We start from the raw sequence: 288358 nt of genomic DNA on the forward strand, positions 1-288358 counted from the left end.
TTTTAGCTTGATGCTGACCATTTGCAATTTTCTTTTAATTTTCTACTTTTTTATTGTATTAAACACAGACGTGAATTTGACATTTCTCGCCATCAACTCTTACACATTACAAAAACAGAAATTCTGCTACAGAACAGCAGGCATAGCCAAGGAGAAACCTTTTCACCCTCTTTTCTAATTTAATTTTGCTGTCTGACAGTTTATGTCACTGGGTAAGTGATCAAAAATTTTGGTGGCTGCATTGCGCATCCCTTTTTGTGCTGAAGACAACTTTCACATGTAGTAATTAATCTCTTTTCTTCTTCTGGTATTGTAATTATGTACAATATCGTTCTTTTTGAACTATAGTGAGTTATTTAGAACATACTTCATGACAGAATAAATATACGTGAAGCATTAGTCAAATTGCCGAACTCCTTAAACAGATCTCTACAACACGATCGAGAGTGAGCACCAAATATTATTCTTATAGAACGTTTTTGAGCAATGAAAGCTTTCTTTCTCAAAGATGACTTGCCCCAGAACATTATTCCATATGATACATGAAAATCATTGCAACTTAATTTGTCCCATCCCAAAAATTGTAATGATTCTAAGTGGAAATGTGATTTTTTTTGGGGGGTTCCAAAATGCTCTGTTTCCAGTTTAAATTCTAATCAATGTGGACACCTAAAATTTCTGAAGTCACCACCCTAGTTATTATTTGCTCAATATGTGTAACACTTGTCATTACTGTAGTGGCTATAGATGTGCAGAACTGAATATATTGTATCATTCTGGAAACTGAGAGTGAAGACATTTGCAGAAAACCACTCTTACTACTTTTAATAACATTATTTAACAATTCTTCAGTTGCTGTATGTGTGTTTGGATTTATTAGAGTACTAGAGTCACCTGCAAACAAAAAGAACTAGTTTTAGTTGTTGTATAATGGACGGAAGGTCGTTTACATGCATGAGAAACAATAGTACACCTAACAATGGATGTTGTGGAACCCTACATATGATTCCTCTCCATTCAGAAGTCTCTCTTGCTTGCATTGGTCGAATTATTAAGTGCAAATTTCTGCGTTCTTTTGATTATATGCCAGCCCCGATAGCTGCTTGGTCAGCGCGGCGGTCTGTGACGCCACGGGCCCCGGGTTCGATTCCCGGCTGGGTCGGATATTTTCTCCGCTCAGAGGCTGGGTGTTGTGTTATCCCCATTATCATTTCATCATCATCAGTGGAAGGCAACGGGAAACCACCACTAGAATTACTTCCCTAGACGCTCATATGGTGGAACTCTGACGAGGCTTCCCCAATGACAAGATCTGCCGTAAGGCAGAACACAAAGTTTTAGTTTGCTTAGGTATGATATCACACTCTGCTTGGTTATACCATCAGTCCGTAAAACCTCACTTTATCCAAGAGATTGGTCACAAAAGTACTAACCGGTGCTATTTCTTATTTAATGCTTGCAAAATTTGGCTAGTGAACGTGTAAATAACATTTGCAGTGGAGCAACTCTTCTGAGATACAAACTGTAATTTACTGAGGATATTATTTTTGCTTTGTTGGGATACTTTTCTAGAATACGTCACTCCTCAATTTTTTTAAAATGATGTTGGCTCCTATCACCTTCCTTGTAGAGGGGTTTAACAGCATATTTTTGTGTCTTTGGAAAAATACCCTAAGTTAGTGATGCATTACATATTTCAGCAAAGACTACAGTTATTACATAGTGACAAGTGTATATTACTCTGGAAACACCATCATATCCAGATGCTTTTGCTCTATGCACATGTCCTTCCAGTCCTCACGGGTAAACCAAAACTGTCCTTTATAGTCCTTGAAAGGAGACCACTGAAGCCCCGTTTCCTCTGAATAGAACCAAACCTGTAGCATATACTACATACGTAAGGTGAAAACCTCTAGACTTAGGCTCTACCTCGTCATTCTCATTACTCACTTGATTCATGCTTAGTCGATAGCATAGCGCCCGACTGATCTGTTTCTCTCTGTATCCATTCTGGCGGAAGTTAACTTCAAGGTGAACCATCTTAACTGACATACATTAAGGGTCTGAGATGACGCGAATCCTGTAAACCAAGGTATGAAGTTCTCCTTAAAGTTGGATGGTGACACCTGATAGCCAGAAGATACAATCAGTGTGTTTCGAGAATGAATTTTCACTGTGTGGCAGAGTATGCGCTGATTTGAAACTTCGTATCAGATTAAAAATGTCTGCCGAATCTGGACTCGAAACTGGGACCTTTACCTTTTGCAGGCAAATGCTCCACCGACTGAGCTATCCAAGCACGACACACTACCCGCTCTCATAGTGCGACTTCCGCCAGTACCTCGTGTCCTACTTTTCAAATTTCACAGAAGTCGTCCAGCATACCTTGCGGAAGTAGCACTCCTGGAAGAAAGGATCTTGAGGAGATACAGCTTTGCCAAACCTTAGGGGATTGCGTAAGTTTACTTCCTATAAATGTCATGCTCCAATGTACCGTCATCCTTCCCAGCACGTCGACGAAGGGAATGCAGCAACCCTTTCCCCCTCCGTAGTGAAGCGAATAACGGGTGGATTGAAATCACATGTTCTAAAAAGATGCGTAAGTTCTCACATATAGTTGATTAATACTTCTCTATCCGTAACGTCTGATGTTGATCATGTTTGGAGGCACTAGTTGTTTACGATGTGCTTTTATAGGAAGCCTACACACTCTTTTCTATTCCAAAATGCAGTGTTATCTTATTATCTTTTACCGCAAATGTCTGGTTCTGCCTGTTAAGCTGTGCGACACTGCTAGAACTCTGTCTGTCTGTCATTATGTATAACATTGAACTTGCTACTAAAGACAATAAAATTATCACTTTAAACGCTTTTTTTAGAAAAACTGAAGTCTCTTACTAACGTTAACAGCGTCTGAACGTTAATTAGGCTATCATACTACTTCTGGTGCATTCAGCTGGCAAACAAACCGAGGGTTGTACCCAGAAACAAAGTACACATTGCACAGTCACCTGTAATTATTATTCTGATAACTAATGTTTCCCACTAAAGCGCAGTAACAGCATTCATCACTGAGCCATGGACCAACACTAACTCACCACGAGAGTTTTACTCACGACAATCAATAATTCTGATTGCTAATACCGGTCACCATGTCCTGAAAGGACGAATCTAGGAAGTGGTGTTCTTTCAACTTAGAACAGATAATGAATTTATAATTCAAGAAACATAATTATAGCTTTTTGTACCACTATGAAAGTTATAACATCTTAAATGATTTCCTTTTCAAACATTACTTTACGAACTTTTCATAAGCCAAATGAAGTTAGTAAGTGTCATTAAACTGGCAATACATTAAGACTTATAGTGTGTAAATTTAAACAAGTGAAATTTAAGCGAGCATTATAACGAAACGACACATCAGAGTTGTGTATCTCCATTTTCCTTCTTTAATAAACCACACGATGATACAATAATTTAGCACACGTTACTTTTAAGACACAATTTAATCGGAGTAATGGTAGGTACTCGAAATAACAATAGCCTTAACTGTCAATAGAGCGAACCAAAAGCCCTTTTCAATAAATTTTATGTTAACGCAGGCTGTCTCTCCTGTACATGAACAATGAAATAATTTGTCTGTAGCTTGCCTTGTCAGATTCAGTGATGTTGAGAGCGTGGTGCAAAAATGCTTCCGTAAATTCTTCACATCCCTTACTAATTACCTAGAACAGACTCCATAATGACTAACTTTGAGAAACATTCTTGAAATAAGATGGTGGAACACAATATTTTAGCCAATATGAGTCTTGCATCCACGGCGACGGTTTGCATGAGACGACTTATTAATGCAGAAGTGCTAATTTTCGATCTCTTCCATAAATGGTACTAATGGTAGAAGAAATATTTAATGTCTTGAAGAAAGTGCTCACCAATACGTGACCTCATTCCAGTACAATTAGCAGGTTTCTCTATACTGTTTAGTTTATCTGCTATATACCTCGTCCCATATAAAAAGCGTTCCCGAAACGGAAACAATGAAGCACGCCTGCCAACACTATGTCGGCGCTGTCCATTGGATCAGCCTACTGCGGACTTTCACTGACAGAAAAGGCGTTCACTAAATGGAACGACATGGCGAAAGGCTTGCTCGTCTTCAGGTGTAATGGCTTTCTCATTGGCAGAGTACTTCTCTTTTTGTAATAATAAAACATAACATCATGAGGAAGGACTCATACTTTACAAATATGACTGTTTTAAATTCTTAAATGTATGACATTGAAGTCAGAGTGCAGTTACTAAACACAACTGATTTTTACAATTTTGACAACTTTTTTCCACGTCATCTTCATAAATTAATCATTACTCAGTCGTTTAAACTATCGATAACACACTATCAATTAAAAAGTAACGCTATTCCGTTACACGTTGTCTTTCTGTTTATACTGTCTTTTAATTCCTAATTCGCCTAGCTTCGTCCATCGATTATTTAAGTTGCCACTCGCATTGTTCTGTCGTTTCCATTCTGCATTGAAAATGGTGGTCTGGTCACCTATCGAAATATCGGCGGTTGTCATAGCTGTTACCGGGCAGCATTCCTGTAAGTTATTTGAAATGGCAGGATTTGTCGCCTTTTGTGTACTGTACTTACATTATTTGAAAAACGGGATAAGTGGTGCTTTCAGTAATTACCTCAGTGAGGGTCTCTCGTAGTGGAATAATAATCTACTTGGATAAACTGTTAGTAGGTTCAGTAACAAAGTCATAAATGACTGTAGTCAGCAGTTTCTCAGCTTAATGAATAGCAAAACGAGGAATGCTTGTCAAACACTGTGGGATTTGTCTTCTGTCATGAAAAACGTGTTCCGTGGTCGGCTGCCGCCAGAAACAGATGCATCTCCGTGGTTTAAGAATGTTGGATCACAACGCGAATTATGCACATGTGATTAAATCATAGCACTTTCCACCTTTCCTGTTGGGCATAGGAATAAAGGAATTTCAAATAACTGAGTTTTGCAATGAAGCACAACGACTTGAGTTATGTAGTACTTTTGTGTTTCAGGTACAAGACGCAGTTAAAAACTTTCTTTCAGGCAACGGTTACTAGAGAATTTCTATTCCAACATTAGTTATAGTGTTGTCCGACTGACCTTGCGTTGATGTTTAGCTTAATCCCTTAACAATGTTTGATCTGGTTGTGCAAAAGCGGTGCAACTGCTATTTCAATGCTGATTATCTTGCCAATATTAAATTCAATTATACTATGCCGCAAATAAATCTTTCTCAATTTTATTCGCGCACTTTTCACGTAATTTTTCAGGGGTTCACAAAGGAAATTATTGTTATAGTAATTATTTTCTTAATAATAAACAATTTATCTCAAATTGCCTGGATTTAGATATGTACTACTGTTATGATCAAATATATTTAATGTTAAGTAAAAATTGTTATTAAAATTATTTTCTTTGTAGACCATTAATGACGCACTTTTGTATGAAATGTATGTAGTTAAAAATAAAATAAAATTTAGCTGTAAAAGAAGCGTAATTATTATTTTTTATCTGTAGTACTCTGTGCTGCAGTAGTGGTATTTATTATCCCACAGACGCTTCGCTTTTAGTATAAAAGGTATTTTCAGCAAGTATTATGTTCCAATCAAAGCTATGACGATACTCTTATTATATGGCTTAATTAATTTCCAGACTATCGTTGAAGTATTTAAATCACCTTATGGAGACATAAGAAAGTTTGAAAAACCAAAAGAAGGAACACTTTCGACGGAAATATCCAGGAAATTTTAGTAAGTGAATCCAGACATAACCTTTAGTCTCTGATCACATGAGGGAAACACAGATGTCACCAGAAAATGGAAAAATCATACCCGTATACCCATGTTTCTTCGCCTGCTACAACCTTCTTTAGAAATTTTGGATCGTTGTCGACTTCATTCAGTAATTCCTGTACGATATCTACGCACCGTCGTGTTTGGTCGAAATTCAACAATATCGGAATTAGCTTTGCTTCTACATGTTTCATGCCTAAAATATCCGAAAAGATTGCTTGGCATGAGGCAGAGCATATGCCGACATCATCAGCAACCTCTCTGATGGTGATTCGGCGATTTTCCAGAAACATTTTCTTTACTTCTTCCACATTTTCGTCTGTAATTGATGTGGTAGAGCGTCCAGGGCGGTCGTCGTCTTCAACGTCTCCTCGACCCTCTGTGTAACGTTTGTACCACTCGTAAACTCTTGTCTTATTCACAGTAGATTCGCCAAATGCCATAGTCAGCATTTAAAATGCGGTGCTGCACTTTATTTATTTTTCAAGCAAAATTTTACGCAAATTCTTTGATCCACCTTTTTGGAAAGTAAAAATTTGTTTAGCACTCTGAAACAAGTATAACATTTTCACCTGTCAACGGTGAAGTGAATATCAAAAATAAATGAAAATACAATTATTCATCAGGGGCATGTGTACCGACAAGATATTTTTTTTTGATTGGATGTATGCAGCCCGCGACATTAAAAATTCCCTTTTCTTTTTGTTCACACATATAGCGGCCGAGTGCCTACACATACAGGCCACGTGCACAACACATCCGTCAAGCGGGTCCCGGACAGTGCAGGGGCCAGCCGTCGGTCGCGAAGCGAAGTTTGGGGAAACACCGACAGCCGCTAGGAGGCATTCGATACGCCGCTAGAGGTCGCGATGTGCACGGACTACTTCATTGCACATTGACACTTGACTGAAAATAGTACGCATAGTATTCTTGCGCAAGCAGTCCATTTAGACCGCGCTCGCACCGCAGGAAGCAGTCTTCGCCGAGTAAGCCGCTCTGCCAGCCGTCGACATGAACTGCTTTTCTACAAGCAGGGGCTTACTTTGGTACCTCCAAGAAGACGCGAAGGAGTCCACCAGCGTTACGCCGCTGAGTCTTGTTCCCGGATCAACCACCATGCTCCGGACCATCACCAGTCCCCTTGTGGCCTACGAGGATGTCTGGATCTGCGAATTATGCTGGTTGTTGACTTTGGTTGCACCGTACGCTAAATCTCTCTTCTGTTGTGGATATTGATCATCAGTGATTAAGGTGTACCTCCAGAAAACGTAATTGATATACTTGGTTTTTTTTTTTTTACTAAACTCTGTTGACAACATAATTCAATCTAGTTTAAGTACTTTTAAGCACTGGCATTCGGCCTGTTTAGTTAGTGGTCTTATTAATGATATTTCTTCAAGCTAGAAACTGGGATGAATGCACTGAGATGTGTGGCCAGAAAATAGCGAGGATCACACCCGAAAATCCTGCTCAACTTTCATAGGACTCTTGTGAGACCATTCTCGGATTATGGATGCATATTTTATCATGTGTTGACAGATGTGAAAATTACCGAACCATCAGTTTCATAATTCACGGCTGCAAAATACTAACGCGAATTCTTTACAGACGAATGGAAAAACTGGTAGAAGCTGACCTCGGGGAAGATCAGTTTGGATTCCGTAGAAATATGGGAAGACGTGAGGCAATACTGACCCTACGACTTATCTTAGAAGCTAGATTAAGAAAAGGCAAACCTACGTTTCTAGCATTTGTAGACTTTGAGAAAGCTTTTGACAATGTTGACTGGAATACTCTCTTTCAAATTCTGAAGGTTTCAGGGGAAAATACAGGGAGCGAAAGGCTATTTACAATTTGTACAGAAACCAGATGGCAGTTATAAGAGCCGAGGGACATGAAAGGGAAGCAGTGGTTGGGAAAGGAGTGAGACGGGGTTGTAGCATCTCCCCGATGTTATTCAATCTGTATATTCAGCAAGCAGTAAAGGAAACAAAAGAAAAATTCGGAGTAGGTATTAAAATCCACGGAGAAGAAATAAAAACTTTCAGGTTCGCCGATGACATTGTAATTCTGTCAGAGACAGCAAAGGACTTGGAAGAGTAGTTGAACGGAACGGACAGTGTCTTGAAGGGAGGATATAAGATGAACACCAACAAAAGCAAAAATTGGATAATTGAATGTAGTCGAATTAAGTCAGGTGATGTTGATGGAATTAGATTAGGAAATGAGACACTTAAAGTAGTAAAGGAGTTTTGCTATCTGGGGAGCAAAATAACTGATGATGGTCGAAGTATAGAGGATATAAAATGTAGACTGGCAATGGCAAGAAAAGCGTTTCGGAAGAAGAGAAATTTGTTAACATTGAGTATAGACTTAAGTGTCAGGAAGTCGTTTCTGAAAGTATTTGTACGGAGTGTTACCATGCATGGAAGTGAAACATGGACGATAAATAGTTTGGACAAGAAGAGAATAGAAGCTTTCGAAATGTGGTGCTACAGAAGAATGCTGAAGATTAGATGGGTAGATCACATAACTAATGAGGAGGTGTTGAATAGGATTGGGGAGGAGTTTGTGGCACAACTTGACTAGAATAAGGGATCGGTTGGTAGGACATGTTCTGAGGCATCAAGGGATCACCAATTTATTATTGGAAGTCAGCGTGGAGGGTAAAAATCGTAGAGGGAGACCAAGAGATGAATACACTAAGCAGATTCAGAAGGATGTAGGCTGCAGTACGTTGGGAGATGAAGAAGCTTGCACAGGATAGAGTAGCATGGAGAGCTGCATCAAACCAGTCTCAGGACTGAAGACCACAACAACAACATTTTATCATGAAGGGGCAGGAAATTCGATATCGAAGCTAGAGAAACTTCAGTATTGCTGTATTCGAATATACACTGCAGCCGTGTTATCCTCACCTACTAATGCTCTCCTTGTTGAGGCAGGGGAACCACCACTCAGTACAAGAAGGGAAAAACTTGCGAATAAATTCATTTTGAAACGAATCTCTACTACGTAATCAGTGGAATAACGTAATATTGGTCAATCTCCGAGAAATTTAACTGTTTCTCTGGAAATAGAAGAAATCAACTGATTATGAAACTCTTGAACGCTGGGTCTTGTATGAAAATAAAATGCAGAAATATTATGTATTACCAGCATTCGTAGACCATTTGAGCCACCGAGAAGAAAATGTAGTAATCGTTGATAAAATAGTACAGTATAAAGATTCTCCAAATTTGGAGATTGAAATGAAGATTTTGCTGAAATCTTTTTTCCTGTATCCGACGAAGATTTATACTGACGGATGTAAGACCATCGACACTATGTGCAATATACAATATGGAGCAAATAAAGGTGGCCCGGAGAACAGAGTTCCAGGGTACAAAGAAATACAGCAGAGGAAAGGAAATACAGTACCAACCTGACTACAGTAGATGTTGAAAGTGACCACCGTTCATCTCTTGACGCTTTTGGGCCCTGGTCAGCAAGCTGCTGAAGACGGGTCTAAACTGGACTGTTGGAATTACAGCAATATCATCCGAAATGTTTTGCTGCAGTTCTTGAAGACTATAAGGGTTATTGCGATACATTTTAGACTTGAGGGTAACCCGCAGGCTCCCCAAAAACGCACACTGACAGATCAGGTGACCTGGGTGGCCTGCTGGGCCGCGACCAGACTGACCTCTGCTACCAACTCTGTCAGTCGTGAAGACTGTGCAAAATGTGATCCAAAGTTTGGCCGGCTGTGTGGGTTCTCCGCTGCCCAAAACGTGTGATTCTGTTAGTTGATATAACCAGTCAGGTGAAACCAGTCTTTATTAGACATAAAGAACAGACCATGTCCAAACCATTCACTGTTGCTTCAGTGAACAGCCACTCACAATACTGGAGGCGCTGAGTAGCACCTGCTGGTTTTAATGCATGTACAACAGACAATTGGTAGGCATGCATGTTCGGTCCAGGTGGAGTACTCGTCCGCAAGATCGACGTGATATGCCAGTCTCTTGCGACCGGCGTCTCGTTGATTTGGTAGGACTCTGAAGCATTTTATGGCGAACTGCAGCCACGTTTTCTGGTGTGCGGGCACGTTTCGGATTGTTTTTTGACTTGTTCAAAACAGATCCTGTCTGACGCCATTTTCGGACTAAGCGTTGCATGGCACTCTTTGCTGGCACTTTGACACCATTAAACTTCTCAGCAAACAATCGACCACACCGTTTCCACGATTCTGTTGTCACTAACTTTCCATTACGAACCCTCGCTGTTCGTCCTCTTTGCACTGCTCCGACACAGCCCGCTCTGAACCTGTGTAGATCATGTGGGCGACGTACACGCGCATGTCACGGGGTGTGGTTATATGCATACATTCACGTCCAAAGGCATCCAATCGTCCGGATCACTTGTATATGCCACACCATGAACAACCATGCAGAAAATTAACAAGCCTCATGTTCTCTACTATCTATTACGCGGAAGCCATCGAAGTTAGAGAATCAATAAACCACGGCAGAGCTTGTAGACGAAACCAGAATGGTGATATTAACAGATTCTCTAAGCGTACCAAAAAGCCTCAAGAAACCAAAATGGAACAAAAGTATGTCACCTGTAATTATAGATATTATTAACGAAGTCGTTACAAATAAAGAAGCAGGAACAGTAATAAATTTCTTGTGGATTCCAGGACACAGTAGCGTCTTTCATAATGAGATAGTAGACAGCTTAGCGAAGCTAGCAATGAAGTTAGGTGGAATCCTGAATGAAAAACATCTTTCTCAAGAAATGCTGAGCTTAATCAACGACAAAGACAGAAACGCCTGTCAGACGCAATGGGATTTGACCAATGTAGCAAAAGGAGTAGAAGATGGCTACCTGCAGCCTGAAATAGCATTAGCCCCTTTGTCTACTGGTTGGAATAGGAGCAGACGATTCATAACAACGATTACACGCATGTGTTTAAATTATGGCAAATTCCCAACCCACCTGTTTCGAATGGGATTGAAGGAATCTTATGTGATTTATACAAAGAAGGAGACATGAACCATCTACTCTCCTCGTGTACCACATATGCAAGAAACAACAAAAAGCCTTTATCAGTGCATTGGGTTAACTCAAAGATTCCTCTTTCAACGTCAGATGCAGTGTTGTTGTCAACCCAAAAGCTTTAAATGTGATGTTCAACCATTTAAATATATGTAACCTAACTATCTAGACGCACTGTATACATGATGTGCGAACTTTTGTGTATTATGTTTTCTTTTTTATCATTGTGGTGTAATCACTTTATGAGTAGTTTATGGTGGTGACATGTATCAATCATTCATTCATACCCTAAATATTTTTGTAAATATCTATTCACGAAGTGAATTGTAGCATAACCATTAAGAAAGATACTTTGTAAATGTGATGGACGGCTGTATGGCGATGGCCAAATTCTAATAACAAAAACAAAAAAAAGTCCGTCCTCATACAGTTGGGAAAATAATCAAGTGCTTTCAAAACCTTGGTTTTGAAGCCTAGAGTACCTATCGTACTGCTGTGACCTAGTTCCAAGAGAGTTTTGCCTATTTGTTCCGGTTCTAGGCGCTCAGTCCGGACCCGCGCGACTGCTACGGTCGCAGGTTCGAATCCTGCCTCGGGCATGGATGTGTGTGATGTCCTTAGGTTAGTTAGGTTTAAGTAGTTCTAAGTTCTAGGGGACTGATGACCACAGATGTTAAGTCCCATAGTGCTCAGAGGCATTTGAACCATTTGAACCTATTTATTCTGGTGAAAATACCCCTAGGCGAGTCCAAGTTTTCGTTATGACGGGGCTATGGAGGCGGTGCAAGACTGAGTGTACACGATGCAGCAGAGCGTGTTCGAGGACGATATTAACGAGTTCTTCATGTGATGGACCAAGTGCTTAGAGGATTAGGGATCTTATGTACAGATATGATATAACATGCAGTGCCTTTTTCCTGATAAGATGTTTCATTAAAAAAATCCTTTAATTTTTTATTTTCCTTAGCTCAATGGAAACAAATTTCCGCATTCATTTCGCCATCGATGTGTTTTACAATGTGATCGGTAATATACGTCCCCTTATTTTGTAGGAAGGGACGACAGAACACAGTTAGCTGTGTTCTTTGTGGAAAACAAGGTGCTTCATTTACCTGGGGCCATATTAATGGCCACAATGAGTCTACTGTAGACTAGCGTAATGGAACACAACCACGTTCTGCCATACAAGTGAGGCAACATTCAGTTAAACTTTCTCTAATTGCTTGGACTGGTCCATACACTATCATTATTTATGGAACATTCCGTCGGCATTCGGAAGTGCATAGACATATTAAAAACTGACATGAGATACACAGTGTTGATGTTCCAAAATACAACGTGGGACAAAAATAAAAGTGTCCCGGAGAACAGAGTACCAGGGTACAAACAAACACAGCAGAGGAAAGGAAATACATCACTAACATGATTATAGCAAATGTTCAACGTGACCACCATTCGTTTCTTGGCACTTTCGAGCCCTGATCTGTAAGCTGCTGAAGGCAGATTGAAGCTGGACTGGTGGAATTGCTGCGGTCTTACCCGAAATGTTTCTGCTGCAGTTCTTTAGGATTATGAGGGGTATTGCGATGCACCTTAGACTTGGGGGGCTCCCCACACAAAGTAACCGCACGCTCTGCTAACAACTCTGCCAGGCATGAAGATTATGAACTATAATGCTCAGGCGGCTGTAAGGGCAGTTGCTCCATCATGTTGGAAGTAGCTGTAAGTCTTTTTCTCCTCCGCTAAAGCTACCACAATTTCATGTCCAATCGTGTCCACTCTTCTGCGCCACTTTTATTTGTTCCACCCTGTAATTCTTTTATAGTACGTTGTGATCCGAATTTCGGCTTTCTAGGCCATCCTCAGGCAAGAGAAGACTGAGCAGATAGACCCCACAACTTTAGACAGAGCCTTGCCGCAGTGGATACACCGGTTCCCGTGAAATCACCGAAGTTAAGCGCTGTCGGGCGTGGTCGGCACTTGGATGGGTGACCATCCATGCCGCCCATGCACTGTTGCCATTTTTCGGGGTGCACTCAGCCTCACGATGCCATTTGAGGAGCTACTCGACCGGTCAAGAATACCATCATAACGGCCGGGAGAGCGGTGTGCTGACCCCACGCCCCTCCTATCCGCATCCTCCATTGAGGATGACACGGTGGTCGGATGGTCCCGATGGGCCACTTGAGGCCTGTAGAGGGAGTGGTTTTTTTTCTGTCTGCACAAAATTGTTATTGCCAAAGATACGTAACCATTTTACGACTGTATACAAGAAAAACACTAATACAAGAAAAGACAAGAAATTAAAGTTTTAAAACGTTCAGTGCATCAAAAGATGCTTATTGCTTCTTCACTAATGAGAACGTCAGAGCATAACTCTTAACATACTCTACCTTCCCCTGGGTGCTAAGTTCACTGCACTCTCAGAAATTGTAATTGACATCCGCACTAGCTTACATCATAAAGAAAATGCGCAACGACAATCTAACTACTGGACTTTAGATCAACCGATCAGGTACTGAACTTTTCTAATTGCTTCCTAGTATCTTTCTGTTACATGGTGCATGAGATTAATGACCCCAGCATGGAGGAGTGCAAGCTGATACACACATTGGGAAAACGTTTAATGGGCTAAATTAATAAAGGACATTTGTTCACAAAGTGAAGAGTACTCCAGAACGACATTAAACATGTGACACGCATAAAATCTTACGCTGTGGCCCCATACGTGAAAACTCTCTTAGCAATCATTATTCAGCGGCGATTATTCTGTGTAAGGGACGCAACGCGGACGCACATATACTCACACGCAAAGAATGAAACATTCACAGAATAGTCGACGACAAAAGTCACCAATTTCCAGCAGACGTTGTGTCAACAAAACTGGCTTGTGCCTCGCTGCGAAAAGAGATACGAAACTCAGAAACACGACGCCTGAAGTGAATCACGACCGAATAAGGAGTACTGTCACGTTTGAATTTAATTAAATGAGAACAAAATTATCACTCAAGAGAGCCCCACAAAGCTTCTAACAAATTACTTTACAGTTACAGAAAATTCCTTACTTGAAAAATTTGAGCTAACTCTCATCTAAAATCGCCGTCAAAATGTGCACAGGAGCGGCACATCATACTCACCATAGACGAGCTCAGCTATTCTTCTACAGCTCGACTCTACTGTGTCTGACTAATTATAGTGCAAAATCCTGCCTGCCTCAAATCTGTGCGTATAGACCGAGAAAACTTGGAGGCGGCTAACTGACCAATCATCAAGACGAATTTTTCAGTGTTGCCACACGCCTCCCCCCAATCAGAAGACACGAGAGATGACGCCTGTTTATTCGTCCTCAGAATTTTCGATTGGCTCAACACCTAAAATTTGAACAAATGCGTTGCGCATGCGTGTGTCTGAAAGAGCCAGTTGCGAGGATGCCCGTTAAGAAAACTTGCACAGACAACGCTACAACGCGCCTCTCGTGGGGCGCCTCAAGCCAGCTTTGAAATTTGAACCCATCTGCCGTCTCAAGTCTCTGAAGCCAGAAAGACCTCCTGAATTCACCAAGATGGATGCATTAGCAACTATACCCACATTCATTCAATCCAGTAATCGTCCATGCTTAGAATAGGCTGCTGCAGGTACGTGATATGCTGAAAGGTGGGTTGAATGATGCCTTACAACATCTTTGTAGAATATTCCTTACTTTGTACCTACATAAAACTAAAGCACTGGATTTTGTATTATTTCTTAAACATATTCATGCAATGGTCACATATTGTTGGCTGGAACCTGTCTCTCGTATTGTTGTGTGGTCTGTCTGTTTGATGGCCTAGAAAGCCAAAAACTTGTTCACTACGAGTTATAAAATAAATATTATGTAACATTAACACCGCGTATTTCAGTTTTGAACTATCAGTATTATTACATCTCCAAACTCAACACATTAGATTTTTGTTTACAGGTTCGGATGAAAACGAATGTTTACATTGCAACAGAGCATCGAGAGATGAACTTTTTTTCACATCTGCTCCCATCTCACACAAACGCAGAAAGACACCAAGGCAAGCATTGCAATCTGATCTCCTGAGAGCTGCACAGTGCATCGAAGTTGGTGATGAAGTTCATGACTCCTTTGTGAGCTCCTGAAAATCAATTTTGAGTCGTTGTAATTATATTGTGGACCACCATAAATGTACCGTGAATTGTAAAACAGGTACTGTGAACTATTGAAAATGTATGACCACAAAAATAGGTAACAAATTACTTAATCTCATAATGATGACAGATACCTGACAGCACATATCTCGGAACCTTTCGAAATCGAGAATTTCTCTACAAGACGTTTCCTGTTTCTCACTTTTATACTGTCATCGTCTTGAATGCTACCCCTTGCTACTAGGACATCCTTCATATGCCATCTTATTTGCCGCATGCGTGATAATGTCACATGTACACCTTCCAGACATTGTCATATCCTTTCTGTATGTCCAAGGATGCCATATTGAGGGCGGAGCAGTGATAATGTTGTTCTCCTTGTTCATTGTAAATCATTCAGTAGTGGAACGTCTTGTAACATTCCGTCACGAAGCCGCACTAAATTTTTAGCCTATGGTCTCACTATATAACAATTAATTATTATTGGTTTTTCCATCTAAAGCTTACTGCAATTAAAGATTATTTTTCGACAGAGACAGTTCTTTTTGGTCATTCTGGAAATACGGATACACAATATGTCTCTATATTTTGGTATTCATGGATTAAAACGGTATTTCCTTACAAAGTTGTCGTAAAAATTACCCCCAGTGTTCTTGTCTCTTGTTTACATATTCAGCAAACTGTTGCTTTTCCCTTTGTTGTTTGAGATCGAAAAAAGTTTAGTTGCGCATCCATTTTTGACAATTTCTCGCCTTTTTTAAATACATTTTTACTTACACTGCATTGATGTTATTTCCACTTCACTTGGCTTCTGTGAACATTAACGAGAGATCAGTATTGTAGTTTCACGTGTTCTATACTCAGCACATTGATTGTGTTTATTCATTTCTTCTCAGTGTTGGTTGTGAGTGTTACCAACTTGTTCAATTTATTCTTTTTGTTCGTAGTCGTGTGTGTGTGTATGACGAAGAGTGATTATAAGAAAAGCAACAGGGAGGTGATGGGTAGTGGTGAATGAAATTTCAGCGGTGAGTGGTGGGGTGAGGAGGATATCTAGTAAGTGGTTGATATATGTGTAGAAGTGCAGTCATCTATATTTTGTATTATAGTATGTGCTGTATTAGTTTAAAAAGTGTGTAGTTTGCCAGACAGGCCTCATAATTTAGGAATTTCTCCTTCTCTGTTACAGTTTTGTGAATGTGATACTTCACTTGTAGGGTGAGAAGGTGTGTTTTGTTGTTTATCCTTATAATTCCCAAGTCTGTGTCTCTGGTGGTCATTTTACGTTGGATCTGGTACAAAAACATATAAATAATAATTGCTTCCAGTGTCAATTATTGGTGAACTAAATTGTAGTGGATGAATAATACAAACATAAGTGTAATCTGAGAACTTTATTGCCGCAATAGCATGTTTGTACTGGCTTTGCATGCAGCGGGGGATGTGCAGTGTTTGGCGCACATATCAAGAAGGAGTCGCTTCCTCCTTTTTCTTGAAGTTCCAAGGCTGTGTCTCAGCAGAGCCAAAGAAGATAAACACGAGACCGCTGACGAGATACAGTCCAGACCCGATGAAGAAGATGATTCGCCACTGCTCTAAGGTATTCTGCAACAAAACAAGACATAAATATGGTTACATCAAGTACAGAGTCTTACATGATCAGTTTTTCGACTCGTTATGGAGAATTTTGTACAAAAAGTGGGATGCTGTTTGACGTGTTCGCTGTGCTGTTGCCCCAGATCTGTTGAATGTTCTGACCGAGTCATTTGTAACGAAGAACGACGACTACCCAGTCACAATTTCACACCTCCATTTATAGACCGTAAGCAATCTTAAGATGTGTGGCAGAAGGTATTGCCAGTACTACCATCATTGTCCCTCTTTCCAGTGTCGTACATGGATAATGCGTGGGAAGAGTGAATGTCGGTAGACCCCCATACGAACTGTGATTTATCTGATTTTCTCATCGTGAACATTTTGCGAGACGTGTGTGGGAGGAAGTAATATGTTGTCCAACCCTTCCTGAAACGTACGTTCTATGTACACTGCCTGACAAAAAAACGTGAAGCACCCAGAAGACATGATCGGATGGCAGTGTAACTTTGTACACGCACACATCATCGGCGGGTATATAAATGATCAGATTTCCAGTTTTGTGTGATTGGTAGAACGGCCATCAGAGTGCGTTAACGTTGATCATGTTTAGTGTCGTTGCCAGGGCTGGTAGGGAATATAAGGGGCGTAAAGAGCAACAGATGTTGAGAGATCACTGAGAAGGACGCGCAGATGCGACGTACTCGTGTGAGACAGCGATATCAGCACTTGGCAGAGCTTGAAAGGGGCCTCGCTGTGTGTCTCCATGTGGCCAGCTGGTTGAATCTTGGTACATCCAGATCTTTGCGGGACATTCGCATGTGACAGTGTCCCAATGTTGGACTGCATAGGAACGCGAGGGAAGCTATGCTCATCGTGAAGGTTCCGCTCGACCACGTCTGACTACCAAAAGGGCGCAACGCCGTACTGTGCACCTAGCACATCGTAACCTCTTCAGATTTGTGACTGCCATCCGAGAACAGGTAATGGACTCAGTGTAATATCCTGTGTCATCCCGCACCGTTGGTTGGAGCCTAGCAGCAGCCGCACTAGGCAGCTACCGTCCCACGTGTGGTCTGCTGTTAACACCACCAGACAAACGCCTACAGTAGGATTGGTGCCGTGACTGTGAAGTATGGAGTGCTGATGAATGGCGTCACACTGTGTTCAGCGATGAATCACAGTTCTGCACTATCCCTGGAAGACCAATGATTGCGAGTATGGCGCCGACCTAGGGAGAAGTCCTATGTTTCCTATGTTTTGGAGGCATCGAGGTGTGGTGAGCCATCAGGTATGACTTCCGGTCACGGATGGTAGAGATTGAGGGAATTCTGTCTGAACACATCACGGACATCCCGCGTCCTCATGTGTTATCTCTCAGTCGACAGTAGCCTGGCAACGTTTTTCAACAGAACGATTCTCGTATACACATGACACGTGTCTCTAACCGTCTGCATGTTGTTGAGGCAGTCCAGTCATCCGCATGGTATCCACACCTGTCCCTAATAGAACACATGTGGGACCTTGCTCGGACGTCAACTACATCCCACATCGAGCATCCAGGATATCAAGGACGAGTTACATCAGTGACGTACCATTTAGCTTCAGGAGAGGATACAACTGCTTTATGACACCCTTCCCAACCGAGTCTGTGCCACGCTGGGTAGCCGCGCGGTCTTGGGCGCCTTGCCACGGTTCACACGGCTCCCCCCGTCGGGCGTTCGAGTCCTCCCGCGGGCATGGGTGTGTGTGTGTTGTCCTTAGCGTAAGGTAGCCTAAGTTAGATTAAGTGGTGTGTAAGACTAGGGACCGATGACCTCAGCAGTTTGGTCCCATAGGAACTTACCACCAATTTACAATTTTCTTTTCCGAGTCTGTGCATGCGTCCAGGCCAGAGAGCGTGCAACGCCATACTAATTAAATAGGCTGGTACAGCCAAGTTCTTTTTAAATTTACTCGATTTTGTTATCACATATCATGTCAACATGTGAAGATTCGTTTATTAATTTCGCGTTATAGCTGCTTCAATACCACTGAAAATGCCTGTTCATGAATCATAGATGCCTTGCTGGCCAAAGTAAGTGACTTTAAATCTTTATGAAGTTTGTTCTCATTTCTGGTACTGATTCTATGAATCGAGCTGTTGGTCTGAAAACGAAGTGTTTGGATTATGACAAATTTAATTAAGGAATGGCTGTACTGAGCGGCAGTGGTTACATTCCGAGTTTCGTGGAAAGGTCTCTGCAGGTCGTTCTGGGTACACTGCAGAAATAACTCACATTGACTGTTCGATGAATGAAGGAAACTGTTGAGAGTGCATCTCGCACATTCCTCGTGAGAGCTGTAGTGATGATTACCTGAATAAGGCTCGTGTGCTGTTGTGCAGGTGCGTTTGCTTGTGAGACTCTGGGTAATAATGCCGAAAGCAGCCGTCAGGTGGACTTTTAATTCTTTATTTGTACTTACACCTCCTTCTAAGATGTACCCGACGACGGCCGGGAAGATGAAACCAGTGCAGGTGCCGATTGCGTTCATTATACCGTACAGAGATCCTGGAAGAAAAAAAAAAAAAAAAGCAAGACACTTTTAAGCTTCAGAGCACTGCGCTCAGAGTGAAACAAAACGGCAACAAATAACAAGGAAAATCCTTCGTTACAGCACAGTATTTCGTAGAATATCTTAGACTTCTAAATTAGTAAAACAATACGGAATATAGTTAGTAAAAAAAAAACTCAGGGTGGAATCAGTTTTCCGGGAAAATAGCTAGTGAGTGAAACGCTCTTTATTTTTCATAGCAGTCATGGAGCTGCATGGTTCAAATTCAGTTAGAGCTGTATTGGCTTGACTCCTCCTCATAGAAACTTCTGTTCCACACAAATAAAAATATATATCTTTAATTTAGCTATACGCTAATACTCTTGAGTCACGACTAGGACTCTTCCACAATGTACACATTTTGGAAGAACAAATGTAAATTGACTGGAGAAACTATAAGTAGGTCCGTTCAAAACGTGCTCACTAGTCGCTTGTAAGAGCTGTAGGAAGTGTAGTGCAGCCAGTGTAGTATGTGTGTGTGTGTGTGTGTGTGTGTGTGTGTGTGTGTGTGTGTGTGTGTCAGTAGGGTGTATGCACGCAGTAAGGTGGTTGATGTGGAGATGTGCCTGAATGGCAGAAAGCGTCTGTCGTGTTCTGACGAGCCTGTGACGACACCATGAATGAAATTGCTCCATTTGCTGGTGTTCCAACACGGACTGTCTGCAACGAACAGTGTAAGAACAGTGCTCATAAGAAGATCCCAACCGACAGGGACTGCAGACGGGTGTTAACCATTGTCAATGGTAATCGGTTCCAAAACTGATGATAATTTCTGCTGTCTCTGTATGCAGGTGCATCTGAGTTTCCGACCGGACACTGCAACAGCAACTGCATGCCACAGACATCTGGGATCGCGCTGTTCGCAAAAGGTCGGCTGGTCACAGCAGCACAAGGAGCTGCATGTCCACAGTGGGTCAAACAACACAGACAGTGGGCAGAGGATGACTCGAGGCGTGCAGCGTGGTTCAACGAGTTGCCATTCTGTTTCGTTTCAGATGAAGTGAGCCGTCGAGTGCACCAGCAGTCCAATAAGGTGTTTAACACCCAGCGTGTGGAGTGTGTAGTCCAGTCCCGCAGTCGTTCCGTGATGTTTTCGGGGTACTTTAAGTACCACGACTTGGGTGAACCAAGATGTTCATTTCAACGTCCTTGGTAACCAACTGTTGCTCTTCCTTCGAGTTCTTCATGATGAGAATACGTCTTTGGTTTGACGAACACTTGGGCACCGCAACGTGACTTATCACATAATTTATGCTTCTAAAAATTGTGTTGTTTTGGGCTTTCTCGACGGGCTAGTTGTAAGTTTGGTTCTCTGACTAGACGTCAGATGTCGCTTCGGAATTTCCACAGTGTATTTCGTCGGCGCAATTGACCGACACCTTGAGTTGCGGCGAACACACTACTCACAAGGGAGACTCCCCATCGCACACCTCTCAGATTTAGTGGTAAGATGGTCCAGTGAATAGCTCGTCAAGTACTGAGGACAGATCAAGCATGAAAACAGGAAAAAGGTGTACTGAACCGTGAAAAAAGAAGCAAAATAGGAAGAGTAAACAGTACAAGCTCAAGATGTGCAGCATCGAGCGAATTTCAAGAGCTACGGCGTCTTAGTCATGTGGTCACGGTGTTGCACTGCGTCCGCAGCTCGTGGTCGTGCGGTAGCGTTGTCGCTTTCCGCGCCCGGGTTCCCAGGTGCGATTCCCGGCGGGGTCAGGGATTTTCTCTGCCTCGTGATATGACTGGGTGTTGTGTGATGTCCTTACGTTAGTTAGGTTTAAGTAGTTCTAAGTTCTCGGGGACTGATGACCATAGATGTTACGTCCCATAGTGCTCTACATCTACATCTACATCTATACTCCGCGAGCCACCTTACGGTGTGTGGCGGAGGGTACTTATTGTACCACTATCTGATTCCCCCTTCCCTGTTCCATTCAAGAATTGTGCGTGGGAAGAACGACTGCTTGTAAGTCTCCGTATTTGCTCTAATTTCTCGGATCTTTTCGTTGTGATCATTACGCGAGATATATGTGGGCGGTAGTAATATGTTGCCCATCTCTTCCCGGAATGTGCTCTCTCGTAATTTCGATAATAAACCTCTCCGTATTGCGTAACGCCTTTCTTGAAGCGTCCGCCACTGGAGCTTGTTCAGCATCTCCGTAACGCTCTCGCGCTGACTAAATGTCCCCATGACGAATCGCGCTGCTTTTCGCTGGATCATGTCTATCTCTTCTATTAATCCAACCTGGTAAGGGTCCCATACTGATGAGCAATACTCAAGAATCGGACGAACAAGCGTTTTGTAAGCTACTTCTTTCGTCGATGAGTCACATTTTCTTAGAATTCTTCCTATGAATCTCAACCTGGCGCCTGCTTTTCCCACTATTTGTTTTATGTGATCATTCCACTTCAGATCGCTCCGGATAGTAACTCCTAAGTATTTTACGGTCGTTACCGCTTCCAATGATTTACCACCTATGGCATAATCGTACTGGAATGGATTTCTGCCCCTATGTATGCGCATTATATTACATTTATCTATGTTTAGGGAAAGCTGCCAGCTGTCGCACCATGCATTAATCCTCTGCAGGTCCTCCTGGAGTACGTACGAGTCTTCTGATGTTGCTACTTTCTTGTAGACAACCGTGTCATCTGCAAATAGCCTCACGGAGCTACCGATGTTGTCAACTAAGTCATTTATGTATATTGTAAACAATAAAGGTCCTATCACGCTTCCCTGCGGTACTCCCGAAATTACCTCTACATCTGCAGATTTTGAACCGTTAAGAATGACATGTTGTGTTCTTTCTTCTAGGAAATCCTGAATCCAATCACAAACCTGGTCCGATATTCCGTAAGCTCGTATTTTTTTCACTAAACGTAAGTGCGGAACCGTATCAAATGCCTTCCTGAAGTCCAGGAATACGGCATCAATCTGCTCGCCAGTGTCTACGGCACTGTGAATTTCTTGGGCAAATAGGGCGAGCTGAGTTTCACATGATCTCTGTTTGCGGAATCCATGTTGGTTATGATGAAGGAGGTTTGTATTATCTAAGAACGTCATAATACGAGAACACAAAACATGTTCCATTATTCTACAACAGATTGACGTAAGCGAAATAGGCCTATAATTATTCGCATCTGATTTATGACCCTTCTTGAAAATGGGAACGACCTGCGCTTTCTTCCAGTCGCTAGGTACTTTACGTTCTTCCAGCGATCTACGATAAATTGCTGATAGAAAGGGGGCAAGTTCTTTAGCATAATCACTGTAGAATCTTAAGGGTATCTCGTCTGGTCCGGATGCTTTTCCGCTACTAAGTGATAGCAGTTGTTTTTCAATTCCGATATCGTTTATTTCAATATTTTCCATTTTGGCGTCCGTGCGACGGCTGAAGTCAGGGACCGTGTTACGATTTTCCGCAGTGAAACAGTTTCGGAACACTGAATTCAGTATTTCTGCCTTTCTTCGGTCGTCCTCTGTTTCGGTGCCATCGTGGTCAACGAGTGACTGAATAGGGGATTTAGATCCGCTTACCGATTTTACATATGACCAAAACTTTTTAGGGTTCTTGTTTAGATTGTTTGCCAATGTTTTATGTTCGAATTCGTTGAATGCTTCTCTCATTGCTCTCTTTACGCTCTTTTTCGCTTCGTTCAGCTTTTCCTTATCAGCTATGATTCGACTACTCTTAAACCTATGATGAAGCTTTCTTTGTTTCCGTAGTACCTTTCGTACATGATTGTTATACCACGGTGGATCTTTCCCCTCGCTTTGGACCTTAGTCGGTACGAACTTATCTAAGGCGTACTGGACGATGTTTCTGAATTTTTTCCATTTTTGTTCCACATCCTCTTCCTCAGAAATGAACGTTTGATGGTGGTCACTCAGATATTCTGCGATTTGTGCCCTATCACTCTTGTTAAGCAAATATATTTTCCTTCCTTTCTTGGCATTTCTTATTACACTTGTAGTCATTGATGCAACCACTGACTTATGACCACTGATACCCTCTTCTACATTCACGGAGTCGAAAAGTTCCGGTCTATTTGTTGCTATGAGGTCTAAAACGTTAGCTTCACGAGTTGGTTCTCTAACTATCTGCTCGAAGTAATTCTCGGACAAGGCAGTCAGGATAATGTCACAAGAGTCTCTGTCCCTGGCTCCAGTTCTGATTGTGTGACTATCCCATTCTATACCTGGTAGATTGAAGTCTCCCCCTATTACAATAGTATGATCACGAAACTTCTTCACGACGTTCTGCAGGTTCTCTCTGAGGCGCTCAACTACTACGGTTGCTGATGCAGGTGGTCTATAGAAGCATCCGACTATCATATCTGACCCACCTTTGATACTTAACTTAACCCAGATTATTTCACATTCGCATTCGCTAATAACTTCACTGGATATTATTGAATTCTTTACTGCTATAAATACTCCTCCACCATTGGCGTTTATCCTATCCTTGCGGTATATATTCCATTCTGTGTCTAGGATTTCGTTACTGTTCACTTCCGGTTTTAACCAACTTTCCGTTCCTAATACTATATGCGCACTATTTCCTTCAATAAGAGATACTAATTCAGGAACCTTGCCCTGGATACTCCTGCAGTTTACCAATATTACGTTAACTTTTCCTGTTTTTGGTCTCTGAGGACGGACGTTCTTTATCAACGATGATAATGTCCTCTCTGGTAAGCCGTCAGGTATTTTATCGTTTCGCCCAAGGGGGGGTCCCTCTAACCTAAAAAACCCCCGTGTGCACGCCACACGTACTCTGCTACCCTAGTAGCTGCTTCCGGTGTGTAGTGCACGCCTGACCTGTCTAGGGGGGCCCTACAGTTCTCCACCCAATAACGGAGGTCGATGAATTTGCAACCATTATAGTCGCAGAGTCGTCTGAGCCTCTGGTTTAGACCCTCCACACGGCTCCAAACCAGAGGACCGCGATCGACTCTGGGCACTATGCTGCAGATATTAAGCTCAGCTTGCACTCCGCGTGCGATGCTGGCTCAGAGCCATTTGAACTATTTTGTTGCACTGCGAAGGGGGAGACCTGCGTTCAGATCTCTCTCGTGACAAGTAATTTTCTTTTTTCACAAAATTATGAACTGCCCGTCTGGTCATTGACATGTGTGTGCGTTGTATTCAAATTTGTATGTGTGTCTAAGTGTAACGTCCGTTTCCAACAACGAGCCTCCAGACGTACACATATACCGTATGGTATTATTCTTGCTTTCCGTTTTGGAAGTTTTGACTATTGAATTCCTTTGTTGTAACATAGTTCATTCACGTTTTTCTCTTGTTTTTATTTCTGTCTGTGCGGCATCTCACCTGCTCTCACTATTCACAAAATTCACCTGCGACAGTAATATATTCTTACCACATAACTCATATTCTATTGCCAATGTATAGCATGACAATTGCCAAGATTACAGAAGTAGAACAAACACGTCAGTGACCGGGCGGAAAGTTCATAATTTTGTGAGAAAAAGGGGCATGAGAGAGGTTTGAACACTGATCTACTTCACAGTCAAACACCGTGACCACACAACCACGACGTCAGGTTCTTCAATGCGCTCGAGGTTGCACGTCTTGAGCTCGGACAGTTCACTGTTTCTCTTTTGCTTCTCTTTTGACAGTTCGGTACTTCTTCTTCCTGGTGTCATGCTTGATCTGTGTTAAGTTTCTGACGAGCTACCCACTCGGCCGTTTTACCACTGAGTCTGAGTGGGTGCGACAGGGAGTTTCCCTTGTGAGGTATTTCTCTTGTTTGTGCCAGGTTGCGGTACAGCATTACCTGTGTAGAGCGGTATAACTGTCTTTAGTGGAAGAGTTAAATTTTTGCATCTTACAATGACATCATTGCAATGGCGTCATTATATCGCACGTTCAAGGTGGGGCAGTGGGTCCCGTACTTCCCTACCATGGTGGGAGTGCAAGATTGTCGGTAAGAGGTGAGACATCTGCACAGAGAGTTATAATGGTAGTCAAAAAAAATTTTCAAATGGTTCTGAGCACTATGGGACGTAACTTCTGAGGTCATCAGTCCCCGAGAACTGAGAACTACTGAAACCTAACTAACCTAAGGACATCACACACATCCATGCCTGATGCAGGATTCGAACCTGCGACCGTAGCGGTCGCGCGGTTCCAGACTGTAGCGCCTAGAGCCGCTCAGCCACACCGACCGGCTGATGTTATTCAATCTGTACATTGAACAAGCAGTAAAGGAAACAAAAGAGAGATTTGGAGCAGGAATTAAAATCCAAGGAGAAGAAATAAAAACCTTGGGGTTTGCCAATGACTGTGATTCTGTCAGAACACCAAAGGGTTTTGAAGAACAGTTGAACGGAATGGACAGCGTCTTGGAAGGAGGATATAAGATTAAGATCAACAAAGGCAAAACGAGGATAATTGAATGTAGTCGAATTAAATCAGGTGATGCTGAGAGAATTAGATTAGGAACTGAGAAACTTAAAGTAGTAGTTGAGTTTTGCTACTTGGGCAGCAAAATAACTGAGGACGGTCGAAGTAGGGAGGATATGAAATGTATACTGGCAATGGCAAGGAGAGCGTTTCTGAAGAAGAGAAATTTGTTAACAACGAGTATAGATTTAAGTGTCAGGAAGTCTTTTCCGTAAGTGTTCTTGAGGAGTGTAGCCATGTATGGATGGATGTGAAACATGGACGATAAACAGTTTAGACAAGAAGGAAATAGAGGCTTTCGAAATGTGATGCTACAGATGAATGCTGAAGAGTAGATGGGTGGAGGAGATACTGAATAGAATTGGGGTGAAGAGGAATTTGTGGCACAACCTGATTAGAAGAAGGAATTCTTTGGTAGGACACGTTCTGAGGCATCAAGGGATCACCAACTTCAAGTTTCAGTAGTTTCTCAGAGACGAAGAGGCTTCCACAGGATAGAGTAGCATGTAGAGCTGCATCAAACTCATCTTTCGACTGAAGACCACAACAAGAACATTCGTTTAAAGTTTCTGTAGTAGCTGTTGCGGCCACACGTAGTAAGCGTTACTCCACGCAGTGGAGAATGGCAAAACAGAGGCAGTCGGCAATCGCGGCATTGCGAAGTAAGCGCAGCACAGATAGCCTTGCTCACAGTTGCAGTCTACCAACAAGCTGACGCCAGGACACACACAGACCTAGCGCCGAGCGAAGCCTGGAGAGTGCTGAGCAAGGAGAAGTGAGGCCAGCACGCTAAGTTATGCTGCAATGTACTGCGGAGTAATAACAACAAGCTGCCACCGAGGGTGAAAAACGTCCTCCTGCCGGATATAAATAGTGGAGCGCAGGCAGCAACGGACAGAAGCCATTAGGAATCAGTTCGGATCTGAGGACGGACGTGGTCCGTGTCCGAATGTTCAATCTTCGTAGGTGACGATTCCGGAAGTCTGTTCCAGCTCGCAAGAGTTATCCGTCCGCCGCCAGATGTCACTTCAGCTCTGGAGGGCGGCCCGAGTTCGGTCAGCAACATGGCTGCCTAACTACAGCGAGAACTTCCAGCAGGACCGGCCGCAGCGCGGTCTTGGTCACAGGCGCCGCCGGGGACTGACGCCCGGACTTCACGGCAACCTGGCCCCGCGGCGTGTGGTCCGTCCATGACGGGACCTCGCGGACATCGCGACTGACGGCTTCCCAGCCGCCGGTGCAGCAGGCGTCGTCAGCTGACCGCACGGCGACGCGGCTCTGTGGGCGTACCCGTACTGCGGTTGAGTTCATCTCAACCACAGGGCATCCTGGCTTCAGCGGAGCACTGGTGGCCTGAGGCTACCGAGTGCGATCAGCGGCGTGCGTTGCGCGCATTGTCGGAGAATCAACACAGGAGCAGCCAGACGGAGGGATCCGAAGGGCTGGACAGCGATGACGAGGGAGAAATTGTAAAGAAAGTTCAATAAATAATTGTAAAACTTCACGCCGTCTGAGTCTTTAGCGCAGCCACTGTGCCTGCTGCTAACAAGTACTGCAGAAGCCGTAACAAGTGGTGCAGAAGTCGTAACAAGTGGCCATCTGTCGTGACATAGCATACAGTCCCCAGTCTTGAAAAATCACAGTACTCTGGATGCTGCGCATGCTCAATTTTAAAGAACATGCTGTTTAGAGCACCGTTTTCGAGTCCTTAATGAATGTTGGGGCTGTTGTTGAGTCATCCAGTTCCCAGTGCTACTAACCTGTGCATTACGCCTGTCTGTAAACTGACCTTTGTGTAGCGGAAATACGCGGATGGAAGGACTCACCTGCGTAGTTGGGAGCGAGGTCGTGGTGGTTGGAGAGGTTGCTGACGGTGGCGGCCCCGTTGCAGCCCAGTGAGAGACTCAGGATGGCCACGGCGAGCGCCTCGTTCTCCCCCACGTAGCCCATAGAAGCCATCAGCACGGCCGGCAGGATGTGTGCTGCGCCAAACAGAGGTGAGAGTCGATACACTTACTTCTACTAGCTAACAACCTTTGCTACATTTATACAATGCCTGTCACCATACACCGCCTTTACTTTTTCTTCATTTTTCATTTCACCCACCTTCGTACTACGTACTTTTTTTTGTACTGCAGTTTAAACATCACACACACACACACACACACACACACACACACACACACTTCAGCACATAGCGTGCCTGATGATAGATCAGAAACGTATAAATTACCTGATAACTAAACTAAATTATACACTGGTCCAACTGGCAGAAAGTTCGAAACAATATTCAAGAAGCAGTGGCCCACGATTTGACACGTAAGCCAGCATTTGCAACTCATCTTGCTCCGATTAATCATACATTTACTAATATTTGCGGGTAAAAGAAGGGCAAAAGAATGGACCCACAAAATTACAGACCAGTATCCCTAACATCGGTTTGAAACAGAATCCTTGAACATGTTCTCAGTTCGAATATAATAAATTTTCTTGAGACCGAGAAGCTCATGTGCACGAATCAGCATGGTTTAGAAAGGAGTCTATTTGGGTACACTTGTATGTGGCACCTTAATGTAAACTAAAATGAAACTATTATATTATAAACGATGTATGTTTCTGATGGGCTTTATAATGCGGATCGCTGACTCTACACGACCGCAGAGCCAAAGATACTGCTTCTGGTCTGAGATTATAGTGTTGGAGTAAGAGAGCGCTTGGCGCACTGCAATGGGCAGCTGTCTGTGAGCGAAAGAGGATGGAATAGGCAGTTTTTGTGGTGTGCTCTTTGAAGCCACCAAGTGTTAGATTACAATTTAGGAATTACGAGTACATGTGTTATTGGAGATACGAATGTGGAAGCAGAAGTCTCCTCGCAAGCAAGGTAAAGATGTTAAATATTTATAACTTTAATTTTGCCAGCGCGTTACTGTAGATGAGTTGACTGATAATTTGCAATTGTTGTGTACCCCCGGAATATACGTAAACAGATTTGATGTAGAGGCTAGTTACATATTCCCTTTACTAATGTTTCTAAGATTTGTTAACACAGGTATAAGTATTTTGATGATTTGTATTTATGCTTTTTTAGTGAAGTTTGATAATTCTTTCTGTATAAACCTCATTGTTGTGACTCAATTACTAAAAAGGATGTAATTTTTCTGAGTAATGTAATTTCAGTTGTCAGATGTTTTGGAAAGTCAAACTTAACTTCGGATACAATTTCACTATTTAAAAGATCAGCGTTAGTAATTCTTCCAAATCAGTACCGCATCCCTGTCCAGGTCATATGTTTTTCAAAGACACTGAATTTTTCTTAAACGTTTTCATTTATCAGCCAAAAGAATTTCATGTACTTTTCAAAGTACAGGGTGATTCAAAAAGAATACCACAACTTTAGGAATTTAAAACTCTGCATCGACAAAAGGCAGAGCTAAGCACTATCTGTCGGCGAATTAAGGGAGCTATAAAGTTTCATTTAGTTGTACATTTGTTCGCTTGAGGTGCTGTTGACTAGGCGTCAGCGTCAGTTGATGCTAAGATGGCGACCGCTCAACAGAAAGCTTTTTGTGTTATTGAGTACGGCAGAAGTGAATCGACGACAGTTGTTCAGCGTGCATTTCGAACGAAGTATGGTGCTAAACCTCCTGATAGGTGGTGTATTAAACGTTGGTATAAACAGTTTACAGAGAATGGGTGTTTGTGCAAAGGGAAAAGTTCTGGACGGCCGAGAACGAGTGATGAAAATGTAGCACGCATCCAGCAAGCATTTGTTCGCAGCCCAGGAAAATCGACTCGCAGAGCTAGCAGAGAGCTGCAAATTCCACAATCAACTGTATGGAGAGTCCTACGAAAAAGGTTAGTTATGAAACCTGAACGTCAACTACCCGAGGCGATGGATCGGCCGCCAGGCAGCCCGTGACAGAGCACTTCATCACTGGCCTACAAGAAGCCCTGATCTTACCCCCTGTGATTTTTTCTTATGGGGGTATGTTAAGGATATGGTGTTTCGGCCACCTCTCCCAGCCACCATTGATGATTTGAAACGAGAAATAACAGCAGCTATCCAAACTGTTACGCCTGATATGCTACAGAGAGTGTGGAACGAGTTGGAGTATCGGGTTGATATTGCTTGTGTGTCTGGAGGGGCCATATTGAACATCTCTGAACTTGTTTTTGAGTGAAAAAAAAAACCTTTTTAAATACTCTTTGTAATGATGTATAACAGAAGGTTATATTATGTTTCTTTCATTAAATACACATTTTTAAAGTTGTGGTATTCTTTTTGAATCACCCTGTATTACTGGCAGCGTTGCACACCGCTAAGTCTGTAGCTAACACACACACACACGCACAGACACACACACACACACACACACACATATATATATATATATATATATATATATATATATATATATATATATATATATATATATATATATATACCAGAATATATCGCGTTCAAGCGTTGCTGCCTTAGAGGTAAGACAAATTAATTTATTTTTTATGTGCATAGGGACCAAAGTTGTCAGTTTTGAAAAGGGCCAGAGGGTTCAGTGCCTAAGGGTCTGAATATATTTTGCAGTGACTGTATTTCTTTATTGGTATTGGGAGTTGCATTGCCCAGTCAGTTCGTATAAAGTTTTTACTAACAATAACACAGAGCAAGCACACCACTTGCAGCTACAGCTCGCTGCACTATAAGTCCAGTTATGTACCCATTCCTGAGTCACAAATTCATTCAATGAATTCATAAAGAACGCTATGTTTACAGAAAGCATCGCTCATGCGAAACTCAGCTTGCCCTTTACTCACATGACATACTGGGAGCTATTGATAAGGGCAACAAGCAGAGTCCATATTTCTAGATCTCTGGAAAGCGTTGGCACGGCGCCCCAAAAAATGGTTCAAATGGCTCTGAGCACTATGGGACTTAACATCTGTGGTCATCAGTCCCCTAGAACTTAGAACTACTTACACCTAACCAACCGAAGGACATCACACACATCCATGCCCGAGGCAGGATTCGAACCTACGACCGTAGCGGTCACGCGGTTCCAGACTGAAGCGCCTAGAAGCTAACGGCCACACCTGCCGGCCACGGTGCCCCCTTGCAGGCTGTTAACGAAGGTGCGAGCATATGGAACTGGTACACAAATATGTGAGTGACTCGAAGACTTTTTAAGTCATAGAACATAGTATGCTGCCTCGATGGAGAGTGTTCATCAGAGACAAGGGTCTCGCCGGGAGCGTCCCAGGAAAATGTGATAGGACCGCTCTTATTCTCTATATACATAAATGATTTGGCGGGCAGGGTGGGCGGCAATCTGTGGTTGTTCACTGATGATGCTGTGGTGTATGCTAATGTGTCGTCTTTGAGTGATTAAAGGAGGATACAAGATGAATTAGACAAAATTTGTAGCTGGTGTGATGAATGGCAGCTAGCTCTAAATGTAGAAAAATGTAAATGCGGATGAGTAGCAAGAACAAACCTGTAATGTTCGGATATAGCATTAGTAGTCTCCAGCTTGACACGGCATTTAAATATTTGGGTGTGACGTTGCCAATCGATATGAAATGGAACGAGCATGCGAGGAGTGTAGTAAGAAAGGCGAATGGTCGACTTCGGTTTATTGGGAGAATTCTAGGAAAGTGTGGTTCCTCATTAAAGGAAACCGCATATATGACGCTAATGCGACCTATTCTTGAGTACTGTCCGAGTGTTTGGAATCCGTACCAGGTCGCATTGATGAAAGAGTTCGAAGCAAATCAGAGGCGGGCTGCTAGATTTGTTACCGGTAGGTTCGAACGACATGTAGACGTTACGCAGATGATTCGGGAACTTAAATGGGAATCCCTGGAGGGCATGTGACATACTTTTCGAGAAACACTACTCAGAAAATTTAGGGAACCAGCGTTTGAAGGTGATTGCCTCCAATAGACATTGCGCGCAAGTACAACGAATATAAGAAACGAAAAATTAGGGCCCATACGGAGTTATATAGATAGCCATTTTTCTCTTGTTCTCTTTGAGAATGGAACAGGAAAGGGTATGACTACTAGTGGTACGGGGTGCCATTCGCCATGCGCCGTTAGGTGGACAGTGGGGTATCGATGTAGATCTAGGAATGCGTTTTGGTCCACTAAGAAACCAAATGGCAGTTATAAGAGTTGAGGGGCATGAATGGGAAGCAGTGGTTGGGAAGGGAGTAAGACAGGGTTGTAACCTCCCCCGATGTTATTCTTTCTGTATATTGAGCAAGCAGTGAAGGAAACAAAAGAATAATTCGGAGTAGGTATTAAAATCCATGGAGAAAAAATAAAAACTTTGAGGTTCGCACATGACATTGTAATTCTGTCAGAGACAGCAACGGACTTGGAAGAGCAGTTGAACGGAATGGACAGTGTCTTGAAAGGAGGATATAAGATGAACATCAACAAAAGCAAAACGAGGATAATGGAATGTAGTCGAATTAAGTCGGGTGATGCTGAGGGAATTAGATTAGGAAATGAGACACTTAAAGTAGTAAAGGAGTTTTGCTATTTGGGGAGCAAAATAACTGATGATGGTCGAAGTAGAGAGGATATAAAATGTAGACTGGCAATGGCAAGGAAAGCGTTTCTGAAGAAGAGAAATTTGTTAACATCGAGTATAGATTTAAGTGTCAGGAAGTCGTTTCTGAAAGTATTTGTATGGAGTGTAGCCATGTATGGAAGTGAAACAGGGACGATAAATAGTTTGGACGAGAAGAGAATAGAAGCTTTCGAAATGTGGTGCTACAGAAGAATGCTGAAGATTAGATGGGTAGATCACATAACTAATGAGGAGGTGTTGAATAGGATTGGGGAGAAGAGAAGTTTGTGGCACAACTTGACTAGAAGAAGGGATCGGTTGGTAGGACATGTTCTGAGGCATCAAGGGATCACCAATTTAGTATTGGAGGGCAGCGTAGAGAGTAAAAATCGTAGAGAGAGACCAAGAGATGAATACACCAAGCAGATTCAGAAGGATGTAGGCTGCAGTAGGTACTGGGAGATGAAGAAGCTTGCACAGGATAGAGTAGCATGGACAGCTGCATCAAGCCAGTCTCAGGACTGAAGACCACAACAACAACAACAATATTTATGTACATTCTAAGACAAAAGAAATAACGATGCACCACGAAGATATTACTCCAATGGGACGAAAATCGGTAGATTTGACGTCCACGCACAGTTAAAGAAATATTAACATTTCAGAAAAATTGAATGATTTATTGAAGAAAAATTAAATGGTCGTATGTCATTGACGCCCTGGCGTCTTCACCTGGGGAACTTCGACGGCCGAGATGCAAATGTTTTCATTTGGCACCACGTTGGGCGATTTACGAGGCGATGACGGTAAAATGAATATGAGGACAATACAACGCCCAGTCCTTGAGCGGAGAGTATCGCCTACTCGGCCCGGGCGGACATTTATTCAAGAGAAAGAACGTCACAAACTGAGCAAGCCAATAACGCATCAGTCCACCTCTGGCCCTTATGAAGTCATTTATTCGGCTTAGTATTGATTGATAGAGTTGTTTGGTGTCGTCCTGGGAGATACTGTGCCAAACTCCGTCGAATTGGCGCGTTAGATCGTCAAAATCCCGAGCTTTTCCGAGGGCTGTGCCCACAACGCTCTAGACGTTCTCAGTTGGGGAGAAATCCTTGCTGGCGAAGGTTGGGTTTGGCAGGCACGAACACGTACCGTAGAAGCTCTCGGTGGTGGGCATTATCTTGCTGAAATGTAAGCCAGGATGGCTCACCCTGAAGGTCAGCAAAACGGGTAATAGAATATCATCGACGTACCGCTGGCCCGCGAGGATGTCGCGGATGATAACCAAAGAGGTCCTGTTATGAAAAGAAATGGCAGCCCAAACTATCTCTCCTGGTTCTCGAGCTGTATGACGGACGACAGTCCGGTTGATATCTCATTGCTGTCTGGGGTGTCTAGGCACTTCTCCAGTGGTCATCGGGGCCTGGAAACTCACTGATTGTAGTGGAATTGTCTTCAGTGAAGATTCCCGCGTCGAAATGAGGCCAGATGACCAGCGAAGATGTGTCTGGAGACGCCCTCAACAGCGGTGGGTTCCAGCCTTGCTGTCACTCGCCGTAAGGCCCGACAATCAGGAGTGTTGGTCCGGGTTGCCATTTAATTTCATAGCAGCTGCGCTTTGGTTGTCATTCGCGGCACCTTTACAGCACAGCGGTACGTCGATGATATTTACTACCTGTTTCGTTGCCCACCATGGAAAGTCATTCTGTGCTTAAATTTCAGCAAGATAATGCCCGCCCGCAACACGACGTTTCTATTGCTTGTCCTCGTGCCTGCCAAACCATGCTTTCGCCAGCAAGGTCACCGGATCTCACCCCAATTGAGAACGTTTGGAGCGTAATGGGCAAGTTCTCGAACCAGTTCGGCATTTTGACGATCTATTGCTCCAGTTGGGCAGAATTTGGCACAATATCCCTCAGGAGGACATCCAACAACTCTGTCAATCAATGCCAAGCCGAATAACTAATTGCATAAGGAAGCAGACGTGGAAAAATGGGTTATACAGTTGCTTGATTTGTGAAGCTCTTTCTCTTGAATGAGCCATCCATTTTTTTCTGAAATGATAATCATTTGTTTAAATGTTGACTGTTATCGATATCGAATGAAACAAGTTTACTGTTGCTATCCACTGTTTATTTTATGAATAAATGAAACAACAAGTTTTAATGTTAACAGTCCCTGTTTATTTTGTAAATAAACAGTGACTGGTAACAGCAAACTCGTTGCTTCATTTGAAAGCATTTGTTTGTCTACACATGAACGTCACATCTTTCGATTTTCGTTCAATTCGACTAATTCCTTCGTGGTGCGTGTTTTTTTTTTCTTAGTATGTATTATAAACCACTTTTTGTCTCTTTAGGGCGCAATCACTTACTAATAGTTATATTTCTATAATTCAATAGCAAAAAAAAAATCGGTTCCTAATAAACAAATATCCCTGGAACACAACACGTTTCCTCGATTTTTACCTATGACTAAGATATTCTTGCTCCAAAATGCAACGGTAGGGTCCATTTAGTTAGTCAGTTAGGTACTTGTTTCATAGATCAAATTTCCAATAAAAATTATCATGTGATACTTGTTAACAGAACAAACATAAAACACTGATATAAAACTAAATAAAATGCTATATTTATATCAGTGGAAGGTGGCCGTTTATTTTTTTAAGTATATGACCTGTTAATTGGGCTCAAGAATTCCTCTGTAGTATAGAAACTACTAAGGAGAAACCTTTTTGTTCTATATTTGAAAACACTTCTGCTGTCAGACATTTTATTCCCGTGGGTAAATTGTCAAGGAGTTTTATTCTTGAGGCAAAAGTAGCTGAACCTAAACATTCTAGCAAGTCTACTATATGGTTTCTCCAGTTGCAGTTTACATGCACACCTAAGCACTTACACGTTTTTACCTGTTTATTATTTCTTTTTGGCGTACTAAGTTAACTGGAGATGGAATATTTTTGACAGCACAAAAGTGGGTGAGCTGGGTTTTTTTCAAATTTTAATGTTAGCCCATTTGTGCAAAATCATTTAGTAGCTTTCAGAAAAGTATCATTTACTGTTTACTCTATTGACCTTTCTTTTCTTGGCTTCACAATAATGCTTATGTCATTTAAAACAGGACTAAATCTGCCTCCTGATTCAAATAACATGGCAGAATAACATAAATAAAAATACATTAAGAGAGACGCTGGTCGAACCCTGTGGGACTTCCATTGTAATTTCTGTCCATTCAGACGATGTAGCGTTTCTGTTTGTGTTACTCGGACAGCCTAGGCTAACGTTCTGCAGGCTGTTTCTGATATATGAACTAAATCAGGCATTTGCTGAACTACTCTTCCATAAAAATTTAACTTCTCTAAAAGAGTGTTATGTGTAAGGGAATCAAGTGCTTTCGATAAGTCATAGAAGATCCCAGTTGGCGAAATTAATGCGTCAGGCTCACAGCGCCACCCTCCACTGTAATATACAAAATGTGGAAGTTCTTTTCTGTATTTCTATATGTTAACGGAGCACACAAATGTAGGTTTTGTGGAGGCTCTGTGGCGTCATGACAAATCGCGTAAGATCTCATATGGTGCTGCTCCAGTAGTTTCTACAAGAACATAAGGACGTAACTCTCATGGTCTACACCTGAAAAGGAGGGCTCAGAACAAGTTACTAGCAGAGGACATAAGGGAGCCACCAGAACACAAAGGCAAGTCCTTGTGGTTATCTGTGTCAGGTGAGACAGTGATGTTAGGTTAAGTTCAGATAGACAGATAGAGGAAGTACACTGACAGAGTCTCATAGTTAATCTTATAAAAATAGAGGGGAAAGTGGAATCAACTTGCTACATCAGAATATTACGGAGGGGAGGGGGAACATATAGCAAACGAACTGTTAATTTGTTTGAGTTATCTTAGTAGTCGGAAAGAAATTGATGTCATTTGTCTGTCTGAACACAATATAACCACAGGGATAGAAAATCTTAATATACTCGTGAGTGGTTGTAACTTAGCTGCACAAGGAGGAGTTCTCAAATTCGTTGAAAATGGGTATAAACGCAAGAATGTGGAAATTAGTGTATTGTGTACAGATAAGGGTGTAGAAGCAAGTTTTGTGAGCTATTGTTGGGAAACGTAATACTTGTGACTGTTACAGTATACAGGTCTCCACTAGGTAGTTGAGAGATTATCATGAAATATTTTGACGAGTTATTGTGCTATCTGTCAGGCAGAAGGGAGGGACTATTAATCTGTGGTGATTTTAATGTAAATTTCTTGAAGGAATCTGATGGGGAAAGTGATGTAGTGGTGCATTCAGCCATTCCAAACTGTAACTGGCTAAGTAAACCGTATTTCACAGATGGATGACAATCATGGTGTACTTTACCTTCTCAAAAAGTTTAGAAAATTGTTTAAAGATTGATACTGGACGGTAGTTATCGATATCTGTGGAGTCACCTTTTTATAGAGATGCATAACTATGGCACATTTCAGTCTTTCTGGGAAAACTCTCTGAGTTAATGGTGCATTCCTAAGTGACTAAGATACATATTGTAGGCTACAACTTTTTAGTGTCTTATTGTAATTATTATCCTCCGCTTAAAAAGATTTGCTCTTTAGAGTCATGATGATCTTTCTTATTTCAAATGGGAATGGGAAATTAATTTTTAATTCACACAATGTCTTCTGTATTGATTCTTCAGTATAGTGTTTTGCTTTCTCCTCTGAAGTATTTGTACTAGTTTTCTCACCTGTTTAGAAAAAATAGTTACCGCATTCTCTTTCACAGAAATAATTTCGTCTTCTGCGCCCTCTTTCCCTCTCTCTCTTTCAAGAATATTCCGCATAGATTTTATTTTATTATCTGATCTGTCGATTTCAGACAAGATGTACAGACTCCTGAATTTTTTTGCGAGCCTTCTTAATATTTTACAATACAGTTTACACTGTTTGCTTGTATTGTCGATTGTGCACGACTCCTTTTCTCATCGTAAAGACACTCTGATATCTGTAATGATCAAAAGTCCCTTTAATGGCGTAGCATTGTCAAATTTAATTATCCTTTTAGGAAAACTACTTTCAAAAATGGATACGTATTAAGAAATAGGTTGAACTTAGAGTTGTGAGAGATATGATTCAGAAAATGTTTAAATGGAACATTATACAAAGGGGAATTAGTGTGTATAACAACCCATTGGTTGTAGTGCCTAAAAAAGATGGCTCGATTAGGCTCGTTTTGGACGCTAGAGCTTTGAACAAAATAATTTTGCGAGAGAGTGATAGGCCTGAAAATATAGTAGAATTATTGGCAAAAATTAAAAGTGCAAAATTTTTCACCTCGATGGATGTAGCTTGTGGTTATTGGAACCTATCCTTATCGAGAGAATCTAGGAAATACACATCTTTCCTGTTCGAGGGTAGGTGCTATCAGTACAAGCTTGTGCCTTTTGGGTTAAACATCAGCGTTTGTGCATTTGTTAGGGTAGTGTCCCAAATGATAGGTGACCAGTTATTGAGAAGAATTACAGTTTATGTGGACGATGTGTTGATTCCAACTCCCACTTGGGAAGAACGCTGATGTTATTGGGTAAGAAGAAGCAATCGAAAGTGGTGGAATGAAACTCAAATTAGACAAAACTGAGTTTATGAGGAAAGAAATAAAATTCCTGGGCCATATTGTTAATGGAAATGGAATTATTCCCGGTTCTGAAAAAATTAAAGCCATTAGAGATTATTTAGCACCTACTACCCGAAAGGAATTCAAAGGTATGCTTGGCCTTTTTCGATTCTGTCGAAAATTTGTGCCTGGACAGTTATTCAGTGCACCCTGTCTGAGAGAAATATTAAAGAGATGAATGTCAGAGGGCCTTTGAAGAACTTACAGAGGCGCTGCTAAGTAGTCAGATCTTAAAACACCCTGACTTTGCCAAGGCTTTCTGTATTTGACCAGATGCATGTGGTTATCGTCTGGGAGTGGAACTGTTCCAAATTGAAACAGAAGGAGAAAAGCAAGTTCACAAAACGATCGCGTTTGCTAGTCGATCGTTGCAACAGGCGGAAAAGAACTATGGCATTTCGGAGCTGGAAGCTCTAGAAATTATACTTGGGCTACAGAAATTTGAACCTTACCTATTAGGCCACAAAGTAATTGTTTACAGTGACCATCGGGCCTTAACATATTTGCAGACATGCCAATTAAAATACGGCAGACTGAGGAGGTGGTCAATGTATCTCCAGCAATTTGATATAAAGTACGTAAAGGGCTCAGAGAACATTATAGCCGGTGTATTGTCTAGAAATGTGAAAGAAAAAGGGCAGGAAGTAGATCCTTTAGGACAACGGGAATGGAGTGATGTTTTGCTGGCAACAATACAATTATAGGAAGAAGGACCGCTTAAACGAATTTGTAAGAACCTCAGGAGGGAACAAAAACAAGATGACAATATTAAACTGGTAAAAAGCCGGGCTAGGTCATCCAGATTTTCCGAAATAGCGGAATATTACATAATGCATCAGGAGATACTATTTAGGCGAAGAAAGAACGATGAGGAAAAATGGCGCATCTATTTCCCAGAACAACATGTGGACTTGCTGATAGATTATGTGCATTGGAAGTACGGTCATTATGGATCCAGAAAATGTATTGCGAAATTGAATGAGGTAGTAATTTTCGATAACATATGGCGCAGGGTACAGAAAAGGCTAGAATCTTCTGACAGATGTCAGAAGGTGTGAGCAAATAACAGGATCGTACAGGAACCACTGTATTCTGTAGTACCTCAAAATAGGTTAGATCTCGGTGCTCTGGACCTTTTTGGCCCTTTACCTCTTTCTAGGAGGGGGGGGGGGGGTTGTGAATAAGTCTTTATACTAGTCGATGGATTTACGAAGTATGTTAGATTTTATCCTATAAAAAAGCCAAACTCCAAGGTAATAGTCAGTAAACCAGAGAAAGATTAATTTGTAAACATTGGGGTGCCGAAAGCCATGTTATCAGGTAATGGACCACAGTTTGCATCCAAGAGGTTTGAGGAATGTTTATACAAAAGGAATATACAACATATAAAGGTTTCAGCTTATTTTCTCCAGGGAAATATGTGCGGAAAAATAATGAAATAACTAAATCGTCTCTGTAGGACGTATTGTCACCAGAAGCATTCAGTTTGGGCCAACTACTTAGAATATTTTGAAGAGGTTGTGATATTATTGTTCATATTTTTAAAAATTTTTTTTTGTAAATATTTTATTGAAACTGTTAAAGCAGAAGTGGAGACATCTTGTTTGAAGCGAAATCGATACTGAAACTCTTTGATAAGATTAAAATGAATGTACGAGGGCCGTTCAGAAAGTAACCTCCGGTTGATTTAAAAAAATACACCAAGTTAAATAAAAATATTTTAATATATACATCTTACAACTACATCTTTGCACTATTTTTCTGCATAGTCTCCATAGCGATTGAGGCACTTATCGTATCTCTTCACAAGCTTTGAAATTCCTTCTGCATAAAAATCACCCGCTTGTGCCTGGAGCCAGCCTGTGACCGCATCTTTGAGCTCTTCGTCGTCATCAAACTGCTGTGACCCGAGCCATTTCTTCAAATGCATGAAGAGGTGATAATCACTTGGCCCCAGGTCTGGGCTGTAAGGTGGATGGTTGATAACGTCCCACTTGAAGGACTCAAGAAGGGCCGTTGTTCTGCGAGCAGAGTGAGGACGGGCGTTATCGTGCAAAAAAACGATACCGGAAGTCAGCATACCACGGCGTTTGTTCTGTATAGCCCGTCGTAACTTTTTTATTGTTTCACAGTACACGTCTTGATTAATGGTCGTACCACGTTCCATGAATTCAACCAACAACACCCCTTTGGCATCCCAAAACACCGTTGCCATCAGTTTTCTGGCAGAAAAATCTTGCGAGGCTTTTCTTGGTTTGGTAGGCGAATTTGAATGTGCCCACATCTTTGATTGTTCTTTTGTCTCAGGGTTCACGTACTTAATCCAGGTTTCGTCACCGGTCACGATTCTGTTTAACAATGGTTCTCCTTCGTCCTCATAACGTGACAGAAAGTCTAATGCAGAGGCCATTCTTTGAGTTTTGTGGTGGTCGGTAAGAATTTTGGGCACCCATCGTGCACAGAACTTACGGTAACCCAATCTTGCTGTCACTATCTCGTACAAGAGAGTCTTAGAAATCTGTGGAAAACCAGTAGACAACTCCGATATTGAGAAACGTCGATTTTCACGAACTTTTGCATCGACTGTCTGAACGAGTTCGTCAGTCACCAATGATGGTCTACCACTCCTCTCTTCATCATGAACGTTTTCTCGTCCACTTTTAACTAAACGTACCCATTCACGGACAACTCCTTCACTCATAACTCTTGGTCCGTACACGGCACAAAGCTCACGATGAATAGCTGCTGCAGAATATCCTTTGGCTGTAAAAAACCTTATGACAGCACGCACTTCACATTTGGCGGGGTTTTCTATTGCAGCACACATTTCAAACTGCCACAAAAACTAAACTAGCGCAGGTACGACGTTCACTCGACCACGGCTTGATGCCGACTGACCTGTTGAGTGCGTGAACGCACAGATGGCGTCGCTACTCCCCCCACAACCCGCACTGTGACCAATCGGAGGTTACTTTCTGAACCGCCCTCGTACATTTAAGAAAAAGGGTGTAATATTTACTTTTAAATATTGTAAAGATATTTATTTGTTATAAGTATTAAATGTAAAAAGGTGCTATAATGTAATTATGTATGTAATAGTTACTGGCACTCACTTAGGGCTGTATGAGATATGTGTAGTATAAAAGATGGAGTAGTTCCGTCAGGAACGGAAAGCTGTGTAAGCGTAGGAAAAGGTGGGAGCGGAAACGTTTGGCGCGCTTTGGCGGGCGTGAACAAAGTCAGTCGGTGGCCAGTGATCTTAGAGGCAGCACGTACAGCGCCAGCATAGTGTGGAATGCGCCGTATTGTTGCATCCTGCCTCGGTTGGAAACTGCAGTTTTATCACGGCATGGTATGGGGAGAAAAACAGGCTATTGATTATAAGATGGATCATCGCTATGAAGAGGAAATAAGTCCGACTTGAATAACTGCTCTTGGCTGTTCTGATATTAATACAGTTGTTGCCACCAACGCCACCATCGCTGATCACAGCTTACAGGGTACGACATTTTAGCCATGTATTATAGTGTGTGCCAGGAAGTTGAAAGGTGCGTTAAGAATAATAACCATCATCCAAATTAACAATTGTGTCCACCTGGTAATTTATCCCGCTCATAAACCAAGCACGATCCTAACCCGGTAAATGAAAATTCCGAGTGACCTGTATTCAGCCAATACTGTGAAATCTGTAATATATTGTTGGCAAATCAGTTATTAATCAGTGTAATAATTGATGGAAAGAATAACTGAGAATTTCATAATTAACATTGTTATTATTTTCTGTGTTAAAATGATTACGTAAGGTTATGCCAGATTCAGAGACCACATTAGATAAATTGTTTGCTGCTTTCACATTACGTATTAATGAAAGGAAATACTAAGTTAATGATTAATGGTGATAAATAGTAACGTTAAACAGTTTATAGTGAATCAATGAAATGTTGAGTACCAAATATGTTGATGTAGAAACCCCCCTGTCCAAATTTACTTTCGCTTTCATGAAATCAGTCTGTTTGCTTAAGCAATTGGATACTGTAGTTTTGTTTCGAGTGGCTAAACTTTTCTTGTATTGCTGAACCATCTTTTATCTAAATCTGAAGTGAAGTCTGTTAGGTAAGTAGGGAGTTGCAATCTTTTCTGCTTTCCTACTCAGCTTCATTACGTGTGCCTAATTAGTCTGGCGAATAATAGTGTACCACCAACCACATATATTGTTATCGTTGCAGAATAGTAGTCTAACTACTGTTATTTGCCATACTAATGACTTATTTGAAGAAACGAGTTAAAGTCTGATGCTTATTCCTTAGGTTAACATACATGGTTATACACATGTTTTTGTGGTTTTGCTGTCCGGATAGGTAACTGTCTTTCTGTTTGTTACATTGGTTATTATTAACAGTATAGTATAAGAATATTACAGTTGACTTTGCATGACAGTATGTTTTTTAAACCAATTCAGAGAATACAAAATACACGCCGGTATTACATCTAGTTCTACATATCAGGACAGTAAATAACACACACAACATAAGGAGGAATATTACAAGGTGATTAATCACCTGAAACATGAAGCAACTCGTTTTTCACTTGTAGAGTTAATGTGTGGAATCAGACCAAATAACTTATTATTTGACTTAGTTGAATTTCCCACTCATACTGAGATGACCATGGAGCAGAAAAAGAGGGTAGCATGGGCAAATATTAGAAAAAAGGCTCTGGAAATAAAGAGAAGACACGATGCGAGAGCGTGTCCTACAAGTTTTCAAGTAGGCCATTTAATGCTGGTGAAAACCAAGGAAAAATCTAAAAAGCTTGCTGCAGAAACAAAAAAGTTTACAGATGAGTATGTGGGACCCTTTAGAATTGTGGCCAAGCCTCATGGCAATGCATATAAATTAGAATATGTCAAGTTGCACAAACTTCTGGCATTGCGAAATGTCATTGATTTTAAGAAGTACATACAGAAGGATGATGAGGACAGTAGTAGTTAATAGGCCTCAGGGGACATGGATTCTTAGCGTCGTCAGCTGTATGACAAACATCAGGCATCCCGAGCTGTTGGCAATATTATTTCCTTTTCGTTTTGTATTGTCAACCAAACTCCTCATCATTCGGAACTTTTTTGCTATTTTTCTTTCCTTCTTCCCTACCGCAGTAAATAATGTATATAAAAAGTACATAGAGAATAAAGGTCATCGGAAAATAAGAGAACTGGTACAAGAAAGATATTTTTGGAGGTAAATGATTACCAAAGACTAATATGAATGAATGTGAAGTGAAAGTGATGTAAAAGGTATACTGAAAAAATAATGTAATGTGACTCCTTAATATGTGATCGCTAAGCCATTTTCATAACAAGAAATGATGTTGGAAGATGTTTGTGGTAAAAGGCATAAGGAAAGTGCCTAATAGACGTAAGTAAATATGTCATGTATCTGATGTTTATTTGAGAGCCACATAAGTTGGCGTAAATATTTTCAACATTCCCGGTAATTTTGCATTCTTTGTGTATAATAGCTTGTTTCATGTAAAGTCATGAGATATTTAATAGTAACTGTAAGGTAAATATTTTTTCTGAAAAGAAAAGTTAATAAAGAAAATGTTTGTAAATTTAAAAAAAATTTTTTTTTTTTTTTTTTTTTTTTTTTTTTTTTTTTTTTTTTTTTTTTTTTTTTTGCTTACTTGCATTGTAATAAGTACTGCTTTCAGCAGGAACTTGCTTAGGAACCATCCCACTGTAATGCATATAATTATTTTTTGAAAAAGAGTGAAGTAATTGTGCTCATTTGGGTACTGTTGTTATTTTTGGATAATGGGCAATTCATGCTTTACAGAAAATATTAGTACTGTATAAGACTATTTATAAAAAAGATGATTTTTTAATCATGAACCTTCAGAAACTGACTTTTAACTAGAGTTAAGTGGCCTCTGTGTGGTAGGTATTAGGTGGTGGTTTCATCAACACTGCTTTGCACTGCCAAGCACGTATCAGCTACCACAGAGGGAAGGGACATCGGCAAGAATCCTATCGAGGTGGTGAACTGAACGATAGCGTTTATAGAAACGCAGATGACCGACCCCACCCCACCGCACCCCCCGCCCCCCCTCCTACACCCTGTCTCACAGCATCTTGTATCCCTACCCATTATCCCCGTCTTAAGTGCCTCTGCAGTACTAATAGACCTCACCAGTAAGTTGTGTACCAATAGAAACACTTAGTCAAAATTTGATACTGCTGCGCTATAATTCCTTTATATTATAATTCCACGCAGATTACTTTTGCCTAAAGGATTTAAACTGGTAACCAACTACGAACACACAGGTATTGTTACAACATAGAAGTTCTGTAAATGATTTAGGCTTTTGCTTAATATTGTAACAGGTACTTTTATTTTTCAATATACACTCCTGGAAATTGAAATAAGAACACCGTGAATTCATTGTCCCAGGAAGGGGAAACTTTATTGACACATTCCTGGGGTCAGATACATCACATGATCACATGAACACATTGACACCGGTGTGTCAGACCCACCATACTTGCTCCGGACACTGCGAGAGGGCTGTACAAGCAATGATCACACGCACGGCACAGCGGACACACCAGGAGCCGCGGTGTTGGCCGTCGAATGGCGCTAGCTGCGCAGCATTTGTGCACCGCCGCCGTCAGTGTCAGCCAGTTTGCCGTGGCATACGGAGCTCCATCGCAGTCTTTAACACTGGTAGCATGCCGCGACAGCGTGGACGTGAACCGTATGTGCAGTTGACGGACTTTGAGCGAGGGCGTATAGTGGGCATGCGGGAGGCCGGGTGGACGTACCGCCGAATTGCTCAACACGTGGGGCGTGAGGTCTTCACAGTACATCGATGTTGTCGCCAGTGGTCGGCGGAAGGTGCATGTGCCCGTCGACCTGGGACCGGACCGCAGCGACGCACGGATGCACGCCAAGACCGTAGGATCCTACGCAGTGCCGTAGGGGACCGCACCGCCACTTCCCAGCAAATTAGGGACACTGTTGCTCCTGGGGTATCGGCGAGGACCATTCGCAACCGTCTCCATGAAGCTGGGCTACGGTCCCGCACACCGTTAGGCCGTCTTCCGCTCACGCCCCAACATCGTGCAGCCCGCCTCCAGTGGTGTCGCGACAGGCGTGAATGGGGGGACGAATGGAGACGTGTCGTCTTCAGCGATGAGAGTCGCTTCTGCCTTGGTGCCAATGATGGTCGTATGCGTGTTTGGCGCCGTGCAGGTGAGCGCCACAATCAGGACTGCATACGACCGAGGCACACAGGGCCAACAGCCGGCATCATGGTGTGGGGAGCTATCTCCTACACTGGCCGTACACCACTGGTGATCGTCGAGGGGACACTGAATAGTGCACGGTACATCCAAACCGTCATCGAACCCATCGTTCTACCATTCCTAGACCGGCAAGGGAACTTGCTGTTCCAACAGGACAATGCACGTCCGCATGTATCCCGTGCCACCCAACGTGCTCTAGAAGGTGTAAGTCAACTACCCTGGCCAGCAAGATCTCCGGATCTGTGCCCCATTGAGCATGTTTGGGAATGGATGAAGCGTCGTCTCACGCGGTCTGCACGTCCAGCACGAACGCTGGTCCAACTGAGGCGCCAGGTGGAAATGGCATGGCAAGCCGTTCCACAGGACTACATCCAGCATCTCTACGATCGTCTCCATGGGAGAATAGCAGCCTGCATTGCTGCGAAAGGTGGATATACACTGTACTAGTGCCGACATTGTGCATGCTCTGTTGCCTGTGTCTATGTGCCTGTGGTTCTGTCAGTGTGATCATGTGATGTATCTGACCCCAGGAATGTGTCAATAAAGTTTCCCCTTCCTGGGACAATGAATTCACGGTGTTCTTATTTCAATTTCCAGGAGTGTATTTAAAATGTGTTTACATGTACAGCTTCAAACAAATTTTTAGCTTTTTTCTTAAATTGTAGTTCATTTACGACTCCTGTGAATCTGCTGGTCATAATTGTCTGTTACATGGTACAGTTCCTTCAGCAAGTTGTGCTTGTGTTCTCACTAGATTTGTTGACCCTCAAGCACCTACTGTATACAAATGGAGAGTTTTTTGGCTAAATGATCTTGATGGATGGTAGAACAGACATATTCCGAGTTTTAAAATCATTCGTAATCGATTTTAGCTGTTAGAGCTGGGATACTTCCCTTGTTGGTGTCAAGAACACAACTCTTCTGACGAGTCTTTGTCAGTAGCGAGGGTGCTGGTGCTTGTTAACAAAAAGAGGAAGATTTTTCATGTATTGGTGAGGGGGGGGGGGAGGGGGGTGCTGGAGGAAGGTTTGAAAACTGTGTTCGGTACAGGTAAATGCTATAAAAAAGATAATGTTATAAATAACATTATAAAGAAAAAGTCTCAAAATTTATTTTGAACTTGGTACCGACAAATTAATTTGGTAAACCGTCGATAGTGGCGCCACTGACAGTAGTTTTGTAAATGGTGTCCAAGCAAACAGAGAAAGCATTTTGTGTGCTACAGTTTGGCCGCTGCCAATCGGCAGCGAGTGTAGAAAGAGCTTTCTGTAACAAGTTTCACACGATATCACTGGTTTACAACAGTTTAGTGAAATGGTAAAAGAAATTCGAGGAGGATGGTGGTTTGTGTGATTCAAAAGGGTGGGGCCGACCGGACTTGTCAGAACAGGTAGTGGGCTGGGTGAGAGACGTGATGTTGCGAAGTCCCACAAAGTCTACCTAATTAACAAACGCAGAACCCAATATACCTGCCCTCTGCAATAAAAAAAACTGAGTTACTCGATCAACGACGAACATAAACGGGTGTCTCAGGACGTCCGCCCCGAGCAGATGCAACGAACGAAAGAAAAAAATAGCCGGCACGGTAGCACAGCGTGTTCGGTCAGAGGGTTAGCTGCTCTCTGTAATAAAAAACTGAGTTAATCGATCAACAACGAACATAAACGGATGTCTTGCGACGTCCGCCCCGAGAAGAGGAAGCGAACAAAATGAGATTAAAAAAATATACCTCAGGCAAAAGTATGGAGAATGTTTGTAGGCGATTATGAGTGAAGATGTACAAATTGCATCCCCTGCAAGCTGTAAGCCATGACGGCAAATTGCGCCGTCTACCTTTCTGGATTGATCTGCAGAAGCATCTAGAAAAAGAGAACTTCGTAGCCAAATTGATCTTCAGTGACGAATGCACTTATCGTCTTTTAGGAAAGATGTTCTAATACTACACACACATTTGGGGGACAGAGAATTCGCATCCAACCGTCGAACATGTCCAGGATTCTAAGAAAGTTAATGTGTTCTGTATCATGTCCAACAAGATAGTCTGTGGAGCTTTCTTCTATGGTGAGAGAGCTATCAATGGTATCACCTATCTCGACATGCTGCACTTGAAACTGATAGCAAGTATTTCATCTTTCAACAAGATGGCGCTCATTTACATTTCCACAACCGCGTACGAGGTTATCTGAATGAGAATTTGCCACATCACTGGATACGCCATGTTGTGGCTGCAGACCTGGCGCTACTCGAGTGGCCACCATTACACGGTTGCTGGACTGGACGCCTATCAACTTTTTCTTGTGGGGTTACATCACTGATAGCGTTCATGTTCCACCTCTACTACAGAACCTCGAAGACTAGCGACATCGTCACTCCTGATATGTTGAGTGGGGTATGGGCGGAATTGGACTACCGGTTAGATGTGTGCCGTGTGACTAAAGGTGGACCCATTGAACATCAATGAACATTATGAAAAAATTGAGAATTTGTTTTTCACAAACTGTGTCATCTGTAGCATTGTTCTAGGCCATTTATCTGTACCTTTTTTGAAATGTTTCATGAACTACATACAGAGTGCGGCACTTAAATCTGGACAAATTTCAGTTTGAATTTCCCGCCATATCGTAGTTCCGCCGGGGGTCGCGATTGGCCATAGGCATCTAGTAGTCAAAACCTCAAAATGGCCGAGATGTTACGGACAAGTGCGGAGTACAACCGAAGAGGCGCGATTATCGAAAGTCTTTCGCTCTGGGCGTTCACCGACTGAAATAGTTCGATTCTTCAGGTACCCGAGACCAACTGTTTACGATATTGTGGCCAAATATAATGCTTCGGAGAAGTCTGGGGAGGGTACCGCTAACCTGGCGAGGAAACCTCATTCGAGGAAACGTGTGCCACGAACTGCGGCAGTAAAAAAAAAAAAAAAAAAAAAAAAAAAAAAAAAAAAAAAAAAAAAAAAAAAAAAAAAAAAAAAAAAAGGCTCAGGCGCTGATTTTGGAGGGCACGGGGCAATAGCTGAGAAAATTGGCGTCAGTATTGAATGTCGTCGAGCAAACAGTGCGTCGAATGTCAGAGGAGGTCCTCATATGAGCCATTTAGACCAAAACTGGCTCTCGGGTAATCTTAACATGTTCTAATTAAAGGAGTTCTGGCCCCCACATAGTCCGGATCTGAACCCCGTCGACTACTATGTTTGGAGCATAGCACCAATAAGACGAGGCACACTAACGTCGCATTTCTACGTACCGCTATCGAAGCAGCATTCGCGAATATGGACAGCGCTGTTTTAAGGAGTGCATGCGATCGCTTCGACACAAGGGTAGAGGCGGTCATTGCGGCTGAGGGGAGTTACATCGAGTAATATTACTCTTGTGAGATACCACTACTTATATGTAAAAGGATTTTCATTTTAATTTGTATTTTGTTTCTATAAATCTGCTTTTGAGAAAAAGTTTCATTTGTCCGGATTTAAGCGCCGCACCCAGCAATTACCCTGAATTTCTATACCTATATCTACATACACTCTCCGCAAGCCACTGTGCGGTGCATGGTGGAGAGCGCCCTGTACCACTATTAGTTATATCCTCTCCTGTTCCACCTGCGAATAGAGAGAGAGAAAAACGACTGTATATACGTCTCCGTGCGGACTCTAATCTTTCTAATCTTATCTTGGTGGTCCTTGTGCTAACTGTACGTTTAAAGTAGCAGAATCGTTCTGCAGTCAGCCTCAAATGCTGGTTCGCTAAATTTTCTCAATAGTGCCCCCCGAAGGGAACGTTCCTCAGACAAGTTAGGCTTACCTCAATTTTGAGAAATCTGGCGTCCACATTGCTGTAGGTTATCTTACCATGCAGAAGATTCAGGAAAAAGGCAACAGTAGAACTGTACAGATAGCTACACATCCATTGCAAACGCTTCCTGAAACGTAGGTAACTATACAGACCAAGTTTCACTTACATGGAATGACGAACAGCTTTCGGACCACGATCTTGTTTCTGTTTGGTTTTGAAAGGATCCAGTCGCCCACAGAGCTAAAGACAACTCCAAAGAGTAGCCTCATCAGGTACGGCAGACTTGCGAAACCTCCCGACTGCAAAAGAAGAGCACCAATATCAGAGTCACGGCATACAGGCACTTTCGGCCATTAAAATAAAAAAAATCGTGAAGGCGGTGTGCGACAAACGTCACCTTTAGCATGAAGTGAACTACACGCTTGGTTAAGTAAATGCATTTAGGTGTAACTCCACAAAGAATGCCGGAGTAAGTTCGTCTATATACAGAGGGTGTCCCACTAACTTTGCCACCTCATATATTTTCGAATGAAACAAAATGCGAAAAGTGCAATTTGCCAGGGATGCACTCATGTCAGGGAATGACACAATGAGCAGGAATGCATAATCTCTACAAGTAAACAAACATTACTTTCAACACAAAATTACTTTCTTTAAATGACACTTGTATTCTTTTTACCAAAGTGAAACCAAGAGGTACAATTACTGGTGGCAGACTTGGTTTCATTGCTCTAAACCTTATACCTTCTGGAATACTTGCACTTTTAGTAATGGAAACTGTGCCACAACTTCTGCTCTAATGCTGTTGATGCCACAAAGCTTTTAATATGAACAAAGTATACTTGTTGCGGCTTCGTTTGACAGAGAGGTTTGCCGACTACAGTGCAACCAACGACAGCCCTGCACACAAGAGGAGAGGCAGCATGCCGGCCGGAGTGGCCGAGCGGTTCTAGGCGCTACAGTCTGGAACCGCGAGACCGCTACGGTCGCAGGTTCGGATCCTGCCTCGGGCATGGATGTTTGTGATGTCCTTAGGTTAGTTAGGTTTAAGTAGTTCTAAGTTCTAGGGGACTGATGACCTCAGAAGTTAAGTCCCATAGTGCTCAGAGCCATTTAAACCATTTTTTTAGAGGCAGCGTGCTGTCTCTTCAGATGAGTCTCAGACCGAGTACAGCATCACCATGGATGTATACATGTGCAATGACTCTTCAGGAAACCAAAGTTGGCAGCTTATTTGTCATAATCATAAGGGGCCAGCACGTGGCCTGATGGTGCAGAGCGCCTCTGGGTAATAACACAATCACCTCTGGTGCGCATAGCTAATATTTTCGACGAGATCCAATACATTTTCTACCTGTTAAGGTAGTTTCTGTACCCCATAGTCGAGGTCTCTGTGGCGTTTTTTTTCTTATTCAGCAAGATAATGCAATACCACACGCTGCATGTGCTGTTAAAACCCTAAAGGCGGCCTCACGTGGCACAAGGCAGCTAACACTGACATGGACATGGATGGAATATCTGACCTCTCGACAGAGAGCACCGTTGGCACACGGGACGAGTTGGTTAATGTGATTTGCGACCCCAGCGCTCTCCAGCCTATCTCACTCACTGAGAACGTCTGGTCGTGGTATACCACAACTCGCACACAGAGCTGCTGTTGAATTGGGGCATAAAGCTGAAGAGGTGTGGTTCATGTCATCCATGCTCAGTTCCACTTTGTGACCATCCGGATTAGAGCTGTTCTTGCACCCACAAGTGGCAGCTCTGTGTACTGAATTTCACACCCTGTACAGCCCCAAATCACCTATAATTTTAATTAGGTATTCTTCCCGCTATACCATATGCTGACAGTAAGTAAAATACATTATTTGCCATTCTTCTGGTGTTGCACTGTTAACTGCTAGCAGTATCGCCCATGTACAGCAGTAGGTGCTGCACAAGTCACACCGCCATGTTCAACGTCATCTTGCACTAACCATTCACAGACAGCAGGTGGCAGGACTAGAGTGGCCAGCGCGAAAGTAGAGTCCCCGATGGGCTGCGTGCTGTGATTCGCCCGCCTCTCGGCTTTGTTGCCATGTAGGTACCGTTAGCAGTGCGGTACGGCAGAGCAGGTGAAAGCTCAGTGTTACCGTTCTATATCGAGTGTTCACGTCTGATCTCAGTGTCTTCCTGTCTTTAGAAAGGCGCTTTGACGTGTGTTCGGTGGTGAGCAACATGCAGGAGCAACGGCCTACTTGTAGTACTCCTCCGGTCGGTGTGCGTTAAGGGCGGAAAGACATTCGTAAACAACCGAAAATTATCGTATAGAATGTACTCAAGTATTTTACTGATCTGGCCGACAATGAAGAAACGAGGAATAACCTAAATTATGCGCAGATTCATACCCCAGGAGCTAAAGCGTGTGGTGTCTCCAAATCAACTCTAGGACGTACATTCCTGGAAATTGAAATAAGAACACCGTGAATTCATTGTCCCAGGAAGGGGAAACTTTATTGACACATTCCTGGGGTCAGATACATCACATGATCACACTGACAGAACCACAGGCACATAGACACAGGCAACAGAGCATGCACAATGTTGCCACTAGTACAGTGTATATCCACCTTTCGCAGCAATGCAGGCTGCTATTCTCCCATGGAGACGATCGTAGAGATGCTGGATGTAGTCCTGTGGAACGGCTTGCCATGCCGTTTCCACCTGGCGCCTCAGTTGGACCAGCGTTCGTGCTGGACGTGCAGACCGCGTGAGACGACGCTTCATCCAGTCCCAAACATGCTCAATGGAGGACAGATCCGGAGATCTTGCTGGCCAGGGTAGTTGACTTACACCTTCTAGAGCACGTTGGGTGGCACGGGATACATGCGGACGTGCATTGTCCTGTTGGAACAGCAAGTTCCCTTGCCGGTCTAGGAATGGTAGAACGATGGGTTCGATGACGGTTTGGATGTACCGTGCACTATTCAGTGTCCCCTCGACGATCACCAGTGGTGTACGGCCAGTGTAGGAGATCGCTCCCCACACCATGATGCCGGGTGTTGGCCCTGTGTGCCTCGGTCGTATGCAGTCCTGATTGTGGCGCTCACCTGCACGGCGCCAAACACGCATACGACCATCATTGGCACCAAGGCAGAAGCGACTCTCATCGCTGAAGACGACACGTCTCCATTCGTCCCTCCATTCACGCCTGTCGCGACACCACTGGAGGCGGGCTGCACGATGTTGGGGCGTGAGTGGAAGACGGCCTAACGGTGTGCGGGACCGTAGCCCAGCTTCATGGAGACGGTTGCGAATGGTCCTCGCCGATACCCCAGGAGCAACAGTGTCCCTAATTTGCTGGGAAGTGGCGGTGCGGTCCCCTACGGCACTGCGTAGGATCCTACGGTCTTGGCGTGCATCCGTGCGTCGCTGCGGTCCGGTCCCAGGTCGACGGGCACGTGCACCTTCCGCCGACCACTGGCGACAACATCGATGTACTGTGGAAACCTCACGCCCCACGTGTTGAGCAATTCGGCGGTACGTCCACCCGGTCTCCCGCATGCCCACTATACGCCCTCGCTCAAAGTCCGTCAACTGCACATACGGTTCACGTCCACGCTGTCGCGGCATGCTACCAGTGTTAAAGACTGCGATGGAGCTCCGTATGCCACGGCAAACTGGCTGACACTGACGGCGGCGGTGCACAAATGCTGCGCAGCTAGCGCCATTCGACGGCCAACACCGCGGTTCCTGGTGTGTCCGCTGTGCCGTGCGTGTGATCATTGCTTGTACAGCCCTCTCGCAGTGTCCGGAGCAAGTATGGTGGGTCTGACACACCGGTGTCAATGTGTTCTTTTTTCCATTTCCAGGAGTGTATTATCAGATCTGTGTCATTGGCAGAATCTCCAGACATGAGTGAGTGTTTCGATTCTCCAAGAAAGGTATACGAACGTGAACGGAAATCAACCGACTTCGACGATTTTAACAAAGAGCTCATGCGTAGAACTGTACTTGGATATTACGACAGAGGAGAGTATCCAATGCTAAAAAAATATAGACTGGCCTTCGTGAAACAATTACTCGGGCTCAGAGACCTCCGTTCTTCATCTTCTATACTTGCTTGGTTTCCGATTCAAGAAGTGTAATGGCGGACGGAAATTCTTAATGGAACACGCAAGAGCGAAATTTTTGCGTACAATGCACTTCTCGCATGCTTAAAACACCAGGCCTGTAGTGTACTTGGATGAAACTTGGGTTTCACAGAACCACAGCAACAAGTATATGTGGCACGACCCCAAAGGAAACGGCAGTTTGAAAGTGCCTACTGGTAGAGGTGGCCGATTAATCTTCACCCACGCTGGTTCATTAACCACACGCTTCATACCAGAGGTCAAACTAGTTTTTCGTGGTGACAAAAGTTCTTGCCAATCTGACAGCCATTCAGAAATGAATTGGTTTATTCGACTGTTGTCTGCGCTGGAAGAAGGGTCAATTATGGTAATGGATAACGCCAGCTACCATTCCATTCAGATAAAAAAGCTGCCACGTTCAAATTGGCGCAAGGCAGATATTATGGAGTGTTAAAAGAGAAAGAATGTTTCATTTTCCCCCATGAACCATGGACCTTGCCATTGGTGGGGAGGCTTGCATGCTTCAGCGATACAGATAGCCGTACCATAGGTGCAACCACAATGGAGGGGTAGGTGTTGAGAGGCCAGACAAACGTGTGGTTCCTGAAGAGGGGCAGCAGCCTTTTCAGTAGTTGCAGGGGCAACAGTCTGTATGATTGACTGATCTGACCTTGTAACGCTAACCAAAATGGCCTTGCTGCTCTGATACTGCAAACAACTGAAAGCAAGGGAAAACTACAGCTGTAATTTTTCCCGAGGGCATGCAGTTTTATTGTTTGGTTAAATGATGATAGCGTCCTCTTGGGTAAAATATTCCGGAGGTAAAATAGTCCCCCATTCGGATCTCCGGGCGGGGACTACTCAAGAGGACGTGGTTATCAGGAGAAAGAAAACTGGCGTTCTACGGATCAGAGCGTGGAATGTCAGATCCCTTAATCGGGCAGGTAGGTTAGAAAATTTAAAAAGGGAAATGGATAGGCTAAAGTTGGAAATAGTGGGAATTAGCGAATTCGGTGGCAGGAGGAACAAGACTTCTGGTCAGGTGAATACAGGGTTATAAATACAAAATCAAATAGTGGTAATGTAGGAGTAGGCTTGATAATGAATAAAAAATTATGAATGCAAGTAAGCAACTACGAACAGCATAGTGACCACATTATTGTAACCAAGATGGATACAAAGCCCACACCTACCACAGTAGTACAAGTTTATATGCCAACTAGCTCCACAGATGACGAATAGATTGATGAAATGTATGATGAGATAAAACAAATTATTCAGATAGTGAAGGGAGACGAAAATTTGATAGTCATGGGTGACTGGAACTCGACAGTAGGAAAAGGAAGACAAGGAAACGTAGTAGTGAATATGGAATGGGAGTAAGGAATGAAAGACGAAGCCGACAGGTAGAATTTTGCACAGAGCATAACTTAATCATAGCTAACACTTGGTTCAAGATTCATCAAAGAAGGATGTATACATGGAAGAGGCCTGGACATACTAGAAGGTTTCAGATAGATTATATAATGGTAAGACAGAGATTTAGGAACCAGGTTTTAAATTGTAAGACATTTCCAGGGGCAGATGTGGACTCTGACCACAATCTATTGGCCACGAACTGCAGATTAACACTGAAGAAACTAAAAAGGTGTGATATGAGGAGATGGGACCTGGATAAACCGAAAGAACCAGAGGTTTTAGAGAGTTTCAGGGAGAGCATTAGGGAACGATTGACAAGAATGGGGGAAAGAAATGTAGTAGAAGAAGAATGGGTAGCTTTGAGAGATGAAATAGTGAAGGCAGCAGAAGGTCAAGTAGGTAAAAAGACGAGGGCTAATAGAAATCCTTACATAACAGAAGATATATTGAATTTAATTGATGAAAGGAGAAAATATAAAAATTCAGTAAATGAAGCAGACAAAAAGGAATACAAACGTCTCAAAAATGAGATCGACAGGAAGTGCAAAATGGATAAGCAGGAATGGATACAGGACAAATGTAAGGATGTAGAGGTGCATATCACATGGGGTAAGATAGATACTGCCTACAGGAAAATTAAAGAGACCTTTGGAGAAAAGAGAACCACTTGCATGAATATCAAGAGCACAGATGAAAGCCCAGTTCTAGGCAAAGAAGGGAAAGCAGAATGGTGGAAGGAGTATATAGAGGGTCTATATATGGGCGATGTTCTTAAGGACAATATTATGTAAATGGAAGAGAATGTGGATGAAGATGAAATGGGAGATACGATACTGCGTGAAGAGTTTGACAGAGCACTGAAAGACCCGAGTCGAAACAATGCCCCAGGAGTAGACAACATTCCATTAGAACTACTGATAGCCTTGGGAGAGCCACCCCTGAAAAAACTCTACCATCTGGTGAGCAAGATGTATGATACAGGCGAAATACCCTCAGACTTCAAGAAGAATATAATAAATTCCTATCTCAAAGAAAGCAGGTTTTGACAGATGTTAAAATTATCGAACTGTTAGTTTAATAAGTCACGGCTGCAAAATACTAACACGAATTCTTTACAGACGAATGGAAAAACTAATAGAAACTGACCTTGGGGAAGATGTTTGGATTCCATAGAAATGTTGGAACACGCAGTACTGACCCTACGACTTATCTTAGAAGATAGATTAAGGAAAGGCAAACCTACGTTTCTAGCATTTTTAGACTTAGAGAAAGCTTTTGACAATGTTGACTGGAATACTCTCTTTCAAATTCTGAAGTTTGCAGGAGTAAAATACAGGGAGCGAAATGCTATTTACAATTTGTACAGAAAGGAGAAGGCAGTTATAAGAGTCGAGGGGCATGAAAGGGAAGCAGTGGTTGGGAAGGGAGTGAGAGAGGGTTGTAGCCTATCCCCGATGTTATTCAATCTGTATGTTGAGCAGGTGGTAAAGGAAACAAAAGAAAAATTTGGAGTAGGAATTAAAATCCATGGAGAAGAAATAAAAACTTTGAGGTCCGCCGATGACATCGTAATTCTGTCAGAGAGAGCAAAGGACCTGAATGAGCAGTTGAATGGAATGGACAATGTGTTGAAAGGAGGATATATGATGAACATCAACAAAAGGAAAACGAAGATAATGGAATGTAGTCGAGTTAACTCGGGTGATGCTGAGGGAATAAGATTAGGAAATGAGACACTTATAGTAGTAAATGAGTTTTGCAATTTGGGGAGCAAAATAACTAATGATGGTCGAAGTAGAGAGGATATAAAACGTAGACTGGCAATGGCAAGGAAAGCGTTTCTGAAGCAGAGAAGTTTGTTAACATCGAGTATAGATTTAAGTGTCAGGAAGTCATTTCTGAAAGTATTTGAATGGAGTGTAGCCATGTATGGAAGTGAAACATGGACGATAAATAGTTTGGACAAGAAGAGAATAGAAGCTTTTGAAATGCGGTTCTACAGACGCTGCTGAAAATTAGATCGGTAGGTCACATAACTAATGAGGAAATATTGAATAGAACTGGGGAGAAGAGAAATTTGTGGCATAACTTGACTAGAAGAACGGATCGGTTGGTAGGACATGTTCTGAGGCATCAAGAGATCACCAATTTATTATTGGAGGGCAGCGTGGAGGGTAAAAATTGCAGAGGGAGTCCAAGAAATGAATACACTAAGCAGATTCAGAAGGATGTAGGTTGCAGTAGGTACTGGGAGATGAAGAAGCCTGTACAGGATATAGTAGCATGGAGAGCTGCATCAAACCAGTCTCCAGACTGAAGACCACAACAACAAAAATAACAATGTTTCATTTTCATTCATGTCGGGAGGACGCCGAAAACAGTGCTATCATTGTCATAATGAAGAAACGGAGCAATTTATCTGACGTCAAAAAGGCGTGATCATTGACTTTCGGGCCAGTGTAGAAGCATTTCTGGAATGACTAAGTTTGTAAAATGTTTGCATCCGCCTTAGTTAAAGTATACTGTCCATGGCTAAAGGGCGAGATCCAAAACTGGTGTCGAAGTAACTGCAGTAAACCACAGGCAATAGACGACAGCGGTGAACGAAGACTCGGGAAATGTGTACGGGCTGAAAGACGTGCAACTGTTGAGGACATGATTGCCCAGATGAACCAAGGTGTATCAACAGTGTCTCCTCATCGACCGTTCTGCGAAGGTTGCTGGGTATGGGCCTCCGCAGCAGGCGCCTGTTTCATGCTCCAATACTGACTGCTGTTCATCGGCGATGAAGGCTGAAACTTGCACGCCAGTACCACAGCTGGACGTCCACTGAGTGACGATAGTGTACTTTTCAGATGAATCGCTTTTTATTCGCCATTGGACAGATAGCCATTGGCGTGTATGGCCCAGCAACAATCGTTGGAAGGTTCCAGGATGCAGAAGGGAGTGTATCCTCTCTGGAATATTTTCGTGGCATTCCCTGTGTGATCTCTCATTCTGGAAGAACAGTGGACCAACACAAGTATACATCTATCCTTCGAAACCAGTTCTACCGCTACATGCAGTTTGTTTTTACTCAGCACGATGGCAGCTACCAGCAGGACAATGTAACGTGTCACACAGCTCGCACTGTAGTTTGAAGAGCACCATGATGAGTTTACCGTACACCCATGGCCATCAAACTCGCCGGATTTAGATCCAATCGAGAATCTGTGGGACCACCTCGACCAGTATGTTCGCGTCATGGCTCCTCAACCGAGAAACATAGTGGAGCTGGCCACAGCATTGGAGTCGACCTGGATCCACATTTCTTTCTCTTCAAGAACCGCTCTGACACTCTTCCTGTTCGTCTCACAGCCGTCCATGCCGCAAAATGTGCTCACTCAGGCTCTTGAAAGATGGGCACATTGATGTGTCTAAGCGGTGTGTAAGCTCACTGGACAAAAAAATTAGTCACCTCTAGAAAAACCATTGCAAGCGTCATTTAATACCACGTAATTCCGCAGCTGGACTTCATAACCGGCTGTGTTCGTTTGGAAAGTGATTCCAAAAGGTTGCGCAAGTACGTCGCATCCACGTTAAGCCACTCGTTGAGGATTTGATCGCACAGTTCCATCACACTGCGGGGATGCCGATGTCGGAGTTTTACCCGCTGTTCCAACGTGGCCCACAAGTTTTCTATGCGATTCAAGTCAGGTGACTTTGCAGGCCAGTCGGGATGTAATATGGTCAGGGAGTATGCAGAAAACCAGTCACATATTCCTCCAGCCCTATGAACTTCGCTGTTATCATTTTGAAAAATAGGAGCATCAATAGCATACACATCATGGAGGCGTTGACTGAAAAGCAATACCTTATCATTCAGAATGTTTAAATAAACATGCTTGTTTATGTAAGTGGTCACTTCAGGGAGATGGCTCAAATCATGATTAGAAAAACACTCTCAAAACATAACACACCCAGAGCGTCACAGTATCACCTGCGGGTCCACAGCTCGTGGTCGTGCGGTAGCGTTCTCGCTTCCCGCGCTCGGGTTCCCGGGTTCGATTCCCGGCGGGGTCAGGGATTTTCTCTGCCTCGTGATGACTGGGTGTTGTGTGATGTCCTTAGGTTAGTTAGGTTTAAGTAGTTCTAAGTTCTAAGGGACTGATGACCATAGATGTTAAGTCACATAGTGCTCAGAGCCATTTGAACATCACCTGCGGCTTGAACCTGACCTTGCTCAAATTCAGAATGAAATGCTTCATTTAGCCTTAGACGCACTCGACGACGTGCGTCATTTGAACATTGGCAAAAATGTGACTCGTCACACCACACTACCTTCCGCCAGTCAGCTTCTGTCCACGTTCGATTATTTCCAGTCCATTGAAAACGTACAGCCTTATGTGCCTGTGTGAGCAATGGTCTCTTACGACTCCAAATGTTCATTTCAAGCAGTTTCAGTAGCAATGCGTTCGCTCTAACAGGTTTGGGATGGACCACCATTCACTGCCCGCTGCATTTCCTGTCGGGTTTGGAAGCGATTTTGATTCACTAGCCGTGAAACGTGTCTCCGGTCCCTCTCGCTCAGGACCTTTGTCCGACCACATTTCTGACGTCGTGTTTTGCGGTCACGTGTGTTACACCTCTGGTTGTAGACACGTTGAACGACCCGCCGGGAAACACCAACAAATCCAGCAACTACACGCACCCTATGGCCATGGGCATATTTACATACCATGTCTATTTGAAATATAAATGTTCCGGTGATCCTTACTTCATTATGTTCACGTAGAGGCGTCCGTCCCGGTAGCTGAGTGGTCAGTGCGACAGAATGTCAAACCAAAGGGCCCGGGTTCGATTACCGGCTGAGTCGGAGGTTTTCTCTGCTTAGGGACTGGGTGTTGTGCTGGCCTAATCATCATCATTTCATTCCCATCGACGCGCAAGTCGCCGAAGTGGCGTCAAATCGAAAGACTTGCACCCGGCGAACGGTCTACTCGACGAGAGGCCCTAGTCACACGACGTTTATGTCTATTTGCGTAGAGGCAGTATGCGCGTGATTGAGCACGTGACTCTACTGCTGTGCCACCTGTAAAGGCTTGACGATTCTTCTGTGCATGCGCACTGGATGACTAATTTTTTTCCGGTGAACTTACAACGATTACGAATTATTATACAATTTCGTGAAGCTGTGTTTCCACCGTTATTGAAATTGAGTGGTGATCTTACCGCGAACTTAATGACAGAAGTCTGATATTTCAGCACCATTCTCAGATGCACTCTATTTCAGTTCCATGCACACGTCAGACGCCCAAACGTATCCCAATTCTTTTAAACATTTTCAGGGTGATGTGATGATGATGATGTTTGGTTTGTGGGGAGCTCACCTGCGCGGTCATCAGATCCCGTCAAAGTCCCAATTTTTACACAGTCCAGTCGTTTTGCACAGTCCGGTCTAGCCACAGTTACAAATGATGATGATGATGATGAAATGATGAGGACAACACAAACACCCAGTCCCCGGGCAGAGAAAAATCCCCAACCCGGCCGGGAATCGAACCCGGGACCCTGTGATCCAGAGGCAGCAACGCTAGCTTCTAGACCACGAGCTGCGGACCCAAGGTGGTGTGGTATGACACTCGCGATTACTGTCATAACGCGCCTTCTTAATTTTGCCAACATCACACTGTAAGCAAATGGATGCAAAATTGTCCCTAATGAAGTCACACAGGAAGAAATCAGACACAGAAGGACGACGGATTTGTCTGTATGGGCGATAGACCATCAATCCGTCTACCTCGTAATGACACAATAAATTCTAGGGATTAACTCACAACTTCATTTTTCTTTTTTTCCGTTTTCAGTTTATTACATAAGTTTCTTTGACGAACATCAGTACATGCACCAATGCTTTATTAAAGTAACAAACAATACCACCCGTTAATGGCATATGATACTGTTTCAAACTTTCTGTTGTCTGTGCAAAGTTACAATTTTTCATTATCACTCAGTAATTCGGTTTCGATTATTTTACTAACGATTTAAATAGTAAAATAATTAGTAGTATATGTGACGTATAAGAAAATGTTATACAAGAATATTTTCTTAATATTTGAGAGAGAGAGAGAGAGAGCTGCACTACGTAGATCAAAGATATTGCTATGTTGTTGAACAAGGAGACAAACAGTCAGCAGTTGTGAGTCAGTGAGCGGCAATGTGCGCGTAAATCAGAGCTTGTGCATAGTTGTGGACAGTTCCAAATAATGAGTTTGCGGAAGAAACCGCTTCATTACATAAACAGCCAATATCTATGAAATCATTGATAACGCTACGACAGAGTTATCTGTCTGTTTACCAGAAACATTAACTTTGTTTTAGACATCGACCAAGGAGATGACATTGTACATCTCTGACGTCAACAATGCTCCGAACAGCTCTGCAGAGAGTACAGCTTATAAGTAAAATTTTGTAAAGTCAGTTGGATTTCAAATTTCAGTTTACGAGATGAATAAATTACTAAACTGTACTGTTATTAACGATTGTTGTTTTTTTATCGGTTGACTACTTTTATTTGCAGCTACAGTTTTACAGAAAAAAGAGTGTGTAATGTATGCGAAAGGTACGAATTATATTGTCGCCGCGTGAATGTAGCAAACCTCAGTACAGGCAATCAGGTAACAAGATTATTTAGATTATTTTATTAAATGAATGCGCTTCCAGCAAAGGTGGATAAATATTTTTATACTAATTTTGAGTGAAGTCAGTTCGAAAGGAATTAATTACCATATCTTTGGTTAAACTGTGAAGCTTTCGCTGTTAAAGATTGTGAGTAGATTTAACATAAATTTTGCAAGACAGTAAATAAGAATTTCGAATAGAAACTCTTCTATCCGTTACCAGTTACAACTACTGTCACTAACTTCATTTAAAAAATTTACTGTTTGCACATAACGTAATAGATATGATACCAATTTTACCTATTTGAATCTAAAGGCCACCACAGTTGTTTCTTAGCGCTACATTTACCACAAAAATATCTTCGTTATTCTGTTACCTATGGACTTTTTTATGCGTGTCTTTGAATGTGGTTACGTAATACTGCCATGTTTTTGTTGCGTAATCTAATATGCAAATGAAGTGTTGTTAAACCGTTAATGTCACCTCCGTCATCTTTGAGTGTATAATATTTTCTAATTTCAACCATTTTTTTAAAACAATCGTTAAAATAAAGTTCTTTTCATGGGCGCTCATAGTTGGTCGGGGGGCGGGGGTGTCACTGCAGACAGCTGCACCTTGTGAGAATTCATTTAGATTACATTTATGAAAAGGACCTGTAACTGCTGGGCTCGGATTTTTATGACCTAAAATACGTGGAAGATTATTACTAAAATGACCTGAAAGTATCTATAAAATGAAGTAAAACTGATACTAGAAACATGTAAAGTAGGTTATAAAATGAAGTCAGGTAATAAAAAAATTATAGGATGTTGTAACTGAAATTACGGAATGGATAATTAATTTAAAATCGCCATGTTTTTCTCTATATTATCGTTTGATGATGCACGAGAACTGTCGTATGACAATCTTAGAACCGTTACAGTGTGTGACAGTCAGCATGCAGAGGTTCGTGGAAATGAGGGAGCTTCTGTTGACGGAACAGTTTGCTTGTAGTTAGATAATCATTCAACATTTGCTGAAACAAATGTGTATTAAACATATAAATATGGCATAAAATCTTAAAAATGACACCATAAATGAAAATTAAATACAGTACGGTTGCTGTGTGGCGAAAAAATGTGAAATTAAATATACATTTCTACTGCCAGAATATTCGGAAGTTTAGTACTCATGAACGTGGTGTAGCTCACGAGGAAAGTAAGATTACATGTTGACCAATTTTGGGCATTACTAATATACTACGTTCGTACGAAATAACGCTGTCTGTCTACCGAGTGAAGGAACTATTACATGTGTACGCGATTCCATTAAGAAGGATGTCTGTGGTGAGAGTTTCGTCTTGGAATTGTTCCCTTCCTAGGAATTGAAAATGTCACGCACCCATTGGTGTAACAAGAAGGTTGCACAACGAAACACATTCAACAAAAGCTTACTCCTTCAAAATTCAAGTAATGCTTTGCTACTGACAGACGCTGATTTAAAGAGCCTAGTATACTGTGTTTCATTCCATTTACTGAAGAGGCGTTCATTTCTACTTGTGAGGAAAAGTAGGAAGTCGTCCCTGGAACTACTGTCAACCTGCGCTTTCTAACAGTGGGTAGCATTCTCTGAGTAATTGTTGTGTGAAGGCCTTCAGTTAATTAATTTCATGGTCATTACTGGAAATAAGTGCCAAGTTTGAGCATGTACGTCTCTGTAGCGGGCTGTCACGGAACTCATCTCATACGTACGGGGGGAGAGAGTTATTGGCAGTGAACGAAGTTATCTCTCAATTTTTCTACAGCCAACAGTGAGTAGTGGTGCGTGAATGCAGATTTTGTGCATTCTGGGGTGTAAAAGCGCAGTGCATAGGACGAAAAAAATGACTGATATTTGTAATGTTTTTGTCTCTCTTAAACGAATGAAAACCGAAAATGAAAGTGAGGGAGAGGAAAAATACAGTACCTGGCTGAAACTTGGGAACAAAAGAGTAGAAAAATATCGGAAATTTCTTTCAAAAGCAAGAAAAGAGATTGATGATTCCCTGAAGTACCATATAAGACTTTATTGAAGCCATGGGAGCCTGACAACAATTATAATTAAAAAAAACAAATGATGTACAGTCGTGCTCAAAAGTATCCAAACGACCTGAATTGCATTTCGCCTGATTCGCATGCAACCCGCATAACGCAGCTGTCTAGCAGGTCCTCTAATCGTTCCTTGGTACAGTCGTTTGACTATTGAAAATGGTTCCAACAAGTCACCACTAGAAAACTCTGCTCTGTATCGCAATAACTCAAGATGTAAAGCAATACCACGATACTAAAAATATCAGGAAACACCTTATCACAGATAAGACTGTCCTTATGGCTTGTAAACTCACATTTATTGCAATAAATGACATACCAGAAATGTTACCACTCTCATTATTACGTCAGATAGGTAATGCACGTAGTAAGTTCGTCGTATTCATGATTTCCTCTTCAAAGTAACATACCATATTTGTTATTTTACACAAAAGACATAAAAAATTTACGTTATTTACTACTAGCTAGTTGAGAATATGTACGAACTTCAAATGACACGACGAGCCGCTTCGTTCTGCATATGGATTCAAACACAGGTCATGCAGACTAAGATTTCGTGACTGACGGAACTAACAGTCATTCCTAACTAGGCATACAAAGAGTGATATACCTCGATTTTAGACAGTATCAGTTAGCAAATAACAACTTTAAATTACATAACGCAAACATTTTTAACGGACGCGAATTCCTACGCAGCATCTATTGTCCCTGTTAACGAACTTCGAGAAATGTTAAATATTGCTTCTTCACAAGTAACTTACTTGAAATGCCGTGAGGTAAATCTTTGTGTTGGAGAGGGATTCGAACCCAGAACCTAATCGGATTGTTTTCGAAGCACAATCAACTGTGACAAATCGGATTCTCTCGACAATAGCTAGATGTTTTAACTGAAATGACGAGACGAAACATTAATTTTTTCCTTCCCAGAACTCCAACTGGGCACCTATCACTGTTATATTCTAGAGAAAACAAACGTTAAATATGGGTTTGCTACACCAACAGCGACATGTGAGCATGTTTGAACTAGAAATAATATGAAGTACAGTTCAGTGCTGACTGGGAATCGAACCCCACACATATCGTTGTTGACTACACACAAAGAGACGTCGGCTACCGAATTTTTCTCCACCAGCAGCTCGGAATGATATCCTTGGACTTACAGTGATCTCTCAAATAGTTCTGTCTCACACTGGGAGTCAAAAACGTCAGATATCGTTAGTGTTGACAACGAATGAAAATCCATTAAAAATCAAAATTATTATCCATTAGCAGATAGGGGTTCTCATGCTAGAGCTTGATAATACATAATGAAAGCTTTAGTGCTGGGCCAGGATTCGAACCCATTCACGCGCAATATGTGGAGATGTTGAGGAATCTGCAGCTTTGAACAAATATCGAATGGTAGTCGAGCTGTATAGTCACGAAGGCATCAAACTCCGCGTTAAGGGCGGTCTGAGTTGCATTCCCAGTGCAGAACCAATTTTATCGACATAACAGAAACTCAAATAAAAGATGGAATAAGTGTCCTGTGACCCTACATAGCGTTTGTTTCGTCACTAGAAATAAATAACAAGTATAAGAAAGGTTACTGGTGATAAGAGTTCCCACATTTCGCCACTCCGGACTTTATTGTGATTCAGCCTAACGTCTACTTGGTAGAGAAGCAATATCATGTTTCATGTGAATTTCGGACCACAATGCCATTATACCTTCTTCACTTGGCGTAGCCAGAAGAGAATAGAATCTGTCTCTCCCTATTAAAGAACAACGACATAAGTTGGAGTTGAACTGAGACCATTATCATAGGATCCTATCATCAATCCAACAGACCACCAAATCAACTTCACTGGGAGTCCTTTTTCTATCATACCACCGTTGCGGCACACTCGATGAGAATTGTGACACACAGACTCCCGGTAGAGGTTTGCAACATGTTCAGTACATTCATTTACTTGGTTGACCGAATCGCCACGATCTAGCTGCCACGGCTACCAAGTGCTTACCTTCGACTCTATTTTGTAATCACCGAAATAAAATCACGTAACTGCCACCTACACAGAACTGCCAACAGTGTAGGACGCAGAAATTTAAATAGGAAGTGCTCCTTTCCATTTGAGCTACTCCATCTGTTTGTCGAAAATGTCGTGCAATGCAAAAGAAAAGCAGTAACTGCCTGTCTCACAGAAGTTTAGATCCGGCCATATGCATTATCTCACAGCACTGTGAAATGTGGAAGTTCTGGAGGAACCGTTGTTGACTTCTGGAGCTGCTGTAGCTACATGAGAGCTAGTAGAGTACTGGTAATCGTCGCGAGTTCTACACATTCGCTGCCGCATTTTTTAAAACTAAATTCTGCTGTCTGCTGAAGTGATCAATTTAATTGAACTTTGAACATAATTTCCTTCACATCTCAACCCAAAATTGCCGCATGTGGAAAAAGGGCAAACTTCTGCGACATTTCGTTCTTTTCAGGTTCAATAGACGGCCAAGGAACAGATGCATCTAGAAGCTTTTGTATTACGTATGGTGAGAGCGCATTGTGCCAAAATAGTCAGAAAAGTATTTTCTACATTAGCTGACGTCTGGTAGTGGCATTTTATTCTTCTTCAAACCTTGTTTGACAGCTTTAACTCAGAACAAGTTTTATACATGCATATAATCAATAAACTGCATGTGCATTGTCAGACTGTAATAGGTTACATCAGAGAATTCGCATATATCGTTGATGATTAATCTCTCGCTTATGTTTAGTGTTGTTTTAACAACACTAAAAGAAACCTTACGAAAATTGTGTACTGTATTATAAGAAATGAAACTCCCTACGATAACCTTACGACGAAGTCTTTTTTAATATAACTGAGTATCTGTACGCAGGAGTGCTTCTATCAGCACGAATTAGTAAAATACTACTCACTTAGATTTCGATTGGGTCTGTGTTTAATTGGTATGCTGTGTCATACTCAACAGGTATGCAAATGTTGCTTTTTAAAAATAAAGTTATCTATTCCTAGAAACCCAAAACTTGCTTGTCAGCAGCGGAAAGAGGCGTTACCTGTTGTGCAGCATTGTAAGTTTTTCATCATTGCACTATGTGCTGAAAGTATTTTCTTGCGATTTACTTATCGATGTTTGATCTGACTGCTTGTAGCTCTTTCACACAAGGGATAAAAACGTTACAGTCAGTGACAGCGGAACCGCGAACCATATGAAACGCTTTTCCACAAGTCAGCACGTCCCCACAGCGTCAGCAAAGAGGTATGTGTGGCGCCTTCCTCTTACGAGGCCAATAGAGCCTAGAAATCGTAAACTGCTGTTTAAAGGACGAGGTTAGTTGCGATTTCCACGTGCAACGACTTTCCTGGGCTGAAAACCGTAAATTTACAATCTTTTGTTACACCTCAAGCGAAAATAACACTGATTATTTAATGGAAATGACAGGAAAATTCAAGTGAACTTTGAGGCTTAATTCCGTGCACACCAGGAAGTAACTCGTCGATCACAGAGTTACCAAACATACCTTGCCTTGTTGCCAAATCTCAGTTACAGTACCAGCAGGAAGAAGACGAACCGATGTGATCCTACAGCTGGCTGGGAAGTGAACATAGCTGGCGTCTCAGAGACGCGGCTACTACGGTCTGGAATGCATAATGCGTCTGATTCGCATTTCTGTAACTAGGTTTAGGAACTGGAGCGTAATTACTAGTAATACTCAGAACTGACTGCAAAGTAAGCGTCATAAATCAGTAACTCACATAGTTGTTTTTATATTTGTACCGTAAGTGTACTCAAAACTAAGAGAGTCATTCACGGACTTTTCGTGCCTCGCCAATAGTCGAGCACACCAAACAAATAAAAATAAAAAAGAATGTGTGTGTGTAGGAGAGAGAGAGAGAGAGAGAGAGAGAGAGAAATAGAGAGAGATAAAAATAAAAAAAACATGAGAGAGAGGATAGAAATTGTTGTAAATAAATTGAATACCGGTATGTAAAGAAATCTTTCATTAAAATGACATGTTCCACATCATTACGAAATGTCGCATTCGTGATCTATTGAAAAAGTATTAATCTAATCTGATCTAATGGTACCATATTGCTGACTAGCTGTAAAGAATGATGAATTACCGAAATTTTCGCCAATATCAGTAACCAAATCTAAACTTGAAAATAAAAGACGACAGTTTTGGTAATAAACCGGGACTCCTATCAAGACCCTTATATCCTTGTTAACTAAGCATGAAACATGTCTGATATACCTCCATTCAGAAGTAACAAAGCGTGTATGCATTTAAAGATGAAGCGCATGATGTGAAGTTCTGTGACGGAGATACGAACCCATCACGTAATAGGATTGTTAACTAAGTAAAATTAAATGTTACATATCGGTTTTTCTTACCAGCTGCTAGGTGTTTCAATCTAAAATAAGGATACAAATTTTTGTGCCTGAGCGACAATCGAACAGCACTCCTATCGTTCTTCTTTATCGTCCACGAATATAGCTTATTTGATGAACCGATAGCCATTTAAAGGAACAGGACTCTTTTTTTACTTGTACTTGACTGAACTAGAGACGTTGAAAAATATGGTGCTGGACTATGCTTGGAATTCGTATCTCCTCTTTCGAGGATCTGAATCTCTCGGATCACTATAGTTCAATCATTTCGTTCCTTTTTCCAAGACTGCAATCTTCTCTAGGTCTCCTCCCAAGGTAGGTATGTGGGTCTGGTTCCTGATTTATAATTTAATTTCAAGCCCTATCACATGCACACCGGCCTGCTAGTGAAAATTAACGTGCATTTTTAATGTCTGCTCATGTGTTGCCAACAATTTCTGGTCAAACACGCACACATCTTACTGTTGGTGAGGAGGAGGAGGAGGAGATTAGTGTTTAACGTCCCGTCGACAACGAGGTCATTAGAGACGGAGCGCAAGCTCGGGTGAGGGAAGGATGGGGAAGGAAATCGGCCGTGCCCCTTCAAAGGAACCATCCCGGCATTTGCCTGAAGCGATTTAGGGAAATCACGGAAAACCTAAATCAGGATGGCCGGAGACGGGATTGAACCGTCGTCCTCCCGAATGCGAGTCCAGTGTGCTAACCACTGCGTCACCACGCTCGGTACTATTGGTGAGTAAGCAACTGATACTTAAGCTATATTCGTGGACGATAAAGAAGAACGATAGGAGTGCGGTTCGATTGTCGCTCAGGCACAAAAATTTGTATCCTTATTTTAGATTCAAACACCTAGCAACTGGTAAGAAAAACCGATACGTAACATTTAATTTTACTTGGTTAACAATCCTTTTACGTGATGGGTTCGTATCTCCGTCACAGAACTTCACATCATGCGCTTCATCTTTAAATGCATACACGCTTTGTTACTTCTGAATGGAGGTATATCAGACATGTTTCATGCTTAGTTAACAGGGATAAAAGTGTCTTGATAGGAGTCCCGGTTTATTACAAAAACTGTCGTCTTTTATTTTCAAGTTTAGATTTGGTTACTGATATTGGTGAAAACTTCGGTAATTCATGATTCTTCACGGCTAGTCAGCAATATGATATGATTAGATTAGATTAGATTAATACTTGTTCCATAGATCACGAATACGACATTTCGTAATGATGTGGAACATGTCATTTTAATGAAAGACTTCTTTACATACCGGTGTTCAATTTATTTACAACATTTTTTACCCTCTCTCTCATGTTTTTTTTATTTTTATCTCTCTCTCTCTCTCTCCTTCACACACACACACACACACACACACACACACACACACACACACACACATTCTTTTTTATTTTTATTTGTTTGGTGTGCTCGACTATTGGCGAGGCACGAAAATGTCCGTGAATGACTTTCTTAGGTTTGAGTACACTTGCGATACAAATATAAAACCAACTATGTGAGTTACTGATTTATGATGCTTACTTTACAGTCAGTTCTGAGTATTATTAATAATTACGCTCCAGTTCCTAAACCTAGTTACAGAAATGTGAATCAGACGCATGACGTATTACAGGCCGTAGCAGCCGCGTCTTTGAGACTCCAGCTATGGCCCTTACCAGCCCCTTGTAGGATCATATCGGTTCGTCTTCTTCCTGCTGGTACTGTAACTGAGATTTGGCAGCAAGGTAAGGGGTGTTTGGCAACTCTGTGCTCGACGAGTTACTTCCTGGTGTGCATGGAATTAAGCCTCAAAGTTCACTTGATTCTTCTCGTCATTTCCATCGAATAATCAGCATTATTTTCGCTTGAGGTGTAACAAAAGATTGTAAATTTACGGTTTTCAGCCCAGGAAAGTCGTTGCACGTGGAAATCGCAACTAACCTCGTCCTTTAATAGCGGTTTGCGAGTTCTAAGCTCTATTAGCCTCCTAAGAGGATGACACCACACGTATCTCTTCGCTAGCACTGTGGGGACGTGCTGACCTATGAAAAGAGAGTTTGTTACGATTCGCGGTTCCGCTCTCACAGACTGTAACGTTTTTATCCCTTGTGTGAAAGAACTTCAAGCAACCAGATCAAACATCGATAAGGAAATCGCAAGAAATACTTTCAGCACATAGTGCAATGACGAAAAACTTAATATGCTGCGCAACAGGTAACGCCTCTTTCCGCTGATGACAAGCAAGTTTTGGGTTTCTAGGAATACATAACTTTATTTATGAAATGCCACATTTGCATACCTGTTGAGTATGACACAGCATACCAATTAAACACAGACCCAATCGAAATCTAAGTGAGTAGTATTTTACTAATTTGCGCCGATAGAGGCACTCTTGTGTACAGTTACTCAGTTTTATTAAAACAGACTTACGTCGTAGGGTTATCGTGGGTAGTTTTATTTCATTTCTTATAATACAGTGCAAAATTTTCGTAAGGCTTCTTTTAGTGATGTTAAAACAACGCTAAACATAAGCGAGAGATTAATCATCAACGATATACGCGAATTCTCTGATGTAATCTATATCAGTCCGACAATGCACATGCAGTGTATTGATTATATACATGTACAAAACTTGTTCTGAGTTAAAGCTGTCAAACAAGGTTTGAAGAAGAATAAAATGCCACTACCAGACGTCAGCTAATGTAGAAAATGCTTTTCTAACTATTCTGGCACGATGCGCTATCACCATACATAATACAAAAGCTTCGAGGTGCAATTGCTGCCTGGCCGTCTATTGAACCTGAAAAGAAAGAAATTTCGCAGAAGTTAACCCTTTTTCTACATGCGGCAATTTTGGGTTGAGATGTGAAGGAAATTATGTTCAAAGTTCCATTAAATTGATAACTTCATCAGACGTTTCAAAAATGCGGCAGCGAATGTAATAGAACTCGCGACGATTACCAGTACTCTACTAGCTCTCATGTAGCTACAGCAGCTCCAAAGTCAACAATAGTTCCTCCAGAACTACTGCATTTCGCAGTGCTGTTAGATAATGCATGTGGCCGGATCTAGACTTGTGAGAGACAGACAGTTATTTTTTTTCTTTTGCACTGCACGACGTTTTCAACAAACAGATAGTGCAATAAAATAGCTGAAATGGAAAGGAGCACTTCCTATTTAAATTTCTGCGTCTTACACTGTTGGCAGTTCTGTGTAGGTGGCAGTTACGTGATTTTGTTTCGGTGATTACAAAATAGAGTCGAAGGTAAGCACTTGGTAGCCGAGGCAGCTCGATCATGGGGATTCACGCAACCAAGTAAATGAATGTACTGAACATGCTGCAAACCACTATCGGGAGCCTGTGTCTCAGAATTCTCATCGTGTGTGCCGCAACGATGCTATGATAGGAAAATGAATCTCAGAGATGTGGATTTGGTGGTCTGTTGGATTGGTGATAGGTTCCTATGACAAGAATCTCGGTTCGATTGCAACTTATGTCGTTGTTTTTTAATAGGGAGATACAGATTCTATTCTCTTCTGGCTGCGCCAAGTGAAGAAGGTATAATGACATTGTGGTCTGAAATTCACATGAAACATGATATTGCTTCTCTACCAAGTAGACATTAGGCTGAATCACAATAAAGTCCGGAGTGGCGAAATGTGGGAACTTTATCACCAGTAACCTTTCTTATAGTAATTATTTATTTCTAGTGACGAAACAAACGCTATGTAGGTCCACAGGACACTTATTCCATCTTTTATTTGAGTTTCTGTTATGTCGATAAAATTGGTTCTGAACTGGGAATGCAACTCAGACCGCCCTTAACGCGGAATGTGATCCCTTCGTGACTATACAGCTCGACTACTATTCGTTGTTTGTTCAAAACTGCAGATTCCTCAACATCTCCACATATTGCGCGTGAATGGGTTCGAATCCTGGCCCGGCACTAAAGTTTTCATTATGTATTATCAAGCTCTAGCATGAGAAGCCGTATCTGCTAATGGATAATAATTTTGATTTTTAATGCATTTTCATTCGTTGTCAACACTAACGATATCTGACTTTTTGACTCCCAGTGAGACACAGAACTATTTGAGAGATCACTGTAAGTTGGAGGATGTTATTCAGAGTTGCTGGTGGAGAAAAATTCGGTAGCTGAAACCCCTTTGTGTGTAGTCAACAACGATATGTGTGGGATTCGATTCCCAGTCAGCACTGAACTCTACTTCATATTATTTCTAGTTCAAACATGCTCACATGTCGCTGCTGGTGTAGCAAACCGATATTTAACGTTTGTTTTCTCTACAATATAACAACGATAGGTGCCCAGTTGGAGTTCTGGGAAGGAAAAAATTAATGTTTCGTCTCGTCATTTCAGTTAAAACATCTAGCTATTGCCGAGAGAATCCGATAAGTCACAGTTGATTGTGCTTCGATAACAATACGATTAGGTTTTGGGTTCGAATCCCTCTCCAACACAAAGCTTTACCTCACGGCATTTCAAGTAAGTAACTTGTGAAGAAGCAATATTTAACATCTCTCGAAGTTCGTTAACAGGGACAATAGATGCTGGGTAGGAATTCGCGTCCGTTAAAAATGTTTACGTAATGTAATTTAAAGTTGTTATTTGCTAACTGATACTGTCTAAAATCGAGGTATATCACTCTCTGTATGCCTAGTCAGGAATGACTTAGTTTCCGTCAGTTACGAAATCTTAGTCTGCATGACCTGTGTTTGAATCCATATGCAGAACGAGGCGGATCGTCGTGTCATTTGAAGTTCATACGTATTATCAACTAGTTAGTAGTAAATAACGTAAATTTTTTATGTCATTTGTGTAAAATAACAAATATGGTATGTTACTTTGAAGAGGAAATCATGAATACGACGAACTTACTACGTGCATTACCTATCTGACGTAATAATGAGAGTGGTAACATTTCTGGTATGTCATTTATTGCAATAAATGTGAGCTTACAAGCCTTGAGGACTGTCTCATCTGTGATAAGTTGTTTCCTGATATTTCTAGTTTCGTGGTATTACATCTTGAATTTTTGCGATACAGAGCAGTGTTTTCTAGTGGTGACTTGTTGGGACCATTTTCAATAGTCAAACGACTGTACCAAGGAGCGATTAGAGGACCTGTTAGACAGCTGCGTTATGTGGGTTGCATGCGAATCAGGTGAAAGTCAATTCAGGTCGTTCGGATACTTTTGAGCATGACTGTACATGCCTTAAAGAAAACCTTTCGGTTTCGCTGGTTATGATGTATGGTGTATGCACTTCGTAAATTGCGTGTGTTTTTCGGCCACGTATAACGCAACGCGATCATGGCGCATTCATAAGCCGTTCGTTCATCTATTTTAAAAAGTTACAAGAAACTGTAAAAATGCCCATGAATTCGGTGTGGCATAAAGATCCAGCTGAAAGATCAAGTAATTTTGATAATGTTGTTACAACAAAAGTAAGAGTGTAGAAGAACTCGTCGATCAGTGAGAATCTTGCGAAATTATTAGAAAGCAATCGTGGCAAGCTGAAATCAGTTGTTTCTTAAGTATTGTTTTGAGCATTACATGACTTACCTTTAAAAGGAGATACAACTTCAGACGCTGTCTTTGATTATTTATTGCGGAAACATTTTGAAAGTACCTTATTATTTCGTGTACCCCTCATTGATAAAGTGCGTATGTGGACCAAAAAGAAAGGTTGAATCTTTTACAAGGACTGGGTGGATATACATTTGCGTGAAATGAAAAAAGTTACTGGGTGTTCTGATCCTGAATAGTATTCACAAGTCAAGAACTGTAGATATCAGTCACCTTCGGAGTGAAACTTCCTGGCAGATTAAAACTGTGTGCCGGACCGAGACTCGAACTCAGGACATTTGACTTTCGCGGTCAAGTGCACTACCGACTCTACCGACAGAACGACCTCCCCCCCCCCCCCTCCCCCCGCCCCTCACAGCTTTACTTCCGGCAGTACTTCGTCTCCTACCTTCCTAACTTCACAGAAGCTCTCCTGCTAACCTTGCAGAACTAGCACTTCTGGAAGAATCAATGTAATTGTAATGAATGCGTGTAATATTAGTAGCACCGGATCCAGTAAGGGAAGCGATACTTCTAGCTACGAAAAGAAATGTGCAAACTGTGTAGAGCAGAAACATATAAAAACCTGTAGGCTCGGAACATAGACCCCGCGCAAATTTACAGTAAGAATCATATGGTAAAAACTTTTGGTGCAGAATGAGAATAAACTATATATCCTTAAAAAGCCACCGGAAAAGGTATAAAATAGTGTTTTTCAAAGTATAAACATTAAATAAATGAAATTATTATTAAAAGTATTTATACCTCAGAGGTGGTTCATGACATAAGTAGCCAAAATAGTTTCAATTTATGTCAGTTTAAACGACAAAGGCCAGAGATGCTAAGTAACGTTTTACAGATTTTCTACTGAGCAGAGACTTAATCAGCGAGTTTCCCGCGCATAAAGCGAAGAAATGGAAAATAAAATTATAATGCAAACATTATTATTGGAGGTTATAGTTTTCAGCTCTTAATTAAGAGCTTTCTCTTCTATTTCTATTTAGTAACGTATAAACTATTGATAATTTGTAAGAAACAAATTAAATCTGTTTTTTATTATTATTGTTACTTGCCTGTGAAACATGTTGGATCACGCTGTGATTTTAGGTTCGGTTTCCCGATATTCAGTATTGCCCTCATTTTCTCGCCAAAGGCTGTTTTTCTTTCTACAGTTCACTTAGTTCCTGGTTGTTCTGGAGCCTCATTCTACTCAACAGTTTATCTTCTGACTGAACAGATGCCAGTCTGCTACTACCAATGCTTCTGTCTGTGCCTCGTAGAAGTAATTTTTATCTTCTTTGATACATGGTCCATTTTTTAATTTTCCGATGTATGCCGTAATCTTGTGTGTAAACTTCGATGTTGGGAGTCTATGAATATGTCCACAAAATTTAAATCCTCGTTTTCTAATGTCTGCTGCTAGGTGTGATCATTTCTGTGTTGCTTTATAGGATTTCAGCATCTGTCAGTCCTCCTTTTTCTCTAGACCAAGAATTTTCCGTTTACTTCTTCGTTCTTCCTTCAGGATCTTCTCCAGATCACCTTTTCTGTTAAGAATTAAAATTTTTGCTCGCGTACAGAGCTTCAGGTTTGATCCCCGTGTTGTAACTACAATCTTTATGCGTACGTATACAAGCTCTTGGTTGTAGATGTCATGCGTTTTTACTGCACGCTATCTCTCTTTCTTTTTCTTTTTTTTTTAAATCATGCTTTCAGTGCTTCCATTGCTAACCTAGTGTTTTCCGCATCACCGAAGTGTCGGTCCCTTTTGAACTGCGACACTTCGTGATTAATTTCTGAATGTGAAACGTAGTATAGATAACTTACATTTTTTAAAGGAATTTATAGGCTAGCCTTTTTTTGATCACATTCTTTCAGGACTTATATTTTATTACGTGATTTCACTTCTGCTAGTATCGCTAAACCGTCTGCGAAAGCTAAGCTAAAGACATTAATGTAATTTTTTTGTCCAAGTCGGACAGGTTTCCAGCGATTTTGATGTTTTTTAAATTCTTTTTCCCCTTTCCCAAAGACTTTATCTAGGATAGGACTGAAGATGAGTGATGACAGTCCATCTCCTTGGCAAACACTTATTTTAATTTCAAAGTGTTGCTTTAGACGATGTGTGTCCATAAATTGCTAAACGCTTTTTTGTACACCTTTTCTCTGCTACGTTGGTAGATTAGATCGCCTTGCAGGAATCATATATCGGTTCTTTACTATACGTCATACTAAAATCAATCAGTGATGAAATGGTCCGTGTGGTATCTACTAACGTATTTGTATTTATGATATGGTTTGTGTAGAAGGTTCTATTTACAACATGTCATCACAGTTCTTATCCACATTCTACGCACCCACTGATTGCAAATTTTGTCGTCTGTAAAAGGTAGCTTGTGGAAATGGTCAAAGCCCAAAACTAGTCAGCCAGTGTGTAAACAGCAGCCGTAATGTTAGAATGTGTTTTCTTCAAAGAGTAATAAAATCCGTCACGGATTCGTTTAGTGAACACGAGTCGACCACGGAAATGTCCCATGCTACAAGAGAGCGGCTATGCATCAAGAAGAGATTTAATGTTGAAATTCCGAGAGTTTATGCTCCATGAAGAATGTTGTAACACCTTACTCCCTCCGACGTCGATATTAATATTACAAATGCGAAAGTAACTCCACGTCTTACATTTTCGTAACTCTAACCGCTGAAACGATTTAGATGAAATTTGGTATGGAGAGCGAGAACATAGGATACTTTATAAGGTGAAGTACGAGACATTTATTAATTTGAAGAATATTAGGCGAATTACCGAAAATATTTACTCTTTAAAAAAGCTATTTACTTTTTGATTTTTGAACTTTATAATATACGTGAAAATGGTTTTATAGGTTTATGTATTATATGTAAAACAATTCAATGTAATGAATGCAGTGATTATACATTACTCAACTTGTTTAGCCCTTATTCGTTGCTGCTACGGTCGCAGGTTTGAATCCTGCCTCGGGCATGGATGTGTGTGATGTCCTTAGGTTAGTTAGGTTTAAGTAGTTCTAAGTCTAGGGGGCTGATGACCTCAGATGTTACGTCCCATAGTGTTTAGAGCCATTTGACAATTAACCCTTACTTCCATACTGATATTATTAAATGCAAAAGTAACTGTGTTCACAGTTTCAAGGCTAAACCACTAAACCAATTTCGAGGAAATCTGGTATGGAGGTACGTTGAACCCTGAGAATGAACATTGACTACATTAGTGAAGAAAAACCACGTTAAAAATTAGTAAAGTTGTTGCATGATGCAAATGTTCAATAGCACAGTGTGTGCATACTTCTGCCAGTCCCCCACCACATGCACTGCTCGGCAGCGACGCGTTGCTTGCCGCATCGTCGTGCATCTGGGCAGTGGGGGAGAGGCGGAAGGGCTCACGTCATGAGCTACGCTTACCCGATCTGGCAGACACCTGAGGGCAGCTGACGTTACTGTACATACAGTAGCTTACTTACTCATCGTCACTCTTCGTTACAGAACTACAGATGTGCGAGTGCAGATGTGGGTAACAGCTAGTATATCGTATGATAAAGTTCAGTACAATCTGATAGTCAAGAAATGAGCGTTGGGGACAGGTACAGGAATCCCTCATTGCCGTGCTGGGCCAAGTCCTAATGAGGGTGATTTACTATTACCTTTGAAGTGTCAGGGGAGAGTCTGTGTTGTCCGGATGGCTGTGATGAGTATTTATACAGTTTAGAGTTGTGTTTGTGGAAGGAAGAGGGTGAAACCTGATGCTAGCACATAGTCCACTCCTCTCGAAAAACACTGACGCACTGAGGAAGCTGCAGATGACGGTCGGACAGCCAAAAGTGTCACATGCCCTCACGCCATGAGATACTGCAGAGAAGACTGAAATTCAATCAAGCTAATGGCACAAAGACTGTTGATCAGAGGTTATGCGCCACCACTTCACTTCCGCTTGCTAGCCAGATACTGGCAGTGAATCTTTCTTCCACCACCAGTGTCGGAACCGGCTGCCTTAACGTCGTGCGTCACAGCCAGGCGTGCGTTAGCGACTTCAGATCCGAAGCTGTGTCATATGATTGACAATAAAATAAGGGAACTTCGAGCTCATATGGAGGTTGCTTTTCCTGAACCACGCTGTTTCCTTATCGACCCTAAAAAGAGTGCCCGAATCCTTTCCTTGCAACCCTGACCTCACTGTTAAAAAAAAAAAAAATGTCCAAATGGCTCTGAGCCCGAGGCTCGATTCGAACCTGCGACCGTAGCGGTCGCGCGGTTCCAGACTGTAGCGCCTAGAACCGCTCGGCCACTTCGGCCGGCGCTGTTTAACATCTACATCTACGTGATTACTCTGCTATTCACAATTAAGTGCCTGGTAGAGGGTTCAATGAGCCACCTTCAAGCTGTCTCTCTACCGTTCCATTCTCGAACGGCGCGCGGAAAAAACGAGCACTTAAATTTTTCTGTGCTAGCCCTGATCCCTCTTCTTTTATCGTAATGACCAATTCTCCCTATGTAGGTGGCTGCCAACAGAATGTTTTCACAATCGGAGGAGACAACTGGTGATTGAAATTTCACGAGAAGATACCGTCGCAACGAAAAACGCCTTTGTTTTAATTATTGCCACTCCAATTCACGTATCATGTCAGTGGGACTATCTCCCCTATTTCGCGATAATACAAAACGAGGCGCCTTACTTGATGACTTTCCGTCTATTACTACGAACTGTGACCTTTCTGACGGGAATCTTCCCCCGTTCACTCGAAAATCTTCAATCTCCCTTCCTCAAAACCAATAAACTTTTCTTTAAAACGTCCTTCAATCGGTCAGCCTTGTCTCGGTGTCTTCAAAATTAACCATCTCCCCACATACCTATAAACACCTGAACAACCATCTTCCCCTCACCATTGATCAGACTAGCTTCCATCTCAATTTTCCCGCTAAATATTATCTTCTTCATCTCATGCATCTCTTTCCCCAACAAGTGGACAATAATAGTATGAATATTTTTGTATTCCTTAGAGACAATATACCAAGGCTTGAGTCAGTTTGCTCTGTTCCCTCAAGCCCAGTACCTGCATAATACAAGTAACGAACGTCTAGATTATTGTATATTTCTTTCCTAAACGGCCTACCTACTTCATTAACTTCAGTGCCATGTCCTATGCCTCCAATCTCACTGCAGATGTTCCCATGGTTCAGTTGGAGCCATTAACTTGTATCTCCTCTACGTCGGAATATGCCCAACTGACTAACGCCGATCTGCCACGTTCAGTTCGCTGTCGGGGAAACTTTTACAGACCACTACCCAACCACCCAGAGATTACAACATTTCGATGCTTTGAACGGGCACGACCGACTTCCTTCCTCATCCTTCCCTAAACCAATGGGACCGATGCCTTTCCTATTTGGTCCTCTTCCCCAAATCAGGTTCAAAATGGTTCAAATGGCTCTAAGCACTATGGGACTTAATCTGAGCTCATCAGTACCCTAGACTTAGAACTAATTAAACCTAAATAACCTAAGGACATCACACACATCCATGCCCGGGGCAGGATTCGAACCTGCGACCGTGGCAGCAGCGCGGTAGCGGACTGAAGCGCCTATAACCGCTCGGACACATCGGCCGGCCCCCAAATCAGGCAACCAACCTGTTACAGTTCAATAAATGCACATCATGTTGTAAAAAATGCCCTCAACATAATCCATAAGGAATCACCCACGGCGTCTGCCCGTCTACAAACATCCAGTCCCATGCCCTAGCCTACTAAAATATATTCAACTATCCCGTGACCCTAAACAAACCTACTGTCGAACGCAAAGCCCACAAATTACTAAAACTGCCAAGTCATCCATCCATTCATCCAGGAGGAGGATATTAGTGTTTAACGTCCCATCGACAACTAGGTCGTTAGAGACGGAGTATACGCTCGGATTAGAATGGAGAATGAAATCGGCTGTGTCCTTTGAAAGGAACTATCCCGGCATTAGCCTTAAGCGATTTAGAGAAATTGGAGAAAATCAAGATGGCCAGGTGCGGGTTTGAACCGACATCCTCCCAAATGCAAGTCCAGAGTGCTAACCACTGCGTTCCGCACTCAGACCCTTTTATCCATCCGCAGTGATCATATACAAGAGCAAATCCCTAATGTAACCAATCTTCACCAATGACAGTATGGCTGTAGCATCCATGTTCTTAAACTACTACAAGTCCCTTGAATGCCATAACTGTCAGTAGCCACATAGTTCTAATAATTCGCTTCAAATCGAAGACAACCAACCACTGCATCATTTTCCGTCTGATCTACAGTCTTGGTGTTTTACTGTACATATATCAATACAACGCTCATTCTATCATCCTATAGACCTGTAAACACACCACATCGTTTCTCGACTTGATAACAGTCCCAAAACATGAAACCCAGCCTAACTACCTGACCAGTTACAACGGTCCCCTCATTACCTTCTCATACGACCATCATTGTCATGTCCCCATCCCCCCCCCCCCCCCAAAAAAAAATCATCCACTGTTTGTGCCGTTGAGATCCAATCTTCAACTGTGTGCAGAGGGACGATAAAATGACAGTAAGGAAAATGCTGTGAAAAAATTACGAGAATATTTTCAGGAATGTGTTGTTTAGATGTTTATTTTCCTTTTTTCTCAGAAAACCACAAATTGCGTTGTTAAAGAGCTTCCGTGAAGGATTTAAATGGTTATAGCTCAACGTAAGCCTGGTAGTTAAGTCAACTGCGAATAGCTATTTCAGCACCGTTTACGGCCGAGGACGAAGGACACCTTCAAACTAAAAGCCACTTCCGATGCCAAAAGAAATCATTAGCAAACTTTGAGGTAGTATTTTTATTTCACTTGACGACCATACAATCTTATTACAGGAATAACTATGTGTTGATAGCTGACTGTTTTGTAAAACACGTTCATGAACAAGCAAATTTTTTAGCGGCTTTAAGAGCTCCACAGCTTCTTGTTTTCGGCAGCTTGAAGGATTAGGCTATTATGCGGATTACCTATTGTTAGACGCGAAGGTCTGTGGCATTTCACGGCGTCTAAAGCCGTAAACACGAGAGCTTTATCGAAAGCTGCCAAGGCAAGCAAATACGGAGGATAGACCCTCTGTCCCAGCCATTAGCATGCGAATACACTTGTCCAAGTGCAATGATATCAAATTATCACTCCCTTCAGTAAACCACCGGTCGGCACAAGAGTAAGGAATAATGTCTCCACCAATGTGGGAAGTAAAACGCCCGTTATCCCAAAGACGACCGTTTCTTTTCGCCTTATCAGTGTTTGTCACTTGACATATAGATTGCCTTATAAATATTCTTTGAATCTTTTTCCGCCACATAACTGCACCCACATAGTAAACTTATATGGTCGAATACCTAAACCCATTAAAAACTACAATAACTCTCACTACGGCATTTTCTGTTACCAGTACGTGCCTACTGCTCTTCGCAAGGAGAAATCGCAGATGTAGTGAACAAAATACGAGTAGCACAACCAAATTCAGCAGGTATTGCTTCATATAACTTCCACAACTAATTCTCAGGAATTTCTGTACTCACAACTGAATTGTTATTTGGAAAAGGTTCATGTCCCAGAAAGCAAATTTTTCAGGAGACACAAAAACTGTTTCACTACACAACGCTCTTAAGCATGGTGTCGTGAAGTTGCCGTGTAGCAACTGACCCCAGGATGAAACAATATACATCAATACAACATTTTTAGCCATCGAGTAAGGTCAGTAATCGAGTTTGAAAGTACTGGAAATGACCCATTTTCGAATCTGACGATGCTGATGAGGCAACAAGCGTTCCGTTTTTGTTATGCAAGTTTATATTATTACAGTAATAAAAGAGTGTGTTATGAGTATAAAGGTGAATTCATAATGTACCTAAATTACAACTACAAGCAAAATACAGCAAAGGAGACACTCGTTGGTCTGCTTCAACTTTATCTTGTGCTGCCTTCACTGGCCACTGACCGATACTGTTATAAAATGGTGTCTGGTCGTCAGGTATGTTTTGTAGAATTATCTGTGCATCCTCTAGTTTTTTTCTTTTTTGTTGACACAGATCTGCCACATGATTTTATACGGACATATTTCCTTCTCTACCTCAATACCCATCTAACGATCACTTCTGTTGGTGAGGTGTGACCCACGTTACACCAAACTATGGGGAGGGATATAAAGATCAGTTATCTCCGGTAAACGTAATTTGAAAGGAAAGCAGACATGACACCTTCTCCAAATCATTGATTCAACTGACTTTTTAAAACTGATTCTAGTAGCCAACACCTTTCGCTTAAACAATGGGAAGGTTTCGCAATACAGACAGAAACGTTTTCTCCATTATTACTCAGTAATTAAGCTAAGTCTCTGAGCTACACTAACGTTTATGTGGAATTGACAGATAATAATGACATAACGTTGCATATCCAATATACACCTATGTGCTGGACCAATAACATGTTTGTCGCTGGAAACCAACAAGTGCAGTCATCATTCGTGTTGCCCGTACAAGCGTTTCAGCTAGAGACCCAAATCTTCTACCACAGGTAGGACGAAATCGATGACGCACTCTTCGATTTCTCGCAAACAGTTACAGGAGTTAACATGGTAGGAGAAATGGAAGTTCATTTCTGAAAGACCTAGCTGCGATGTAATAATGAGAGCAACAAGATGAAAAAGAGCTACCTGACATACTGGTTATGACATTAGAATCGCAGTCTGGAGGGGCATGGTTCAAATCCTTGTTCGCTCTTCCTCGTTTAGACTGTCCGCCATTTCCCCATATATCTTCAGTGTGTAATCATGAAGATTTAATATGCTAGACCACAGCTCGCTCCCTTATCATGCTTTTGTGCCATAGCTCTGCCCCTGAAACGCTATATGTAAACGGAGGCAAGCAGTAAAAAATGATAATAACTGTAATTATGCATTACCGTATGAGGCTGGACGCTGCCAGGAGCATCGCACCACCTCAGAAGAAGTGAGTCTCAAAATCTCATCCGCGAAATATATCATACCTCTATACATATTCATGCATTGTGAAAGATATTTTTACAGACGAACAACACAGATACTAGATATGAAATTTAAATAGGGTATTTATTGTTTGGTTTTGGGTCAGTCAACAACTAGGTTATTATCGGCCGTAATACACTACTGGCCATTGAAATTGCTACACCAAGAAGAAATGCAGATAATAAACGGGTATTCGTTGGACAAACATATTATACTAGAACTAACATGTGATTACATTTTCACACAATTTGGGTGCATAGATCCTGAGAAAACAGTACCCAGAACATCCACCTCTAGCCGTAATAACGGCCTTGATACGCCTGGGCATTGAGTCAAACAGAGCATGGATGGCGTGTACAGGTACAGTTGCCCATGCAGCTTCAACACGATACCACAGTTCATCAAGAGTAGTGACTGGCGTATTGTGACGAGCCAGTTGCTCGGCCACCATTGACCAGACGTTTTCAGTTGGTGAGAGATCTGGAGAATGTGCTGGCCACGGCAGCAGTCGAACATTTTCTGTATCCTGAAAGGCCCGTACAGGACCTGCAACATGCGGTCGTGCATTATCCTGCTGAAATGTAGGGTTTCGTAGGGATCGGATGGAGGGTAGAGCCACGGGTCGTAACACATCTGAAATGTAACGTCCACTGTTCAAAGTGCCGTCAGTGCGAACAAGAGGTGACCGAGACGTGTGACCTATGACACCCCATACCATCACGCCGGGTGATACGCCAGTATGGCGATGACGAATACACGCTTCCCATGTGCGTTCACCGCGATGTCGCCAAACACGGATGCGACCATCATGATGCTGTAAACAGAACCTAGATTCATCCGAAAAAAATGACGTTTTGCGATTCGTGCACCCAGGTTCGTCGTTGAGTACACCATCGCAGGCGCTCCTGTCTGTGAAGCAGCGTCAGGGGTAACCGCAGCCATGGTCTCCGAGCTGATAGCCCATGCTGCTGAAAACGTCGTCGAACTGTTCGTGCAGATGGTTGTTGTCTTGCAAACGTTCCCATCTGCTGACTCAGGGATCGAGACGTGGCTGCACGATCCGTTAGAGCCATGCGGATAAGATGCCTGTCTTCTCGACTGCTAGTGATACGAGGCCGTCGCGATCCAGCACGGCGTTCCGTATTACTCTCCTGAACCCAGCGATTCCATATTCTGCTAACAGTCATTGGATCTCGAGCAACGCGAGCAACAATGCCGCGATACGATAAACGGCAATCGCGATAGGCTACAATCCGACCTTTATCAAAGTCGGAAACGTGATGGTACGCATTTCTCCTCCTTACACGAGGCATCACAACAACGTTTCACCAGGTAACGCCCGTCAAGTGCTGTTTGTGTATGAGAAATCGGTTGGAAACTTTCCTCATGTCAGCACGTTGTAGGTGTGTCGCCACCGGAGCCAACCTTGTGTGAATGCTCTGAAAAGCTAATCATTTGCATATCAAAGCATCTTCTTCCTGTCGGTTAAATTTCGCGTCTGTAGCACGTCATCTTCGTGGTGTGGCAATTTTAATGGCCAGTAGTGTAATTGTACTTGAACAGGTGCGATTAAAATTTAATAAAACCTTTCTTATCCGTTAACAGAAATAACGCCAATAGACATACGATGAAATAATTTCCAAAAAAATACCTTAAAGTTGTTTCTAGTTGACAATAAATGTTACCCGCTATTCCGCTAAATATTGAAACATACAGATGCATGTGATTTCTCAAAAGATAAGCTGTTAAAAATACTGTCGTGGAATAAGTTTAGTTAAAATTACTGTACAAATGTTTATGGCTGGTTGCCCTTTGCTATAAAAAGTGGGAAAGAACCAGTCACTACGGTAGCAATTAAAATCTACACTGAAGAGACAAAGAAACTGGAACACCTACCTAATATCGTGTAGAGCACGCAGAAGTGACGTAACACGACGTGGCATGGGCTCTACCAGTGTCTGAAGTAGTGCTGGAGAGAACTGACGCCATGAATCCTGCACGGCTGCCCGTAAATCCGTAAGAGTAGGAGAGGGTGGAGAGTGTTCCTGGAGCCACTCTGTAGCAATTGTAGTTGTGTGGGGCGTCGCATTGTCCTGCTGGATCTGCCAAAGCCCGTCGGAATGTACAATGGACATGAGCGGATACAGGTAATCAGAAAGGATGCTTACGTACGTGTCGCCTGTCAGAGTCGTATCTAGACGTATCAGGAGTACCATATCACTCCACCTGCACACGCCCCACACCATTACAGAGTCTCCACCGGCATGAATAGTCCCCTGCTGGCATGCAGGGTCCACGGATTCAAGAAGTTGTCTCCATACCCGTAAATGTCCATCCGCTCGATACAATTTGAAACGAGACTCGTTCGACCAGGCAACATGTTTCCAGTCATCAACAGTCCAATGTCGGTGTTGACGGATCCAGGTGAAGCGTAAAGCTTTGTGTCGTACAGTCATCAAGGGTACACGAGATGGCTTTCGGCTCCGAAAGCCCATACCGATGATGTTTCGTTGAATGTTCCGCACGCAGACAATTGTTAATGGCCCAGCATAGAAATCAGCAGCAATTTGCAAAAAGGGTTGGACTTCTGTCACACTGAACGATTCTATTCATTGGTCCCGTTCTTGGAACATCTTTTTCCGGCTGCAGCGATGTCGCGGATTTGATGTTTTACTGGGTTTCTGATATTCACAGTACACTCGTGAAACGGTCGTACGGGAAAATGCCCACTTCATCGCTATCTCAGATGTTGTGTCCCATAGCTCGTGCGCCGACTTAAAATTCACTTAAATATTGATAACATCCCATTGTAGGAGCAGTAATTGATCTAACAAGTGCGCCAGACACTTGTCGTCTTATATAGGCGTTGCCGACCGCAGCGCTGAATTCTGCCTGTTTACATATCTTTGTATTTGATTAGGCATGCCTATACCAGTTTCTTTGGCGCTTCAGTGTATGACCCACTATTTTAGGAAGTGGCACTTCCACCTAAAAAACTGTTTAAATGCATTCTAAACTCGACCAAGTGTAGTCAAAGCAAGTCCATATGCAATTGTAGGGCTGCCCACTTGTAAAAAAATAAAACAAGTCAACTAAAATGTGGTTCAAAATGGCTCTGAGCACTATGGGACTTAACATCTGTGGTCATCAGTCGCCTAGAACTTAGAACTACTTAAACCTAACTAACCTAAGGACATCACACACATCCATGCCCGAGGCAGGATTCGAACCTGCGACCGTAGCAGTCGCGCGGTTCCGGACTGAGCGCCTAGAACCGCTAGACCACCGCGGCCGGCTAAAATGTGGCATTCTGCCAGTAGTCCATCATAAGCACTACACAGAGGGGGGTCTTCTCACTGGAGAAGACAGCGTATGTCAGGAGAGTGTTCTCCTATGCAGAGGCGTGTTAATAGCACTCTATTCCGCTTCTGTGATTGGAAGCACCTGCACCACGGTCGTGTGCGTGACGTCACCACCCGCAACTTGTTATCTGTCTCTTCTAGCCACTCTTCCTCTCAACAACTCAGAAGACTTTTCGTCAACAGCGAGATCGCTGTATGCAGAGAGACTTGAAAGCGAGCCACTATAGGCGTTATGCAGACGTCCTTGGCTGCTGCAGTCACCAGTTCGTTACCTCAAATTCTCACATATCCTGGTACCAAGCAGAATATCATCTCGTTCCCTAGATGTTGTACTCGTAGACGACGCAAGACCTCTCTCTTCGGTACATGTTATTTAGTTTCTTTATTTTCGTGCTCCGTGGATAAGATTTCCGACCACATTTTGTGATATGGAACAAGTCAGTTTTAGAATTATACAGAGTGAGTCACCTAACGTTACCGCTGGATATATTTCGTAAACCACATCAAATACTGCTGAACCGATTCCACAGACCGAGCGTGAGGAGAGGGGCTAGTGTAATTGGTTAATACAAACCATAAAAAAATGCACGCAAGTATGTTTTTTAACACAAACCTACGTTTTTTTAAATGGAACCACGTTACTTTTGCTAGCACATCTGAACATATAAACAAATACGTAATCAGTGCCGTTTGTTGCATTGTAAAATGTTAATTACAGCCGGAGATATTGTAACCTAAAGTTGACGCTTGAGTACCACTCCTCCGCTGTTCGATCGTGTGTATCGGAGAGCACCGAATTACGTAGGGATCCAAAGGGAACGGTGATGGACCTTAGGTACAGAAGAGACTGGAACAGCACATTACGTCCACATGCTAACACCTTTTTATTGGTCTTTTTCACTGACGCACATGTACATTACCATGGGGGGTCCCGCGTCCGGCCATCCTGATTTAGGTTTTCCGTGATTTCCCTACATCACTCCAGGCAAATGCCGGGATGGTTCCTCTGAAAGGGCACGGCCGACTTCCTTCTCCATCCTTCCCTAATCCGATGAGACCGATGACCACGCTGTCTGGTCTCCTTCCCCAAACCAACCAACCAACCAACCATGGGGGGTGAGGTACACGTACACACGTGGTTTCCGTTTTCAATTACGTAGTGGAATAGAGTGTGTCCCGACATGTCAGGCCAATAGATGTTCAATGTGGTGGCCATCATTTGCTGCACACAATTGCAATCTCTGGGGTAATGAATGTCGTACACGCCGCAGTACATCTGGTGTAATGTCGCCGCAAGCTGCCGCAATACGTTGTTTCATATCCTCTGGGGTTGTAGGCACATCACGGTACACAATCTCCTTCAACGTATCCCACAGACAGAAGTCCAGAGGTGTAAGATCAAGAGAACGGACTGGCCAATTTATGCGTCCTCCACGTCCTATGAAACGCCCGTCGAACATCCTGTCAAGGGTCAGCCTAGTGTTAATTGCGGAATGTGCAGGTGCACCATCATGCTGATACCACATACGTCGACGCGTTTCCAGTGGGACATTTTCGAGCAACGTTGGCAGATCATTCTGTAGAAGCGCGATGTATGTTGCAGTGCTCCTCTCCGATACACACAATCGAACAGCGGAGGAGTGGTACTTAAGCGTCAACTTGAGGTTACAATATCTCCGGATGTAATTAACATTTTACAATGCCACATACGGCACTGATTACGTATTTGTTTATATGTTCAGATGTGCTAACAAAACTAACGTGGTTCCATTTAAAAAAAACGTAAGTTTGTGTTAAAAAACATTCTTCCGTGCATTTTTGTATGGTTTGTATTAAACAATTTACACTAGCCCCTCTCCTCACGTTCGGGCTGTGGAATCGGTTCGTCAGTATTTGATGTGGTTTACGAAATATATCCAGCGGTAACGTTAGGTGACTCACCCTGTATAAGGGGCAGTCAAATGAAAACGAGACAAGAGGAAGAAAAGAAAATGAACTGTAATTATTTCAGAAGTAATAGCCATAACTATTAGTAATTTTGTCTCACTGTGAGACAAGACGGTCAGTGCTTTCATGAAAAAATATTCGTTGTTGTCTACGGTACCATGATTGCACACAGCACTTCTTCTTCCGAAGCAAATCGACGGCCACAAACGTCGTTCTTCATGACTCCAAAAATACGGAAACTGCTTAAGGAGAGTTCGAGACAGTATTTTGGATGTGCACGGGCTTCCCAGCGAAACTTATCCAGCGTAATCGAAGCAAGCTTCGCATTATGTGGTCGGGACTCGACGTGTCACCGCTATCACATGGACAGAATGAATAGATGACTGTAATTCAGCGAGGTTTGGGTGTGTAGAGCTAAAACAGATGAACACCAAAGACGTGCGGGAGAAATATTGTCCACATATCGTGTAAAGACAGTTGCACCATTCCAATAACACATATGGGCGGACGGGGGTTACGGCGGTGTTACAAGCAATTCTCCTCTGTTTGTACAACATTCCTTGTAGGAGGTTTATCCGCCAACCATTCGTTGCTGCAGTGTCTGTCTAAGGCGTCATTGTACCGTAGTATTGGAGGGCTATTTAAGCGCTTACATATGTATTCCTCAAGACATCTAACTGATCAGCGGAGGGCATGCAGTGGATCGGAATCATCTCTACCTTCCTGCCCCATCTGATAATGGATTGCGTGGAGGAAGACTTTTGGTATCCGTCTGTATGCGACCTAATTTCCCTATTTATTTCTTGTGATCATTAGGAGATATATAGACATATATATACCCTGAAAAACACCGTAAGTGCATGACGGAGGGTAATTAGCAAGGTACCTCGTGTTAGGGTTTCTTCCTGTTCCAGTCGTGTATGGGGTGCTGGAACAGTGACTGTTTAAGCGCCTCTGTACAAGCTGTAATTGCTACAGTCTTGTCTTCACAATCACTACGGAAGTGATACGTAAGTGGGTGAAGAATATTTCTAGATTGTTCACTTGAGACTGGCTTTAGCAGCTTTGCAACTAGACTTTCGGGCGATAACTTGTACCTGTCTTCAGGGGTCTGCCAATTCAGGTTTTTCAAGATTTACGTGACGATCTGTAAATCAAACAAATCTGTGACCTTTCGTGTCGGCATTCTTTGTGTTCGTTCAGTATCCCGTGTTAGTCCTATTATGCACGTGTCCCACACACTTAATCAATATTCTGACAACGGATCCACACGAAATTTGTAATCGGGCTCTTTTTTGGACAGGCTGATTTTCCCGGAATCCCCCAAATGAACTGGAGTCTGTCAACTACCATATCTTATGACTGAGTTTACGTCACCGTCGTATTTCATATCCATATAAATTGTTACACTGGAGTATTTTTATGGATTGAATGATTCCAGATGTGACTCATTGGTGTTGTAGTCATAGGATACTACATTTTTCCCGTTTTGTGAAGTGCGCTGTTTTACGTGTATGAGCATTTAAAACATATTGCCAATGTTTACATCACTTGAAATCTGACAGGATATTTCAGAATGTAGTTTTTTGCAGTGTAGCTGACTACTCGGCATTGCCCTGGTATGTATTTATTTCAATTCCGTTAGTCCATCAGCTTCTTTCCCCTCTCTCTGTTCATCTCCCTTCTGTGTCCCTCTCCTCCCCCCACTGCTCTCTGTCCACCTCCTCCATCCACCATTCTCTGTCCGTCCCCTCCTTCCCCTCTCTCTGTCCGTCTGCTACTCCCCCCCCCCCCCCCTCTCTGCCCATCGCATCCTATTTCCTTCCTATGTCCATCACCTTTCCTTCCATTTCTCTGCCGTCTATCTGTACATATCCTACTTCTCTCACATCTCCTGAACTATGTGCTGTACAATGATATAATTTTGTAGGCACATTCAGCGGCATATGAGGATATTGCTAAATGTGTTGCAGATAGAGTTAGCAGCAAAGAAATAATAAATTTAAATGTCATGATTACATGCTTACTGCGACAGTTTTAATGCACAAACAGCGAAAATGTAGTAAGCGATAAACTTTTTTCCTTTCATAGTTTGAGGGATTGTCAGCGAGGAAAAGTTTTGTAAAGTTTTGAAATTGTATGTAAAGACTGTCGCAAGGCACTAAGCGCTCTGATTCTCAAATACTGGATAGCACGGATCGTAGCATTATGCGCTGCATACATTATGCAACGAATAATGAGGAAATGTGGATTCAACACATCCAAGATCGTACACACATCAAAAAAAGTTTTGCATCAGCCCGGTTCCCAGAACGACTAAAGGTAGACGTTGACTGTGGATATTGTATCACAGATACAGTCCCTTTGACTGTTCAGAGATGTCACTAAACCCGCCCAAAGATGTAAACAACCATGCATGAGCAGCGCATATTAGACGGAGGGGGTCCGACAGCCAATCAGTTCCAGTCATTCCACCAGGAAGGAGGTACACAGCTCGTGTTGTCTGTAGTTCACCATGCCAAGACGGTCAATACCGCAGTTCAATCGCGCCCGTATTGTTACTTTGTGCCAGGAAGGACTCTCAACAAGGAAGTGTCCAGGGGTTTAGGAGTGAACCAAAGCGATGTTGTTCAGACATGGAGGAGATACAGAGAGACAGGAACTGTCGATGACATGCCTCTCTCAGGCCGGCCAAGGGCTATTACTGCAGTGGATGACCACTACCTACGGATTATGGCTCCGAGGAACCCTGACAGCAACGCCAGCATGTTGAATAATGCTTTTCATGCAGCCACAGGACGTAGTGTTACGACTCAAACTGTGCGCAATAGGCTGCATGATGCGCAACTTCACCCACGACTCCATGGCGAAGTTCATCTTTGCAACCACGACACCATACAGCGCGGTACAAATAGCCCCAACAATATGCCGATGGACCGTTCAGGATTGGCACCACGTTCTCTTCACCGATGAGTGTCGCATATGCCTTCAACCAGACAATCGTCGGAGACATGTTTGGAGGCAACCCGGTCAGGCTGAACGCCTTAGACACACTGTCCACAGAGTGCAGCAAGGTGGAGGTTCCCTGTTGTTTGCCGGCCGGAGTGGTCGAGCGGTTCTAGGCGCTTCAGTTTGGAACCGCGAGACCGCTACGGTCGCAGGTTCGAATCCTACCTCGGGCGTGGATGTGTGTGATGTCCTTAAGTTAGTTAGGTTTAAGTAGTTCTAAGTTCTAGGGGACTGATGACCTCAGATGTTAAGTCCCATAGTGCTCACAGCCATTTGAACCGTTTGAACCCTGCTGTTTTGGGGTGGCAATATGTGGGGCCGACGTACGCTGCTGATGCTCATGGAAGGCAACGTAACGGCTGTACGGTACCTAAATGCCATCCTCCGACCGATAGTGTAACCATATCGGCAGCATATTGGCGAGGCATTCGTCTTCATGGACGACAATTCGCGCCCTCATCGTGCACATCTTGTGAATGACTTGCTTCAGATAACGACATAGCTCGACTAGAGTGGCCAGCATCTTTTCCAGACATGAACCCTATCGAACATGCCTGGGATAGATTGAAAACGGCTGTTTATGGACGACGTGACCCACCAACCAGTCTGAGGGATCTACGCCGAATCGCCGTTGAGGAGTGGGACGATCTGAACCAACAGTGCCTTGATGAACTTGTGGATAGTATGCCACGACGAATACAGGCATGCATCAATACAAGAGGACGTGCTACTGGGTATTAGAGGTACCGTTGTGTACAGCAATCTGGACCACCACCTCTGAAGGTCGCGCTGTATGGTGGTAAAACATGCAATGTGTGGTTTTCATGAGCAATAAAAAGGGCAGAAATGATGTTTATATTGTATGTGTAAGCATTGTATTCATTAGTTCGAATCGTATCGTGTAGCACATATCAACCAACCAAAGCATTTTCCCAATTATCATAAAGTACAAAAGTCAGAGAGTAAACAGCTTTTCAAACAGCAAATATTTTTATCAAAATCACGTACTATTCTTCAAATCAATAAGCATCCTAAGCAGCCTTTATACTTCGTATGGGTTCAGGCTATCTCTTTACTAAATTTCATCAAAAGCGGGTTGTAAGAAATTAAACGTCAAGCATAGTGCGGCAGTTTTCACGCATCCCACTGTTTATGACTTCACACATGCTGAACTATGTATCGTACAATGATATAATTTTGCAAGTACATTCAGTGGTATATGTGAACACTGTCTGCAAATTGTGTCGCAAATACAGTAAGTAGTAAAGAAGTAAGAAATTAAAATGTCATGCCTGATGCGAAAATGAACAGCATAAATGTTGTAAGGGATGAAATTTTTTTCTTCTATTATTATGTGAGGATGCAGCGGAAAAAGTTTCGTGAAGTTATTATGTGTGAAGTTCGTTGCAAGTCACTAAATGCTCTCTTTCTCAAATACCGGATGAATAAAACTGGGGTATTCGTGCGTCTTGGGTTATGCTTCCTTTTCGATCCCATTCTTACCCCTTTGATAGGGACGAGGTACTTACTCCCTTACAGCGATTCTTTCCAGACGGTAAGTGATATATGTGCCAAGTTTCAGGAAATCAGTTCAGTGGCTACATTTAGATAACACACTAGTGGCCATTAAAATTGCTACACCAAGAAGAAATGCAGATGATAAACGGGTATTCATTGGACAAATATATTATACTAGAACTGACATGTGATTACATTTTCTGGCAATTTGGGTGCATAGACCCTGAGAAAACAGTACCCAGAACAACCACCTCTGGCCGTAATAACGGCCTTGATACGCCTGGGCATTGAGTCAAACAGAGCATGGATGGCGTGTACAGGTACAGTTGCCCATGCAGCTTCAACACGATACCACAGTTCATCAAGAGTAGTGACTGGCGTATTGTGACGAGCCAGTTGCTCGGCCACCATTGACCAGACGTTTTCAATTGGTGAGAGATCTGGAGAATGCGCTGACCAGGGCAGCAGTCGGACTTTTCTGTATCCAGAAAGGTCCATACAGGACCTGCAACATGCGGTCGTGCATTATCCTGCTGAAATGTAGGGTTTCGCAGGGATCGAATGAAGGGTAGAGCCACGGGTCCTAACACATCTGAAATGTAACGTCGACTGTTCAAAGTGCCATCAATGGGAACAAGAGGTGACAGATTCGTGTAACCAATGGGACCCCATACCATCATGCCGGATAATACGCCAGTATGGCGATGACGAATATACGCTTCCCATGTGCGTTCACCGCAATGTCGCCAAACACGGGTGCGACCATCATGCTGCTGTAAATAGAACCTGGATTCATCAGAAAAAATGGCGTTTTGCCATTCGTGCACCCAGGTTCGTCGTTGAGTACACCATCTCAGGCGCTCCTGTCTGTGATGCAGCTTCAAGGGTAACCGCAGCCAAGGTCTCCGAACTGATAGTCCATGCTGCTGCATACGTCGTCGAACTGTTCGTGCAGATGGTTGTTGTCTTGCAAACGTCCCCATCTGTTGACTCAGGGATCGAGACGTGGCTGCACGATCCGTTAGAGCCATGCGGATAAGATGCCTGTCATCTCGACTGCTAGTGATACGAGGCCGTCGCGATCCAGCACGGCGTTCCGTATTACCCTCCTGAACCCACCGATTCCATATTCTGCTAACAGTCATTGGATCTCGACCAACGCGAGCAGCAGTGTCGCGATACGATAAACGGCAATCGCGATAGGCTACAATCCGGCCTTTATCAAAGTCGGAAACGTGATGGTACGCATTTCTCCTCCTTACACGAGGCATCACAACAACGTTTCACCAGGCAACGCCGGTCAAGTGCTGTTTGTGTATGAGAAATCGGTTGGAAACTTTCCTCATGTCAGCACGTTGCAGGTGTCACCACCGGCGCCAACCTTGTGTGAATGCTCTGAAAAGCTAATCTTTTGCATATCAAAGCATCTTCTTCCTGTCGGTTAAATTTCGCGTCTGTAGCACGTCACCTTCGTGGTGTAGCAATTTTAATGGCTAGTAGGTATATATGGAGTTCTTTTTTTCGTGATGCAGTTTTGATGAAATATTGCCTATACAATGCCCCTAAATGTTCTGAAGTTACCAATTAAAAACCCCCTAAAAATCAGTCAAGTAGGCTTGGAGATTAACTTGTTCAGACAGACAAAGTTTTAGTAAAACTTTAAATCACGATATATTTTTCTTAAGTGATCCGATTTTGATCAGCTAAAGGCCTTGCGATGCGGGAACTATGCTCAACTTACCTGGGAAAATCCATGAAAATTCTTCCTGTAGTTTTGGAGATAGCGTGTTCAAAGCAGGACGACATGACGGTTTTAAAGATTTATTATTAGAGCAGATCTATATCTACTACGTTTGCCTAAAAGTTCCAGAACAGGTTTTTTTATTTCTGAGTTTGAAATAATAAAAAGAAACAAATGTTGTATTTATGTTACCTGGTATGTGTGCATCCTTGAAATGACGTTGGTCATGTTTCCTCACAAACTCATTAGGTGACAGTGCTGTTCTCAGCAACACACAGTTTGGGTTCATGGCGCATTAGTCACGGTGAGACAATGGAGCTAATTGTGAGCAAAGAGTGAACGTTAAGTTCTGTGTTAAGTTCGGGAAAACCTGTGGTGTCACCGCCAGACACCACACTTGCTAGGTGGTAGCCTTTAAATCGGCCGCGGTCCGCTAGTATACGTCGGACCCGCGTGTCACCACTATCAGTGGTTGCAGACCGAGCGCCGCCACACGGCAGGTCTAGAGAGACTTCCTAGCACTCGCCCCAGTTGTACAGCCTACTTTGTTAGCGATGGTTCAGTGACAAATTACGCTCTCATTTGCCGAGACGATAGTTAGCATAGCCTTCAGCTGCGTCATTTGCTACGACCTAGCAAGGCGCCATGTTCAGTTGCTATTGATATTGTAAAGAATGTACAGACAAGAGCTACGTTCAACATTAATGGATTAAAGTTAAGTATTCCACCAAGTACCACCTTTTTTCTGAAGTCTAAATTCCTTGTCCTGTTCCAGACCTCACGCCAGCCTGCGTGAGCTTAAACGCGTGCCTTTCGGCTTCCTCTCAATTTAGTGGGTTGGTCTCCTGCTGATCCACAACAAATCCCTTAGTGAAACGTGGACAATGATTAAGCAGGCATATGCAGGAGTGGCACTTTCAAGATGTATTTTCGAGTGGTAAAAAAGGTTTCGTGAAGCCAAATATTCAGTGCAAGAGAATTCCAGAGCTGGTCGCGCGTCTACAGCACATAACGATGAAAACGTGTTGCGGTGGTGTGTGTAAGGCAGTTATTGCAAGCAGACTGTAACGTAACTGTGTCCGCGATATCAAAATAACTTAATTTGAATTGTGATGTGTGGCGTAAGATTTTATGCAAAGATTTAGGGAAACGGAAATTTAATGCAAAACTCGCCACTCACACAGTAACAGACGAATAGGAAGAGGAAAGATGAAGAATTTTTTACTGAACTACTGGATAGAGCCAGACGTGATCCCACATTTCTGTCAAAGATTATTGCTAAGGTGAAAATTGGTACTAGCAGTATGGCCCTCACACGAAGCAACAAAGTGCTGAATGGTGGACTCCTACATCAGCAGCCTCAAAAAAGTCAAACGACAACCTTCGGGAGCAAACAGTTTACCATGAGTGTTTCTCTAGATCAAACAGTGAACCAAACTCTTTACATCGAAGTATTGATACGCTTGAGACAAGCAGTTCAACGTCGCCGTCCATATCTATGGCATTCTCAGTACTGGTTCTTGCTGCATGACAATGCAAGACCCCCTACTGCTTCATCTGTTACCGAGTATCTGGCCAGACATTCTGTTATTGCCATCCCACATCCGCCACATTCGCCCGACCTCTCGGCTTGCGATTTTTTCTTGTTTCCGCGAGTGAAAGCTTCGTTAAGATGTCGCAGACATCCAACTTGCTGTGACAAATTAGCTTACAATCATCGCAGTTGAAAATTTCTCTGATTTAGCAGTTGAAAATTTCTCTGATTGCTTCCAGGACCTCCAGAAACGTTGGAAAACATGTATAAATGGCTAATAGGACTATTTCGATAGGAGCTAGGATCATTACTCGGTAAGAACAATTTTTTTTAAACCTGTCCTGGAGCTTTCTCGTAGAGGGAGTACTTTTAATTCTTGAAACATTTTTGAGTCACTGTAGGTCCCCGAGAAGATTTCCATCAAGGACTAAACACCAGGAGCACCACCAGATTGTTGAGAAAACTAAGACTGTGGTTGTGTCCAACGTGTGCTCTGTGTTTGTGAGAACAGGGCAATCTGTGTTTTGCACAAGCGATGCTTTCTAAAACTATGCTGATCCGTAGATATAGGGTTCTCAAGAAAATTTATTATGGTTCAAGGTTTCTGCAGCAAACCCATGTGAGGGATATTGGTCTGTAATTTTGCGGCTTCGTCCTTTTGCTCTTCTTATATGCATTAATCACCTGCGTTTTTTCCATGCGCTTGGGACTTCCCACTGGGCGAGAGATTCGCGATAAATGCAAGCTAGATAAGGGGCCACTGCCGTAGAGTACTCTGGAAAACCGATTTGCGATTCTTTCCGGACCTGTTCACTTATTTGTATTTAAATCTTTTAGTTGTTTGTCTACGCCAGGGATGCTAATTACTATGCTGTCCAAGCGGGGGTCTGTCCGATGGTCAAATGATGGGTCATTCGTACGATCCTCCTTCGTGAACGATTTCTTGAACGCGAAATTTTAAACTTCGGATTTCGTTGTGCTGTCTTCAACTGCCACACCAGATTGGTCAGTAAGGGACTGGATGGAAGCCTTAGACACGTTTAGCGATTTTAGATAGGGCTATAATTTTCTCGGGTTCTGTGTAAGATCTTTTGCTAAGGTATGACGGCGATAGTTCTTGTGTGCTTTGCACTATATCTGGTCACAGACACATGAATCTCTACCAATCTTTTCTCGTCGTCATTTACGTTTTCTCTTTTGAACCGAGTCTGCAACAGCCTCTGCTTCCTCAGTATTTTAGGCATTTCGTTATTAAGCCATGGTAGGTCTTTTCCATCCTTTATCCACTTGCTAGGCACGTAACTCTCCAGACCACGATTTACAATCTGCTTAAACTTCGCCCACAATTCCTCCATATCCATCTTACTGGAATTAAGTGATGTCAGTGTACTGTCTGAGTGAGAAGTTAACAACTACGTATTTGCTCTTTCTAGCAGAAACACTCTCCTAGCCTTCTTGACTGATTTATTAACTTTCGTAACCATAATTGCTATAACGACGTCACAATCGCTAATCCCCATTTGTGTGTCCGCCCCTGGTAGCTGAGTGGTCAGCTCGACGGAATGTCATACCTAACGGCCCGGGTTCGATATCCGGGTGGGTCGGAGATTTTCTCCGCTCAGGGACTGGTTGTTGTGTTGCCCTTATCATTTCATCCCCATCGACACGCAAGTCACCGAAGTGGTGTCAACTCGAAAGATTTGCATCAGGCGAACAGTCTACCCGACGGGAGGCCCTAGCCACACGGCATTTCTATTTCCATAATGACGTCGATAAGACCCAGCTTATTTGTAGCTACAAGGTCTACGATATTTCCATTTGAGCATAATCTGCAAATAACCAGGGGGGCGGGGGGCTAGTAATTTTGTTTGTCAGGCCCTTAATATACAAAAACAAGGGTCACAACGGGCTTCGTTGAGGCATTCCTGAAATACTTTCATTTTCGACGGCGACTCTCCATTAAACGTAACATGCTGCGTTCTCCCAGCTAATAAATCCTGAATCTATCCACAGATTTTGCTGGATATCTCATATAATCGTAGTCTTTTAATAAAACTGGGCGTCGTACCAAGTCAAAAGCATTTCAGAGTTCAAGAAATATATGTATTCACCCGATAGGCTTGATCCACAGATTGCAGGATGTCCTGCGAGGGAAGCCAAATATGTTTCTTACGAAGGACATTTTCGGAATCCAGGATGGTTGGAATGGCGGAAGCAGTTCTGTTCGATACCCAGAATTACGTTTGACTCAGAATATGTTCTACACACATCAAAAAAATTTTTCATCACCTCAGTTCTGAGAGTTCCGGAACCTGTACAGAAAATTGGAATAGAGATCAAAATAAACATCATTTCCGCCCTTTTTATTGCTTATGAAAACCACACATTGCATGTTTTACCACCATACAGCGAGACCTTCAGAGGTGGTGGTCCATGTTACTGTACAGACGGGTCCCTCTAATATCCAGTAGCACGTCCTTTTTGCATTGATGCATGCCTGTATTCGCCGTCGCATACTATCTACAAGTTCATCAAGGCACTGTTGGTCCAGATTGTCCCACTCCTTAACGGCGATTCGGCGTAGACCCCTCAAGAGTGGTTGGTGGGACACGTCGTCCACAAACAGCCCTTTTCAGTCTATCCCAGGCATGTTCGATAGGGTTAATGTCTGGAGAACATGATGGCTACTGTAGTCGAGCGATGTCGTTATCCTGAAGGAAGTCATTCACAAGATGTGCACGATGAGGACGCGAATTGTCGTCCACGAATGCATCGTCAATATGCTGCAGATGTGGTTGCACTATCGGTCGGAGGATGGCCGTTACGGCGCCTTCCATGACCACCAGCGGCGTACATCGGCCCCACATAATGGCACCCCAAAAAAGCAGACAACCTCCAGTTTGCTCCAGTCGCTGGACAGTGTGTCTAAGGCGTTCAGCCTGACTGGGTTGCTCCAAACACGTCTCCGACGATTGTCTTGTTGTAGGCATATGCGACACTCATCGGTGAAGAGAACGTGTTGCCAATCCTGAGTGGTCCATTCGGCATTTCTTTATGCCTGCCTGGCAGGAGCTAGTCTCAACAACAGGAGCGTACTTTTCCGCCATTTTCAGACTTGAGTCCTTTGATTGCCCCTGTAGAATCCGTAGCAGAACTTTCTATAAGTATCTGGAACTTTCCTCCTGTCAAAGATAATCTACGGACAATGACCTCCTGTGCTTTCCCAACCCATCTTGTTGACTTAGCGACCCACACTTTTTACCAGGTGCCGGGGATTGGTCAGTTGCCACCCCTACGTAAAAGAATAACTCTGGAGACAGCGTCTAGGTAGCTTGGTGAATTTTAGTTAGACACACACTCGGACTGGAGTAACCAGTGTCTACACACCTTATTATGGAATGTGGAGTTAGATACTGAGTCGGGGTGAGATTTGCATTCTAGGTCGCGTTAAAACCTGTCGGGATCAGCACCATCTCGAGTATGGCGTAATGGCCTGTACTTGTTTTTGCCTTTGCGTGTAAATTTTAATAATCCCTGAATTTGCCGGCCGAAGTGGCCGTGCGGTTAAAGGCGCTGCAGTCTGGAACCGCAAGACCGCTACGGTCGCAGGTTCGAATCCTGCCGCGGGCATGGATGTTTGTGATGTCCTTAGGTTAGTTAGGTTTAACTAGTTCTAAGTTCTAGGGGACTAATGACCTCAGAAGTTGAGTCCCATAGTGCTCAGAGCCATTTGAACCAATCCCTGAATTTATTGTAGTTTGGACCGAAGGGTCTTGGCATACTGGTAATTTTTCTCTGTCTGGATCCCCCCGTATAACTGCAAGTCCGTGGATCCGTTATAAAGCAGATACTTATCCTGCATGTATAATGAGGTTTTCCGCGCTGGATTCCTATGCTAAATTAACGTAACCCACCCATATTTTGTGTAAAAGTACAGATCTGACGTAGTATAAGATTGTCTGTGTTTTGTATATGTCCAATCTGGTATCAGTCTTTGTAATAAATGGCCAGATTTTTGAATGCAGACCCATTGTCATTCAAGATTCTTCCGCTTCCCTTTCCTTCAGAGACATTTGGTAATGATTGCAGAATCTCTCAAAGAAAATGGACGCTGAATAAAAGTATCAGGTGTATAAGTATGAAACCGGAATTACCCTAGAGATGGTGCTAGCCGTCAGTGTAGGGCCCGTGAGACCACATCTGCAGCGCCATCTGCTTCCTGTAACGGCTGACGACAAATGTCAAAACACAGTAACCCAAATTCCATGCATCGGTATCTCTTTCAAACCAGTAAAAATGTCGAGTTTTGTGGCTAAGAACTACGATTTGCGGACAGCATTGGTTTTCTGTTAACATTTGAAGAAAACTGCTGCAGAATCGCACCGACTGCTTTTAGAAGCTTTCGGCCAACATCTCTTACGAAAACACAGTGTTTCGAGTGGTTCTAGAAATTCAAAAGTGGTGATTTTGACGTGAGAAACGACGAGCGCGGGAAACCACCGAAAACCTTCGAAGACAACGAATTGCAGGCCTTATTGGATGAAGATGATACTCAAACTCAACAGGAACTCACGGAACAGTAGAATGTGACGCAGAAAGCCGTTTCTCTTCGGTTGAAAGCTATGGGAAAGGTACAGAAAGTCGTAAAATGGGTTCCGCATGAACTGAATGAAAGACAGCAAGCAAATCGAAAGACCACTTCTGATATGTTGCTCGTCAGATACAAAAGAAAGTCGTCTATCCATCGAATAGTGACAGGTGATAAAAACTGGATATATTTTGAGAATCCTAAGCGTCGTAAATCATGGGTGAATACGGGCAAACCATCAACATCCACTGTAAGACCAAGTCTCTTTGGAAAGAAAGAAGACGATGATCTGTGTTTGTTGTGTTCAGAATGGTGCCATCTATTATGAGCTGCTAAAACCTGGTGAAACGGTTAACACTGTTCACTGCCAACAGCAAATGATCGATTTAAATCGAGCATTACGTGGAAAACAACCGGAAATTGGAAAAAGACAACACAAAGTCGTATTGCCCCATGATAACGCCCCATCACACACAGCAAAACGGGTCAAGGAAGCGGTCGAGGCGTTCAGTTGGGAAATACTGGGGCATGCGGCTTATTCTCCAGACTTGGCTCCGTCCGATTATCATCTGTTTGCATCACTGGGATACGCTCTCGCTGAACAACACTTTAATTCGTTTGAAAATGTACGAAAATGGCTCGCTGACTGTTTCTTTGGCGTGGAATTCATAGCCTGCCGGAGAGGTGGGAGAAATGTGTAAATAGAAATGGAGAAATATATTACCAGTTTCAAACAATAGACGTGTAATTATTGCAACCAAATTCCGATTTCTTACTTCTTCATCTGGTAGCTTCGCCACTGGATGGTCCTGCCAGATCTTAGCGTATCCCTTGCATTTGTGTGATGTTTCTTGATGTGATGATTAGATGGTGTTGGTCTTAAATGTTTTAGTCTATGAATTCAGGTCCTGCGCGACTCTTCCATGTGGAGTGAACGATTTAGCCGCCCAAGAGGCGAGATACAGCAAGTGAAACCTTGTACCGTGTGCTAACTAAAATAGAACGCCCTCCTGCTCTTCGTGACGACAACGTTCAGTATTAACCAATATGGCTGAATGATACAGTTAGGCTCACTTTATTATAATTGGTGACTAAGGACAAAATTAAGACTCCATATGGCACAATTGGGCTCACTTTATTATCAGTAGTAAATAAAGACAAAATTAAGATCATCCCCTTCCCCCTTTTACGTAACGCGTTTCGTTGGGTTTGCATTACGGAATATAGAGCTAACATAGGTGGAATTAAGACACATCCCTTTCACCTCGTCCCATTGTGTCGAGATAGATATAATTAGATACATGACTTTACACCTGGAGGTTACTCGCTGATATCGCCTATCGCGCAGTTGCACGACAGTGGTTTGTTTGTCTGGGACGTGAAAATGTTTCGCCTGTCGGGCCTTATGTAACTCAGAGCACGGAAACATTATGATAAATATTCGCTTGACTACGTTGTCGAATTCAAATTTACAAACAATTCTAGCCTGGCAAGATGTGATGATGCCAGAAATAAACCAAGTTCCAATAATCTCATACGTAGAGCGAGATCGAAAGAATACTTACTTGTTGGATGTCGAAGCCGAGAGCCTCAGACATGTACTTGGGGCCTTCAGTCATCAGAAAGAAGAGTCCTCCCAGACTGCCAAAGTGCAGTGCCACCAGCGCCAGGAACGGACAGGAAGTTATCACCGACCAGAACGGTAGCACCCTCTGAAACAGGACGGCTGTGTTGGTGCTCACACATATTCCATGTACTGGAATTCCTACCTGCCCATGTAACAGCAACATTAGTAAAAGTCAACGGTACATTTCAGGTTATGCTTGTCCATTATCTACATATATACTGTACTAAATTACTTTTGAGGACTGTATCCTAGCTCTGATCCCAAACACTCTTTCAACGCCCTACATCTCTACCTTGCACATCTTCAATCCCACCAACTGAATAACTAAAAATTCGCAATTTGTCTACCCCTCGATCTTGAAAAATCCAATTTTCAAATATGGCATTTCGATATCCCTTCAGTAAACGATAACCACATTATTGCATTCTGGCTATCCAAGTTGTCATTGTACATAACCTTTAAAAAAGGACCAAGTCCATATATTCCACTACATTGTAGTGTATCTTCTACACTGCCGATATGACTCAACCCTTCTTCCTGTCAACCTACAGGACACTGAGGACACCACCTTCCCTCCAGAAACCCCACCCATCTCTCCCAGCTCAGCGTCAACCAGTTCACATCTCGGTACAACTGGCTCCTATGGACAAGCCCTTCCAAGATCCAGCCAAAGACTGAAAAAGAAACCAGGTGCAGATTTCCATTCCATGATTTCTACTACGTCATTTATAACTTCCCTAGCCGAGCAACAAACTTATTAAAGTAGACTGTTATTGTTTGAGGCTCACAATCATATAAAATCTTTCAAGAAAGTAATCGTCCCCTTTAACTATTAATTTTATTTATTTATAAAATCACCTATAGCAGTTTCTGTATTTAATGATTTCCAAGTGACTCCTTATTTCTAGATTTTGAGGAAGCTTTTGACACCATTTCTCGCAAGAGGTTTCTAATCAAACTGCGTGCCTATGGAGCATGGTCTTAGTTGTGCGACTGTATTCGTGATTTCCTATCAGAGAGGTCACATTCCACAGTAACTGACAGAAAGCCACCGAGTAAAACAGAAGTAATATCTGATGTTCCCGAAGGAAGTGTTACAGGCTCTCTGCTCTTCTTAATCTATATAAACGACTTACGAGACAGTCTGAGCTGTTCCCTTCGTTTGTTTGCAGATGATGCTGTCGTTTATCGTCTAGTAATATCCTGAGAAGGTCAAAACCAATTGCAAAATTATTATGGTGTGAGGAATGGCAATCGACTCTAAATAATGAAAAGTGTGAGGTCATGCACATGAGTACAAAAAGGAATTTTAAATTTCGGTTACACGTTAAGTCACGAAAATGTAAAGGCTGTCAGTTCAGCCAAATACCTACAGTTATAAACACTTAAACTGGAACGATCACATAGAAAATGTTCTTAGGAGGTGAATCAAAGATTGCGTTTTATTGGCAGAATACTTACAAGATGCGACAAACCTACTAAGGAGACTGCCAACACTAGGCTTCTGCGTCCTCTGCTGGAGTATTGCTGCGCGGTATGGGATCCTTACCAAATAGGATTGAGGATTTACGGAGGATATCGAAAAATTTGAAAGAAGGAAAGCTCGTTTTGTATTATCACGAGATAGGGGGAGGGGTGGGGGGGGGGGGGGGGGAGAGAGTATCATGGATATGATACGCGAATTGGGCGGTAACCATTGAAACAAAGACGTTTTTTGTTGCGCCAAGATCTTTTCACGAAATTTCAATCACAGAGTTTCTCATGCCAATGTGAAAACATTTTGCTGACGATCACCTACGTGGGGGAGAAATTATCGTTGTAATAAAATAAGACAAATGAGAGCTCGCACGAAAGATTTAAGCGTTCGTTTTTCCCACGCATTTTTCGAGAGTGGAATGGTAGTCTGCAGGTGGTCCGACAAACCCTCTGCCAGCCACTTAAGTATAAATGGGAGAGTGGTCATGTAGATGTAGAAACACAGTGGAAATTTCGTGTTTTAGCATAAGTCAAAATTGTAAAAATATCAGATATTTACACGCGTCACCTTCACATCCACAGACTTATTATTTAACGTTGTTTGCGTCATTTACTTATATATTTTTTGAATTCCGCTCCCCTTCTTTCTTCCCGAAATTAAGACCCCTGCGAATCTCGCTTGAGCTTTGGTCCTTCTTACACTGCCACACTTCATATGTCACACTCCGAATTTCGCGTCTACACGTTGTTTCTCCACGAATCTTTAATAGTATGTCCAATATTATGCCTCACATGAAACCTACATCAACTACCCCCCTTTTTCATTGAATCCACACCAGTTCCAAATTTAATCCCCAAAAATCTACAAAACCATATTTATTATCTGTTTTTCCAGTTGGCCTATTGTCATGTCTGTATAACAATAATTTTATTAACACTACCTGACAAAAATGTGGAATACCCAGAAGCAGAGCGGGAAATGAAGTGAAATTTTATGGGCTGGAAGGATGTGTGATTTTATTTCAGTACAAAATATAGTCAAATTAAAAAAATCTTGACAGTTTGACGTTGCAACTCTCGCCTGGTTGCATACTCTGATTTGGTTGGGAAGAGCATTGCAAAACCAAAGTATCCTCTCCTATGGCAAACTGGCCGACAACTGATGTAACTGGTGCTTGATATACTGGACGCAGGCACTGTAACGAAATAGACGATCGAGCTTGTCCCACACATGTTCTGTCAGGGACAGATCTTGGGATCTTGCTGGTCACAGGAGTACCTCAACATTACGTAGGCTGACATCTTGGGTTGTCGGGTGAACTGCCGGATATCAGCGTCGTACTTGCACGATATTTCGGTCACGTAGCTCGAGACCTTCATCAGGTGCGACCTGAGACTGCTCCTCGAGTGGACCTGGTCCAGTATTTATGCCTATGGCCTTCCCCCTCCACCAATGGCTGCAGGCGCTTCCTCTGTGGTCCGCGCCCATTCCCTGCGACCTGCTGGAGCGTTGCTGCTCCGTTTTCCGTCCGCTGCGGTTCTAGGTGTTCCCTCTGCGGTCCGCGCCCACCAAACCCGCTCCTGGGCGTTTCATCTACGGTCTGGGGTACCAGGCGTTCCCCCTGCGGTCCGCGCCCGCTCTCCACGACCTGTTGGAGCGTTGCCGCTCCGTTTTTCGTCCGCTGCGGCTCTGGATGTTCCCTCTGCGGTCCGCGCCCACCAGTCCCAGTTCTGGGTGTTCCATCTTCGGTCTGGTGCTCCTGGCAGTCCGTCAGGGGCTCGTTTACCATCTCCATGTCTCTGGTTCTTCTGTTTGTGTAGTGTTGCAGCTGGCCCCGTTGCTCCTTTAACAATTCCAGAGCCGGATCCCAGGCTCTGCTTAGCTGGTACCCTGTGTCACGATTCACAAGATCGTCAGCCATTTTAATCTCAATCGATTCTCTTATAACGCTGTCCCAAAATCTGGGTGTTTGTGCTAGAATCTTGGTATCCTCAGACTTCATGGTATGATCTAGTTCTAGACAGTGTTCAGCAATGGCTGACTTAGTCACCTGTCTTAATCTAGTGTGCCTCTGATGTTCTTTGCACCTGATCTCCACAGTTCTTGTCGTCTGGCCAATGTAGGACATGCCACATTGACAAGGTATATTGTAAATCCCTGGTTTTCGTAACCCCAGGTCGTCTTTGACACTCCCCAGCAGTCCCCCGATCTTGTTGGATGGACAGAAAACACACTTGATATTGTGTTTTCTGTCCATCCAACAAGATCGGGGGACTGCTGGGGAGTGTCAAAGACGACCTGGGGTTACGAAAACCAGGGATTTACAATATACCTTGTCAATGTGGCATGTCCTACATTGGCCAGACGACAAGAACTGTGGAGATCAGGTGCAAAGAACATCAGAGGCACACTAGATTAAGACAGGTGACTAAGTCAGCCATTGCTGAACACTGTCTAGAACTAGATCATACCATGAAGTCTGAGGATACCAAGATTCTAGCACAAACACCCAGATTTTGGGACAGCGTTATAAGAGAATCGATTGAGATTAAAATGGCTGACGATCTTGTGAATCGTGACACAGGGTACCAGCTAAGCAGAGCCTGGGATCCGGCTCTGGAATTGTTAAAGGAGCAACGGGGCCAGCTGCAACACTACACAAACAGAAGAACCAGAGACATGGAGATGGTAAACGAGCCCCTGACGGACTGCCAGGAGCACCAGACCGAAGATGGAACACCCAGAACTGGGACTGGTGGGCGCGGACCGCAGAGGGAACATCCAGAGCCGCAGCGGACGAAAAACGGAGCGGCAACGCTCCAACAGGTCGTGGAGAGCGGGCGCGGACCGCAGGGGGAACGCCTGGTACCCCAGACCGTAGATGAAACGCCCAGGAGCGGGTTTGGTGGGCGCGGACCGCAGAGGGAACACCTAGAACCGCAGCGGACGGAAAACGGAGCAGCAACGCTCCAGCAGGTCGCAGGGAATGGGCGCGGACCACAGAGGAAGCGCCTGCAGCCATTGGTGGAGGGGGAAGGCCATAGGCATAAATACTGGACCAGGTCCACTCGAGGAGCAGTCTCAGGTCGCACCTGATGAAGGTCTCGAGCTACGTGACCGAAATATCGTGCAAGTACGACGCTGATATCCGGCAGTTCACCCGACAACCCAAGATGTCATTAGATCGCCGGGAAAGCCTGAAGAGTTACATCATTACGTAGGCTGTTCAAAAGACATTTTACACTTGTGGACGACCATTGTCATGTTGGGAAATGGCACCACGATACTGTTGCACGAGTGGTAACACATGAGTACACAGGATGTCCATGATGAACCATTGTGCCAGTGTTCCCTCAGTCCGTACGAGCTGTGGCCCACGATTCCAATAGTAACACTGCTGTGCCTCCCCATCTCTAATACGTTGGATGAAAGTGACTTCTTCCAAGGTTGCCGTCATACTCGCTGACGATAGTCATCTCGGGAAGTGCAGAACTGCAATTCATCGCTGATCACGATGTGAAGCCATTCGTCAGCAATCCATGCTTACCCATCACGGCACCAATCTAAATGTAGCCGATTATGCTGTGTTGTCCACGACTCCCTACGAATGGGACGGTTATTCCCTAATCCGGATGCTGCTAGTTTCCGACCTGACCAATGGTGCGGGATGATGCAGAGTGCAGCAAGGAGTCCATTACTTTTTGTCAGATGGCATGCGCAGATTTGAAGGGATTACGATGTACTTGGTGCATAATACGGCGATAATTATTTGTGGTGATCAGACGTGGTCGACCGGAACGTTATGTCTGCCCTCATCTTCCCTAGTAGTCCAACGTTTGGCCAGTGTCACTCCAAATGTCCCACACATCTGGATATTGCCAAATGGAGACCCACAATGAGGCCTGTTAAAAACTTTGTCAGGTGCTGATAACACTGTATCACACAAGTACACAGCGTCTCCATCTCTTTCAGCCATCACTCAACATCTGACGCTGTTCACACCCCTTACATACCCTACCAGGTCTGGTAACAACACTAAACATGAACAACACTAATGCACTGTGGTAGCTGTTCATCTGGCTCAGAGAACTGCAACTGCATTCTCCGAATGTTCTACGTGTGTACAGAGTTAACATTGACATCCGACCATATATTTTGGTTGCTTTTTGCTCAGGTGGTGCATTTACATTTTAATTAATCATCAATAAAATCTTCTGAAAAGTCAAAAAGAGCCATCTGTATTGTAATTTATAGAAAAAGCGTGTGTTTAGGTGGCTCCTTAACACCTTACACGTATTTTTATATGTTTTAAAACATATTGGCTGAGGAACGTTTGTAATTGCTATGATTGCTAGACTACAACCAGCCCGCGTGCAAAAGTAATAGAGCAACCCCAAGATTAACTGCAAACATTTACTCAGTCTACATGTCAAGAAGAAAATTTGGCATAACTGGGTTTCGTTGATTATGGTCATCACCTCGTGTGGTGACGTATTTTAATCACTACGGTAATGACCACGATACTGGCCTTGTAAATAATTTCAGGCTTACATTTAAGCAATGATGAGCTACAGCTGATTTGTGACGTTCCTGTCACCTCTTCCCAGCTGTTTTAGTAATCTGCACCATGTGCGACATGTACTGTTGGCACAGTGACTCTATTTTGAGGAAGGGGGAACATCTAAAACGTTTTTAGCGCTAAAAATCAGAAGTAATTTTACTTTCTCACTCTCACTTTATTTCTTAGGCGTCATAAACTAGTCGATCATAACGAGATATCTTAATTATTCGTATGATCCATGCAGCACGCAAATAACTGAATGAACTCTGTATTACCTCTCCATTTACAGTCTGACAGGTAGCCACTTAGCCACTGAGTAAAACATTTATGCTGATTGTACGTGTAATCTGTGACATTGAGAGAGATACGAGGGCGTGCTGCAAAGTAATACCTCCGAATTTTTTAGTCTGTTCTTAATATCAGTCGAGGTACTACACGCATATTACTCCGCCGACTTTCCGCTTTGCAGATGCAAGTAGCAATACTAAGTCGCTGCAAAGGTCCCAAATGTAGCGAGTAACATGGCACAATGCCGGTGTGTGAGAAACAGCGTGTTGTAATCGAGTTTCTTACCGCAGAAAACGTGCCTCCTTTTGGAATCCATGGAGGAATGACAGCTGTTTACGTTTATGATGGTATCGACATCAGTAATGTACAACGTTGGATTTTTCGCTCTCGTAATGAAGGAAACGGTGATGCTAACCTCAACATGTGTGACAGAGCTGGGAGTGGACGTACAGAACTTATAGAAAACCTTCAAGGACTTCACTCTGATAGTGAAGAAGCGGTGTAAGCGGAGGTGAGATGGTGGCACGAAAGTCAAACATTCTATAGTGAGAGTATCAACAAACTGATCTCTTGTTGGAAGGTATGTATTCTTCGCCATGGTTACTATGTTGAGAAATAAGCAAGTAAACATGAATGATAAAGATGTAGAATGTTAATACAGTTTTAGTTACATCTCTTTAAGAGTTTTCACATAATTATTTCGGATGCATTACTTTTAATCACGAGCCGGCCGGAGTGGCCGAGCGGTTCTAGGCGCTACAGTCTGGAAACGCACGACTGCTGCGGTCGCAGGTTCGAATCCTGCCTCGGGCATGGATGTGTGTGATGTCCTTAGCTTAGTTAGGTTTAAGTAGTTCTAAGATCTAGGGGACTGATGACCTCAGAAGTTAAGTCCCATAGTGCTCAGAGCCATTTGAGCCATTTTTACTCACGCCCTCGTAATTATTTGAAAATAAACGTTCCAGTTACATTGTTACCATCGTCTACGTTCGACGTCAGCGTGCAATTACCAGCCACAGATGGCATGTGGCAGTACTAGCAATGGAAGACGTATAAAGTATGTCGGGAGGACGCAGTCTTTGTCGTATTCCAGAAATGGAACGATTTATCTGACGTCCAAAAAGATATAATCATTGGATTTCGGGCCAAGGGTGGAATCATTTCCGAAATGGCTAAGTCTGTAAACAGTTCGCGTGCTGCAGTAGTTAGAGTATACCGTGTATGACAAAATGGCGCTATCCAAACCTCCAAACCGGCACCAACACAACTCAGGTGCACTAAGGGCCATTGTTGACAGGGTGGAGATGTTCAAATGGCTCTGAGCACTATGGGACTTAACTTCTGAGGTCATCAGTCCCCTAGCACTTAGAACTACTTAAACCTAACTAACCTTAGGATATCACACACATCCATGTCCGAGGCAGGATTCGAACCTGCGACTGTAGCTGTCGCGCGGTTCCAGACTGTAGTGCCTAGAACCGCTGTGCCATCCCGGCCGGCGGGTGGAGTTGTATACGGGGCAGCAGATGTGCGACTGTTGAGCAACTGACCATCCAGATGAACCAAGATGCTGCCAACAGTGGCTCCGTTTAGCCACCGTTGCTACTTATGGGCCTCTGCAGCAGGTGTCTGGTTCATGCAACCATGCTAACTGCTGTTCATCGTCGACGATGGCTGCTATTTGGACGCCAATATCGCAACTGGACGTCTACTGATTGGCGACTGGTGGCCTTTTCCGATGAATCACGTTTTATGCTCTATCGGACAGACGGCCGTTGGTACGTACTGCGTGAAACGTCTGAAAGCAAAGGGGTCCAGGCCGGAGGAGGGAGCGTCGTGGTCAGGCGAATATTTTCGTGGCGTTCTCTAGGTGAGCTCTTCATTCTGGAAGGCACAGTGGCTCATCACAAATACGCATCCATCGTCGGGGACCATGTCCACGCCCATATGCAGTCTGCTTGTCCTCGGCACGATGGCATCTACCAGCAGGACATTGCAAGCTGTCACAAAGCTCGCAATGTAAGTGTGTGGTTTTAAGAGCATCAGGATGCGTTTGCTGTACTCGATTGGTCAACAAACTCTTCGGAATTAAACCCAGTCGAGAATCTATATGACCATTTCGATCGGACTGTTCCCGACGTGGATCCTTAAACGAGAAACCTAGGACAACTGGCCACGGCGCTGGAGTTGGAGTGGCTGCACATCGTCTCGCACCGTCTCGCATCGGTCCGTGCTGCGAAAGGTGGTTGTGAGGTTTTTGACGGGTGATCATTGTTATGTGATTGGACAGTGAAATTACTTAAGAGAAAATTGTAGTTACGATTATTACAACTAGCAGACATGCTTAACTGTCTCAGCGGTTACACGACGTGTGTGACTTCAGTCAAGTGATACTAATCAGACAGTAGCTCATAACAACTGGGATCCACTTAGCCTTTTAACTGCTTGTGAAACGTACATACAACACTAACTACGCGCTCTTGAGCTAACGTCGTATATGCGCGACACAAATTAGTAGCGTGAGTAGCACGTGTGGCGGGTATATATGTATCGATTTTTTTTCGCAACAGGAATGTACGCCGTAGAGAGCCTTCCAGGCTCTATAGCACGGAGTGAACTGTAGCTCTTCAAGCGCTTGTTAGTTGTTTTAATAATTTTATTCATATCGATCGCGTATGGCAGAAGTAGTTTTATTATTTTGCCATTCGCTCCTCTTGGAGGGATTACAATGCAAGAGCGAGTTATAAAGCAGTCCAAAGATGTGGTTGCGCTGTTCGCGAAACTCAGAAGTAGAAATGTTGCTTGCAAGTAGCTATAGAGAGGACGAATTTAACCCTCTTTCATCTTCGGGTGAGGATACTGTAGCTACATTCGATCCTGGCCCTTCAGCATCTCGGGGCCGACAAAAATTGTTCACGTTTCCCTAGCTCATTTTTCGGGACTGAAAATGTTCAATATAAGGTCTGTTGACGGTTTTTTTTCTGCTCCCACTCCATTTCAAAACGTATGTATAGGCGAAAGCCTTCTCTTGGCCAAATTGTGCCTAGCTTTCAAGCCGTATGTTATTTAGAAAATAAGTTATTTTGGAATAAAAATGTTGTTCTCTGTGAGTCTGAAACAGGATTTGTTCGCGATATTTAAGATTACACCGGTGCAACGACCGACGTAGTAACCACTGAAGGCTACTTAAAAAAATAGACAATATAGTAGCAACATTTCTGGGATCTTACGTAGGAGGAGGACACACTCTGTACGTTGACAACTGGTACACGAGTCCAGATATGTTCAAGTGCTTGTGTAATTGAGAAATTAATGCAGTAGGGACACATTCCGTCAGTAAAGAACCTCAAACGCAAGTTGCAGGTGAGAGATCTGGAAACTGGCCAAACGAGGAAGGTATTGGTATTGAAGTGGCGCGACTGGAGGGACGTATATATATATATATATATATATATATATATATATATATATATATATATATATATATATATATATATATATTTCATATGTCGTGCAGGTGAAACGGTAGCAACAGGAGAAAATAAATTTTGAAAAACTGAAACCGAAATGGGTGTTGGACTGCCAGTCAATGGGAGCCGTAGACAGATGTGACAAGACACTAGGCGTAAGTGAGTGTATTGCAAAAAACATGAAATGATATAAAAATTCCTTTTTAGCTCATGCTGTAACTAGTGACTCAGGTAGACAGACTCTCTACTGACTCCCACAATCGGCGGTGCCACATACAGGGGATATGCAAAATCATGTGAACAGCGGTAGTAATGGGATGGTTGTGTTTGGCGGTCAACAACGCAGGTAAGGCACGTGTCGCGCTGGACTGTGCGTGATCAGTATGGACTAGACATCAGTGCAGGTTGTTTACGATTAGTGCACACTTCGTATTTGCAAAAAAATGGTTCAAATGGCCCTGGGAACTATGGGACTTAACATCCGAGGTCATCAGTCCCCTGGAACTTGGAACTACTTAAACCTAACTAACCTTAAGACATCGCACACATCCATGCCCGATGCAGGATTCGAACCTGCGACCGTAGCGGTCACGCGGATCCAGACTGAAGCGCCTAGAACAGCTCGCCCACTGCGGCCAGCTTCGTATTTGCATTCAGAGGCCGAAGTCGACGCGCAATGAAAGATCTAAGAGAGTTCCAAACAGGGCAGATTGTGGGGGCCCGATTAGCTTCTTCTTCTTCCGTATCCGGATGCACCAATTATATCTTCCCTTCCCAGTAATTAGCAACGTAGTTTGCTTTGTCATTGCATCTTTAGTGCATGTTATAGACATATCTGGGCAAATCAGTAGGTGGTTCAAATCCTGTATTGCTCCGCATTCACACCTATCGCTATCACTGTAACCCCATTTAAATAGGTTTGATTTGCACCCAGTTACTCCAGTGCGCAGCCGGTTTAGTGACCTCCAAGTTCTAAAAGGTAGTTGAAATCCTGCAGATCCCTCCTCAAGTAGTTCCATTGTGGAGTGTGGCACCATTTCTTCCCAAAGAGATAGCCGCCTTGCGCCGGGCTTGGTGGCGAGCTCTTCAGCAGTTTCAATGAAACTCCTGCGGGATTTCAGCCGGACACGTTGTTTTCGGTGCATATGCATCGGGGGTCGAGGATCATTCTTTTGTTTTGATCTTTCGATCTCGGCGGCTACTTGTCTGCGGATAGTGGGTGGTGCTATGCCTCTTATGTTGTTCCCCAACAGTGATGCCACATTTAAGGACGATAATGCACCCATTCACACAGGCAGGACAGTACAATCGCGGTATGAGGAGCATGCAACTGAACTGCAGCATCTTCCATGTCCAGCAAAGTCCCCGAACTAGAACATTATCGAACGCTGTCGGCGATATTGGAGCGCAGACCCCGGAGGAGATTTCCGCCTCCCTCGTCACTACAGGAGTTAGAAGAGGTTCTGATCGAAGAGTGGCATAACATTCCGTGGAGACTACACAGTCATTATATGCCAGTATTCTAAGAAGAAACGCAGCTGTATTACGGGCAAATGGGGAGCCAACCCCTTATTAATAAACCATTCCCAAGTAAGTACAGATGTTCACATTATTTTGCCTATCCCTGTACGTGCAGGAGGCAGTGAGTACACAGAAACAGGCCAGAGACACTCCCTCCTCCGGCGCGTCACGTGATTTCGCGTGATCTCGTGGTGTCTGGAGCACCAAAAAGCTGCCCTGCAGTGACAAGAAATCAGTGTCGTATTCAGACTACATTCTTAGAACTTCGAAGCAGTTTGTTGATAACCTGTGCTGCGAGCTTGTGCTGTGTTTCATGTTTGAATAGGCTTCTCATTTTAGCACGACGAATTTTAGCAGTACGGCGAATTTGGGTTTTATCCACAGACTTGCAGCATTTCACAGACTTAATTATTTGTGTAATAGAAGCCAAGCAGAAATCTGTGTTGTGAGCCGAACTCTTAACCTGTACTGACCATCTTTAAGTTATTTAACTAGTCCTTACGAGAAAAAACCTGTCAGTGGCTGAGTTATATGTAATTATTATTCATGAAATTCTAGAGAAACAGCACAGAAAAGAACAAATTTAAGAAGTCGGCCTTCGAGAGAGGAAGACGTCTTCCAAATGTGAGAACTTGCCTAGTGTTGTTGAATCATCACGATCAGAAAGGCACTCTTTGAGAAGATGCGTCGTTTGCAGCAAGAACAACTAGCAGAACCAAAGTGGAAACAGTTATAAACAATGTGATGTGGAAAACGTTTTGTTCCATGTTTAGAATTTAAGAAATGCACTACTGTCCTTCATTATAAAGGTTTGTGAATGTCAATAGGTAAAGAAATACAGAAGCGACCATAATCTCTAGTGTGACAGAAATGGTCAGCTTAGGGGGTCTGACAAGGGGTGGGCAATGTTCAGCACAGTAAATCTAGTGCTGGTGTACACTTTGCAGCGAAAGGCTCAATACACAACGATAATCTACAATGTTTCTGTTTTCCAACAATGTGGACTGGGTAGTAGATCTCACCTTCTCCGGGGACACGGTGCCCGCGATGCTGGTGGTGATGTAGTTGAGCTCGTGGGGCGCGATGCGCGGGTGTCTGGAGGGAGAGTCGTACACCGTCACGAACCACAGGATGCTCCAGACGCCCGCGATGCCGCCGAGGATGTAGAAGCTCGCCTTCCACCCCAGGGCCTCGATAATGGCCGAGCAGATGGGCCACGTCACCACCGTGCCGAAGGTCCCTCCTGAGAACCGTTGGAGCGTCTAGCACACAATTAGTCAGATCTAGTGTTGAACGTGTACTTGCATCGTTTACTAAAGAATTAACGGTCCTGTTGTGGTATAAGTGTTGACAACAGTAGCATTAAGTTATTGTACAGGGTATCATAATTAACAGTTTAAACTGACACAGGTGACAGTATACAATAATAGAAGGAAAACTGTTTTATTGAATATACGTCCGCGTACGTGCCGTTTGTTAGATAACCGAAAATGTATGGTTACGAGCTGCCATTAGTACGAGACATTATCTTAGTACATATATATCTGAAATGTAAACTCTCCATTCTAATTTAACCAGGCTTAAATTTCACCCACAGACTCGCTTAGCAAGAAACACGGTAATACTTCAGTACATTACATGTTAGAATTACTGTACACTTGTTTTAAGGTTAACTGTTTTCGTCTGTTGGGTGGCTTTGAAAGTATAGTAAATCATATCTTTACGATGTACTTTGAAAGCAGAACTCTGGCGATCAATGAAGTTCAAAGCTATTAGATCTGAGTTCGCTTGACCAATGCGGAGGAGAAGTCATCCACTTCTTTTTGATAAATATAATTTTTAGGTATTGGGCCATGTCATTGAAAACTAATAAAATGACATTGCCGATGTTTCAGTTGAGTTTCTGAGGTCCTCTTCGGGGCGGTTCGCTGTTGTTTACTCTTAATATTTTATCCAAATGAACCGGCCACGGAAGCCAACAAACTTATATCATTCACTACTTCTTCGCCAGACTTCCTCGCTGCTTTCTATGGTCGATGTCTGACTACTCCACATGTAAACTTTGCAACAAAAGAGATCCTATCCCAGAAGTCCAACATAACCTCCAATCCCTGTTTAAAGTTTCTAGCTCTTGCCAGCACCTCTCCCTTTAATTCATTTCCAGCCTCACCCCTATGACACACTGCACACCCACCTTCTACATTCTCCCTAAACTCCACAAACCCAACAATCCTGACAACCCATTATAGCTAGTTATTGTGCTCCCACTGAAAGAATTTCAGCTCTCACTGACCAACACCTCCAACCGATTGCCCAAAATCTAGTCTCACAGGTCAAAGATACCAACCACTTCCTTCACCAACTCCCCACCATCCCCACCCATTTATCTCCTGGATCTCTACTCGTCACTGTTGATGCCACTTCCTTAATGCCCATGGTCTTGTCCCTGTTGATACTACTTCTCCCAGTGTCCTTCAGACTCCCGATACATTACCTCATTACTCATACACCTTACTGACATTATCGTATCAAACAACCACTCCGTCTTTAGAGGAAAGGTATACAAAGAAACTGGCGGCACAGCACAGCACCTGTGTGGCACCATCCTATGCCAACCCACTTATGGGCCATCTAGAACAAACCCTCCTAGCCTCGCAAAACCCCTAACCCCTGGTCCAGTTTAGGTTCATTGATGATATCCTCATGATTTGGACTTGGGGCCAAGACTCCCTATCCTCATTCCTTCGCAGTCTCAACACTTCCTCTCATCCACTTCACCTTGTCCTCCTCAACCCAGTGTGCCGCCTCCCTGATCATTGATCTTCTCCTCTCTGATGGCGCCATCCACACCTCTGATCACATTAAACCATCATATGTGATGTGTTATGCCAGTGAAAGGAACCTGTGACCACTGAAGACAGTGCCACAAGTTCCTGCAAAAAATAGTAACACAACACACAAACACATGTCATACTAACAGATGTAAATCCACCCGATGATGGAGGTTTAAACTTTTGAAACGCGTCTTAGAGATAAATAAACAGTGACTGGTAACACTTTATATTACTGTTTTAGCTATTTATGTACACCTGGAAACTGTGTACTGTACATGAGACATGTCTTGTAGAGCGACTTTTTGTGGGGATGACGTACATAAGTTTTACTATGTGTGCGAAAAATTTCCCTGCTCTCTTGATATTGAATTTAATAATGTAGGAACCCTTTTGGAATCAAACTCTCACAATTACCATTGTGCAGCCACAACAAAGATCGGGGCGTTCTATAACTGAGTCAGGATTCCAATTGCAAAATGTGGTAATACGTATTATAAGATGTTGTATTCACCTCACTGTTTGGTAAAATTACCATCTTTGTTATATGAAATAGCTAAATCCCATTATTTAAGCAGTTTTGTGGTAGTTCACTGTTCAATATTTGTTATAAAACTCTTGTCATTTTTTGAGAATGCCTCACAGTTACATGTATAGTATTCTGTGACGTTAACGGAACATAAAATTAGCGTTAACTCACCAAGCAGACTCCAGACGAACTTGGCCTTCTCCTCTGGCGGCCCCCACTGCGCCACCAGAGCATGCAGGGAGGGGTACAACGGACCCTGTCAACAACACAGGACTATCTAACGAGCCAGTCAGTGCAAACACTCCTAGAAGTACATCTCGGGGTTACCTAGCATACTGCAATAAATTGTTCTATATGAGTTGGGTATTGCTTATTTGCACTGAAATGTGCCCTTTTTGAAGTATGTCTGCTATTTGGCACTATTGCAGAGCCTACCTTTCAGACGACTTGCTTTGAAGTTGTGGCAAATGCTAGCAGGAATGAAGATAGATAGATGAGTACACCCAACATTTTTGTTGCCACATTAATATGGTTAGGATAGTAAAAAGTAAAGTCGTATGCCACTGTTGTCTGGGAGACCTCAAGGAGTAGTTTAGCTGCAGAGCTGGAAAGGGGTTTCTTTCACCACACACAGTGCCTCTCACCTCGCACATATGTGGCAATTATGTCTTTTGTGTATTTGTAGAGTGTAGGTGAGCGTAATGAATGCATGTATAGTCTGGTGTTATGTTTATGTTGAGTGATGATGATGCTGATGAAACTGTGTGGGTTCTGTGAATGTTGACACAGTAGTGGTTCTAGGGCACATAATGATTGGCTGTTTCGTTTTAGTGGCTGGTAAAATATTGGTCTGTGATTGTCAGAGAGGGGAGAGGAGGGGGAGGGTACAGCATGAATTAGGAGAGCAGATGGGCAGAGGGACAGGGGGGGGGGGAGGAAGGGGAAGGGGAGAGTAGAGAGTGGATGAGATTTAGGAAAGAGGTGGGACATGATGGCATCATGAATTTCCTCCAGTCCTGTATCTACACAACCCAAAGGTCAAAGTTGAATTTGCATCTCCCTTGCCATGTATGTAGACAACTTAAAATTCAAAGGTCAGTTTGTACTTATAGCTCGAAACCCCATTGCTTTCCTGCCTCCCATTGTTCCCTGTCACCACAGACATGCAGCACCCCTTCCACATCTCCTCCCTCCTTCCTTGGCACGTGTGTGTGATCTCAGGGGGACTATGCTGAGATGCGTGTGTTTGCTCAGTCAGAAAGCTCTCAGATGAGTCAAGACTTCTTCTAAATTTAGGAGTTGTAACTGGAAGTTGCATCATTGTTATTTAATGGGTACTGTGATACGATGTATACATATGCTTAGTCAGCATGGTCCCTGACAAATGGAGAGTTGCTGATGCATTCAGACTTGCTTGTGTCATATTTTGCATTATAGAGACAAGGGCTGCGCGTGTATCAGGTTGCTGTCAGAGGGGAGGAGCTGTGTGCTGGTGTACTGCTAAGAACAATTGGAGAAGGTACAGCCTGCAGTGTTAAAGCAGGAAATGTGTGACGTATTTAACAGTTACCTACTTGGTAAATTCTTCAGCGTGAGCTGTTTGAGATATTTCAGCAACTTTGTGTAGATGACAGTTATCTTATGGATGGTGATTAACGCTGGGATTTTTTTATCAAAATTGAGGTGTGTGATTACGTAATATGAAACCGTGACTTCTGTCTACAAGAAAACAATCAAGAAAACATGGTTGTGATTGTAAAAAAAGATAAGAATATTGGCATAGACATTTTAAGTGGAAGAGCTCCAGTTATAGAATGAAGGCATGTAACAAATTCATATGACAGATTACAAGCAAAGGAATGAATAATGATATCGGTAACCATATTATCAGTTTTATAAAGTCTCTCTGATGTAATTCTTCCTTGGCTAATGAACCGCCTACAGGAAAACTATAGCGTTCTTTGAAGACAAGAGGAGCAGCTGTATGAATATCAGCACTTCAGATGGAAAACCAAAAGCAAAGAAGGAAAATGTTGAAAGGAACACATAGAAGGGACATACAACGGCATTGAGCTTGAAGGCAATATTATAGAAGGGAACAGGAAGTAGATGAGGAAGAGGTGGGACACATGATAATGAGAAAATAATTTGATAAACACTGGAAGACCTATGCTGAAACAGTGCCCCTAGAGTAGACGACTTTGCCTCAGAACTACTGATGTCTTTGGGACAGACGGTCATGGCTCAAGTATTCCAACAGGCCTGCGAGATACATGAGACAGGGGAAACACCCTCAGGTTTCAAGAATAATGTAATAATTCCAATTCCAAAGAAAGCAAGTGAATATTACCGAACTATCAGTTTAATAAGACATGGCTGCAACATAATGACACCCATTATTTACAGAATGGAGAAACTGATGGAAGCCGACTTCGGTGATGATCAGTTCAAGTTCCAGAGAGCTGCAGGAATGAGCAAGGGAATACTGAATACTGACGCTACGACTTTCTTAGAAGGTAGGTTAAGGCAAAATAACACGGCGCTATAGAATTTGTAGAGTTGGTGTAAGCTTTTGACAATGTTGACTGGCATACACTCTTTATTTTCGGGAGGTGGCAGGAATAAAATGTAGGGAGCGAAAGGTCGTTTACGACTTTTACAGAAACCAGATGACAGTTATAAGAATCAAAGTCCATGAAGGGAAGCAGTGGGGGAGAAGGAAGTGAGATAGGGTTGTGGCCTACCCCCACTGTTATTCAATCTTTACACGGAGAAATCTGTGAAGGAAAGCAAGAAGAAATTTATAATTGGAATTAAAGGTCATGAAGAAGAAACAACTTTTCGGTCTGGACAAATAGGGAGTATCACGACGATTACAGGGATTAGCGACCACAAGGAAGCTTCTGCTAAGCTGAAATCCCACTACCATAAAAAAGAAACGCAAAGTACATATATTTAAAAAAAGCTGATAAAAATGCACTAAACGCCTTTTTAAGAGACAGTCTCCACTCCTTCCTATCCTATCACGTAAGCGTAGAAAAGATGTGCAATTATCCCAGAGAGATAGTATCGACGGCAATTGAGAGATATATACCAAATAAATTAATAAGTTATTGTACTGATACCCCATGGTACACAAAACGGTTCAGATCGCTGTTGCAGAAGCAACGAAAAAAGCATGCCAAATTTAAAAGACCGCAAATCCCCTAGATTGACAAAGTTTTGCAGAAGTTCGAAATATAGCACGAACTTCAATGAGAGATGCTTTTAATAATTTCCACAACGAAACTCTGTCTCGGAATCTGGCAGAAAACCCAAAGAGATTTTGGTCATACGTAAAGGACACCAGTGGAAAGACGCCATCAATACCTTCACTGAGCGATAAAAACGGCGAAGTCACTGATGAAAGTGCCACTAAAGTAGAGTTTTCTGAAACTCATTCGCCAAAGAAGACGAAGTAAATATTCCTGAATTCCAATTAAGAACAACTGCCAAGATGAGAAACACAGAAGTAGATATCCTCGGTGTAGCAAAGCAGCTTAAACCACTTGATAAAGGCAAGGCCTCCGGTCCAGATTGTATACCAGTCAGGTTCATTTCATAGTATGCTGATCCAATAGTTCCATATTTAGCAGTTATATACAACCGCTCGCTCACAGAAAGATCCGTACCTAAAGATTGGAAAATTCCTCGAGTAATACCAATACCTAAAAAGGGAGATAGGAGTAATCGGCTGAATTACAGGCCCGTATCACTAACATCGATTTGCAGTAGGGTTTTGGAACATATACTGTGTTCGAACATTATGAATTACCTCGAAGAAAACGATTTACTGACACACAGTCAACACGGATTCAGAAAACATCGTTCTTGTGAAACACAACTAACTCTTTATACTCATGAAGTAATCAGTACTATCAACAGGGGATGTCAAATTGATTCCATACCTTCAGATTTCCAGAAGGCTTTCGATGCCGTTCCTCACAAGCGTCTTCTAACCAAACTGCGTGCCTATGGAATATCGCCTCAGTTGTGCGACTGGATTCGTGATCTCCTGTCAGAAAGGTCACAGTTCGTAGTAATAGACGGAAAGTCATGGAGTAAAACAGAAGTAATATCCGGCGTTCCCCAAGGACGTGTTATAGGCCCTCTATTGGTCCTGATCTATATTAAGGACATAGGAGACAATCTGAGTAGCCATCTTAGATTGTTTGAAGATGATGCTGCCATTTACCGTCTTGTAAAGTCATCAGATGACCAAAACGAATTGCAGAATGATTTAGATAAGATATCTGTGTGGTGCGAAAAGTGGCAGTTGACCCTGAATAAAGAAAAGTGTGTGAAGTTATTCACATGGGTAATAAAAGAAATCCGCTAAATTTCGATTACACGATAAGTCAGAAAAACCTGAAGGCTGTTAATTCAACTAAGTACTTAGGGATTACAATTACAAATAACCTAAATTGGAACTATCACATAGATAATGTGGTGGGTAGAGCAAACAAAAGATTGCAATTCATTGGCAAAACACTTAGAAGGCGCAACAGATCTACTAAAGAGAGTGCTTACACTACACTTGTCCGCCTTGTTCTGGAGTATTGGTGTGCGGTGTGGGATCGGCATCAGGTGAGACTGACGGATGGCATTGAAGGGCGGTTCGTTTTGTATGATCGCGAAATAGGGGAGATAGTGCCACACACATGATACGTGGATTGGAGTGCCAGTCATTAAAACGAAGGCGTTTTTCGTTGCGACGGGATCTTCTCATGAAATTTCAGTTTTTCGTTGCGACGGGATCTTCTCATGAAATTTCAGTTTTTCGTTGCGACGGGATCTTCTCATGAAATTCAATCATCAGTTTTCTCCTCCGATTGCGAAAACATTCTGTTGGCACTCTCCTACATAGGGAGAAATGATCATCACGATAAAATAAGAGAAATCAGGGCTCGCACAGAAAAATTTAAGTGTTCGTTTTTGCCGCGCGCCATTTGAGAGTGGAATGGTAGAGGGACAGCTTGATGGAGGTTCATTGAACCCTCTGCCAGGCACTTTATTGTGAGTGGCAGAGTAATCACGTAGATGTAGATGTAGATGAATTCTATCAGAGATAGGAAAGGATTTGGAAGTGCAGTTGAATGGATGGACAGTGTCTTGAAAGGAGGATGTAAGGTGAACATAAACTAAAGCAAAACTAGGATAATGGGATGAAGTCGAGTTAAATCTGGTGATGCTATGGGAATTTGGTTATGCAATGAGACACTAAAAGTAGAAGACGAGTTCTGCTATTTGGGCAGTAAAATAACTGACGATTGCCGAAGTATAGAGGATATAAAATGTAGAATGGCATGACAAGCAAATCGTTTCTGTAAAAGAGAAATTTGTTAATATCGAATATATATTTAAATGTTTGGAAGTCTTCTAAGAAAGCATTTGTCTGTACTGTAGACTTGTATGGAAGTGATTCATAGACAATAAGCAATTCAGAGAGAATAACATCCTTCGAAATGTGGTGCTACAGAAGAATGCTGAAGATTAGATGTGTAGATTGCTTAACTAATGAGAAAGTACTGAATATGAATGGGGAAAATAGGAATCGTGGCACAACCTGACTAAAAGAAGTGGTCGGCTAATGCGAGAAATACTGAGTTGACGAGGAATTGTCAGCCCGACAGCGCTGAACTTCGGTGATCTGACGGAAACGGGTGTTCCCATTGCGGCAAGACCGTTGGCGCTTTGCACCAAGTGTAGGTACAATGGTCGGACTATAATCGTCTACAAGTTTATCTTTACTGGAAAGTTACTCATTAATGGCACTCTTGCAGCGGATGACAACCACTGTCACTCTCTCTCTCTCTCTCTCTCTCTCTCTCTCACACACACACACACACACACACACACACACAAACATTCTGTCAGCTTATGGTGTTAGAATGCTATTGAAATTCTGAATACATGTTTACTTTGAATTGTCAGCTATCACTGGCTAGCTTGCTTACTATTTAAATTAAATTAAACACGCATTTTGTACACTCACATAAAGATAACAGAAACAATTTAGATACGGTAATTTCATTGTGACACTTAATTTGAGGGTCCGTTGTGCCTTGCACCAAGTAGGGCAAAGATGGCAACACCGGGGTACACGCTGATGTCTGTTTCGTTATAATGGTCAGTAAAATATTGGGCCGCAATTGCTTGTTTCCTTTAATGGCTAGTGAAATAATGGATCATGTTGATTAGTTCTAAATGTGTGTGTGTGTGTGTGTGTTCTTTTGACTAAGCTGTTTGCTGTGAAGTCAGCAAGGTCTCAGAGAAGTCGAAACATGACGATACTAGGTGTGAATGTTGATGGTTAAAATTAGTTAGTTGCTTTCACAAAATGTAGATTTGTCGATATTTGTTTCATGCCAAACTACACCTTAGCTTATGTTTCAGACAGGATGTTCGAGATTAGATGGATCAGCTGTATCATAAATTTGTGGTTGAAATGAAGTCCCACTACGGAAGAATTTCTTGTAACTCATGGCGTATACACTATTTGAACGAAAATAAACGGGAAATGATTACTGGATATTAAAATGGGGTGTGTGTCCACACTTCGCCCTTATGACGGTTTGAACGCTGCTGGGAACACTTTCAATGAGGTGTCTGAATGTCTGTGGGGGAATGGCAGCCAATTCTTCCTCCGGAGCCCAAAGAAGAGAAGGGAGTGATATGAGACACTAGGTTCTCTAGCGAAGATCACTTTCTAAATAATCCCAGAGGTGTTCCACGGGGTTTAGGTTAGGACTTTTGGCCAGTCCATTTCAGGAATGTCCTTGACCACTAATCATTGCATCACCTAAGTCGCTTCAGGCAAATGCCGGATGTCCTCTGAAAGGGCACGGCCGACTTCCCTCTCCATCGTTCCCTAATCCGATGGGACCGATAACCTCACTGTTTGGTCTCGTCCTGCAAGACAAGCAATTAGCCGATCAAGCACTGCCTCACAGATGCCGCTTCATGATTGATTGTTGTTGTTGTCCTCAGTCCTGAGACTGGTTTGATGCAGCTCTCCATGCTACTCTATCCTGTGCAAGCTTCTTCATCTCCCAGTACTTACTGCAACATACATCCTTCTGAATTTGCTTAGTGTATTCATCTCTTGGTCTCCCTCTACGATTTTTACCCTCCACGCTGCCCTACAATGCTAAATTTGTGATCCCTTGATGCCTCAGAACATGTCCTACCAACCGGTCCCGTCTTCTTGTCAAGTTGTGCCACAAACTCCTCTTCTCCCCAATTCTATTCAATACCTCCTCATTAGTTATGTGATCTACCCATCTAATCTTCAGCATTCTTCTGTAGCACCACATTTCGAAAACTTCTATTCTCTTCTTGTTCAAACTATTTATCGTCCATGTTTCACTTCCATACATGGCTACACTCCATACAAATACTTTCAGAAACGACTTCCTGACACTTAAATCAATACTCGATGTTAACAAATTTCTCTTCTTCAGAATCGCTTTCCTTGCTATTGCCAGTCTACATTTTATATCCTCTCTACTCGAACCATCATCAGTTATTTTGCTCCCCAAATAGCAAAATTCCTTTACTACTTTAAGTGTCTCATTTCCTAATCTAATTCCCTCAGCATCACCCGACTTCATTCGACTACATTCCATTATCCTCGTTTTGCTTTTGTTGATGTTCATTTTATATCCTCCTTTCAAGACACTGTCCATTCCGTTCAACTGCTCTTCCAAGTCCTTTGCTGTCTCTGACAGAATTACAATGTCATCGGCGAACCTCAAAGTTTTTATTTCTTCTCCATGGACTTTAATACCTACTCCGAATTTTTCTTTTGTTTCCTTTACTGCTTGCTCAATATGCAGCTTGAATAACATCGGGGACAGGCTACAACCCTCTCTCACTCCCTTCCCAACCGCTGCTTCCCTTTCATGTCGCTCGACTCTTCTAACTGCCATCTGGTTTCTATACAAATTGTAAATAGCCTTTCGCTCCCTGTAGTTTACCCCTGCCACCTTTAGAATTTGAAAGAGAGTACGCCAGTCAACATTGCCAAAAGCTTTCTCTAAGTCCACAAATGGTAGAAACGTAGGTTTGCCTTTCCTTAATCTATTTTCTAAGATAAGTCGTAGGGTCAGTATTGCCTCACGTGTTCCAACATTTCTGCGGAATCCAAACTGATCTTCGCCGAGGTTAGGGTGCGTTATGATGCTTTCATCGTATCCCAACTGTGCCTCTGCTGCACGCAGTACCCGGTGCTGTTGTTACGATGAGGCAGACACTCACCCCGCAGATGCCGATGAGCACGCGGGCGGCAATGAGCCATCCGACGCCGGCGTCGGCCGCGAGCGGGCAGAGGAGGGTCAGCACAGCGCCGACCAGCGTCGTGACGCCGACCACGAGCCGCGCGCCCACCACCTCGGCCAGCATCCCTCCAGGGATGTGCGACGCCACCGACCCGTAGAAGTAGGCCGACAGCAGGTGGCCCTGCACCGACTGCGACCAGTTGTAGCGCGGCCCGTACTGCAACACGGGGCGGCCGAGGGTACAGGACTTACATCTGCTAATGGTATTTTCATGGATATTAATAAATGGTTTAAAGCCAACTCACTGATATTAAACCTCGAAAAGACTCACTGTATGCAAATCAGAACCTGTAAGAGGTATACATATGTATAAGGTATGAAGAAGAGCAGATAGAAGAGGTTGACAGTCTTAAATTCCTGGGATTACACCTTGATAATAAATTCAGTTGGGAGGAGCACATCACAGAACTGCAGAAACGCCTTAACAAATCTGTATTTGCAATTCGAGTTTTAGCAGACGTAGGCGACATAAAAATGAAAAAGCTTGCATACTTTGCCTACTTTCATTCCATAATGTCATATGGTATAATATTTTGGGATAACTCTTCAAGTCAAACAAAAGTTTTCAGAGTCCAAAAGCGTGTAATACGTATTCAAATGTTCAAATGTGTGTGAAATCTGATGGGACTTAACTGCTAAGGTCATCAGTCCCTAAGCTTACACATTACTTAACCTAAATTATCCTAAGGACAAACACACACACCCATGCCCGAGGGAGGACTCGAACCCCCGCCGGGACTAGCCGCACCATCCATGACTGCAGCGCCTTAGACCGCTCGGCTAATCCCACGCGCCTGTAATACGTATTATTTGTGAAGTAAATTCACGGACGTCCTGTAGAAACCTCTTCAAAGAACTGGCTATACTAACTACTGCCTCTCAGTATATTTACTCCTTAATGAAATTTGTCCTAAGTAATGTATCTCTTTTTCCAACAAACAGCTCAGTTCATACATACAATACCAGGAACAAAAATGATCTGCACAAGGACTTAAAGACACTTACTTTAGTTCAAAAAGGGGTCCACTACTCAGGAACAGTCATCTTCAATAATTTGCCAGCAAACATAAAAAATTTAGTTACAAATAAAGATCAGTTTAAAAGGAGCCTGAAAGACTTACTAGTGGCCAACTCCTTCTACTCCAGTGACGAATTTTTTAATACAAACAAATTATGTGTTGTATATAGTCATACTGTTAGGATTGTTATTTTAGCTTAAAAAAATTGACATGTTCCACATCCTCGAGGATCTCCTCAGCACGGATCTATGGAACGAAAAACTAATCTAATCTAATCTAAGCGTCTGTTGTCCACTGGCACTCTAGCAGCAGTACGAGACACAGAACATCAATGACAAGGAACAGTTAAAAGAATGGATGCTTTGCAGACGGCAAAGTCACTGAAACATGGGAAATGTAGCTCTGTACGATAAAATCAAGATCAAGAAATAGTCACTCCAACGGTTTGTGAATCACCCCTTTAGAGGTACATATATAATTTATCATTAAATTTCCTCCACACAATCAGGTCTTCTGGTACGGCAACCGTATCTAGAATATTTGAATTAAAAACAGGCTTGGTTGCAATTTATTCTTTTAATAACAAAGCGTTTCGCTTTCGTCAGGCATTTCAGATTATCTTATAATTTTCAATTTACAACGTTTTAAAAACGATGAAGCGGTTCCGTGCTAGGCTGAAGCAAGCATCGGATCAGATGAGCATGTAGAGACCTTAATAAAGTGGTACAAGCATTGCACAATAGGACCACACATGAACAAGTGTACCCCTTTAAACGTAACACACAGTGCTGGCGCCGTAACTTCACGGCAGGAGCGCTGAGCGGCAGCACACAGACGAGCAATGGAATGAGGCTTGCATACAATTTTTAGAACACAAACTACGAGCAGCTTAGCGACAGAAGTGATGACACTTCTGCAGGACCTGACCATCATTTTGCAGGACAATGCTCAAGCACATACAGTGCAAGCTGTTACTGATTTGTTTGACTGATGGGGCTGCTAAGTGCTATACCATCTTCTGCACTCCCATGACTGAAGCCCTCGTAAGTTCAACTCAATTTCTAAACTGAAGGAAACACTTCACGGCGTTTGCTTCAGAACTGCTACAAATAATAGACTGCGCCACTCGAACTGTCAACACAACTGGCACTGTTAATAGTATTCTACGACTTCCACATCGCTGACAACGGGTTATACACAATGCTGGTGACTACTCTGAAGGTCAGTAAAACTTTGAAACACGTATCTATTTTGTACGAGCTGTAAATAAATAGTTTCCACTATTAAAGTTCCAACCTGGCGAGATGGTCAATGATCTGTTCAGTACAGATGCATCGAACTCTAACGGGACTCGGCGAAATGTCGCGAGTAGTCAGGACAATGTGCACGGGGCCATTCATTTGTAGTGTGTGGACAAGTTGAGAATTTGAGTCTCACGGGAGGCGTGCTAGGGTAGTCCGTGCAGTTGCAACCACCAACATGTCCAGATGGCTCAGGGATCAGAGCATCTACCTAGTAAGCAGGAGACGCAGGTTCGAATCGTGTCTGGTACAAATTTTCCACTTTCTCCATTGATTCCAATCAATACCCATTTGCAACTAAGGTCGATGATATGGCGCGCACCGCTATCCTGCGATCTTGTTTAGAGCGGGCGCTATTATCGATTTTAGTTCGCTGTTCTGGTGCGGGTGGCGCTCCGGTGGTGATTTGCTATTACGTCGCTGGCGTGTGTTTGCGCTGGCCGGCGGAAAGCGAGAAGGTAGTCGGTTTCCGGGTATTGCACGGAACGTGAAGTTCGCTCAGCCTGACCTGCGGGTGACTAGCGCTAAGGTTGTTGTGCCTCGCAATATGAGCAGAGTGATCTGGGGCGGAGGCGACTCGCCGCTGTGATGGCCATGCGGTGGTGGTTAATTGGAGTCGGCGAACTTGTTCTGCCTGCCTGGTTGACGTGGAGGTCCGCTGGGGTCCTGTGATACTCTGGCCCGGAGACAACTAGTTGCTGAATTTTGGAGTCGTCTGCCAGGTTAGCATGTGGGCTCGGTTGGCTCGTCAGATTTTCCTCTGGAAGCTTCAGCAGCGGTTTCTGAACTTCATTCTGATGTGGGACGGCGTTGCTGGAAGTTTTTGCTGTGTGTGTATCGTACGTTACGATATCTGTTGGTACTAATTTATTTGCTCAGCTGGAGTATCTTTTAGATATTCCGCTGAGTGGATCGTTGCTTACCCGGTCTGCTCAGCGTTACCTTTGGTGGTGCCTGTTTGTTCCTTTTTGAAGGAATTCACGTAGGTGGTTCCTGTTACCTGCCCGGAGTTGCATTCATGTATGGTATATTTGTCATTTGATGTGTTAGGTAAAGTCTGCCTAAGAAAGGCGGTTTTGGACAGTATATGCATAGTGAATTACTGCTGCTTGGTATATGTGGTCTTCTGGGACCTGAACAAGACGATCTCGTCAATTTGGTTTGTGTAACAGCTGTTAGTGGTATGTTCTGTATTTGTAACTCACTGTGCTATTATTAACTTGGTGGAATAGTCGCATTTGGTGTCGTTAAGGAACTTCTAAGACTGTGGTTTGACTATTCGTGTGCGCTTGGCTTTTATTGTTTTGTTTTAAGAATCGAGAATTGTTTATTAATATTTGTGTGTGTTGGGTTCCGGCACTTGTTAAGAGCGCCCGAGTTAACGGCGCCGTGGTTCTCATGTGCTGTCGGGATGTTATATTGTTATTTAAGTTTTGAATTTTATCTTGTGTTGATATTATCTGTCGTGTGTTACACAACCTAATCAAGGTGCGTAAGTGATGGGCAGTTGTAGGAGGCATGTCGGGGAGCTCTCAGCGGTTTATTTCGGGGACCGTTTCTAGTGGCAAGGCTCCAAAGTGTTGAGAGCTCGCTCGTCTGTGATAGCGTTGGGAGTTTCCCTTGCCCTTTGGTTGTATCAAATTATTATTTTTTTATTTATTTATTGGTTGTGTGTTGCGCTTCTTTGATTTTATGGTGCTAAGTGCCATTAACTTTCTCAAAGTTTGTTTATATAAATGATTTTAAATTGTAATGCCAAGTTAACTTGTTATTTGATTTTGTCTCTTGGGTAAAATCTAAAAGCACTATTGTAAAAGGTTCTTTGATTTTATGGTGGCAAGCAGCCGTTATTGTTTTTAAAGCTCTTTCTTTTAACCATTTTTTAAGTTCTGTAAGTTATATGAATTTGTTGTTATTTAAAAGAGTTTAGTATTGGCAATTTAATAAATTGTGTACAGAGTCTGCTGTTTCGATATTACTGGGTGGAAATCCTTGGATAGTTGTCCTATAAGAAAACACATTCCAGTCGGTAATTCCTTTGTGTATTGTGGACAAGGAGCTGTGCAGTCTGGTGGTGGCTCCATGCTGGTGTGAGCTGTGTTTACATGGAATGGACTGAGTCCTCTGATCCAACTAAACTGATCATTGACGGGAAACGGTTATGTTCGGCTACTTGGAGACCATTCGTGGAGTTCATGTTCCCAAACAACGATGTAATTTTTATGGATGACAATGAGCTATGTCACTGGGCCACAATTTTTCGTGATTGGTTGGAAGAATATTCTGAACAGTTCAAGCGAGTGATCTGGCTACTCATCGAACATACGGGAGATAATCGAGAGGTCACTTCATGAACAAAATCCTGCGCTGGCAACACTTTCGCAGTTATGGACGGTTATACAACTAGAATGGCTCAAAATTTTTGCAGGGGGCCTCTAACTACTTGTTGAGTCCATGCCACGTCGTGTTGCTGCACTAAAGCGGGAAAGGAGGTCCGACGCGGTACTAGGAGCTCTCCCATGGCTTTTGTCACCTCAGTGTAACGTGTTGTACGTCATGACAATTCAGCACGCAGAATACCAGTTTTCTTTGTGTTGCCACACTTATACATTGAAACAATACCTGAGTAATTGTATAGTGCTTTCTACACCAGAAATAAGGCGCATAGTGTAACGAAAGTTCCAGACTGTCAGACTCGCCAGCTAGCGCGTGCTAAGCAAACAGCATGAATGTATTACAGACAGTAGTCTTACACTGTGTTTAAGTCGCAGTATATTGAGACTGTAGTGCAAGCTCGAGGGAGTTCTCTGATGTTTAATGGGTATTTTTCGTACCATGACATAGGCCCACACATTCAGGTTACTACGAATACAAACCAGTACGATTATTTCAACGTTCTTGGTGAACACTTGTTGCCGATTCTTTTGCATTTTCGTGATGAGTATCTCACTCCCATCTTAACAAACTACAATAGCCATGTTCACCGGGGTGTATAGGTACATTGTTGCTTTGATGAACACCTGAAAACGTGTCGGAGGGGGCCACTAACGTTAAAAGATCTATATGTAATAGGCACAGAAGTAGCTGAGGGAGTGAAGCTGAGTGTATGTGGTGTCACTGGTCTGAGTGGGTGAGCAACTGCCTACTTGAGGCTGTTGGCAGAGTCTTTGCTGAACAAGGGCATACTAATTGCTAAACGCAACAACCAGGAGTATGAGCTATGCAAAGCAAACTCTTCACCTCCTATTTTTATCTATCAACTATAAACTGGTTTGTCAAAATTACCCAGCACCATGGATGATGACTGTTCTTCACCCCACTGGTCTACTTACGTCTGGCAGAGGTGGTTCCAGGTAAGACGTGGTCACATTGTCCTCAGAGAGAGGCGCTAGGACCTCCTCGACCTCCTCGGTCCTGGAGGGATAGACCATGGCGAGCAGCACCAGGCTGAGGTTGATGCGCAGCATGTAGCTGCACCAGCTCGCCGCGAAGCACTGGATGGCGACGATCAGCCGCGACGGCACCGCGTCTGCACACACACACAGAGTACAACTGGAAAAAATGGAATGAAACGTGCAACAATTTCCAGCCCCAAAACTGAAGTGATTAGGTGTTAAAGCGTGTCTTTCATGCCAGAAACAAACCAGAGGTTACCAGAGCAGCAGAAATTGTTAGCCACCCAGGAATATATATCCGAAGTTCATCAGCACTGATGATTGAAGGCGCCCTCAACAGTTTCTTACAAAAATGTTAAATGGCTTGTTTTTGCAAGTTTCCAGCGATTGTTACGACACTAAAACCGAGGTGCGGTTCCAAGGGGTTTGGGGTACAGGGGGAGGGCTGTCGAGCAGGTCACGTAAATAACAAAAAAAAAAAAATGGTTCAAATGGCTCTGAGCACTATGGGACTCAACTGCTGTGGTCATCAGTCCCCTAGAACTTACAACTACTTAAACCTAACTAACCTAAGGACATCACATACACCCATGCCCGAGGCAGGATTCGAACCTGCGACCGTAGCAACAGCGCGGCTCCGGACTGGAGCGCCTAGAACCGCACGGCCACCGCGGCCGGCCGTAAATAACAGGTAGTTGAAGTCAAAAGAGAAAGGAAAAGTAACGCTTCCCAATAAAAAGGGGAAGGCCTCAGATGTTTCGGTTAGTAATAGGCGGGTCGCTTATGTAGGACCTAAAATAAAATATTCTTAAGACATTTTGACAAATACTCCCCCCCCCCCTTCACCGTTTTAGTGAAAACCACTTTTGAAGTTTGTGCCATGCAATCGACATTTTCCTAGGAATCGAGGGAAGAAAGCCGGCCGCGGTGGTCGAGCGGTTCTAGGCGCGCAGTCCGGAACCGTGCGACTGCTACGGTCGCAGGTTCGAATCCTGCCTCGGGCATGGATGTGTGTGATGTCCTTAGGTTAGTTAGGTTTACGTAGTTCTAAGTTCTAGGGGACTGATGACCACAGCTGTTAAGTCCCATAGTGCTCAGAGCCATTTGAACCATTTGAGGGAAGAAACTTTAACGGCTGCTGCTAGTATACTCTTAAGGTAAATGCTGTTCAAAGAGAGCACTGACCATTTGGATGGGGAGCAGAGAACGCGTGTTCGATTCTCGAATGTTTTCTGTGAATATATATTCTTTTCACTTTAATTTTTTTTCGGTGTTGAAATTGGTAGAAACAGGAGAAACGTATTTCCCTACATTGCTACTATCCTTTATTAATTTAAGTACCGTATGAATCCTCCTATTCCTATCAATTTCGATACGAAAAGTAATACAAATGAAAAAAAGTCCTTCAGAATCCATTTGTTAATTGAATGTAGGTTCTCTGCTCCCCAGCCAGATGACTTGGTTGCCATGCCAGATGCGTTTTAGTTGAACTGTGTTGTTTATGGGTATATATGAGTCTGTCGTAAAAGTTTCTTCCCTAATTTCTGGTAAAATATGTGTTTACGAATTCCATATATGATTATAAAAAATGCTCAGTTGCTCAGTTATCTATCGATCCTGCTAATTTTGAGTTGTTTTCGCGTCATGAACTTCATGTATGTTTCTCTCAAAAATGGAGGCGGGGGGGGGGGGGGGGGGGGGGGTATTGAGCCAAAATCTCTTAGTCTTTCATTTTAGGTTGTACACAAGTGATTTGCCAAATACGATCTGAATCTGATGGCCGTGTCTGAGGTATTCCCCTTGTATGAAATAAATTACAAAAAGAGTGGCTTCTGGAACGTAGGCAGAAATGACGAAGAAATAACATTCCCCCTTGGCTAGACGCTCGCATAGTCGTGTCCTGCAGACCTCCGTTCACAATCGGAGTGATAAGTTGAATTTTGATAATGACGAATGCACACTCTAATTTTATATCTTATAAATTTTTATGTTGTGGAAACTGAGAGAATTTTTTGTTATTATAGTTCTTATACATGTCGGGAACAATCCGAAATGGTGTTTGTGCACGGCCAAGCAGATGAAATCGGTCGATAGGCAGCATGGCAATACTAAAACAAGAACCCTCACAGTCACAAATCACATCACACAACATTTGAAGCACTTGTTGGGCGTTTGCGTGATCATGGGTTCCTTCAGAGATACTAATGTTCAAGCAGGTGAAGGACTGTGCGTAAACCTGATTGGTAGACCGAGTTACGCCTCTCGACCGTTTCCCTCTGCTTGGCCGTACACAAACACCATTTCGGCTTGTTCCAGACATGAATACCGGACCGTTTTGCTGCTTACAGTATGTGTTCATAGTACATTTTTTCCTTGATTCCCAGTCAGGAACCCTTCCGTGCAGTTTATTGGTTTCGTTAATGTTCGCCATGTATATAAGTTTACTTAAAACACAAACTTTTCAGTCTTGTGCAAAAATTAGTTTTCCGGTAACGACTTTATATGCTTATTACTCAAGTGATCTAGCTAAAATCTTCATTGTCATATAGTCATAAAACGGTTTTTAACAACAAAATTACGCCTTATGCTAACGTAAATGTTACGGACCAATCATTATTATTTCAAGTCGTGTTTAGTTAATTACATATAATTGTTATGCTACCAGATTGTAATGAGGGGTCGAATTAAGGATATAACTGAATAATGAATCCTCGAATTGAAGGTAATTCCAGTGTGTATATAATGTGCAACCAGGTGTTGAATCAGTTTCACTGTGCGGAAGGTTTCTTGTAAAACAGCTGGCATTTGTGTCGAAGAAGTAATATATATTTTGATGAGTTCTTCAGGCACTGATGGAAACGCCAAAAAATAGTTAATGTAGAGTAGTGAAATTTCGGGAATGAATTTGTCTATGTAACATATTTCAGTGATTAACATTGCAACATCACAGATTAATATAAGCATAGGTACGCGATTGCAAATCTGAAATGGTGGTACATTAATAAAGGTCTCACCGCCAGAATGTTGAATGTAAGCATGCAAACGTGCATGCATTGTATTGTACAGGTGCTGGATGTCAGTTTGTGAGATGAAGTTCCATGGCTGTTGCTCTTGGTCGACCAATAGAGGGACAGTTAGTGCTTTTTGTGGGCGACGCTGGAGTTGTCGTCCAATGATGTCCCATATGTGCTCGACTGGAGACAGATCTGGCGATCGAGCAGGCCAAGGCAACATATCGACTCTCTGTAGAGCATATATAAAGGTGATATCTGTTCTTTCGGACATCTTCATATAGATAAGGCTTATCTGCCAATGATCTTCTTCGGTACGTATGCACTCACATCGCTCAAACTCTTGCAGTAATCGGTAGATTGACTGCGGCGAGTAATGAGTATAGTGGACAGGGTCACAACAAATGTAGCGTGTGGACAGTAAGTTGGAAATGTGGGTCTCAGGGGGAGCATGCCAGAGATAAGTCCCTGCATTCGCACTGTCCTCCGTGTTCTCGACGGCTCAGTTGGATAGAGCGTGTGTCATGTAAGCAGGAGATCCCAGGTTCGAGTCCCGGTCGGGGCACACATTTTCAACTGTCCCCGTTGATATTTATCAACGCCTGTAAGCAGCTAATGGTATACATTTCATTGCAATTTCACTCTGTAGAGCATGTTGGGTTACAACAGCGGCATATGGGCGAGCGTTAGCCTATTGTAAAATACCCTCTGGAATGCCATTAATGAATGACAGCATAACAGGTCGAATTGCAAGATTGACAAACAAATTTGAAGTTGGAGAGCGTGTGATAAACACGGGAATATTCCTTCTGTAATAAGAAATAGCGTCCGAGATCAAAACTCCATGTGTATTTCCGGTGTACCTAGTACACAGGCAGGTTGGTTGCAGACCCTCAACAGGCCTCCTCCTAACCAACACACGGCCATCACTGGCACCGAGGCAGAACACGCCTTCATCAGAAAAGACAAGAGACCTTCACGCTGCTCTCCAATGAGCTCTTGCTTGACACCGCTGAAGTTACAAACGGCGGTGGTTTGCGGTCAGTGGAATGCACGTTACAAGGCGTCTGGCTCTGAGCTATCCTTGATGTAATCGATTTGTACAGTTCGTTGCTTCACTGTGGTGTCTACTACTGCTCAAACTACTGCTGCAGATACAGTGCGATGAGCTAGAGCCATACGTCGAACACGATCGGTACTCAACGTGGCCCTCCGGAGCCTGGTCTTCTTGCGAACGTACATTCTCGTGAGCCGTTCTGCGAGCAGTCGTGTGCAGTGGCTACATTCCTGCCAAGTCTTTCTTTCTTTCTTTTGCTACCGCATTTATCCCGCATTGTACGCAGGGTGAAGTACGGAATTGGCATAGTTAATTTTAAGGGGTGGCCGGATGCCCTTCCTGCCGCCATCCCATACCCCCCGGGATGGAAGTAGTGTACCCCAGCTGTCTGCGTCTAGTGTAAACCGTGAAATAGTGTGAATGTGTTTCAAATGTCTGCGAGTCGTGGAACTGAGGCGGGACGTGGGGACCAGCCCGGTATTCACCTATTAGGATGTGGAAAACCGCCTAAAAACCACATCCAGGCTGGCCGTCACACCGGCCGTCGTCGTTACCCCGCCGGGCGGATTCGATCCGGGGCTGGCGCGCCTACCCAAGTCCAGGAAGCAGCGCGTTTGCACTCTCGGCTACCCTGGCGGGTGGCTACATTCCTGCCAAGTCTTTTTGCAGTGTCGCAGAAGCCACAATAAGATTCTCGTAGCCTTATTACACGATCTCGTTCAAAATCAATGAGGTGTTGATAATGGCGTCTTTGTTGCTTTAAAGGCATTCTTGACTAATAGCAACCCAGTACGTTCAATCTCAAAGATAAATAACGATCACGACCGCTACAGCGTGTGTTTAAAGCAAAGCTCATTTGCATTCTGATAGTTTCGCTACTAGCACCAGTCTTAGGCGACTGGCGCGAAATGTGAATAGACATCTACATCTACATCATACTCCGCAAGCCACCTAATGGTGTGTGGCGGAGGGTACTTTCGCTCTCTAACCATGTTCCACTCGCGAATAGTGCGTGTGAAGAATGATTGTCGGCAAGCCTCCGTATTGGCTCTAATTTCTCGAATTTTCTCCTCGTGGTCAATACGCGAGATGTATGTGGGGCAAGTAATATGTTGTCTGACTCCTCCTGAAAAGAGCTGTCCCGTAATTTCAATAGTAAATCTCTCCGTGATGCACAACGTCTCTCTTGTAACGTCTTCCAGCGGAGTTTGTTTAGCATCTCCGTAACGCTTTCTCGCCAGCTAAACGATCCCGTGACGAAATACGCCGCTCTTCGTTGGGTCTTCTCTATCTCCTCTATCATTCCTACCTGATAGGGATCCCAGACAGATGAACAATACTCAAGAATTTGGCGAACAAGCGCCTTATAAGCCACTTCTTTCGTGGATGAGTTACATTTCCTTAAGGTTCTTCCGATGAATCTGAGTCTTGTGTCTGATTTTCCCACTATCTGTTTTATATGGTCATTCCACTTAACGTCGCTCTGGATAGTTATGCCCAAATATTTTACGGCAGACGTTGTCTCCAGCTATTTGTCATCAATAGTGTAGCTGCACAGTAGTGGATTTCTTTTCCTATGTATGCGCAATAAGTTACATTTATTTACGTTCCGGGTCAACTGTCAGAGTCTGCACCATTCATCAATTCTCTGCAGGTCGTTCTGCAAATTCTTACTATCTTCTGGCGTTGTTACTTTCGTATAAACAACTGTATCATCTGCGAGTAGCCTTAAAGAGCATCCGACGCTTTCTACTAGATCCTTTATATATAATGTAAACAGCAACAGTCCTTTCACACTTCTCTGTGGTACTCCGGATATTACCTTTACATCTGTCGATTTAGTTCCGTTAAGAGCGACGTGTTGAGTTCTATCTGCAAGGAAGTCTTGAATCCAATCGCAGGTCTGCTCCGATACTCCGTAAGGTGGTATTTTTTTCATTAAACGGCAATGCAGGACACTTTCAAACGCCTTACTGAAGTCAAGGAACACGGCTTCATCGTTCAGATGTAGAAACACGCCTACGAACCTTCGATTATGTCACACAACTCCTTCTTCGTGTTGCGATTTTTTTCCGTCAAGGTATATGACTACTTAAATTTTGTCTGGCTTTCTTCGAGCCCTCAGTTGGCAGATAGTTAAAATTAAATAAAACTGATCATTAGTTAGTAGTAGGGAAAGTACTGAATTATATGAGGGCGGCAGTGCTGCCCTGTGCCCGAAGTTTGTCTTAGTCTATCAGAAAAGTGCGCGGTTCCGCATTCTAGAGACGGTATATCTTGAATGATGATTATTATTGATTGGAACTGATTTCGTTGCTCTGTGTTGCACCAGAAAATCATGACCCCCTAAAATACACAGAAAAAATTAACTATATGCGACAATGTATTTTCAGCAATAAAAATACTCAAAAATAATTCTAAGGAATAATGTTATGAAATGACAGGTTACCTAAAGACTCTATATAGGTTCAATATTGAAACATATCAAGTATTTTGATATTATAAGGACGTACTTACCATACAATCTACTTAAACAAGATCGTGGTTTATTGGCTGGAGGTTCCGTTTTCTGCAAAGAAAGAAAGAAATGTAGGGAATGTAGCGATAACAACTACATAATCTTATTTTAATATTATTACAGATCAAAAGATAATATTTCCAAAATTCAGTTGTTAAGACAGTTAATGTCGTAATCAAATTCAAATGGTTCAAATGGCTCTAAGCACTGTGGGACTTAACATCTGAGGTCATCAGTCCCCTAGACTTAGAACTACTTAAATCTCACTAACCTAAGGACATCACACACATCGATGTCCGAGGCAGGATTCGAACCTGCGACAGCAGCAGCAGCGCGCTTCCGGACTGTAGCGCCTAGAACCGCTCGGCCACAGTGGCCGGCCTAATGTCGTAATCAATTGTGTGTATGTGCCACACGTTTTTCAGTATAAAGGGATATTCCAAACAAAATCCAGTCAATCTTAATAGCTGCCAGACGAATGATGTAACTGTTATATCCTAGCCAGTAATGCCACCCGCGCCCGCTGCCAAAAGGTTGGCAGCATCTAAGTCCGGACGCCGTCCGCATAAGCAGCGCCAGCGAGACAGCAAATCGCCGCAAGTCTGCGCGCGCCACCGCTGGCTTCTGGCTTCTTAAGCGCTGGAGTCGCGAGCGCTAGGACAGTTCTGTATTCGCCGCTCAGTTGTATACTCGCCACCGAATTGTGTACTTGCTAGTCAGTTGTGTGTTCATCGCAGCAGAGTTGTTGTTTGTCGTCAGCCGACGCTGACCTAGCCGCTCCGACTCGAACTAGACAGATTTCTGTAGACACGGAGTTCACCACTGTGTTTCTGTATCTTCATTAATAAAGATAAGTACCGACTTTTATTTAATCAGAGTGTTTGGGTTTTCATCTTTCTGTTCACTGTTCCAGCGGACCGGTCGGCCCGCTATTAAAAGTGTGGCGGTGACTTCGTAAGCCGTTTCTACCGCGAATTGTTTGTCGCTACGAACACCGCTACAAAAGTAACAAACAAATGCAACGTATTTCAAGTGTCTCCACTTCAGATCCTTCGTTACATTTATAAAGCCTCAAACGTAACATCTCTACTTCTACTTGATTTTATATCAGTTACGAACTGCACTAAATCACCAATTCTTTTGTGTCACGTATATAAGTACATATTACTTTTCCACAAAAGGAAATACCCTGCAGCAGTTTTTCGAGTCACAGTATCCTGTTTCATTTTAAACAGTATACTAAAGTACTAACAAGTGACTCCAGTGTCTTAGCAGCGATAAACTCATTAAACTCGGTGTCCTCTTTCGAGATAGTAGGTCGTAGTGAACTGCTTGGTTCTCGCCCCGCCGTGTTCCAGTGGAAGTGTAACTGCGGTGTTCAGACAGCCTACGCCCCCACAAATAGCATTTTTCTCGCTTGTTCTTCAAAAAATATGACTGAAAATTTTTACAAGTGTCACCTGGCTAAGAGTGGCCATAGTGGTCTAGTGGGCAGACCACCAGACTCCAGCTCTGGAGGTACCTGTTCCAAGACCTCATAGGAGTGAGGGCTTTTTCTAATTCCAGTCCCTCCAGGAGTCCTGCCATCAAATGAATACTGGACATCTTTCCGGGGGTTAAAAGATGACCGGGGCTGTTGGTCCGCCACCCTTCCCCTATTAGTGGCGCAGTGAAGAAAGGCTGTACTCTACCCGCAGTTCGGCTGATAGCGCTGATGTGGTCGTGTGCCAGAGACTTCAACTTTATGTGGCTCTGCAGCCACATATCTGAAAGGACAGGATATTTCTTATACATTTGCCTTAGTGACTTAACTATTAATCTTAATCTGTCAAACACTTTAGACAGCCAGGAAACATTACATACAGATTATTGACATTATTAAGCGTAGTAGCACCGTCCAAGAAAATAACGAGATTCCTATAAACATAAATGCTTTGGTAATTTCAGTAGTGAGTGGACAGCGTATGTGGCCCGATAAGACATATTTGGGAAAGAGAATTTTCTCTCTCTGGGCCAAAAATGACCTTGACGTAAATGAAAAATTAAAATTTGTTACGAAGAAACCTAATGTACGTTTCAACTTGCTCTGTGAGATGGATTGGTACGTATAGGTTGCGAGCTAAGGCCCCAAAGACGTTCTGGCTCACATGCGGTTCCTCCTCGTCGAAATATCTGGGCTCAAACTCGTCTAGGGGTTGAACCGCATGTGTCGCATTACACACCCTAAATTAGACACTTGTGACGCTTTGGTTAAATTGTATGGCTGATGGCAAGTTTGCGAAATACAAAGTTAACATAGTAATAATAATATCTGGAGCTAAATTAACGACCCATAAATGATGTAGGTCACACAGTTGCGATTTGGTTAGAATAATGTTTGTTCAGAAAGCTACTAATAGCGAAAGTGGTCGTACTTAGAGCTGCTGTTACACTCGAGCGCATATCCATTTGACACAGTTCGATCATTCACAATCTCGTAGCGAAACACAATTCCAATACTTCACCTCGATATTTACACGAAAAGTTAAGAGTTCACATCAGGCGTGCGGCTGCTCACCGCTCAGAGCCTAAGTCCCGTGATACCACACAACGCGAAATTTTCTGAGTCGTTTCACTTCCTAGCTAACTAAAGACCGCCCGTCCGCTTTCGCGTCTCAATCCGAACTGTCCTCTGCCCGTTTCCGGCCGCGTTTCCCGCGCGCCGATCATCTTCGCTCAACTGATTAAAGCAGTTCCCTTTCCTGAAGCCGTCCATCTTATTGGCTACAGCATGTTCTATATTACTTTACATTTTAACATATTTAAATAATCAAAGCTTGACCACTTTCACGTTCTAAATAAAGTAACAAGTAACGACGCGATAGTAGCACCTGAAGATGGCGGACAGTTGTCTCGCTGAAATATTGTGCGGTTTCTACAATATTATCCGGCGTAATTTCCGGAAACCTATCAAACAGATGCAGCGCCGGGAAAGCCTCAAACAGCACAACAATAATATCCATTACATAATAAACGTTTAATTCTTTTACATAAAACCACTAGAATTTACTTCTGAACTTTGAATGTCACGGTCAGTAGCCTTGCACCAATGTGCTTTCTGATAAATAAATAAAGAACAAAAGTAACTATTATGCACTAAACTTTACAACAAATGTGCTATTACCTAATGATTCGATAAGGTGGCATGCTGTCATCGTTCAGTGTGTTTTGTGTGGAGGAAATGATGATATGATGCTTAAATGAAAATATTGATAATTTAAATTTACTATATCTTTTAAACAAATAAAGTTACAGAGTTGATATTTACACCATTTGTCATTTTAATGATGCGCTTCTATATGAAATGTCGGTCGTTAAGATCGACCAAAGCGTTCAGATTTTAGATTTGTTAATTTCACTTTAACAAGTAATCCTAAACTATTATAAATATGATCAATAATCAAGTTTTATTGGGATCACCATGAAATTTTATGGAAGATGGCAGATTTAAATTACTGTGGCTTGATTCCCTGCATTACTGAAGAATTAAATACTTTCCATAAATGTTTCCCTTTATGGCCGATCTTGGGTCCGCCATATTTAACACTGCTACGTCTGCTGGGCCATAAAAGCCTTTACTGGGTTTCCCTATGGCGTAGGTTCTTGTCTGTCCAGCTCGCACACTACAGAGCTTAGACCTCAATAGACAGTCGACGCCTGTGAGTTTCCCCTCTTATGGTGAATTTGCGCCCTTTGTGGCATCCTGTCTTGGACAACAGGGTTTGTTTCACAATTCCTGTAGGCTGACTCTTTCGGCCATATACTTAAATGAGAGTGAAATGCTCCGTAACTTACAAGGTTTTTTAGTCAGTCATGATCTGTGTTATTTGTGCTAATCGGTAAACTAAAATACAGCAAACTCTTTGTTCAGATCATTTACCAGTAACAGAGATTCAAATGTCGCCAAAGATTTATAAGGAGTCCAGGCCTTCAACAATCAAGCAGTGGGCAGTTGAATTCTAAATTGGGCCTACTTCTCATGATTATGTTTCACAGGGTCATCCTATAACTGCAGTATTTAGGGTATATGAAGTCAGCAACAATGGCCATAGCGTGGTATTGGACTATCGGCATTTAGAGGTGAAGAAATAGATAATGCCATAGCCAATAAAACAACAGAATGGGACAACCAAAATAAAGAATCCGCTAGACGAAAGCTTTGTACAAAGTGTAAGTCACATTTATGGATTACTGATCAGAGCTAACTGGAAAAGAAATTCTCGTCCATTCGTTTATTCATTCATTCATTCATTTATTCATTGCTTCATTTACCTTGTTCTGTAGATCCCATCAAGAAGAGAACCTTCAGGATTGTGGAACGAAGAAAGGTATACATTAACAAAAGACAAGCAAATTTTGCGAACAGTTTTTGCCAAGTGTGTTAACAATGAACTGTCACTACATTAAATGAAATGCTCTCTGACTTGTAGCCAGGCCCAGTGGTTAAAGTGTCACAAACTGTCGACCACGTATTCCTTGGCCACAGTCAAGAAGAATAACAGCTGATGGGTTGCTGGTGCGTCCTTAAATACTCTAGTTGCTGGCTGTGACGTCACTGATACCGCATTGCCCTATATGAGTATATGTACTATGCACCCACATACCCCTCATGATTGTAGGATCCCAAGCCACAATTACTACTTCTGGGATGTTTTAATTTAAAAAAGTCATCGAAAGAAAAATCACTAATAATAACCTTAATACAGAGAGCAGCATCAACTCAGCATGGGTGGGATCCAGGGATAGCGAGACTAAAGTGCGCGTATAGAGTGTGGAATCAACGTATGACCACATGTGACATTGCTGTTATCGCTGGCGGCATCACAGCCAGCAGGGCGCACAAGTAGCCCATCAGCAGTAATTCCAACTGACAATGGCCGAATAGTGCTTGGCCAAAAGCTAGTGGTATTTTAACAATTGATATGGTTACAAGCCTGGGAACGTTTTATTCAATGTTACTGCTGCAAGATTCTGCATTCTTACAATGTCACTTTACCGCTGCTCATACTTACGCAAGCGATAGTCAAACCAGTAATTACGAAGAAAGCTGATAAGTTGAAATATTGAAAACTTCTGTCTCGTCAGATATACTAAACTGCTGTTGTTTATCTACTGTTACTAACTTAATCCCCCCCATGAACCATGGACCTTGCCGTTGGTGGGGAGGCTTGCGTGCCTCAGCGATACAGATAGCCGTACCGTAGGTGCAACCACAGTGGAGGGGCATCTGTTGAGAGGTCAGACAAACGTGTGGTTCCTGAAGAGGGGCAGCAGCCTTTTCAGTAGTTGCAGGGGCAACAGTCTGGATGATTGACTGATCTGGCCTTGTAACACTAACCTAAAGGGCCTTGCTGTGTTGGTACTGCGAACGGCTGAAAGCAAGGGGAAACTACAGCCGTAATTTTTCCCGAGGGCATGCAGCTTTACTGTACGGTTAAATGATAATGGCGTCCTCTTGGTAAAATATTCCGGAGGTAAAATAGTCTCCCATTCGGATCTCCGGGCGGGATCTACTCAGGAGGACGTTGTTATCAGGAGAAAGAAAACTGGCGTTCTACGGATCGGAGCGTGGAATGGCAGATCCCTTAATCAGGCAGGTAGGTTAGAAAATTTAAAAAGGGAAATGGGTAGGTTAAAGTTAGATATAGTGGGACTTGGTGAAGTTCGGTGGCAGTAGGAACAAGACTTTTAGTAAGGTGAATACAGAGTTATAAACACAAAATCAAATAGGGGTAATGCAGCAGTAGATTTAATAATGAATAGGAAAATAGGAATGCGGGTAAGCTACTACAAACAGCATAGGGAACGCATTAGTTTGGCCACGATAAATACGAAGCCCACGCCTACCACAGTAGTACAAGTTTATATGCCAACTAGCTCCGCAGACGACGAAGAGATTGATGAAATGTATGATTAGACAAAAGAAATTATTTAGATAGTGAAAGGAGAAGAAAATGTAATAGTCATGGGTGCCTGGAATTCGATAATAGGAAAAGTCAGAGAAGGAAACATAGTAGGTGTCTATGGATTGGGGGGGTGGGGGTGGGGGAAGAAATGAAAGAGAAAGCCGCCTGGTAGAATTTTGTACAGAGCATAACTTAATCACAGCTAACACTTGGTTCAAGAATCATAAAAGAAGGTTGTATACTTGGAAGAAACCTGGAGATACTGACAGATTTCAGATAGGTTATATAATGGTAAGACAGAGATTCAGGAACCAGGTTTTAAATTGTAAGATATTTTCAGGGGCATATGTGGACTCTGACCACAATCTATTGGTTATGAACTGTAGATTAAAACTGAAGAAACTGCAAAACGGTGGCAATTTAAGGAGATGGGACCTGGATAAACTGAAAGAACCGGAGGTTGTACAGAGTTTCAGGGAGAGCATAAGGGACCGCTTGACAAGAATGGGGGAAAGAAATACAGCAGAAGAAGAATGGGTAGCTTTGAGAGATGAAATAGTGAAGGTAGCAGAGGATCAATTAGGTAAAAAGACGAGGGCCAATAGAAATCCTTGGGTAACAGAAGATATATTGAATTTAATTGATGAAAGGAGAAAATATAAAAATGCAGTAAATGAAGCAGGCAAAAAGGAATACAAACGTCTCAAAATTGAGATCGACAGGAAATGCAAAATGGCTAAACAGGAATGGATACAGGACAAATGTAAGGATGTAGAGGCTTATCTGATTAGGGGTAAGATAGATACTGCCTACGGGAAAATTAAAGAGACCTTTGGAGAAAAGAGAACCACTTGCATGAATATCAAGAGCTCCGATCGAAACCCAGTTCTAAGCAAAGAAGGGAAAGCAGAAAGGTGGAAGGAGTATATAGAAGGTCTATATAAGGGCGATGTTCTTAAGGACAATATTATAGAGATGGAAGAGAATGTAGATGAAGATGAAATGGGAGATATTATGCTGGGTGAAGAATTTGACAGAGCACTGGAAGACCTATGTCGAAACAAGGCCCCGGGAGTAGACAACATTCCATTAGAACTATCGGTAGCCTTGGGAGAGCCAGCCCTGACAAAACTGTACGATCTGGTGAGCAAGATGTACGAGACAGGCGAAATACCCTCAGACTTCAAGAAGAATATAATAATTCCAATCCCAAACTAAGTAGGTGTTGAGAGATGTGAAAATTACCGAACTATCAGTTTAATAAGCCACTGTTGCAAAATACTAACGCGAATTCCTTACAGACGAATGGAAAAACTGGTAGAAGTCGACCTTGGGGAAGATCAGTTTGGATTCCGTAGAAATGTTGGAACACGTGAGACAATACTAACCCTACAACTTATCTTAGAAAATAGATTAAGGAAAGGCAAACCTACGTTTCTAGCATTTGTAGACTTAGAAAATGCTTTTGACAGTGTTGACTGAAATACTCTCTTTCAAATTCTGAAGGTGGCAGGGGTAAAATACAGGAAGCGAAAGGCTATTTACAATTTGTACAGAAACCAGATCGCAGTTACAAGAGTCGAGGTACACGAAAGAGAAGCAGTGCTTGGGAAGGGAGTGAGACAGGGTTGTAGCCTCTCCCCGATGTTATTCAATCTGTATATTGGGCAAGCAGTAAAGGAAACAAAAGAAAAATTTGGAGTAGGAATTAAAATCCACGGAGAAGAAATAAAAACTTTGAGGTTCTCCAATGACATTGTAATTCTGTCAGAGACAGCAAAGGACCTGGAAGAGCAGCTGAACGGAATGGACATAGTCTCGAAAGGAGCATTTAAGATGAACATCAACAAAAGCAAAACGAGGATAATGGAATGTAGTCGAATTAAATCGGGTGATGCTGCGGGAATTAGATTAGGAATTGAGATGCTTAAAGTAGTAAATGAGTATTGCTATTTGGGGAGCAAAATAACTGATGATGGTCGAAGTAGAGAGGATGTAAAACGCAGACTGGCAATGGCAAGGACAGCATTTCTGAAGAAGAGAAATTTGTTAACATCGAGTATAGATTTAAGTGTCAGGAAGTCATTTCTGAAAGTATTTGTATGGAGTGTAGCCATGTATGGAACTGAAACATGGACGATAAATAGTTTAGACAAGAAGAGAATAGAAGATTTTGAAATGTGGTCCTACAGAAGAATGCTGAAAATTAGATGGGTAGATCACATAACTAATGAGGAGGTATTGAATAGAATTGGAGAGAAGAGAAATTTGTGGCACACCTTGACTAGAATAAGGGATCGGTTGGTAGGGCATATTCTGAGGCATCAAGGGAACACCAATTTAGTACTGGAGGGCAGCGTGGAGGGTAAAAATCTCAGAGTGAGAGCAAGAGATGAATACACTAACCAGATTCAGAATGATGTAGGTTGCAGTAGGTACTGGGAGATGAAGAACCTTGCACAGGATAGAGTAGCATGGAGAGCTGCATCAAACCAGTCGATGGACTGAAGACCACTGCAATAACAACAACTAACTTAATACTTACTCAAAAGTCCTGTACCAGCGCTGGGGTGTTACTCAAAAGTATTTACCTGTGGTAATTCTGTGCCCCTTTACACGTAAACGTGATATTTAGGTATGTGATACCACTGACGTTATAATCCGAGATGATGGGCATTTGACCTTGAGAAGTACAAGTATGGAGCAGGTTTTCTACATGTCAGGGGAAATGGTTTCATCAAGGAGAAGGATGGTGCAAAATTTAAAAATCCGATGTGGCATTGGCAGGAAATTTAAAACCTGCAAGATGGTAATGGCAGGAAAATTAAAACTTGCAAGATGGCATAGTGGGGAAACTTTTTAGCTTCTATTAAAAGTGCACCAGTCAGACAGCACTTGAAAATGGAAGATGGCAATGGTGGCAAAATTTTGCAGCATTCATTACGAATGAAACAGCCAACCACTGTGCTTGAAAATCAAAGATGTTGTTAGCTGTACGCTTTTAGCATCCAGTAAAAATGAAATACCCAATCACAACATCTAATAATCTAATTTTAGTGGCGGGAACATTAAAAAAGAATTTTAGCATTCATTATTTTGAAGCACCCAGTGAGAGCGAGGTATTTTTCTACTAGACTACTTATAGACCACCACCGTCAAAAGTATATGATTTTCTTGCACTACATTTAAAAGTATTCAATTGAATTACAGTATAAACACACAAAAACTCTTACACCTACTTCTTCAGCCAAATGGGCATTATATTAAAAGAAGTATTGCTAATATTACAGTATTTTCCATAAAACTGTTTGACCTTCTTCAACTGAATTTTGTAAATTAGTGTCATTCAAAACACACACACACACACACACTTACACACACACACACACACGCACACACACACACACACACACACACGCACACACATACACACATACACACATTATTCGATGATGGTAATGATGTTGAGTGCCATTACACCATTGGAACCTGTTAGGTGAGGTAATGATGGTCAGATTACATGGTGGAACAAAGATGATCAATTTACGTGCGACTGCCAATACTCCAGTTATCAGTGGGTGAGACAGTGATAGCCAGCTTACAGATTGGGGAAATGGTGAGTTTGGCAACATTGTAACCAATTGTTCTGAAGAAATTGCCCTCTGTGCTACAGTGAAAACTGTAACAAATTGTCCCATGTTACAGTGAGACTATAAGATATTGTCCTCCACGTTACAGCAGAATTGAAAAAAACGTTGCGTGTCGGTAACCAAATTTAGTAAATGGTGATTAAATCTTACAACCACACAGGTTATCATAACTAATAGCGAAACACCGACACAAATGAAAAGCATATGATAGTTAAAGCAAAAAGACATTACTGTAACATGTCTGTTAAGCCATTTCTGAGACGATGTGAATGTGTGTTTAAGAGCTGTCAGTGATTTCAGTATGAAGTGTTGTCCTGCTGTCTTCAAATGTAAGTGAAACGTAGACTTTTCACTCAAGTTGACGTAGAGGTAGGCTCAAATTTATACCCATATGGCCTATCTTAGCAAGAAATGCAATGCTGGTTTCTTCAATAAAGATTTTCGTGTCAAGAGTGAATCGATTTTCTATGGTGCTATCGAAATTTTTTTGCATGTAGAGACACTGATGGCAATCATATCGCACATGGAGACACCCCAAGGTGCATACCAGCTGCAGCTCAACATACAGAGATAGATCGGGTTATGCACACCACAAGGCACGCAGAGACTGTGGCTGAAGATGAGCTGGCTACAGAAGCTCAACATCCCATGTTCAAAAGTATCCAGAAGACCTGAATTTTGCATATGCACCAAAAGTGTCCAAAAAATCTTAATTTTGTGTCACGATCAAATGATGTTAATTTTTGTCGTGATCAGAGGTGTCCAAACAATCTGAATTGTGCATCATGATCAAAAGTACCTAACATCTGAATTCTGCGTCATGATCAAAAGTGTCGCAATAATCTGTTGGATGTTTTAATAGTGCTCATTATTTATCACACTACTTATGTTAAGTAATAGATAACTGATATAGCTGGTATTTGATGAAATAACGCTTTATGTTTCTATACACCGTTTTTGAAAATATAGGAAGTTTCTTTAGAAGGCCAAAGATTCTCCCCAATTGATTTGACTTTGCCTGGCATAAAGTGGCACACTTGCCAGTTCCTTAGGATGGGAATGCAGTATCAGCAAGTCTGAACTTTTCCCTTATCTGACAAGTCTTGTCTTGCTGACCTCCAATACTTTTAACTCTCGGCTTGGCATTACAAACTACATATCCTGGATCCTTTGGGCATGCATCGACTAGCCTGAACTCACTGACTATATGTTTTGCATGTTGTAACAAACCGCAGCTTCTTGTGGTTTATCAAGTCAGCAAAATATAATATGCAGGAAATAATGTCAATAAACATTCATGTCAATAATTGCTAGATATACAGATCAAATATATGTAAAAATATATGTGAAATAGTTTAAATATATGTGAAACGTATTTGACATGTGCATAGATGGGCCAAAGCACAGTTAAACAGCTCATCCTAAACCCCTGGATAATTTCAGTTAAACATGGTTGACATATTGTGTAGTTACGATCTGGAAAGAAATATTGTGGGGGTAAGAGCCACCAGCCCCTGTTGTGGTCGGGGTGATAAGGTGGGGATGGGAGGAGGTAGGAAGAGATGGACAGACAGTGAGAGGGAAGGACGAAATAAACACAGATAGGGGTGAGGAGGATGTGGACAGAGAGAGGGGAGGGAGAAAGTGACAGAGAGAGGGCAGATGAGGAGACGGACAGAGAAACGAAAGAGGAGGATATGAACAGAAAGACAGTGCAGGGAGAGACCGCCAGTGAGAGGAGAGGAGGAAATGGACAGAGAAAGGCATGAGAAGGAATAGACAGAGAGAGGGGAATGGAGGAGGACAGAGAAAGGAAAGAGGAGAAGATGGACAGACAAAGAAGGCAGAAGGAGATGAACAGCAAGATGGGGAAAGAGATGCACAGGGAGGAGAAGAGGAAATGCAAAAAGAGAGGGGGAGAGGATGGAATTAGAATAACAAGGAGGAGATGGATAGAGGCGAAAAGAGGAAATGGAATTAGAAGGGGAAGGAGCAAATGGACAGATGTGGGAGGACCAGACGGGTAGAGAGAGGGGAGGAGAAAATGGAAAGAGATAGGAAAGAAGAGGAATGGACAGAGAGAGGTGAAAGGAGTAGATGGACAGTGAAAGGAAAGAGGAGGAGATGGACAGACAGAGAAGGAGGGGGAGCTGAACAGCTTGATGGAGGAGGAGATGTACAGAGAGATGGGGGACGAAGAGATGAACAAAGAGTGTGGTGAGGAGGAGATGGACAAGGGAAGAGGGGGAGATGGAAGTAGGAGAAGGACAGAGGGGAAGGAGGAGATGGACACAGCAGGAAAGAGCAGATGGACAGGTGGGGCAGGAACAGAGGGACGGAGAGAGAGGTGGGAGGGAATTGAGAGAGAGAGGGAAAGGAGGAGAGAGGGGAAATGATGAGTTGGACTAATAGGGGATTGGAATAAATACATACCTTTACAACAGTGGGTCTCAACTCTGCATTGTTGACAAATGATAGCAGGCAGAGGGGGAATCAATAGGGCAGACCCATGGGCAGCCCCTTGTCTCCCCTTGTGGCTAACTTTCTTTATGGAGGATGTTGAGGAAAGAGTACTTGCGTCAGCGGTTCTTAAACCAACTGTTCTTTGGAGGTATGTGGATGATACTTTCATAGTTGGGTCCCACGGAGAATGGAGTTTTTCCATCATTTTAACTCCATTTATGAGAACATTCGATTTACTGTGGAATTAGAAAAAGACGGTTGTCTCCCATTCCTGGATGTTTTGGTTAGACAGAAGAATGATTGCTCTCTGGGACATTCGGTTTATCGTAAGCCTGCTCACACTGATTCGTACTTACACTCTTAAGTTGCCATCACCCACCCAAGACCATGAGTGTGCTTACAACCCTTATACAAGAGCCCAAGAGCAGATAGTTTGCCTAAAGAGCTTGTACCTTTAAAGACAATGTTCAGAGAAAATGGATATTCTACCTGACAAATTAAGATGGCATTCTCAGCTAAGACCAAGAACAGGGAAGTAGATAAAGAGGAGAACGCGCCAGCAAAGTTCCTAGCTTTTCTTCCCGTCGTTGAGAATATTTCCTTCGAAATAGCAATAATGCTTAGTAATTTTCAGGTGAAAGTGATTTTACGCCCACAATGTAAGATTTCGGACCTGCTGCGATCAGTGACGGACAATTTCTTATTGCGGTTGCCAGACTAGTATGCCCTATATAGGACAAACAACACATGCAGTGGAAGATTGCTGCACATAACATAAACGTTGCATTCGCCTTCTACAGTCCAGCAAGTCTGCAACTGCGGAACATTGTATCTCCAACGGACATTGAATGGAATATGACAAAACATTAATTTTGGCCACAGAAACATCCTTTTCGGACTCCATTACAAAATAATCCGTTGAAATACGCATCGCGGAAAATCTAATGAACCGCGACAGCGGCTACCTGTTGGATAATGTGTGGAATCCCGTCATCTCCGAGATTTTCTCCAGACGAAGACACCAGAATACTCCGATGACTTGCGGCGAGCGACATCGCCGAAGACAGCTGATCTTCGCAGTTCCACCAGCGAGGGCGCTGCCGCCGGGCGGTGTGGTCCTTCTGTCACAGTGACTCTGATGCATGCGTAGCAATACTGTCAGCGCGCTGTATAGTGCGGAGCTGAGAACGTCTTCGCCCCATGGGCAGGGGAATTTTTTTAAAAAAAAAAGCCTTCGGCAGCTTTCGATGGCTTACCTGAAGACGACTGGTAGGAGTCCAGTCGAAATATCGTTGAGTGAAGTTTACGACGAGCGGCTGCAAGCCCGAAATCTTGTAATGTCTCGTCATTCCCCGAGTTCTACATTGCATTCATCATAGGAGGATGCTGAGTTAGTTTTTCAGCTGGACTGAGGGGCGAACGTGAATAAATGTGTGGGGCTTAGTTGCATATTTACGGCTCTCGAATCAATTTCCCGAGCAGACTGGAGGTAGCGCAAGGGGCATAGCATTATGTTTTGGGTCCAGGAGTCACCAGCGGATGTCCTTACTGTGTGCAATGGTGAAGTGCAAAACTATTCTTTGTGTTATAAGTTCTCTGCAGCAAATTATGTCTAATTCAAAGAACATTGTATTACAGGGACAAACGAAATGAGGATGATGATGATGTTTGGTTTGCGAGGCGCTCAACTGCGCGGTTATCAGCGCCCATAGAAATTCCCAATCTTGACACAGTCCAATTTCACCACTTTTACGAATGATGATGAAATGATGAGGACAACACAAACACCCAGTCCCGCTGGCGAAGAAAATCCCCACCCCGGCCGCAAATCGAACCCGGGACCTCGTGATCCAGAGGTAGCAGCGCTAGCTACTAGACCACGAGCTGCGGACCGAAGTTAAGAAGTGCAATTGTCAAGACACTGATCTCATATTCGCGAGTATGGAATTTGATTTGTCCTGCCATCCTGATTTATATTGTCTGTGGTTTACTAAATCATTTCAGTCAAATGTTGGCATGGTTCCTCCATCAAGGCTACGGTCGACAGCCTGTTCTATCCGCATAGAAACAACTTATATTTTGAGATATCAGAACGAATTTACACTCTGTAGTGGAGTGTGCGCTGATCTGAAACTCCCTGTCGAATTGAAACTGTGTGCCGGATAGAGACTCGATACTGGGACCTATGTCGGATCTTTATTTACCTCTAAAAGTTGCAAGATGATACATGGATGAATGAATAAACAAAAAATAATAATTGGAGCTGTAATGCCAGTCTCCATCGATACATGTAGCAATATTATCATCACTTATGGAGCTTTTTATCTGAGATTCAAGATAAATCTTAGCTTCCAACTCGTGTAATAAATGAAAGTTTCATCATTAAGCAGTACTAAAGATTACGATTAATACCTTATTAAGTTCGAACCATGAGAAAAAGAAAAATAATGTAATTAAAAACTTATATGTGATAGCACGTACTTTCATGAAACACTCATATGGTGGGCTTAGTTATCGAATTCGTATCATACTCAAGAGGACCATTTGCACCAACTCATTAACGACGCCATTCCTTAGCTTCAGACTATAATTCAGTGACTTGATCACGAAAAATTTGTTTAACATTTTGTAGTATTACAACAGCCTGAGCTGTGGAACGAAATATTGCTTCCTTTCACATCTTTTTCCGAGGAACCATACACTGCACGAGACTCCACCAGTACACTCCAAAAATTTTGACTGAAAAACTAACAACAAAGAAACCTTAATCTCTACTCCATAGCCATCTGCAACAAGTATCCACTGATCAATGGGTCGAGATGTTGATTGCTATAGGATTACGTCATGGGTTGTCTACCTCACGTTTGGTCTAAGACTGGTGCAGACGGAAGATCAGACCAGCCATTACGCCCCGTGACAGATGTTCACGTCCTTATAACTGTGACATTAACGGAATTTTACAGTCCAGCATTGTCACAAAAGTGATGTAGAAGTGATTCACAAAACACCATGCAACAGCAATGCACTGTGCTGGTTTCGAGGTGCAGTTAGGTAGCAAAGAAGCCGAACTGCACTAAAATTCTGAAGAAGAACAAAAGGACAGTAACTGCAAAACCAGTGCTTGGTTACAGCATCAATTCCCAGAATAACGACTGACTATGTGCACTATGTCCACTGTTACCTCAGGCATTCACTTTTACTACAGAGAGATTTCCGCAGTTCCCTTAATGAAAAAAGCAACAAAAGCTGGCGTCTGCGCTAATCTGAGCGTCATCGAAAATGGATTTATGAAATGTGGACACTGTGAGTTCATGATGATGCTAGATTTATTCAGAAGGATGTGTTCTCCAAAAAGCCTACCTTCATTATACAGTGGTCTTGGTCTTGAAACATCTGTGATAGACGCCCGAACAACAGGGAACCGACATGCGTTGATACTATGAAATAATGCATTGATAATGGCTAGGCACCAGCTGAAATCTAAATTTGCCAAATAAAACCTGCAACAAGGACGACTGATTGCTGTGTTCTATCATTTGTAAAACATATTAAGTCTTAGTTTTTTCAGTTTGCTGGTAATCTTAATCTTGTGAGTGTTTGCTTTTTTACTGCGAGTTTAAGGATTGTACAACAATAATTCTTCTACATTCTTATTTTTGTGGTCTTCAGAATGAAGACTGGTTTGCTACAGTTGTCCACGCTCTTCTGTTCTGTGTAAGTGTCTTCGTCTCTACATAACAACTACAGCCTATGTCAATTTGAGCTACCTCACTGTATGCACCCCTTGGTCTTCCTTTACAATTTTTACCCGCACACATACCAAATTGACGAATACTTGATGCCTCAGGACGTGTCCTTTCAACCAGTTCCTTCTTTTAGTCAAGTTGTGCCATAATTTTTTTTGTCTCCAGTTCGATTCAGTATCTCGATCTACTAGCCTAATCTGCAACATTCTTGTATAGCATCACATTTCAAAAGCTTCCATTCTGTTCTTGGCTGAAATGCTTACCGTGTTTCACTTCCATACAAGGCTACACTCGAGACAAATGCCTTTAGAAAGGACTTCCTAACATCTAAATTTACACTAACCCTCATAAAAAGAGCTGCATTCAAAAGGGCCTGACCGATAAACTGCAAACTGCGTGGGTGTGTTGCACACCATGAGCTTTGATAAAGATTACTTTTCCCGGTTCGGCTGCGCATTCGGGGAATGTGGGTGGGGCCGGAAAGTAGTGCCCATCTGTTGATATAAGAGTGTGTGAGTGTATGTGTGTATGTGTGGAGGGGATTCACGGAGGCTGCGCTGCTGTGCCACCAAAGCCCAAGAGACTGCGAGAAGGCTGTCAGGGTATCAGGAAGTCCTTCCTGGTCTTCCCTGAGGCTCGTCTCCTCATTGTTTCCAGAAGGTAGTTGTAGGTGGGTGTTCTGCCGTGCTGCAACCGTTATCATGATATAACGCGTCTTCTTGGTTGCCTCTCATCCATGTACGCTTGCAGTTCACAGGCTGATGTCTTAGCTGTAAGCGAATTCAGCTTATCCACATTTCCTCATTCCTTATTATATTATAGACTGCAGCATTTCCAGACGCGTTCCTGTCCTGGTCTGGCCGGCCGGTGTGACCGTGCGGTTGTAGGTGCTTCAGTCTGGAACCGCGTGACCGCTACGGCCGCAGGTTCGAATCCTGCCTCGGGCATGGATGTGTGTGATGTCCTTAGGTTAGTTAGGTTTAAGTAGTTCTAAGTTCTAGGGGACTGATAACCACAAATGTTAAGTCCCATAGTGCTCAGAGCCATTTGTCCAGGTCTGTAATATGTTGTCTAGCGGCACACTCTCAGACTAATGTGATCCAGGGTACCGATTGCTCCCCATTCTCATGTGTCTGTGGTGTGCTGTCCAATTTTTAGTAAGTAACTGGGATACGGAGCATGTCCCGACAGGTAGTGTGTAGCTCCGTTGGTTGGAAGGAAGTATGTCGTTCTTGTTCCTTCTTTCATGTTAGGAAGGAATTGATAGGTTTTCCTCTCTGTTTCTGCCCCGTCCCAGATTTCTTGCCATTCACTGTCAATGCATGTTTTTATTTCCTTATTCCATACGGCTCTTGAGCGGCGAATCTCCTTTACCTTATCATATTCGCGCATTTTGAGCCTTTATTGTGCACCTCTCTTTCATACTGCTGGGTCTAGAGGTGGCAAGCCTAATATCACGAGCAGCACCTGAGTCGGTGTTACTATATACGCGCCTGTGCTTACCGTAGCGTCTATGCTGTTCTCACCTTTCTGGCTCTGTGAGCCAAAACGCTCGACCCGTAGCCCACACAAGCGTTGTGGTACGTTCTTACTGCACTTAGTGCCAGCTAAAGACATCTTTGGCCAACTGTTGCTAATTTATTTCTGATTTTAATGCCTCTGGCAGACGCTTTCTACATGTGCAGGGAAGTTTTGCGTTTCGCCGATGTTAATTCTAAGGTACCTATATACTTCTTTTCTTTTCACAGGACGGTCATTTATTCTGATTGTGCGATTTCTCGCTCGTGATAATGTTCCTTTTAGTAACACGTAAATTGTTTTGTGTGCTGCAATCATTATTTTGTTTTCTACATCTACATCTACTTTCATACTCCGCAATCCACCATACGGTGCGTGGCGGAGGGTATCTCGTACCACAACTAGCATCTTCTCTCCCTGTTCTACTCACAAACAGAACGAGGGAAAAATGACTGCCTATATGCCTCTGTACGAGCCCTAATCACTCTTATCTTATCTTTGTGGTCTTTCCGCGAAATGTAAGTTGGCGGCAGTAAAATTGTACTGCAGTCAGCCTCAAATGCTGGTTCTCTAAATTTCCTCAGTAGCGATTCACGAAAAGAACCCCTCCTTTCCTCTGGAGACTCCCACCCGAATTCCTGAAGCATTTCCGTAACACTCTCTAGATGATCAAGCCTACCAGTAACAAATCTAGCAGCCCACCTCTGAATTGCTTCTATGTCCTCCCTCTATCCGACCTGATAGGGATCCCAAACGCTCGAGCAGTACTCAAGAATAGGTCGTATTAGTGTTTTATAAGCGGTCTCCTTTACAGATGAACCACATCTTCCCAAAATTCTACCAATGAACCGAAGAGGACTATCCGCCTTCCCCACAACTGCCATTACATGCTTGTCCCACTTCATATCGCTCTGCAATGTTACGCCCAAATATTTAATCGACGTGACTGTGTCAAGCGCTACACTACATCTACATCTACATCTATACTCCGCGAGCCACCTTACGGTGTGTGGCGGAGGGTACTTATTGTACCACTATCTGATCCCCCCTTCCCTGTTCCATTCACGAATTGTGCGTGGGAAGAACGACTGCTTGTAAGTCTCCGTATTTGCTCTAATTTCTCGGATCTTTTCGTTGTGATCATTACGCGAGATATATGTGGGCGGTAGTAATATGTTGCCCATCTCTTCCCGGAATGTGCTCTCTCGTAATTTCGATAATAAACCTCTCCGTATTGCGTAACGCCTTTCTTGAAGTGTCCGCCACTGGAGCTTGTTCAGCATCTCCGTAACGCTCTCGCGCTGACTAAATGTCCCCATGACGAATCGCGCTGCTTTTCGCTGGATCATGTCTATCTCTTCTATTAATCCAACCTGGTAAGGGTCCCATACTGATGAGCAATACTCAAGAATCGGACGAACAAGCGTTTTGTAAGCTACTTCTTTCGTCGATGAGTCACATTTTCTTAGAATTCTTCCTATGAATCTCAACCTGGCGCCTGCTTTTCCCACTATTTGTTTTATGTGATCATTCCACTTCAGATCGCTCCGGATAGTAACTACTAATGGAGTATTCAAACATTACGGGATTCTTTTTCCTATTCATCTGCATTAATTTACATTTATCTATATTTAGAGTTAGCTGCCATTCTTTACACCAATCACAAATCCTGTCCAAGTCATCTTGTATCCTCCTATAGCCAATCAACGACGACACCTTCCCGTACACCACAGCATCATCAGCAAACAGCCGCACATTGCTATCCACCCTATCCAAAAGATCATTTATGTAGATAGAAAACAACAGCGAACCTACCATACTTCCCGGGGCACTCCGGATGATAACCTCATCTCCGATGAACACTCACCATCGAGGACAACGTACTGCGTTCTATTACATAAGAAGTCTTCGAGCCACTCACATACTTGGGAACCAATCCCATATGCTCGTACCTTAGTTAGGAATCTGCAGTGCGGCACCGAGTCAAACGCTTTCCGGAAGTCAAGGAATATGGCATCCGTCTGATACCCTTCATCTATGGTTCCCAAGATATCATGTGAAAAAAGGGCGAGTTGCGTTTCGCAGCAGCGATGCTTTCTAAAGCCGTGCTGATGCATGGACAGCAACTTCTCTGTCTCAAGGAAATTCATTATATTCAAAGTGAGAACAAGTTCGAGAATCCTGCAACAAACCGATGTTAAGGATATTGGTCTGTAATTTTGAGGATCCGTCCTTCTACCCTTCTTATATACAGGAGTCATCTGCGCTTTTTTCCAGTCGCTCGGGACTTTACGCTGGGCAAGAGATTCGCGATAAATGCAAGCTAAGTAAGGAGCCAATTCAGCAGAGTACTCTCTGTAAAACCGAATTTGAATCCCATCAGGACCTGGCGATTTATTTATTTTCAACCCATTCAGCTGCTTCACAACTCCAGGAATGTCTATCAGTATGTCCTCCACACGGGAATTTTTACGAGACTCAAACGGCGGTATGTTTGTACGATCCTCCTGCACGTTGCTTAGTCTTTTAATAACTACCTTACTGTTTCCCTCTAATTTAGTTCTTGTGTTAGCAGATACTATAATTAGCAGATTGTCTGCTTAGGCGATGTAGACTCTACTGTTTGTTATACTCCAAAGCTGGATCAGTAATGCCTCTATGCCAGCATCCCATGGGCGGGGCGGGTTGGTCTCTCTCACTATCCTGTAAACAATGAGACCACGAACCGGGATATGTTTCAGGTTGTCTGCCCCTTCACTCTGCAATGGTAGATACTGGTTTAACCGCCAAAAGCAGCGTTGACGAAAATTAGACTAAATACCTACCACGCAAAGGCCATATAACTCCAGTCCATGTGCAGTAGCTGAAAGTTAAAGCATCGAGCGTTCAGTATTCTTGGAGACTCGTTTGAAAAAAGTCTAAAATTTCCTTTAAGTTGGTTTACTGTATAAAAACACGGAAAATGGCTATCAAGTCCGTATTGAATATTCCGACATCAATTATGCAATGTTACTGACTGTCTCTGTTATAAGTTCACACCCGAAAGCAGCCAGAAGATATTTAGTCCTACCCGATATTCTGAACATCCTAAATTGTCACTGACCAACGACTACTTACGGGTTAAGACATTCAGTCGTTCAGTAGACTTCTTGCAAAGAAGTGCTCGCCATAATCTCGCGTAATCTGCACGAAACACGCTATGCGGAGTTTATGTACAACATGAAATATTCACACGCAAATGTCTCCTAAAATAAACCACTCACAAAGCTCAAACTTTCACAAAATACTCAATACTATAGTCGCGTTTCGTCAACGACACGAGAGCCGATCAAACGCTCGAATTTCTTCATTTTGATACAAATTTGTTCAGCGCGGTTTAACATATATGTTTACCAGAAGACGGCTCCCGAGCGACTATCTCGACACATAGATCTTAGGGATAAAGCCCTATTCAAACTTGCGGAAAATACTGAATTCCTATTGGCTCGTATATTATGCAGCCAATCATATCATCTCGAGCACTTCTATGCTTGCGGTATTTCTAATGTCAGCCAATCAGATTACCACAAGTAATGTAGACCAGAAATCTCGTAATTCCGAAACTAAATAAAATTTAATGAAAACAAAGTAAGACTCCTTTTCACAAAATTACTCACTAATAAATTTAACACTCAACGCCCCTTCTGGGTGCCTTTTACAAAATCAAGCTCACTCGGACATACATCACAAATTCCCGTATTGTGCAACTTTTTCACGCATACATTTACATAATTTTAATAAAATATCACATTCTCGCTTTACGTATGTTCTCCATTCACTCTCTCCAAAACACTTACACAACCAGAACATAACGAAATAATAATTTTCCAAAGTACATTTAATTACGTCAGAAATCTATGGTAATGATGAAAGGTCTCTGTTGGATTCCTTTCATGTTAATTTCTTAAATCTGTTGTCATTTACGGCATAAATTCCTCTTTTAAATTTACTGTGGCGTTTCTGACTATCTGGGAGGAGACTGAGTAGTGGAACGTGTTACTTTTACACATAAACAAGAACGATCTGTCACACTACTACACTTTAAAACACAGTTTATACGTAATTCATGTCACACAGTCTCATACGGAACCTACATCCGCTTTCTTTTATATACTGTATATGATAAGATACTGTCAACCCCCTTCCCTTCTGTGTGAGAGGATGAATGAGCAAATGTATTTCTAGTTGCATGCCTCAGGGTAGCAGACAAGCCTGTCTGCTAGAGAACAGTAGGACCAACGGCGGAACAGGTAGCTACGCTTTCTAAAAGCAAAGAGGTTTCTATCCTTAGTATGGTCCTGTCTGTCCTTTGTCATGTTGGTATAGGAAGCTGCTCCTCTGGCCACTTCCGTTTGTATTTGTGAGCCAACCCTCAGGAAGGGACCAGCTCAGTCTGTCCGTGGCGAGCGTCTGAAGTGGTAAGATCTCCGGCTAAGCGCGTGTCTGCTAAGTCCGTAGGACAATGGATTTCTTAAGTTCAGCCTAACTGAAAACTTAATCACCTTTATTTCAGGTTTAGGTCTAAAATATCTAATATTATCTTAAATTGCAACGCAGTGTAATTCGCGTGTGAAGTTCAGATTATTTTCCGGTAGTTGCTTTGTCACTACTTTGTGAGTAAAGTGGAACCACGTGTTGATCAGTTACTCTAACTAAGATCATCAATCTTAAATGCGAATGTGCGTGAGATTATAACGTCTCGTCTTGACAGTATTTTTCAATATAACAACTTTTCTTTATGTTCAACCCACGTGGGGTGTACTTTGTGAGACCACGTGCTTATATAAGTGTTTGACCCATCAGGTTAATAGTAAGACGTTAGTAACCAGTTCGAGGTTTTTCTTTTGTAAATAGCTTTTCGATCTAATTTATTTTAATTATCAAAATTATTGTGGAGTTACACGCTTTGTGTAAACCATGTTGACCACGTGAAGCATGTGGTGTAATCATCAAAGTAGCCCTCAGCTATTCTTTTTGGGAAGATTTCACAGAGAGTTAGTATGAATTTAGTATACCAGTGTGTGGTAACTACATGACGCACAGGATTGTGCTACGAACGTAATTTCTTTGGGTGAAAATTGAATCGGTTGGTTGTGGTTAATTTCCTCTTGCATATGTTTCAACGTTCTTCGTGTGTTATTTTATGAATGCAATGTTGTATGCTGTCTCCCAATCTTGGCTCCATATTTGATGTGTTCCGTAAGATTACAAACTCACATTTTCCACAATCCTAAATAAGGCACCAGTTTATTTATGAATCAAATTTAATATGCTGAAATTTCAATGATCAATGTTAAAATAAATTTCCAAATATAAACTGATTTATTTCTTTTTATTTAAATTCTCTTGATATATATATATCACCGGTTGTCGTATGACTATTAAAAGATTATAATTAATGTTAGTCTGGTTGGGAATTTGGTAAGCTAGACTGGATACCTGGTGAAACAGTTGCGCAGTAATGCAAGGTTAACTTCCCCAGACAGCTCACAGCTTTTAAACCGCTTTTATTGTCTATCAGCACCGCTTTCATAGCAAAATAAAGTAACAACGTTACAATGAAACTAAAGAAAATTCCAGAAAATTAGATTTATGAACCTATCCTCTTGGTTGTAGTTTCGGTGACACTATACACGAATACATTACAGTCTTTAACTCAGTTTCATATTGCCAATTCGGTTATTATGTATTCAGGTAAAAAATTATATTTCTGAAAGTATGGAAGTTGTCGATTTGAAATTTTAACACTATGGTTGTGTTATCCATAGAATTTGGTATACTAAGTATGAAAAAGATAGATTCATAGAGAGTATGTGTAACACATTGCACGCAGCATTGGGGCAAGCAGGCGGCTCGCTCGGCCAAGTTGCCAGCGTCACCTGTGCCAGCTTGAGAACAAAAATCAGCTCTCATCTCGCCTCCACGGCAAGCTTCGCTTTCAATGCGAGATGACAACTTGTAATAATTTGCTACGTTAGAAGCTCTGGAACACAAACAGAGCCCTGCAACTTTTGGTGATGTCTTTTACAATTTTCTTTCCAGGAAATTCTTATGCACCTGCCGGTCTATGCAATAGTCGTAGACTGTTAAGGATGTATAGAGACACCATGGACAGTCCATCTGTTTCAGTCTTTTTAGCAGGGCAGCCCACCACAAAATATAAAACGCTATAGTAATATTAATCATTACGCCTTTGACATACTATTCGTTTGAGATGTTCACAATATTCATTGCGTGATTTATCGCAGTCTCGATGGATTTCCCTTTCCTGAGGTCATACTGCAGGGGGCTCATGCCTACTAACGGCCTTTGGACCCTCAGATGGCGGCACAGAAGCTTTTCCTGTACTCTGGCTAGAGAATTTACGAAGCAAATCGTTCTGTAAGATTTTGGGTTCTCTTGGGTCTTTGTCTTCCCCTTTTTTTAGCATAATTATATTCGAGATTTTTCAGATTCTGAGCATCCTACCCTGCAAAAGATATTCGTTTAATAACACTGTTATATGCGGCAGTTAATCTTATTTAGCTCAGTGTCAACAACTTGCCTACAAATACGAAGGAACTGCAGACTCTACTTGAAGTCGTCTTTAAGAGGAGATAGTAACCATTTGATATTGAGCATCTGCACAGGCGATCAGTGATGACACAGGGCCGAATTGTATATGATTACAGGTTACACTGGCTCCATAGCTATGGCGCTCAGAAGGTTCCCGTAGCATTCAGTTATAATCAATCCACACCCCAACGCCAATGGACCGTAGAAAAATGATTAAAATCGGGCAGATAAATGCGATGTGCAGTGCGATGGTGATGCAAGAACTCGGGAAAGCGTTAGAGGAGTTGGAGCTACAAACACTATGTATACAGGAGCCGCATTCCAGGGATGCGGCATTACCCCACATGCTAGTTACATCATAGATCATAACATCAGTTCAACGCCCAGTGGACGCAATTGTGGTGCCAGAGAAATAATGAATGCCTTAGGAAAATTTTGCGTAACTAATCAATGTTTTGAATACAGTCAGGACATTCAACCACACATAGAAAACTTAGAAGTAGTAGCAACACCGGGTCAACAAGACAAGAAACATTTTCGTAACGGATGCAAACGCGAAATCAACATTGTGGTATAGCAGAGTAACAGACGAAAGAAAACTCTGCCTTCAGGACACTACACAAGAACTTGACCTTCATTTCATGAATAGGCCACTCAACGCACCTACTTCCCAAAAGCGCACAGCTGCAACTACGAAGGTAGATATCACTCTCGCAAAGCCGCAGGTCAGTGGTCAGTAAGCCAACTGGAAGGTATGTGATGGACTTACAAGTGACCGCAATATCATTTACTTCACAATTACAAACGCAGGTAATGACTTAGACACTAACATCCAACCTGAGTGACTACAGAATCTACGCAGAGCGATTTGGGAACTTTTAAAGGCATAATTCAAGATACAAGGAAGCGGATTTGATGTTGACGCCAAAACAGACGAATTTCTGCGAGCGCTGCAGGTGGTGCAAGACAAGGCGATCCCAACATTTGTTATGAAGTCAAAAGGGTTTAAAATTGCCGCCCTACATTCCTTAAGACGTAGAGTAAGGCAGGCGAGGAGATACTACCAAAGATCTTTAGGGGAAACAGAACGACAAAGAAGGATGTGTTTGTGGTTTTCTATACAAACTTGCAAGAAAGAGGTTCGATCACCCAGTGTATTATCATCCCAGAGAAGATCCAACTGCACGATGACGACAGACTGGGAAACACCAGTGCAGTACCTACTCGGAACTTTGTTGCCGGGCGATATAACGATGGAAGACACAGAGTTGCGTCAGTACCTTCGCTCTGAATTACTAGAGCAGCATGTGAATAACAGTGTTGTGATTCCATTCACCCAGGAGGAAGTGAGACCGACTATAATGAAGTTAAAGAAGAAGAAAGCACCAGGAACTGATAGAATACTGGCAGAAATGTAGAATGAGCTTTTGGGCCAAACTGTGTCGTATGTTCCGAGTCTTGACAACAGTAACTAGATTACAATAGGTTTAGGTTGCAGCAGTTATTCGAAGATGAAGAGGCATGCGTAGAATACACTAGCGTGGAGAGCCGTATTAAACCACAACAACAATATGGACGGCCACCGACAGTATTTCTCGAGAGATCGAAGAGAAGCTTGATTAAAAGAAGGAATAGGTCGCTGGGACACATCTTGAAGCGCCAACGTACGGTTAATTTAGTGAAGGAGGAAGGTGTGTGTGGAGGGGAGAGTGGGAAGGGGGAAATAAGTCTGGTTCACCAAGTACTCTCCACTGTTCGTAACAAGAACAGTATCGCGTAGGAGTAATGAGAATAAGATAAGAGGTATCAGTGAACGTACATATCCAGTATTTTTCCCTCGCTCAGTACACTCAGTACACCAGTAGCATAGCAAAGAAAATCGAAGGAAGATAATGGCTACTCACGTATTGGGAAGTCGTATAAAATACGCCGACACAGTTATCTATTGCGAAGTAAGCAGACGTTCTTCAATACTGATAAAAATCACAGCTCTGTATTTAGTTTCCAGGATCTTCAGTAAGTTTGGAAATTTTTAATCCATGTTAGTTTGAAAGTTGACTGTTGAGTACCCACTTCCATTAGTCCACTTTATTATTTTCACGAGGGTGTGTTGAAAAATAATGCCTCCTAATATTTTACGGAAAAACTTAATATTTTTTTAATAAATCAAACTTCCGTAACAGTCTACATCTTTATTCCTCACGTCTATGTATTTATTTCTGAACACAGTCACGCTGGCGACGAACACATTTCTCCCAACGAGAGACCATTATGTTCATATCCATGACTGTAGAATGTTTCACTTTGTTGACGGAGCCGGAATCTCACCACTGCTTACACTGCTTCATTACTATCAAAGGAAAGTCCCCGAAGTTTTGGAAACAGATGGAAAGTAGATTGCGCCAAGTCGGGTCTGTGTGGTGGATGATCGATGGCAGTGAACACAAGGCAGTGGATGTTGCAGCGCTCATGTGTGATCTGGTGTTGTCATACTGAAAGAGAGGCCGCACCATGCGTAGAAGAACTCTTCGAATTCGTGCTTTCAGTTTTTGAGTGTTTCACAGTACCTTACAGATTTAACAGTGGAACCCTTGGGCACGAATTCCAAATCACCAAACGTTGAACATCTCAGGAGACTGTGAGGGTGACTTTGCTGCTGATAACATGATCTTGAACTTTTTTGGCGTTGGTGATCCTTTGTGGCGGAGCTCCGTTGATGCTTTTTTGTTTTCGGGACTCAGCATGCTGAAACCACCTTTCATCACCAGTGACATCGTTGTTAATGAGCCAATAAAACTCATGCTCAACGTAAAAAAAGCTGAGAACTGTACACAGCTTTGACTGTTTATGGATTTCAGTAGGAGGCACGTTTTTCGCGGTTAGATACTCGACTACTGCATGCTGTATCTCACGAAGCGACATAATTACGTTACACACTACCATGTTAAACGCTTCCATTCGGAGCCATCTAGCGCCAGAGGGTTGCAACTTGCGCCAGAGAAGCGGGAAAGTCGATCGAATAATATGCGTGACATGTAGTACCTCAACCGATAATGAAAACAGAATGAAAAATTCGGAGGGATTATTTTTCATTACCTCCTCGTATATTCACTTACTGGTGAAATACACTACTGGCCATTAAAATTGCTACACCACGAAGATGACGTGCTACTGACGAGATATTTAACCGACAGGAAGAGGATGCTGTGACATGCAAATGATTAGCTTTTCAGAGCATTCACACAAGGTTGACGCCGGTGGCGACACCTACAACGTGCTGACATGAGGGAAGTTTCCAACCGATTTCTCATACACAAACAGCAGTTGACCGGCGTTGCCTGGTGAAACGTTGGTGTGATGCCTCGTGTAAGGAGGAGAAATGCGTACCCTCGCGTTTCCCACTTTGATAAAGGTCGGATTGTAGCCTATCGCGATTGCGGTTCATCGTATCGCGACATTGCTGCTCGCGTTGGTCGAGATCCAATGACTGTTAGCAGAATATAGAACCACTGGGTTCAGGAGGGTAATACGGAACGCCGTACTGGATCCCAACGGCCTCGTATCACTAGCAGTCGAGATGACAGGCATCTTATCCGCACGGATGTAACGGATCGTGCAGCCACGTCTCGATCCCCGAGTCGACAGATGGGGATGTTTGCAAGACAACAACCATCTGCACGAATAGTTCGACGACGTTTGCAGCAGCACGGACTATCAGCTCGGAGACCGTGGCTGCGGTTACCCTTGACACTGCATCACAGAGAGGAGCACCTGCGACGGTGTACACAACGACTAACCTGGGTGCACGAATGGCAAAACGTCATTTTTTCGGATGAATCCAGGTTCTGTTTACAGCATCACGATGGTCACATCCGCGTTTGGCGACATCGCGGTGAACGCACATTGAAAACGTGTATTCGTCATAGCCATACTGGCGTATCACCCGATGTGCTGGTAAGTGGTGCCATTGGTTACACGCCTCGGTCTCCTCTTGTTCGCATTGACGGCACTTTGAACAGTGGACGTTACATTTCAGATGTGTTACGACCCATGGCTCTACCCTTCATTCGATCACTGTGAAACCCTACATTTCAGCAGGATAATGCACGACCGAATGTTACAGGTCCTGTACGGGCCTTTCTAGATACAGAAAATGTTCGACTGCTGCCCTGGCCAGCACATTCTCCAGATCTCTCACCAATTGAAAACGTCTGGTCGATGGTGGCCAAGCAACTGGCTCGTCTCAATACGCCAGTCACTACTCTTGATGAACTGTGGTATCGTGTTGAAGCTGCATGGGCAGCTGCACCTGTACACGCCATCCGAGCTCTGTTTGACTCAATGCCCAGGCGTATCAAGGCCGTTATTACGGCCAGAGGTGGTTGTTCTGGGTACTGATTTCTCAGGATCTATGTACCAAAATTGCGTGAAAATGAAAATGTAATCACATTTCAGTTCTAGTATAATATATTTGTCCAATGAATACCCGCTTATCATCTGTATTTCTTGTTGGTGTAGCAATTTTAATGGTCAGTAGTTTAGTTACCACAGTATTACTGTAAAGATGATTTTGTAACCTGCATCGGCTACAAACACGAATATCTGTGGAGGTTTACTCTGCGAGAGTTGTAGGAAGCAAGTTTTGGGGCGCTTACGCTGGTACGGACCAGTGAAAAGGCTGACCACTCTGAGAGCACTCGGTGTATTGCTTTCAAGTACATTCTGCATTCTGTCCTGTCCGGTGGTGGGCTGGTTGCGTCTGGTGAGGACGGCAGCGGGGCTGTGATGATTGGTGCCCAGGGCGACTTGTCACAGTGGCAGAGTTGCTGTTTGCTGAGGTGGTGTAAGCTTTTGACGTTATGCTAAGCACTACCTCTCTGCAAAGTTATTTCGTTAATCATTCGTTAGGTGCCTGCATTCGACGATTAAACTATCACTGATACGTGTTACGAAATTTCTATGAACACTGCGAGTGGACTTTCATTACAAGTACTGTCGCTAATCCACTGTGTATTTTTGAGGTCGGAAATCTGGAGTGTATTACTATCAGCTGAATCTCTCTTCCCTTCAGTTTAGTTTATTACAGGCTTTCAATCGTGTGTGAAATGTTTGTTCATACAATGAGTATGCACTTACGTTTACATAACACATATTGTTTGTGGAGTCGAAGGGCGTGTATTAGACACTTCATTTGGTTTAACAGTTCAGTTATACGCAGTCACACATAGACATTCTCTCTTTGCTTTGCTCTGGCTCGTCATTTAGTTATTGCTTAACTACATTAACGAGACTGATACTTTTCAGCCATCATACGATCGCACAATGCAGTGTATTATAACCTTTGGGTATACTGATTGATTCAGTTTACGATTGTCGCGTAATACTTTCGCATCGTAGACAGCATCCACTACTTGGAACATTAGGAATACCAATCTACGCATGAATTTACAAAAAAAGGGTGTGGCGATGGTACGACTTGCAGAACGCTATACTTGCTACTACAGAAGTGAATGTATTCAATGTTTAATATTTGGCTGTCATAATCAGTAACTGTGGTTGCTTTCCCATTGCATTGCATTGCATTGTGGCGCAAGTCGAGCTGCTAATCAACTTTCATTACTGCAGCAATATTACTTTTTCGTGATGACTTGTGTGTGCTTTAGTGCTACTATGCATGCCAATAAACGTTGCGCTGTTGATATAAGTGTGAAGCGCTCAGATTACTTTCATTTTTCATGCTCTATTCAGACTGCGTTCGGTAATTAATTGTAGCGGTCAGATTACTTTCATTTTTCATGCTCTATTCATACTGCGTTCGTTAATTAATTGTATGTCTCATAATTTTATCTATGACAGTGCACAGATTTCAGAAACTAGGGAACGTTAGGAGTTGTTTGCAAATGTAATAAACGTAAGCAGAGGCGTCAGCTTACAACCTACATACTAACCTTTTCTGATGTTTCATCTTCATTCGTAACACGGGAGGATTTCGAAGTCGGCTCCTCATACTTGCTGATTTCGTCCTCGACCGTCCACACATCAGCATCCTTGTCGTCTGGCATCTTTGGCTGTGTTATAAGCCACCACGGCTTACCCTTCCCTGGCCGAGAGATCGCAGATGGGGCTCCCTCCGCCGGCTACCAGTTAGTCGGAACTGCAGCTGCCGCTTAAGCGGCAGTGGTAACCCACTATCTCGTTTATCTGAGTCTCATAACGCGGCGCCCGCAACCTTGGTGACGTTCTGCGTTTGGCACCGTAAATCACGTTGCTGCAGAGTATAATAGGATTCTTCTTAATCCGGGGTGTTGTTGAGAGCTTCTGGCTGAACACGGATTACAGTTCATAATATCTACGTTGTTTTCGACGCCCACTTTGGAATGGAATGCTAGCTCGGAAACAAACTAAACCACAAGATGACTTTCAATACCAAATGTGTTAGTTGTTCTCTGGCAGGTTTGAACGTTCACAACAGATGCCAGTTGCAATGACAGACCGAATGGCTTGACTATCGGCGCTTTCAAAACTGCTCCTTTCTGCTTTTATCGACTTCGCTGTTGTCAGCGAAATTTCTGTCCATCTGTCGGTTGGATCCTTCAACTCCCGGTGGAACATTGGCCCTTCAGAAAGAGTCGATACCTTCTGTTCGCTGTTCTTTATGCCTTACCATTAGTTTTTCACCTTTGCCATTTTAATGGTTTACAGATCTTCTTCATGCAATTAGATGCTTGGCTTCCGTTCTGTAGCTTTACCTGTTCCAATCACGAGTATTTATCCATTATTTTGGTAGTAGTGCAGAGTACAGACGCCTTTTCACAGCAGCAAGCCCCTTGAAAAACTGACTGTTTCGTCTTCTAAGGAAAAGTTACAATTTGTTGTGTGATTTTAAGGGGAAGAGAAAAAGTTGAGTTGATTGTTTTATGTTTGGAAAGCGTGGTCTGCTACTGATAATTTTCTGTGACACATGTGATGGTTACTATCATATGAACTCCGTTTATTACATTTCTTCTTATTTGTGATAGGGCATCGACTTAACAGCTCATGCCAGATGTATCAATTTTGCTAGAATAAAGAGGCTGATATGACCATTTTTGATAAACTAGAGAAAATTCTAAGTTGTTCACATAGCCCAGTTGACAGTCTACATGTCGCACTAGTATGAAATTACGCTGATTTCAACAATAATTCCGTTAGTAAAAGAAAGCAATACGATTATCCTCGAAAGAATTTTATCGTAGGTCGCAGAATCACCCTAGAGTGTCAGGCGATTGCAAAAAGCCACAGCTCGTTCCCAATGTCAATGAGGGTCACAGGAAAGATGGCCAGAAACTGCAGACCTATATCACCGACTTCTATGTGCTGTACAGTGACGTAGATGGAAAGTGTTACGTCATGAACACCTTGATGCCTGTGGGATATGTCGATTGCTGTAGACGATTAATACGTGATGGCTGTTAGGTGTGTCTGACTTTACTAGAAGCTTTCAGGAGGAGATCGTTACATAGCTTGCTCAGAGCACTTGCACACAGCAGCATATCAGCATCTGTCAGCTTTGGGAGAGGTCGAGTCATTGGCATCAAGGATACACACAGGAGCGCCATACCTACAGATCGCACCGTCAGATGGGAGCGCTGAGATGACAGAACGAATGCTGACGAGACGAACTCGGGGCAACAGTGTACGTAGTGAAGAAAGCGACCACGGGTCCTTGTAGGAGGACCACTCTAGGAGGACATCGGAAGATTTTTCGGCTGGCTTTCATGAATAGACGGATGACGACAGCTGAAAAAGCCTACCGGAAGGTGGATCGACGTGTCGAGTTGCCGTGCGTAGTTTACCGCTGGCCACTGACCCGTACCACAAACAAAAGAGACTGTCATGGTGGACACCAAGTGTCATCTAGGACATTGAGTGACATATACGTAATCTGCAAATTGCTGAATAGGTCGCTGAGAGAAAAATCACTGACTGAATGCAAAATAACTTTATTAATCCAGCATTAGCGTTTCGGCACTTGCTATCATCAGATATCTATTAAAATAAATCACTTAACTGGGCATGAAATTATAATGGGTCACAACATAAACAAACAGTGAAACCATGGCAATCGTAAGAAGAAACGAACCCTGGAACTGTAACTAACCAGTAGACGTAGTAGTTGCATGCACCAGTGGACATAATCGTTACTTGTTGTAACGATAACAGACATTAGCAGAATGATACAACATTACTGGCCATAATAACAGGATATAACGCATGTAGCTATTATAACGTTGAAATATGCAGTTTCTAATTCAGCACGGACAGAGAATTGAACTGTTTCATGTGCTAATATGTCGGTTCTAAATGTGTAATTCTATATAACCATCTAAACCACACAGTGCATGTAGGTGTTTTAGCTGTTATATTCTTGTACTTTTCATTTTGAACACCCACGAAAGTAAAGTGTTCAGATTACTTGTTTTGCGCTTGGCACCTACAACCCAGCATATTTTTATTGCGACCGTTATCGGTCTTCTAGTTACTTTTGTTGTTGTTGTTTCTTTAGTCCAGCGACTGTTTTGATGCAGCTCTCCACGTTAATCTATCCTGTGCAAGCTTCTTCATCTCCCAGTACCTACTGGAACCTACATCCTTCTGAATCCGCTTAGTCTATTCATCTCTTGGTCTCTCTCTACGGTTTTTACCCTCCACACTGCCCTCCAATACTAAATTGGTGATCCCTTGATGCCTCAGAACATGTGCTACCAACCGATCCTTTCTTCTAGTCAAGTTGTTCAAATTTCTCTTCTCCCAAATTCTATTCAATATCTCCTCATTAGTTATGTGATCTACCCATCTAATCTTCAGCATTCTTCTAAAGCACCACATTTCGCAAGCTTCTATTCTCTTCTTGTCTAAACTATTTATCGTCCACGTTTCGCTTCCATACATGACTACACTCCATACAAATACTTTCAGAAACGACTTCCTGACACTTAAATCTTTACTCGATGTTAACCAATTTATCTTCCCCAGAAACACTTTCCTTGCCATTGCCAGTCTACATTTTATATCCTCTCTACTTCGACCATCATCAGTTATTTTGCTCCCCAAATAGTAAAACTCATTTACTACTTTAAGTGTCACATTTCATAATCTAATTCCCTCAGCATCACCCTATTTAATTCGACTACATTCCATTGTCCTCGTTTTGCTTTTGTTGATGTTCATCTTATATCCTCCTTTGAAGACACTGTCCATTCCGGTCAACTGCTCTTCCAGGTCCTTTGCTGTCACTGACAGAATTACAATGTCATCGGCGATCCTCAAAGTTTTTATTTCTTCTCCGCGGATTTTAATTCCTACTCCGAATTTTTCTTTTTTTTCCTTTACTGCTTGCTCAGTACACAGATTGAATAACATTATGACACTTAATTTGGTGGTCCATTGTGTCTTGTACAAAGAGGGATGAAAACATTGAATCACAGCCTTGCCAAATGTATCTTAAACTGTAAATTAGGCTAGTAGTGTCAAAAAAATGAGCCACATGGGTTTTTTATTGTTATTGGACAATAGTTAGATGGAAAAATAACATTGTGGACCGTAAACTGAAGATCCATTTTGCCTTGCACCAAAATGGGTGCAAAGTCAATGTACAGTGGAGTTCAGGCACGAAGTGGGCGGGGGGGGGGGGGGGGGGATGTACAGAAAGAAGATGGTAGACTCCAGGGGGTACATATTTTAATAGCCTGTTAAATGCTAGGCTGTGTGTGTGTGTGTGTGTGTGTGTGTGTGTGTGTGTGTGTGTCTGCGTGCACATGCAAGCTATCTCCCCTCGCCTCTCAACCTGCCGCGGCATGTAGGCAACTGGGGCATGTGACCTCACAAATACGTACGGCATGGGCCAGAAGCCGCATTGATATGCCACTCAAGCTTATGTCTACAGGACGTTTTCTCCTTCAGATAGTTATACTATCACACCCATGTATAGCATCACTTCACAATAGGACATCCTCCAGATGTCACCTTATTTTCCATGTGCATGGCGACGCCACCTGTACACATCCCATATAATGTGGCCTCTCTGTATGTTCGAGGACTGCCATACTGACAGCGTCGAGGTGATTATAATTTCTGCGTGATCATTAGATATCACATAGTGGCTGGATGTCTTCTAATACGCTGCCACGAAGCGCTTCTCAATTCTTACCTTACTGTCCAACTGAATAATAATGGGTTCCATAGTCAATAATTGGTAAAATAAATTGCGTTACGTCAGTAATACAAACATGCGTGTACTGTGAAAATTTTATTTATAAAAAAAACGTCTGTGTACTGGGACCGCATCCAACAGAGGGAGTGCAGTGTTTGGTGCCCGTATCAAGAAGCTGTCTGTGCCTCCTTCACGTTCCAAGGCTGCATCTTAGCGGAGCCAAAGATGATAAACACGAGGCCGCTCACGAAGTACAGCCCAAACCCAATGAAGAAGATGATTCGCCACTGCTTTACGGTATTCTGCAACAAAATAAGACATACATGTGACTACATAAAATACCGAGCGAGACAGCATCAGTTTATAGGCTCGCTATACAGAATTTGATTCAACAAAAGTGGGATGCAGTTTGATATCTTCAGAGTTATGTTTCCTTAGAATGGATACAGTTACTGGTTGATTCAGTCGTGACGGACAAAGATGATTTCCCAGTCACACTTTCACATCTACATTCATACTTCGCAAGCCACAAGTACGTGGCGGAAGGTACTTCCGGTACCATTGTATCATCCCTCATTCCTGTTCCATGGAAAGAATGATAATGAATGTCAATATACCTCCTACTGAGCTCTAGTTCATCTGATATTGTTATCGCGATAGCCTTGCGATATGTATGAGGGAGGAAGTGTCACGATTCCCGGCTCTTCCTGAAACTGCCGGCCGTTGTGGCCGAGCGGTTCTAGGCGTTTCAGTCCGAAACCGCGCTGCTGCTACGGTCGCAGGTTCGAATCCTGCCTCGTGTATGGATGTGTGTGGTGTCTTTACGTTATTTAGGTTTAAGTAGTTCTAAGTCTAGGGGACAGATGACTTCAGGTGTTACGTCCCATAGTGCTCAGAGCTATTAGAACCATTTTTTTTCTTCCTGAAACTTGCGCTGCTGTTATTTCAACAGTAAACTTCTCTTTGGTGTACAATGCCTCTCCTGTGGCGTCTGCGACTAGAACTTGCTGAGTACCTCAGTAACGCTCTCGCTCCGACTGAACGATTCCAAGTGCGCTGCTCTTCGTTGGGTGTTCTGTACTTCTTCCCTAACCTAACCCAATGAAGGTCGCAGGCTCACAAGAATAACCAAGAACCGGTCGAACAAGTGTTTTGTTAGCAGTTCTTTCGCTTGTAAATTGCATTTCCTTAAGATTCTTCCAATGAACTTCAGCTTTTCATTTGCTTTTCCTGCTGTTTATGTCAATTCTGGACGACTGTGGGCTATGAGCTGTGCTGTTTAGCACATCCCTAGATGCCGTATCCTGATCTCTTGTGACCCGCAGGAAAGGGAAGCACCCCATACGACCATGCAAATTAATGTGAAGGAAATAATAATGTCACGCAAACGGAAACGCCTTACTGAAACGATAATTAACTGGGGTGGTCGAATCAAGCACAAAAATATGGGAACCACACCATGCATGTAGATGTACTGAAGCGGGGAGGGAGCATCTACCTGTAACAGAAACCAGAGCTCGCTATAACTGTTACTGCCTAAAGTCAAGCACCGGCATGCCAGTCGGTAACGAGAGAGCAGCGAGGGCTGTCGTCAGCCAATAGCACGCTGACCGACCCCTCTCCAGGACGACAATGCGACCGCAGCGGTCTTTATGCGAAGAGAACGTAAGCGCCACTCCTGACTGGCTGTGGCCCCAGTTCTACAGCAGCTTGAAGACTAACACCTGGATAGATGCGCCAAAGCTTATTACTCTCCTTGTACATTCTATGTGGCTCAAACTTGGAATTGTTATTCTTATTTTGTCTGTCGCCTTTGCTTGTGATACATCTTGTAAATACAAAGTTAAGCATTGTAATCATTTACTTTTGTAATAAAATTCATTAATGCGATTTGTCTGAATGTCGTCTAGCAATCTGACAAAGCGGGTTTCCTAGACACCCCATATTTTGATGACTAGGCAGGATTCACCATTTGACAACTAGACAGGAGTCAACATTTGGCGACGAGTATTAAGAAGAACCCAGTGCTTGGATACCACAGATTTTCTTTTGTGTTTTGCTGGCGCCTTGATTCTATTTTGTGTCTTTCGTTGCAGGGGTGTGTTTACTTGCTTTCACAGTATCTCTTACAGTGTTTTTTCTATTCAGGTGGGCGCTGCACAAATTTTCTTTGCTTCTGTTGAAACATCCCCTTAGAAAAATTTGTAAATGACAGTGCTGGAAAACCTCTACGTTATTTGGTTTTCAAACAGCTGAGCAAAACTGAACGTACTCAAACATTTCTCTCTTTACTTGTTCTGATAAACACCAAACTGACACACAATATTTTTTTTAGCGCAACGCAATCTGACTTTCAATAATCCCTACAAAAGAATGGCCCCGACAAACAATAACCTATACCTTTCATGAACCACTTAACTCACAGAAATCTTCGTTACTGAAACTACTGCAATACAGCGAGCGCCAATACTGCCAGATAAATGAAAGTTTCTAACTACTGAAGGCACTAACTACTGATAGGCATAGTTAGCAAATGAAAGATTTTGATGGAGAGCCAGCAATGTATTTACATTAATAGTGTTCAACCAATCTTACAAATTTCCGTTTTCTGACGGACACACATCCAGATCATCCGCTCTCAAAACTCTGCCATCTCTCTCCGCACATCCACCACCGCTGGCGGCTCACCTCCAACTGCACAGCGCTACGCGCTTTTCACATCCAACTGCCCAACTCTGCGCAAGCGAATATTCCAACAATGAGTCCAACCAGCCACAAACTACCCACTGCTGGTGGCTCACCTCCAACTGCACAACGCTACGCGCTTTTCACATCCAACTGCTCAACACTACACAAGCGAATATTCCAACAGTGAGTCCAACCAGCCACAGACTGCACACAGCACAGTCAGTGATTTTCATACAGAGCGCTACGTGGCGTTACCAACATAAAAACCTGAACAGCCTACTTACTGTGCTTATTTTTATAGCTTGCCTTGTCTATTCTGCTCAGGCGCCTCAGCTGCAAGCTATAGATGCAGTGCAGCTAACACAGATGTTTCAGTTTCGGACACAGCAAATTACCTCACTGATAAACACGGTACAGCAGCTACTGACAACTCAAGCTACCACTTGAACAACACGCAACACCTGTAGCTCCAAGTCCTATACTGTCTTTTCGCCAGTTTCAGGAACAAGAATGGGAATGGCTCGAATGGTTACAACAGTTTGAAGCGCACATAATTGCTCACAATGTACCAGGTACTGTGAAACTTCATTAGTTTTAGTCAACGGCAGGAAGTGCTGTGTTTCCCCCCATTCAGAAATTGTTCCCTAACGCCACTCCTAGTGAGCTTCCCTATGATCAGGTTGTAGATTTGCTAACTATTGTCGTGAGTGGGTAACAGAATTGCAGTGTATGATGATGAGGAAATGCAAATTAAAATGTGTTTGTGGTGTTTTATATTCAGATGTTATGTTGCATGATGTGATCATGTACAATGTACTTGATGTCAAACTTGTTGTTTTTGTTGTGGTCTTCAGTCCTGAGACTCGTTTGATGCCGGCCGCGGTGGCCGTGCGGTTCTGGCGCTGCAGTCCGGAACCGCGGGACTGCTACGGTCGCAGGTTCGAATCCTGCCTCGGGCATGGGTGTATGTGATGTCCTTAGGTTCGTTAGGTTTAAGTAGTTCTAAGTTCTAAGGGACTTATGACCTCAGATGTTGAGTCCCATAGTGCTCAGAGCCATTTGAACTCGTTTGATGCAGCTCTCCATGCTACTCTATCCTGTGCAAGCTTCTTCATCTCCCAGTACTTACTGCAACCTACATCCTTCTGAATCTGCTTAGTGTATTCATCTCTTGGTCTCCCTCTACGATTTTTACCTTCCAGGCTGCCCTCCAATGTTAAATTTGTACTCCCTTGATGCCTCAGAACATGTCCTACCAACCGGTCCCTTCTTCTTGTCAAGTTGTGCAACAAACTCCTCTTCTCCCCAGTTCTGTTCAATACCTCCTCATTAGTTATGTGATCTAGCCATCTAATCTTCAGCATTCTTCTGTAGCACCAAGTAGAGAAACCTCCACCATTGTGATATCTCGCAATTGTCCTGTGACATGGGTTCATGTTGCTGCTCGTAGTGTCGCCGAGGCGAAGAGCAGCGAGTGGAGTGCTTGGGGAAGGAGGATCTGATCAGCTTTCCTCGACTTCTTATTACTGTTTACTGCGTTCAACTTGGATGTCAAACTTAGAGACCAAATTTTGAAACAGTCAGATCCATCATTTCAGCACATAGTTCAAACACTAAATCAGTATGATTCAGGTGCCATGACGGCTGATAAATTTGAGCAGCTGATTTGTCAGGTCGAGTTATCCCTTGGTTACAACCAGCCCAGTAGGCAGCGACAGCATGCGCGCGCCATGCTGCATAAACAGTTCTCCACGACGCATAAACAGCTCTCTACACAGGCGAATGGAATTAATTCATGCCCTCGGTGGTATTCACAGCACAAATGCCAAGACTGCCCTTCAAGACAAGCACAGTGTTAACGCTTGTGGTTGGAAAGGACATTTACAACCTATATGTTTGCAACGGAGCAAACATAAGGATTCTGCCCACTCATATAAATCTAGTCACAAGGCCCAAGTAATCCATGCAGTGAATTCAAAGCCTGCTGCAGGCATTAGCAAAACTAGCAAACAGTTTCTTCATTACTATGCCAGTCCAACAAACGTTTTGTTCATTTGCACATTAGTGACAAACGTGTGATATTTCAGTTGCACACGTGTGCCTCTGTTACATTGTTGAATCGTAACACATTGAACTGTTAGACTCCCCTTGCCCGTCTAAAACTAGCACTCACCTGACGGCTTATAATGGACAAGACATTCCATTTCTCGGAAAATGTACTTTGCCTGCCATGTATCGCTTTGCTACAATGATGCGATTGCTAAAGAATTCCCTGAACTCTGTTCTGAACGTTTACTGAAGGCTAACAGTTTTGTTGCACATATTACTATGACAGCCAATGCTCAGCCGAAATTTTGCCGTGTCACAACTGTTCCCATTGCCTTACGGCACAAAGTGGTGGCTGAAGTTAAAGAATTGCAAGATAGCAGAGCTATTGCGCCCATGTAAGCTAGACAGTGGGCAAGTCCACTGGTTTTGCTCCCCAAACCTTCAGGTCACATTCGCCTCTGTGTTGACATTAAGCCTACAGTCAACCAACAAACTGTGATTGATACTTATCCACTGCCACGCCCAGAGGATCTCATGGACAGATTGGGCGCTGGTCGCTACTTTTCAGAAATTGATTTGTGCCACGCAGATCTTCTAATACCACTAGATGAAGAACCTCAAAAAATATGTGTTGTGAACACTCATTTGGGTTTGTTTAAATATTTGCGTTTGCCTTTTTGGCAGTGCTTCCACACCCGCCCTTTTACAACGGTATTTTGAACAGCTGACAGCCCAAGTACCGAACTGTTCAAATTATTTGGACGATATTGTCGGCAAAGTCAAAAGGAGTACGGTTAGTTTCAGCTAAACAAGAAGCAAAACAAGCTAAAGCTAAAGGAAAAGAAATAATAATAAATCAACAATAAAGCTGATAATTTATAAAATCAAACATGTTAAAACTACCAATTAAAATAATTAAAGATAATAAAATTAAAGCCAAACTAACTTCATATGAAATTGTTTGAGCAACAGAACGAAGAGAACCTAGTAAAGAATAATTTGAATTAGAAGACCAACCTCGTACATAATGAAAAACACATTGCTAATTTGCGTGCTTTGTTTTGTGTGTTATATGATGCAGGACTAAAGTGTAGACTGGAGAAGTGTGATTTTTTTAAAAACCTGAGTTGTAGTATCTTGGTAATGTCATACACAGTCAAGGTGTACATCCTCTTCAGTCACATCTGTTAGCCATCCGTGGCCTGCCTGTTCCTCGCAATGTCAGTTTTAGGGACAATGAATTATTGTATTCGGTTCAAACCGAATGCTGCACAAATAGCAGCTCCACTGTATCGTTTGAGTCGCAAGAACGTCCCCTTTGTTTGGACAGATGAGTGTCAAGAAGCTCTTCAAAAACTTAAATATGCATTGCTCAGTCATGGATGCTTGGTTCACTTTGATCCTACCAAACCGGTTGTGTTGCAGGTTGACGCTTCCTCTTACGGAATCGGTGCAGTGCTTTCATACAGATTTGGTTATAAAGACAGACCTACTGCTTTCGCATCAAAAGTGTTGTCCAAAGCTGAGTGTAACTATTCACAAGTAGAGAAAGACCATTGGCTATTGTGCATGGTGTCACCAAATTCCACCATTATTTGTATGGCAGAAAATTCTCCTTCCTAACTGATTACATCACAAGCCATTGCAATCCTTGTTTCATCCGACGAAGCCGGTTCCTGTACAAACTGCCCAAAAATTGCAATGATGGGCTTTGTTGTTGTCTTAATACCAGTACGAGATTGTGTTTCGCCCGACAGCTCAACATGGTAATGCGGACACACTTCCATGTCTTCCGATTGGCCCTGATACAGACTTTTACGCTTCTGCTGCATCTTGTCACATCGATATTCATAATTCTGAATTGCTTCAATCCTTTCCTCTGAACTATAGGAAAATTTCACACACCACGGAAGCTGATTAAGATCTGAACAGTTTGCTAAAATACATTTGCCCATTTTGGCCTCGCTCAATGCATAGCATAAAGAACTCTTTAGTGCGCCGATACTTCGCACGTCCGCATAGCCTGGCAATACAGCAAGGTGTGATTCTTGTTCAAAATGACAGTGCACAGTCACGTTTTTTGATACCCAAAGGTTTACAAAATGAAGTGTTGCAGTTACTTCACCAAGGACACTGGGGGATTGTTCATACGAAACATCTAGCATGTCGACACTGTACTTGGCAGGGTATGGACAACCAAATAGAACAGATGACGTCATAGTGTCACGCATGTGCCGAAAATCACTCTGCTCTGCTACAAAAAGTCTCTGCTTGGCATAAATCGCAATCAAAAATGGTTCAAATGGCTCTGAGCACTATGGGACTCAACTGCTGAGGTCATAAGTCCCCTAGAACTTAGAACTACTTAAACCTAACTAAGCTAAGGACATCACACACATCCATGCCCAAGGCAGGATTCGAACCTGCGACCGTAGCGGTCGCGCGGTTCCAGACTGTAGCGCCTATAACCGCTCGGCCATTCCGGCCGGCAAATCGCAATCACCATGGCAACATGTGGACATAAACTTTGCGGGATCTTTTTGGAACACTTGTTGGTTGGCTGTGGTAGACGCTTATAGCAAGTTTCCTTTTGCTGTGCCAATGAACTCGAGAACGTCATGTAGCACAGTTCAGGTGCTGTCCTCTATTTTTTGCCTCGGAGGTTTGCCTGAAGTCATAGTGTCGGACAACGGCCCTCAGTTCACGTCAAATGAATTTGAAACATTCTGTGAATGCAATGGCATACAGCATCTAACTAGAGCATCGTTCCATCCAGAGTCATACGGCGAAGCGGAATGTTTTGTCCGAGCCTTCAAGCAGCAGATGGCCAAACTTCGCACTGCACACATCAGGGAGCAAGCATTGGATCTGTTTCTCGCCTTTCTCGCCTCCTGTCGATCGCATCCGCGAGATGGACCATCGCTGGCGGAATTGCTTCACGGCCACCCTGTAGGGTCGCAAGTTGTTGCGAGCAAACGCTTGTTTTTGGATAGCTTGCTGCATGTAACTTCAGGGGCTGACATCTAGCGGCCTACCCGGGAGACACACGTGCACCTGGCAGTGCCTGCCGTGGGAAAGCTATTCAATCTCTCTTACTGAACGCTTACATTCACCACCTATAAGAACCTAAATAAACGATATTAAATATTATTCAATCATTTTCCAAATCGGTACACTACCTTTTGTTATTCAGGAGAAAATGGTATAAAAATTTCAGCATTGTAACTATCATAGTTTTGGAGACACTTAAGGAATTAAATTTAGTTAGGACCTATAGTAGTTTATCTTTTGGTATCATTTAAAAAACATAAACAGAACTCTCAGTGTGCATAATTAATTAATTGAGATTTTAATATTAAAACTTTGATCATTTATCGTTTTCATAATATAAAAATCAGACAAAATTATTATTTGTGTCTAATATTGTTGTGGGAGTAAATGTGAGTAAATGACGTGGGACATTCGTCAAATTTTAATGTTGCATTATATACCTTCTTAAGTAACTTGCAAGAGTTACACAATACTGTCGTGGGAAAATGATCCTAGGGGATTTACCCACTTTGCTGATGACGTAAGTCTAGGTGTGATTGCCATTGTAACAGAGCAGCCAGAAAGCCGGTTGGAGGAAAATCTGTACCTAAAGAATATTTCCATAATTATTGTCTTTTCGTTTTCGTTTATTAAACATTACTTTAATATTTGTATGTCAGATTGACGCAAATGCATCTGTGTGTAAGGATTGGTGCAGGCCAGTTTTGGTGCGAGCATGATCATGAGCGAGCATTCTGATTGGCAGCGAGTATGGTCAGCCAATCAGAATTGAGACATTTCCTGTTCGTTACCTGATAGCTATACTGGGAGTGAGGCTGGAAGAAGGGAGTCGCTCGCTAGCTTTGAATGTGGACGGCCATGTTACTACTGCCAGTGTGTAAGATGAAGAATTAGTTGGTGTTTGAGTTATTGGTGTGCTAAGTCGATAGCAGTTGTTGTTGAGGACTGCTTGGCAAAATTTAAGAGAATTTGACTAAATCTGTTGGACAGATATTTGCGTGTGAAATGTTGGCCTTCATAGTATCCGTGTGGCATGTTTCAGTATTCAACCACTGAGCATTTTTTGGCGAGCAGTATCTTTTTTACAAATCCACAAGAAGGACCAAATTTAATAATTCATATTAGTAATGATATTAATGCCTGTGAAAACGTTGTTTAGTTGGGATTGGCTTTGGACAGATTTCTGGCTGCTGTGCGTGTGAAATGTGTGTATGAGTTGTGAACTGGAAAGAAATAGCCAATAGTTTAAATGTGGACTGAATAATTCCTTTTCTTTGGCTGTCAAGGACAAAATAAACATTTTTGTGTGGAAATTTCAGACATTATTTTACAGAAGTGAATCCATTATCTTACTGCCCGATAAAATTTTTAATACTGTATTTCTACAGAAATTTCTTTCATAACTAGAGTTGCACAGCCTCAGTAATTATAGATATTAGGTGGTGTTTTTCATCAATGCTGCTATCACATCATCTTGTAAGTACCTACGTTGCCGAGTGAAGGGACATTGAGCAGACGCCGTTCTGAGGTAGGTGAATTTTAATTTGCAGCTTGCTTCACTCAGTGCTAGCGAACTTTTTAAAACCCCGCCACGCCGCAACCCCATTGGACACTGCTCCACCTGCTCCACCCTCCTCAGCATCCGGCGCTGAAGGAAGGTCGCAAATATCGCTTCGCGCCGCATGATATTGTGTTTCACACGGTGGTCGCCAGGCGAGATCCTTCGTCGGCTTGGAGCATGCAGGTATCTCATTTCAGGCCCAGACAGATTGCAGCGCCGACATCACAATCAAATTCGCCACTGTCATGAACACGGTGATTCTTCTGTATCTCTTCCTCCAAATTCACGGATCACGAGGACAGCGCGGCCACAGCTGCCTCCAGAGGGTGTCATCACGACACCGCGGGACGACCCCATGGAGACGGAGCCTTCACCTCCTCCACCTCCTCTCGTCCTATCAATGGAGCTGGACCCGCCCATGCTGCAGAAGCCAACGTGTTCTACATCTGGTTATGGGCCTCAGGAGGTGGACGCGTACCCTTCTGGTCGTTTTCAGGCGGGACGATTCCGCCAGAGCGAAGGCTGGATGGTGGGGTACGAGTGGAGGTCTGCCGTCCCCTGCAGCCGCAGCTTCGAGTCCGTCGCAGCATCCACGCTCCTGCCCCCACTGCTGTTTTTGTGTTGCCTTTACGATGATGGTCCGTCGCTTTTTTTTTGGGGGGGGGGGGGGGAGGGAGGGTAGGTAATATTACGCCAATTGCACGCTGATCGACCGCTTTCCAGATCGACAACGCGACAGCAGCGGCCTCTATGCAAAAAGAAGATAAGCGCTGTGCCCGACTGGTTGCGGCCCCAGTTCTACAGCAGCTTGAACAATAGCAACTAGATAGAAGCGTCAAAGCTCATTACTTTCCTTGTACATCCTACGTAGCTCAAACTTGGATTTGTTACACTGAAGAGATTCCTTATTTTGTCTGTCGCTCTTTTCTTTCAACACATCTGTGTAAATACAAAGTTAAGTATTGTAATCATTTACTTTTGTAATAAAATTCTTTAATACGATTTGTCTGAATGTTGTCTAGCGATCTGAGAAAGCAGGTTTCCTAAACACCCCATATTTTGACGACTAGGCAGGATTCACCAATAACAGTCACAAAAACTAGTGGTCACTGTAACAGTCAGGTGTCAGCGCATGAATTACATGCTGATAAAACTGAATGAACATTTAATAGCTGGACAATGACTGTAAGTGTAAAATGTAACCTTGCCATCGGTGGGTGGGCACGTTAAAAGCATAGTTTTGAGAATATTTCGCAGTTACGACCAATGACTGGAAGAACAGTTAGTTGCTTACAGAAAGAACAGGGAAAAGTAATTACTAACAACAGAAAGGTCACCAGACTACAGAATGAGACCAACTAGCTGGCTGCCTTAAAACAGTACAGCTGGCTCCTGAAAGGGGTTAACTAACGTCTGCCGATATTTTTGCTTTATATTATATTTTTTTCGCAAGTTCTGGTAAATATTAGGATTTGTTCATTTCAAATTGTAGTAGAACGTACTTTTACTTTTACTGTGTGAAGGAGTCTTACTACTTTTTGAGCTCGCATCACGTCCACCCATTCTCTTTGACTGTGTCAAGGAAGTATATGTGGCACAAACGAGAAGTCTGATTTCACTGGGGAGTGGCGGTGTGAATGGAATAACAAGATTCCCGATGTGAAGAAACAGCACACCAGTTGTGTTAAAAAACAATTTTTAATGCAACTAGTGTGCTATTTCTACAAATCGGTATTCTTTAAAAAGAGTTCCTGAACATAATGAACAAACATCTATGTGAGAAGACTGGTCCTTGCGGCCGGCAGAGTTGTGTGAGTGGAAATGCTGACGTAGTCGGCGAACAGCGCTACCAACGCAAACTGCAACGTTTAACTTCACCACGCAATCTTGACACTATAAATGCTACGTAGGTGGCGTTTGGAGAAGTGAAAAAACAGACAAGTCGACATGAAGCATTCCGAACAAATCCGATATGTGACGAAACAGACCGTCGGACGCATCACACGCATTTTATTGCGCCACTTACATGCAGGTACCATTGTCAGCAAAGTGGTTATCGCCAAGCACGAACGTGAATCGTTTTCCTTTCAGTTGTTGCTCTTAGGGAGATAAGCAGGCTGCTAGCTTGTTGTCGCACAGAATATCAAATAATAAATCAATACTTAAATATACAGCTCTAAATCCGGCCGTATATTTACACTGTGCAGCCAATATTTTTATTGGCTGTTACGTCGATATATTTCCGTCAATATATAGATACAGGGTTATTACAAATGATTGAAGCGATTTCACATCTCTACAATAACTTTATTATTTGAGATATTTTCACAATGCTTTGCACACACATACAAAAACTCAAAAAGTTTTTTTAGGCATTCACAAATGTTCGATATGTGCCCCTTTAGTAATTCGGCAGACATCAAGCCGATAATCTAGTTCCTCCCACACTCGGCGCAGCATGTCCCCATCGATGAGTTCGAAAGCATCGTTGATGTGAGCTCGCAGTTCTGGCACGTTTCTTGGTAGAAGAAGTTTAAACACCGAATCTTTCACATAACCCCACAGAAAGTAATCGCATGGGGTTAAGTCGGGAGAGCGTGGAGGCCATGACATGAATTGTTGATCATGATCTCCACCAAGACCGATCCATCGGTTTTCCAATCTCCTGTTTAAGAAATGCTTCTGCTTTAACCTTTTCCGTAAGATTTTCCAAACCGTCGGCTGTGGTACGTTTAGCTCCCTGCTTGCTTTATTCGTCGACTTCCGCGGCTACGCGTGAAACTTGCCCGCACGCGTTCAACCGTTTCTTCGCTCACTGCAGGCCGACCCGTTGATTTCCCCTTACAGAGCCGTCCAGAAGCTTTAAACTGCGCATACCATCGCCGAATGGAGTTAGCAGTTGGTGGTTCTTTGTTGAACTTCGTCCTGATGTGTCGTTGCACTGTTATGACTGACTGATGTGAGTGCATTTCAAGCACGACGTACGCTTTCTCGGCTCCTGTCGCCATTTTGTCTCACTGCGCTCTCGAGCGCTCTGGCGGCAGTAACGTGAAGTGCGGCTTCAGCCGAACAAAACTTTATGAGTTTTTCTACGTATCTGTAGTGTGTTGTGACCATATGTCAATGAATGGAGCTACAGTGAATTTATGAAATCGCTTCAATCATTTGTAATAGCCCTGTACATTGATATATCGAGGACCGGTAAATGATATTCCTTTAAATATCGATGTATTCGACTACCGATATTTTTTAAAATATCAACAGTCCTAGTTGCTTCCGCGTCAGTCTTTGCAACGTTGGGCCAGCTTATCAAACTCACCTGACGTGAGTGCAGGAGGCAGCGGTGGTTCTGGCTGGCCACTCAGCCATCTGTACTCACAACGGAAACTCCCCATCGCACTCGCCTTAGATTAAGTGGTAAAATGGCCAAGCGAATAGCCTGTCAGAAACTGAACGCAGATGAAGCAGGAAAACAAGAAGAAGCTGTACTGAACTGTGAAAAAAGAAGCAAAATAGAAACAGTGAAAGGTCCAAGCTGAAGATGTTCAACATTGAGCGAATTGCAAGAACCATGCCGTCGTGGGTATGTGGTCACGCTATTGGACGGCAAAGCGGAGATCCGTGTTCAAATCTCTGTTGTGCCTTTTTTTTCACAAATTTTATGCACTGTCCCTTCCGGTCACTGACGTGTCTGTTCTCCTTCTGTAGTCTTGGCAATTCTCATAATATACAGTGCTTACAGGATAAGAGTCATATGGCAAGAATATATTTGAGACCTGGTAGTCAGGGAAGGCAGGATTCGGTTACGATTGTGGACGGGGCCGTAAGCAGTTACTATTGGTTGCATTTTACAGCTACACACAATTTATTTTAAACCAGTAATTCCAGTCTCAACAATAAATTAAAAATACCACACATTATTAATGAAGGAATAAACAGCTGTGTAAATAATAGTGTTTTCAGTGAGTTACAATTTAGCAAATCACCATTAAATATAGATACAGCAGGTAATGTTTTAAAAGCAAGTCACTGTGATCTGGCCAGAAGGCCTTGCACGCCAGGAACTGCAATAGATTAAGAATTGTTCAAAACTCGCTGTAACTTACAAATTACAGGTGTTGAAATATTAAAGGCAAGTGGGCACGAACACAGTAGAAGGCGTGAAACGCCAGGAATGGCAGTAAATAAGGTTTTAAGACTTACTGCTAAAATACAAATACCAAATTAGAATTTTAAGGAAAATGACCACAATCTCGGCTGAAGGCCTTACACGCCAGGAACGGCAATAACACAAAAAATTTAGAAACCTGCTGTAAAACAGCAAATACAATAGCAAAGGTTAATTAAAAAACAAGCAAGTGGTCACCAAATGGGTGAAATAAGACGATGGTAAACTTTGTAACACAACCCTTAACATCCACTGATCACTACACAGCTAGATTTATTACAGAAGGCGACAAGAACTATGAACTAGACATATATAACCTTTAATGTAGGCGTTACAAGGTATTGTAACAAATAATACAATAATAAAACACAAGGACCAGTACATAAGTTCCTTAAAGGCTACTGAGGCAGATTATACCCGCAGAAGGCATGGGCTGAAGGAGCGTTACACTGAACTACTGGCCATCAGACCTCCTTTTAGAGCACACGTCTTACAAGAACCAAGGGGCCATAGACAGTGCTCCAGCAATCGACCTCTGAGAAGGTCCGGCAACAAACACTTTCGCGAGGGATGAGATAGGCAGCCAAGCGTTGTATTCACTTCACAAGGTGGTAACTCGGACTAGTGGCAGTCAAACGAATGACTAATGATTATCTTGCTGAAGCTACCTGACATCCGGTAAACCAAATGCAACGATGGAAGAATACGCCAAAGCCGGAACCGGCGGTCTGGACTACGTCCCCAGAATACGGTGTTTAGAGCGCCCGGAACGAGAAGGGAACCACTACCACCGGAGTAGAAGAACCACCAACCGGCCTACAATCAAGAAAACTGTCAAAACTACACGTCTTACCGGACAGCAGCGGCAAGACGAGGGAACGTACACTGCCATTACATACACTAACCCCCAGGGCAGGTAAATGGGACGTTAGCGGCCACCAGGCAAGAAAAATTACCGCTGGTTGAACTTAACAAATTGTAACAAGTTGAACGCAGTAAATAGTAATAGGAAGTCAAGGAAAGCTAATGAGATCCGCCTTCCCCAAGCACTCCACTCGCTACTCTTCGCCTTGGCAACACTTCGAGCAGCAACACGAACCCAAGTCACTGGAGAATCGCGAGATATCACAATTTTGGAAGTTTCTCTTCTTGCATTGAAATGCACTCATTTTAAAGCTTGCTGGTTCCGGTTTACGACGAGGTCGTGCACCCTCATGACCACAGGCCTTCCATCCGCCAGTCCATGCGTGCCGCCAGCGGTCCCGGCGTGTTCTGGCACTGTGCGGACCTGGCTCCTCATGAGTCCCCAACCGAACTGGCCCACTCACACCGCCCGGAGAAACGACGACGTCGCCCCAATGATAGGGCAACTGTTGCTACATACCGATAACCGGCGCTGCTGCCACTAGCGGACAGGCAACGCTTGAGAAACCGAATGGCGCCAGTCAACACCAGAAGAAGACAAAAAACCGCAACCATGCCAACTAAACGATACCGTCTGGCCTCCAACAGAGAGCGGAAACCGACGAACAGCACCAACGCGAGCCGCAGCACGGCTCAATATTACCGTTGCAAGTAAATGTCATGAACAGTGAGAGCAGGCGAAATGTCTCATAGACCTCTCACAGAAACGAAAACAACAAATAAACTGGTGCGAAGTATATTACAGAGAAGGAGTTCAAGAGTCAAAACTTCCAAAACGGAGCGCAAGAGGCATGACATGTGGCACTTGTGTAGAACAAATGCGAGGTACGTACATCTGGAGGTCCCTTCGCTACACGCCATTGTTGCTAACGAATGTTACACCACGATACAGACACAGACCTGAATACAGCGAACAGACGCGTTAATGATCGGACGGACAGTTCATAATGTTGTGGAAAAAAAGTGGTGCATGAGGGAGATTGGAACCCAGATCTCTGCCTCCGCAGTCCAACAATGTGACCACATGACCAAGGCGCCACGGTTTTTGTACGCCGCTCGATATTGTACATATTGATCTTGGGCTGTTCACTATTTCTATGCCCGCATCTCGTGGTCGTGCGGTAGCGTTCTCGCTTCGCACGCCCGGGTTCCCGGGTTCGATTCCCGGCGGGGTCAGGGATTTTCTCTGCCTCGTGATGGCTGGGTGTTCTGTGCTGTCCTTAGGTTAGTTAGGTTTAAGTAGTTCTAAGTTCTAGGGGACTGATGACTATATAGATGTTAAGTTCCATAGTGCTCAGAGCCATTTTTGCACTATTTCTATTTTGCTTCTTTTTCCCAAAGTTCAGTACAGCTTCTTCCTGTTTTCATGCTTGATCTGAATTCAGTTTTTTATGGGCTATCCACTGTGCCATCTTATCACTAAACCTAAGAGGGTTCAAAAATGGCTCTGAGCACTATGGGACTCAACTGCTGTGGTCATAAGTCCCCTAGAACTTAGAACTACTTAAACCTAACTAACCTAAGGACAGCACACAACACCCAGCCATCACGAGGCAGAGAAAATCCCTGACCCCGCCGGGAATCGAACCCGGGAACCCGGGCGTGGGAAGCGAGATCGCTACCGCACGACCACGAGATGCGGGCAAACCTAAGAGGGGGCGATAGGAAATTTCGCTTGTCAGTAGTCAAGTGAAGACATCATTCTGTATGACAGCAAAGCTCGACTGATCAGTCGCCCGATTACAAGTCCTTTCTCCATGACCTCCCGGTGCAAGAATTCACTCCTCCATGTCCTATGCAAATGTACTCTATCTTAATCCTCCGAGAATTGGCTGTTTCTGTCAAAGCAGGAATGTAACCAGACACCGGAAGCAGATATTGCGTGTTCTGTCAAGTAACATTTTGGTAATATAGTTAAATAAACTTCTACTCCTCCAGATTTAGGTATTATTAACCAACAGCGTTGTTGCGTGAGGAAGAATCCAGGAGGCTTCTGCTACTCTACAATACGATTCTGAAGCTGACAAATAAGGGAGCTCCCTCGTAGGCACGCATGCAGAAGCGCGACCCCTATGGAAAATAATGCAATGAACCAATCGAAACGCATGTTTCAGAAATTTAAACAGAATGTTATTCCGTAGCTTGGCCGCTGAAGCAACGAAACTTCTCACACTGCCCTGTAAAGAGCGAAGCCTGACTAGCTTTTGTATCTTTCTAACGGGATTCTTCGAACAACGCTGTATTTTTCTCTGGCAGATACAGTAGCTGTTCCCAAGAGGCACCTTGAGTGCGTAGGATGGAGGGACACGAGTTCTGTGTCGGCTACCTGAGGCTGAAACTCAGCTCTGAACTAACGAGTTTACGTCCCTCTTAAGAAAACTCTTATCTTTTGACAGCCAGCTCGTAGACTCCCAATTATGAAGTCCCGTAAGTATTAAAAGAGGAGTGAAATGAAGGCAATAAACAGGACAGTCACTGTGGGTACTGTATATGGTCTGCAATTAGGAAGCAGCGCAAAAGAATGACTACATTGATCGTGGAGCTGAGCATATAATATTCTAAAATACGTGCTGCGTGACAGTTTAAGACAGAACCTGTCACGTAACGTGATCCATATTACGGATCCAAGGCATTTTACGGCAGTTACCCTGTGCAGTGATTTGTCACCAGTAGCATAATCGAACAATCCTATTTATGCGTAATAGGTTACACATGTTTACGTTCAGTAAAATTACCGCCCCCTGCACCAGCTGTCGATCCCTTACGGGTCTTCCCGCATTTCGCTACAATATTCTTGCGCTGCAACCTGTCTAAAAACAACTGTATCGTCCACGAATAGCTTACAACGTTATCCTCTAGGTAATTAGTACGTATTTTAAAGGGAAACGATCCTTTCAAGCGCTCTCTGGGTGCTCTTTCAGTCGCTTTTGCATCTGTCGATTTTGACTCCTTAAGAGTGACATGTTGGGTTCTGTCTGCAAGGAAGCCGTGAATTCAATCACAAAATCTCGTCCCATACCTACTATGGTCGTAGTTTGTTCGCCAAACCACGCTGCGAAACTGTACCGAATGTCTGTATCGAATGATTTGCGGAAGTCAGTGAACGAGCATCAACATGGACGCTCTGGATGTCATGGACGAACAGGTCGAGCTGAATTTCGCAAGATCTCTGGTTTGAAGAATTCGTATTTTTCTTTACAGAGGGGATTTTATACCTGACAACTGTGTCAATGGAATTCATGAAAGCTAAAGACTAACAGACACGGCATAGCAACCTGCAAGATTTCATCGGTATCACTTCTGAGCGGCCATTAATTCAGAGAACAATATTTTGATCAGGCGTCGACACGGCTCATGATAGAAGAGAACACACCTCTGTAGCCCAAACTAATGAGAACACTGCTGCGGTGCAGCTCGACTCCAAGGAGTCAGTTAGGCTGAAGGCACAGTGTTAAGTCACTGGATTCGCATTGGACAGGGCACCCACTGAAATTCCCGTCCGACCATCCAGATATAAGGTTACTGTGGTTCTCTAAATCGCTAAAGGCAAATAAAGAGATGAGTTCTTTGGAAAGATCACATCTGATTTCCTTCTCAAACCCGATTTTGTGCTCCTTCTTTAATGACGTATACCATTCGTTCAATATGTTTCTTATTTTATCTAAATATTTATAAAAGTGATCGTATATATAGGCAGAACCTAAATCACTGGGTCGCTTTCAACCAAACTTGATATATACGTACTATCTGTAATAACCGCTCTAAGGGCAACAAACACCTACCACCCATGGAAGTGTGGTGGGGATGAAAAGGGATAGAAAAACATGTCTCAGAAACGTCTGGAGGAATCTCAACCAAATTTCCTATGTACATTACTCGTTACTTGTATAAAAATACTGAGGTTGTAATGTATCCCTATCTACAATATGCCAGTGCCATGTAAAAATATTCGATAACGACTGAAATTAATAGTGTAGCCGTAGTTTTCCCCATACACGGTGCAAATGTTTCTGGTTGCCTCTGCTGCTGCCACCCCTCTATTGAACTCAAACGGAAGATTATGTCCGAAATGTTCCGATTTTTCCGCTTGTCACTTTATTTTCTAGCGTCCACAGCTCCACTCACTACCTTCAAATGACGCAACGACAATGTGTGAACTGAAATAGCAATACCGAACTACAAATAAAAATGGCAATCGATAAAGAAACTCATAGCAAGAAGAATACCAACAAGCAAAATAAAAACACTATGAACTTATGCAAGAACCTAATATATTGTGAATAGTAGTGGTACTGAGCACTCCATTACGAGACTGCCAAAGATACCTTTTTGTCGAAAGATTTCCCGCGGTTGAGAGAGACAAGCTGTTTGCTGGAAGCTCTCCAAAATCAAAACACAGTGCTGGCCCGACATTCCGCACGCTGTTATTTTGTTCATCAGGTGACAGTGTGGATCTGCGTCAAACGCCTAGCAGAAGTCAGGGAATGTGGCAGCCACCTGGGGCTCCAGTGTGTACTGCCTTCTGGGTCTCGTAGACGATCGCAGCAAGCTGGGTTTCACATGATGACATAGTGTGCAATACGTGGTGATTCCTGCAGATGACATATTCTCTCTCCAAAATGGTCGCAATACGAGAGTATAAAACGTGTTCCAGAATTCTACAACAGAATGACGCAAGCGATAGAAGCCTGTATCTGTGCCCATCTGTTGGACGCCGCTTCTTGCGAACGGGATCGGCCTGCGTTGTTGTTTCGTAGACAGCTGCTGCGCTAAGGGCCCTGTACGCCGTTTGAGCAGACAGTGTTTGTAACGGCCGCCTCCACATCTGGGGCCCTTTTCCCTATCGTTCACACCGATCGGTGTAGTAGGTTTGTCTCGATAGTGACGTCATTTTCAGTTCTTTATCGAAATATCCTATTCAGTAAGCTTCTGAGACTTGTTACCGAACGGTCCTCTCACCGATTTTACGACAATTGTACCGAGAGGGTTTGGATTTCGGTGTGGCCCTGTCGATCGGTGAGCTGTGGTTTATGTACACCTATAATTTGTTATTTTAAACATTGAAAGGTGGCTACACTGAGTCACAGCGCCAGAGATTGCGCCAAAGAGTATTATTCAGCCGCCTCCACTGGCCGTGCTTGTCGAGAAGTCGTCGTGGAGAGTGCTTATTGAGAAGTGGGCAGTAGGAGTTCTGATGTAGCCGTGACGAGTTGTGAGCACGTTGTATGCAGTTGTTCTGATGGGCTAGACAGCCGATGCTGTTCGATTGCGGATGTTGTAATGATCAGAGTGTATTTTTCGTCAATATGTATGATTTGGGTACTCTACGGCGTCGTAAAATTAAATCAATTTTCATTTCACTTTTTCACCCTCTATCTAACGCTTCAGAGAGATGGATGAAGGAAATCAATTAGCCGTGTCGTCTTTATTGTCATCAGAATCATAGAACGTGGGATCAGTATCTTCATATTTTTCAAAACATTCTGAATGAACTCCCTAATGAATCAACTTCTTTACCGCCTGTACTGATAGTAAAAAATAGAGCACCGACAAATCGCATTTCTGAAATAGTTCCTGTTCCGCCTACACGGAAACTGCGGCATTCTGAAGTTGTCAACCTGGCTCTACAAAATATTGCATCTGCGGCTGCTAGAAGAGAGAAATCAGCTAAACGTCCTGGTCGTTTAAAAACTTTGTCAGTTGGTCAAAAGGTGTTAATTAAGTCTCACCGTTTGTCTCACAAAGGAAAAGGCTTGTGTCGCAAATTTTTTCTGCTTTATAACGGTCCATATAGAGTTCGCAAAATTATTCATGATAACACTGTTGAAGTAGAAACTCTTAAATCTCGACGCTCTAAGGGAATACATCATATATCGAACGTTAAAATTTTTGTGGAATGACATACTTTCAAGAAACCAACAGTTATACGTAAACATGCAGAGAATACAAGGATACCGCGCTGTGTTTTGGCGGCGGCACATACTCAAAGCAACAGTCAAGTCTGCGCGCCGCACAAGGCAGTCGTTGACCGCAAACAATTACTTCCTACGTCACGCGCCTATAGCTGAACGAGCGCTCAGTGTGAATGCGCTGACGGCCGTAAACAAATACACAGTGTAATTTCTCCGAATAAATTCAGTATAAAGCTACAGTGACTTGATAAATTATGTTATTAACGTTCAGTATTTTTCAGGATACAGTTGAATAAAATATTTAAGAACTTCAGGTAAATTCTGTGTGTGTCCGACGTTAAGAGGACATGCTATCGAGAAAATTTCAGGAAGAATGCAATTTCGAAGAAGAAAGTAATAAACTAAAAAGGTAACTATTAATTGAGTTTATTTTTCAGGTAACATATTTCCACTTGGTACGTACTTTAGACGTAATTTGCTGCTCGCGATTACGTGATTCATACTTCGTGTTAACTGATATTGACAATGATTGATTAATGAACAGGGTTGTTACTTGTGTATATTATGCCTCGCTTGGCTGCACTGCTTTTTCACTGATTTCATATTTTTTTTTATTATGTGCCTGCTGTGCTTATTTATTTAAATTATAATTGTCACCTGATTAGTTGTGCTGATATGGTTATGTATGTAAGTTATACTTTGTGATTTATCTGCTTGCGCCTTCATGTTTACTTATTAAGATTTCATATGAACATTTATTTACTTATGCTGAAATGATGCTAATGACCTGTTTGTTATGTAAGATACATATTTGCTGCTTTTCGTTGGATTGATTTATACATTTCTGTTTGTTGTCATAACTACTCTTTAATTTGGTATATAGAAATGCTGATATACGGTGTAAGAACATGGCGTTTAGGTCACACTATGGTATTAATTATAAATTGTTCGCTTGGCAGAGCCTCGTTGTAGGGATTGTGCTGCATCCTTTTGTTGACATTGTGTTCTCCACTGGTATATTTACTCGCTATTGCATGTTTTGCTTACGCTCAGTGCCTTATATTTTTAAGATAAGAAAATGAACTGCTATAATTCGACGAACGACATTAGTACAAGAAACTTCATAGAATTCACATGAGCTGGAGGTTTTGTGGAAGCTGTATAAATTTATGCTAATAGAAAGGAAGCTAACGACATGAAATACCAACACTAGATTTAGACCATTGACAGCTATTACACTGCATTCTTCGTGAGCAATTGAAATAGTAAGTGACACTTGACACAAGAAATACTCCACATGTTTGCTTCTGTTTTGCCATGATTCTTGAAGTGGTGTACACACTGTGAAATATTACGGTTTATTCACTCAGAGTCTTATGTGATCTTTCATACTACATACTCGTACTTATTTACTGAAAGTTATTCGAACAAAAGGCTGTTAGAGGTCATGTATGAATTTCTTTTATTTTATGATGGACAAGGTAACCAAAATGTATTTTATAATTCATAATGAGTAGAAGATTTGGCTCAGGTGGACTACACAGAGATTGTGTGTGGACATTGTGTCTTCGGATTGTATGGGATGATGAATTGAAGTTTGCACTAGGATTTTATCTGTACTTGTTCGAGGAGACTGACTAGAGGAAAGAGTTGTTATGGAAGTGAAATGATATTGGTGATAAGGTTTATATGTATCGACGTATTGAAGAGGTATTATTGAGGTATTGAGATTGTGTAAAGTTGATGATTTCTGGAGTTTTGGTGGACAAGAAGTAAGGTAAATGATATTGATGATAAGGTTTATATGTATCGACGTAAGAGGTGTTATTGAAGTATTAAGATTATGTGATGCTGATGATTATTGGAGTTTTGGTGGATAAGAGGTAAAGTAAGTGAGGAGCATTTTTTTGTTTGTTTGTTTGTTGGTCTATATGGAACAAGGAGGATGAAGATAGCAGACTAGAACACTCAAGTGGAAGGAAGATTGTCTACACACACACTTTGTTAAATCACTAAGCAGTATATACTTTTTTTTGGAGAGAGAAGCATTTGCATATCTTGGTACACTGACAATTGTTCAGCAACCGTACATTTTGATTTGGCTTGGCAAACATTGGTCTTGACATGATGACTACGACGTTGACTAACTATTATTGACTGTTATACATTGCTGCCACTACTACTTGATACACAAGTTGAACATAAAATTTTGGACAGAATTGCATTTACACAGTTAACACTATTCAATTACGCAGTAGTACTTAATGTGGATGAAAGATGAGTGAGTGTGTTTTGTGTGTTTTCCTTTCCTAATCCCAAATAATTGGTACCGACGTATCTCCTAAATATTATTTTACCTGTTTGTTGTGGCTTGCACTGACACTGACTGATATTTGTGTATTTGTAATATTTAATATGACAATTATCTGATATCATTTGTGTATTTATTATTATTTTTGTTTAGTGTAAGAGCATTGATGATAATTTTGTAAAAGCAATTGTGTGTGCATTCCGACTGTTGTTTGTGCTTGCACCTGTTCAACATTGATGGGTGCCACTTACAAAGTTTAATTTATGCTAATGAACTCTGATGAACTGTCTAATTAGTGATAGTGAATATTATGGACTGTTACCTGCACTTGTTCAACATGATGGGTGCCACTTGGAAATGTTTAATTTGTGCTAATGAACTCTGATGAACTGTCTGATTGGTGATAGTGAATATTATGGACTGTTACCTGCACCTGTCAACGTTACTGGGTGCCACTGATGGCACTGCTTCTACTGAAATGATGTCACTTGTTGCTGTCTGCACCTGTTCAACATTGCTGGGTGCCACTGATGGAACTGCTTCTACTGAGATAATGTCACTTATTGCTGACTGCACCTGTTCAACATTACTGGGTGCCACTAATGGACTGCTTCTACTGAGATAATGTCAATTGTTGGTGTCTGCACCTGCTCGCCATTTTGGGTGCCACTGTTGAAGCTGTTTAAATACTGTTGATGAAATGTTATGAGACTGCTATTTGCAGCTGTTGACCATTGCTGGGTGCTACTGTTGGAACTGTCAACTACTCTGAGGAGCTCTACTTGTTTATTGAACTATTGAAAGAATTTTATGTGAATATTTGTATAAACTGATTTTTTGTGTGTTTACTGTTTATGAGATGTTATGAGACTCGTACCTGCACCTATTCGTCTTTGCTGACGATATTGATTGAATTGTTTAACCACATGATACTTGTGTAAACTATTATGTAAAATCATATGTATGCAAGCATTTGTATTCCTTACTGTATTTTATATATTAGGTTATTGAAAGGTCAGTGCAAAGCCAAAATTTATTTAGTTATGTGATATTTGCTTATTAATATTACTTTTTAATTTTTGTCTGTATTTTTTGGACGAATTTGGTGGTATTTTCACCACCAATGCTGGCAAAAACACCATCAAATTCTAGCCCGTGGAGGAGGGGCGTATGAAAGGTGGCTACACGGAGTCACAGCGCCAGAGATTGCGCCAAAGAGTATTATTCAGCCGCCTCCACTGGCAGTGCTTATCGAGAAGTCGTCGTGGAGAGTGCTTATTGAGAAGTGGGCAGTAGGAGTTCTGATGTAGCCGTGACGAGTTGTGAGCACGTTGTATGCAGTTGTTCTGATGGGCTAGACAGCCGATGCTGTTCGATTGCGGATGTTGTAATGGTCAGAGTGTATTTTTCGTCAATATATATGAAGGTAAAGAAAATCTTTTATTTTTTATTTCAAATATGCTAAATAACAATGCCTCTTGGTCACAGGTTCAGTCAACAAAGCATCTGGCTTGTGTTCATGTATTAGACTGTAATTCGGGTTTCTATGTGCAATTGTAGTATTTCAGTTTTATTTGATTAATTCAGTGTAAATGGTATTTAAAATACCTTGTCTTATTGAGGAAGAACCGTGCCAGATGTGTACGTTGAATCACACTTCCACACACAGAACAGTTACATTTGTGTTTTGTTGTTTCGTAGGTTTTATAGTTGCTGGGGACTTAATTAATTAATTGTGTTAACGGAAGTTTTCTTTCATTTCTTGTTGTTATTCTATGCAGTCAGATTGCGTACTAATACCAGTCAGGGCCAACCGGTTACGAGACTGCGTAAACGGACAGACAGTGACGAAAAATTAAAATTATTTGCATTATATATAATTAAGCCCCCATGCACTTTTTTTTTACCTTCATATATATTGACGAAAAATACACTCTGATCATTACAACATCCGCAATCGAACAGCATCGGCTGTCTAGCCCATCAGAACAACTGCATACAACGTGCTCACAACTCGTCACGGCTACATCAGAACTCCTACTGCCCACTTCTCAATAAGCACTCTCCACTACGACTTCTCGACAAGCACTGCCAGTGGAGACGGCTGAATAATACTCTTTGGCGCAATCTCTGGCGCTGTGACTCAGTGTAGCCACCTTTCAACATATTTAGCGGTTTTAGCTTGGGATTTAGTGATTGTGTTACTAACAAATCACCAGACGACGCATCGGGTTAGAAAGTGAGTTGATATTTTCCTTTGTTAGAAATATGGTTAGTTTAGGTTGTTACTGTGAATGATTACATAAAAAAAAGTTTTCGGTCAATATTCTCTCAAAATACGTGTTATTTTTATGCAAAAAAGAGTTTAAAGATCATTAAATATCAAGACATCGGCTGTGCTTACATATATTACATGCGCGTGAACTGACGTTACTAGTGACTTTGTTTACTTTTTCCCACAAATGGTTTAGTTAGTAATTATCGAAACGTGTTTACAACTTTCAAGTAACAATGGAAAGCAATCAAGTGAAGCCTGATATTGGAAACCTTCCAAACTATCATGCATTTATGACTTACGCAACGCCGTTTGGCAACGTAGGCAGCCTACATTCCTCCCTACTCTAGTATAAGAATTGAGCATTACTTTCACGTTGTTTGGAGTGGCGAAGTGGAATGCCGCGCGGGATTAGCCGAGCGGTCTAAGGCGCTGCAGTCATGGACTGTGCGGCTCGTTCCGGCGGAGGTTCGAGTCCTCCCTCGGGCATGGGTGTGTGTGTTTGTCCTTAGGATGATTTAGGTTAAGTAGTGTGTAAGCTTAGCCGGCACGGTAGCTCAGCGTATTCGGTCAGAAGGCTGCGCGCTCTCTGTAATAAAAAAACTGAGTCAAGGAACCAACGATCAATTTGAACAGATGCCTTGTGACGTCCGCCCCCACCAAGCACAACGAACTATATCGAACAAAATGAGTAAAATAAAAGAAGTGGTTAGCGCGCGGGAATGCGAAATGATAGGACACAGGCTCGTGCACGGGTGGGAGTAAAATTTTTCTTTTCTCTTCATATATGCAACACGTTCTGAGACATTGTTATTCGTGTAAGTTAAGATTTTTCTGCGATATTCGTTATTACTTATATGTAAGGGCGCACCTCCTCAGTAACGATTTCGTGATTTCTGTGTGTTTAAAAAACGAAATATGAAATTGCTGGAGGTGAAATTGCTGTGAGTGAAACAACCGACAGTGACCTTTACATTTTTTTTAGTCAGAAATAATTCACCACTTTTTCCGAATACGTAGTGATTTCCGAGTATGCGGTTAGACAGGAATCTAAGAGCACAACTTTAAATTACTGGGAATGTAACTAGCAGCAGTCATCTTCACAATCTTGCTTGTCACAAGTATTTACTGCGATCGAATCCTCAACAACAGTAGACCGAGATGAAAGATCTCCGCCGTAATATTTTTAGACTGTAGCACCATATACGAAACATTTTCATTCATGAGATGCATGTTATAAACTACGACGAACTGCACGAGTTCTCGAAAATGCGTTTTTTCAATTTTGTGTTTAAGACCCAAATCGTTGATGTATCATATAGGGAAGTGGGCTACCTAATCATTTGGATCTCTAGGAGCGAGTTATAACCACATTCTGTCTATCTTATTCTTTGAAACTCTTAGAATAAATATTTTTGGGTGTTTTTATAGATGTATTAGTACAATGCGGTACTACGCACTATTCCTAATTAATTTTCCGAAACGTAAAATCCAAAACACGATGTCAGTGTGAATGAAAATAAGATAACATAAAGAGGCATTTACGACAATCTGCAGAATTCAGTAAAATACACTATCGTTATTATGCATGCATGGAAACATGCCGTCAGGGAAACTGTAAAAATTTCTATGCATTTCAGGTGAGAATCATGGAAATGGATAGACTGCGCCTGATACTGTTAAGGAGGAGGCAAGAGCGATGAAGGCGGGCACTTCAGCTCGATGGAATTCGGCGTCATGCGTTGTGGCAACGTAAACGCAATTTTCGGTACTTGAAGGGATAGCGCGCCTGTGTCGTCTGTTAGCCGCTTTGTGTTCGTGGCGCTGTGCGCGCTTCAGTGCGCATGCGCGGATATGCGGCCGCTTGCTTTTGATTGGCTTGCGCAACGCGAACCGACAACAGCGCTTCGATTCCCTGGACCCGAACGGGATCGCTTCCGAAATGCGTACTGAATAACGCAGGGCCTCTAATTCGAGTACTAGACCGTTCTGTGCGCTTGAGTACCGAAACGATCGGCACAGTGGCGGAAAGATACAGAATAGGCACCCTGGTCTGTAGTACTCAGTTTGTGTTTACACATTCCGACTACCGTGCAGCTTCCGCACAGTCCTGAACCGGTAGTTCGAGAGTGCAGAGTATTTCCTGGCCTTGGCCAAACTAAGTAAATTTGCTTATGAGACAATTATTCTGTATAGTGCGATTACATTTCAAAGTTGTAGAAAGAAAAGGATCAGTATGCACAAGATGGACAAAACCATGGCTTCTAAAATGAGTAACGCTTTCGCATGCTAATCTTTAAAAGGAGCTAAAATGTAAAAAAAAAAAAAAAAAAAAAAAAAAAAAAAAAAAAAGTTTTAACTACCTAAGAATGAGCGAAGAGACATTCTTCGTGTTGCTAGAATAATGTACGCTGAATATAAGGACAAATGATACTGTAGTGAGCATATCGATAAGTGATTGTGAAAGACTTACAGTAACACTGAGGTACATTGCAACTGACAGAAGATACGCTGATCTGAAATCTTCTGCTGTGATATCACCTTCATTGTCGAGCCACGTCATTCCGGATATATGTCGTTCCATGTGCGTACCACTAAATTACTTCCTCTGGTCACCACATCTGGTCTTCAACAATTCAATGCCACCAGATTTGGCGCAGGCCGAACACAGAAAGTAGCACAGACAACGTTTTCAAATGGTTCAAATGGCTCTGAGCACTATGGGACTCAACTGCTGTGGTCATCAGTCCCCTAGAACTTAGAACTACTTAAACCTAACTAACCTAAGGACATCACACACATCCATGCCCGAGGCAGGATTCGAACCTGCGACCGTAGCAGTCGCACGGTTCCGGACTGCGCGCCTAGAACCGCGAGACCACCGCGGCCGGCCGACAACGTTTTCAGTTCGCGATTTATTCACGTGCAACGATTTGTCTGTGCAAACACTATCTGTACGGACAAGTAGGTGCAAATATCTGAGCGTGTAAAAACCCATTAGAGACAGAGCGTTCCTATTGCGAAAGCGAATGGGGCAGCTCGTAGTGTCGCGGCCTCAGACAGTGTTCTGGCCACTGGCTTGACAGTCAACAGCGTGGGCCAGACGCACGACGTAAGAGCAATCGACTGAGGCCAGATCGGAGTACTCGGTGCGACGCCTTTGCTACTTTCTGTGAGGTGGTACATGTACTAAGAGTCACAACTGCCGTGGTCGACAGTACATTGATAGCAGTTGGACGGACCGCAGTGAACCAAACGTTCTGTAAACCAAAAGATTAAGATAGAACCCGAAACGTGGAAGAGCTAGCCTAAGCATACTGCTGTACCAGAGTAGACTGATCTTTGAACACTTACAGTCTGTGACCACTTAGTGACTTGCAACAAACTTTACATATACGAGGGTAATCCCAAAATTAAGGTCTCCTATTTTTTTATAAGTACATAGACCTGTTTATTTTTACAATGCTTTACATCAGTTTACAACTTGAACATTTAGCTACTTTTCGACACAATCACCACTTCTGTCGATGCATTTTTGTAGACGCTGTGGCAGTTTTTGTATGCCCACGTAACACCAGCTCGCCGCCATGCCGTTCAGAAAGTTATGAATCTCTTCTTTCACCTCGTCGTCGGAGCTGAATCGCTTTCCGGCCAAATGTTCTTTTAATCTAGGGAACAGGTGATAGTCACTGGGCGCCAAGTCAGGACTATAGGGTCGGTGGGTGATTATGTTCCACTGAAACCGTTGCAGGAGAGCAACGGTTTGCCGAGCGATGTGTGGGCGACGGTTGTCATGCAGAATCTGTACGTCCTTGCTCAACATTCCTCTTCTCCGGTTCTGAATTGCCCGTTTGAGTTTTTTCAGAGTGTCACAGTAGCTATCAGCGTTAATTGTGGTCCCAGTGGGCATAAAGTCGCCAATAATACCCCTTTCCGATCCCAAAAAATGGTTGTAATGACTTTACCGGCAGACTGTGTTTGTTTGAATTTCCACGGCTTTGGCGAAGAAGGGTGCTGCCACTGGCGTGATTGTTGATTGGTCACAGGTATAAAGTGGTATGCCCAGGTTTCATCACCCGTGACAATTGAGTCCAGAAAGTTGTCCTGTTCGGCTGCAAGGCGGTGAAGAAATGCGCGGGAAGCATCAACTCGTTGCCGCATGTGGCCCTCAGTCAGCATGCGTGGCACCCATCTTGCGCACACCTTCCGGTAGTTCAATGTTTCCGTTAAAATTCTGTTAGCTGTGCTTCGGGAAACCTCAGGAACCGACGTGCAGAGATCATCCAGGTTCATCCGCCGATCTTCACACATGCTTAGCTCAACCTTCAACACTGTCTCTGCAGAAATTGACGGTCTACCGCTCCTCTGTTGGTCGTGAATTTCGGTCCGACCAGCTGCAAACTCTCTACACCACTTACGAACATTTTTGACACCCATGAACGACTCACCATACACTTCCGTCAACTGGCGATGGATTTCAATCGGCGCAGTGCCCTTTGCGTTCAAAAACCAAATAACTGCGCGGAATTCGCACTTGGCGTTAACATTCAACGGGAGCTCCCTTCTCAACGGCTTCCAAGCCGGCGTTAACATTCAACGGGAGCTCCCTTCTCAACGGCTTCCAAGCCGGCGTTAACATTCAACGGGAGCTCCCTTCTCAACGGCTTCCAAGCCGGCGTTAACATTCAACGGGAGCTCCCTTCTCAACGGCTTCCAAGCCGGCGTTAACATTCAACGGGAGCTCCCTTCTCAACGGCTTCCAAGCCAAGACTGAGCGCCTCAGCGCGGCGTGCCCATGTTTACCCACAGCGCGGGAAACACTCTTCATAACAGTGTGACCAACTGCCACACAAACAGAGTTCTGTACTTATAAAAAAAAATAGAAGACCTTACTTTTGGGATTACCCTCGTAATTTCAAAATTTACGAACTTTTTCTCGATCACACTCCCACAAAAAGATGAAAGGAAAAAAGTTTAACGCTTACTATACTTTCTCTGTTCATGCAGTTACTTCTTTACCAATAATACTATTCCAAACACACCTTGCAGACATTGTTAACCTGTACCACTCAACGTACCTGCAGAAATACGGGGTGAATCACCTAAAACTTGCACCGTAAATGCTGCGGAAACGGAAAGCGTTATCGATGTGCCGTTTTCACAGAATGGACTGGTAGTCCGGGGCTCGTATTGTCAGCCAATCAACAATTGTAGTAACAGTTAGAAAGTGTACGTTTTGTGCAAACATACACTTTTTTAAACGGAACAATGCCTCTTGACATTAAAAAACTAATAGTGGGATAATTTAAAATGTCATTGATGTGATACTAGTGCGAGTCGTTTACGGGATATCGTGTTCTGAAAAGTTCACCCGCCGACACTCGTACAGTACCTTCGGTAGCACACAATGAAGAACGACGCAAGTGCATACACTAGTTATGTGAATTCTGACTAACAACGAGAAAACTGGTCATCGTAGGTTGTGTTCAAAATGTTCATTGTCAGCGGCAATACACGCTACCAGTCTCGTATGGAACGACTGCTGCACACGTGCTAGCCTTTCAGCGGAGATGTGTAAGCAGACTGCAGTAATACGTCGTTGCATATCAGCGAGTCTAGTCGGTACGTTCTTGAAGACAGCGTCCTTCAGTTTTCCCCACAGAAAAAAGTCTACAGACGTCAGAACCGGGGAACGGGCCGACCAAGATACGGGTCCCCTGTGTCCAGTCCAACGAACTTGGAACAATTCATGAAGACATGCTGCAGTACTTCGTTCACTATGGGATGCACGGCTGCCATGTAGGTGGTGGTGGTGGTGGTTAGTGTTTAACGTCCCGTCGACAACGAGGTCATTAGAGACGAAGCGCAAGCTCGGGTTCGGGAAGGATTGGGAAGGAAATCGGCCGTGCCTTGTCTTGTGACAGCCAGAGCGAGAGCACCAGCAGCAGCGAGTACTGTTTGTATAAAGCGTTTATTTTGCATTTTGTTTACGACCTTCCACTAAGGAAGGGATTCTATTTGTGTTTATCTGCTCTGCATAGTAACTAACAGTTCTTGATAAAACTTTACGTAGTTTTCGTGTTAGATTTCTTAGTGTTTTCTTGATCGTTTAGAACAGAAAGCGCCCTAAAACCGTCTTTTGTTTGTTTCGCGGCCGTTAGCCACTAGTCACTTGAATCAGCAGTTGTCTTGTGACAGCCAGAGCGAGAGCACCAGCAGCAGCGAGTACTGTTTGTATAAAGCGTTTATTTTGCATTTTGTTTACGACCTTCCACTAAGGAAGGGATTCTATTTGTGTTTATCTGCTCTGCATAGTAACTAACAGTTCTTGATAAAACTTTACGTAGTTTTCGTGTTAGATTTCTTAGTGTTTTCTTGATCGTTTAGAACAGAAAGCGCCCTAAAACCGTCTTTTGTTTGTTTCGCGGCCGTTAGCCACTAGTCACTTGAATCAGCAGTTGTCTTGTGACAGCCAGAGCGAGAGCACCAGCAGCAGCGAGTACTGTTTGTATAAAGCGTTTTTGTACTTATTTGCTGCGCTTAGCTTTTAAATAGTTTTTCTGGGAAAACCTAGCGTAGTTTTCGCGTCTCGTATTTCAGTGAGTGTTTCTTGATTATCAGAGTAGCTCATCAGAAGATTATCTTGGGAATTTGTCACCGTATAGAGTAGGGTAAACATAGTCATGTGTAGGGACTGTGGTTGTTGTGAGCGGACGCAAGGAGAATTGGCCACTCTTCGGGGGCAGGTGGAGGCTTTGTCTGTTAGGCTCATCGAGCTCGAGGCGCAGGCGTCGGCTCGTAGTGGCGTTGGGGCAACTGTGGTGAGACCTATGCCTACTTCGGTGGCCTTGGAATCACATGGAACCCCTGATGTCGCTGCGTCTTCCGGCAGTGAGCATCTTACCGGTCAGCCATCACTCCAGGGTGAATGGCGGACAGTGGTGGGCTCGCGCGTGCCTGGCCGAAAGGCGAAGGTGGGATCTGGCCGCGTGGCAGCTGCCTTACCCCTTTCCAACAGGTACGGGGTGCTTCCTAGTGGTGATGACATCGTTTCCGAGCCACCACAGGATGCCTCGCCTGTTGGGCCAGTGGCCGATTCTCCGGCAAGGTCCCGACAGTCACAGAGGGCGGGCCTATTAGTTATAGGGAGCTCCAACGTTAGGCGGGTTATGGAGCCCCTCAGGAAAATAGCGGGTAGGTCGGGGAAGAATGCCAGTGTGCACTCGGTGTGCTTGCCGGGGGGTCTCGTCCGTAATGTGGAGGAGGCCCTTCCGGCAGCTATTGAACGCACTGGGTGTGACCGGCTGCAGATAGTAGCGCATGTCGGAACGAATGACGCCTGCCGCTTGGGTTCTGAGGCCATCCTTGGTTCCTTCCGGCGGCTGGCTGATTTGGTGAAGACAACCAGCATCGCACGCGGAGTGCAAGCTGAGCTTAATATCTGCAGCATAGTGCCCAGAGTCGATCGCGGTCCTCTGGTTTGAAGCCGTGTGGAGGGTCTAAACCAGAGGCTCAGACGACTCTGCGACTATAATGGTTGCAAATTCATCGACCTCCGTTATTGGGTGGAGAACTGTAGGGCCCCCCTAGACAGGTCAGGCGTGCACTACACACCGGAAGCAGCTACTAGGGTAGCAGAGTACGTGTGGCGTGCACACGGGGGTTTTTTAGGTTAGAGGGACCCCCCCCCCCCCCCCCTTGGGCGAAACGATAAAATACCTGACGGCTTACCAGAGAGGACATTATCATCGTTGATAAAGAACGTCCGTCCTCAGAGACCAAAAACAGGAAAAGTTAACGTAATATTGGTAAACTGCAGGAGTATCCAGGGCAAGGTTCCTGAATTAGTATCTCTTATTGAAGGAAATAGTGCGCATATAGTATTAGGAACGGAAAGTTGGTTAAAACCGGAAGTGAACAGTAACGAAATCCTAGACACAGAATGGAATATATACCGCAAGGATAGGATAAACGCCAATGGTGGAGGAGTATTTATAGCAGTAAAGAATTTAATAATATCCAGTGAAGTTATTAGCGAATGCGAATGTGAAATAATCTGGGTTAAGTTAAGTATCAAAGGTGGGTCAGATATGATAGTCGGATGCTTCTATAGACCACCTGCATCAGCAACCGTAGTAGTTGAGCGCCTCAGAGGGAACCTGCAGAACGTCGTGAAGAAGTTTCGTGATCATACTATTGTAATAGGGGGAGACTTCAATCTACCAGGTATAGAATGGGATAGTCACACAATCAGAACTGGAGCCAGGGACAGAGACTCTTGTGACATTATCCTGACTGCCTTGTCCGAGAATTACTTCGAGCAGATAGTTAGAGAACCAACTCGTGAAGCTAACGTTTTAGACCTCATAGCAACAAATAGACCGGAACTTTTCGACTCCGTGAATGTAGAAGAGGGTATCAGTGATCATAAGTCAGTGGTTGCATCAATGACTACAAGTGTAATAAGAAATGCCAAGAAAGGAAGGAAAATATATTTGCTTAACAAGAGTGATAGGGCACAAATCGCAGAATATCTGAGTGACCACCATCAAACGTTCATTTCTGAGGAAGAGGATGTGGAACAAAAATGGAAAAAATTCAGAAACATCGTCCAGTACGCCTTAGATAAGTTCGTACCGACTAAGGTCCAAAGCGAGGGGAAAGGTCCACCGTGGTATAACAATCATGTACGAAAGGTACTACGGAAACAAAGAAAGCTTCATCATAGGTTTAAGAGTAGTCGAATCATAGCTGATAAGGAAAAGCTGAACGAAGCGAAAAAGAGCGTAAAGAGAGCAATGAGAGAAGCATTCAACGAATTCGAACATAAAACATTGGCAAACAATCTAAACAAGAACCCTAAAAAGTTTTGGTCATATGTAAAATCGGTAAGCGGATCTAAATCCCCTATTCAGTCACTCGTTGACCACGATGGCACCGAAACAGAGGACGACCGAAGAAAGGCAGAAATACTGAATTCAGTGTTCCGAAACTGTTTCACTGCGGAAAATCGTAACACGGTCCCTGACTTCAGCCGTCGCACGGACGCCAAAATGGAAAATATTGAAATAAACGAAATCGGAATTGAAAAACAACTGCTATCACTTAGTAGCGGAAAAGCATCCGGACCAGACGAGATACCCTTAAGATTCTACAGTGATTATGCTAAAGAACTTGCCCCCTGTCTATCAGCAATTTATCGTAGATCGCTGGAAGAACGTAAAGTACCTAGCGACTGGAAGAAAGCGCAGGTCGTTCCCATTTTCAAGAAGGGTCATAAATCAGATGCGAATAATTATAGGCCTATTTCGCTTACGTCAATCTGTTGTAGAATAATGGAACATGTTTTGTGTTCTCGTATTATGACGTTCTTAGATAATACAAATCTCCTTCATCATAACCAACATGGATTCCGCAAACAGAGATCATGTGAAACTCAGCTCGCCCTATTTGCCCAAGAAATTCACAGTGCCGTAGACACTGGCGAGCAGATTGATGCCGTATTCCTGGACTTCAGGAAGGCATTTGATACGGTTCCGCACTTACGTTTAGTGAAAAAAATACGAGCTTACGGAATATCGGACCAGGTTTGTGATTGGATTCAGGATTTCCTAGAAGAAAGAACACAACATGTCATTCTTAACGGTTCAAAATCTGCAGATGTAGAGGTAATTTCGGGAGTACCGCAGGGAAGCGTGATAGGACCTTTATTGTTTACAATATACATAAATGACTTAGTTGACAACATCGGTAGCTCCGTGAGGCTATTTGCAGATGACACGGTTGTCTACAAGAAAGTAGCAACATCAGAAGACTCGTACGTACTCCAGGAGGACCTGCAGAGGATTAATGCATGGTGCGACAGCTGGCAGCTTTCCCTAAACGTAGATAAATGTAATATAATGCGCATACATAGGGGCAGAAATCCATTCCAGTACGATTATGCCATAGGTGGTAAACCATTGGAAGCGGTAACGACCGTAAAATACTTAGGAGTTACTATCCGGAGCGATCTGAAGTGGAATGATCACATAAAACAAATAGTGGGAAAAGCAGGCGCCAGGTTGAGATTCATAGGAAGAATTCTAAGAAAATGTGACTCATCGACGAAAGAAGTAGCTTACAAAACGCTTGTTCGTCCGATTCTTGAGTATTGCTCATCAGTATGGGACCCTTACCAGGTTGGATTAATAGAAGAGATAGACATGATCCAGCGAAAAGCAGCGCGATTCGTCATGGGGACATTTAGTCAGCGCGAGAGCGTTACGGAGATGCTGAACAAGCTCCAGTGGCGGACACTTCGAGAAAGGCGTTACGCAATACGGAGAGGTTTATTATCGAAATTACGAGAGAGCACATTCCGGGAAGAGATGGGCAACATATTACTACCGCCCACATATATCTCGCGTAATGATCACAACGAAAAGATCCGAGAAATTAGAGCAAATACGGAGACTTACAAGCAGTCGTTCTTCCCACGCACAATTCGTGAATGGAACAGGGAAGGGGGGATCAGATAGTGGTACAATAAGTACCCTCCGCCACACACCGTAAGGTGGCTCGCGGAGTATAGATGTAGATGTAGATGTAGAAGGAACCATCCCGCCATTTGCCTGAAACGATTTAGGGAAATCACGGAAAACCTAAATCAGGATGGCCGGAGACGGGATTGAACCGTCGTCCTCCCGAATGCGAGTCCAGTGTGCTAACCACTGCGCCACCTCGCTCGGTGCCATGTAGGTACCACAGGTTCCTTCTACCCTGCAGCAAAACGTCTTCTAGCACCCGTGAAAGATGGTCTGTTAGGAGGCTGCGATACTTTTGTGCTTTCCGTATTCCGTCTATGAAAAGCGGGCCTATGAGCTCATGGTTGACTATCCCAAACCACACATTTACACTCCACGGACGCTGACTTTCCATCTGACGAAGCCAACGGGTATTCTAAACAGACCAATAGTGCATGTTTCGGCGGTTTACCTTGTAATGATTTGTAAATATGGCTTCATCACTAAACAAGATACGTGATAGATGTGCAATATCTTATCTAAATGCCCACGTGCAGAACTTAACACGATTCTCATAACCGTTTCCATGCAACTCTTAGTGGAGAAAGATGTGGTGCGGATGGAATCTGTGTCGATGGACAACGCGTAGGACACCTGGCTGACTCTTGCCACCTCCTCGTGCAACTGCGCGGAGCTAACGTGTGGATCACTAGCAGCGAGGACATTAATTTTCCCCTCTTCTCTCGTCATTTGTTTCCTTCTGTTGCGTTGTCTAGGTGTTGCACTACCACTTTCACGTAACTGGCTGAAGAGGTTGATAAGTAACTGCCGAGATGTTTGACGTCTATAGGGATATCTTGCCGCGTACACCGTACAAGAACGAACTGCATTCTTCTCACACTCTTCATACACCATCAGCATGCCGGCTTTATGTGCAATTGTAACTCCCATCGTCCACTCACGACATACTGCTTGGACTGCCACATACTAACTGACTATCAATTCGCAGTGCTCTCAGGAACGCACAAGCACATTGTAAGCAAAGGTGACAACAGCGTACCTAGCAACTACGAAGGTTGAATGAGACAAACAAGTATCGGTCTAAAAACTTTGCATAATACAATACCTCGCAAACGACTTGCACTAGAATTCTCGAACAAACACCACTGAAATTCTAGTTCATCCTACTTTTAGTTTTTTAATGTCAATAGGCATTGTTACAGTTAAAAAAAGTGCATGTTTGCACAAAAAATACACTTTATAAGTATTATTACAATCTGTTTACTGGCTAACAATACGAACCCCTAACTACAAGTCCATCATGTGAAAACCGCTCATCAATAGCACTTTGCATTTCTGCTATATTTGCGGTGCAAGTTTTAGGTGATATACCCAGTATATCATTGCGTGACACACAGTTCAGAAGATATGATGTCATAAGCACGCAGCTGTGAGAAAAGGAAACTGCAGGCGACATTAGCTAGAGATACAAATATGTGTTGTGAAATATGTTAAACATACCGTTCAAAAGAATTAAGGGAACACATGTATTAACATTCGGCACGTTAAATCTATTTTGATACGGGGGGGGGGGGCTGGTCTTATTGCACGGCTTGAGATCTTCGCTTTCAATGCAGGCAACAATCTTTCACCGTCTATTGGCCGTGTTATGCATTACAGAGTCAAATGACCCCTCAGAAGGAGGTGGGCCTCGGAGTCCCAGTGTTCTCTAGTGAGGTGTACAGATGGCTGGGTCTTTGTGCCCATATTTGTCGTTTTAGGAAACATGCCATCCCAAAAGTAATCACACACAAAATTCTCTGTGCATTTCTGGAGGACAATTTCGTGGGCAGTGGTTATGTACGTTACTGTACTTACATTTTCTGTCCTGTTGCATATCTTTGGTGGATATCTCTTTCTACTGCTACTGAGTACACCGTCTCCACACTGTTACACAAAAAATTCGCTTACAAATTTACTACACACGTATTTTTCACAAAACATGATTTGGCAGACACTTCTGTTTTCATACTTATTGAGAGGTACTATTCAGTAGTCTTTGCTCACTTGTTCATCGTTTGCCCTATGTTTAATGCGGCGATAATTTCGAAGGTTTCGTGAGCACTAATGTGGTGTGTCTGCAAGTGGGGGGGGGGGGGGGGGGGGTAAGAATCTACGTGATTGTGCGTCTGTGTGTATGTGTGTTTTTGTGTGTGTGAAATCAGAGAGAGAGAGAGAGAGAGAGGGAGAAAGAGAGAGAGAGAGAGAGAGAGGGAGAGAGAGATAACGAGCTGGAAAGAAGGGGAGGGGACTGAGGAAACAGGTTTGAGAATATTTATATTTGATTATTATATTTCGTGTGGGGAGGTTGCTTTGTATAGTTCATTGAGTGTTCCAAACAGTGTGTATTTTCATTCAAGACTTTCTACCCTTGTATAACTGCTTTTTGTATGTGGCAGTTCTCCTCTATTGTGAGTTTCTGGCTGAGACTATAACTTTCTCTGAGGATTTTAAGAATAGTCTCATTGGTGGTTCGGTGGTGGTGTCCTTGTGCGAGATGATCTGCATGGACATGTTTAGCGAATGGAGGAGAAGAGGACATCCAGAAAACTACACGAAATCAAAGGGAAAGGAAGAAGTCTAAGAGCCAGACCAAGAGATAGGTGGCTGGGAGCAGTGAAGGACTGCGTGTGAAAGAGACGAGAAGGCTGGATCAAGGTGGAGACAGAGAACTGGTGGGAAGACAGAAGGCGATAGAAGGGCCTGTGTTCCAGACAGACCAGATCGGTGACTGGAAACCTTTCAAATTGAAGAAGAAGATCCATAGCAAGGAGATCCTCAAAGATGTAGAACGTGTCAGAAAACAAATATACATAAATGTATTCACAAACTAAATAAATAAATGAGTTGCTACTCTCTCTTCCACAGATACCTAGTGAAATGTCCTTCATGGATGTGAAGTAAGTAAAAAAATTTTAAAAATGTGTTTATTTAAGAAGCAGTAACAAGCCAGTCACAAAGTATGTAAATGAAAAACTCACAGAGTTACTTATAATGATCCTTAGGCTACTGTGATCAAGCATCACCAAACAGAAAATCAGTTTAGAACATTTATTTATAGTGATCACCCTATTGGACTGAAGGTAAGCGGAAGTCAGATTTTCCGTAACACCCACGTTATTTGATATTATTAATAATATATACGTCAGGCGGTTACACTACGAAATTCGACAACGTACTAGAAGGAATTGGTCACCAATGAACTGATTAGGCTCCTCTTCAACTGAAATTTTAATACATAAACTTATTACGGCTGTCGGAAAGCTATTGCAACTTGCCGACCCAAAATAGTGGAGACCTTCCTCAGCCAAAGCATGTGACTTTACATCTTGATGAACATTGTTCTTATTTGTAGCACAGATTCCATGAAAATCCAGATTGGTTTGAAAACGAGTGATTAATGACAAATGCCATGAAGGAATAACTGCACTGGGCAGCAATAGTTAGTTTCCCCAGTTCCACGAACAGGTTTCTGCAGGGCATTCTTGAGTTCACAATACAAATAAATCGCATTAAATGTTTGATGAATCAAAGAAACGCACTTTTCTCACACTTTCCTCGTGAGAACCGTGGACGTATATTTGAAGTAGTAACGATTCCCTAAATAAATATATTTTCCTGTGGTGCTGTCGGGTTTGTTTGTGTGATTAATGGTCCTCGTGTTGGTACTAACGCTGTAAGCAGACTTAAGCGTTTTATTAATACTCACACTTTGTTCTAAGATGTACCCAACCACGGCTGGGAAGACGAAGCCAGTGCAGCTACCGATTGTGTTCATTATACCGTACAGAGATCCTGGAAGAAAACATACAAGTTGCTGTTAATTTCGGGAGTTTTGCGCTCAGTCTGAAATAAAATAGTTGTAAATGCGAAGGGCGTTCAGTAAGTAATGCAACACATACAAAAGCAGGTTGGTTTTATTCAGGATTCCAATACACCGTATTCTTCCCCACTATTTCGGCTACACAACCCTATTTTTCAACTTAATCTCTGTTCAATGCAACGGCCTTATGCCACCTTACTGGGAGCGCCAGTATGCTCGTGTGGTCGACGTTGAAGCCAACATCTTGTGCGTCAATAACCTCCCCTTCGTCGACGTACTGCTTGTCGCGGAGTGCACCCTCATTGGTGCAAACAGATGGTCCTTCGTTGCTCTTTATCGCCTTCTGTTAGGTGGCGAAGAACCCGTCGGACAGACAGTTTTGAGTACCCCAACTGATGGACGAGTGTGTCAGCACTACTCCCAACAGTGACGTCGAGTTGTGCAACGAGGTGTTTGAGTGTGATCCATCGATCACTTCGAATGAGAGTGTCCACACGTTCCAACTTTGCTTGTGTCAGCTTTGTGCGGCCGGACGACACGCGGGAGACCAGAGAGGTTTGTGTGACCTTGTTGCGATGATGACAGACGCCACGCCCAACGACTGACAGTACTTTTATTCAATACCAGGTCTCTGTAGATAGTCCGACCAGTGTGGCCGAGCGCTTCTAGGAGCTTCAGTCTGGAACCGCGCGACCGCCACGGTCGCATGTTCGAATCCAGCCTCGGGCATGGATGTGTGTAATGTCCTTAGGTTAGTTAGGTTTAAGTAGTTCTAAGTTCTAGGGGACTGATGACCTGAGATGTTAAGTCCCATAGTGCTCAGAGCCATTTTAACCATCTATGTAGATATTCTGCAAGTGCCTAGAAATATCTGCGATGCTCTGGTTTTCCCCAAAAGAAACTCAATAAGAGCTCTCTTTTTCGAATATACCTCCGTTACAGACGCCATTTCGGAGGCTACGTAAAGCGCTGTCACCTATCGGAGCTACATGAAACTATAACAGCTGAAGCTGGAATATTCCACGATATCCCACAAAAATTACGCATTTTTTCAACCGAAACTGGCCGAGGAAAAGGTGTTGCATTACTTCCTGAACACCCCTCGTACAAAGGAAGTGTTGAGATACACTACACTGTTTCATACACTGTCATAAACACATGCAGTTGCGCTGTAAATACAAAGGGAATGTTTGGTTACACCACAGTATTTCATTCACCATCATGAACCACATGTTGCGGGAGCCAAGACAAGGAGTGAGATATGCGCCCATGTTTATAGAAAAGAGGAGTGATAAAGGTTGAGAAAAATTTCGAAAGAAATCCGAAGAAGAAAGACATTTAGGGAAACCAAGATCAAGACTGAGAAACCAGGTGGCCACGGATATTCAGATACAAGGAGCAAGAGAAGAAGATGCAAAGGACAGAACGCTTTGGAGCAGACTACTTGACGAAGCCAGGAGAGTAAGAGCAAGTAAGTATCCTAGACCTCTATATAGTTAAAATGATACAAGAACAGTTAGTCAAAAATAGTCTCAGGTTGGAATCCGTTTTTCAGGGAAACTGTGCTGTCAGAGAGATATGCTCTTTATTTTTCACAGTAGCCATGGGCGATGTGAAGATATTGCTGACCGCGAATGGTAATTTTCTCCTTCTTTCTTTCTTGTTCCTAGACTTTGATGGTGTATAATCTATTTTATTTTGTTCTACAGTATGACGTATAATTGTGGTTTACCATATCTATATTTCTACAATAATCTCTTACTAATTGAGTATGAAAAATTATCAACTTCTTTTTGATCTTCTTTGTAATGCTTTCCTTAAGTATGCCATGTAAAACTAAATGCCATATGTGGAATTGTTAGATGAAATTTGATGCGAGAGCGATATCGACAGCTGCGGTCCGACAGGGTGTCAGTAAGACTGCAGTGGTGTATATACGCTCTGGTATTCAAGCAACGTGCTACTATAATGCATTGGACAGAAACACACTGGAACTTGTGGTCGAGTTGTTACATTTTGGACACAGTTTGGTCTAGGTATTATCGTGAACATTATGAAACAAAAGGTTAGGTTCTTTGAATACTGCCAGTTCAGTGGAGGGTTATAAACAGCAATGTGAATACACACGTTAGTGGACAGTGATTGTCGTTAATAGAGCCGAATTGTTTGCATGTAACAGAGTTGCAAATCTAATGTACTTTAAGATTCTTATTTTATTTGCAATTTAAGGAACCGCCGCGTGCGTAAAACATTAACCGTCATTGTGGAAACGTTTAAACGTTTAATGTATTACAAACTTGCTCGCCAAATTGTAAATTTGTGAAACTGGTAAGCAGGCTGAAAACGAACGGACTATAGTTTCGTGATAGCCGAGTTAATGTGAATTTTATACCGTCATAAAACTATGTATTTGGTATCAATAACAGCAGCGAGTGTGTACGGCCAGCGCAAATACAGAGTGACAATTATTGAACAACATGAAAAAAAAAACGTAAATTAGTTTCAAACTACGGCGTGCACACACTTTATTCAACATGTAAACGTCACTACAGATACTCGGTTTTAGGTTATAACATATTCGATGTGCCTGCCATCATTGACGATGACGAATAGCCAAATTTTGCATGACCCGCTGAAGTGTCGGACATCGGTGCTGTCGATGACCTCCTGAATGGCTGTTTTCAGATCAGCGATGGGCTTTGGGGTTATTTCTGTACACCTTGTCTTTAATATAGCCCTACAAAAAGGAGTCGCATGTGTTCAGATCCTGAGAATATGGGGGCCAATCGAGGCCCATGCCAGTGGCCTCTGGGTACCCCAGAGCCAGAATGCGGTCCCTAAAGCGCTCCGCCAGGGCATCAGACACTCTCCTGTCTCGACAGGGTCGAGCTCCGTCGTGCATGAACCACATATTGTTGAAACCAAGGCCACTTTGGATAATGGGTATGAAATCGTGTTCTAAAACCTTAACGTACCGTCCGGTAGTCAGTGTGCCACCGCACCGATTATTCCGTGACTGGACATTGCACACCACACCGCCACCCACTGAGGGTGAAGAGACTTCTCGATCGCGAAATGCGGATTGTCAGTCCCCAAAATGTGCCAGTTTTAGTTGTTGACAAACCCATTCAAATGAAAGTGGACTTCATCGCTAAACCAAACAACAATGCACATACAAATTGAATCAGTTATATTGAAAAGGGCACGAGTCACATTTTTTTACCATATTGAGTTATGCTTGGATTCGGTATCTATAGAGATAGATACATCGTTTTGTATGAAAACGGCATGAGTCCAATGCATAACATAGGCAGGGGAAGGCAATGACTATGTTGAATGGTTTGAAAAGGGCAACAGATACATCGTTTTGTATGAAAACGGCATCAGTCCAATGTATAACATAGGCAGGGGAAGGCAATGAGTTTGTTGAATGTTTTGAAAAGGGCAATAGTCCTGGACCCATGCACCTTTCAAAACAACTACGCTGCTGCTATATGGTGACCATTTTAGTAATCACTTCAAGCAGTTGGATGAGTGTAGTTTTATAGTTGATTTGCGTGCAAACGCGGACGCTGATACTAATGAATCACCTCTAGAATGCAAAAATGGCCAACGAAACCCAGAAGAATATAAACAGAATAAGACTAAAAGATATAACGTAAAGGGAAATGAACACGTCAGCTATTCTCGGAAAGTCATTGGAACCAGATCTACAGGACCAGATTGCAGATATGTTTCTAAACTAACTTTTATGCAGTTTACATCTTATTAAAAATATATTCTAATACAAAAAAAGCTTTCAACATATTGGTCAGCAGAACAATAAAAGTCACATTTGGAAGGGGCAAACATTCACTTCATCTTCAGTAAGTAAAACTTATAAAATAAATATACAAAATTTTAATGTAGGCTAATTCTGTTTACTGGGATCAATCAATGAATTTTATTGCAATTATTAATCTTCAACCACATAGTATAAATACAGTCTCACCTGTATTTAAGCTCAAATAAACTGAAAATCTACAGTACTAAATTTATATTTCCACGGATTTTTTCAGATAACAGAGTTTGCCTAAATACCCATTACAAAACACTAAAGCCAAAACTAGTAGCTTTGTTTGATTTCAGATGCAGTATGAAGTGTTTTACAATATTCAGTGACCTAGACAAGATATCAATGTTGAAAAATTTCCGTGAATTTGACACTAAAACGGAGCAAGATATTTTTCTACAAGGCCCGCTGACTTTATCTGATGTTCATCCCCGTAGACCACGGAAGGATACTCCAAAAGCCAGACTCCACAATGTTTTGTACAGCATTTCTCTTGTAGGTAACAGACATTCCATTTTCAAAAAAGCGTTCATCAGTTTGCATGGAGAATCCGAAAAGAGAGTGAGAAGACTTGTTGACTTGCTGGCTGCAGGGGAATCTCCAAAAGAAAATCGAGGAAAATCAGGAAACTCTAGTAAAAAATATGTAGCTGGAGCAGTTTGTGAAAAAATAAATGAACATATCTCCTCTTTCCCAGTAAAGGAAACACAAATTGCAAATCGAAATATCAAGTATTTGAATGTCGAGCTAACAGTAAAGATCATGCATGCACTCTTTTGCAAAAAGTATCCTGACATTAAAGTTACTTACTCATTTTATTTGAAACAAGGAGACCTTCAGCTATGCAGTTAGAAGGCCGCAAAAAGATGTGTGCGCTACTTGTGAGGAGCTCAGTTAAAAACTTAAAAGTAATTTTCTAAATGATAACGCTAAGCCTTTTGCAGCCGCAGAGCTGTTGATACATAAGGGTAGATCACAAAAGTTCTACAAGAAAAGGAAGGAAGTAACAGCAAATTGTGTTGAACGAGATGACATCGCATGTATTTGTTTTGATTACATGCAGAATTCGCTCTTGCCCCACATTCCAGTGCAAGAGGTATTTTACATGAGACAACTAAGGGTGTACTTGTTTTGCATCCATGATATGAAAAAGGAAACCTCAGTACATCATTTGTATCATGAAAGCTTGCGCAGAAAAGGATCCAATGATGTGTGCACACTTCTTAATCATTATATATGTAATAACGTATCTGACAGCACCGAGGAGCTTCATTTATTTTCATATTCCTGTGGTCGTCAAAACTGAAACCACACAGTCACACGCTTTATCATGAGTCTGGTTGCAACAGGAAGATTCGACAAAATTTTACAGTATTATCCTACACGGGGGCATTCTTTCCTCCCCTCTGACCGTGACTTTGGGGTAATTAAAAGATATATAAAGTGGAGTGATCGTGTGTACTCGCCTATAGAGTACGCAATAAAAGTAGCTGAATAAAGTTCAGCATGTAAATTTACTAGTGTACTGCTTGAAAAATCGTTCAGTATTGATTATAAAGGTTGGCGGGCAAAATTTTACAAAAAGACAACCAAGTCGACTGGCTCTTTGCGAAATAAGGTGTCAAATAAGGACAAAATTGATTTTAATATATCAAAGTATTTCATGTTGCAGTATGAAAAATATAATCCTGATGTGTTAAAAGCTTACGAACATATTGATGGGTTAAAAGTACACCACTTTACTCTGGCTAAGGCAAGAAACATTTCCCTACCAACATAGGAGGTTTACCATAACAATTGGCCAATCAACCATAAGAAATTTGAAGATATTAAAAAGTTGGTGAAGTACATTCCACAGGAGCATCTCCCCTTTAATGAAGAAATATGTGAATGGCCGACACAAGACGAAGAACTCAATGATGACTGAATATAAAATGCAACCTTAAAATGCACATATTTTGTTATTTTTTATTGATAATCCAAATAAGTAACGATTTTTTGATACAATGTTAACATATGAAAATTCAACATTAAATAAAAACACATTTTCTTAGAAAGTGCTATTATTCAAATTTCCTTTTTTTCGAAAAGGGCATAAGGCCACTTAGTTTAAACGTTTTTTGCGAAAACAAAAAAAAGATAATCACTTGCAATTTAGGTACATGAGAGATGTTAAATATATACATTAATGAAAATTTTTTTTAAAACATATAAATCAAAATTTAAAAAAAAAACAGTTTTCATCGATTTCCCGAAGATTGCTTCTAGTGGACTCGTGCCCTTTTCAGAACCACTGATTCAGTTGCCATCATGCGCCGCGGCCAACCGTGCAGTTTCAACGTCCAAACGCAAACCGTTGAGAAGTTATGACGATTTGATTTCTCATAGTTCAATAATTGTCACCCTGCAGATGTTTGCAGCAACAATTACTTTCGGCAATTTTAACGAATGCCACGAAGGATAATATTACCTCCTGCCGAATCATATACCAAGCCATAGGGTATATCCATTGCAATTTCAAGACTGATGGAGCAACTTTGATTTCGCCGCCACCACTGATGAACCGCCACTGACGTCACAACGCACCGATTAGAACAGACAAGCTGCAGCGCTAAGCGCTCGCTCTCTCTAGCTCAGATCAAGACCTTGAATGTAGGTTAACAGTTTCCATTGTAAATTTCTTTTCTTTGTAGTGAGCTTTTGACCACCATTGCTGTTTCTATAAATAAATGTAGTTTCAGGATAGAGCGTTCGCAGTCAGTGTTGAGATTGTTCATCCCACCATTAAGAGAGCCCATTGCTATTTATCACCTCCGTCTTTCTCTTTCATTTTACTGTAGTTCTCATTGCATGTGTTTTTACATATCTTTTGGAGGTATGTGTTTCTATATGTCTGTGTAGTGTTTTCGTCAGTCACGTTTACATGTTTTTCTATGCTACGCAGTAGACTGCGTGATCTGTGGTGTCCACTATTAGTTTCCGACTGGCGATTCCGAACGGCTACTGATACCATCGCTGTTCGCTAGATAATAGTCCGAGGCACGATCGGTAGAAACTTCAAATTTGAGAGTACCCTCTAATTGTGAGAGCTGTGTTTAAATGCTATAGATCATCCGAAACCGTGTTTTCTTCTTTTATAAAGAAACGGTATAACAGCCTGTTGCGCTAATGTTTACAAAGTACTACATCATATGCCTTTGAGTTTGCTAAACAAATTCGGATACAGTTCATTTAAGTAGCTTCGGTAGGGAAACGGTTTCTTTTGAACTTAGGCAAGATTTATATGGTCCGCCGCGCAGTATTAGCCGAGCGGTCTCAGGCGCTGCAGTCATGGACTGAGCGGCTGGTCCCGGCGGAGGTTCGAGTCCTCCCTCGGGCACTGGTGTGTGTGTTTGTCCTTAGGATAATTTAGGTTAAGTAGTGTGTAAGCTTAGGGGCTGATGACCTTAGCAGCTAAGTCCCATAAGATTTCACACACATTTGAACATTTATATGGTCCAGTCACATTAATGTGACCATTGCAGATGGCAGCACTAGCAGAGTAGGATATATACAGCGTGACGGGGCGACGCAAATGACAGTGCAATCGACGTCGTAATATGGAAACGAAGCGATTTATGTGACATCTGGAAGGGCATGAGCATTGGCCTTTGGGGCCAGGGGTGGAAGCATATCCGTTGAAAGTTTTCCCGTCTAACCTCCTCGGCTAGGGACGCCAGATGAAAGTTGATGTCGTCAAGCCCTGAATGAAAATTGCGCAACGGATAACTGGGGAGGGGAGCTTGAGAGCGCTATCTAGAGAGCGTGCCCTTTCTGTACGATACTAGACAAGGGGCTGGAGGGCTCACACGCTGATGTGTGGATCCATGCGTTCTATAGCTTTTATTTTAAATAAATTCCTTCAACTTGACTTCTTTGTGATTTTTAAGGTATGTTAAAGATTGATGACAGTTGATTATCTATTTATTTTAAACATTATCACTCGACTTTACAGCGATTGCAGCAATTGTTTCAGTTTACAGATATTACAATTTTACAACTTATATCTCGGGTATATTATATACTAATCTGCACGCACATTTCTACGGGCAAACTGGGGACCAGATACTTTAACACAAGGGGTCAAATTTCCGGAATTAAACGAGCACATTCATTTCCTTACACAATCCGAAGCTGGAACTAAAAGAATTAGTACAAATATACAAATACCTCTCTTCCATGCGTGAACATTGAGACAGACGCACTGAGGGCACGTCTGCTCACTTACCCGTCTTCTGTAATACTTCTCTGAATATGGCGGGCACCCGGAGGTCTTCCTGGGCACCGGTGGAGGGGGTGGTCGAACCACTTGGCCGTGACCAACCTCCTCACCCCAAATCTTGTGACACTGGAAAGTCTTTGACTTTTACGTGCCTGTGCTGTCTCTCTGATCCCCTACCCAGGAGTAAGGTTGGCACTACTATACTACAGACCTACTTCCCAACAAAGATTTGGCCACGCTTTACGGAATGGTGTGAGGAGGATTAGGAAAGTTCATGTGCAGATTCACATTCACGTACAAGGAATCCATAATACACGACACATATAAATACGTATTATGAAGCCTGACACATTTCTTTCCACCCGTCCACATGGGTTCTGTTGCACCCGCGGCCGGCCGCATCGTGTAATAAAATTGGCTGCGGAGCCGCCTGTGTTTCTATTTCCCGGTGCGAGCGAGCAGCGACACCTGCTGCTTATAGAGCGGAAACTACTGTACCGTTTCACCGTGGCTATGTTTCAAAACGGTTTGCGTCACGCCCTGGTTAAAATATACACTGCATGGCAAAACGGAAGGCAGAGGTAACAGTGGTGCACCACAGGCCAAAGACGACGACTGCCGAGATGTGCACGGGCGAACAGACGTGCAACTGCCCAGATGAAGCAAGCGTTTCCTCAACGACCGTACAGCTAATGTTGCTGCGTATGGGCCTCTGCAACAGGCACCTGATTCATGCACTCACGATGACTGCTGTTCATCGCCGACAGAGGCAGGGATTCGCACGCCAATAACCCAGCTGGACGTCCACTGAGTGGCGTCAGGTGAGTTTGGCGTGTACGGCGTGAAAGTCTAAAGCAGACACACTGCAACCAGGAGGGAGTATTGTGGCCTGGGGAATATTTTCGTGGCATTCCCTGGGTGATCTCGAAGGCAAAACGGGTCAACACTTGTTTGCATCTATCGTTGGGGACCACGTGAACCCCTATCCGCAGTTAGTTTTTCCTCGGCACGATGGCATCTACCAGCAGGACACTGCAACGTGTCACACAGCTCACAGTGCATGTGCGTCGTTCGAAGAGCACCAGGATGAGTTCTTCGAGCTCCTCTGGCGACCAAATACCCCGGATTTAAAAAGAATCGAGAATCGTGGAATCATCTCGATCGGGCTATCGGCGACATGCATCCTCAACCGAGAAACCTAGGCAGCTGGCGACGGCACTGGAGTCAGACTGGCTCCACATCCATGTCGGTACGATCCAGAACCTCGCTGACTCTTTACCTGCTCGTCTCGCAGCGGTCCTCGCTGCGAAAGGTGATTATTAAGGCTTGTGATGGGTGGTCATATTAATGTGAATGGATTGGTTGGTTGGTTTGGGGGAGGGGACCAGACAGTGAGGTCGTAAGTCCCGTCGGATTAGGGAGGGATGGGAAAGGAATTCGGCCATGTCCTTTCAAAGGCACCATCCCGGCATTTGCCTGAAGCGGTTTAGGGAAATCACGGAAAACCAAAATCAGGATGGCCGGAGGCTGGTATGAGCCGTCGTCCTCCCGAATGCGAGTCCAGTGTGCTAACCACAGCACCTCTCGCTCGGTGTGATTAGAAAAGTGTACTTCATTACGTTTTTTCCAAGTTAAATTTTGGTATAAATTGACTGTCAAGACAGAGATCTCTTAAACCGGTTTCTTCACAAAGAGTATGGTTCTTTAAGCTACACTATTAACCATTAAAATTGCTACATCACGAACATGAAATGCTACAGACGCGAAATGTAACCAACAGGAAGAAGATGCTGTGATATGCAAATGATTAGCTTTTCAGAGCATTCACACAAGGTTGGCGCCGGTGGCGACACCTACAACGTGCTGACATGAGGGAAGTTTTCAACCGATTTCTCATACACAAACACCAGTTAACTAGCGTGAAACGCTGTTGTGATGCCTCGTGCAGCGAGGAGAAATGCGTACCATCACGTTTCCAACTTTGATAAAAGTCGGATTGTTGCCTATCGCGATTGCGGTTTATCGTATCGCGACATTGCTGCTCGCGTTGGTCGAGATCCAATGACTGTTAGGAGAATATGGAATCGGTGGGTTTCGGAGGGTAATACGGAACGTGGTGCTGGATCCCAACGGCCTCGTATCACTAGCAGTCGAGATGACAGGTATCTTATCCGCATGGCTGTAACGGATCGTGCAGCTACGTCTCGATCCCTGAGTCAACAGATGGGGACGTTTGCAAGACAACAACCATCTGCACGAACAGTTCGATGACGTTTGCAGCAGCATGGAATATCAGCTCGGAGACCATGGCTGCTGTTACCCTTGAGCCTGCATCACAGACAGGAGCGCCTGCGATGGTGTACTCAACGACGAACCTGGGTGCACGAATGGCAAAACGTCATTTTTTCGGATGAATCCAGGTTCTGTTTACAGTATCATGATGGTCGCATCCGTATTTGGAGACATCGCGGTGAACGCATATTGGAAGCGTGTATTCGTCATCGCCATACTGGCGTATCACCCGGCGTGATGGTATGGGGTGCCTTTAGTTACACGTCTCGGTCACCTCTTGTTCCCATTGACGGCACTTTGAACAGTGAACGTTACATTTTAGATGTGTTACGACCCATGGCTCTACCCTTAATTCGATCCCTGCGAAACCCTACATTTCAGCAGGATAATGAACGACCGCATGTTGCAGGTCCTGTACTGGCCTTTCTGGATACAGAAAATGTTCTACTGCTGCCCTGGCCAGTACATTCTCCAGATCTCTCACCATTTGTAAACGTCTGGTCAATGGTGGCCAAGTAACTGGCTGGTCACAATTCTTGATGAACTGTGGTATCGTGTTAATGCTGCATGGGCAGCTGGACCTGACACGCCATCCAAGCTCTGTTTGACTCAATGACCAGGCGTGTCAAGGCCGTTATTACGGCCAGGGATGGTTGTTCTGGGTACTGGTTTCTCAGGATCTGTGCACCCAAACTGCGTGAAAGTGTAATCACATATCAGTTCTCGTATAATATATTTGTTCAATGAATATCCATTTATCATCTGCATTTGTTCTTGGAGTATCAATTTTAATGGCCAGTAGTGTAGTTATTCACAAATATTGTTCAGTGGCGACTACGGCTCATTCATGAGGCATGCGTATTGCAAGAACAATGAACACTCACCGGAAAAAATTAATTAGCCTTTCAAAAATTGCACACTGTGAGCACTGTTGGTGGTGTAGAACTGGTAAGCCACGGGAGCCTTGTGGTGTGTGCATGCGCGCGCGCGCGCGCGCGCGCGCGTGTGTGTGTGTGTGTGTGTGTGTGTGTGTGTGTGTGTGCCAGTCGAGTGTACGGAATTAACGCAGTAAGATGACTTGATGAAGACACGTGACAGAATCACAGTAAGGATTTATAGTGTTTGGACGTGCCTCTGCCGCACTGTGAATCAAGCTGCTCAGTAGGTTGGTGTATCAACGCGGACTATCCAACATGTCTACAAGGAATGGTCTACTATTTGCAGCACGAGAAAAGTGGTCGTTGGAGATTCCCCAACCGAAAGGGACTAGAGACATGTGTCACACCTTGTCAATAACTGTCGGCTTCAAAACCGATGGATATTTATGCTAACAACGAACGCAGGGCCATTACAGTTTCCGAGAGAACACTGCAAAGGGAATTGCGCTCCATGGACATTTGGTATCGGGTGGTATCGAGTGCCTAGCAAAAGACAGCAGCAACTAAGGCTGTTTGTCTTCAGTAGCTGAAAAAAATGCAGAAACTTGAGAGTAGGCTAGCTGACTGCAGGCATGTACTGTGGTTGGAAGAGTTGTGATTTTACTTCTTTTCAGATGAAGCAAGGCGTTGACGGTGCCAACGGCCCAATAACGTTTAACCTACAGCGTGCGGAGCGTTTAGTTCAGACCTGTACTGGTGAAGACGAACCAAGATGTTTATTTCAGCATCCTTAGCGACCAAGTATTATCTCCCCTTACGTCCTTACTTAGACGAACACTCTGGTACACTATCACATCTCGACTGACCCGCTAAATTATCCGATCTTAGTCCTATGTGTCATACCCCCATCTGGTTGCTGTAAGGGATGTAACAATCAGTGAGTGGCTTCAGTGGAGTTGAAACACCTAAAAAAAGAAAGTGGACTCTGTCTCTTGTCCAACTTAAGCTATTATCAGGTTTAAATGTGGTATCACCATTACGTAGTCCGCTGTGCTTAATTTAAAACTAACTTCGAGATTGCGATATCGACTCTTTGAGTAGTGTAGTGTAGGTAGTCTCTGAAGTATGTAGATCTGTCGCATCTTCTAAGTGTTCTGCCAATAAAACGCAGTATTTCGTTCGCCTTCCCCACAAGATTTCCTAAGTGGTCTTTCCAAACCAGTTGTTCGTAATTGTAATTTCTAGGTATTTGGTTGAATTTACGGCCTTAAGATTTGATTGATTTATGTGTAGCCGAAGTATAAAGGATTCTATTTAGCAGTCTTGTGGATGACTTCATATTTTTCATTATTTAGGGTCAATTGCCAATTTTCGCACCATACACATATATTTTCTAAGTTGTTTTGCAATTTGTTTTGATCTTCTGACAACTTTACTAGACAATAAACGACAGCATCATATGCAAACAACCTAAGACGGCTCCTCAGATTGTTTTATAAATCGTCTATATAGATAAGGATCAGCAGAGGGCCTATAACACTACCTTGGAGAACGCCAGAAATCACTTCTGTGTTAGTCGATGACTTTCCGTCAGTTACTACGAATTGTGACCTCTCTGGCAAGAAATCACGAATCCAGTCGTATAACTGAGACGATACTCCATAAGCGCGCAATTTCTCTAGAAGCTGTTTGTGTGGTACAGTGTCAAATGCCTTCCGGAAATCCAGAAACACGGAACCAATCTGAAATCCCTTGTTAATAGCACTCAACACTACATTCGAGTAAAGAGCTAGTTGTGTTTGAGAATAATGATGTTTTCTAAATCCGTGTTGACTGTGTACCAATAGACCGGAGGACTTGCTTTTATTAAGTGATTTAACTTGCTTCACTACTCCGCGGATATCTACTTCTAAGTTACTCATGTTTGCAGCTGTTCTTGATTCGAATACTGGAATATTTATTTCGTGTTCTTTGGTCAAGGAATTTCGGAAGGCTGTGTTTAGTAACTCTGCTTTAGCAGCACTCTCATCGATAGTATCTACATTTCTAACGCACTGAGAAGGCATTGATCATGTCTTACCGTTAGCTTACTTCAGATACGACCTGAATCTCTTTGGATTTTCTGCCAGGTTTCCATACAAAGTTTCTTTGTGGAAACTATTATACGCATTTCGCAATGAAGTCTGTGCAAAATTTCTGTAAAAGATCAACAATCTTGGGAATTTGTGTTCGTTTGAATTTGGCATGCTTTTTTTCGTTTTTTGGCGCGATTGCCCGTCAGTATCTGCTTGGAGCAATTCCCAAATCACCAGTTAATTTGAACTTCCGAGTCCTGTTCTTGAACACAAGTGCGGACGGAGAACCTCTCTGTATTGTTTTAACCATGGAGGTAAGAATAGAGGGAGACGCCGTGACGTCACAGCTGCGAAGCTATGTGAAGCCGAGGGTAGCCATCTCAATCCGACCAAAACATTGCTCCTGTAAACTTGTGTGCATAGGCTTGTCGCTCGCTTTTGGAAGGATTTTGCACTATTATGGTGACTTGTGTGGTGTTCGGATGTACGAATCGTTCTGATTGTGATGCGAAATCGAAGGGAATAACATTTCATGTGTAAGTTGTCTCGTTAAGTGTGATTTTACAACTTCATTGTGAACGAACGTGTGCTACATCTGTACTTGTACTATAGCGTATTTTTCTCCTGTATGATTTTAGATTTCCTGAAAATTAAAGTCGGAAAGCTCTGTGGGAGAATGCCGTGAGGAGGAAGAATTGTCGTGCGTCTAAAGGGAGCACTATATGTTCTCAGCATTTCCGAGAAGAGGACATAGACCGGACTTTCCTTTCAACAGTAAAGCTCCGAGAAAATGCTGTACCATCAGTTTTCCCTACACACCCAAAACATTTGCAAAATGTATGTTAATTCAAAGAATTAAATGCTTAGTTTTCAAGTTCACGTTTCAGTATAATACGTACGTATCGTCGATAATCGAAGTGTTGAGTAACTCACTTTGTCTTCATCATGTACCAAATTAAAAGCTAACTCTACATTAACTGGCGTGAAGTATAGGCCTAAACAGGACACTGTGTAGATTTGCCATTCTATGTACCGTATTTCAGTAAATATTGGTGGTAATGAACAGTGTTTCCCAGTAGTGTAACGTAACTGAAATGTCCCAGTACGTATTACAAACAAGATGTATTTATGGGGCTTTGGAGGGAGGGTATAGCTAACTTAGTTTTCAGATTCTATTATTTAGTTTGTGATACACGTTTATTACTGAATTAACAAAATTGTATCGTTTACATTGAAGACTAGCTATTCGTAATATTACATTAAAAACTATTTTTAATCAGAAGAAACGCGGAATTTCCTCTTTAAGAGATTTTATTTTAAACAAAAACTTTGAAACAACCAATCTGATGACGTTACATGCGTATATGGTGCAATTAGGGACTGTAATACACGCAGCGCTATAGCACACTGGCAATGCTTTGGTCAGAGTGTCATGGCAGCGAGCCACGCCCCCATGGCTTCAAAACGTAGTACGGCTGGGATACGTAACGCCATCTCCCCTTATTCTTACCTCCATGGTTTTAACGCATCGATATTCTCGAAGAGCAGCAGCAATATTGCTATTGTTTTGACAAAACAGCTTTACGAGTAAAGCCGTGATAATCTTGTCCAGACACGTGTAAGCTGTCTGCAAATGTTTAACGCACATTGATGCTTGTGTTCCAACCTCACGTCGCCGTACCAGTACCGGCGCCTAACGGCAGTTTATTGCATCAACACTACTAACAACGCAAATCCTGCTGCGCACAGTCTGAATATCATTTCTATAATGATGGGAGACCGGTAAATATTTTTCCGTTTACGCTGAATAAAGCAGCGGAATAAAGCAGGAGGGGAGGGGGTAGAGGGAGGAGGTAGGGGGAGGGGGAGTTCTGTTGGTGTCGATTCGAGTTCTGTGTTGCGCAAGTTTATACAATTGTCAGTTCACAAATAGTTCGGTAACGATGCCCTTCCAGATGAGGAAAGCAACATTCACACGTGGATACTTTCAACTTCAGGAATTATTTGAAATCTGATGAACTCCTAAACAGTTGGTAGTTGGTAACCGCGGCGCTCGGACGTGGAGTATTTTCTGAATACAGTGCAATGTTCTCCATTATTTCCAGATTGTGTATTTCAAATACCATTGCTACAAATATCGTATTTTTTTATAGTTTTCAATCGTTTCATGTTTTCAGTGATTTAAAACAAACCTTAAGCGAAAATTATTGGTTTGTTCAGAAGTTAGTGTTAACTTCTACTTGCTGTATAATCGTTACATGCTGTCTTGGATCCATTACAGTGCTTTAAGAGGACGTTGTATGTGAAATTCGTTGAAATTTGACATTTTCTGGTTTCTACTCCACGTACTTTTGGACTTTCCTGAACATTTCGGTGTATAATACATTAAAATCAGACAATTGTGAGACCTTCAAATGATATTTTGACTGTTAGGGTGTGACTGTCAAATTTCGCAGCTACGCATATACTGCCAAATCTGAGCAGTCATATCTTGGGAACTACACAGTCTAGAATGCTGTGAATTGCTTTGTTTTTGTGCCTACTGCTACATGTCTGAAGTTAGCATTACGAATAAACAAATCAGTCCTTTGTTTCTGATACTAGTTTTCGTTGAAAGTAGAGTGATTGTCGGCTATTTTTGTAGTAAGTTAACTTCTATTGCTTTTTATACACAAATAAAATGACCAAGCGTAACAGTAACTTCAAGAAACGCAAATTTGCGAGTAACAGATATGTGAGACCTGCATTTTTCTTCTGAAGTGCTCGAAAATATCTGTGCTAGCAGTGAAGGAAACCACGGTAATGTTTCTGAAGTGACCAACTTTAGAAATGGGTGACAGTCGTAAAAGTAGTGGTATTATGGAAGCGTCATTACTGATCTGCAGATCCTTGCACAAGTTCTTCTGAAATTGTCTCTTGCTCTCTTTGTGGTGGTGAAGCTGTTTATGAGGATATTGAAACTAGAATAGGTGTTGTGTCTAAATTAATTATTAAACGTCAGAAGTGCAAAAACGAAAAAGCATTTCATACTTCATCAAAGTGTTCAGGTAATGAATTGTATGAAACTAATGTGAGACTGTTCTATGGCCTTAGATGCATTGGTAGAGATGCAAGGGCTGATAATGTTGTCTCCACTGTGTTGAATTTGCCAAAACCACCTTCTAGGTATACGAAATATCTAACAGCAATTGGGGGGCTCTGTAAATGCTGTGACTAAAGATTTTGAACAAAATGAGGGTGGCACAGACATCAGCATTGCTGTGGATGGATCCTGGCAAAAGCGTGGCTTTAGTTCTAATAATGGTTTTACATCTGCAATAAGTATTGACACTGGGAAAGTTTTGGATTTTGAAGTTTTCAGTAAGTACTACCAAGGTTGTACAGTGAACCAGAAGAACAGATGAAAGTAAATCTAATCTAATTTAATATAAGATTACTTCATAAGCAACAGTGTATAAAAAATTATGATGGCGCAAGTTGAGGAATGGAGATAAAAGGAGCAGTTAGCATTTTCCAGCGTTTGCAGAAGGAGAGAGGTGTCAGATATGTGAATTACTTAGGTGATGGAGACAGCAAGGCTTTCACTGCGTACAAAACAGTAAACCATATGATGTTCCTGCACAAAAACTTGAGTGTGTGGGACATGTCAAGAAAAGGATGGGAACTGTAACCTAAAAACCAATCTGGGCAACACACAACTGTCTGATGGGAAGACAATAAAATGTGCTGGAAGACTAACAGATGAAGTAATTGATGAATTACAGGAATATTATGTTAAGGCCATTAGAGATAACTGTGACAATTTAGAGATGGTGAAAAGAGCTGTGTTGAGCACTTTCTTTCATCGAATATCAACCGATGAAAAGCCATGTCATGCTTTGTGTCCCCTCCACCAAACACTTGGTGTAAATATAGGCAAGCTGAATTTTCTGGCACCCTACATGACTTTACACATAAACATTGTCTTCCTTTGACAGTAATGGAGGCAATCAAACCTATTTACAGAGATTTGGCAAATCCTGAGCTACTAAAGAATTGTCTGATGCTGTAATAACTTTTAATGGTGGGAACAATGAAAGACTTTAGGTTCTGGAGAAGTAAGGGTATAAGAGATTTGGACAGAACACAGCTAAAGGACTGCAGAAATTGGATGAGTTTCATGTACATGAAGCAGAGTTATCTGCTCAGCAAATGACAAAAGAAGCAAGAAAGAAAAGGAGGAGGCAAGCACTGGGCTGTTGTGACTCTGAAGAAGACACAGACTATGGGCCAGGGCAATTCTAGTGCATAAAAGACGCGGAAATGTAAGTCTGTATATGAATGTGTAATAAAAAGTTTTAAACTTCAATATCTCTGAACTACATTTTTTGCAATAAATGACCCGTTTTCTAAAAACGTACTGATGGTAGAGATACGAAATTTTCACATCATGCCAAGTGTGAGACTCAACGCATATGGAAGTAGAATAATTAAAATATCCAGAGTAGTTTTGTTTTTATGTTCATTTATCTACAATACCGAGTGTTTGAAGAAAAAGATAACATGCCCCACAATACAATTTTAGTAACAATTCTAGTTCAGTGTATCTAGAAACGTGCATTCAATAATTATGGAAAATTGTAAGTTGGTGTGTTAAAATTTTTCCAAGATAATGGGTCACAAAAATCGATAATTTAACATTAGCAGCATAGGACATACAATGTCCGCTTAAATGATTTTCTGATAGCGTCTGTTTACGACTGTTGTTAGAAAATATAGTGTCTTTATAGTTTTTATTCGTTTCACATCTGGTACTACTTATGTTCAAGGAACTACGATTGTGTTATTCTACATCTGCCTGACGCCTGTAAGTTAGCTGCACAATTTACCTAAAGGTAAGTTTTACTGATTATTACTTTATTGCAGTTTAAGTGTGTTGTATTGCTTTCTAGTTTACTGTAAGATTACCGCCATGTGTGACAAATGTGAATGTTGCTGTAGGTTACTTGCTATGGTAGAAACATGTCAGGACTGTGGGTTGGTGTTTCAGTGAGGAGAGTGAAACGGGGAAACCAGGAAGTTGGAGTTGTAAATTGTGCAGTCGAGACAAGAAAATCGTGGAACAGGGGGGAAAGACTTATGCCCTCCAGCCAGAATTAGAAATCAGTACAACGAAAAACCAGTCACAAGTTGAAAATTTCACTTTTTTTTATTCACTCGATGATTAGTTTCGGGCCGGAACCCATTTCCAAATCATCGTAACGTAGTAAAAAATGTTATTCCCAAAAATGCAAAAACTGTCAAAAATTTGCAAACAAACAGTTGTGCATGCTGGACGTTCGCACAATTATAATTGCATATTCTGAATCACATTTGTGGAAGGGGGATAGGGAAAATGCGATCTGGAGGAAGATAAGCAATAGGCAAAATGAGAAAACCTCAGAAATGACATTTCATATTCCAGCTAGCAATGAGTTTGACTTGTTACCCGAATTAGGGAAAGAGCGTCAACCAGCTTTTGAGCTTAACTGCGAGCAGAGGTTCATAGCAACAATTTTAAGGCTAGGTCGGTAGAAAAGTCACATAGAAAGAAAAGATCTTGCTACTAGGCACCAGTCATCGTAAAGATGTAGTCCAGTTGCCGCAGGAAAAGCTAGGCATAGAATACCAGGTCACATGCATCGTGAAACCTAGCGCCAAAGTTTAGCCAAGTGACAGAGAAAATAGGAGCCTTGTGTAGAGAATTCGATGGCGAGGATAAGGTACTTATAGTAACAGCGTTAAAAGTGACCTGGAGGAAACAGGAGCAGCAACAGCACACACTTGTATGAGGTATGTTGAGGTTTTGCAGCGACATGGCCAGCCGTAAGTTAGCGCGGCTGTCAACCATGTGAAAAATGAGCTGAGCGAATTACTTTTGACTGGAAGAAAGTTACTGCGATTGGGAGATGGGGCTACACTAATCGCGGCCTGCGCCTGAACAGGAGTGGGGAGGAAAGATTAGCTGAGCTGCTTGCAGAAAGTGTGAGGGAACCCACAAGCAGACAGCACAAAATTCCTCTGGTAACTGGAATGGAAGCGGTACATTTTTAGGTTAGAGTCACGTTACAGACAAGACTACTGAAAGAAATAAGAGCAGTACAAGACCATCCCACTTGCAACAGTATCCAGAAAAATAACATTAATTCGTTTCATCAGAACATTATAGGATTGAAAAACAAGATAGATCAACTTCTTGTGTGCCTAGAAGGTATGGACAATTCGGAAGTTAACAGATGCTCTGTACCTCTCTGACCAATATGTAACCAGATTGAAGGAGAAGTTAAATATCAGGGATTATAGACTTGCATCATTTTCGTGTAGAGTTAACATGGAAAAAGTTACATCATATGTAAAAGTTGGACACAAAGCAAAAAATATTAAAACAAATAGTTTTCTTGTTGAACAGAACCTAGAAGTGCGTTGGTGTATAACAGTTGGTGAATGACACGACCAGCCACAAACACTTTTTAAATGTTATATTTTAGTGCCATAACTGGTTTCGGGCTACCATGCTGATCTTCACTTGGCTAATATTTTTCGTTAAGTAGATGTTTTGATCAACAGCACATCGTTGCTCCACACCGGAAAAGAATATTTGAGTATTTAGTGGCATTTCATCAGTTGTTTCATTAATAAAAATACGCTAAAGTGTTTGTATTTTTGTGTTCACTTACATATGTTCCAGAGGATGCCGATCTGTTTTGTTGTGGTCCAACATGGATGAAATAAAACTATAAGTACATGCTTGTGAGTTGCTACTGCAGAATACTTCTCTGATAAATGTAAGAGACTACAGATCCCCTGAAGGAAACTTTCAGCTATTTATGAGAAATGTAGATGCGTTATTGAGGTGCCTGTTACAAAGAAAAAACAGTTAGGAACTTGTGGAGATTTCAGTGTAGATTTCTTTAGGAGATATGGGCAGGAAACATGAACTACATTTATTCTTTTGGCGTTTCAATCTAATCTCAATAATCGATTTTCCAACTAGTGTGCAGTAAAATACTAGGAGACTGATGGATGACATTTTTATAGACAATGCTCAGGCTGAAACAATTAATGTGTACCGAATTGCTAACGGACTACTGATTATGATCTAAAGATAATGGAAATCAACACTATGACACCTTACCGTTCTGAGACCGGTTCATACAAAGTGGTGAGACTTGTTAATGAGAACAGGATACATTGTTTTAAGACTAAGATAAAGGGGTGGTATGGGATGAGGTATATGTAGAAAGAGCTGCGGAGTAAATCAAACTCTGATGTTACTTGCATACTACAACTAGAGGGAGAAAAGACCTTGATTACCCATTGCTAAAGCTGTCAGTGGCTCAGAAAAGAATTCAATCTGCAGCAACAAAAATTTGTATTCATTTGCCCAACAACATAAAATGTCTGAAGGTAGCAAAGCAAGTTTTAAATCTAATTTAAAATCATATCTCCTGGACAATTTCTTCCATTCCACTACCAAATTTGTACTTAAAAACTGGTAGCCAGTAGGACTAAAAATAATGTGTTGATTAATGTAACAATAATCATGTACTCATATCCTGTAAACTGACTCGTTCTACATCATTTCGATAAGAGAATCATTCAAACGATCTATGAAACAAGTAGCTAACTAACCTGTCGGACAGTAGAAAGAAACAAAGTTTTTATGGTTTTCCCGCTACAGCAGGCAAAGGCCGCAATACATGGAGAAATGAGGGGAGGTCTTATTGAACAATGGAAGACGAATAGTTGATGGTGATGTTGATTATGAGCTTCATGATCGGCATTTATATTCATACAACTATTACGATAACGATCGGACCAATGACCAACTATGTACTCTGTTAATACATTGCAAACATAACCTAAAGCTGTGTTGATTTCTATTGCCTATATCACACCTCAAGTTTCTGTCCTACTGTACGATCGCTGGTCCTCACAAACATAAAACTAGGGGTACAGTCCGTGCTACACTATAAGCTTACGTTATTTAGAGCACGATATGAACGAAGAAGCTCCATTTTCTTGCCTTTAGCGAAACTCATGTACAGATCACTGATGCTGAGCCATCCAGTGGCCAGTGTTGCTAACCTGCGCTTTACGACTATTTATGAACTGACCCTCGTGTAATAGAAATATGGGGATGAAGGACTCACCTGCAAAGTTGGGAGCGAGGTCGTGGTGGTTGGCGAGATTGGTGACGGCGGCAGCTCCGTTGAAACCCAGCGAGAGACTCAGGAGCGCCACGGCGAAAGCCTCGTTTGTGCCCACGTAGCCTAGCGCAGCCATTAGCACAGCCGGTATGAGGTGTGCTGCGGTGAAAAGAGGCGACGTTTGACAAACCTTACTTCTACCATCGAGACCGTATACGCGGGTCTCTGGCTAACAACCATTGCCGTACTTCTACACTGAAGCGCCAAATAAACTGGTACAGGCATCGTATTCAAATACAGAGATATGGAAACAGGCAAAATACGGCGCTGCGGTCGCCAACGCCTTTAAAAGACAGCAGGCGATGGCGCAGTTAGATCGGTTACATTTGCTACAGTGGCAGGTTATCAAGATTTAAGTGAATTTGACCGTAGCGTTATAACCGGTACACGAGCGATGGAACACAGCATCTCTGTGTTAGCGATTTTTCCGTACGACCATTTCACGAGTGTACCATGAATATCAGGAATCCGGTAAAACACCAAATCCCCGACATCGCTGCAGCCGGAAAAAGATGCTCCAAGAACGGGACCAATGAAGAGAATCGTTCAGAGTGACAGAAGTGCAACCCTTTCGCAAATTGCTGCAAATTTCAATGCTGGGCCATCAACAAGTGTCAGCGTGCGAAGCATTCAACGAAACATCATCGGTATGGGCTTTCGGTGCCGAAAGCCAACTCATGTACCCTTGCTGACTGCACGATACAAAGCTTTACGCCTCGCCTGGGCCCGTCAACACCGACATTGGACTTTTGATGACTGGAAACATGTTGCCTGGTCGAACGAGTCTCGTTTCAAATTGCATCGAGTGGGTGGACGTTTACGAGTATGGAGACAGCCTCATGAATCCGTGGACCCTGCATGTCAGCAGGGGACTGCTCAAGCTAGTGGAGGCTCTGTAATAGTGTGGAACGTGTACAGTTGGAATGACATGGGATTCCTGATACGTCTAGATTCGATTGTGACAGGTGACACATACGTAAGCACCCTGTCTGATGACCTGCATCCATTCCATGTGCATTGTACATTCCGACGGACATGGGCAATTCCAGGTGGAAAATGCGACATCCTACACGTCCAGAACTGCTACAGAGTGGCCCCAGGAACACTCTTCTGAGTTTAAACACTTCCGCTGGTCACCAAACTCCCCGGATATAAACATTATTGAGCATATCTGAGATGCCTTGCAACGTGCTGCTCAGATGAGATCTCAACCCCTCGCACTCTTACGGGTTTATGGACAGCCCTGCAGGATTCATGGCGTCAGTTCCCTCCAGCACTACTTCAGACATTAGTCGAGTCCATGCCACTAGTGTTGCGATACTTCTGCGTGCTCGTGGGGGCCCTACACGATATTAGGCAGGCGTACCAGTTTCTTCGGCTCTACAATGTATATCTATACCGGTGCAATATGTGTCGCTATAAATTGTCTGGCGGAGGATACTTTCTCTTCTTCTTTCTTTCCACCCGACTTTGAAATCCGTAATTCTTATTACTTGCTGTAGATATTACACACTGGAGATATTACTCACTCTCTCTATCTCTCTCTCTCTCTCTCCTCTCTCTCTCTCTCTCTCTCTCTCTCTCTCTCTCTCTCTCTCACACACACACACACACACACACACACACACACACACACACACACACACACACGCACACACACACACACTGCAGTACATCAGTATCCCTAAAGAAAGATCAGGAATTTACATATAGATCTGATTACTATCATGTTTTTTATTAAGTAACTACTTGAAAGCATATCAAAGGCCCACGTTTTGTTGACTAGATCAGCATTTGGAACTCATTTTGCGGTACACATACAGTTACTAATTTTTAAGGGTACAGTACAAACAATCACATTCTGGCCCACTAATATTTGTTTATTATTGACCGGTTTTTGCCACAATTGGGCATAGCCAGTATGAATCGTTACCTGACGACAAGTCTAATAAACTAAAAAATCGGTAGGTACTAATTAAATTTTAGTGGATTACAACTCATTTGCTCGATTAACACCTTCCCTGAACTAATCGAGAATGAACAGAAAGAGTTATTCAACATATCCTTCCCGAAAAACTTACAAAAGGTTTTCTCATCATTCAAATGAACATATTGTTGTCGTAGTCCCATGTCTGTAGCTGCATTATTAAATATGTATCTACTCTTTTCATAATCATACAACAGACCTAGGAATTTTTCTGACACATTGATTTTTTTTCTCACTTCAGGTAGTGACTTGTTAATGTGAAAAGTGTCAAGTTGTGCCAAGATCTGGATTTCGTGTTGAACTGTGCGTCCCCATATAACTAGTCTGTAGCTGCATTATTAAATATGTATCTACTCTTTTCATAATCATACAACAGACCTAGGAATTTTTCTGACACATTGATTTTTTTTCTCACTTCAGGTAGTGACTTGTTAATGTGAAAACTGTCAAGTTGTGCCAAGATCTGGATTTCGTGTTGAACTGTGCGTCCCCATATAACTAGTTGCGTAAGTAAGTTAAAAGGTCAAAGGAAGAAAACGGCTTACCACCCACTAAAGTTCTAGTAAAGATCTGAGGAATTCAGATCAACTTTTGGGGTGACGATGTGTTAAGGCTTTTTATTTGTTTCAGAATGAGAATCAGTCCTCAGTTGCACAATTAGGAAATTCATTTCGCTTTACCATTTTCAACAGATTAACTGGTCGTCTTCAGAAGCCTAAAAAATTAAGGATGTTCTAAACAATTAGAACCTGGCCATACATGTATGTAAATTGCAAATGGTGCATTACAGAAGCTTACTTACTACTGGTTTACAAGATGTGAGTATCTTCTTCACAGAAGCATAATGCCACGATGTGTCCATAAATGTACATATTATATGTGATAATTATACACACAGTCTGATAATTTACAGTAAACTAATCACATTGATATACATAGTCAAGTTGTTATTACCAACAAGGAACATATGAAGTGTTAGTGGTATAGGTACATCTATTGTGATAAATGGTACCTTAACATGTACCCACTTCAGTGTGTTAGTGGTTTTGTTCTGCATCTAATACTTTTCCCACAAACATATCATATTATTTATGACCTGATGTTTTCTGCACGGTTGTAACTATGCTGTGACACGGAGTACGCTTGTCAGTATAGACTATCCATTTAGGATCCACGGACCAACCCCACTTCAATACCTTTCCTGCTGCCCAGGGGAAAATAAACTTTAATGCCTGTGCCACTCGTACATGAAGGTACTAACCAACCAAAAAACACATTACTCATAACAGGTACAATTATTAGTCTGAAAATGAGGTAAATACTGATGTCATATTATTCAGTACATCGTCCTCAGTCATCTGTAGAAATATCTGCACTTGGACCCCTAACACCTTGTATCACATAAAAGCATGTGAGTAATATAAATATGGTACATAAGGGAAAATATATATAATAAGTATGAAACACATGGCACATAAGCTACTGCTGACATTAATCTGTAAGAAACATTTTATAAGAGATGCACTGCAATCGAAATAGTGTCCCAGTTACAATGTAATCGCATCATTCAACAAATCTTAGTACTCCACCTAGGCATGTTTCTATGTTCGAACTCTTCTAAGAGGTTTATTTCGTAGTTCTTGTAAATTATATGCAAAATTCGCGATACTAAGCAAAGATGGAGGAGGAAGAATGTGTTTCTCGACTTTGAGATTTATTTCTAATGACAGTACGTTGATGATGCTATCGTTGTACTGGAAAGTGTGAGTGATGTCATATTATTTAGTGAGTTCCTGATTTGGTTCCATTCTAAAATTAAGTTTATATATGAAATACAAAATCAACCTACCAAACTTAGCTTCCTGGACCTGACAATGCGTTTAACGTATAATAAAACTAACTTTGACATTTACAGGAAACCTACAACCACAACAGATAACATTATTCATGCTTCTTCTTCCCGCACCTTAATGCACAAACCGGCATGCTGTGAGTTCCCCCTACCTCTGCTGTAATTGCTAGTGAATTTAGTAACTTAAACCATATAGCGCTCAAAAACGGTCACTACGCAAACGTGTACAGAGATGGTACAAAAATAAAATGAATAAGAATATAAATCCCTCTGCACTCAATAAAAATGACGTTACTTTTAAGAAGCACAGTATTACCCTATTTCTAGGTGACATTGCACATTGTATAGCTAATTTCTTAAAAATGGTGGTTGTAATTGTGTTCTTTACTGCCAAGTTGCTCTTTATACACAATGAGAAGCCTATAAAATATAATACATTTCTCAGATCTGGGATACATACAATTCAATGAAACATAGCCCCATCCAAGTTTTTATGTAGGACAGGCAGGGAGTGCATTTGAGGTCTACTTTCATGAGCTCTTGCTCAACAAAGATGGTGAAAATCATACAATTCAACTTTCATAGAACATCTCAAAATCAAGTAACACACTCTTCCTCCCCCATCTCGCATATACACTCCTGGAAATGGAAAAAAGAACACATTGACACCGGTGTGTCAGACCCACCATACTTGCTCCGGACACTGCGAGAGGGCTGTACAAGCAATGATCACACGCACGGCACAGCGGACACACCAGGAACCGCGGTGTTGGCCGTCGAATGGCGCTAGCTGCGCAGCATTTGTGCACCGCCGCCGTCAGTGTCAGCCAGTTTGCCGTGGCATACGGAGCTCCATCGCAGTTTTTAACACTGGTAGCATGCCGCGACAGCGTGGACGTGAACCGTATGTGCAGTTGACGGACTTTGAGCGAGGGCGTATAGTGGGCATGCGGGAGGCCGGGTGGACGTACCGCCGAATTGCTCAACACGTGGGGCGTGAGGTCTCCACAGTACATCGATGTTGTCGCCAGTGGTCGGCGGAAGGTGCACGTGCCCGTCGACCTGGGGCCGGACCGCAGCGACGCACGGACGCACGCCAAGACCATAGGATCCTACGCAGTGCCGTAGGGGACCGCACCGCCACTTCCCAGCAAATTAGGGACACTGTTGCTCCTGGGGTATCGGCGAGGACCATTCGCAACCGTCTCCATGAAGCTGGGCTGAGGTCCCGCACACCGTTAGGCCGTCTTCCGCTCACGCCCCAACATCGTGCAGCCCGCCTCCAGTGGTGTCGCGACAGGCGTGAATGGAGGGACGAATGGAGACGTGTCGTCTTCAGCGATGAGAGTCGCATCTGCCTTGGTGCCAATGATGGTCGTATGCGTGTTTGGCGCCGTGCAGGTGAGCGCCACAATCAGGACTGCATACGACCGAGGCACACAGGGCCAACACCCGGCATCATGGTGTGGGGAGCGATCTCCTACACTGGCTGTACACCACTGGTGATCGTCGAGGGGACACTGAATAGTGCACGGTACATCCAAACCGTCATCGAACCCATCGTTCTACCATTCCTAGACCGGCAAGGGAACTTGCTGTTCCAACAGGACAATGCACGTCCGCATGTATCCCGTGCCACCCAATGTGCTCTAGAAGGTGTAAGTCAACTACCCTGGCCAGCAAGATCTCCAGATCTGTCCCCCATTGAGCATGTTTGGGACTGGATGAAGCGTCGTCTCACGCGGTCTGCACGTCCAGCACGAACGCTGGTCCAACTGAGGCGCCAGGTGGAAATGGCATGGCAAGCCGTTCCACAGGACTACATCCAGCATCTCTACGATCATCTCCATGGGAGAATAGCAGCCTGCATTGCTGCGAAAGGTGGATATACACTGTACTAGTGCCGACATTGTGCATGCTCTGTTGCCTGTGTCTATGTGCCTGTGGTTCTGTCAGTGTGATCATGTGATGTATCTGACCCCAGGAATGTGTCAATAAAGTTTCCCCTTCCTGGGACAATGAATTCACTGTGTTCTTACTTCAATTTCCAGGAGTGTATTTGACAACGGCTACAAAATGTACCTCTTACAAGCGTTTAAAATATACAAAAGTTCTTACCTAAATTTCAAAGTCTTGCTGAACGATTAGCTTGCATTTAAAAATATGTACTATTTCGCTTGTATTGTATCTCTTATAAAGTGTTAAAGTTTGCCTATTTTTAAGATTTTAATGTCAGTAACAGCTTATGTGGAAATATGTGCCACGTTTTTTTATGTATCATATATAACTTCTTTTATTTACCTTAATTATACTTTTTACACAGTTTCGTGTATGTTCTTTGCTGCTAGCACAACAATTTGATTATGTACATAATATGATTAAATTAGTATAAATTATGAATCTATTTTATAATTATCAAATACAATATGTGTATTCTAGGACATGTCATGGTATATGCTTATGTGAAGAAGATATTGACATCTGCTAATCAATATTAAGTAAGTTTTTGTAATACTCTTCTTATACTTTACATAACTGTATGGCCAAGCTGTTCTTGTAACTTAAAATATCCGAAATATTGTAGGTTTCTGATGATGACAGATTACTCTGTTGAATAGTAAAGTGAAATAAATTTAATAATTGTGCAGATGAAGACTGAATTTTATTCTGAAATATATACTACAGTTGTTGAGAAAAAAACTCTGTCCGAATAGGTCTCGGAAGACCCTAATGGTACTGACCGACCCCCATGTCATCCTGTGCCTATAGGGGTCGCTGGATGCTGATATGGAGGGGCATGTGGTCAGCACACCGCTCTCCCAGCCGTTGTCAGTTTTTGTCACCAGAGCCGCTACTTCTCAGTCAAGTAGCTCCTCAGTTTCCCTCACAAGGCCTCAGTGCACCTCACTTGCCAACAGCACTCGTGATCGGAAGGTCATTGATCCAAGTGCTAGCCAGGCCCGACATCACTTAACTTTGGTGATCTGGCCATTGGCGTTGAGAAAATAACAGCTATGAATAAAATCATTTTTCTTTGTACTGTAACTTGGTTCATCTTTACACTGGACATTTAAACCATTCCCCAGACGAATACGTGCGGAAATTTCACATTTCACATCTAACATAGTTATTATTTCCTAGTAGTAAGCGACGTTTTAAATTTTCTTATTTCATCTTGAAAATCGCTTGTTAGACCGTGAACTTTCAAAATTACTCTTTCTCCCACCAATTCTGAAAAACAAACATATTGCAAAGATATTATATAGCAAGCGCTCAATTTTCTGAAGATATAAGAGTCTTTGACTAACTGAGTAGAGGAATGTCTGCCAAGAGGTACTTTGGAGGGTAGAGGTGATCCAGTGGCGGGCCTTAGCGGCCGCGTTGTGTCTGCGTGACCCTCTGCTTCTGTCCGTGTTTCTGGCAGGGTTCCACACTTTTTTTATGGACGACTGGTGTAGTAACTCGCAGCCAAGTTGATTTCTGGTGACTGGTGTCATCCAGCGAGTTACAAACGTATGGTGAAGATGCAGCATGCATTTTGGGGCTTACCTAAATATTTTCTTGCAGCATTTTCAGATCCTTATTTGCACGTGTTCAAACTTAACGTCCATTGTTGAGTGAGGTAGCCGACTTTCAATACACGAGCTACAGCATTATGTTTTCATTAAGCCATCTGAACAGTATGCGAGCTGAGTACATCGTATTCTCGTTCATCTAAATGTTTCCACGATTTTCGAATTCTTTTTCTTCATTGCTTTCTCATGTGGTGTTCATGTATATTGTGCGATCTGTGCATTGTCAGTTGCACTGTTTCTTGTAGTAATAATTGTGGGTTGAGTCGTAATAAATATACATTTAACTGAAGCTTCTACGAATTATTTCCATTCCCACATCAGTGATGAATTTGTGTTTAAAGTCGCGACTACTTATGTGGTATACATTTTGCTGTCGGCACTTAATTTCAAGTACGATCTCTGTTCTGGTGTAAAGTGAAGCCCCAGCACGCCTGTCGAGAACGTTGGAGCAGAGAGGGCTGTGAAGAAGACGTCAGCCAATTACACACGGACTGTCCCCTCTCTAGGACGACAACGGGACGGCAGTGCCCTCTATGTGAAGAAAACGTAAGCGCTGCACCAGACTGGCCACAGCCCAGTTCTGCCAGTTCTACAGCAGCCACACTCTGCCTTCAGCTGACTGTAGTAAGTGCAAAGGAAAGATACAGTCAGTGTAAGTCTGTTTCAGAACTGCCGTCAGCAGAAATCTTTTTCTGTTCTTTGCATGACTGACAGCTTGGAATATAAGTGACAGTAGTTGTTGCTTATCATACTTCACGTCGAGGCTGTGCATCTTCATATCACAGGTACGGTGTGAAAAGGTTTTAGGTTATCAGATGGAGCCACGCATGCTCACTGCACTTGATGTACCTACACGGTACACTTTAATGAAATTTCCGGGAGTAATTGCAATCTTTATTTTCATTCAGGTATTAATTTACACCCTTGCCATTGTGCAAAGTGAAACCTACAAAGACTTAATATGTTTTTGAGATATTCTCAAATAGCGTGGAAGTTACATCTTGAATCAAAACTTCATACAGAAAGGGCTGCTTGTTCAGGGCATTTTTCTGAAGATATATTTTCATGCAGTCAGAACCTTACAAGAGAGTGTGGGTGGCTGCTTGCAACCTGCATCTCATATGTACTACTCGAGGCATCTTTTGGTATATGGTGGAGTGTACTTCTGGTACTATTGCAATTTATGCCTTGTCATGTTCCAGTCTCGTATGGTTTGGAGAGGAACAATTGTCAGTAAGGCCCGTTATGAGCTTCTGTGTGCCTTTTGTGTGTTGTTTTTCCATCATTGTCAATTGGTGAGATGCACTTTGGAGGAAGTAATACTTTGCCTTATTCTTATTAGTAGCACACTTTAAAAATTTTGGCAGTAAACTTCTCTGTGACGCACCACCCCTCTCTTGTAGTGTCTGGTACTGGACTTTTATGAGCATCCACATTACGTTGTTCCACTTTCTAGACAAAACAGTAATGAAACGAGTCAGTGTATTTTATTTCTACCCTATTCTTTTAAACGCAACTGGTCCGAGTGCTAGACTGAAAAGTAACACCCAGAAACTGGTCGAACAAGAGTTTCAAAGACTGCCCCATTCATAAGTGAATTATATTCCTATACAGTTCTTCCAATGAATCTCACGTCTGCTTTTATTAAGACCTGATTTACATACTCGTCCCATTTGAGATCGCTCTGGACCATTACATGCTCCTCTTTTATGGTTAGTTAGTGTTTTCAGTGGTTTGACGCCAATAACGTAATTAATCAGTTATTTATTTATTTACCGCCCATTTAGCCTGACCAGAATAGGGCTGCTGGCGTCGTTGCACTTCGGCAAACTGTTGATAATCAAAGTGTAATGACATGGTGTTGATGTGTGAGAACTAATCTGTCACGAGGTTTTCTGCATTTTCCAGATGGTGGGCGCATATGGTAAACTGTGAAACGTAATCTAAGTGCTGAAACTGTCGGGAGCAAGGGTCCTTTGGTGAATTTTGGATCGAGTCGTACGATGGTCACTGTATATAATGAGAGGGCGTCCTTTGATGTCTCACTGGAAGTATCCTATTGCTCCACAAACTGCCAGCAACTCTCTGTCGTCTGCTGCCCTGCACTGCGAAGGCGAGATCTGGCGCCTCAAAGAAACGGAGTGGCTATTGGACACTTCACACCTCTTGTAGCACGAAAGCACCAATAGCAGAGTCCCTCCCATCTGCGATTATGGTTGGCTGGTCGATTTGAAGGAGGGGACAAAACAGCAAGGTCATCGGTCCCATCAGATGAGGAAAGGATGAGGAAGGAAATCGGCCGTGCCCTTCCAAAGGAACAATCCTGTTATTTGTCTTAAGTGATTTAGGGAAATCACGGAAAATGGCCGGAGGCGGGTTTGAAGTGTCGTCCTCCCGAATGCGATTCCTGTGTGCTAACTACTGCGCAACCTCGCTTTGTGTCTGCTATTATGATGAGCTGGGAATCGGAGAGTGGGTGCACCAAAGTAATGTCTCGGAAATGGCAGTCCTTAATGCTTTCGAAAGTGGACTGCAGTTCCTACGTCCACGTGGATTTACATTTGCCGGTAGTGTGCTTGCCAGTGAGGGCTTGAGTGAGTGGTATCTGAAGGCAACAGAAGCTACCTGTAATAGGTGCCCCCGATAAAAATTTACCATGCCTAAAAGTTAACATAGTTCCTGGCAGTCTTGCGTTGGCGGTAGTTGTTGAATGGTCTCTAATCCATGGTGCAGGGTGACTGCCTGTGACGTTTACTGCATGGCTGAGGAAAACAACTTCCTTCTGAAAGAGTTGGCATTTCTCCTCGTTGATCACAACTCTGCTGTCAGAGAGTGCATCGAAAACTTGTTAGGGCTGCATATTATTAAAGTCTTCGTTTAGTGAGAAAATTAGAACATTGTCGGCGTAGCCATAACAGATAAGGAACTTGAATAATATGCCTCAATAAAGTGCTGCCATGTCTGAGCAGCGTTCTTAAGTCCGTTAGACGTAAACATAAATGCAAACAGACCAAAAGACGTGATAATAGCCTCTTTGCGATTATCTTCTGGGCACATAGGTAGGATCTGCAGGTGTGCTACCTTGCAGTCAGTGACACTAAACACAGAGGCATTGGTCAAATAATGAGTGAAGTCATGGATGTTTGGAGTTGGGTAGCTTTCCATTATAGTATGAGTATCGAGAATTCTGCAGTCACGACGCAACGTGACAGATACGTGTTTTTAAGGAAGCAATTTGGTGGGTGAAACCCAGGAACTGTTGGAGGGACGTATGATGCCACCTCGCAACAGTTTGTTTACTTCTGCCTTAGAGACCCGAAATAAATCCAGTGGTATTCTACGCTGTCTGTGTCGCACTGGGGGGCTGGGCATTGAGATAATTTTGTGAAATGCTCCATTTTTTATGACTCAATGTACAAACCGGTCTTGCGGGTAAGAGAAGAGAGACCCATTAGAGTTGTAGGTTCTTCAAATGGCCCACACATATAAATAAATACTTTTAATGATCCTTATTCGCACCGTCCCTGTAGAGCAAAAATATCGTAAGGAGGTATGATACAGATCTGAGTAAGCTGACAGAAAATTGAAAGCTATACTATCAATTTTTTGATGTACCTCAATTTTTTTTCATGGATCTCGGTGTTTGTCGGTCTTTTGAGCTGGTGTGATAAAGAAATATGTACTTGCACTCTCCCTGTATGTGTTAATTAACAGTTATGATACGCGAAAGTCACATGTTTTCATTCTCCTACTAAGCTACGTCCTAATCTCCAAATATCGATGCGTTGAGGGCTTACATTTTTAAACGGACCTCGTCAGAGGAGAAGTCAGCACAAAGAGGAAATAGCCAATGCAGCCACGCCGGCATTGTTGTACTTCATTGGGGAGAAGAGATAAATATCAAGCCACACACTAAAACTTATTAACCTTCCAGCAATGTTCCAGAACTGCCACAGCGTTTCTTAACATGAAAGCATCCATACCTGCGTGCGCTTATGAACTTACAATTTCTGGTGCGGCTAAACATGCAGTAGTAAAAATACGTCAGCTGCTAACAGTTCACATCATCTCACTCTCTAACCACTAAAAGTGGCGATGTGAGTGGAAAGCACAGCACTGCCCTCTGTGTCATCAGATGAGGACAGAGCTGTGCCAAAAGAGCCTGGCGGTCCTTATTGGTGAAGAGAGCCTGATGGGACGTCGGAATCTGGTGGAGGCAGTCGATGTAGCTGGTCAAACTGCAGCAGTGGCATGTGAAGTTCTTGCTCGACGGTGTCAATTCTGCACTGAATAGCGTCATTGCCATGTTGTAGGTGGATGTTTGTCATGTACATGTCAAAATAATGCTGCTGTACTCGCTGAATATGGTTGATGGTGTGAAGGCAGTCTTGAAGATACCGATGACCACTCAGCATTAGCATGGGTGGCAGAAACTGTTGCGCGAAGTGGGAGGCTCTGTTTGTGCCGAGACGCGGAGGGAGGCGTGGTCGATGACACCTGTGAAAAAGCAGCCGCTATCAGTGTGAGTCAAAACATCGTCATGCAGAGAGTGAATGTCGTGGTGGAAACACCATCAAAACACACGTTCTGTGTGCAAGTCTGAGGTCCATAGATTCAGATTTTGTTGAGTCGTTTATTGCATGAAGCTGGATGGCTCAGGAGGAAGGCGTAGAGAATAAAGAAAAGGGCGGCAAAGTACTCAATTCTGAGCAGGAGTGTACTAGGGAGGCCGGTAATGTGGTCGAGAACGAACAGTCTGTTGTTACGAGAGCGAGGTGGGAGAGAGCTGGCGCCACCGCTCCAAGAGTCAAGGAGACGTAGATATCCTCCACGGTTCGGTGCACCTTCGGCAAACCGTGCGTCGAGTTTGGGAAGCCACACAACACGCGGTAGCTGTGTGCGTACTCACCGAATCGCGCATCGCACCGGCGGAAGAGTTTCTGCATAGGCGTGGGTGTTGCGCCGACGGCGGGGTTCTGCGCAGGTGCGAGTGCGACATGGCAGGCGGGTCTGCAGGAGTTATTGTGGTGTTACAAAGCAGTGACGTCAAGTCGGCACAGATCGGACGAGTTTTGTTCGGCTCGTGATAGCAGGGGGATCGACTTTGCTCCCACTGCATTTGAAGACACGTACGACGCCATTGTTGTAGCGTTGTTAATACATTGTCAGCGTTGGATGATAAATATTGCACCCGAAAGTTCAAGTCATACATATAATTAATGGCATTAATTATTGGATATAGGTTCCGCCTTTTAAGCAAAACACTTTTTTTTTCTTGTAACGGCAAAACGCTTCAGCGCCTCTGTCCCATCACAAGTGGATTTTATTTATTAGACAGCTGTGAAAGTGTACATATTTTAGGCTGTAACTGACCTGACAAAATGAAGCCCAAAGCCAGTTTTTGTTCTTTTTTGTTCTTACCTCTATTTTACATTATATGTTTTTGCAGGACCATTGGTATGGTTTCTTGCACTGATAACTTGTCATCGGCAAAACAAACAATGTAAATGTGGGTTTCATCAACGAGTTAACCTATCCCACGATTTTTTAAAATCGTGATCTTGGTGAGATGACATGTTTTGTATACATACTTGTTATTACTCACGTTTTGTTGTGACTGATCCTTCTTCTTTATCCTTCGGAGAGCACTACACACATATTAAATGTACGTAGCGTATTTCGGTTTTGTAATCGCCTTTTCACTTCCCGAAACTCGGCGTACACGGTGTCGTTCTGTGTCCTAACACCATCGGCGTTCATTTTTTCTGTAGGTACTGGGAAGCGGGCGTGGTATTTACGACGGTAAATAATCACTCGCACTCACGTTACTTACTATGAATACTTTTATTCTCGCAGCATATACACAAAGCGTGAAGCGTAGAGCGCATACTACAGAGAACTGATACGGCCGGCCGGTGTGGCCTTGCGGTTCTAGGCGCTTCAGTCCGGAACCGCGTGACCGCTACGGTCGCAGGTTCGAATCCTGCCTCGGGCATGGATGTGAGTGATGTCCTTAGGCTACTTAGGTTTAAGTAGTTCTAAGTTCTACGGGACCGATGACCACAGATGTTAAGTCCCATAGTGCTCAGAACCATTTGAACCATTTTTGAACCTGATACGGCAAAAATAAGAGTTGTTCTTGCTGCGGTAGGGCAGCGATATTATTGGGGTTAGAGCCAGTGGTTCTACGTCCTCACAGTTCCTTGGTGAGTTGGGACAGAATTCGAATTTTATTTACATTATCTCTCTTCTTCTATGTTTGTTTGTTTGTGTGTGTGTGTGTGTGTGTGTGTGTGTGTGTGTGTGTGTGTGTGTGTGTGTTTGTAAGCTGCTTCAGCTGCTTCTGTTGTCTTTTCTGTGAAGTTCCTTTAATGTTTTAAATAGCATGTCTTTACAAAAGGCTACACAAATGGCTAAAGGAACTCACACACACACACACACAAACACTCACACATACACGCACACACGCTCGCGCGCTCACTCATACACACAATCACACACAAGGAAAAGAGAGATACAAGTAAACAAAATTCAAATTCCGTACCACACTCACTTAGGAAGAATGAACGCCGACGGAGTTAGGACGCAGAACATCGTATAAGCCGTTTTTTGCGAAGTGAAAAGGCGATTGCAAACCTGTAAATACGATAAGTGCATTTAATATGTGTGTGCAGTGTCGTCGGAACGAGAAAGAAGAAGGATCAGTCACAACAAAACGTGAGTAATAACAAATATGTGCGCAAAAGAAGATGCCACACATAAATCATGTTTTTAAATGGTCAAGGGATGTAAATTCACATTTACATCGTTTGGTTTATGGTCGAGCAAAACCATGTAACGTAAAATCAACATAAGAGCAAAAACCAATAAAAACTGTATTTGGACCTCATTTTGTCAGATCAGTTACAACCTAAAATATGTACAATTTTACAGTTGTCCAATAAATAAAATTCGCTGGTTGGCACAGAGGTGCTGAAAAATGTTTGGACAACAATACGAAAAAAGCGTTTTGTATAAAAGGCGGAACCTATATCCAATAATTTTAACTGCAAACACGGAAGAAATAGAAGAGCTGCAAATCCAAAAGATGAAGTAATTAATGGCTTTCGCTCGCTGGCAGCTATGACCAGTTGCACTTCGGGGGCAGCCTCACGACCTGTATTGTCCATAGAGTATGATCAGGCATGAGGTGTAAATCGATTAGAGTGTGTAACCAACGCCAAAGTTACGACGGAGTCCTGTCCTTTAAATCTTTGTCGTAGATGACGTGGTGTAATTGGTCTTCCAGAGAGCGGGGGATTTAGTAGAGAAGTGCTGCTTTAGTGAACTCGCATTTATCGCCTGTGGGCAGGGTGAGGATAATTTTGCTGATTGCTCCCACTTGTTAACCCAGGTCACTACCCAGTGTAATGAATTCTCACGATGGCGTGAGTCCCAGAACAAATGAATTTGCACAGACTGCCAAGGCGTACGGAAGTGAATCAAGCCAGATGGACTGATGTTGTATGGAAGTAGGCTAGTTTGCGAGCAAAGCGGAGTCCATTGCTAAATCAAAGAGTAGGTTGTCCGACGCACTCCATTTTCAGTAACATTGATCACTCTTGGAGCACTGTTGTGAAGAATGTCATCATTACTTTTGATGACGCGAGGAGCCTGGAGAGTGTCGTCCATAGCTCTGGATACTGCAGCACAAAAAGTAATGTCGGGACGCGTGAACTGCACAACACAATGGGGACACGTCAGCAGCACTGCATCGCGCACTAACTGCAGATATCCAAAACTCAACGCAAACGCGGACGTCGTACGTCACTGATGTGATGTGAAGTGGAATGTATAATAGCAAAACCCGCAACCGAGGAAACTGACGCCGTGAAGTTCCCACAGTCTAATCCTTATACAGTGGACCGCACCACTAGTAAAAAAACAAAACTCGCACAGATACTCCTGGTAACGTCAGCACAATTCCAGGTCAATCAGGAAACCTGTGTTTGTAAACTGATTTACATGGGTCCTGGTGCCGAGACTGAGACTTTTGTAACTAGCTGTTAAATCCATGTCTGTAATTCTGCCAAAATTTACGATTCGTGTCCGTCTATCGCTACACAGCGTTTTTCATTGGACCCAATAACATACTTCACTAATTTAAAGACTTTTAGAACAAGACATTTTATTGTTCCATGCCATTACCGGTTTCGAACTTTATGTTCATCATCAGATGGCTGATTATAGGGTAAATTGATAATCAGACGTTGCTTGTTTTGCTTACCACGATGCCCCATCGCTAAAATACACTGCTGGAATAAAATCGCAGTACCAAGAAGATGTTTTGCGACATAAACGAAAGTAGGTAGGCGTGTTTCTCCATCTGAAAGATGACGTTTATTCAGATTTCGCTCCAATCGTACAAGAGTGGCGATAGTAGCGGCTATGTGATGATCCAAATCGGGTTTGATTTAAATACACGCTGTAATGGTCCTGAACGTTATTCACCTTTGAGATTGGACGTGGTGAGTTAATTTTAGTCAAGAATGTCTTTAAGGTGACAAAGACGCCATTATCAGCACCTCATTGAGTTTTAACGAGGTTGTGTAATACGTCTACAAGAACCTGGATGTTCCTTCGGTGATGCTGCAGAAAGACTCGGCAGGAATGTAGCTACTGTACCTGACTGCTGGCAGCGGTGGTCACGAGAATGTACGGTCAAAGGAAGACCGGGCTCTGGACGGTCACATGGCACTACTGAGAGGGAAGTCCATCGTGTTCGGTGAATGGCGGTGACGCATCATACTGCATCTGCAGTAGCAATATGAATAGGAGTTGCAACCACAGTCACACAACCAACTGTTACAAATCCGTTACTTCAAGGCCCGCTCCGAGCCAGACGCCCTGTGCATGCACTCCACTGACCCCAAACCATCCCCATTTGCGACTTCAGTGGTGTCAAGCGAGAGCTCATTGGATATCTGTTGCCTTTTGTGATGAAAGCTGTTCTCTGTTCATGTCAGTGATGGCCGTGTGTTGGTTAGAAGGAGGCCGGTCGAGGGCCTGCAACCAACGTTTCAGTATACTAGACGCACTGGACCTACACCTGGTGTAATGGTCTGGGGTGTGACTTCGTATAACAGCACTAGCACTCTCGTTGTTATCCCAAGAACCCTGAATGCAAATTTATATGTCAATATGGTGATTCGACCCGCTACCATTCATGAAGATCGTTACAGGGTGTGTTTTCCAACAGGATAACGCTCGCCCAAACACTGCTGTTGCAGCCCAACAAGCTCTACAGAGCTGTTGCCTTGGCCTGCTTCATCACCAGATTTGTTTTCAATGGGGCACATCTGGGATATCATCGGTCGACAACTCCAGCGTCATCCACAACAAGCATTAACCGTCCCTGTATTGCTCGACCAAGTGCAACAGGCATGGAACTCCTTACCGCAAGCTGACATCCGGCACCTGTACAACATAATGCATGCACTTTTGCATGCTAGCTTTCAACATTCTGGTGGTTACATTAGATATTAATCTACCAGAATTTCACATTTGCAATGGCTCATCTCGCACTTACATTAATCCCTGTGCTCTTGCAATGTTAATCGCTAAAATACGTTACCTAGACAAAAGTATTCCTGAAATTTCGTTATTCTACATGAATCAAGTTTTGGTATTGCGATGTTTTTCCCATCAGTGTATTTTAACTGATAAATATTGATAAAGGAAATGAAAATAAATGAAATTCGGAAATTGCATAATGGCTATTTAGCACCAGTACTTATAGTGAACATATATTGATAGCTTTGAAGGCTTGAGTTTTCATTATTTTCCGTTTACCATGCAGGAGTATCATGGGAAACGTGTCCTAGTGTTATAAACACATCCACGAAATCATAGTAAACGGAGGTTACCATTAGCATACATTTCACATGTTTTACGTGTACTGATAGCTCACGAAGATGCTGTGAAGCAAAGACATACATTTATGTATTGTATACATTATCCATCAGACATAAGTTGAGAGATATAACTTTAATATCGATCCATTTTCGCCAATAACAGATAAATCGATATGTAGCAGAAAATAACGAAACATAATTATTCTTTATGTGAGTAACAATCACAACCACCAGTTTGTCAAATTCAGGAAATCAACTACCATTGGTGTATCAACAGGAATTCTCATCATTCAGATTAACATATAACAGCACATTTCACAGCAATGCTGAATCAGACGCATAAAGATCCCACTTGACAAACCAGGGAAACAAAAAGATTATATTATTAAAACAATTATCAAAAATAATTGTTAGAATCCTTCCGCTGATGACATAATTTCAGATAAAATAAAAGCTAAATATAAACATCTATCTCCTCATTCTTGCCAATACAAGCTTCTAAAACCACCACCAAATATGCTGTCATGCCCTTTCTAGGAAACCTGCCCTATAAGACAGCTAATCTTTCCAAAAATACAAATGTCGGAATGAGTTTCTTCCCAAACAACAAGTCACATCATCAAGCTACTTACAATATAGGTACTTCCACCACACCCTTAGGAAATCTGGTATATGCAAACTACATGTACATCTACATCTACATCCATTCTCCGCAAGCCACCCGACGGTGCGTGGCAGAGGGTACTTTGAGTACCTCTATCGGTTCTCCCTTCTATTCCAGTCTCGTAATGTTCGTGGAAAGAAAGATTGTCGGTATGCCTCCGTGTGGGCTCTAATCTCTCTGATTGTATTCTCATGGTCTCTTCGCAAGATATACGTAGGAGGGAGCAATATACTGCTTGACTCCTCGGTGAAGGTATGTTCTCGAAACTTCAACAAAAGCCCGTACCGAGCGTCTCTCCTGCAAAGTCTTCAATTGGAGTTTATCTATCATCTGCGTAACGCTTTCGCGATTACTAAATGATCCTGTAACGAAGCGCGCTGCTCTCCATTGGATCTTTTCTATCTCTTCTATCAACCCTATCTGGTACGGATCCCACACTGCTGAGCAATATTCAAGATCACTCCATTTTAAATCACTCCTAATGCCTTCTCCCAGATAATTTATGGAATGAACTGCTTCCAGTTGCTGACCTGCTATATTGTAGCTAAATGATAAAGGATCTTTCTTTCTATGTATTCGCAGCGCATTACACTTGTCTACATTGAGATTCAATTGCCATTCCGTGCACTATGCGTCATTCGTTCCAGATCCCCCTGCATTTCAGTACAATTTTCCATCGTTACAACCTCTCGATGTACTAAGCATCATCCGCAAAAAGCTTCAGTGAACTTCCGATGTTATCCACAAGGCCATTTATGTATATTGTGAATAGCAACGGTCCTATGAAACTCCCCTGCGGCACACCCGAAATCACTCTTACTTCGGAAAACTTCTCTACATTGAGAATGACATGCTGCATTCTTTTATCTAGGAACTCAATTGGTCTGATAGTCCATATGTGTCTAAATCCTGGCCATAAGACAACACTGGCTAGACAGATAAGCTTCGATACAAAATTCAAGGAGTTCCTGATTGCAATACGATAAACACCTTAACCACCGTTGCTTCTCACGTTGTTATATTATGCAAAAGGCATTGAAAGCAACCTACAGATCCTTCTCTACACAAGCAAGGGCAATATTACGAAAATCCTTGAAGAAACAGAAATATTTACGTATACAGTGATGTCACCACACAACGTCCTCAACGAACAAACAGAACTAACTTCCAAAAGCTGCTCTCACGTAGGACACAAATATAAATTCCGCCAGCGCCCAACACCAGTATAATTATGCCTCACTGTTTCTAATAAGTAACGTGTGTATTATATGTGAAGTATAAGAGGTATTTTATTTCATATGATTTTTAAAAATAACTATATTTAATTACTTTCTGGCACCTACCGATTATTTATCTGTAATTGCAGAAAAAGCATCGTTGTTTAAGTTTTATCTTTTTCGTTAACTCTGGCATATAATATAAACAATATATATTCTTGCTTCATAGCGTCTTTGTAATCTATAATTGTTTGTAAAACACGTGACGTGTATGTGAAATCAGATTGTCAGAATATAAAAGTATTCGTGGTAAGCACCTTCCACTCTGTGATTTCGTAAATGTGGTTAGAGCACAGGGACATGTTTCCCATGATACTACTGCATGGTACACGGTAACAGAAACTCAGGTCTTGAAAGCTATTAATACACGTTTCTGTAAGTACGAGTACACAGTCATTACGCAATTTCCAATTTTCGTATATTTTGCTTTAAAAATCGAAACAAACAGTATCGACTGCAAACATATTTATTTTGATGGTAACCGATTTCTGTCAGGTTTTGACTATCCTCAGACCCTCATACTATGATGGTAGGCGGAGGCGGTGAGTGGAGCAAGTGTTGTAACATGACGAACGTGAGCTGCTCAAAGCAGTTACAACACCTGCTTCATTCGCCGCCACCACTACCACCATGGCATGAGGGTAAGAGGATGGTCAAATCTGTTACCATCAAAACAAATGTTTTTGCGGTTGAGACTGTTTGTGTCGATTTTTAAAGCACTTTTCGCCAGACCGCTGTTCTCCACGAGTAATGTTCTCAAATTACTCTTTAGTATTAATTTCCTTTATCAATATTTTAGCGGCAAGACACCACGATAAGCAAACGACCAACTACTGATAAACAGTTCATCCTGTAATTCTGCCATCTGATGATGAACAAGAGTTCGAAATCAGTAATGGCATGGAACAATAAAATGTGTTGAACAAAAACGTCTTTGAATTAGCGGTTGATAGCTGTTTTTATAAAACGTCTTATAATACAATCACAGAACTCTCACAAAATCAATGACTGACAAATTATCTTTACACCATCTTTCCCGCCAAGCTGCTTACAATTAACGTGTCATTGTTTTTTGAGTAAACGAATGACACTCGCATTTTTATTACACGTGACTTTCGTAAGTGAAAAGTAAAAGTATCAATAGTCTTGTTCAGTATTTGCATGGCGGATTATGAGATTATGTAAACTTAACTGCATGCGTTTTCTTTACAGGAAATTTTCAGCCGGTTTTACAAACCGAAAAGCAAAGGATTTTTCTAATGGGATAGTTCAGCAGCTCACTAACGGGCATGGGTAATTCTATTACGACTGAAACTCATATACTTGACGGAAGCGAGGACAATCATGTGTGTCTAACTGAGGAACTAAGCGTGAATATTAGATCAGCCACTCTTCCCCATACTCAGACGCAAGAAGAAAATCTTTACGTATTATTGCATTACGGCCAAAGAATCGTGCTAGCCTAATGTGCTTGTTCCCTAAACGGCGATTTTTCTCGAATAGTGACCGTGTTGGAGTGGGACGTGGTTAGCTATTACTTACATTATGAAATTCATGTTCCACAGTTCATAAGCTTGATTCTTATCAAAATGATGTTGAACCGGTCGGTTTACCGATTACGTACCGTTATATGTGATATGTTTGTGGGCACGGCTTCGTGCTGGCCATTTACAGAATAATCAGCAGAATTGTGATTTAAATTTAATGAAAATGAACTTGTTAGTTTTCATCATTAGCCGTGTTCCAAATGAAACAAAGATTTACTACAAATTAAACATACTTTTTTCTACACTACCTATCTCACCACTTTTTAATTAAATAATCGCCAGCAGAGTACAGAAGAAATGATTTCAGTTTTTATTTAATATTGATAATATAGGATACTGGATATTTAGCAAGACTTCAAATATCTACACAAAAATGGAATGTTTTAAGGATAAATGCCATTTGTTGCTATTAGAATAGAATTCGAATGGCCACATCTCCGTATTAAAATCATTTTTCTTATTAAAATAATTTTTCTTCGGTTTTAAACGTTAGTTCTGGGGAATGCCCCTTGTTATTAGTGTCAAGATTACAACTCTTCCGACGGGCGTTTACCACTGATTACCAGTGTTGGTTGAGGGTGCTGGTGCTTGTTAACAAAAAATGGGAAGGATTTTCTGAGGCGACAGGGGGGGGGGGGAAGTTTGAAAACATTGTTGTTGACGGCTGTAGTTACGTTTGCTTTATAATTCCGAGCAAAAGAAATATTACTTACCGACTTACCAAAAATCCTTTTGACTGACCACTGTACTTGTATGAAAGTTTACACTGTGCAGTAAGCAGAAATATGGAAATTAGTAATAATTCCTACCAATGCCAGCTACATCTGTTATCCATGGTACATGCCAACATCCGCTCCTGACACATTCACACTTCATGCAGTTAATTAGTAATTAACAATAGCTAATGATATTTCCTCTTACGAACAGTGCTTACCTTCGTGTTGAGAAATCTAGCGCCCACGTTCTCCTAGATTCGCTTACCATACGCAAGAGTTGAGAAGAAGACAATGGATACATCGGTTAGATGGCTAAACATGGAATTTGAATGCTTTCGTAAACAGGAGTAACAAATGCAGGCTAAGGTTCACTTACATGGAATGACGAACAACTTCCGGACCAGGGTCTTGTTTCTGAGTGGATCGACAAGAATCCAGTCGCCCACAGTGCTGAAGACTATTCCAAACAGCAGCCTCATCAGGTGCGGCAGACTTGCAAAACCTCCCGACTGCAACAGAAGAGCACCGATAACAACCAAGCCCGATAGCACACGTACGCTGTTGGACAATAAAATTACAACACCCCGGAGGCGACACTCAACAAACGTCAAATCTGCGTGAAGTGTAGCACATGTTTGGATACGCAAATGATAAACACTTCAGCGCAATCGCACAATTCCAGAGTAAGCAGACACAATAGCGCCTTTCTTAGCAATCATATACAACCGCTCACTTGACGAATGGTCTGTTCCTAAAGACTGGAAAGTAGCACAGGTCACACCAATATTCAAGAAAGGAGTAACCCATTGAATTACAGATCCATATCAGTGACCTCAACTTGCAGTAGGATTTTGGAGCATGTACTGTACTCGAACCGGCCGCGGTGGCCGTCGGTTCTAGGCGCTACAGTCTGGAACCGCACGACCGCTACGGTCGCAGGTTCGAATCCTGCCTCGGGTATGGATGTGTGTGATGTCCTTAGGTTAGTTAGGTTTAAGTAGTTCTAAGTTCTAGGGGACTGATGACCTCAGATGTTAAGTCCTATAGTGCTCAGAGCCATTTGAACCATTTCTGTACTCGAACATTATGAATCACCTTGGAAAAAATGAGTTATTGATACATAACCAACATGGATTCAGAAAATATCGTTCTTGTGCAACACAGCTAGCTCTTCCCATGGAGTAATGAGTGCTGTCGACAAGGGACCTCAGATCGATTCCATATTCCTAGATTTCCAGAAGGCTTTTGATACCGTCCCTCACAAGCGACTATTAATCAAATTGCGTGCATATGGAGTATCGTCTCAGTTGTGTGACTGGATTCGTGATTTCCTCTCAGAGAGGTCACAGTTAGTAGTGATAGACGGTAAATCATCGAGCAGAACAGAAGTGTTATCAGTCGTTCCACAAGGTAGTGTCATAGGCCCTCTGCTGTTCCTGATTTATATACATGATCTAGGTGACAATCTGAGCAGCCCCCTTAGATTGTTTGCAGATGACGCTGTAAAGTAAAATCATCAGACGATCAATTCGAATTACCAAATGATCTAGAGAGAATTTCTGTATGTAGCGAAAAGTGCAGTTGGCACTAAACAAAGAAAAGTGCGAGCTCATCCACATGGGTACTAAAAGAAATCCAATAAATTTTGGGTATACGATAAATCGCAACAAATCTAAGGGCTGTCAATTCGACTAAATACCTAGGAATTACAATTACGAGCGACTTACATTGGAAAGACCACTTAGATAATATTGTGGGGAAGGCGAAACAAAGACTGCACTTTGTTGGCAGAACACTTAGAAGATGCGACAAACCCACTAAAGAGACAGCCTACATTACACTTGTCCATCCTCTGCTGGAATATTGTTGCGCGGTATGGGATCCTTACCAGGTAGGATTGACGGAGGACATCGAAAAAGTGCAAAGAAGGGCAGCTCGTTTCGTGTTATCGCGCAATAGGGGTGAGAGTGTCACTGATATGATATGCGAGTTGGGGTGGCAGTCACTGAAACAAAGGCGGTTTTCTTTGCGGCGAGATCTATTCACGCAATTTCAATCACCAACTTTCTCATCCGAATGCGAAAATATTTTGTTGACACCCACCTACGTAGGGAGAAATGATAATCATAATAAAATATGAGAAATCAGAGCTAGAACGGAAAGATTTAGGTGTTCCTTTTTCCCACGGACCATTCGAGAGTGCAATGGTAGAGAAGTAATATGAAAATGGTTCGATGAACCCTCTGCCAGGCACTTAAGTGTGAATTGCAGAGTAATATGTAGATGTAGATGTAGGCAGCAGTGTTGCCACAACATACTGTCCGTAAGGAGAGATTAGCCAGCGAGTTTCTGAACCAGAACGCATTTCAGTATTGGTTGTTTGTGATGTGACCATGAAACAAGCACGGACAGCTGACGGTTTCTTTCGTGAATACGTTCATTGAATAAGCAAACTTTTTGGCAGTTATGTGAGCTCTGCAGCTTCTTGTCATCGTCAGCTTTTCAAAGATTAGCCTATTACGCAGATGACCTATTGACAGACGCGAAGGTCTGTGGGATATAACGGCATATCAAGCCGTTAATCACGGAAAGCTTTAGCGAAAGCCGCCAAGTAAATAAAGGAACATAGACCTTCCATTATAACGATTAGCATAGAATTACAGCCGTCCAACTGCACTGATGTAGTCGTATTGTCTCTCGCTTGAATAGACCACAAAGCTGTACGAAGCCAAGGAACAATAAAGTAGAAAATACGATGCCCGATATCACAAAGATAATTGCTTATTTTTGCCTGGTCAGGGTTTCAGTCACTTGCCACAAAGATTTCTACGTAATTTTATTTTTTTAATCAGTTGTTTCGTCATATAACTGCGCCGACGATACGAAGACTCAAACCTATACGGTGGAATAGATGACCCCATCAAATACTGCAATAATTCACATAATGATAATTTTCTGTTATTCACTACTTCATGACTTTTCCAGCTAAAATACTGCAATAATTCACATAATGATAATTTTCTGTTATTCACTACTTCATGACTTTTCCAGCAAAATACAAACATCAAAACCAAGTTCTACACGTATTGCTTCACAGCCTCCACAACAACTCTCCGGTATTACACCTATGTCCACACGACTACTCTGCAATTAGCAATTAAGTGCCAGGCAGAGGGTTTGTGCAACCACTTTCACACTATTCCTCTATCATTCCACTGTCGAAAAGCGCATGGCAAAGACGAACTCTTTAAATCTTTCTTTCTGAACTCTCAGTTTTCTTATTTTATTACAGTGATAATTTCGCCTATATAGGTGGGCGTTAACAACATACTATCGCATTATGAGGAGAAAAATTATTACTGAGATTTCGTGAAAAGATCTCTCCGCAACGATAAACACCTTTGTTTTTCTGACTGCCATCCCAAATTCATGTATCATATCCGTTACGCTCTCTCCCCTAATTTGTGGTGATACAAAATAGCTGCCCTTCTTTGAACTTTTTTTCTATGTTCTCAGTCAATCCTAGCTGGTACGGATCACACAATGTTCAGCAGTACTCAATCAGAAGACGAAAAAGCACGTATTGCTTCATAGCCTCCACAACCATATCTCAGATGTTTCGTTTACATCTACAGCCTCTGTCGTGAATTTCTTACATCTTCCAAGACTCCAGGCAATAAAACACAGGGTTTGAATCTCCTTCCCCTCAACAGTATCTATCTGATCATTCCAATTTAAGATGTTCAGAATTGTTTCCCCAGGTTTGTAGTTGAATTGACAGCCTCATGTTGTTCTATTCTGGCTAACATGGGATGAGATGGAGTCACACGATTTGGAAAGTACCTGTGGTACAGATTTTCAATTTCTCTTCATTACAGCTTCGCTGTAAATTAACAGCATGTTGGTGTACTCTGTAGAGGTGTATTCAGGCATCCTGTTACTGCAGTGCTATTCACCATAATATCAACTGACGCATCACCAGGAAGCATGAAAAGAAGACAGAGGACATCAGGGGACATTGTGGCATCATACCTTTTGAGAAAAGAGAACCACTTGTATGAATATCAAGAGCTCAGATGGAAACCCAGTTCTAAGCAAAGAAGGGAAAGCAGAAAGGTGGAAGGAGTATATAGAGGGTCTATACAAGGGCGATGTACTTGAGGACAATATTATAGAAATGCAAGAGGATGTAGATAAAGATGAAATGGGAGATACGATACTGCCTGAAGAGTTTGACAGAGCACTGAACGACCTGAGTCGAGTACACAACATTCCATTAGAACTACTGACGGCCTTGGGAGAGACTGTCATGACAAAACTCTACCATCTGGTGAGCAAGATGTATGAGACAGGCGAAATACCTTCAGACTTCAAGAAGAATATAATAATTCCAATCCCAAAGAAAGCAGGTGTTGACAGATGTGCAAATTACCGAACTATCAGTTTAATAAGTCACAGCTGCAAAATACTAACGCGAATTATTTACAGACGAATGCAAAAACTGGTAGAAGCGGACCTCGGTGAAGATCAGTTTGGATTCCGTAGAAATGTTAGAACACGTGAGGCAATACTGACCTTACGCCTTATCTTAGAAGAAATATTAGGGAAAGGCAAACCTACTTTTCTAGCATTTGTAGACTTAGGAAAGCTTTTGACAATGTTGACCGGAATACTCTCTTTCAAATTGTAAAGGTGGCAGGGATAAAACACAAAGCGAAAGGCTATTTACAATTTGTACAGGAACCAGATGGCAGTTATAAGAGTCGAGGGGCATGAAAGGGAAGCAGTGGTTTGGAAGGAAGTGAGACAGGGCTGTAGCCTCTCCCCTATGCTATTCAATCTTTATATTGAGCAAGCAGTAAAGGAAACGAAAGAAAAGTTCGGAGTAGGAATTAAAATTCATGGAGAAGAAGTAAAAACTTTGAGGTTCGCCGATGACATTGTAATTCTGTCAGAGACAGCAAAGGATTTGGAAGAGCAGTTGAACGGAATGGACAGTGTCTTGAAGGGAGGATATAAGATGAACATCAACAAAAGCAAAACGAGGATCATGGAAGGCAGTCGAATTAAGTCGGGTGATGCTGAGGGTATTCTATTAGGAAATGAGACGCTTAAAGTAGTAAATGAGTTTTGCTATTTGGGGAGCAAAATAACTGATGTTGGTCGAAGCAGAGAGGATATAAAATGTAGACTGGCAATGGCAAGGAAAGCGTTTCTGATTAAGAGGAATTTGTTGACATCAAATATAGATTTAAGTGTCAGGAAGTCGTTTCTGAAAGTATTTTTATGGAGTGTAGCGATGTATGGAAGTGAAACATGGACGATAAATAGTTTGGACAAGAAGAGAATAGACGCTTTTGAAATGTGGTGCTACAGGAGAATGCTGAAGATTAGATGGGTAGATCACGTAACTACTGAGGAGGTATTGAATAGGATTGGGGAGAAGAGGAGTTTGTGGCACAACTTGACAAGAAGAAGTGACCGGTTGGTAGGGCATGTTCTGAGGCATCAAGGGATCACAAATTTAGCATTGTAGGGCAGCGGGGAGGGTAAAAATTGTAGAGGGAGACCAAGAGATGAATACACTAAGCAGATTCAGAAGGATATAGGTTGCAGTAAGTACTGGGAGATGAAGAAGCTTGCACAGGATAGAGTAGCATGGAGAGCTGCGTCAAACCAGTCTCAGAACTGAAGACCAGAACAACAACAACCATTCATGAATGTGGCTAGCATTGCATAACAGGCGAACTGCATAAGAAACATCTAGCTTGCGACTGAGTAGCTCTAGTTTGCTTTGTGACGTGGAAATGAACCGTTTGCGGGCATAGATTCCTGCAAGTTCTACAAGTGTGTAACATGAACTGTGAAACATATCCACATTCAGACATACATAAACACAGCCTGGACGGATTCCTGGCCGGAAATGGAGGAAAAAGACCATATGAACATGTGTCTGGAAATGCATGACTGTCACAGTAGGTGGCGCTGACAAATGGAAGTGCCTCTGACCACGTGCCATGTGCTCCTTGTGTGTTGCAGGCTGTGTGATTGACGCAGCGTGCTGTAACCTGCAGAATGGTCCGATATTCATGTCGGGAACAAGCCGAGATGGTGTTTGTGTACTGCCAAGCAGATGGAAACGGTCGAGAGGCAGCACGGCTCTACCAAAACAAGTACCCCCACAGAGACCAACCGAATCACACAACATATAAGGCCTTTTTTGGGCGTCTGTGTGATCACGGGTCCTTTCAGACAGAAAAACATGCAGAGAAGCGGCGGACTGGGCGTCCACCACATTTGGAGGTCCGGGTTCGACAAGTTATTGAGACGAACCCTAGTACAAGCAGCTCCAGGTAAGTGGCCTGTCAACATAGTACGAACCAGTGTACGATAATGTGTAACCTGCATGACTACAACTACTATCCCTATCACCTGCTTCGAGGGCAAGGATGATCAGCAGCGGATTTCCTTCTTTGGGATGGATTTTATCGATGGTTTTTGCATCAGATCATGATAACATCCTTACCGATGAATCAACTTTTACGAGGACTAGCATTATCAGCCTGCATCTGGGGGCACCTGAGGAGCGTTGTGTATGCTGAACCAGTTCGTTATGTATAGACCCTTCAACAGTGTGTTCACGATGCATGTGATGGTATTCAGAGAGACGCCGGAACGTGCGAAAGAGTGTGGCAGTCCATGATGCGACGTGTGAACACATGCATTGCATCCTGTTGAGGCCACTTTGAACATCTGTCGTGATGTGGAGGCAATGCTGCTCTGTACTGTGTTCCTCGACGATATATTCTTTTTGCAACAACACCATCCATTTCTGGACACATGTTCACAGGATCTCTTTCCTTCATTTCCAGTCAGGAAACTTTCCCTTTAGTTTGTCAATGTTTTTTCATGTTCACCCTGTATGCACATATATCTACATACACACATAAAGACATATTATATTTACATATACATTCACACCTCTATAAATGTATGCACAAAAAGGACAGTATTACCAGCAGATGGGTCTGAGTGAGATTGACATTAGATTTGTGTATCACTTCCTGCAGACGAGTGTGTGTGACCTGTGCTTTTTTCGAATCACATATCATAGTTTTTAGTTCAAGGAATCTATTGTCTATTATGGTTAAAATGGATACTGCCTCAGCTGAATCTGACAACGTTCTAATCTGACCCTAGAGCCTTGTTTAGTTTTAGCGATTTAAGCCGTTTCTCAACTGACACTACCACCTATATCGATCATTTCTGAGGTGGTGCAAAAGTAAATTGCGATGAGAAAGTAATATGTTTCTTTACAGACCCTGCAATGGAGGGTACTGTGATGTAGACAGTATAGCCCTCAGTGCCTTTATTGTACTGCGTCGAAATTATGCTTTACTGAACATTTCTGAGATGCTGTCGTGCTGACAAAACTAAACTATGACGAATAGTTGAGCTGAGGTTTCAAATGGCTCTGAGAACTATGGGACTTAACATCTATGGTCATCAGTCCCCTAGAACATAGAACTACTTAAACCTAACTAACCTAAGGACAGCACACAACACCCAGTCATCACGAGGCAGAGAAAATCCCTGACCCCACCGGGAATCGAACCTGGGAACCCTGGCGCGGGAAGCGAGAGCGCTACCGCACGACCACGAGCTGCGGACTGAGCTGAGGTTTTGTGAGCGTCCTCCTATAAGAGTAAAATACTCATACTTAGGATCCTTCCAATAATCATCAGTCAGGTACTTGTCTTCCTGTCGGACAGATTTAAGTGTTTGTTCTACAACAAACCGTTCCAGCTATACAGAGTGAGTCACTAACTATTGCCGCCAAGAATAACTCTGGAAGTATGATAGGAGTTGAAAATTTAGTGGGACAAAACTTGCATGGGACAACGGGGGCCCTAATATGACGTTGGTTTGGTACTTATTTTCTGATAGCGTCTATCGGAACGAATCCAATGATATGTAACAGTAAGCTCTTTGAAGGTCAACGAATGTCACAAAGGTGGCATGAATGGCCATTTACAGAAGGTGTTCGAAGCGATGACCATTGGTATCATCGCAGAGCTGCAATCTTCTTATCATGGGTTGAATGGTATTGCTTATCACATCTGCACTTATTGATGCACATGCTCTGACCTTTCTCTCTCGCATATCTTCAGTTGTAGTTGTTACGTCTTTTAAAACAATGTCTTTTACGAATCCCCACAAGAAAAAATTCAGAAGCGTCAAGTCTGGTGAACGAGCCGGCCACGACACGTCTCCTCCGCGTCCAGTCCAACGATTTGGGAATTGTCTCTGCAAGTCATTTCCAGCTATCACAGAAAAATGTATCGGACATCCATCGTGTTGATACCACATCCTGTTCCTTGTTCCTAAAGGTATTTCTTCTATTAACAGACCTTATGTTTCTTGCAGGAATGTCGTGTACTTCCTACATTAAGATTTTCTTCAATGAAATATGGGCCTATAATTCTGTCCTCCAGAATCCCATACCATACATTCACCGACCACGGGTTTTGGTGTGCAACTTGCCGCAGCCAACATGGATTTACAGTTGCCCAATACTACAAGTTATGCAGATTAACATTTCCTTAGTTCGTGAACGTAGCCTCGTCAGTAAATAAGAACAAATTAATAAATGTGGCATCACTCTGAATCTGAAGTTGAGCCCATCGGCAGAATTCAATGCGACGCATACAATCCGTACCAGTTAATTCTTGGTGGAGGCTGATATGGCAAGGATGATGTTTATGGCGGTGCAGAACACGAACAACACTACTCAGGCTCATGCCAGATTCCCTTGCGATTTGACGCGAACTTCAAATGGCTCTAAGCTCTATGGGACTTATCATCTGAGGTCATCAGTCCCCTAGACTTAGAACTACTTAAACCTAACTAACCTAAGGACATCACACAAATCCAAGTCCGAGGCAGGATTCGAACCTGCGACCGCAGCAGCAGGGCGGTTCCGGACGAAGCTCCTAGAACCGCTTGGTCACAGCGGCCGGCTCTGACGCGAACTAACTCAAGGATCTCGACCCACAGTGACAAAGAGTTCCAATTTCTGTTTCCTCGTTAGTAACTTTCCTTTGCCAGATATGTTTCCGATACGTTAAAGATGCGGTTGTTCTGAATTTACCACACACGTATTTAAATGTACGACGTGTGGGATGTGTACGTTGAGGATATCTTTCAGCGTATTCTCAAGCGCTCACTGAATTTCGTTGGCATTCCCCGTGAATGAGAAACATTATCGACTTGTTCTTCGAAGGAATACATCATTCACATTCACCAATACTAGTCTTACCGTTGCTATTAGTGTTCTATTGCGAAACCGTCGAATGGTGTTTACATGTCAATGGCACGTTAGATGGATACGCCGTATTCGGCTAAAATTTCCATATTGTACGATATACGAGAGAGAATTGTCAAAGCGTGTGCTTCGATAAGTGCCGATGTGATAATACCACTCAATCCATGATAAGAAGATAGCAGCACCGCATTGGTACCAATGATCATTACTTCGAACACCTGTAAATGGACGATCATGTCACCTTTGTGACCTTCGTTGACCTTCAAAGACCTTACTGTTACACGTTATTGGATTCGTCTCGATAGCCGCTATCAGAAAATAAGTACCAAACTATAGCACCCCATTAAAAAGAAAAAATCGAAGTTGACCTTCATATCTCTGAAGCGACCGCACCTAGCAACAAAAAATCAACGTCATACTATGGCCCCCGTTGTCCCATGCAACATTTGTCCCACAAACTTTTCAGCTGCTGCGTACTTTCGGAGTTATTCTAGGTGGCAATAGTTAGTGACTCACCCTGTATATTATTAGGTACTTCACTCCTGCAAGTGATCCATTGATATCACCTATCGCACAGTCACACGATTTTTTTTCCTGTGGTGTGAACTGATATCATCTGTCATCACATGAACAACTCAGACCATGCAAACATTATCTTATAAAGGCGTTTGCCTACATAGTCCAATTACAGCTCCCAAAACAGTACACTGAGGAAATTATCTAGCCATGAATGGTGCAACGATGCCTGTAAAACAGCAAAGTTCCAAAATATTTTGCACGGTTTGGGTACACCATGTTGTAATGTGCCATATTATGAACTGAAAGCGCATTAATTTTTTGGTAGTCTCGCAAATTTTAAGTGGACAAACAACATAGGAATTGGATGTCATTATAATCTTATAGACGGACTAAGGTAGATAGAACACTTACTTTTTTGAGGTCGAAGCCAAGAACTTCAGACATGTACTTTGGGGTTTCAGTCAACTGAAAGAAGAGTCCTCCCAGGTTACCAAAGTGCAGTGCCACCAGCGCCATGAATGGACAGGAAGTCATCACCGGCCAGAATGGCAGCATCCTCTGAAACAGGATGGCTCTGTTGGGACTCTAGAGTCACTTGGCGTTCACACAAGCTCTGGACACTGGATTTAATGTTTGCCCATGTAACAACAACATTAGTAAAAATCCATGGGAGATTTGAGATTATGCCTGTCCATCAAATGCATATGAATTTCATTAAATTACATGTAGGGACCATGTCCACAACTTTGATCCAAAATTATGTTCTAATGCCCAGCTGCTCTATCTTACCCACCTCCAACCCAGTCAACCAAATAATCCTATATTCGCGATATGTGCACCGTATGATCTTGAAAACTCCATAGCGCAGATACAATATTTCACCTTCCTTTACAAACTCCAGACATTGTAAGATACTGGTTCGTGAGTGGCGGGAAAATACCAATTGTTAATTACTATTTCATTTAATAACATGATGGTCATCTGGAGAAAATAACTCTTACACATGTAGCCAAGCCAGAAATTAGTTATTACTTACAAGTTATTCTTCATCACACAAATAAACCCAAACATATATTTTTGCTTCTAAACTGCACTTGGGCTACTTTCATACTCTTCTAACAATAAAATTAATTATTTGGACTCTAGCCTCGATTACAACCTCTCTTCATTTTTGGACATCAAGTTACCTATACATACTTATGATTTCTATGTTTCTTTGTTATCTGTTCAACATACTTTAACTACTGGCGCTCTCAGCCTACTCTTATACTGTTTTTAATTGTACTACATCACTCGGCACACAGCCTTGAAAAGCACTTGGCCACTTGACTACTCCACACCACAGATCACTAATTATTTTTAAAATTTGACAAAAAAATTGGAAAACAACAAGTAATAACAAAGAAAACCCTTTAAGTCATGAAGCTGAAACTACATACTAGCACAATATACTAAGTTACCCCACAAGCATTTAGTGTTATTTCAAGGTTATTTATAACATGTTAATCATACAACACTTCAAGGAAGCAGTACACAGACACATACACACATATTATATGTAACAAATAATCTTCATCGTGTACTGTACTCACTGACCTCAGGTTTCAACATACAGTTAATGAACCGAAAAATAAAACAAAATTTACTATTGAGTAAACATAAACTGACACAGGACATTATTCTACTAGAAATTCAGTTAAGCATTTCAGTCCAGTAAAGGATGAACCGAGTTGTCTGCTGAAAGGCAGTAGTATATTATTAACAAAAAGTAAATAAATGAAATCCACTTTTGACCCACTGCTAGTTATACTCATCGACAGTCTCTCACTTGCAGGTGTAAACGCTTTATCACTAGTAGATGCTTCTGGCGTTCTATAACAGGGGTAGTCAAGAATTCAGCATGCAAGCCGTGTCGTGTACCAAGTGCCAAAATTCTCAGTCTCGCTTCACGCTTATCCAACCATCACACCACAATGTCTGAGGGCAACAAGGCAAAGAGGGGAAACTCTGAATGCACTGCAATTAAATGACAGTGTAGTCGCACTGCATAAGACTTCGATTTATATTTCGCATTTCGCAACATCATAGATAACAAAGAAGACAAATATTTAGCATCATTTAATTATTTTTGGTACAGTTAAGACATAATTTTTGTCTGGTACTAACTATTCGCATACAGACAAATTGAGACAGTTTGGCAGATTTTCACACTTAGGTTGCCCCATAATCTTGATTTATTTAGTTTCATAATCCAAAAAAGGTCTCTCACACAAATATGCCCATAGAAATATTGCAGCAATTACGTAAACTCATTATGGAGATGGAAATTCGACCTGAGAAAAGCAATGTTGATGTTCTGAACAGTTTTAACGTAAAAGGATCTGTCTCTAAAATGGGGATTACACAGCGCATCAATCAGTTACATTTGCGTATGCGTGGGGACGCTTTCAATTATGAAGGCAAATGTCTCAAAATTAGCTTGAAAAGAGATGTAAGATCGTCAGTATTTAAAAAACAGTCTCTGTAATTAATTCTTCAGACTTTACGTTTTCTCTAATGTCAGTCAGCTTGGATCGTGTTTGCCAGAATTTGTGCCTTCTACAATGCGATTTTCTCTTTAACCGCATCCCCACCAAATCAGAAATAAGTTGTGTCTCACCTTGCATCGTCTCACTGTGGGCTGTGTGCAGTCAGGTCCACTCACAAATGTAAGGTCTGTAATCCATTGCAGATGTTCTAATATTCGATCCTGAAACTCTTTTTTTCTTCATAAATTGAACAATAGCGAATTTTAAATCGAAAATCGTTCTAAGTTTGCCCTGTGACTGAACCAATGTACTCTGCAGTAATATATAAAATCTTGATGCTCTTCGTTCAGTTCTAGTAAAAATTGTTGTAAATGACAGTTCAATAATGTGTGTGACTTCAGAAATTTTACTGTTCGTTCCACCAATGTCTTTGCATGCTCTTTGCCTACAAATTTAGCACAAAGTGTGTCTAGGTGTACAGAACAGTGAATCCTGTCAGCCAGTCGACGTAGCGTTTTGTTCTTCCATTGTCAACTAAAACTTTAAATTCTTTTTGCGTGGTACTGTGATATCGTTTCATTACAAATTTGCAGCACTCATCACTTTTGCACATGTATAATATATACTGAGAATTCTCATCCCTCTCTTCTGTCATTGCCATTTATTTTTAAAGGTTTCTTACAATATATTGCTAGACTGCCTCTTTTTGCGCAAACAGCGTCTGGACTCATGAACATCATTTTTACCTCGAACAAATAGGAAATAATTCTGTTTAACCACAACGCAGTACTGAATGAAGTGTTGTGCTGTCCTGAATACTTACGGGAGGGAACAAGCAAATCCAAGACAGGCTGAGTCTTCGGTCACATGTTGTCTATAGAATCAGCCTCTGTTACTCTCTTTCATCCTCCCTAATATTCACGGCATTTATGCCAAAATTAGCCTCTACTTCAATCTACATCATCCAGTCTGTCCCCAATAAGCAATCCACACACAAATTTGGTAGCACCAAAGCCTCCATTGTACATATTTCTCCCTCTGTTTGGATTACATTATTGTCTACTGTTTGTATACTGCTCTTTTCTTTCTAACAGTATATATGACTTAAATCTGTGTTTGCATGAATTTCTTCACTTGTGACTCTTTAAGTTCAGTTTTGTTTTAGTAGCATTGCATCCAGTTTGAAAGTTCTTCCCCATAATCAATTTCTAAATCCTCATAGATGGCTGTGTCTTTCCTGGCTTACTAGACAATGACAACAAAATTTTGTAAGTTCTCTTATTTGTCCTTTTCTTTCTGCTGTTCTTAACATAATTCTCTACGTGCTTCCTTCCATTCTTCCTCCTCCTTTTCCTATTGTGTCTCCCATTTTTCCTCTTCTTTCTTTAGGAAATCAAGGAAGCATTAAGTTGGCTTTATATTCCCACTTCATTGATATCTCCTCCTTCATTCACCCTTCTTATGACCCCAAATCTACGGTCGCAGGTTCGAATCCTGCCTCGGGCATGGATGTTTGTGATGTTCTTAGGTTAGTTAGGTTTAACTAGTTCTAAGTTCTAGGGGACTAATGACCTGAGCAGTTGAGTCCCATAGTGCTCAGAGCCATTTGAACCATTTGACCCCAAATAAGGCATGCTGCTGTACATAATATTAATTCTCATTTCAACCATGGTGAATAATTTCAGTAGTTCAGCTTTAACAACATGAATAATCATGTAAAATACTACTCTAACACAGTTCATTGCGGACCATGACACATTATTCGCAACTCCAAAATTACAATTATTTTAATCAGTTGCTCTATAGCAGCGCTGCTAGTGAAAACTATGATTTTTATTTCTTTCAAATTTACTTTTTGTCTTCTTCAACTATTGCTTTTGCATTTTACTGCACTCTCTTCGTTGTTGAAGGCTGCTTCCTGCTGTTCTTGTAATTTATTCTGTTTTCTAACATGAAAAAATACTCTCTTCATACAATTCCAAAGTGTGTCAAACATTCCATTCTGGTTGTGGGATCCGCTGTGCTACCGCTCTGTTTAACAATGGATAATGTCACTCCTACTGTCAACACAAGCCACTGTTTCTTTTGTGATCACTTTTTCATTTTAATTTGGTTCCCTAAGATTATCGTCTCCTGCATACATCTTCACCAAAGATTGTCCTGTCGCTGCCTCCATTTGTCAGGTTATTGGTGTGGTATGTGTAGGTACCAAACAGTTAATTACCATGCCACCCAATAACATGCTCGTCATTCAGAGACAAATAACTCTCCAGAAAAAAGGTGAACCGAAAACAATCTATTAGTTGGAACTTATACTTCATGTCATAAATAAACACAGACATGTACTTTAACTCCTTAACTGCACTCAGGTTACTTTCATACTCTTCTGACAATAATGTTAATTATTCTGCACTCCAGCTGTTCCAGTAAACTATGATCACATTACTGTTTCCTCTCTACCGAAGTTCCCACTCTGCATAATTTGATTTTTAAAAAAATAGGACCAATTCCATACTTTCCATTCAAGCATAAACATTACGAAAAGCACTGTCCTCACTTGTCTCTTTGGTTAGCGCTGTACCTTTGTAAAATCCATCAAATGCCCTGTAATGTTGTACATTACCATTACATCTCTTATATAAAATATAGTGCTGTACTTTCTGTATTCTGCTTTGTACTTAACTATAGGATAATTTACTAAGTTTTTCTGTCTCTTAAATCAAAATTCATGTTTCTTTAAATGTCTCGAAATGTGCTGAAGATAATTTTACCGAATCTTCTGTATTCTACTTTTATAGAAGAAGAACATGTTTATTTCTGCTGGATGTAAAATTACAAAAAATAGCGATTTTTGTGGAAACCACTAACTGAATTCTCCTTAAAGCAACTATTTCTTACATCTGGCTAATTCTACATCTTTCTATGAATAAATTACTAAATTTAAAAATATATAATTTTTGAATTACACAGGAGCGTAACTCTTCCTCTGTCATGAGTACACAGTGAATGCATGCTCCGCTTGACCTTGGGTTGGGTAGAAAGAGGAGGGGGAAGTCGCCCTCTTCCACCAACTCGTCCTTGTTACTATGTAGCAAAATCTCATATTACCCCACATCAGCTGCTTAATTTGGCGGAGTACAGTGGGGAGGGGAAGATCATGGATAACTAAAACATGTACAACATACACCAACAATGTTAAGTACTTAGCTTATGGATGTAATGATATGTATATAAGTTTGATATTTGCAAAATTTTGACTTGTGCTAAAGCACATGATTTTCACTGTGTTCAACTTGAAAGCTGCTAAAGGCCAGATACGCTGCAGTCCACTTTATAAATAAATTATTTCACAAATGAAAGAATTTTTAAAAGTTCTTCACAACTCTGAACCCTAGACAAGAAAAACTAGTCTACTTTAGTGTCTTGGGTGCTCAGGTAGAGTAGTTGTAATGTGTGAGGTTGAAATCATGGCACTGGAATCTACAGATGGTTCATCTTTTAATTTATGCCTGGATCTTGGAAGGGATAGTTCTTAAGAGTTACTTATTGCACCAAGAGGTGAACTGGTTAACAGTGAGCTAGGAAGGATCACTGGAATATCTGGAAGATGAGGGACAGGTACAGGAAGGTGACGTGACCAATTTACTGGAGAAATTGGACAGAAGGAAGGGATTGAGACATACTGGCAGTGTCGAGAGTGTACAGAAGACAAGTGAGGACCTTTACAAGGTACAGCGCTAACCAAAGAGACAGTTCAGAGGGTAGAGCCCCATTCAAAGTTCCGTTCGAAAAATCGTGATAGTTTTAATTAACAGGATATGAAACTATTATTGAAGTGAAATGTTCTTTAGGTATCTGTAAACAATAGGAAAAATTACAGAGGTGATACGATCTCATTTGAAGAACGCATTAATAATTTAGTATGCAGAGGGGGAGCTTTTTGAGGAGAGATGAAGAGGTAGTGGCATTTTAGTAGCGACTGTTCCGTTTCACAGTCTGCTCCGTACAGAGCTGAGGCTACATATGCAACACTGACGTTGTCTCATGGGTCATTTTGTCAAAGTATTTTGGGAAGAGTGTGTGTCGCCACCAAACAGCTGACTGATGAGCTCCAAGATATAGTATGTTGTGATTTAATCTTTAACCGGAAATGGGAGCTATTAGAAGGCTGGCTACAGACACATTTGAGTCATACCCAGAACCTTTTTTTTCCTTTATTGTTATTTCATATCCCTACCCCATGTGGGCAGAGGTGGGCTGGCAGAGGCACACTCCGCCACTCTTTAGCCAAGAAACTGTATAAAATATCGCAGGAGAAATGTCAAATACATAAAATACGGGGATAAAAGATGAAGTCATCACAAGAGAATGGAAAAAGTTGGAGTTAAAAGATACAAAAAAAGGAGTAGTTTGACGAGGCACATTTACATGAAATCCATGTATAGTTAATTTGACACTTGATGAGGACATTGCACATAAACACTAGAGGGACAGACAGCACGATTAAAATGGTGTTCACAGTATAAAAGCCACATGGGATGACGACACTTAATACACACTGAACTTATGTAACACACACAGCGAGCACCAAAACACGACGGAGAGTAACTGGATTAAAACTGAAAGGACCTGCCAAGAGAGGGGAGGTCAGAGAGGAGGGAAAGAGGAGGGAGAGGAGGGAGTCAGTGGAAGAGGGGGAGCTGGAAGGGAGGGGGAGACGGTAACAGACCAAGGGACAGGAGATGTGGAGGGTGGGAAAGTGAGCAACCCAGGAAGGAGCACAAGGACTGCAAAAGAAGAAGCGAGTAGGATAAGGGCATAGGAGGGGGGACAGCAGAGAGGAAGAGAAAGGAGAGGAGGCCCTAGGGAGGAGGGGATAGGTAGAGGAGTGTCAGTGTTATAAGGAGGGATAAATATTGGGAGAAGCACATCTTACAGGAGGGGGAAACGCCGAAAGTTTCTCTGGGAGAGGAGATGGAGGGTGTGGAGATGCAGAGATGGTGGGACACATGGGTAGAATTGCGGCAGCAGGTGGGGAGAGGATAGGAAAGGAGACACTAGGGGTGCTTGGAATTACCATTAAACTTTTAAGATCGTCCATTTATAGATTTGGTAAAAGTGAAGTTTAGCGTGAATTGTTACAGATAATAAGCGTCTATCGTTTCGGTCTAACGAGGTTTGCACACTGCCCTACATACTGTAAATCTGCATGTCAAATGGAGTAAAAAATCTATCAATTTTAGGCAAGAAAGATACAGTTTTTTGAGTTATCAGAACGGTCCATCTGGTGTCAGAGTCCGGTGCCTTTGAAGACTCCCCAGGACACAATGGAAATCGATGACGGCCGCTAGGTGGCGTGACTGTATTCGCGGGCACTACAGTCGCCGAAAAGAGCAAGCCACAGCTGTCCTGCTGGCCTACCAGGGCTTGCGGCCGTTCTACTCGTATGATGCCAGCTGCTCGGCCAATCAGTCTGTCAGCTGTGATTTCTCCTCGAGATCTCACTGCGCATCACTGTCTTGGTTCGGAATTGACTACATCTTAGTTTTAGATCTTGATTTGCCCTTAAATAGCTGTCGTATAGCTAGACTGTTCACCGGATGCAGGTCTTTCGATTTGACGCCACTTCGGCGACTTGCGCGTCGATGGGGATGAAATGTTGATGAGTAGGACAACACAACACTCAGTCCCTGAGCGGAGAAAATTTCCGACACAGCCGGGAATCGAACTTGGGCCTTTAGGACTGACGTTCTATCGTGCTGCCCACTCAGCTACCAGGGGTGGACGGTTTGCTCCTAGGACTCGTTATTCTGTCGTACCGTCCTCGTTGTCTGTTGTCCTCCTGTGTCGTCCAGTTGTTCTCTGGAGACTCTCTGGTGGCGCTATCTGCCGATTTACGATATCCACATTCTGTTCAAATGGATCATTGAGTTGGTTTTCATGCGTGTTAACCAATTTTCTTTTCTTTTGGCACATTTGTTTCACTCTCCTCGATAAATAAGGAATTTCACTTTGTATGTTCCCTTAGTCAGTGTCGCCCATCATCAGACCCCATCCCAACGTGTTACGACCCCCATCAGTCCCCTGTATTGCACTGGTTTTCCATGTGATATGGCGTGCACTGTTTTTCACTGGCGTCGCGTAAGTTTTCGATAGGTATGCGTTGACATAACTGCTTCAGCGTGGATGGAGAAAACAGTCATCAAAACTGCATCTTCAACCGATCTACTCCCTTTTTGACCACAGAATCTGTCAGATGGAAAGAAAGTTCGCTTGCGTTCTCATTACATTCAAATTTAAGCAGATCTCCGTGAACTTTTAGCTGAATTGATGCTTTGTGAACCTTTTTGCCTTGAAGAACTGCTGTTTACGTGAAACGTAACAATCCTCATTTTGCATTTCCTTTTTAATTATCTGAACACCATTACTGTTAGTTAAATTAACATTACAAACTTGGGAAACAATCACCTGAATCTCATTTCTACTATTATTGCTTTATTATTAGATACTGATGTTATCCCCATGACAACCAATGACAAGAAGCTAATTTGCTTCATTTATTTCATTCTCACCAGATACTGACACATGATCTTCGGGAGTCCGCAGCTCCTGAGCATGGGGTTCCAGGTTCGATTCCCGGCGGGGTCAGGGATTTTCACCTGCCTCGAGATGACTGGGTGTTTGTGTTGTCCTCATCATTTCATCGTCATTGATGAAAGTGCCGAGATTGGGCTGAGAAAAGGTTGAGAATTTGTACGGGCGCTAATAACCACGCAGTTGAGCGCCCAACAAACCAAACATCATCATCATCATTATCTTCAGGAGAAACTAAGGTTTCTAAATGGTTTTCTTTCCCCAATCACATCACACTGGAATCCAAACGAGCCAGTGTAAGCTCACGTCCTACAAATAATTCCTTACTCTTACACATTTCTCCTATTAAACAACTAGTCACTGAATTTTGCCTTTTTCAAGGCTCTTAAATACTTATGAAAAGACATATTCTAAAAACCATGACTTTCACTTGAAATTTATACTTTCCAAACTGATATTTGGGCATATAAGTCATCGTCAGTAGTATTGGATACAGAGGAACAAACAAATGTATGTAAATCAATTTGTACAGCATGACAACCGTATATGTAATAGCAAAACATAAGTTTACTTGCATTGTGTATCTCTAAAGCAAGGGCATCTGTGTCAGTTAGAAATACTTTATGCAGCTTCACGTTCGTCTAGAAAACAAACGTGTGGATACCTGGAACCCAATTAAACTATGTCTATGTTAACATTGTAGGATATCAAGTCCAACCTGTCTCGTAGCACACAGACCGTGGTGCATGTTATTGCTATCAAATATTAGGCAGTGACAATTCTTCATCATGTCTGACAGTACTGTCATTAGCGTTTCTAAGCGAACCTCATCTTTCGTTTCGTTAATTTCATTAGTTGATAATTAAAATGCTTATTTATTCTCGTTAAGAGAATTTCTGACTGCTTGAGTGTCCATTTTTTGACCCAATTCCCTGAGAAATCTCACTTAATCATCTTTATTATTAGTAACATTTACTCTCGTGCTTGAACTGGACAATTCGTCACGTAATTCTAATACATTTGAGTGTGACAATTCTGAAACATATGACACTGACGACCTATAGTCATGTAATTCTGATGCGTTTAATTTAGACATTTTTTTCCTGTGGATCTGACGAAATTTCGTCCTCATCATATATCCCAGTAGCAAAATCACATACTTCCCAATTCCATGAGTTGACAAGGTTTGTCGTGTCACCCATGTTTTAAACTTTACTGATTTCTTATAGCTAAACACAGGGGCGGCTCCTGTGTAGGTTTGCAGGTTTGCGCTACCCCGATGGAATAATTTTTTTCAACTGTGTTTGCCTTCTGAGCGTTCTGTATTAGTGGAGAAGTAGCGCGCCATTTATCTCTTTTGAAATGCCCGGGCTCCAAACGCCGAACACAGCGGAGTCGGAAGGAATGTGCCGACGGCGACATCAGCTTGCACTATGGCTGCAGACGCGGACTTCGGTGTCTCAGAGGGGGTGCGGGTTGCGGGGGCAACGCTTGGCAACACTGTACTCGTATGCGGGCCTTGTGTGTGTGTGTGTATAAACACCTCACCCGGCCCACCCTGCCAGCCGCAGGAAGAGGACCCGAACTCTTCCGAAGGGAAACGGAACTATCGGATCTTCGAACAAAGCGGGATTCTATCGCCACCTTACCAGTTCAGGTGTAGCTGCGAGCGAACTAGCTATTTCCTGTGTGTTGTGTTAGTTATTTTAGCGTCTGCTACAGTGAATTTTGAGACTAAAGTGACAAGTGAATACGTGAAACAATGAATCAGGTAATTTCATTGCTCTCTGAACCCTTCAGTTCACGGAAGTTTGAAGAAAAATTAGAAATCAAGACGCTAGGTATGCCAACTCCTGCTTTAACAATTTCGCAGACCGTTAAAACGGAAAGTCGCCAATTCAATAGGAAATTTAACTCTGAATTGTACAACAAGCATGAATGGCCCTGTGGTTGTGACATGAAAAATGCCTTATTTTGTTTCCCTTGTTTATTATTTGGAGGAGATCTTTCATGGTCTAAACACCGAGTCTGAAATTCAACACCTCCATGTTAAAATTAGAAAACATGAACTTTCTTCAGTCCATATAAATAACGTTCTGAATATGGCAAGTCTAGGCAATGTAAATATAGCTACCCAATTAGACAGTGGGTACAGAAGGTCCGTGGCATTACACAACCAAAAAGTTACCGGTAATAGGTACATACTGAACCTAATTATTTACTGTATTCGTTTCTTTCGTGCATTGGAACTTGCCCTTAGAGGACATGATGAGACTGAATCATCTTATAATCCTGGTGTTTTTCGTTCCTTGATTAATTTTAGTGCAGAATTAGACTCTGTATTAAAATCGCGTTTAGAGAAAGCTACAGTATTCAAAGGAGCCTCAAAAACCATCAACAATGAACCCCTCCAGTGCATGCTTCAGGTCCGCCAAGAGAAAATTAGAAAGGAAATTAAGGGTGCTGAGTTTTTGACCGTAACAGCTGACGAAAGCCGTGACGTAGCCTGTGTTTTCCAGATGGTTATAGTATATAGGTTCATCATTAACGGAAAACCAGTTGAAAGATTTTGGGACTTCATAGCACCAGAAAAGCATGTTGCCCAGTCTTCGGCAACGTCCGTCATCGAACAGATTAATAATCATTTGGGGAATTGTACACATAAGCTCATAACGCAAACATATGATGGTGCAGCAGTCATGAGTGGTTCGTCACAAGGGGTGCATGCTCTTGTTAAGGAAAAGTTTCCCAATGCTTCATACATTCATTGTTATACCCACCAGTTGAATCTCATAATGCTTAAAGCCGCTACCATTAATAAAAATGTGCGAATATTCTTCACTAAACTTCAGGGAGTTTGCAGCTTCTTTTCAGCATCTCCTCAAAGAACAGCAGTTCTCGACGAAATAGTACCAAAACGACTGCCACGTTCAGTGCCTACTCGTTGGAATTTTCAGTCAAGGAGCGTCAATACTGTTTTAGAATATAAGGAAGATATTATCACGTGCATGAATAATACGAGCCAGGGGGGAAAACTGTGTAATGAGGACACGATCCTAAAAGCCTGTGGCTCAGTAAAAATTTTGAAGAATGAAAAGTTCGTTTTTTGGTTTCCATTTTTTCATAAAATCATGATCCATGTGGATATTTTGTATAACCAGCTACAAAAAAGGGATATTGACGCAACTTACGCACAAAATTAGCTGACAGCTTTTGAGCGTAAAATTGCGAACATTAGGGAAGGAGTGAGTGATAATTCAACAGGTTTACACGAGTACCATAAAAGAGGGACAACTGAAGATGGCGCAGCGATGTGTAATCTACCGCGGGAGGGAAAATAAGCATGTGATGTCATAAGTTAACGACGCAAAACAAAGATTAAAGTTTACTGCACTCCTAGTTGCAGCCTCTGTCTTTCTACCAGAGAAATTAGCTACTTACTCTTCCAGTTTCCCAGAAACTTCTTTCAGGGCTGCTACTGAATGCTACTCTTTTTTGGAAGCAAAGAAACTTCGAACAGAAGCTCTGTTATTTATGGAAGAGAGGAGTTCAAAAACATGTGTGGGGCTTTGAGCTTAGATAATAATCTTTGTGATACACTGAGCCACTCTGTGAAGCTCTTGAAAGCGATAATTACAATTCCAATGACCACTCAGAAGCAGAACGTTGTTTTTATTCGCTGAAACGCATCAAAACCTTCTTGCAGAATACTATGGACCAAGAAAGACTATCAGCACTCGCGATGCTCTCTATTTAACGAGACCTTGTTTTAGGAATTGCAGACTTCAATAAAAGAGTGTTTGAAAGATTTGCAAATATGAAGGAAAGAAGAATAGAGTTCCTGTACAAGTGATCCCCACCACATCCAAATTCAGAGATAAAATCGAACAGCGTTAACATCAGTCCTGCAGAAAAAGGTTAGTAAGGCATGCCTAACACTTTTTGGGTACATAGAGCTGCAGTTGATTTTAATTCCTTTTATTCTGCAAAAGTAATACTTTTTCTGTGTACACCCTTTGGTTTTATTATGAGTAGATGCAGGAGTGACCCGAGCGAGCGGTCTGTTTATATCAGGCATTACAAAAACATTGAGCAGTGTACTGATTTTCTCTCATTTGTTGATGTTTTCCTTCGTGAGCAAAGTCCACCACCATCTTCTTTGCTCACGAGCCGCCACTGACTAAACACTAAAATTAATGTAGTAACCGGCTGCTACACTACTGGCCATTAAAATTGCTACACCACGAAGATGACGTGCTACAGACGCGAAAATTAACCGACAGGAAGAAGATGCTGTGATATGCAAATGATTAGCTTTTCAGAGCATTCACACAAGGTTGGTGCCAGTGGCGACACCTACAACGTCCTGACATGAGGAAAGTTTCCAACCGATTTCTCATACACAAACAGCAGTTGACCGGCGTTGCCTAGTGAAACGTTGTTGTGATGCCTCGTGTAAAGAGGAGAAATGCGTACCATCACGTTTCCGACTTTGATAAGGGTCGGATTGTAGCCTATCGCGATTGCGATTTATCGTATCGCGACATTGCTGCTCGCGTTGGTCGAGATCCAATGACTGTTAGCAGAATATGGAAAACGTGGGTTCAGAAGGGTAATACGGAACGCCGTGCTGGATCCCAATGGCCTCATATCACTAGCAGTCGAGATGACAGGCATCTTATCCGCATGGCTGAAACGGATCGTGCAGCCACGTCTCGATCCCTGAGTCAACAGATGGGGACGTTTGTAAGACAACAACCATCTGCACGAACAGTTCGACGACGTTTCCAGCAGCATGGACTATCAGCTCGGAGACCATGGCTGCGGTTACCCTTGACCCTGCATCACAGACAGGAGCGCCTGCGGTGGTATACTCAACGACGAACCTGGGTGCACGAATGGCAAAACGTCATTTTTTTGGATGAATCCAGGTTCTGTTTACAGCATCATGATAGTGGCATCCGTGTTTGGCGACATCACGGTGAATGCACATTGGAAGCGTGTATTCGTCATCGCCATAATGGCGAATCACCTGGCGTGATGGTATGAGGTGCCATTGGTTACACGTCTCGGTCACCTCTTGTTCACATTGACGGCACTTTGAACAGTGGACGTTACATTTCAGATGTGTTGCGACCCATGGCTCTACCCTTCATTCGATCCTTGAGAAACCCTACATTTCAGCAGGATAATGCACGACCGCATGTTGCAGGTCCTGTACGGGCCTTTCTGGATACAGAAAGTGTTCGACTGCTGCCCTGGCCAGCACATTCTCCAGATCTCTCACTAATTGAAAACGTCTGGTCAATGGTGGCCGAGCAACTGGCTCGTCACAATACGCCAGTCACTACTCTTGATGAACTATGGTATCATGTTGAAGCTCCATGGGCAGCTGTACCTGTACACGCCATCCAAGCTCTGTTTGACTCAATGCCCAGGCGTATCAAGGCCGTTATTACGGCCAGAGGTGGTTGTTCTGGGTACTGATTTCTCAGGACCTATGCACCCAAATTACGTGAAAATGTAATCACATGTCAGTTCTAGTATAATATATTTGTCCAATGAATACCCGTTTATCATCTGCATTTCTTGTTGGTGTAGCAATTTTAATGACCAGTAGTGTATATGCTGGTGTCTACACAGACGTTGCTGTGAATTCTGCTCTGCTGTGTGCTATGCTGCCGGCTGTCTGTGCTTTGCTATCCGGCTGAGCCCAGGGAGGTAAGGTGTGACAGCCGTAGCATGTTCTGTGTGTGCTGGCTGCCCAGGTGGCCTTTAATTTTCCAGTGGCCGCCTCCCGCTGTGAAAAAAATGGCTCTGAGCACTATGGGACTTAACATCTGAGGTCATCAGTCCCCTAGAACTTAGAACTACTTAAACCTAACTAACCTAAGGACACCACACACATCCATGCCCGAGGCAGGATTCGAACTTGCGACTGTAGCCGTCGCGCGGTTCCAGACTGAAGCGCCTAGAACCGCTCATCCACACCGGCTGACTTCCCGCTGTGAAAAGGATTGTTCACCTCGGTGGTGTGATGTCTGCTCGGGCCACGCAGCTGTGGTCCGCCAATACTGCTGTCCCAAGTTCCCCTGTTACCGGCAGCTGCTTCGTCCCTGGCTGCGACATTCTACAGAGCGAAGCATCTTAACGAAGTTTTACAGCCTTCTGCCCTTAATGTCGATCTCTCATTCGACATCTCCAATCACAGTCCTTTGCATTACATACGCCTTATCTGCCATTATGGCAACATAGCCTGTCACTCATTGTCACGCAATGTTCCATAATTTTTTCCTATAGTCACTATCACAGTTTTTCTTCTCTAACATTCACCGTTATAATTGTCCTACGCAATACTCTTCACTACCACTAATAACTGTATCTGTACATCCTATCCATGACACTGTTCTACAGATTGTTACTGTAATCTATCCTACACTGTGCTCTTTCCGACTACTAATAATTGTCGTTTTACATCCGCTACTCGACACTATTCTACGGATTGTTACTGTCATTTATTCACTATTCAGTTATTCACTGCTGCAGCCTAAATCCACCCATACTTATCCCCGAAAGGGATGTCATATACAGCACTCTTCTTTCATTGGCAAGATGTGCCACTGGCATCTCGTTGTAATAGCGTAACCGTGCATGCAAAGTTGTCGTTTGAGATGAGCAAACCCATCACATCTGATGGTTTTGCTGAAATCCACTAACCTTGCGTCTTACGAGATGCTCATTCGCTGCTGTGAAAGTGCTTGGTCGTGGGCTCGTGCAATTGGGGCGATGTGGCGCTGTAACGGGGAAAATTCTAAATTACTTGGCTTGCGTGAAAGAGCACACAGTTCAAATTTTTTAGGATATGTCATTTAATTATTCCTGTATCCTTAATCACGTCAGACTTCACTGTTCTCTTAATATGTTGCACATGATATTTGCTATCAGTACAGTTATGCAGTAGTTGAGCGGATGACACTTTACTTCCTTCCAAGGTACGTGTATGACCGCATTGTAGAGCGCCCCATTACTGTTCAACCACTCTGCTTTTATAATGGAATAATTAACATAACTGGCGAGAGCCACCATCGATACGACTGTTCACTGTGGCCCCCGCTACCAGACTCATGCTACAAGCCCCGACCTTTGATTCCCAGCCGACACGAAGGAGCTTCTATGTTGCTTATTTCAGCCAACACCTACCAAAAAAATTTATGTTACTGTGTAGTCTGGAGCACTGCTCAGGTAGAGGAAGCTTCTGACATGGGTGATGTTGTGACATGAAACCTTGTCACCAAGTTGCCACGCTGTAACTTTCGTTTCATTCTGACGCATATTGTCCTTCTATACAGACAGTCGTCTTTGTGCACTGCTGCACAATTTTATGATGTTTTAGACAGCTGTTATGTAACATAAATGTTATAAGATCACCGGAATTACCTTAAGTGGAAAAGAAACGTCTTTTTTTATACACTGGTGTCTCGAATTAAAGTAACAAACCGCTGCTTCTTCGTCCTGCTGTATTCTTTACATTGTTTCTACTATACTATCACTTTCTTATTCCGTTTCGCCGCAAAATAAAGGTAACCTTGGAAAATTTTCGTTTGTTGCTTCAATTTTGGGCACCGGTGTATTTAGCACTTCAACAAGAGTCAGAAATTTATTTGTACAAAATTGTTAAGGCTTTCGTGGCCACTTGTTTATTTGTGTTAATGAAGAATGTCTGCGTAGTACTTATTTTAAAAGAAAATGCCACCCATTTACACGATCATTAAATTTACATTTAATTTGAAAGATCTTGCCCAAAAGTCTATGGAATGGCAGCTAATCTCTGAACAAAGGGGGTGGGGGATGGGGCACCAAATGATATTCTGCTTGCGAGGAAAAATTTTCTCAAACTGGCCCTGCCTGCCCTTAAATTTGCCATTGAATGTTGCAATTTGTCAACAACCAACCTTCTCCTTGGAGACGCTGTCGCCAATACTGGTGGTGATGTAGTTCAGCTCGTCAGGTGTAATGCGCGGGTGTATGGAGGGGGAATCGTACACCGTCACGAACCACAGAATGCTCCACAAGCCCACGATGCCGCCGAGGATGTAGAAGCACGCCTTCCACCCCAGGGCCTCGATAATGGCCGAGCACATGGGCCACGTCACCACTGAACCGAAAGTTCCTCCTGAGAACAGAATGAGAAGTCAGAACATCGATATATTGCACTCAGTTCTATTTTATTTTAATTTCTTGGTACTGGTGCAGGAGTCCTCACAGTCTGCCTATTTGCTTGTTGACAGCAGCATCTTACAAATCATCATTATTGTATTTAAAATAAGCTACATTAACTTTTTTAAGAATACGTTCTCAGAACAAACATCTTCCAGTGAACCAACTAAAATGGTCAAGAGGCATTAATGTATGTTAAAATGCAGATCATGTGAAACACACATTAAAACAGTACATAATATCAGCACCCATGGTGTTATAATAATAAATTAAAATACTCTGAAAGACAAACAATAAATTATTGAACCGTTTTACTGATTTAAAACATAGTCAGTGATTACATTTTTTGTGTGATGTCCACTTACATCTAGTAAGCGTCGTCCACTTGCACGTTTTCCAGGTGTCCCAGGGTTTGTCACTAATGTTCCTAGCTTAAATCCATCAGTGTTAAACGCAGGAACATCTCAAAATGTGCAGACAGACGACACTTCCAGATATAAGCGGCAATCAGATGAAAATGCTACGACTGACGCCGTTTTAAATCAATAGAAGGATATATGTACTATAATTAAATATGAATTTCATAGGAATGACAAGGACAGATTTTAAATAACCTTAATAACTTTAATGGAACTACAATAACTATGGCCGCACGAATAAAGCATTAAAGAGAGTTTTCAAACATCCTGTAAGAACTTGCATGTTGTTCTCACTGAATACCGAAATGATGTTCTGTGGCAGCTCGACATTTGATGAACAAAACATCCATGTCCAAATCACATCTTGCAAATCGTGACGATGAAAACAGCAATTTCTAAACCATGTCTTCGTCGGGATGGTGGGCTGCGCCTCCACAAGCCCACCACCCCACACCGAATGAGGTCCGAGTATCACACCGTTCTTGCCACTCAGTCGCTATTCTTAATGCCACGCAGATACCAACATTCTTTATAAAAATGGTTCAAATGGCTCTGAGCACTATGCGACTTGACTTCTGAGGTCATCAGTCGCCTAGAACTTAGAACTAATTAAACCTAACTAACCTAAGGACATCACACACATCCATGCCCGAGGCAGGATTCGAACATGCGACCGTAGTGGTCGCTCGGCTCCAGACTGTAGCGCCCAGAACCGCACGGCCACTCCGGCCGGCCAACATTCTTTATATGGAAGCTTAATATCAATATGTAATCTGAAATTTCTTGGTTTTCCAGCTGGTCTCCGTTCTCTGCATCTACATCTATACTATAAGATGCAATGTGAAAATCTTGGCAGAGATTACGTTTCACTGTACCAGTTACTAAGGCTTTTTCTCGTACCAGTCACGCATGGATCGCGGGAAAATGCTTGTTTAAATGCCTAGTGCTATAATTAATCTAATCTTATACCCAGCTGTGAAACGTCATTACAATTAAGTAAGTTTACCAACAACATTCATTGATCAGCACTTCAGATTCCATCACAAGGTGATTTTACACGAAAAACGAGTACACAGAAAATATTTTGCATTCAAGAGTAAACACATCATGAAACATTTAGTTCTCCTGGAAGAATCATGAAACTGAAGAAATGAAATAATGTGAAAGAAGTACATTGGCCATGCTTACAGCCAACTTACGTAGGTATTCTCATGTGACTTGATGTGTCACTATTTCTAGGTTAAAGAGGCTTGACCTTCGGAGGTTCAGTTCAGAAAATTGGAGATCCAAATAATAAAAATTTCCTTGGGATATTTGAGCTCTTGACTTACTATGGTCCAGTTCTTGCAAAATAATTAGAAATGTCAGAAACCGACAACATCTGGAAAGCGTTTACAACTGCATTATCTGTCAACTGATACTCAGAATGAATTTATTTCTAGTGGTGTCCATAGTGTCATGGGTGCCATCTTGAAACCGAGAGAAAATGAGAAGTATATTTCAATTATTGATGGGATGGGACAAATAAAAATGGTCGAGACAAAAATGGCCCATAAAAAAATAAAATAGAAACAAGTGGATACGATTCAACGTGAATATATGCATATAACCTCGCCCCGTGATGAGCACAACATGTGTACGCCCGCCACGTGATACAGCCAGCCGGACCTTGGAGCACATTTACATAGTCTTCACGTCTGACAGAGTTGTTAGGAGTGGTCAGTTTTGTCGCGGCCCTAGCTGGCCACCCAGGTCACTGATCTGTCAGTGTGCGATTACTTTGTGTGGGGAGCCATCAAGTCTAAGGTGCATTGTAGCGACCCCCATAGTCTTCAAGAACTGCAGCAGAACATTTCGGATGAGACTGCAGCAATTCCAACAGTCCAGCTTCGACTGCCTTCAGCAACTTGCTGAAAACGGCCAAAAAGTGCCAACCGGTAAGTGGTGGTACTGTGTTTCTTTTCCTCTGTTCCTTGGAAGAGTTCCAAGCTACAAAGAAACACAACAGAGGAAAGGAAATACAGTACCACCACTTATCGGTTGGCACTTTTTGCCGTATTTACTTTAAGACGGAAATTGATAAATATGAAGTAAACGAATGGGTTTTGGAATTCGTAGATTGTAATCAGAAAATAAGAGTTGCTATTCGATGTTTAGTTCGATCAACACTTGTGAAACACTGAGTTCTAATCAGTGAATGCCGTGGACAAGTTTATGATAACCGAAGCAATATTAGACGATCCTATCAAGGAGCTCAGACACATTTTCTTCAGTGAAATCCCGTTGCAAAATTTTCTCTGTGTGCTTGTGATAGCATATATCCCATTTCTGATATCTGTTGGAGTGCTCTGGTTGACGCTGCAACACCAATTACATCTCACCTGGATAGGATTGCCATTGCTGTTGGAACTCTCAGTAAGTTAAATTTGTCAGCCGAAACACGTTCTGTGGTAGGAGGTTTTTTTGGATCATGTGAAATCTTTCAAGTGTTTAATCATGACATCAATTTGGCTAAAGCTGTAAGTACCAATTGACTACAGAAACATATTATTATAAGTTCGAAATACTACCATTGATGTTGAGGTAAGATACTTTGAGAGATTATTAAATGACTTAAAATATCTTCGCGAAAACTGGGACGCCATTCTTCCTGATCTTAAGTTGCCAGTGCAATTAATATTGGTCCTGACTTTCCGGAGGTGCGCAATAAGAAGAGGAAAAAGTTTTATATTGAAGCGAGGAATGAAGTGGCAGATGTGAATTCAGTAGATTTATTCAAGATAAATGCATGTAAGTCATTGTTGACAATCCAGTATCTAACTTGAAAATCAGATTCGAAACAGTGAAGATTTTAGATGAAACATTTGGTTTTTATGGATATAGTTAAAGATGACTGGTGATTAGGTCGCTGAAGGACGCAAGTTGTTTATCAGTGAATGCCATTATGGTGTCACGAGAGATTTAGAACAAGAAATTAAATATTTGAAAACAACTCATACTTCAGACTCTGAAGACATTACCTTGGAACCATTAGAACTCTTGAATAAGATGCACAAGCTTAAAATTTTAAGTTTGCTTTACAAATGTATGAGTATACATGCGATTCTTTTATACACTTCTAGTGACTGTATCTGAAGCATAAATGTCTTTCAGCAGTCTGACTGGTGTTAACAGTTGTCACAGATCAACTATGTATCAACACTATCTCACAGATTTGGGAACCATGAAAACTGAATACAATCTGGCAAGGCAACTATACTTTGATGCTACGATTCAAACATTTTCTGAACGAGAGGCTCTCAAAGCGGCATTGACAGTGTTATAGGCAAGTAGGTTATAATATGCTCCCCGTTGCACGAGTCATGGCGGACTGTATGCGAGTGCGCTGACATCTATTTAAGTAAATGTATGGGCAAGCCATGGAAAGCTCCATATGGCAGCGTTATTTGCACCAGACCTCTCGTGAATGCACAATTCGGAATAATATTTAGCCGTTTGTTTCAAAGTGAAGTGAAACCAATTTAAAAATTAAAATTAATTGGAGCATACATACATTTTACAGAAATTCATTATTGAGTAGTGCCTGAAGACGAACTTCTTAAGTTTGCAAGTCTCATCAGTTTACTGCCTTGCCACTGCCATTGTCTCCTCTCTTACTTAGAGTGTCTCTTTTTGTCTTTCTTTGCCACTACCACTGTCTGCGCCATACCTTGTGCAGTCCAACCTATATTTTTCCTTATACCCTCATGGTTAAAATTTCGATCCAAAACGCACACTCCCTTATACCTACGTGTTGAAGTTCGCCAGTCTGGAGGGGCCCAGATGGTGTCCACTCATCTCTCTTTTTCGTTTCCATGTCCCCTCTCTCTTTTCCTCCCACTCCTTCTATCTCCATGCATCTCTGTCTACCTTTTACTGCCCCTGTCTCTCACTGACCATCAATGTCTCCTCTCTCTTTGGTTGCCAATGCTATTGTCTTCAACCATCTCTCTTTCTCTTTCACTGACACTTCCTCTGTCCCCATCACCGCTGTCTCCCCTCTCTTTCTCTCACTCTGGCACTATCTCCTCTCTCTTCCACCGTCACTGTCTCTCTGCTATTCTCTTTCAGCATAAAAAGGAGCGAATTTGTTCTTATGCCGAAATTTTCACTGAGATAAGTAGAATCAGGACAGAGGCGGCAAGTTCCAAAATTATCTGCCAGATTCTCTTCAACAGAAATATATTCGCCCTTTTGTGCTCCAGCAGGAGAATTTTTCCGCTGCTTCCCCTCTTTTTCCCTGCTACAGGCGCGTATGCAGTTTATGTAAAAGGAACTCTATAGTACGGTGAAATTTTAACAGTTTATTTATATACTTCGACCCACTTTATATACGTTGACATATATTATAAATAAAAAATAAGTGCATGTAATGTAAGGTTAAGACAAAATCATTTGCTTGCGTTTTTCTCACTACTTTGTTCATCGATCGCAATTCATCGAAAACGTTCTGTTTATTACTTGTATCATAAACAAGTGGAAAGTTACAATCAGACAGTGGAAAATCCAGGATGGAATATAGCAGTATTATAAAAGGAATAGTTGCTGCTCACCATACAGCGGAGATACTGAGTCGCATAGAGGCACAACAAAAAGTCTGTCAGAAAGTGAACTTTCGGCCAACAAGTCCTTCGTCAAAAATAGACAACATACATACACTATATCTCATGCAAATGCAACTCACATACACAATAATACAGTTATGTATTGGCATATTATTTTTTTAAAAGCAACTTTCAAAAAGAAAATTTAGCCTGTATCACTTGTCATTCAATTTTTCTGGTGAACCAGTAACCAAAAATCATTGCATATGGTTATAAATTCATTGAATGTCATATCAAACAGGGGAATCTGGTAACAATGCAGGTTGTCCTGATTCCTTCAAAACTGGCCTGTGATGTTTACTCACGAGTTTCTATTGATTCCGGAACTAAGTGCTGAAACAGACTTAGACAATGACTAGTTTATTAAATAGCAATTCATAATGGACTGTAAAAGGAATCACAATAGACCGTAAAAGAAAACTGATTAAGAGCAAAAAGGAAGATTGAGTTTTGCAAATAGGTTTCGATGGGATGGACATTGAATATCTAGATTAGACGTAAACATTGTTGTTGTTGTTGTTGTTGTTGTTGTTGTTGTGGTCTTCAGTCCTGAGACTGGTTTGATGCAGCTCTCCATGCTACTCTATCCTGTGCAAGCGTCTTCATCTCCCAGTACCTACTGCAACCTACATCCTTCTGAATCTGCTTAGTGTATTCATCTCTTGGTCTCCCTCTACGATTTTTACCCTCCACGCTGCCCTCCAATGCTAAATTTGTGATCCCTTGATGCTTCAAAACATGTCCTACCAACCGATCCCTTCTTCTAGTCAAGTTGTGCCACAAACTTCTCTTCTCCCCAATCCTATTCAATACCTCCTTATTAGTTACGTGATCTACCCACCTTATCTTCAGCATTCTTCTGTAGCACCACATTTCGAAAGCTTATATTCTCTTCTTGTCCAAACTGGTTATCGTCCATGTTTCACTTCCATACATGGCTACACTCCATACAAATACTTTCAAAAACGACTTCCTGACACTTAAATCTATTCTCGATGTTAACAAATTTCTTTTCTTCAGAAACGATTTCCTTGCCATTGCCAGTCTACATTTTATATCCTCTCTACTTCGACCATCATCAGTTATTTTACTCCCTAAATAGCAAAACTCCTTTACTACTTTAAGTGTCTCATTTCCTAATCTAATCCCCTCAGCATCACCCGATTTAATTTGACTACATTCCATTATCCTCGTTTTACTTTTGTTGATGTTCATCTTATATCCTCCTTTCAAGACACTGTCCATTCCGTTCAACTGCTCTTCCAAGTCCTTTGCTGTCTCTGACAGAATTACAATGTCATCAGTGAACCTCAAAGTTTTTACTTCTTCTCCATGAATTTTAATACCTACTCCGAATTTTTCTTTTGTTTCCTTTGCTGCTTGCTCAATATACAGATTGAATAACATCGGGGAGAGGCTACAACCCTGTCTCACTCCTTTCCCAACCACTGCTTCCCTTTCATGCCCCTCGACTCTTATAAGTGCCATCTGGTTTCTGTACAAATTGTAAATAGCCTTTCGCTCCCTGTATTTTACCCCTGCCACCTTCAGAATTTGAAAGAGAGTATTCCAGTTGACGTTGTCAAAAGCTTTCTCTAAGTCTACAAATGCTAGAAACGTAGGTTTGCCTTTTCTTAATCTTTCTTCTAAGATAAGTCGTAAGGTTAGTATTGCCTCACGTGTTCCAACATTTCTACGGAATCCAAACCGATCTTCCCCGAGGTCCGCTTCTACCAGTTTTTCCATTCGACTGTAAAGAATTCGTGTTAGTATTTTGCAGCTGTGACTTATTAAACTGATAGTTCGGTAATTTTCACATCTGTCAACACCTGCTTTCTTTGGGATTGGAATTATTATATTCTTCTTGAAGTCTGTGGGTATTTCGCCTGTCTCATACATCTTGCTCACCAGATGGTAGAGTTTTGTCATGACTGGCTCTCCCAAGGCCATCAGTAGTTCTAATGGAATGTTGTCTACTCCCGGGGCCTTGTTTCGACTCAGGTCTTTCAGTGCTCTGTCATACTCTTCACGCAGTATCTTATCTCCCATTTCATCTTCATCTACATCCTCTTCCATTTCCATAATATTGTCCTAAAGTACATCGCCCTTCTATAAATCCTCTATATACTCCTTCCACTTTCTGCCTTCCCTTCTTTGCTTAGAACTGGGTTGCCATCTGAGCTCTTGATATTCATACAAGTGGTTCTCTTCTCTCCAAAGGTCTCTTTAATTTTCCTGTAAGCAGTATCTATCTTACCCCTAGTGAAACAAGCCTCTACATCCTTACATTTGTCCTCTAGCCATTCCTGCTTAGCCATTTTGCACTTCCTGTCGATCTCATTTTTGAGACGTTTGTATTCCTTTTTGCCTGCTTCATTTACTGCATTTTTATATTTCCTCCTTTCATCAATTAAATTCAATATTTCTTCTGTTACCCAAGGATTTCTATTAGCCCTCGTCTTTTTACCTACTTGATCCTCTGCTGCCTTCACTACTTCATCCCTCAGAGCTACCCATTCTTCTTCTACTGTATTTCTTTCCCCCATTCCTGTCAATTGTTCCCTTATGCTCTCCCTGAAACTCTCTACAACCTCTCGTTCTTTCAGTTTATCCAGGTCCCATCTCCTTAAATTCCCGCCTTTTTTCAGTT

General features: G+C 42.5%; 2 protein-coding genes across 2 annotated transcripts in view; both read right to left on the bottom strand.

Moving 5' to 3' along the window:
- Positions 1–16501: 16501 nt before the first annotated feature.
- On the bottom strand, positions 16502–166929 carry LOC124620030 (putative inorganic phosphate cotransporter). Its single transcript, XM_047146696.1, has 10 exons — positions 166812–166929; positions 130303–130499; positions 124571–124807; positions 116444–116528; positions 113935–114155; positions 101534–101680; positions 49150–49282; positions 27479–27634; positions 19097–19182; positions 16502–16642 (listed from the first exon to the last, which is right to left on the bottom strand). Exons 1-10 carry the CDS (start codon positions 166927–166929, stop codon positions 16502–16504), a joined length of 1521 nt encoding a protein of 506 aa, XP_047002652.1.
- A 4297-nt stretch (positions 166930–171226) lies between these two features.
- Positions 171227–288358, bottom strand: part of LOC124620032 (sialin-like) — a 151831-nt gene continuing 34699 nt past the window's right edge. Inside the window, exons 3-8 of the mRNA XM_047146697.1 lie at positions 280382–280602; positions 263719–263865; positions 253840–253972; positions 231896–232051; positions 210273–210358; positions 171227–171361 (exon numbers count right to left, since the gene is read on the bottom strand). Coding sequence (XP_047002653.1) covers positions 171227–171361; positions 210273–210358; positions 231896–232051; positions 253840–253972; positions 263719–263865; positions 280382–280602 — 878 coding nt within the window. The remainder of the gene's footprint in view (positions 171362–210272; positions 210359–231895; positions 232052–253839; positions 253973–263718; positions 263866–280381; positions 280603–288358) is intronic.

The sequence above is a fragment of the Schistocerca americana genome, chromosome 6, assembly GCF_021461395.2.
Source record: "Schistocerca americana isolate TAMUIC-IGC-003095 chromosome 6, iqSchAmer2.1, whole genome shotgun sequence".
NCBI lineage: Eukaryota > Metazoa > Arthropoda > Insecta > Orthoptera > Acrididae > Schistocerca > Schistocerca americana.

What these genes read in the sequence shown, in the direction of transcription:
- LOC124620030 (XM_047146696.1), bottom strand. Translation starts at nt 166,929, where the DNA reads ATGCCAGACGACAAGGATGCTGATGTGTGGACGGTCGAGGACGAAATC. An exon ending in TGCTCATCGGCATCTGCGGG is followed by an intron (nt 116,529 to 124,570) that starts GTGAGTGTCTGC and finishes TGTTGTTGACAG; the next exon opens with GGTCCGTTGTACCCCTCCCT. An exon ending in AAAGCTGTTCGTCATTCCAT is followed by an intron (nt 27,635 to 49,149) that starts GTAAGTGAAACT and finishes TGTTTGGCGCAG; the next exon opens with CACACATCCTGCCGGCCGTG.